The sequence below is a fragment of the Kogia breviceps genome, chromosome 11 (genome assembly GCF_026419965.1).
Source record: "Kogia breviceps isolate mKogBre1 chromosome 11, mKogBre1 haplotype 1, whole genome shotgun sequence".
In the NCBI taxonomy this organism is placed as follows: domain Eukaryota; kingdom Metazoa; phylum Chordata; class Mammalia; order Artiodactyla; family Physeteridae; genus Kogia; species Kogia breviceps.
Window position 1 is genome coordinate 80,771,213 of NC_081320.1, and position 219,790 is coordinate 80,991,002.

Below are 219,790 nucleotides of genomic sequence, written 5' to 3' on the forward strand. Positions count from 1 at the left end.
TAGGCCAATATCACTGATGAAGATAGACACAAAAATCCTGAACAAATTATAGCAAACAGAATCCAACAGCACATTAAAAGGATCATACACCATGATCAAGTGGGATTTATCTCAGGGATGCAAGGATTCTTCAATATATGCAAATCAATCAATGTGATACACCACATTAACAAATTAAGGAATAAAAACCATATGATCATCTCAATAGATGCAGAAAAAGCTTTTGACAAAATTCAACACCCATTTATGATAAAAACTCTCCAGAAAGTGGGCATAGAGGGAACCTACCTCAACATAATAAAGGCCATATATGACAAACCCACAGCAAGCATCATTCTCAATGGTGAAAATCTGAAAGCATTTCCTCTAAGATCAGGAATAAGACAAGGATGTCCACTCTCACCACTATTATTCAACATAGTTTTGGAAGCCCTAGCCACAGCAATCAGAGAAGAGAAAGAAACAAAAGGACTACAATTTGGAAAAGAAGATGTAAAACTGTCACTGTTTGCCAATGACATGATACTATACATAGGAAATCCTAAAGATGCCACCAGAAAACAACTAGAACTAATTAATGAATTTGGTAAAGTTTCAGGATACAAAATTAATTCACAGAAATCTCTTGCATTCCTATAAACTAACAACAAAAGATCAGAAAGAGAAATTAAGGAAACACTCCCATTTACCATTGCAACAAAAATAATAAAATATCTAGGAATAAACCTTCCTAAGGAGGTGAAAGACTTGTACTCAGAAAACTATAAAACACTGATGAAAGAAATCGAAAATGACATAAACAGGTGGTGAAATATACCATGTCCTTGGATTGGAAGAATCAAAATTGTGAAAATGACTATACTACCCAAAGCAATCTACAGATTCAGTGCAATCTCTATCAAAGTACCAATGGCATTCTTCAGAGATTTAGAACACAAAATCTTACAATTCGTATGGAAACACAAAAGACCTTGAATAGCCAAAACAATCTTGAGAAAGAAAAATGGAGTTGGAGGAATTGGGCTCCCTGACTTCAAACTCTACCACAAAGCTACAGTAATGAAGTCAGTACGGTACTGGCACAAAAACAGAAATATAGATTAATGGTAGAGGATAGAATGCCCAGAGATAAACCCATGCACATATAGGAACCTAATTTACAACAAAGGAGGCAAGAACATACAATGGAGGAAAGACAGCCTCTTCAATAAGTGGTGCTGGGAAAACTGGACAGCTACATGTAAAAGAATGAAATTAGAACACTACCTAACACCATACACAAAAATAAACTCCAAATGGATTAAAGATTAAATGTAAGACGAGACACTATAAAACTTTTAGGGGAAAATATAGGAAAAACACTCTGACATAAACCACAGCAAGATCTTTTTTGCCCCACCTCCTAGAGTAAGGGAAATAAAGACAGAAATAAACAAATGGTACTTAATTAAACTTAAAAGCCTTTGCACAGCAAAGGAAACCATAAAGAAGACAAAAAGACAACCCTCAGGCTGGGAGAAAATATTTGCAAATGAAACAACAGACAAAGGATTAATCTCCAAAATACACAAACAGCTCATGGAACTCAGTATCAAAAAAACAAACAATCCAGTTAAAAAATGGGCAGAAGACCTAAATAGACATTTCACCAAGGAAGACATACAGATGGCCAAGAGGCACATGAAAAGATGCTCAACATCACTAATTATTGGAGAAATACAAATCAAAACTACAGTGAGGGGCTTCCCTGGTGGCACAGTGGTTGAGAATCTGCCTGCCAGTGCAGGGGACACGGGTTTGAGCCCTGCTCTGGGAAGATCCCCCATGCCACGGAGCAACTAGGCCCGTGAGCCACAACTACTGAGCCTGCGCGTCTGGAGCTTGTGCTCCACAACAAGAGAGGCCACAACAGTGAGAGGCCCGCATACCACGATGAAAAGTGGCCCCCGCTTGCCACAACTAGAGAAAGCCCTTGCACATAAATGAAGACCCAACACACCCCAAAATAAATAAATAAATAAATAAATAAATTTATTTTTAAAACTACAGTGAGGTATTACCTCACACTGGTCAGAATGGCCATTATCAAAAAAAGCTAGAAACAATAAATGCTAGAAAGGGTGTGGTGAAAAGGGAACCCCCCCCTACATTGTTGGTGGGAATGTAAATTGATACAACCACTATGGAAAACAGTATGGAGGTTCCTTAGAAAACTAAAAATAGACCTACCATATGACCCAGCAATCCCACTACTGGGCATATACCCTGAGAATACCATAATTCATCAAGAGACATGTACCACAATGTTCACTGCAGCAGTATTTACAATAGCCAGGACATGGAACCAACCTAAATGTCCATTGACAGATGAATGGATAAACAAGATGTGGCACATAGATACAATGGAATATTACTCAGCCATAAAAAGAAACGAAATTGAGTTATTTGTAGTGAGATGGATGGACCTAGAGTCTTTCATACAGAGTGAAGTAAGTCAGAAAGAGGAAAACAAATACCATATGTTAATGCATATATATGGAATCTTATAAAAAAAAATGGTACTGATGAACCTAGTTGCAGGGCAGGAATAAAGGGGTAGACATAGATAATGGACTTGATGACATGGGGTGGGAGGGTGAAGCTGAGGTGAAGTGAGAGTAACATTGGCATATATACACTACCGAATGTAAAATAGTTGGCTGGTGGGAAGCAGCAGCATAGCACAGGGAGATCAGCTTGGTGCTTTGCAATGACCTAGAGGGGTGGGATAGGGAGGGTGGGAGGGAGCCTCAAAGGGGAGGGGATATGGGGACATGTGTATGCATATGACTGATTCGCTTTGTTGTGCAACAGAAACTAACACGGTATTGTGAGGCAATTATACTCCAATAAAGATATATTTTTTAAAAATTCATATTGCTGGGCCCAAGGCTGACCTGTGTTCTAGAGAATGATCATGCATGAGGTGGGACCTCTCCTAGTTGAGCACTCAGGTCCCCTCCATGTCTCAATTACTATAACTCTGATTCCTTTTTTGGGTTCTAGGTCCTTGGACAAGAGCTAGTTTGACGGTTTCCCATGGCCCTGCCCCTTTAAAGCTGGGGCCTCTGGGCAAATGGGGAGTCAAGAGTTATACAATGAATCAATCCCAAAACTTCCTTCAACCCCTGCAAATTCCCCAGTCCCTAGGTTCTTCCTAACAGGGAAGGCATCATTATCACTTGAATGGATGACAGCTAACAATAATGAACTGACTTGAACTTTCAGATTCACTCAACTCCACTGCAATAAAATTTTGGCCCAGAATGTCAGAATCTTGTCTGATTTAACAGAAATCTGTTCATGCGTTTGTTCTCTTGTTCAACAAATATTTGTCGAGTGTCTACAATGTATCAGGCACTGGAGACACAATGATGAATGATCCATCACCCTGGCTTTAAGCAGGTGGAGGTTGTGGGGCGGGGCGGGTGGGGGGGGGAGTCAGGGAGCGTGGCAAGACACAGAGGACCTTCTTCCTATGAAAGTGAAAAACATTGACTCCCACCAGACAGGACCACCCTGTTTTCTGAGTACACAGTCTGTATGGGCTCGCTCATGTGCTCATACCAGCCTCTCTTCCTGCATTGCCCTTTTCCCAATTCCTGCCCCTTCTTCATAACCCATCCTCAAGTTACACCTCTCCTGATCACTGGATGTGAGGCATCATTTTGCCCTCTGTGATTCAATAGTATGTAGTGCTTATGCCGCTCGCTCAGCTCCTCTATACTGCCATTGACTCTAAAATTCCGTACATACTTTTACTCTTCCTCGCTGGTCTGTAACCTCCTTGAGTACACAGCTAAATCCTAAACTCTAAGGATCCCCAGAGCATTTAATACGTTATCTAGTGTGTAATGATGCACCAATAAATACCTGAGACGTGGAATTCAATTCAACAAATTCAAACCAAGATCTAGACACAAGGCCTCTTTTCACATGCTACAGAAAGATGCAAAGATAAATAAGAGGATTTTACTCCAAAGTGAGATGGGGGCCTTTAGACAGTTCTGGGCAGAAGGTTGATCTGCTATCCTAGTCCAATGCTAATATATTTAGTTGTAGGAGTGTTTTAACATAATTTCTGTTAACTAAAAATTTTTCCTGATTTAAACAAAAGGTGGCTGCTATTCATAAATTGCTAATGCCTTTCTTACCCTCTCCCACTTGAATCTTGTAAATGAATTGAGATGCAGATAATTTCATGGACCAGTGCCATTCCAAGAAAAAAGCTCTGGTCTTCTGTAAGAAGAGCTCTTGCTTATTGAGGCCCCAGTAAGGGTATTCCTTTGTGTATATCCTTCTCACAAATCCACACAGCAATCCAGCAAGCTAGGCATTATGACTTCCACCTTAAAAATAAGGAAACAGGAGGTCAGAGAAATTACATCATTTGCCTAAGGTCACTTAGTAGACGGTGGAGCTGAGAACTGAATGTAGGCGTCCTGATACTGTAGCAGCTAAAACCATCTCAGAAAGGTATTTCATTGACTGGCATGTATGTTTGAGGGCTCACTTTTGTAAGCCAGCCCTACATCAACATCATGCCTATTGGAATATTACACAGCAGTGAAGTAATACACATTCCTCTGTTTTGTCAACTGATATCCAAGGCCCTCAAGTGCTGTCAAAAAGTGACCCTTCATTCTGGACTTAAAATAACTTGGTGCCTTCATCCTTTTGAGACACGCTGCCAGCCCTTCAGTCTCATCAGCAGCTTGCCTCACATCAGAAGTGCCAGACAGTTTCCTTTAAACATGTAGAGACTAACCTGGTATGGAGCAGTGGGAACCTTAGAGATTCTTTTTGTTTTCATGTTGGATCTTCTTATGATTTTTTGTTTTGTTTTGTGTGTGCATTTTCTGACAATGTATTTCACTGTCTGACTGACCTCTCTATCCTCAAAACCCAGACTGGTGATTTCCTCTAGCAGTGCTAAGTCAACATATCCTTCTTTATCTCTGTGATTCTAGTGATATGAAATGTGACTGAACATACAGACTGATCCATGGGTCGCATTGTCTCCTGTTCTTGCAGTTGTGGAGAAACAATATATTTGATTTTAGTCTTAGGTCTGTAGGTAACCAATGTGTGACCTGAGCAGCTCTCATCATTTCTCTGAGGGGGGTAGAACTGAGTCTCTTTGGAGAAGTAAGTCTGTGGTTCTTTGACTAATCATTCTTCTTCCACGTTCTATAGAATACTATCGGTCCACTGAAGCTTTCAGGGTTTTGGTAAAGTGTTTTGTCACTAGAACTCAGGCAATTTGCTAGAAAAGTATAGGCATAAGATCAGTATGAGACCTTGGAGAACTTTTAATTCAACGGCTGCATTTTGCTAATAAAGAAACTATAACCCAAGGAGGTCCCATACTTACCTTACCCCATGCAATTCCAGGACCAGAATCTGGGACTCAGCTCCCAACTTGGTGGCCTTTGAATATATTACTTCCAGCCTCCAGGTCAGAAATGGACCTTGATATTCACAGACCAATCCTCCTGCCTTTTTCAGCGGACTCTGATTTATTCTTTATGATGTAACCACTCAGCAAAAATGTGTAGTCAGTTTTTTTTCTCTCAGCAAACTCACACAAAGTTGGAGACACTTTCTCTGGTTGAGAATATAATTTGATCAGAAAACATCCCAAATTTCAGGCATTCAGAGTAAACTACCTTGTTCAAAGTCATCAGGCAAATGGTGGGCAGAGCCAGAACTGGAAGTGGAGAGCTCCAGAGAGACAACTGGAAGATAATGGATGGTGACAGGCCATCATACTGTGCTTTTGGCTTCCCAAAGTCCAGATGGCCTCCCCTCACTGTCATACTGATTGACTGAAGCACCAGTGCTGAGTTGGCCACAAATCCCCAGCACGTGGATACAGCTGCACTTTTGTCTCTAGGAGGCTCTAGGTTAGAACATAACCTTCCCCTTTGCAAGCAGAAGTAGAGTTGCCACCAGCCAAAGAGGAAAACAGGACCCTAATGAGCAAGTTTCATGACCACTGGGACGTCAACAAAGAAAATGGAGGCAGAGAGAAAAGAGAGCTTGGGTTTTTTTCACAGGGTTTTTGCTGTCTCTTACACAAATCTGAGCCTAGGTCTAAGCTTGCCCTTTTTCAATCCCAACTTCCCTGGTTATAAAATCATGTTTGGCAACTACTCTGAAAGTTATTAAAGTTGCAGCAGGAAACTATGGGAGGCCAGAGAATTTCAGACAAAAGTTATTGCATCAGTAACTCAGAAACTAATCCCTAAAACAATTGACACATTTTTCCAGAGGGCTGGTGCCAATACAGAAATGGAAATCGTTGTCAAGGGCCACTGTGCACCTGGAATTAAAATCCATTCCTCAGAGCAGAGAGCTACGATTTTGGAAGAATATGAATAGTCATACTTTTTATCACCATATTTCCTCGAAAATAAGAGTCCTTTATCTTTCAAAAGAACAAGAAAAATTCTGCTCTCTTTGTTTTTTTCCTTAAGGACCCCTCATTTACATTTTATTTTCAATTTTTTTTTTCTTTGACAGTCACACATTTAAACAGAAGGTCTCCTTTTCCTTATTCAATTGCACTGGTTTTATTTTGGATAGAAATCCTGTTGGGTACAGTAACAGAGAACAAACTACAACAGCAATAATCCCTTCTACAGCATCTATTGTGGGGAAACTTAATACACTTTTTTTTAACATCTTTATTGGAGTATAATTACTTTACAATGGTGTGTTAGGTTCTGCTGTATAACAAAGTGAATCAGCTATACATTTAATACACTTTTATTAAATGGCTGAGGCACTGGCTCCAGTGATCTGAATTAACTACAGAAGAGCACAGAAAGGGAACAGAAATGCCTTCTGCCTTCAGCAAAGTGCACTGCACGCCCAACAACATGGCAGGGACCAGAGACAAAAAACTCCCTCCCATCCAGGAACACCCACCTGAAAGACCATAGATTGCCTTAGGCGACTCCTTCATTACCAAAAGTTAACAGATGGAAAAGATTTAATGGGATCTTCGGAATTCTTGCTGTCCAGTGGCTAGGACTCTGCACTTTCACTGCCGAGGGCCCAGTTCAATCCCTGGTGGGGGAACTAAGATCCCGCAAGCTGTGCAGTGCGACCAAAAAGAAAAGATTTGATGGAATCCAGTGTTAACAAGCAAATAAGCAAATGGAGAAATGGGCCTTCTGATTCACTGTTGGAGGACTGACAATATCCTCAGAGTTTTAAATGTATGTACACTTTGACCCAGGTTCTAAGAATTTGTCCTGAGTTAGTATTTACATAAGCACACAGGGTTAGCCTCAGCATGAGAGGAAAAATCAGCAACAATGCACAAATCATTAAAAATGCAATCATTGAACTGATCATGTAATTTATATTTATTGTCTTGTGACATACCATTGAGTGGCCAAGTGCAGTCACAGCAGGCTCATGTGTGTTTGACCTGATCTGTGTAAAACTGTAGTTAAAAGGCTGTTCACAGAGCTGTTCACCATGGTAGTCTCTGGATGAGCTTCTGGGTGACTTTTACTTTCCTTGACCAACGTTTCTGGATTTTTAATATTTTTTATACTTGGGGTTTGGGAGGGTGCTTTAAAATTTTTTCAAACAGAAAGTTAGTCTTTTCCTAAGTTCCTTAGTACTCGTACTGCCATACCTAAGCCCAACCTAGTGGTAAGACACTATGAAACATTGTGATGAGTTCATGGGTGTATCCAAATGTCAAAATTCATCAAATTGTACACTTTTGTACATGTGATTTATTTATTGTACCTCAATTACACCTCAATAAAATTGTTTTTCTTTAAAAGGAAATAAAATACAAAATAATCCAGATAATTTCCATTCTCCACACAAAATTGTCAAAATAACGATATACATAAAAAGAAACCTGAATCAATTTTGGAAAGTAAATCTGATGTTCCAATCAGTGACAGGAGGCTACTCCAAGACGTTAATAACCTGAGTGAGGTGTAAAAATGTTCATTTAGCTTATTCTCCGTTCTCCAGCTGTGTCAGTGTCCTTGATTATAGATAGATGCAGTGCTCAGTGTTTGACCAGCTTCTGTCTTCTTCTGTTTGAACCTTTTTGCAGAGTCCACGTCAATCTTAGGTAACTTTTACCCCAAAATACATGCTTCAGTGCACTTTAATTTTCCTTCAGTAAATAAATAGCACTTGCTAGCTTCCCTTAAGTAGCTATATAGCAAATCTGAGGGTTCTGAGACTTTGGGATCCGATAAAATTACAAAAACCAAGCATTCTTTCCGGAGATAATTATGAATACACTGATAAATGCTTTGAAGACAATTCCTTCACTCTGCTGGCAGATTTTCTCAGGCATATATATTCTTTTCCTGTAAGACTAGCTACTGAAATAGTCCAAAGGTCTGCAGTTGCCTAAAAAGTATGACAAAAGGAACACCAGTGGCTACAGTGGGTTTAAGAATTGGGTCTCTGAGTTAGCTGACAAGAAAGAAACAAATGTGTGTGTGTTGCCGTCAGAGTCACCATCCTCAGAGTTTTAAATGTACATAACGCTTTGACCCAGGTTCTAAGAATTTGTCCTAAGGCAGTATTTACATAAGCACACAGGGTTAGCCTCAGCACAATCAGAAAGAGGAAAAAGGGTTCCACCCCTTGGTGCAGCATGAAGAATGTGGGCCAGTGCAGGGGTAGGACCTCTCTGCAGGTTAGGTCTGCTTCTCATCACTGTTTTTCTATGCTTTTCCCCTCTGCTTTCCAATGCAACCAGTTGGACTGTGCTGCAGGGAAGAATTGGGCGCCCAGAGAACCCGTTCCGAGTGGCCCTGGAATACATCTCGAGTGGAAACCGAAGCTTGTCTGCAGTGGACTTCTTTGCCCTGAAGAACTGCAGCGAAGGTACCTGAATTTGGCTTTCTCCTCCACTCCTTGGTAGCTTGTTGTCTTAAGTGGGTCAATAACCTGCCGCCATGATTAGCTGGGAATGTGTACACTTATATAGAAATGTCTACATTGCTTTGGGTCTGATTCTGAGTATTGCCAAGTGCTCCATAGCTCAGCTGATCAATTTTCAAAGATTGAGTATAGTATTATATCTGCTTAACTTAAAACTTTATCAAATAGAATATAGTCTTTGTTAGATAACACATTAGCTTAACTCCCCTGGCTGTCAAATGGTTTCAGCTATGGTTTTGTTTTGTTTTGTGGAAATTTTCAAATGTTTACAAATGAATAGAATAGTGCAGTGAACCACCATGTACCCTCAACCCAGTTTCAACAATTATCAACATTCTGCCATTTTTGTTTCACCTATATCTCCACCCCGCTAACTTGATAATGATTAGTATTTTACTTTTTTTCCTGAGGTAAAATTTACAACTGTGTATTTTTAATGATTTGATTTAAGCTGTCATTAAGGGACAATGTGGGAAATGGTTATATGTGAATTTTTTTGCTTATTTTGTAAAAATCATTAGGGCATGGTCCACTGTGTCATTGAATTTCTTTTGCATAAGCCCTACATTGTGAATTTATTTCAAAATTTATTACCAAAGAGGGCATCTCTCTCCTGAAGAATTATTTGTTGATTTTTTTTTCTTTTTGCCTTTGTTGCCAGGAAACTCTGAACTAAATGCAATACTTAATCACAATAATTATATCTGTGTAGCTTTTTGTTGAGCTTATTTCCCCCCTTCTACAGAGTCTTTGATCGTCTATTCTTATTTTCAAGATCATATTTTATATGTATCTTGCATTAGACGTTGCCTCAAGTCTGATTGGTATGCAGGATAAGATAGACCATCAATACATATATGAGGTCGATCTTTCCTTGATTCTTCAGAAGACCTAGGGTCATAATTATAAACATCCTTTATTATTTCCCACATGTAGAGGGTATACAAGATGGGATTGAATTATACAAATCTTCAGGAAAAAAGTTCCTTTTGTTGCCACTGTTCTCCTGCTGTGCCTGCCTCTTCCCAGAGGTTCACTGGGAAGGGAGCTCTCACCTGTGTCATGGAACCTGTGGTCTGGAGGCCCAAGAATGAAGTGTTGACAGGAAGGAAGCCTGTGGCACTCCCAGACCTAACCTCTCCATTTAGACTGTTCATGAACAACCATGAAGGCCCATAACACACAGCCATCTGTTGCAGGTAGAGGCCCTGTTTTGAATCTGGAGCTGGTATACAAAACGGACTCCCTTAGGTAGGGAGCCCACTGACCACCCAGTTCCTTACGTTGCTGTAGCTCTTCATTCATTGCTGGCCTTGCAAGAACTTTGAAAATGCGTATTTGTTTCTTTTTTTCTTTAATCAAAACTGGTTTATGTGTGGGAAAAAGAGAAGTCACCATAACATGACAGATTGAACTTCAGTTCAAGGTGAAAAGTTGCTTAGCCTGTGATGTGAGGCACTGTACAAGAAACATGTGGTTTGGGAGAAAGCCAGGAGCTTGTACAAATGTTTCCACACTCACGAGCTTAGGGATTTGTGAACCTCTCTGGACATCTTAGTCCTCACAGATGTCAAGGGTCTACCTACGTACTGTCCAAAAGAGGCCATGTGTTGAAATGGAGCCAGTTAACAAGAATGTGTCAAGGAGAAGGCATTAGTTCCCAGAATTGGCCTAATTACATTTGAACAACATCAGAAGAAGGGAATAAGTGACTACAAAACTCCAGATATCAGGCCCAGCACAAATAGCCCTGCAAAAATTCTGTGTACTGTTGAAGGATCTCAGCCAGCTGTGCACAATTTTCATCCCTTAGAACTTCCTTTCAGCTATAAAAGTTTTCCTCTGTAGCTTATGTTGCATTTGCAGTGACCTGTTGCACAGTTTAAAAGACGTGTTTCTTTTCTGCTTCTCTACCCTTATGAAGCCAAGAGAGATGACCTCTCTAACTTTCTCTAATGATCCAGAAAGTGTTTCCTCTGGCAGGACACTCTCTTAAGGAGGGAGAAAAGAAGTCTTCATCTGATTCCCTAGGGGAAGTGGACTGGCCAAGAGACCTAGGGAGGTTCTCATGGCCCAGCTACCTTCCTTCAGAGGCTCCAAGTCCAAGAACAGATGGTTTCCATAGGGAAGCAGGTGTCCTTTACGCTCCTTCTCAGGCTTAGAATCCTGTGGCCACCAAGGGCTGTGAAGGGATCACTGTGCATCTGTGTAAGGCAGAGAAGAACAAAGTGATCCCAGTGTGTCCTGAGAGCTTCTAACTCTTCCTCCTGTTATGGAACAAATTCAGGTGCATATCAGTTGGTGTGGACAAGTTGCAAACATAAGAAGCACCCTAAAGCTACCCTCATATATTTAAAGGGAAAGAGTTGTTTTGGAGGCATACTCAAGGCCTATTTGATATAGACAAATGTCTGTGTTTTCTGAGGTCATTGCTTTTTTTAAAAAAATTTATTTATTTATTTATTTATTTTTGGCTGTGTTGGGTCTTCGTTTCTGTGCGAGGGCTTTCTCCAGTTGCGGCGAGTGGGGGCCACTCTTCATCGCGGTGCGCAGGCCTCTCACTATCATGGCCTCTCTTGTTGCGGAGCACAGGCTCCAGACGTGCAGGCTCAGCAGTTGTGGCGCACGGGCTTAGTTGCTCTGAGGCATGTGGGATCCTCCCAGACCAGGGCTTGAACCTGTGTCCCCTGCATTAGCAGGCATATTCTCAACCAATGCGCCACCAGGGAAGCCCGGTCATTGCTTTAGTTAGGTCATGAAGAGGAGGAGCTAAGAGGAGAGAAGTAATATCTTTGAGGGGGTGATGCTGATGACATGCTAGCCAGGTTGTTAATAGGTTTTCAGGTTGTCTGGTCTACTTTTTTAGAACTCTACAACCCTTCCTTGTCCCATGTGAAAAGAGGTGCCATTTTAATTAAACTGGAGAAAGGGGAAGTTGGACAATTTTCCTGGCATAGGAGATGATATCTATCTGTGGGTGGCATCAGGGCAGAGGTCGTGCCTCTTTCCTCTCTGAATCCTGACACCTATCACAGTATGTAACAGTTAATAGCCACTCAGTTAATAAGCACTAAAAGCTCACATCTATGGAGCACTTACCATGTGCACAGGCAAAATGCTGACCCTTTTACATGTGTTAGTTACCTCCTGTGGGCTTTACAATAATACTAAAAAATAGGTACTATTATCCTCATTTTACATATGGGGAAACTGAAGTTCACAGAAGTTTCTAAAGTTGCCATAGTCATTCAGTTAGGGAAAAGTAGAGCCAAACTCAATCCCAAGTCAGTTGGATCACCAAGCCAGTATTCTGTCCATGACATTCTGCTGCCTTAATGGAATGTGTAAAGGCTGGAGTTTTATATATTACTGGAAACCTTAAAATTATCCTTGACTCTTCCTCTTATCCCTACATCCAGATGGTCAAGTCTTGAGCTCTAGGCTTGTGGCTGCCTCACACTCTATCTGTTGCTATCTAGATGCTGCTGTTACTGCTTCTCAAGTTTATCCTTCTGACTTCATTTCCTCAGCCATGTGCCTTATCCAGGCCTTCACATATGCATACTGGGACTTTGGCAATAGCCATCTGGTCTCCCTGATATCATTATCCATCCTTCGCACATTACCAGGAAAATCTCCCCCAAATTCCTTTCTCTTGTGGCACTTTCATGAGAATTTCAGTAACTTCTTATTGTCTACCACATCAGAAATATGAGAGCTAGAATGGACCACCTCACTCATTTCCTGGAGCCAGGAAAATGATGGGCTGGGTATCACCCAGCCAGTTGATGGTAGAGCTGGACCATCTTGACTCTGACCTTGGTATTTCACCACTGCTCAATCTTGCCTGGAAAGCCCCAGTGTCTCTGCCTGATTTCCAAGGTTCTTACAATCTGGCCCCCCTGTATCTGTTCAACATTATGCCCTCTGTTCTCTACACCTTCTGTCCTCTAGTCAGACTGGTGTTCTGTACACTATGCCAGAAGTGGCCTACTTGGTCCCAGGCCTTTCATTCTGAACACTGATTGATCATTTATGATCTAGCTTGGAGCCCAAACCCTCCAGAACATCATTCTCAGCTAAAGAAATTCTTTTCAGAAGACTTTGCTCTCTGCATCTAAATTTAGTAGCTGTTTTATAATTGTTTCTCAACTAGTCATTTTAGGACCCTAACCTGAGGTTCAGAACCTTGTCTTCTATTTTATTTCTCCAGGGGGCAGTTAACACCATGCTAAATACATATGAAACACAATGTAAATACTTGTTGACTGATTGGCTAATCAATCAGTTGATAAATGCTACTCCTGCTTTTATAGCTTTGGGCTACGACTCCCGAAAGAAAGTAGCAGCGAGTGGAAATTACTTGGAAGAGGTTTTCCCCTCATCTTGAAAGAGCAGTGTGTATATTCAGCACTGAGGGGAGGGATAGCAGCTCCTAGAGACACCCATGCCCTGGCTCTCAGGGAACCCTGAACCCTTTCACAACAACCTTTCTTCAGCAGACGACCCAGAGCAATAGGATTGTGAAGGACACTCATCGGGACCCCTCATGTTCAGAGAAAGCTACAGAAAGACATATGCCAGGATGGCAGGACTAGCATACTGAAAAGGATTTGAAAACTATCAGTGTGCCTCTGACCAGCTCATAAAAATACATATTGCAAACACCCATCTAGCACCTTCTATGTGCCAGGTCCTGTTCTAAGCACATTGCTTATATTAACTCATTAAATCCTTACTGCTGTGAGGTATACATTATTATTATCATCACTCCCATTATATGGATGGGGAGATCGAGGCACAGAGACCTAAGTAATTTACCCAGAGTCTCACAGCTTTGCCTCCAACTGGCTCCAGCATCCATGCTCTTATCTACCACACATTGCTGCTACCTGTAGAAGGTCCCTGCTGGAAAGGACCTCAGAAAGCATCTAATCTGCCTCCCTCACCATGTGGAAATTGAATGCACAAACACCCAAAGATTTACCTTGAACTTTGACATACTAAATTACTGATTAGCCCAATGTGCTTTCTATCTCCATCTCATGGTTGTCAAGTTCTCACTTTTTCTAAGAAACCAATTCAGAATTTCCCTCTCCCTGCCCAGATTGGTCAAAGGCAGTTTAGGAGGACCACCCCCCACCCCAATCAACAGTGGGCAAATCAAGGAACTAAAACTGGCTCCAGTGTAAGCGTAAACATATTTTATTGCAGGTCACCACAGTTCCACTTCTCTCTAATGAACCTGCAAGAATCTCACAGCTGAGATTTCCCAGGTCAGAGCCACATTCAGCTCACTAACAGATTTCTCAACAAGAAGTGCTCTTAATCCCTTACCCTATCAAGACATCTTTATACACATTACCTCTTCTGATCCATTCAGAGAGGGTGTCAGAATCTTCACATTACCCATGGTGCAGGGCAGGGTGGGTATTTCGCTAACTTCTGTAGTTCAGGAAAGGGAAGAAATCCAAGGTGTCAAATGCAATCTGACCACCATGGATACCTTAAAACACGTGTCCCAGAAGAGTTGTAGATGCACAGATACCTTAACCTCTCTGGGCCTAAAATGAGCGCATTTGAACTAGATCCATAGTCCTTAAACATTTTTTAGAGTCTGAACTCTTAATTCAAGTAAAGTCTTATATAGAAGTCCAGTATATAAAATTACACAAGCAGAGCTGCCCTTGAGGAAGTGAGGGTGGGAAACCCACCCGTTCCACAGCCCTTGACACACGCTCCAAATGGGTTTTCATGAAGTACAGTTTGAGAACCCCTGGACAGTCTGATTTTCAACTCTCGTATTAACTCCAGCTTTTTGATCCTATCATATTGTACTTATTTAAAATGTGATAGACAAAAGTAGTTACATTAACCATACCTTCTTTAAATGATTAAGACTAAGCCCAAGGCTATTGTACTTTGAATATGGGCCATTTCCACAAGACAAATTTTTGTCACCGTGGGTCCTGGCTTTGAGATGCTAGGTATGGAGCTGGTATGAATGTTTCCAGTAAAACATGTGTGGCATCTCCCGGCCTTGTCTCCTCTCTCTCTTCTTACTTCACCAAAGACAGTGATGGGCAGTGGAGGGTGTCCTCCTTAGGCCAAGAGTTGACAAGAGGAAATGACAGAAGCTAAACAAACAGATTCTAAGCTTTGGCCAGCCATGTGGAACCAATTAGCCTCTAGAGTAAGCTCCAAAATCCAGCTGGGTAAAATGAAGGATTACCTCATGGGCTCCTGGCAGCTTGGCCCAAACTGGGCATTTTCTATTCCAAAAGCAAGCAATGCCCTGCAGGATCCTCAGTCTGTGCTTGGAAAATGAAGATTACTATGACACACTGTCTTGGGGCTGCTAGCAGAAAGCTCTCTATGTAGCAGACTCATCTATCCATCTATCCATCCATGCATTCACTCATTCATTCGACAGATATTTACTGAGCAGTACTAAACTAAACACAATATGTATATAGTGACACTGATATAAACTTGTTTCTGGCTTAGGACTGAGTTTTGGTGTGGTGGCTTTAAGATCTCCATTCTACTCGGCAAAAACACTGCTTTCCAAAAGACCTCCCTGGCTTATATTTAGTGTGCACCAGAGGTATTGAATATGTGCTCCATTTGTAGAGATGTCTTCCTCCAAACTAGTTGCAATGCGCCTTTCTCAGAAAGACCACAGAATGAGTGCTGAACCAGCAATCAGGGGATTTAAGTCCCCTTTCCGCCTCTTATTTGCCATAGACTAGCCAACTCTGTGGATCAGAAGGGACATTAAAGGTCTCCCCCAGAATTGGCATACTGATTGTTTTTTAGTTTAAAATAAGAATAACAGGGCTTCCCTGGTGGTGCAGTGGTTGAGAGTCCGCCTGACGATGCGGGGGACACGGGTTCGTGCCCCGGTCCGGGAAGATCCCACATGCCGCGGAGCGGCTGGACCCGTGAACCATGGCCGCTGAGCCTGTACGTCCGGAGCCTGTGCTCCGCAACGGGAGAGGCCACAACAGTGAGAAGCCCGCATACCACAAAAAAAATAAAAATAAAATAAGAATAACAATATGTCAATGGCTGTCCTGAAATTGACTTTAATCATGAGGGTCAAAAGAGAAGATGGCTATGGAGATGTGTTTGTAGATATTGCCCTGAGCTACCTGACTTCTCTGCCCTCACCTGGCCTGAGGCCTTTAAAAATGAAGCTGCTCCCTTTCTGCTTCTTGGTTTCTCATGGAGAAACTACTATTCACAGAAATAAATTGGCTCTTCTGATGCCTACTGCAAACGTTTCATGTTAATGATAACCAAATGCCAAGTGGGTGATGGGAGCTGCAGCATTGCCAACCTGACGCTGGCACCCAGGTGGCAACCACCTGGGTTGGTCTCGTTAAGGGACTGAATCAACTGTGCGGTGGTGGGAGCTATTGCTTGGAAGTGAAAGCCAGGGAGGAATCAGAGCCACAGCCTGGTGTCCTCACTTAGTTCTCACTGTGTCTTCCAGGTTGAGGGTGAACCCCGTTTACCAAATAGTCCCCTTCTTAATTCCCAATTTCTAAAACTTCTTACCCATAATTTATCTGTGGACTATACTGTTTAAAATGATGATTTCATCTAGCCACTGAGATCTACTCACATTTCCCCAAATGCCTCCCCACCTCAAGCTTTCACTCCAGCTCTGCCCCCCTCTTCCATTCCCAATATCTGCCTGTCCCAGTCCTACATGTCTTTTAAAATCTCAGCTCAAATACTGTCTTCTCCAAGAAGTCTCAGCCCAGAATTGTGTTTCCATATATTTCTGTTTTAGAACAGTCTACTTCCTTCCAGAATTATTTATGTCTTGCTCAATAGATGGATGCTAGGTTCTATTTTTAAAAAGACTGTGTCTTTTTTTTTAATCTCTATATCCCAGTTAGCAACTAACAGTGTTTTTCCCATGGTAAGCAGTGAATAAAGGTTTTGCTATTACAATGTAGGAGAGAGATTACAGGCTTCGGAATCAGACAGAATGAGTGTAGAATTCCAACTCCATCACTTAGCTCCCTTTTGAGCTCAGAAGAGGTTTTTTGTTTGTTTGTTAGTTTGTTTTTAATCTATGAGTTTGGGTTTTCTCATAAGTAAATGGGGCTAATAATATATAATTATGGGTTTGCTGGGAAATTCAAACTGATATTGTGTGAAGAGCCCCTAGGACAGTACTTGGCACAGTAAATACCATCTTCCTCTCTCTCCCATGTCCCCTGACTGAGCTAAATGTCCTCATTCTGGAACCAGGGCTGAATAATTCTGCACAGCTAGCCCAGGGTATGTTATATATTTGCAGGGTCACACCCACCTTTCACTTTATTTTTTGTTGTTTTTTCTTTAATATATTACCTTTTAAATAATATATTTTATTTAATTGTTAGTTTATAGAATTTAATTTTCAATAGTAACTATCAGCTTGCTCACAAAATTTCTGAAAATTTGATAATCAGCTCTTGCCAATGAGTACGAGCTGGCTGTAACCCACCAATGCACTCTTTCCTTCCCAGACTGCTTTTTCTAAACCCCAGACATTATATCATCCTATTCATAAACATTTCAGCATACACCTCTAAAAGATAAAGACTCTTTAAGAAAAACAAGAGGGCTTTCCTGGTGGCGCAGTGGTTGAGAGTCCGCCTGCCGATGCAGGGGACGCGGCTTCGTGCCCCGGTCCGGGAAGATCCCACATGCCGCGGAGCGCCTGGGCCCGTGAGCCATGGCCGCTAAGCCTGCGCGTCCGGAGCCTGTGCTCCGCGACGGGAGAGGCCACAACAGTGAGAGGCCCGCGTACCGCCAAAAAAAAAAAAAAAAAGAACCATAATATCATTATCACACATAATAATTTTAATAATAATTCCTTAATAGTTCTCTAATTGGCATGTAAATTGAATCTACCTTTCACTCTCACTCTGGGCCTTGTTTGAACCTTTGGGCCGAGGGAGAGGTTATTCCATGTCCAACAAAGACCCTGACAGCCCAGATCTACATTCTGATTTTGAAGGAAGCTGCTTCTGTATGCTTTTATCTCTAATAGTCATTTTTTCCTTTGTGACTCAGTGCACAGAATCCACTGTGTCCCCAAAGGAGAAAGACCGTTTAATCTTGTGGAGATGGTTGTAGGCAAGGGAAGAGCCTAAAAGTCCTTTGACCTGCCTATCACACTGTCTCCTCAAGCTGACTAAACATGGGGTGTAAAACAACGAGGCCCCCAGCTTGTGGAACCAGAAAAGAACCTTGTCTGCCCCCCGTCTCCCTACTGATGCATACCTGCTATTGGCAGAGACTTCTGTACTCTGGAATGGCTTATTCATAATCACTAATAAAGCCAATTAGAAATGCCCCACGAAGTGCTTAGGAACAATAATGACTGCTTGGGCGACTATTTTAAATATTCGACCATTGAAAATCACCTGGAAATAGGGGCAGACACAAAAGGTCTTGAAATATAAATAAATAAGGAACCAGTGTGCTGAAGTCATTGTACTCTCAAAAGAAAATTACTTCCAAATTACAACTACATAAAAGAAATAATTGAAAAGATTAATCACACTAAAATAATTGGTCTATCTGACAAGTAATTTGGAGCAATATTCAGTCATTGACATCAATGTCTAGTAGTAAAATAGTAATGAATTTCATTCTCTGACTAATGTATTTATTTTATTAATGGTACTAAATGGTGTTGTTACTGCTTATAAATATTTCATAACTTTTAATTCATTAAAATGTTCAAGAAATTTCCAAAAGTATTTATTAGCTTTAAATCATTCTTAGTATTCAATATGCGATTGCCACTCTGCCTGGGTAATTAAAAAAATTATTGTTTTGGGTAATGGGAGTCTCTTTGAATGCGGAAGATTAAGCCCTGGTTATTAATGAGACTATCGCTCCAGCTGGTGATGAATGAGGGGCTTGGTGAAGCTGTATTCCCTCTTCAGGTCTCTAAGGCCCTTCTGTAGCCATTCGTTAAAACCTGGGGCTGTGAGGCAAACAGGGCAGACCCAGATAATTAAATTCTGGAGATGATAACCCATGTCTAAACTGACACTTCTCTTTCAATCCACCACCTCTCCCAGCCCCGTTTCATCTTCCTGGAACAGCTGAGAGAAAAATTCGTATATTCCAACCTCGCCATTCTGTTTCTTTCATTCTTTGATAGAGGCCATAACAGATGAAACGGGCAAAAAGATGCAACCGAAAGAACAACAAGGGAAAGCACATAATGAATAGTGGAAGGAGGATAGGATTTGGATGAGGAAAACATAGATTTGGGTCCCGAGTTGTTTGGGTGCTATGCATCCATTACATCCTGCAGTACTAGATCATTCATGTGTGAAATGAAGACAATGGTACCTGCCCCAGGGTCCATGTGGGGATTAAATAAGTTAGTCTGTGTGCCTACGTGCCTGGAACCTAGTGGGAAATCAAACAGGGTTAGTTCTACTCTTCTCTAAGTCCAAAGAGTGTGTCATGGTGGTATTGATCCAATGGCCTTGGCAACTCTTAATTAACCTGGTACAAACAGTTGGTATGAGTCATCAAGAAAAACCGGGCCAACAGTGAGTTGTACAACTCAGGGACTCGGTGAAGTCTAAGGACAGGACGTCCCCTGGAGGAGGGGTGGGATAACACCGCTCCCAGTGCTCTGCCCCATAGGTCTGAGATCAGGCTCACTGCACTGCCTCCAGAGCCTCATCCACACAGGGGATGGCTAAAGGCATTTGGCTGTGGGCAAATGGGGAGGGGGCAGGATCCACCAAGTGGCTTGAGGTGAAGTGTGTGTGGCCAGCGCTTCTCACACTGGGATGCGAGTACCTCAAGAATATATAGTGATGTTCTGGGAGTTTCCAAACCCACAGAATCAACATGGTACATCTTTCCAGATTGGAGTGCAGGGACATTTTCTCTTAAAATTTTCAGGGCTATCTACTGGGCTCCAATGAAAAGTGTGCACAGATTTAAGATAAAAGAACTTTTCTGCTCGTAGTGATTCCCCAGATTCTGGAAGGTGACTTCACCCTTCTCTGCCATTGGGGGAACATCAGAGGGTATGTTGGCGAAGCACCATTCCAGGGGGACAGAGGGACATGGGTAAGAGGAGGTACAGCCAGGCCTGGGGTCACCCACTGGAAAGCTGGTGCCAAAGGGAAGGAATCCTCTCAATGCAAGCCATGGATGGGCAGGTGGCACGCAGAACCCAGGTGACACCAGAAACCAGCAGTGGGGCCCTAATCTACCAGATGAAGCAGAGAAGGGCTCAGTTCCTAAAATGTAGGCACCAGATCAGGGACAGACTAACAAATATGAGATTGCAAAATCCCCTGTACCTTGGCCTAAAGCTTCTTAAATTTCCCCAAGGACAGAATTGACCTCAGAGTTGGTTTGGTTTTGGTTTTGTTTGAAGGGGGACACAGGGAGGGGTACCAAACCTTTGAAGATCTGGGAGACATTTTACTTCCTCTCTTCCTGGACCCCTGGACAGAGCGCCTCACATCAGGGGTCTGGGAATGTCCGGAGTGGAGGACTGTGAGGGGATGCTGAGGGAGCCGCCTGCTTTGCTCGCTGATAGCCGTAGACTTGGGAGCTCAGGAGCCTGCACTGCCGGGATGTGATGCTTTTTCTCTCTTCACTCATGGTTATTTTGCCATTTGGGGCACTCTGTCTTCAGGTTATGCTGTGAGCATAGCTTTTGTGGAACTTTAGTTTGCCTTTCTTGTTGTGATTTGTTTGGGGAAGAAACACTGGGAATTGCTCCACAGCTGCCTGGAAAGCCCTGCAATGCACAGCTTGCAAACCACAGGGCAAATGGTCTTTGGGATCCCTTCCTCCCTCAGCTCCAACATTCTGGGATTCTCTGAGAAGCTTATGGGTGGATGTAAAGTCTTTTGGCTTTAGCTGCTTTTGCTTCTTCATTTAGCTCTTAGCCAGCATTTTATGTCTATAAAACACTTAACAAACATGGACTAATTACTCCTCATTAATCATTCATGCAACTGGTAGACCAGGGTCTTATCATTTCCTTCAAGAACACGGGTGTAATATCCTGTCTGGATCCCAAGTCACACTCAGGGAGGCGATGGGGTCATCATGGCAGCACTGGGATCCTCCAGAGCTAGGTGGGGGAGTGGGCCGGAAGGTGGGCACAGGCTCTGTGAGGCTACAGCCACACTAGGATGCCCTTGCGCTCTAATGAACAGGAAGGACAAGCCACAGTGCCAGCCAATGGCAGCTGAGAGGCAATAAGCTTTAATTAGAGGCTTCTTCCTGGAAATTCACATGAACATAATAAGTCTGTTGTCTTAAAAGGCCCAGTCAACTTTCTTTTGCTTTTATAAGCTGATCCTTTCACTCCTTTGTGAAATGTAAATATAATGAAAACATTGGCTCTGATGAGCTCCCCAGTGCTACCGGGACAGGCAGCCCAAGTCTAGGGTCAGGAGGCAGCCTATCTGTAGGCTTATGGCTCAGGAACACGGAGCAGTGCAGGTGAATGAGCTGTCACAGCTGGGCACAGCAGTAGAAGGGACCCTGGAGAAGGTCACTTGGGTCTCTAGGAGGGTGGGGAATGGAGCGAGCTCCCTGCACCCCAGTCCCCAGAGGCTGAGGAGAGCCTGTGAGTAGCCCAAAGCCTCTGTCCTATGGACTTGGGCCCATGAGTGTATATAGCTGGGGTGAGAAATGCCCAGAATTATATTATGTGGGTAAGAACAGAAAGCAGAAAATTACAAGGAAAGATGGTGTCTGTTTTCCTTCCTGTCTTACCATCTCAGGAATGCTATCTTTCTTTCTTGTTAGTGCGCAGACATAGATGCTTGCTCATTCGCTATCACGTGCGTTCTCTCTCTCTCTCTCTCTCTCTCTCTCTCTCTCTCTCTTATTTTATCTGCAGAGCATGTGTGTACACTAACGTTACAGGCCTGTCATCTCGGCCATCCTCTGCCATTCTTCCCCTGGTGTGGCCCTTTTCCCCATTCCTTTCTCTCATCTCTTACCTGTGGCTATGTGTAATGCCAAAGCTTCTACTCCATTCAGATTCCTATCATGTGTTTACTCTGTGATAATAAATAAGTAAAGGCAGACAGATCACTTTCCTTCTCCATTGTTTCTTTGGGCATCCCGTCGACAGCCTCTCGCTACATCTCCCTGCCCTCAGCCTCTCTTCCCTCTATCTCTCCCAGACTCTGGGTATCTTTGTCTCTTCGTTTGTCCATTAACTCATTCTCTTCTCATCTTTCTTCCTTTCCTTGTGAGGAAAAGAAAAGTGGGCCGTGGAATAGCCTTGGGATGGCTGTGGCCACCTCCATTATCAGTGAGCCCTGCTCTGCTTTCACTCCAGGCACAGGCCTGAGGCTCTGCACCCACAGACAACAGCTGAGACAGGCAGGTGGGCTACACCGGGGTGGATCTGGGGTGTGTGCACATGGAGTCTTCCTCTCTTTTCTTCCTTATTCTAAGCAGAGGTTTTCTCCTCTCCTCCTTTTTCCCTTCCCCCATGTTTCCTCCTTTCCCTTCATGTACCTGTCACTCTCTCACTCAGCAACCTCACCACTGCCCCAAAACACACACATTCCATCTCTCTCTCTCTCTCTCTCTCTCTCTCTCTCACACACACACACACACACACACACACACACACACACACACAGAGAGAGAGAGAAGCACGTACATACTCATGAATAGTGAGGAATTTTGAGGGACATTTGGATATGGTGACACTGAAGAGGGCCTTAGGGGCAAGACCACCATCTTTAGTTGAGAGTGAGGTCTTAGCTAAGATGGAAGTCTTTCCTGCTGTCAATCACATGGCAAAGGCAAGGATCTGGGTAGATAAGAGGGTCTGGTGTTTTCCTCTGGGGGTCAAGAAATGGAATTGGAGTGAGCTCTTGGGTACTGGAGCTGAGGTTGCGCTCACTGCATGGGAAGACACTAGAAGCTAGGTAGGAAAACTAGCTGGTCTTGGGAAAACTTTCTTCTCTCCTGGGGTCAGCAAAGCACAGAGTCTAAGCTCGTGGTGCACACCTGAAGTTTTCTCCCTTGTCTTTCCCAGTCTTTAGTAGAGCCGTGTTGAACATTCCAGCTTACCTTGGTTGTACTCCAAGAGTTTTGTCTGGATACTGTCCAGGGTTTTAAAGGATTTAAATGGCACTCCTGAGACCAGATTGAAGATGGCAGTAGTGATCCATAGGATTCTCCAAGGAAATGACAAATCTTAGAAAAAGAAGGAGGAAGGGAGGGAAGAAAAGCGGAAGATAGGGAGCAAAAGCTTGAAGCCTAGCCCCTCCCCTCCAACCATGAAGTCCTCCTTCTGGCCCAAACTTGGAGGTTCTGATCTTGCATTGATTAAGGAAGGTGGAATCTCCCTACCTGGTATATGTCCAGATGTATAAATTGGGCTTCCCATTTTCCCACCATCTACTAACCGGACTCCACAACAGAAATCTAGGCTTCCAGAACCAAGGCTGGAGACCTTACTAAAGAATCCAATCTCTTGAGACTTTTCTAGATTTAAAAATCTTTATTTGCACTTCCATGTTATTATATAATCTGGTGTAAGTTCATCAGAGGCCCCACTGACATATGAGATTCCCCCATCTCTAATTGTTGGTTGTTGCTTTTCAGAGACAAAAAATAGAAAAGGAGTCACACAGTCACTACGAATGGGCTCTTTTGTCAGGTGCAGAACTCCTCGACCACACCTCCACCCCAGCCCTTGGTTCCCACTCAGACAACTCCTAAGTGTGGAATGAGGGGTAGCCCAGGGCTCTGTCTGCAGAGCTCCAGCAAGGCTTTACAGGACTTGGGTAGATCATCCAAGTACCAAAGCCTGCTTGACTTCTGCTTCTGTTATTTTCCCCTCCTGCTAAGTTGCAAGCCTTCCACCTCATCTCTGTATCCCTAGCTCTTGGCTCAAAGCCTGGCGCATGATAGGGGCTCTATGAGTTTTTACAGAGTGTTGAATGAGTGAACGAAAAAATGAGTTAAGAGGGAACGGTGTGGAAAGTGTCTGTGAATGCCAAACAGAATGGAAAATTGAGATCAGCAGCTGGAAATTGTAAACAAGGCAAATGTATCAATGTTTCAGATGATTTCAGATATTCACTTAATCATTTAGGTGGACATTCTACTTTGTAAGTATAGGCAAAGACAAACACACCCTATGGCATAAGCTTAAATTCCAGATTCTCCCCTGCCAAAATAACAATAATAATAATTATTATTAGGACTTCCCTGGTGGCACAGTGGTTAAGAATCCGCCTGCCAATGCAGCGGACACGGGTTCGAGCCCTGGTCCGGGAAGATCCCACATGCCGCGGAGCAACTAAGCCCGTGCACCACAACTACTGAGCCTGCACTCTAGAGCCCGTGAGCCACAACTACTGAGCCCATGTACCACAACTACTGAAGCCTGCACACCTAGGGCCCATGCTCTGCAACAAGAGAAGCCACCACAATGAGAAGCCCGTGCACTGCAACAAAGAGTAACCCCTGCTCGCCACAACTAGAGAAAACCCTCACGCAGCAATGAAGACCCAACACAGCCAAAAAAAATAAAAAATAAAATAAATAAATAAATTTATTTTTGAAAATTATTATTATTATTATTATTATTGGAAGATTGGGCCCTCTAGTACACACCACCTAGAAACTCCTACCCTGGGTCCCGAACACCACCCGGACTACCCGGGTTGGTGATCAGCGATGTACTCAGCTCTGTGTGATTTGCTTGAGGAAGGACTTTACCACTGCTCTGATGTTACAAGAGAGTCAAACAGCAAACGTGCTTGTAGTCGCTGTATTCTATCAACTCTCTTGCCTTCTGGGGCTTCAGTTTACTCTAAAGTTCTTCACTTTTGAAAATCACAAGTTTCATATAATTTAGCATCTGGAAAGGGCCTAAAGGAATTTTTTTTTTCTCTCTCCGCATCCCCCCACCCCCAATTTTACAGGTTAGCACACTGATGCCAAGGAAGTTAGGGTTCTAAAATTACAAGTGGCCAAGTCGTGACTTTTTACCTCCTATCCCATTTTTTCTTCAGTCTCTCCCTGCTAATTCTCAGTATTGGAAAGATTAGAAAGTGGCTTTAACATCTATATATTTCTGGTCCCCACTCCCCAGGGAGCTTCACTCCAGATCCTCACCATCCAGCACAAGAGCCTGGCACAGACCAGATGCTCAATCAGTAGTTTTAATTGAAATAAGTGGAATGCATGGCGTCCTGATAAAGTATTTTTAATGAGTGATAAGCATACTGGAACCTTATATGTCAGCTTGTATTTTCAAAGAGAGGACCAGCACATACTCATCCCAGGGAAAGGGCACACTTGCGAAGAGAGCTGTGGTGGGGGGCAGGGGGGAGAAACTCCAGACCAGTTATGATGTAAGAGAATCAGCCCATTGGAAAGGATTTTCAACATCACATAGAGGAGATAAATTTTACAGTCCATATGCAAACATTAAAAATTAACCTTGGGTTTCCCTGGTGGTGCAGTGCTTAAGAATCTGCCTGCCAATGCAGGGGACACAGGTTCAAGCCCTGGGCCAGGATGATCCCACATGCCACGGAGGGACTAAGCCCGTGTGCCACAACTACTGAGCCTGCGCTCTAGAGCCCGCGAGCCACAACTACTGAAGCCCACATGCCACAGCTACTGAAGCCTGCACGCCTAGAGCCAGCGCTCTGCAACAAAAGAAGCCACCGCAATGAGAAGCCCATGCACCGCAACAAAGAGTAGCCCCCGCTCGCCGCAACTAGAGAAAGCCTGCACGCAGCAGCGAAGACACAACACAGCCAAAAATAAAACAAATAAATAAATTTATTTTGAAAAGAAATTAAACTTGGCTCTTTGGAGAACCCCCCATTTCCATGGATGGCAAACAGTTAATCCAAAGTCAACTCTGAATGGGAATTTTCTTTGTCCCTTTTGAGTAGTTCAGAATTCTCCCCTTTGCCCTTCCCATTCCTCTGGGGAGCAAGTAAAAATGGAAAGGTTTCTGTACCATCTGGTAATGAAAGAGCCATCCACTCTGGGCTCCCTTAAGACATTCATTCAATCTCTGTTGGTCTTTGGTCATCGGACCAGGCCCTTGAGTATGCCTGAAGGAGGGAGTCTTGCTTGCAGGTCCACATGGATCACTCCAGCTCCATCCACAAGCCTCTGCAGCTCTGCCCACACCCACTCAGCCACCTCTGGGCTCCTCTCAGGGAGACTCTGAGGCCCTTGACACACTCCCATGCTGCTCTGGGTTCAGGGGCACTTTCTACCCTCAGCCTCCGAGCAGCCCCATTCCACTCTCCTGACCCTACTGAAACAGCCCAGTGCTAACCCAGGGCACACAGGTCTTCTTACTTGCAACTCCCCTCAACCTCTGGTCTTGTCTCTTTCCCACACCCTCACCAGGCCATGTCCCAGGTAGGAAATGCACAGACCTTGTTGTCCTAGCAGGACCACTCATTTGCTCCCATTTTCTTATTGTCTGTGGGGTCTATCCCACATCATTGTGCGTTCTGCCCCACTCTATGTTTTTTATCTAGGCAGTTTCAGGCCTATGTTTTGGGGCCTTATCAATTCTTGGTTCCAGATACTCCAGACTCAATTTTTTTAACTCCAAGATCTGGTTCACTCTCCAAAAGTCCAGATCTTACCATTGAAAATCTGTTTTTCAAGTGTATCTGCCCTCCCCCATCCAAGGCAGTGCCTGGAGAAAGCAACAGCAACTCTCTAAATGGAGGCGAATGAGGGAGTGGGTCTACAAAGCTTAGGAAAAAGAAACCTCAGATGATGCTCCGAAATATTATCATATTTTGAATCATAATTATCATAAATATAATCATATTATCACACCCCCTGACTCCAGTTGTCAGCTGTGCCTCCAGCTAAACAATCCTCAGAGAGGGTTTTCAGTGCCCCTTTTTAATGACCTTCATGGAAAGCATTCCCACAACAGTTTTGATGGGAGAAAAAGGACTCTAAATATTTTAAAGTTCTACGATGTTCCAGCCAACACCCACTCCTTCTGGGTGTGGATTGTCATCCTGAGTCAAGCTCAGAGCCCCACAGGTCTGTGTGTGCATCTCTGTGGTTCACCCCATAGTCTCCCCTGGCAAAAGATCATGACCTAAGGCAAACCCAGCCTGGGTTCTGTGATGGCCAGATTCATTTTTTGAAAGCACCTCTTCACCTCTTTCCTCCTCAAGATCCCTATAACCTGTGGAGTCAAGTTCAAAGACCTTGACTCCTCCCTTCTCTGCCCCAACCTGCCAGCCCAGACTTTTCCATCTTGGCCCCTGACTAAATCCCACACTCCAACCCACCAAATCAACAACCTGTCCTCCGAACAGGCCAGAGGTGGTCATTCCACTGGTCCCGGTCCCCTCTGGGACCAGTGATGGTTCATCAGGGACCATCACAACTCTCAACTCATCCCCCAGTGGCATCCATGAGCACTTCCCACAGCATTGTCGTTTAAACCACTCATTTGGCACTAACTAGCCTTCAGGCATCCACTGCTCATGGCTTCTCATAGAAAGTGATTTCACTTTTAGTACTAGTCTATGTGTTATGTAGAGTCTACCAACTCTTGATTCATCTAACACCCATGAGAATATGTCCCTGGCCGTCTAGATGGTACGCTCTCTGAGGACCATGCACCACAGTGAAACAGATTTTGGAGCTGCACACCAAAATCACCTAACTCAGCCTCTCTAAGCATTGGCTATTTCTCACTGTAAAATGAGAGTCATTATAATGCCAACTTTGCAGCAATGGGCTTAGACTCAGTGAGACAACCTGTGTAACAAATTGGCACAGGAAATTTTCAAAAAATTCTCTTCCTTCTTTCTCTTTAGAGTTCTATATTTCTTCCTCCTTCCTGCCCCCACTCACCAAAATGGGTCCTACCAGCTCACACAATGGCCCAATGCCTGAAGCATAATAAGTCCTCAGTAAAGATGTGCTTGATGGATGAAAGATAAATAGATGAATGAATTAATGAGAACGAACAGCATGTTAGGATCACTCCATCCCCACACTTGCTCTCTATTCCACATTCAATCTCCGCCAGGACAGCTTCACCCAGCCTCTGGGAGGCCTCCTGACCACTGCCCTGAGCTCCAGCTCTCCTTCATTTGTTTTGCTAAGGAAGCGCTTGACAAGGATCCCTGAGCAGGCTTCGGTTTCCTTGACAGTGAAAACCAGGGCACTTGCGGTTTGCTTGACAGTGAAAACCAGGGCACTTGCGAGGAATGAGAGTTGGCTCTTTTCTCAAGGACAATGTGTCCTTCAGAAAGAACTGGCAGGATTTCTATCAGAACTGATTCTGTCTTAGCACAAGCATACGAGGGGCTTCCAACTTTCCTAAGCAGTGACATGAGGCCCTCGGTAAGCCAACCTCATTAGCTGGAACCTTCCCCAGGTCAACACCTGCCCTGTGTCTCAGAGAAATCGCCACATCTCCTCACGCTGTCCTGTTCCCCTTTCCAGGAGCCATGAGGCAATGTGCTCATTACCCAAGCTGGGCACTTCTGTTCCAGGTCTGAGAAACCAGATGTCTTGCCGTGGAGGCAGAGTAGCTGTCTTAGACATAGGAATCTGGATGAAAAGCCTCCTTTTAATTAATCTCTTATCATGAAAGACTGCATTCAATGTAGAACATTAACTCAGTCATATTTAGTTTTTTCCCATTTTGAATATGTGTTTATGGCCCATAATAATGAGCGACTGTGAGGTTAGGGACATTTTTAAGGGCTTAAATGTGTTACAGAGAGACCATTAGTGTTTCTTAATCTCAGTTACAAGATGGGAGGACGAAGGAGGTCTCGTAGGGAAAGCTGTGTCAGTCCACAGCAGTGGTACCCCAGTTTCCAGCTACAGTATTATATTCTCCCAATACTTTTCACAAACAGATTGCAATCTGGTTTCTTCTATACATTTCTTAATAACTTTTCTGAAGAGATGACTGAGTCTGAATTGTTGACAAATTCTACAGCTTTCCAAGTATCCTCCTTTCACAGTGAGAATGATGAATTGAAGAGTTATTTATTTCTGTTTTTATTTTTTTTTTTTTTTTTTTTTTTTTTTTTTTTTTTTTTTTTTTGCGGTATGCGGGCCTCTCACTGTTGTGGCCTCTCCCGTTGCGGAGCACAGGCTCCGGACGCACAGGCTCAGCGGCCATGGCTCACGGGCTTAGTTGCTCCGCGGCATGTGGGATCTTCCCGGACCAGGGCACGAACCCGTGTCTCCTGCATCAGCAGGCGGATTCTCAACCACTGCGCCACCAGGGAAGCCCTATTTCTGTTTTTAAAATGTGTCCATCACTAAGGTCCCTGGGCTTGTGTACAAAGATTAAAAGACACAATTTCCTCAGAAAAATATACTGAGTAACCTATATGTAGGCCAAGCCAACTACAGTCTAGACAATCATCAAACCTGCCTCTTAGATCCAGAGGTGACAGTGGTCCAGGGAGCTCATAGACCTAGTGGACATGTCCCAGTAGAAGTGAAGATTTCATGAGGGTGTGAGGGAGGAGGACAGCTGACTTCCACCTACACTTGACTTCCCAGTCAAGAGACCAACGTCTTTGGGGCTGAGTGCTGTGAGCTCCAAGAGGCACCACTGCATGGCAAAGGCCCTGCCTCCAATTCCCTGGATATGCTCTTTTCCAGAAAATAGCCTGGCAGCAATGGATGAAGGCCCCAGGAATAAGGAAGCCAAACTGGGGTCTGTGCTCCCAGGAAACAGACATTCCCAAAGCCATTGATTCATTATGTTAGTCCACACCCCAGGCTGTGCCTGAGAAGAGATCCCTGAAACCCCACACTCGTAGGAAAAGGCTCTAGACAGCCAGGTTGAAAGGGAAACTGGGGCTCACCCCCTTTCACTCAGGATCCCTGGAGAGAGGAAGAGGCAGGTGCAAAAGAAAGGGAAGGGAAGGGAGAGGCAGGGAAAAGAGGGAAGGCAAGGCATGGATGTTTATAAAAGCATTCAGAGAAACATCTTTCCCTTTTCCACACAAAATATCAGCAATGTGATGGAAATCCTGGCTAGAAAGTTAGTTGTGGTGGTAACCCATGTAAATGGGAACCAGTAGAAGAGAAATTATATATGCCTAATACTTTCATTCAATGTGGTTTTTGTTATTGTTCTTGGGGAGGTTGGGGCTGGAGTTTGGGGGGTTGTGGTTTCTTTTGGCATCTGCTGTTTGCTGATTCCATGCTAGATCCTGGGCAATATAAATATAAAAGCAATTAAACCAAGTTTCCCGGCCTTAAAGAGCTCAGCCTAGTGAGTAAGGCAGGCCCTGAAGGAAGTGATTACCATACGGTGAGGTGAATGCAGATAAAATTGTTTCACAGCGCTGTGGAAATATGGAGAATGGAGTGACTAATTCGGGACTTGTGAGAAGATAATTCAACAACGCTTTAGAGGGGAAGCTGCATATAGAAAAGCACAGAAATTCTACTCTTCCTCTAGAGAGACCCATCCAGCTCCATGAGGCCTCCCTGACCCCCTTTCCCTCCTCCGTCCCATAGGATTGATCCACTCCCCTTGCTGCGTACACACCTCTCCTGTGAGAGTCTTCCGCACCTTGTCACACAGTAAACACTGTGCCTCCTCCTAATATACTGTGAGCTCCTTTGCATGCAAGGACCGTGTTGTGCTCATGTTTGCACCTTCAGCATCTAGGCCATTGATGTAGAATATTGTGTGTCAGGTCATGGATTGCTAATAAGTGTTTGTTGGAAGGAAAGAAGGAAGGAGGGAAGGAGGGAGGGAGGGAGGGAAAGAGGAACTGAACTTCTTAAACTTCCAGCACTTACCTCCAGAACCTCTGCCATCTCCTGTATTTGGTCTCCTTCCAGTACCACCTTCTCCATGATGGTCTCCACGATTGTCGCTCTTTCCCACACACACTGCTAATTCTCACCCCCCATCCATGCCTGTGCTCCTCCCTTCCATCCACACTCTCCCTTTCTCTGTTTCTCCTCCTTTTCCAGCCCCTTCCCACTTCCTGTCTTAGCCCCCAAGCCTTTGTGTCCTTCCTCTACCCTTCTCCCCCTAATTTCCCATTACTTTAATGGATCAGAGGTCTGATACAGATCATGAAAAGCAATGAAGTGAGGGAAAGGATGAGCCCAGTGTAATTTGTTTCCAATCTTCTTACGCCTTAGGTCAGTAAGGAATAAAGAAGAGCCGTGGCCCAGTGCCTCCACAGCCTTCACTCTCTGGGTTGCTGGCAGTGGGCAGACCACAGTGTCCAAGGATCACGTGGCCAATCCATTTTGAAAGTTTCCAGCCCAAAGCAAGAGTCATGCAGAGCCCCTGCTCTGCTGAAAAAGAGCCCACCCAGTGAGCCCAAACTGTAGATCTCATGGGAATCACCCATCCTGGCCTCCTCACTTCACAGCTTAGGAAACCCAGGCACCAGAGAAATTAAGTGACTGACTCAAGGTCTCACAACAAGTCACGACTGAGCCAAAACCAGAATCTGGTCTCCAGACTAGTGCAGTGTTTTTCCCACTATAGTGCATTACCTCTGCCTCTGGCATACATTTCCTGCATGCCAGAATTGATGCAGCTCTCTCTCTCTCTCTCTCTCTCACACACACACACACACACACACACACACCCCAGGAGTCATTCTTCCTGCAGAGAAATGCATCCAGTTATGGGGAGGAAAGTGACAGCTGTTTAATAGCAGCTCTGTGGGATGGTTCTGGACTTAGAATGTGGAATATTATCTCCCACTAATGCGTTAGAGGAGACTCGGGGAAACACAATGTAATTACCCAAATGGCTGTTTTTTCCAGATACCAAAACCAATTCTCCTGCCCTGGTGAATAATGCTGATGGGTTTTTAACAATTGGTTTATGCCCTGTCTGAAAGCTGTCACCACTGCTAACAGCACCGGGACCAGTTTTGCCAATCCGGGGTGTGGATTTGAGGTGCATCAGTTTCCTGAGGGCTCCTGAGAGAGTCTCTCCAACAAGGAGGGTCCGGGCACCTTTGCTACTCAGCTTCTCACGGCACAGCCTCAGGGAGCCTCCCTCAGATGTGGCCGTTCTTCTCCACATCTCCTGGCCTCTCACTGAGCCCCTGGCAACCTCTTTGGTTCCAGGCCCCAGTGACAGGGTGAGTGGAGAGCAGGGATTCAGAGAAACACTCTGTCCTTGGAAGAACCGAGAACAAGTGGGCTTCCTACCACCCCTCTTTCAACAAACCTCATACACAAGCATCTCAACTATAAAGCACAAAAGTGAAGCATAATTAATACATCTCGTCAACCTAGAAATAACTTCTCCTCCTCTAAATGTCTGCAGGCTTTTATTTTTACCACCATTATGGTACTTATGTTTTACCACAATTCCTTGTTATTTGTGCTCCTATCATATCTGCCCTAACATTGCTACTCTTAGAGGATAAGAGTCCATGAATCATCTCTGTATTTCCATAGCACTGGACACACCTACCACAGAGCCGTACACAGGGAAGATGCCCAATGAATAAAACCTTAACATGAAGTCACTAACAAAAACAGGTTTAATACATGGCTTTAGAGCAAAGTACCCACTGTGTGCAGGGGTGAGCCTTGTGTAAGAAGCTCTGAGTAATGTGTGTCCTTTGTACTTCCTACTCTGCAGAGGCCAGTAGGCCTCCCAGAGGCTAGACCTGAGATGGGGGAGGGTTGTCTGGCCAGCTCAGGACAGCGTACAGACTCTGCAGCAGCTCACTATGCAGAAAGAAAGGAAACGGAACCCACTCGGGCTCAAATGGAGACTCAGACTCAGAAGGCTCCCTCATGGCCGTGTGCCTCTGCCTTTCTGGGCAGACTCAGTGGACGGCAGAAGGCCAGGGACCCTTGAGCTAAGGCGGAAAAGCCACAACTCATGGCTTGTAAATCTGATCAGGCTTTTGGACTGCGGACAGCCACTGCCCTGGACATGAGAAGGGAGTTGAAATGCACATCTTCTTCCCCACAGCAACGTGGAAACATTTGGACAAAGTCTGCAAAGACGTAGGCACCACCGAAGGGCCGAGCTGCGTCAACTCTGTATCAGGTAGAATACAAGATGGAGAGAGGAGGGGAGACGGTGGTGGGACCACCCAAGCAGGCTGCCTGCTCCGGAGATGTGCAGCCTGGGGATGAGCTGAGTGGCGCTGGTCCCCTTCTGGGAGGTGAGCTGCCCGGTGCAGCGCACTAATGACACTGAGAGCCTGTATCAACTGAGTCTCTGGAAGTCCAACTAGAGAGTATATTGATCCCAAAGTCACCCGCAGGTGGAACAGCCATGAATTACCAGTCAGCTTTTATTACGTGAGAGACTTTCACATCCTGAGAGTTTGCCTTTCTCCCTTTGATTACCCTAATGAAATACCAAGACTTGGCCCAACCCCAAGAAAGCACCCAATGAAGAGGGAACAGGATTTCTAGGCTAATTGACTAAGCTCCTCGCTGAGAAGGCTGGGACACCAACCCTGCCAGGAACTCTGCTGCCGGGGGTAGGGGGTTGGGGACAGTCTGAAAGCAGCATAGCACAGCTTCAGTGGAGCTTGAAGGGGATGGAGGTTAGGATCTCGGTGCAGAGGAGCACTGGGTCAGCCTAAATAACCCCCTGTCAAGGCATGGGGGACTGTCTGCAGTGCAAACCCTGATTTGATGATCCAGGGAAGACACCAGTCCCAGTTTGCATTACTGCCGATACTACGGTGCAAGCTGAAAGGCTCCTTTTAAATTCTGCTTTGGGCCGTCCTTCTAGATATACTTAGAATATTTCTAATTGTTCACCCCTTAGTTGAAAAAGTCCTATGCTGGAACCATTTATTTATTAATTCCCCAAATACATATTAATCATCTAGGAATGTGCGTAGTAAGGAATCGCTGGTCCTCACAGAGCTTGTGCCATCGTCAAGAAGGATATATGACAACCAGTTATAACAGAATGAAATGCCACTGTGGGGGAAGCTGTGGAAACAGAGAAGATCAGGTGACTGCAAACGGGAGAGGTGGCATCAGTGCCTGCCTCTCTCTGAGACCACACACCATTTATTTTATGGAGATGCAGATGAGAAGCTGTACAGAGAGGTGGGCACCCACGAACAGAGTAAATCTGCATTCAAGTAGAACTGGTGAACAATCGACTTTCCCAATGCTTGAGCAAAATTAAGATTGAAATGGTTCCTCCGGAGCCCTTACAAGAATTTGCTTTCAGCCAGACTGCTTCCTGGGGGCCGAATGCCAGGAGACTTTTGTTCTTATCTGGAGATAAACAAGACGGAGAGCCCTACACGGTAGGCTGATCCCCTAACGTTCCTCCTAAGGCTCAAATATTTATCTGAGTAAGGGATCTTCATCTTTACTTTTCACCTTAGACTAAAACATTTATTAAAAATTATAGAATTTGGTTAGTCCAATCAGTCATCATTCAGAGAATTAAAGTTCCAAATAAATAAGATAAAATATCTTCTGAATACAACATTGCTTAATTCAAAGAACAAAGCCTATCGTTGGATTTTTTCTTACATTTGTGTAAGTTGTTCATCTCACACACACACACACAACTTCAGAGATACCTTGACAAACTCAGTATCATATCGGTTAAGAACTCTGGCTCTGCAGTCTGACATTCTGGGCTCAAGTCTCCATCCTGCAATTTACTGGCAGTGTGAACTTGGTCAGTTCCTTTTCTTCTCTTAGTCTCAACTTATCCATCTGTAAAATACTGACAATAATAGTACTTATCTCATAGAGATGCTGAGTGGAGTAAATAAGAAATTGTATATTCTGGCTTTAGCACAGTGATTAGTACATCAGGAGATTCAATAACTAGTAATTATTGGATTGTAAAGACCCAGGAAATGACCAAGCCAATGAGATATCATTAAGCATCTCAGAAATCAAGGGGGATAGTTTCTGAGATATACCGTCGACCACCACATCCATGTAAGAAGAGCACTCTTTCTGCCCACCCTTCCAGGAGACCCTGCTAAGTAGCCTGCAGATTCTGCAAAGGGGAATTGTTAACAAAAAAGAACATGCCAGGTAGAATCCCAGCCAGAGCTTGGCATTTCACACGGGGTAATTTTTAATTTTTAAAAATTTTATTTTGTTTATTTATTTTTATACAGCAGGTTCTTATGAGTTATCCATTTTATACATATTGGTGTACATATGTCAGTCCCAATCTCTCCATTCAACCCACCACCACCACCCCCTCCCCCCCGCTTTCCTCCCCTTGGTGTCCATACATTTGTTCTCTACATCTGTGTCTCTATTTCTGCCTTGCAAACCAGTTCATCTGTACCATTTTTCTAGATTCCACGTATATGTATTAATATATGATACTTGTTTTTCTCTTTCTGACTTACTTCACTCTGTATGACAGTCTCTAGGTCCATCCACATCAATGCTCCATTTCTCAAGCATCGGGAAAGTCAGTTGTTCACCAGTTCTACTTGAATGCGGATTTACTCTACTCGTGGGTGCCCAGTTTCATTCCTTTCTATGGCTGAGTAATAGTCCACTGTATATATGTACCACATCTTCTTTATCCATTCGTCTGTCGATGGGCCTTTAAGTTGCTTCCATGACCTGGCTATTGTAAATAGTGCTGCAGTGAACATTGGGGTGCATGTGTCTTTTTGAATTGTGGTTTTCTCTGGGTATATGCCCAGTAGTGAGATTGCTGGGTCATATGGTAATTCTATTTTTAGTTTTTTAAGGAACCTCCATACTATTCTCCATAGTGGCTGTATCAATTTACATTCCCACCAACAGTGCAAGAGGGTTCCCTTTTCTCCACATCCTCTCCAGCATTTGTTGTTTGTAGATCTCCTGATGATGCCCATTCTAACTGGCGTGAGGTGATACCTCATTGTAGTTTTGATTTGCATTTCTCTAATAATTAGTGATGTTGAGCAGCTTTTCATGTGCCTCTTGGCCATCTGTATGTCTTCTTTGGAGAAATGTCTATTTAGGTCTTCAACCCATTTTTGGATTGGGTTGTTTGTTTTTTTAATATTGAGCTGCATGAGCTGTTTATATATTTTTCAGATTAAACCTTTGTCCATTGATTCATTTGCAAATATTTTCTCCTGTTCTGAGGGATGTCTTTTCATCTTATTTATAGTTTCCTTTGCTGTGCAAAAGCTTTTAAGTTTCATTATGTCCCATTTGTTTATTTTTGTTTTTATTTTCATTACTCTAGGAGGTGGGTCAAAAAAGATCTTGCTGTGATTTATGTCAAAGAGTGTTCTTCCTATGTTTTCCTCTAAGAGTTTTATAGTATCTGGTCTTACATTTGGGTCTTTAAACCACTTTGAGTTTATTTCTGTGTATGGTGTTAGGGAGTGTTCTAATTTCATTGTTTTAAATGTAGCTGTCCAGTTTTCCCAGCACCACTTATTGAAGAGATTATCTTTTCTCCATTGTATATCCTTGCCTCCTTTATCATAGATTAGTTGACCATGGGTGCATGGGTTTATCTCTGGACTTTCTATCCTGTTCCATTGATCTATATTTCTGTTTTTGTGCCAGTACCATATTTTCTTGATTACTGTAGCTTTGTAATATAGTCTGAAGTCAGGGAATCTGATTCCTCCAGCTCCATTTGTTCCATCAGGATTGCTTTGTCTATTTGGGGTCTTTTGTGTCTCCACACAAATTTTAAGATCTTTTGTTCTAGTTCTGTAAAAAATGCCATTGGTAATTTGATAAGGATTGCATTGAATCTGTAGATTGCTTTGGGTAGCATAGTCATTTTCACAATATTGATTCTTCCAATCCAAGAACACGGTATATCTCTCCATCTGTTTGTTTCATCTTTGATTTCTTTCATCAGTGTCTTATAGTTTTCTGAATACAGGTCTTTTACCTCCTTAGGCAGGTTTATTCCTAAATATTTTATTCTTCTTGTTGCAATGGTGAATGGAAGTGTTTCCTTAATTTCTCTTTCTGATCTTTTGTTGTTAGTGTATAGGAATGCAGGAGATTTCTGTGTCTTGATTTTGCATCCTGCAACTTTACCAAATTCATTGATTAGCTCTAGTAGTTTTCTGGTAGCATCTTTAGGATTCTCTGTGTAGATTATCATGTCATCTGCAAACAGTGACAGTTTTACTTCTTCTTTTCCAATTAGAATTCCTTTTATTTCTTTTTCGTCTCTGATTGCTGTGGCTAGGACTTCCAAAACTACGTTGAATAATAGTGGCGAGAGTGGACATCTTTGTCTTGTTCCTGATCTTAGAGGAAATGGTTTCAGTTTTTCACCATTGAGAATGATGTTTGCTGTGGGTTTGTCATATATGGCCTTTATTATGTTGAGGTAAGTTCCCTCTATGCCCACTTTCTGGAGAGTTTTTTATCATAAATGGGTGTTGAATTTTGTCAAAAGCTTTTTCTGCAACTATTGAGATGATCATATGGTTTTTATTCTTCAATTTGTTATTATGGTGTGTCACATTGATATGCGTATATTGAAAAATCCGTGAATGCCTGGGATAAATCCCACTTGATCATGGTGTATGATCCTTTTAATGTGCTGTTGGATTCAGTTTGCTAGTATTTTGTTGATGATTTTTACATCTATATTCATCAGTGATATTGGTCCGTAATTTTTCTTTTTTTGTAGTATCTTTGTCTGGTTTTGGCATCAGGGTGATGGTGGCCTTGTAGAATGCGTTTGGGAGTGTTCCTTCCTCTGCAATTTTTTTGGAAGAGTTTGAGAAGGATGGGTGTTAGCTCTGCTCTAAATGTTTGCTAGAACACATGAAGTACCTTGAATATTCCAGAGGACAGGGAGAACTGGGGGGTTGGCACAGCACTCACCTATGACCAGGAGGACAGAATGAGATTTGAATCTGGCCATGGTATGACTCTAAATAGCAAAGGCACCTGCCATGAAAGTTTGCCAAGATTGCTGCGATTTCAGAAATAATATAACTGATCTTCCTAGAAGCTAAAAGCAGTGACCTCTTCTCCCTGGAAGAGCCACCTAAGTCTTCAAAGAAGAACCATCTGAGCTGGGCCTTGCCAGGGGGTAGAACTTGGACAGGGAGATGTGGAGGGTGATCCAGGTGAGGGGACAGTGAGAACAGTGTTGAGGAGGGAATGAGGGCAAAGCACTATTATCCACCTCATCACCATTAATCAGTGCTGGCCCATATTTAGTCCTGGCCAGGTACCAAACCTTGTGCTAGGCCTTTAGATGGGTTATCTTATTATCCTCACCCTAACCCACATGGTAGCTCATTATCCCAATTTTTTTTCAATTTATTTATTTTTATTTTTGACTGCCTTAGGTCTTTGTTGCTATGCACGGGCTCTCTCTAGTTGCAGCGAGTGGGGGCTACTCTTGGTTGCAGTTCACAGGCTTCTCATTGGGTGGCTTCTCTTGTTGCAGAGCACGGGCTTTAGGCACATGGGCTTTAGTAGTTGTGGCACTCGGGCTCAGTAGTTGTGGCTCGCGGGCTCTAGAGCACGGGCTCCATAGTTGTGGCACAGGGGCTTAGTTGCTCTGCGACATGTGGGATCTTCCCGGACTAGGGCACGAACCTGTGTTGCCTGCACTGGCAGCTGGATTCTTAACCACTGTGCTACCAGGGAAGTCCTGTCCCAATTTTAATACAGAGAACTGGAGAGGCTGAGCCTTTCATTAGAGCTAATATATAAGAACAAAGTGACAGCCACAGGCCTGACTAAACCTTTTCATTCAATTCGATGGGGAAAAAGCCTGGGGCTTGCTTAGGAAACTGTGACTAGTGGGGGTGGCTGAAGGTCCTGAGGGTGGCGTTGGGAGTTTTTGAGGAAAGTTAGACTTGGGGCAGTCCAGGGAATGTTACAAATGGTGGGGAAGGCTTCAGGCACTAATAGGTTTCAGTTCCTATCCAGGAACCTGGAAGATTCTTTACCCTCAGCTGAACTCGGGTCTCTCCTTCCCTATCCAAGGCAGCCCAGAATAAATAGCACCTAGCAGCTGCACAGGAGCCCATGCTGTGTGCAGAGACCAGATGGTGTGCTTGATTTTATTTATTTATTTAGGTGTCATTTGCAGCATGATTGAGTGATTCCACCACCCCAGTGGGTCTGCTCAATCTCCTGTCCCAAAATCAGACAGGAGGAGTGGAGCAAGTTTGGGGTTTCTGAAGTATACTTATCATTTATTGATTGAGCCAACTCTGAGCAAGCAGTTTCTACTAAATTTAGAACCAGGGGTAGCAAAGTGCAGGAGGGTAGAAGGGAATACTCAGGTCCTTCGATTAATACTTTAGTGAAAATGTTAATTTTCTAACATTTTTTTACCTGGGAGTTTTTTCCCCCAAGTTAAATCTAATGTAAAGAAGCAAAAGAGTAAGAGTTAAAGATGAATGGATAAAGAAGATGTGGCACATATATACAATGGAATATTACTCAGCCATAAAAAAGAAAACTGAGTTATTCATAGTGAGGTGGATGGACCTAGAGTCTGTCATACAGAGTGAAGTAAGTCAGAAAGAGAAAAACAAATACCATATGCTAACACACATATATATGGAATCTAAAAAAAAATGGTTCTGAAGAAGCTAGGGGCAGGGCAGAATAAAAACACAGATGTAGAGAATGGACTTGAGGACACAGGGAGGGGCAAGGGTAAGCTGGGACGAAGTGAGAGAGTGGCATGGACATATATACACCACCAAATGTAAAATAGATAGCTAGTGGGAAGCAGCCGTGTAGCACAGGGAGATCAGCTAGGTGCTTTGTGACCACCCAGAGGGGTGGGATAGGGAGGGGATATGGGGATATATGTATATGTATAGCTGATTCACTTTGTTATACTGCAGAATCTAACACAACAATGTAAAGTAATTATACTCCAATAAAGATGTTTAAAAAATAAAAAATAAATTTAAAAAAAAAGATTGAGAGTTAGAAGTCAGACTGCCTGAGTTCAAATCCTGGTTCCATCTTTACTAGCTGTGTGATCTGCAGTGAGTTACTTGACCTCTCTGAGCCTCATTTTTTCATCTGCAAAAAGTCAGTTAATAATACTACCTACTCTTAGGGGCATAAGGAGATAAAGTGGGTCAATACTTGTAAAACCTCAGTCCAGAGGCTGGCACGTGTTTAGTGCTCAGTAAAGGTCAGCTGTTCTTAGTCCGTGGAACAGACAAAAGCAGGGCTGCTGGGGTTGCATGGGGACTAAGGGGTCTGCAGTTTTGCCCCTTCCGCCTCCACCCACACTCCCCATGCAGACTCTCGTGGTCCCTCTGGGGACCCTGGGCAGTGGTGAGGCAGCACATGTTTAACAACTGCCTCTCCAGAGGGGTAGGAGAGAGGGGGCCCTGATTTTAGCATTTGTCAGTTTCTGCAGTGCAAACATTCTCATGGCCAATTTTAAAATACCACCCTGAGGTATTTTAAATGAACATGGACTTGGGAAGAGATGCAGGCACACGATTGGCTCCAGCACACCACTGGACCTAGGCCTCTGAGGAGCCTGGTACAGAACCCAGGGAGGCTTGCTCCCTCCTAGCTCTGGCTTTGTATATCCCACCTCAGGGTAACCCAAACTTTGGAGCTAATCTTCCCCTAATGTTGGGCAAACATCAGGAATGGGCAGAGTATGGAGCAAGAAGAAAAAGGCTTGGAGAGTTCAGGGTCTTCGTTTTGTGCCTAATCCAAAAGGCAATGTGTCTGACAGTTCAGTGATTCTTAATTAGATGAGATTGAATCAGCAGAACTGCTTCAGTGGCTTAAAGGCTTTCCCTTCGAGTGCAGCCATTCAATTACTGCCAAAGCCCATTGGGCAACAAGCCTCAGCTGAGGGATGAGAGCACGGCATAATGGTGTGCATTGCAGAGACCTGGAAGGATGGTGTGTGTTTGTGGGTGTGTGTGTGGGAGGGGGGGGTGTAGGGGGAGCACAGGCCAGGATGGGCTGAGAGTCTTGGACTTACAAACGCAGGACTTAACCTGGTAGAGGGTAACCTGAGAACGAGAGAGATCACGTTGAAAAGCACTGGACTGGGAATCCAGGGGACTGGGTTTTAGGCCCAGCACTGGGTGACTTTTCCCCTTCTGCGAATTTGACTCATGCCCACCGTGCCTTCTTCATGGGAATGTTGTAGGATCCAGTGAAATGATTATCTGTGAAAGCTCTGTATAGATTGAAAGGATTAAGCCTTACTCATCACAGAAGTGGCAAAATACTCCTGCATTGGGCAAAGGCCTCCAAAACCAGTCAGCTGCAAGGGCAGGTATCAGACACCCATTCATATCACCACCAAGAAAAGTGGGAGCATTGTAAGGATATTCACTGCCTGGAACTGGAACCAGAACGCTACAGGCAAGGCACCAAGAAAGCAACTCTTCATCTTACCCCTCGCAGGAGATGTGAGAGCACCTCACCTCTGCCCCTATGAGGCAGGGATAATTAAAGCCTCTGAGTTTCAGTTCTTCTACGTCTAAAATTGGGATAAGGAGGAGAAAGGATAAAGAGTAAGATAAAGAGTTGGCCTGGTGTCCCATGCACATCTGATGGGATGCTGCTGTCTCCTTACTCTGCTAAACAGCTGCTGCTTAACCTCAGCTGGAACGTGGACCAGAATGGCTGCCTCGGCCCCAAATCCACCCCAGGACCCTTCAGCTGAGCCCTCACAGGCAACCAGCACCGCCTCAGTCTCAAATTGTGAAGAAAGTCATGTGACTGGCCCAGATAGACCTTTCAAGCAAGGGCACCTAAATAATGGGTGCTCAGCTAGCCTGTGGTGGGGCTTCCCTTCAATTTTGGCCAGGAAGGGGTCACACAGCATGGAGAGAACCCAGCCAACTTAAGGCACGACAGACTCCTTTAGAGCCAGTGCCGGTAGCAGCCTCTCTGCAACCTCCTGCCTTCCTTGGACACGTTTCCAGTCTTTTGTGGCCCCTACATACTCAGATAAAATTCTGAAAGACCTTGTAGCTGGCACATGAGACCACCGGAAGGTCACACAAAAGGTGCAGGTGTTACTGGGAGGATAATGTGGCACGTTTGAGCTGAAAGTGAAAGAAGTGCCTCTGTCTCAGAGTTAAGGCTCTCCTGTAAATAGGGACCAAATGGTTGTCCTTTGTTCAAAGTTTCAGCATTAGTCCATTTCTCTCCCTCTCTTTGAGTCTCACTATCCTAATCAGGCAAAAAGCAGTGAAGATGTTTTCCTTGTGGAGCGCTTATGAAGAATTCCACAGCATCTGTATGCATTAGGTTGAATCATATGAAATTGTGGTGTTCGTGGGTCCAAAATGGTCCATTGTAGGCAATTTCAACCTAATAGGAAGCTTTCAATAAATATTTTCCCTTGAGCCCCTCACTTCACCATGACCTCCTCCACCCGAAAATACGGAAACCTCAGCACTCTGCCTTCCGGTCCCTTACAGCTCAACACAAGTGTGAGCACACCTCTCCCTGGTGTGCAGACAGGCGGCTTCAGCTCAGACGGCGTCTTGTAAATCCCCTGCGCTCCGCCCTCTAGAGATGCGGACTGGCTGTGCGTGGTGCCAGACCCAGACTCAGCAGCACAACAAGAGCTCTGTGGTCTCAGGTTGGAAAATTCCAGAGATGAGTCTTCAATCACGTTCTGTTTTGTTTTGTTTCTCCTCTCTTTCCTGGAAATTGGAGTAATGGCAAATGTAAATACAAAAAAAGGTGAAAAATTGCCGGTTGATTGATAGGGAAGAACAGGGCACCCAACTCGTTACCCTCCCTTGGAGCAGCCCTCTGCCAGCCCAGTAGCTCTTCTCAGGCCCTGGGGCCCAGCTGGGCCTGGTGAAGGAGGTGGGTCACGGAGGAATGCGAGGTCGCGGAGGCAGAACCCAGAAGATGCCGGACTGGGGGCCAAGTCAACCCCTAACATCAGCGGACTCAGGACTAGCCCCTTCCCTCAGATTCCTCATGTGCAAGATGATCTATCAGTCAGGTGTACTCTCACTCCAGTTCAGCGTCAGCGATGTCTGAGACAGGGGTGCCCATGGGCAGATACCCTGGGATGAGAGGGGCAGCCAGGTGAGCCCTGTGCCAACTGTGATGCTGAGTGAGTGGTCCCTGCCCATCCACCCCCGCTCCCTTGACCCCTCTCACCCTTCTCCCTTCCCGTTGAGCTCTGCCCCCCCCCACACCCCCCATTCCTCACTGTCCCCCAGACAACACCTTCTGACCTCTCTTCTCCCTTCTCTTGCCCATCACCGTCTCGGTGCCTTGGGGTCACTACTCTACAGATGGATCTGAAGTGCCCGACTTGTTAATCGCTGATTAATTAGTCAGCATCACGATCTCACATAACCCTTCTGGGCCTCAGTTTTCCCACTTGACATGCTGTTTTCTGTGCCTTCGCTTGAGCACGTTCAAGATCGCCACCGGGCACACGTGTGACTTTGGGGGGCGACATGGGAGAGCAGGGCTGGGGCGGCCTTGGGCAGCGGCCCTCACGCTGTACTCCCTTCGGGACCTCGTGGTCCACTACAGCTGGAGACTGGTTCACGGCCTTCCCCCAGGCATCGCCGGCCCCCACGTGGCTTTTAAAGCATCTCCGCCTTTCCTCCTTACCTACATTCTACAACTGATAACAGTAATAAACCTATGCCCCTCGTGAGGCTGACCAAGGGCTTTCACACACGGCGTCGCCTTTGCTCTCCCCCCCACTCCTTATTGTGTCCAGGTTACCAGTGGAGGAAGTGAGGGCGCAGGTAGACATGAAGTGGAATGGCTACTGGTCGGCACACTAGAATACAGACGGCTGACTTCTAGCCCCCTGCCCTCTCCATAATACTGCACCGCCTTGCTCTTAGAAGGTCGTCACCCAACTCCTTCCACCGATAGAGGCTAGAAGAAGAGATGGTGGCTGCGAACGCTGGGGTGTTGACAGCGCTGGCTTCGCTGGGGCCCGGCCTCAGGAGGTTCTGAATTCCCAGGGCTGCGGGGTCCCCAGCGGGAGAGTTCTTGGCTTTTACAGCCAACATCTGCTCTTCACGTGGATCAGCCCCAACCGAGTGTCGGGTCCTCTCATCTTCTTCCAGCCAGAGCCCTCTGCTTAAGGAATAAGCACGCGCCTCCCCCGCGGCACCCCCCGGCCCCCCGCTGGGGTAACCGAACAGCACCTGGCCCATCCGGTCCTCTCCAGCCTGACTCCACTTCAAGAATTCTCAGCGGCAGTTGTTGCCACAAATCATTGAGTCTTTCCACGTATTTGCTCAGATTTCCCAAGTTGAGAATCTGATTGCTCTAGCTGACTTCTTTGAGCTGGACCACATATGTCTCAGGTTATGGCCAGCCTAGGAATTGGTTGTCCCTGGCTCAGTCAGGGGAGGCGGAGCCAGTAACCTCCCAGGATACAGGAACTCGGGTCAGTGAAGGCAGCAGGACTGACACATCCCGTGCGGGCATGTTATTTGTGCCCCGGCCTTTGCCTGGGATACCCTCCCTTCTGTCTCTGTCAGGTGGTCTCTACTGATCTGCCGTGGCCCAACCCAAGTGTTGTCTCCTTTGAGAAGGCTTCAGTGAGTATGAGTCAGTCCTACCTCTAGACTCTGATGCATCTCTCCTCAGTTTTCCCATATGTCTTAACTCCCACCAGAATATGAGGTCCCAAAAGAATAAAAGTATGTTTCATCTATCTTTAATAACTCTATAGATTAATTCCCCCCAAAAAAGCCATGATATAACACAGTATCTCCTACCACTGTTGGGGTGAAAAAGTGCCCCCTGTTCAAATACATGCAATAAATGTTGAGTTTTAAAATGTTGTCCAAAGTTCTCTAGTATTGGGCTTCTCAGAGCCTTTAATTTGCTAACATGCAATGTAAATCTCCAAGAGGAAAACAGAGTAGGTAGCCTTCCTGTACTTATTGCCACAAAATTACCTTTTCATGAAACAACAAAAGTAGCTCCCAGAACCAGTGTTTTCTGCAGAAAACAATTTGGGAGACACCCATGTAGCAGAAGTTGTTTCAACTCAGGTGTGGACAAGTCATAGTTCAAATTTGGCTCTGTGACCTTGGACAAGTCACTTAACTTCTCTGGGCCTGGGTTTCTTCATCTAGTCAACAAAGATAATAATACCTACTCATACGTTTTCGGAGAATGAAATGACACAGCGTGTACGCAAAGTGACTGGCTCCACGACTGGCCCTGAGCGGATGCCTGATACACGGTCACTGTTGGTTTCTCGATACCCCTCCGTGCTGAGTTTACCCTAGAGCACGTACTCAGGAGGTGCCCACTCAGAAGCGCAGCACCATGGAGAAGTCTGGAAGTTCCTCATACCCAACAGAAACCCATCAAGGCCAGAGCTGGTGGCAGCCACCCCTGTGGGATGAGCTGACTCAGACACACATCTCAGTGCAAGGTCTTCCCACAATCCACCCCCTGCCCATCCCCTTACCAGAACGAGAGATCACCGACGGACTACTAACTTCTTTCTGGACACAACAAATGCCCGCTGGCCCTTGGCCACTCACATCCAGCACACTGAAAAAAATAATGAAGTCACTTGCATTTGCACAGTTCCTTCAGGTTCACGAAGAGCTTTCCTTTATGGCTTCCGTCTCATCACTTCCACTAGGTCCTCACAATGCCCTGGAATTGTGTACCAGGACAGTTCTGATCCCAGCAACCCTGTAGGGTATTCAGTACAGGAATTATTTATTTTACAGATATGAAAGGCAAGCTTGGAAAGAGTAAGCCAGTTGTCCAAGTCTTTGCCCTCAGATCAACAGTCCATCAACCTTGCCTGCCAGACATGCTCTTACTGATTCTCAATCATCCTCCAGGGCCCGGGGACCTGCCTACCTCCACCTTGAATGTGGGATGCTCCTGTCTCAGTGGGCCTAACTGCCTAGCCAGCTCACTCCTGACCCGCCCTCTCAAGTAGCCATGGTGACAAGGACCCTGCAGACACTGGTTCTCCTTGTCTAGCTAGAGCCTCATCTACCCACAGGCTTCACCATATCTCCAGGTGCTGAATATATAAACCATGTCTCCATCCCTCCTCCTCCTCTGACCACCTGATCCCTCTCCATGTGCTGTCACCTGGCCAACCTCTACACATCCTTGATGCCACCTGCGGGGCATTCCTCGGGAGCTGGAAATAATGAAAGGAGAGACCACCAGCCAGGGAACAGACTGCCACCCATTTTTGCATTGGAGGATTAAAAACAGCCCCAGAGTGGTAGAACCCTGCTTTGTGGATGTGGAGTTGTTTTATGTATAAATGAACCTCTCTCTTCAACCACTGCCCCCAACCCTGGTAGACGCCACGTCAGTGCACTCTGATATCCCCACTGTGATTCATAATGGACTGTTAAGCCAGTGCGGCCCCATGAATCTCAGCCTACGAGGCAGCGATCACAAGCAAGCAGTTTGAAATGACTTTCCCTGGATGAGGCCACAAACAGGCCAAAACTCAGGCTGACATCTGTTGTCAAAACACCTGTCAGAGTAGGGTCAAGAATGAAGGGGCAGGCTGTGTTGTGGGCCAGGGAAACCACCGCTTCCCAGTTATTAAGACCCAGCAAGCCTCACAGAAGACGGCACACTCCACTGTCTTCTCCAAGCCTATGGAGATGACAGCCCTGCAACCCATTTCATCAGCGGGGAGTGATAGTAATACAGCCAATGTTCATCAAGTTTACTCCGGGTCAGGCACCGCTGAGAACCTTATGGACACTGGTTCACTTGCTCTTCACAAAGACCCGATGCAAAATGTTCTCTCACTATCCCCATCATACACATGAGAACTGAATCTGGGAGAGGGTAAGCCACTTGCCCAAGCTTACAGAGCCAGTACATGGTGGAGTCAAGAGTCAAACTCAGCAGCTCGAATTCAGAGCCCAGCTCAGGACCCGTTCTGCCTCATTCCTTCCATGTGATCTGGACAAGAACCGAACCTCTTAGTGGTTTTATAACGACTTCATAGAATTATAACAAAGATGAAATCTCATAATATGTCAAAGTCCTTCAGAAACCATGACATTGACCATTTGAGTGATTTGCACTTGCTGTTGTATGAAGAACCAGTGTGTGAAGAACTCTGGTCCTGTTACTAACTGGCTTTGTGAATTGGGGCCTCTGAACTTCAGCTTTTCAAGCATAGAATGATACTATTGATACATGGCCACCTTCTCACCTTGTTTCCTACCAACCTGATTGTCCAAGTTGTTGTAAAGCCCCAGCGAACTGAGGCCCATGGGTGCCCTGAGGACCCACAGTTCACCATATGAATGAAAAGCATTTATTATGACGGTGATTGGGTTGAGATGCCCTCTCCAGAGAGCTGCCAGCTCTTTACAGACACAGTTCATTCATTCTCCTAGGCAGACCCATATGGACCATCCTGGGGGACCATCTGGCTGGGTAGATATGCCAAGTCAGCCTGGGAGAGATGAGGAGACTGCCTGACTGGGCTGGGGGCAGAATCCCATAACTCACGCTGTCACCCCACGCCCAACCTGGCCCAGACTGTGTTGTCCCTGAGAGAAGGGAGTAGACTCCCTGGCTGCCAAATTTCCCCAGTCCTTAGGGACCAGTTTCTCAGCCAGTTTGTCCTGTTAATAGGAAGGCCATCAGGGTGACACAGCAAAGCCCCATAGCTGTTCCTTATAGACAAACCCTTACAGCAGAGGTTCTCAAGATGTGTTTACAGGACCACAGCCCCATCATAATTGGCATAATTAGAAATGCCAGTTATCAGGCTCTATCCTAGACCTATTGAATGAAAGACTCTAGGGGTTTTAAGAAGACAGATTTTGATGCATGCCAAAGTTTGAGAACCACTTTCTTGGAGTACTTCGCAGTTTCAGGTGCAGAGCTCCTCTGTGACTCATGGAAGGCACTACGCAGATATGGAGGGTTAGCTCTATGGCAGCCCAGTTCCTGAGCAGTCGTTATTCCCAGGGCTGGAGCCTGAGAGGCGATGGAAGTTAAAGTCTCCCCCTCACAACCCCGTTACTGCCCCTTCCTTCCCCCTTGTTGCCCAAGTAGCCCCTGCATCTTAGGAGTGGATGGGACGATAATCCAGTTCTTTTCTAATTAATTCTTTTGTAACCTTATTAGATGTAAGAGGAGACAGGCTTCCCACATTCTTTTGCTTAAGAGCCCAGAATGTGGACCTAAATCTCTTCTCTGCCTTCTAAGAAAGGTGCCAAGGTCTTAGCTACAGGCAGACCCCAGCAGCTCAGAGCATCAGCGTGTCATTCCTTCCCCACCCACCCCACCCCATCCAAACCAAATGATTATCTTTAGTGGTCTTGTTTGGTATTTCTTCCAAGTGTTAACGGAACTGCTCCCACCTCTCATTGCTAAGCAGGGACATCTACTCTGACAGGTAGCCCCAGGTTAATTAGTAACCAGGATGCGATCAGAAGCAAGTAGGCACTCTTTCTGTTTAGCCTGGTGTCTCCCAGCAACATTGTCTTATCCGACTTGGGAACCTCAGGGCCAAAGGCCATGCTGTGTCCTTTATCTCTGCAGTCCCACATGGCATGTAGAGGGTGCTCTGCAGCTGTTTTGATTGGGGGGAATCTGCCCTGGGTTCACCAGAGTGTTATCAGCAGAGGCTGGGTTGAAGGAACACAGAGTTCAGCGCCGAGCTGCAGCCCTGTAGCTGGCAGGCAGCAGTTCTGGGAGGCTTGGGGTTTGCCCAGGTCAGTGCCTGCAAGGATGCGCATCTGACTTATGATGCAGGTCAGGGGAAGCTTGAGACTGGCCTGAGGCAAGCAGGAATTGCTCCCAAAGATGTTGGCAATGGCTGTGGCAGAGAACCCCTTGCCATCCCCTGTCTGCATCATCAGGGACCTCTCCACCCATGAAGAGGCAGGGGGCAAGGGAAGGGGCTTAGGTTTCGGAGCCTGAAAAATGACTTGAAAACTAAATAATTGAGTGGTCTTTGGCAAGTTACTAGACCCCTGAAAATTCTTTACCATCTGGATTAGGGAGAGAGCAAAACATATGTTGCAGGGTTGCTGTGAGAATCAAGTGGGCTATCATATACAAAGCACCTTATCACATAGGGTCACTTTCTCTTCTCCCCAGCCCTTCTGGGAACTCAATACTTTGAGGTAAGGATATAGGATTTTACTCAAATTTCCTAAAATTTGAGTATAACAGATTCCAAATTAGTTGCATAATGGCTTGCAAAGTGAAATAATGGAATGGTCTGGCCACACCAATACTTGGAGTTGTTGTTGGCCACTGGCTGATTGGAGTGGCTTCTCAGCAGCTTGTCATGGGTCCCTCCACATGTAGACACTAACCCCAAGCAGAAGCCTCCCCATTGCAGTGCCCCCCGCCACCCTCCAGGGTTTAGGCTCTGAGCTCAGTGGGTGGCATTATCAGGAATGGAGAAGGAGAAAGACTCCGTACCGCATGATTCCATTTATCTAAAATGCAACCGAATCTACAGTGACAAAATGCAGACCAGTACCAGGACCCAGGGCTAGAGGAAAAGGATGGACTGAAAAGACATGAGGAATTTCTTGGGGGGTGATGGACAGATACTCTATTTTAATTACGGTAATGGCGTCACGGGTGTATATCAGTCATACTTCATCAATTTGTATGCTTCAAATGAGTGTGGCTTATTATACATAAAATATTCGTCAAAAAAGTTGACAGAAAAATAAAAAAAGAAGGGAAGATGTCTCAGCTCCTGAAAATTATTGTGAGGATGATTCAGCAAATGTAGGCTACATGCTTATTCTGCCATTGTAAAAAAGAATAGTCAGGACTTGAACAGGTATTCATACACCAGTGTTCACAGCAGCATTACCCATAATAGCCAAAAATGTAGAAACAATCTGTGTCCGTCCGTAGATACAAATTGTGATATATGCATACAATGAATTATTTGAATAATGAGGCTGAATACCTTAAAAAGGAGTGAAATTCTGACACACGCTACAACATGGATGAACCCTGAGGACATTATGCTATGTGAAATAAGCCAGTCACAAAAGGACAATTGTGATTCCACTTTTATGGAGTACACAGAGTAGTCAAATTCGTCAGGAGAGAAAGTAGAAGAGTAGTTTCCAGAGGCTTAGCGGTGGGGGCAATGGGGAGTCAGTGTTTAATGGATACAGAATTTCAGTTTTGCAAGACAAAAAGAGTTCTGGAGATGGATGGTGGTGATGGTGACACAACAATGTGAATGTGCATAATGCCACCGAACTGTACACTTAAAGGTGGTTAAGATGGTAAATTTTATGTGTATTTTGCCACTATTTTTTAAAATTTTAAATAGGAAAAAGGGAGGGGACACCAGCTGGCTGGCTAGTAGTCATGCTGCCTGGTCAGTGTGCCCTCTACCAGCGCAGAAGCCCACCTGGAAAACCAGATTCCAGCAGAGGCAGAGTGCCCGAGCTTCCGAGGAATGGTCAGGGCCCTTTTGTTCAGGCAGGGTAAGAGATCGCACTCTTAGAAGGCTCTAGGATGTTCTAGAAGATGTACTGGACTGGCAACCAAGAGATCATGATTCTAGTCTTACTCTACCCCTTACAACCTGTCTGACCTTGAACCAGCTTTCTCATCTGTAAGATGGAGGTGGACAATAATATGTCGTAGAATTATAGTCAAGATCAAATGAAATAATTTATGTTATTGAGCTTCAAAAAATGAAGAGTGCTGTGCAAATGAAGGTCTTTATTATTCTGAGTCACTGCTCTACAAGAGAGACAAGTGAGGTCAGTGGAGCAGGTGTAGACCAAGTCTGACCCTCAGGGCAGAAATTAGGAGTGGAATTATCCCACTGATTGTAATGGAAGCGTGTTGCAGAGTGAATGACCAGCTCTTTGGGACTGCCTGGCCAGGTCAGCTGCCTCTGATTCATTCATCTCCTCCCAGTTGAGAGATTGACAGATGGACGCAGGAATTGCTTCCTAGTTCAGTGAGTGAAATGGATGTGGTGAATAGTTTACAGTTTACCCCTGAGCCAGTAAATCCAAACTCCTCTGCACTGTGTTGGGCCTGGAACACATTCAATCTGGCATAAGACAGAACAGAAAATGTATCAGAGTTTAGCTGATTTGTTAATTTAGCTGTCAAAGGAAATCAGATGTGGAGATCAGCAGTGCAAAGTAGCAATTTGTGCCTCTGTCAGGAGTGTGGGTCTAAACCGTGACTTAGAAGCCTTGCCAGAGCACTGTGGACGTCTCGGGGATGCAGTAGCCCTGAGAAGTGCCAACAGCTTGGTGGTCCAGCGTGGGTAAGGTCCGTCTCCCCATCCCTACCTACCACAGAGCTCGCTGTACCAGCAGGAGGTTCTCGGGTGTGGGTCAGGGGTGTGGTTAAATTATGGATTCCTGAAAATAAAGCAGAGACTCCATTCAGATGGTACCTTGCTAAGCATCATGTTTTCCTCTCTAAAAATGTATGGAATCCCTGCTCTGCCTGCCTCCTGGAGTGACTGTGAAAAACTAATGACATAATGGACGTGAAAGTGTTTGAAGGGTTTCATGAATAGAAACGCAGGACAAATTGGTCTCCTTAGAATGTAAGGCTTGGTCTAGGAAGAGGGAGAGGATTGACTCTCTCGTGCTTCTTTTAGGGTAACTTTACTTCCTTTTTTCTGATGATAAAAGTTATATATGCCCATTATAGATCACATAAATTCAGAAAAGGTAGAAAAAAGAAAACTCAAAGCATTTAAAATCCCCCAGCTCAGAGGTAACTCTGGCTAACAATTTCATATGTTCCTTCTAGTTTTTCTCTTTGTTTTTTCTCATGGGTTTTGCCATGCTGTTCCAACATTCTTAGAAACGGGAGGGTTTGTCTTTTTTTAATTTTCTTTTAGTTAATTTATCATGAAAATGTTCTCATGTTAGTAAAAGTGTTTAGAAACATCTCTGTGTGACACAGCTGTGCCAACTGTTATTACCATTCCCCTATTATTGAATTTCTTCCTTCTTTGTTTTTACTTTTATGATATTATAATCTGCTATGAATGTCTTTGGGTCTGAATATCTGTATAACTCTCTTATTTCCTCAAGGATGTTTCCTAGAAGGGGAACTTTGGGGTTTTAGTCTGAGCAAAACTGTAAAGGTTCTTGTAACCAATTTCCAAACATTTCTAGAAAAGTTCTATCAGTTCATATTCTCACCAGCAGCATGTAAAAGTCCCTAACCCACTACATCCTTGCTAGTAATGAATATTATTTTAAAATCTTTGCTAATTTAATGCAGCCCAACTTTCTAAAATCTAACCCTCAGTTGACTTATGTGCTTCAGAGATAGCACTATAAAAAATGGCTAAATGAACATGCTGTTGTATTGGCTTTACAGGTGCAGGTGAAGGTGTTAACTGTAGCACTGATGAGGACCTGGGAAACCATTTCTCTTAGAGCTCAATGTCAGAAAAAACATTCTCCTAAGAACACTTTGAACCTTATAATGGATCCTGTTTCCTTTTTTGCTTTGGCTACTAGGAAGCACAGAAATGTACTTTAGCCAAATTTTAGTTATCATGTAGAAATTCTATGGTGCATTTGTACTAAAATATTACCCTTAGATCACCCTGATTTATTTATTTATATCTTTTATTACATGTAATTGCAGGTAACCTCAAATCCTTTTTTGAGCAACATAGAAACAGTTGAGTTTTTCATCTGTTATCTTCAAGGACCTGAGCTTGTTTATTCTCACTGAAGAGAGTAACTTTGCTTTCAGTAAAGTGTACTTTATAAGAAGTTCTGACTAGTGGTCCTCACCTTCATTTCCTTTCTGAAACTTAAACTCAGAGTGATGCACACAGAGGTCTCCAGCACCAGAGTCTTGGTACAATTTAAATGTGCTGATCAAGTGCCACCCCACCACACCTACCCCTTCCCATCCCCTCCCCGCCTTCTACCTTCCATTGGCGGGAGGCCTCAGAAGTTTGAAATGACCGTTGCAGGAAGTAGGCTGCTTAGCTCAAAGATGTCTGTGCTTAGGCAGCTTCCTAAGAGTCTTTTCTTTGCTTGAGCCTACTTTAGACATAAGACATCCCAAACCAGCAGATCTGGCACTGTCGATAACTTGGATGAGTCCCAGTCGTCAGCACTGGTGGTGCTGGTCCTTGGCCTGGAGTCTGCAATAGGCAAAGAGGCTGCCCTGCCAGCACGCTGGCGATGCAGCAAGGAGGTCCGGAAGCGGCTCTGCTGCTGCTCCGGATGCCAGGATCAAACTGCAGAGCTGCCCAAACCTGGGGTCTGAGCCAGCATCCTCCTCCCACCTGGCGCCTGCCCTCTCCCCTCGGCGGTGCTGAGCACTTCAACCAAGAGCCAGGAGACGAAGCCAGCACAGAGCAGCCCCCTCTGAAGCCAGGGCCTGCCATCGTCCACCAAGAGGCGGGTGTGTGCCAAGCAGGAAGGGGGGCGGGTCTCGTCTACCCAGAGCTGCTCTGCTGACAAGGCAGGCCAGTGACGGCCAGTCCAAGCTCAGAGCAGAGCTCCCTGTCCATTCTCCTAATCAGTAAGGCGGAGTCCCAGGTGTGAGGACTGGAGAGGGAAGTGTTATGGGCCAGCCTCTCTCGGACTGCTCTCCTAAATGCTGCTTAACCCTTACAATTACCTTGCAAAAGAAAAAGCCATTTTTCTCATTTTCAAGATGAGGAGCTGAGGCTCAGAGAGGTTGGGCACATCCAGGGTCACACAAATATTAAGCCGCTGAGCTGGGCTTGAATGTGGCCTGCTACCTGCAGAGCCTTCACCACCCCACCCCCCCTCACTGTGCTCAGAGGCAGGAGGTGGGGGCTGTGGCTGCGAAGGCTGGGACCCTCGGGGGGAACTCCTGTGCTATCTCCACCACAGGCAGCAGGGCCAAAGCCCCGAGGCGTCTGCCCGCCCCTCCCCAGACACCACGACACAGCCGTGCTAGGGCCAAGCTCCACAAACTGCTGGCACGCGGTATGGGTGCTGAAGAGGAAGAAATAGACCCTTGGAGCGGAGGAGGAGAGGGGAGAAGGCACCCCTACGTCTTCAGGCCAATCTTGGCTTCACTAAGACTCCATGACCCGTAAACCATTGCGGTGACTGCAGGGTAGGGAGCCTTCTGCTCTCGGAGCCTCAAGGACCACCCATCGTGACAAGCTGGGGGAGGGCCGCAGACAGGAGCTTGTGAGGGGGAAGCCGAGTTAACAGGGACCAGGGCCAGCTGGATCCCAAGGCTCTCTGCCCCCACCTCACCCTTCTGCAGCTAGTGGGTGTGTCCACACACAAGACCCCTGTGCCGGCTCCTTCTAGAGCCCTGACTTTCTGCCTAGATTCCTGCGATGGCCATCTGGCCACCAGCATCTCTGTCCCCCAGCTCCACCCTACCCCACACCTTTCTCCACACCCTCTAGGATATGGTCCTAGTCCTGTCTCCTGCTCTGGTCCTGTCCCTTCTGAAAGTATTTTAGATATTCTTTGTCATCTATGGGCTTGCATTCCCTCTTGTCTATTCCTGAGATTTCTAAAATGGCCTTTTCCACCCTGGTGGGTCTACCATATTGGTTAAGAGCATGGACTTCAGAGTCAGGCGGGCCTGTTAAAATTCTGGCTCTGCCAATCCTCTGTGACCTTGCAAAGGACTCTACAAATCATTGGATCCCAGTTTCCTTCTCAGTAAAATGTAGATAATAACAACTTCATGTAGATGCTATATGGTCTGAATAAGATAACGCATATTGGCTTTTCACGAATTGCTTCTGGCTTCTTTTTCCAGCTTGCCCCAACCCCCCAGCTCATACTTGGGGTCACCCAGACAATCTGCTGTTCCTGAGCATGCTGGGGCTCCCTTGTCCTTTCTCCTTATTTGGTGAACTCCTGCCCATTCTCTGAGCACAACTCAAGTGTTGCCTCTTTTCTAGAGTCTTCCTTTACCCCATAATCAGACACCTCTCCTCTGTGTGCCTGTCATTCATACGTTCCAGTTTCTTATTTTTGAGTAGCAAATACTCCAGAGTGCAGCTGCTTAAAACAACTATTATACCTCACAATTTTGTGGGACAAGAATTCAGGCAGGTCTCAGCTAGGTAATTTCTTTGGTACCACGTGGCACTGATAGAGGTCATACAATGGTATTCAGCTGGCAGATCGACTGATGGGCAGGGTCCAGGATGGTTTTTCTGCATGTCTGCTCCATTGGCAAAGATGGCAGGGAGGCTGGGCTCAGCTGGGACCATCCCCTGGGTGCCTACACATGACCTCTCCAGCATGGTAGCCTTGGAGGAGTCAGTCTTCTTACATAGAAACTCCAGGCTCCAGGGCCAAATATATCCATGAACAAGTGCTCTAGCCTCAAAAGTCACATAGTGGCTTCTACCATATGCAATTAGTCCAAGCAGTCACAAGCCTGCCTGGATTCAAGAGAAGGAGACAGAGATCTCCACCTCCTAATAACCCTCTCAAGAGGATTATTAAAGAATTTATAGATTAGTTTTAAAACTGTCACAGTACACCTCTTTTACCTATTTTAACACTGATCTATTTTCCTGGTTTTTTTTTGTTTTTGCGGTATGCGGGCCTCTCACTGTCGTGGCCTCTCCCATTGCGGAGCACAGGCTCCGGACGCACAGGCTCAGCGGCCATGGCTCACAGGCCCAGCCGCTCCGGGGCATGTGGGATCTTCCCGGACCGGGGCACGAACCTGTGTGCCCTGCATCGGCAGGCAGACTCTCAACCACTGCACCACCAGGGAAGCCCAACACTGATCTATTTTAACACTAACCACGATGATAACTATTTGTCCACATATTTGCCCCAACATACAGGATGGCCTCAGAAGCGTAGACTATGTCTTCTTCATCATCTACCATTTATTGAACACCTATTATGTACTGGGCACTGAGGTTTATCTGTAATATTTCTAAACCTTAAAACAACCCTGCAAGATGGATGTTGAAGCTCAAGGCAATCGAGTCCTTTGTACAAGACCAAGTGGTGAAGTCAGAATTCAAATTTGGTCCATCTGTCTCCAAAACCAATCCTCTTTGCTTAGCCTCTGCGCAGTTTGGCAAATTACAAAGACCAGTGGAGATTCGGGACAGCAACACAATTATAAAACTTTCCATCAGGTCCATCTAAAATGGGTCATCCTCATACTCCCAGAAGTTCCCTAGCAGAACCGCTGTCCTCTCTGGACCCTCCCTGAACTGAGAGAGGACACATGTGTCTGTGCCCCTGCGACTTTGTAGGTCTGCCTAAGACCTGTGGGCAAGAACAGTCCTGTAGGTGTCCTCAAATATCTGTTCCATCAAATCTTGTCTCTTTTCTCACCTATTTTCTCTAAAATAAATTGTAAACTCTGTTTGGTAGCACTTTACTCTCAAGCATGTAGTACTGGGCAGGAAACCCCCTGGCTGTTCAGGAAATACTCATAGAAGTAGAAATGGAGCCCTGTGTGCCTGGAGATCTGCTGGACCTGAAGCAGCCCTCAGCATGATGTGCCCTACATTTAATAGCAAGAGTGGAGGCTGGGAGGACTCTAGCTGAGCTGGGAGTCTCCCAACAGGCTTTCCAAATTGTCATTCACATTTATCACCATTACTCCCCCCAACCCACCTGGCACCCTCCTCCTACAAATGGAACTCTTCCCCACTATTCCCTGTGGTTGGCTGAGTCTTCGACCCACGGCAGTGGGGAGGGAGCCCCTTACAGCGCATCTGGTCCAGCCCCATCACTTCACAGATAAGCAGACCAAGGCCAAGAGGTCACAGACCTGATCCAACATCACTCAGCTAGTACATGGCAGTGTCAGGACAGATCTGAGGCCTCCTCACCGCCAGGCCAGTGTGTTCTTGCTGCATCCAGTGCCTCACACACCAGCATATTCCACTGGAAGCCAAACAGAAGGGGGATTTAAAAGAAGAGGAAAGAAGAAGAAGAACCTGAACTTCTCGGAGAGCCACTGCAATGGGCTTTTCTCATTAGGCCGTATCGATGTCTTCTTGCCCTACCGACTTAATTAGGGCTTATTTTCAAGGCCAGCATAAATCAATAGGCTGCTAATCATACTTAGGAAAGCCAGCATAATCATCTTCTTGGGTTTTTTTAAATTGTGGTAAAATGCATATAACATGAAACCCTTTTTAAGTGTACAGTTCAGTACTGTTAAAAATATTCATGTTATGCAACCAATTACCAGAACTTTTTCATCTTGCAAAACTGAAATTCTGTACCCATGAAACAACAATTCCCCATTCTCCTCTCTCCCCATTCCCTGGAAACCAGCATTCCACTATTTGTGGAATTTGAATTTCTGTGAATTTGGCTGCTCTAGGTATCTCATATAAGTGGAATCACACAGTATTTATCTTTTTGTGACTAGCTGGTTTCACTTAGCATAATGTCCTTAGGGTTCATCCATGTTGTAGCATGTGTCAGAATTTCCTTCCTTTTTAAGGTTGAATAATATTCTATTGCATGTATATACCACAGTTTATTTATCCATTCATCTGTTAATGGACATTTGGGTTGCTTTCATCTTTTGGCTATTGTGAATAATATTGCTATGAACATAAATATACAAATATCTCTTCTAAACCTTGCTTTCAATTATTTTGGATATATACCCAGAAGTGCATACCTGAATCGCATGGTAACTATATTGTTAACTTTTTGAGGAACCACCATACAGTTTTTCATATTGACTGCACATTTTATACATTCCTACCAACAGTGTACAGGGCTCCAATTTCTTCTCCACATCCTGCCAACACTAGCTATTTCCCACCTTTTTATGGTAACCATTCTAAATCACGTATCTTCTTATATATTTCAGTTATGTCCATTCAAAGAATCAAGTGAAAGATAATACACACAAAAAATGGCTGGTCCGTAGTAGGTACCCGTTGAATATTATTTCTTCTTATTATTATTTTTTTAACCTTCTTCCCTGCCCGTCATCCAGCTTTCCTTCTTCATTAGATTTCTCCCAATTTTGTGGTTCTGAGAAGGTCAGACCCCAACATGACAGTCTTAGAAGAGAACTAAAAACCAAAAAATGTAGAGATTCTTGACTCCTAGACAAAGCAAGTGACCTTGATCTTTTCATAGGAGACTCTACCCCCTTTCCAGATTTCTTTGCCTATCTAAATGAATAACACAGAAGCTCTTCACATTTCCTCCAAGGAAAGCTTTGCTTCATCTTGACTCTGACTGGACCACTGAACATTCATAGCTTGGGGCCTGGTCCCAGCCTCCCTCTTAGTTTTGAGCCTGGAATGGAAAGTACTTTCTGACAGTGTCTCAGCCTCTCACTACTTACTGTGAATCGGCCATCACTTCTTTCCTCCCAACCCGTGTGGCAAGGTCCCAGCAGCCCATGCCTGCTGCAGCTTCCTCAACAGCCCGCCTTCCCCAGTTAGTGCTTCACTGTACATGTGAGTGTGCAGCCATCATCCTGAACTGGGTTGGCAGCACTGAGTGAGGTCTTTAGACAGAGCAGGCCACAATCACTGCCGTGAGCCTCTTACATGATTTGGTTTTTATATAGACAAATCCCAGCTATGTATACAGGGAGCCATGGGGCTTGGGACTACATGAAGTCCTCCTCAGTGAATTGCCTTTTCTCAAAAATACGAATTCTAGGGCTTCCCTAGTGGCGCAGTTGTTGAGAGTCCTCCTGCCGATGCAAGGGACACAGGTCTGTGCCCCGGTCCAGGAGGATCCCACATGCCACGGAGTGGCTGGGCCCGTGAGCCATGACCGCTGAGCCTGCGCGTCCGGAGCCTGTGCTCTGCAACGGGAGAGGCCACAACAGTGAGAGGCCCGTGTAACACCAAAAAAAAAAAAAAAAGAATTCTAAATTGTGAGTAAAACATAAGTCCGGCTTCTGAAACCACTGCCCAAAGTTATTTACTGAAGAGCGTATATAACCTATTCTTCTAACAAACTTTTATTGTTGAGAGCCCACTATATGCCAGGCACTGTTCTAGGAACTGGGAATTCAGCAGTGAAAACACAGACTAAGCTCTCCATCCTCTTAATGCTAGTGGAGGAGAAAGACTATCAACAAAACTAACAAGGAAAATGTATATTGCCCAACTGTAAGTAGCAAGGAGAAACAATACAGCAGGGAAGGGAGACAGGAAATGTCTAGGGTGGGGTCAGGGGAGAGATTTTAGATAAGGTCACCAGGGAAAGCCTCACTGAGAAGGTAACATTTCAGTAAAGACAAAGGAGGTGAGGAGTGAGCCTCTTGTGGCTTCGGTGAGATCCTATGGGAATGTCAGGTGGTTCATAATAAAAATAAAATCTTAATCATTTGCTACACTCACTAGTTTACAGAGTACTTTTCCATAGCTATCTCCTTTGACCCCAAAAGCCTCTGATAGAGATGAGATTTTTGTCCAGCCCAGGGGATAAACTATGCATTCTGATATTCAAGTCCTATCTTATTCCCCTATGCCTGGAGCCTGCCTTAGCACCTACCTGGTCCATGGCTCCCCTAAAAACATTTGACCAGCACTTGAGGGGCCGGAAGCCAGTCCAGAATGTGAGCCAGCCTCACCCTCCACCCCTCCGCAGTCCCAAGACTATGGGGCCTCTGTCTCCACCCTACTGCTCCTTTTCTTTCTGGCACTCCACTTGCTTGCAGTTCGCTAGCCTCCCTCGTGTTTATTTCTGGGGCTTCTAACATGGCCTTTTCCACCTGGTAGGTCTAGCATATTGATTAATATAGTGGGCTTCAGAGTCAGGTCGACATAAAATCTGTCTCTTTGACCTTGGGTCCCAGTTTCCTTCTCAGTAAATGGGAGATAATAACTACTTCATAGAGTTGCTGTAGGTCTAAATAAAACAATGCATAGAAAGCCTTTAATAGAGTCACTAGAAGATGATAAGCACTCAGTGAATGGTGAGGGTGGTAGTTATTCTCATCGTGATTGATATCTGCATCAGCACCCAATGGCTACCTTGTCTCTTCATCAAGCAGCCGTTCCTTCCACCATGGCTTCCATGGATGGAATGGAGGCAAGGTGACCTCCCATCTGTCTTCAAGAAGTCGAATCTACCAGACTCGCTTCTGTGGAGGTGCCTCGCGGGACCACACTCCCGCAGTCAGCACTCCTGTCTCTACTCCTGCAGTCTGAGTGACCCCTGGTCTCCCTTGCTGTCCAGCCCAAGCCGCCTTCTCCACTGTGTAATCTGCGTATAGTCCCTCCAGTGGTCTCAGTTGTAGATGTAATTTGTTTGTGATTAGTATTAATTCTCCAAGGTGCAACTGGAATTGTTCATTGTTTACTGAACAAACAAGAGGAGAAAATGACATAGTATATGGGGAGCTGTGGTGCAGAATGGTTAAATGTCATCGCTTTTCAGGGAGATTAATGGTAAATGTGCACCGAGGTCATTTATAACATTAAAAATAAAATTATTGCTTTGTCTTTTCAGCAAAGCAATGAAGATAAATGTCGCATAGAGAAACCTTGGGGAAAGGACCATGCAACAAAATCAAGGGGTATTGAGGCTACAAAGAGAAAATTTTTAATTTCTTAGGAGAGCTCAACCACAGAAATGAAATACATACTGCTTTCCTACTGATGGCCTGCAGGAATCCTTGTGGTTCTTCATAAGTTTATATGGAGACCGACCCTGAGGAACTGGGATTTTGAAACCAGCTCTGTCACGTCAGCGGGCAGCCATGCTTTCACCCTAGCACCATCCTTGATGTCCCCTCTCCCTCAGCCTCACCTCCAGGCCGTCAGCCTGTCCTGTCAGGGTCACCTCCAACACGAAGCTCACTGTCACTCACTTCTTACCAGCTCTACCACCAGCAGGCTCAAGCAAGTTGCCTTCATCACCGGCTTGGTTGCTTACAATGGTCTATGAACTGGTTTTCCCACTTCTATAGCCCTCTCTAATCCATTCTCCCTAAATCGCTCAGAATGACCTCCTTAAAAATCAATGACATTATTTTCAGTCTCTTGCCTAAACCCCTTAAGCAAAATTCACACCCCTCCTCACAACCTGCAAGATCCTGCCCGACTTGGCCTCTGCCTTCCTCCCCAGTGGCTCTTCATGACCCAACCCTTTGTGACTTTTTGAGCCCCACTGGCCTTTGCTCTGTTCCTAGATCACTAGCGTCATTTCCCGCCGCCGGCAATGCACTTCCTCCTCCTCCACAGCCTTTTCACACGGCTGACTTCTCTTAGTCTTCGGTATCAGCTCAAATATCCCCTCCCCAGAGAGGGCTACCATGGCCCACCTATCAAACTAGGTCACCCATGTCACACTCTGTTCACTACTCTAACCCCAGGCTCTTAGTAGAAGCTCTGAACATAGTCGTTCAATAATTGTAAGCTCGAATGGGATTTGGCTGAGGGGGGATGTGTGTGTGGAATTGCTACAGTATAACCTAAAGGAATTAGCAGTTTCCAGAATGCAAGGAAATTCTACCTCACCCTGTTCTTCTACTTAAACTTGGTGATCTATTTTGTACTTCTTGAACATACATTCATTAGCGCTTGCCATGTGCCAGGCACTCTCCAGGAGATAAAATAAGTGCGGCGGATAAAATAAGATAAAATAAGTTCTGCCTCAAAGAATTTAGAATTTAGTGGGAGAAGCTAGCAATGCAGACATAGTTGCCTAATGGGAGAGATGAGTTCACAGTTACAGGTGTATAGCAATTGCCGGAGCACCCCAGAGGGAGGCACATGTCGTCCTTCAAGAGAGAAGAACGAGCAGCCGGGGAAAGTTACATCTGCGTTAGGAGGAGTGGCTCAGATGGAGAAGATGATTCTAGCCCACCCAGTCGGCTTACACAGAGGCTGAAGCCGTGGCTGCCTGTTCAAAAAACTGCAAGTCATGATCTTTAGCTGAAGATGCAAAGGAACACAGAGATCTGAGAAAGCGGGCTGTTCCGGGTGTGCTAAACCTCAATTTGGACTGAATCCCGTGGAAACCAGCAAAGGTTTGGATTTGGACCCGAAAGGAGCTGGGCTCAGAAAGCTAACTCTGGGGGTAGGTGTGACTCCAGAGACAAATAATCTCAAAAATTCGTCATTGCAATTACTCTTCATAGCTATTATTTATGTTGCAAATTACTATTGGGTTTGTTTCTGCCACTGCTTTGCTGAAAAGGTCTGGCCCTGTAGATCGTCACCTCTACTGTGCGAGGTGAGGGATCCCCAAAGGTGCTCTCTGTCCCCAAAATTTGGCCTGTCCAACCCCTCCATTGACCACTTCCCACCCAACCTCCATGGCCAATTCTCCCAAACTCCTTGGGACACTCTCTAAAATTAGCTCATAAGAACCCCACATACTGTTTTATGTACCCAATGTCATTTGATCCTCACAAAAATCCCGTAAATTAGATAGCCTTTCCAACTTACAGAAGAGAGAAGCCTGTGGGCTGTGTCAGGGCTCACACCACTAGCTAGCAGAAGAGAAGACTGGGAGCTAGTGTTAGTTTCTCTGCACCTTAGGGGTCTCTTCAACACAAACTAACAAAGTGGTGCCGTGGGCCTGCTGGAGTCATAACAGAAATGGAATCTAGGCATGAAAGGAATTCTGACAACTCCGGACCAAGGAAGGAATTGTCACGGTGAAAGAGAAGTGCTGCTGGAAGGCTTGGGATTCTTCCAAGGGGAGAAGGAACTGAAGATCCATTAATTTCCCTAACACTAGAGGTCCTCAGATTTTGGTGCACCCAGTTTTCACCCAGGGAGCTTGTGGAACACGCTGAATCCAGAGTCCCCCCAAGATGTTCTGACTCTGTAGGTCTTCAGTGGGGCCCCGGAAGCAGCCTGATTTCCAAGCTCCACGTGACTGATGCAGAGGGTCTACAGATGCACCATCAAGGCAGTAGCCTAAGCCCGTGGTCAATGTGAGTGGCTGGCTGCGGAGAGTCTACAAACAAGGCAACCGAGGCCTGGAGGAGTGACCTGCTCATGGCCCCAGAGGCCTCGTGGCAAAAGGCGAGGCCTCGAACCAGCTCTCCAGACTTCCAGCACAGCACTTCCTCACCCAGCCCGCTGGGCCCTCTGTAGCCGGGCCCTCTCCTCACCGATTTATATTTTGAGTAGGAACCCAAGATGCCAGTTCTTTAATGAGGTTGTCCACACTACAATTTATGAGGCCAAAGCCCTCAGCAGGACTGGTCTCTGCCAGGCTTAATTTACACAGTTCTCAGACCTTCCAACATCCCCATTAACGTCAGCGCAGAGGCGGCGGCTGTTAGCCTGTGAGCACTGTGGCTATGTCCTCATCATGTCACCATCCATTTTCATGTCTCTGGGCTTGTTTACCCTTGAGCACCTGATTCGCCTCATCCCGCGAAACAGTAAGTTTCCACTGGGAGCCTGGCCCAGCCTCTGGGCTCTAGCCCCACCCCTGACCTCCCCATGCTGTGGAAGTCAGCCTCCTCCCACAAGTCATCTCCCCTTCTCTCTAATTTAAGAGCAAGACCCCCTTCTCACTGATGCAGCACTCAATTTTCCCCCCTTTAATGAGTGTCATCAGTTAGGCAAGAGCAAGCAGGTGGGAGATGGCCTGAAAGCTGATATCAATGTGCCTTTTTTAATGCCACATAAATCACCATAATTAAAAATTAATTAAGTGCCCTAAAATTTGACATTTGTTTAAAAAAAGAAATTTGAGTTAGGAGAGTTGTGTAGATTTTGTAGCATCAAATCTCCAAGACATGATTGAAGGAGGGGAGTATGTGTGGGATTCTGTTTCGAATGCGCAATTTGGGAGAAGGAATCACTCCCAGCAAGTGAACCCAATGAGTCACCCATGGTGTCAAACAGCGGTTCATGTAACCTGACCCGGGCCACACGTGTCTCAGGTGCAAATCTGAACTGATTCCTACTGCACCCAGAGGAGATAAATGGGCAAGCAAGTGGCATGCTGTTTCAGGAGAGGTGTTCCAGGATGCAAATGACAGATGACTGAGACAGGAAAAGCCAGCATGAGGAAACCAGGGGAAGCTTGCGGGCTGAGTGACTTGGCAGCAGGCTCCAAGGAAGTCATTAAATGGTCAGCATTAATGAAGATGACACAAACTATATCAGGTCAACCCTATAAACAGAGAGCCACCAACAACCATTGCTCAGAACCCCAGAATCAGGATGTCGAAGATGGAAGGGGTCTTGGAGTTTGGGTTCGAGGCCACCCCCTCATTGTACCAGGGGGCAGTGGAGAACCCAAGAGGTAAAAGACCCACCTAAGACACACAGGTGCTCAGGGGCAAATCCGCCAGCCCTCCAAGGAAGTGGTTCTCAACCTTATGCTCATGAAAATCATCCCCGGAGCTTTTAAAACCACCAGTGCCAAGGGCCCGTCCTCCAAAGATACTGGTTTCATTGGTCCAGGTGGGCCCTGAACATCAACAGTATTTCTGACTTCCCAAGTGACTTGCTGGGCTGTCAGGGTGCTGCTCCAGAAGGCAGTCTAATCCAAGTGATGGGAGAAGAACCCCACCCGGGATCATCTGACCAGGTTCTGGGCCTTCCCTGTGGTTTACTAGCTGTGAGACCTCAGGCAAAGCCCCTAGCAAGTAATTGGCTGCATTGTGTAGTGCCTTACTGTTTAGAAAGCATTTCTCTCTCCATTATTTAATCTCTTGAATCCTCAGTCTTCTGATTAGTCAAATGGGAATAATAATAACTATTCTACCAGTTTTTTATGAGGTTGAAAGAGAGAAGGATTAGGAAGGCACGTTGTAAGCTCTTACAGTGCTATACAAAGGTAAGGAATGATGACAGTTTACTACCCCCAGTAACTTATATTGTTATACTGGGAAGAACTACCTTTTCAAAGGTAATAAATACATTTCCACACAGAAGACCCTTGCTAACAAAAGATCCACAGGCACCAGTTCTCCCTAGAGTGGCTTGATTTTAGCTCTCCCTAATCATTCTGTGATTAGGGCATTTGGTGTTTCAGTGGTTTCCAGGAATCAGGCACTCGTGGCTGGAAGGCATCAGGATGTGCCAGCAGAAAGTGGGTGCTGGATCTTCTTGTCTAAGCTCCGCCCCTTCCTTGCTGCATCGGAGCAGGCTGTGACCATCCAGGGCCTCAGGTTACCCTATTCCACAAGCCAGAACAATCATTTCACAATCACAGAAAGGATGCTGTTTCAGAAACTCAGGCCTTTGATTAAAACCATTCACCAAGGGTACTTTCCTCCTTGGAATTTATGGGCCCCATTAAAAAAAGAACTGGAGAAGACAGAGCAGTTGTTTTTTGTGGTGCTTCATTAGGTTTGAGTTTGGGCTGGTAGAAGAGATCAGAGCACTAGGCATCCATCTAATTGAATCTCTCACAAGCATAAAGTTCCCTGTGGTATGGAGGAGGCTGTACGTCTCCAGCCAGGGAGAGGAGGTGGGGAGGAGCATAGAAGCAGGGCCTAAGGGGCTGGCTTCTCTGGGCTGTGGCTGTGCAACAGAGAGGTCCTGGGGATACACACTGGGGCATCCAGAGAGTGGAAGCAGCATGACCCTCCCGCGACTGGACCCCTTCTTTGTCCAGGTCTGGGAGTAAAGGGCAGGGATACTCACTCCCTGCCCTTTCATATCCATTATCACCACTCCTGAGGACACTCATCACCGGGGAAGGGGGACCCCATAGACAGACACGGTACAAAGGATAGAGAACAAGATGTGAAAATGTAGGTTTCCACCAATCTCTCCAGCAACCCACGTAACCACTCTGAGCCTTTGTATTCTCAACTATAAAATAGGCATGATGATAGCTTCAATGGATAATACATAGTGAAGTTCAAGTCCCAAATATTGGGGTGGGGAGACCTCTATACAAGGTACTGTTATAGATTCATGAAGATAAGACTTGATCCCTCCCTTCAAGTCACTTAGAGTTAGGTGAGGAAGACAGGCATCCAAACGGCTGATTATAATATAACAGCAGAACGTCTGCCAAGTTAAGTGCAAGAAGAAGTAATGTGCTATGGTAGCCCAGGGGAAAGGACAGTCCATGGATGGGGAAAGAATGGGAGAATCCATGAAAATGTCACAGATGAGGGGGGTGAGATCTGTATCCCCATTGCTGAAAGAGGAGGAGTTGGTAGAAGACATTCCCTGATGAGAGGGCAACCTTAGCCATGAGAGAGCAAACCAAAGACTACGAAAGGCAACCCACACATTACCTGCCAACCTCACATGGAACAAATTCTCTAAGGCACAAAAGAAGAAGAAGAAATCACCAAAGAAAATATTTATAGGTTTGGATTATGTACAAATTTTAAACTTCTAGATATCATAAACAGAATGAAAATACACATAAAATACTGGGGGAAAATGTGGAGCATGTAATAAATAGTTTCACATCCTTATTAATAATCTCATACAACTCAGTAGGAAAACATGAATACCCTAACAGATAAATTGACAAAAGGAAATGGGCAATTCCCTAAAAATCAGAGTAAAATAAAGCTAATAACACGCGGAAAAAAATATTCACCCTCGCAATCAAAGAAACACAAATAAAACAGCAGGGACATACTTTTAGTTAAAAATAATGATAATATTCAGGGTTGGCCAGGATGTAGTAAGAGGAACATGCATGTATGAACACAGCTGGTGAGAGTGTAAATTGGATTAACTTCTAGAAAGCAATTTGGCAATATGTATCAAGGGCCTTTAAAATGTTTATACCCTTTGATTCAGTAATTCCACTTCTGGGAATCTATCCTATGAAAATAATCTGAAAAGCAGGCGAACGTTTATGCTCAAAGATACTCTTCAAAGTGTTATTATAAACAATCTAACAATCCAGTCATTGACTGATGTTGAAATAAATTATGGTACATATCACATAGTATTATAGCCATTAAAAAGTATTCTTATGAGGACTTTTTAAGCCCTTGGAAAAGCTTGTGATAGAATCTTACTTAATTTAAGCAACATACATATATGACACAACTATACACACTTTTAAAGCATAGGCCAAAAAAAATGAAAGAGAAATCTACCGAGATGTAAAAAATGATGGCCACTGGATAGTGGGATTCTGGGCATTGTTTTGTTGATTTTTACCCTGGTTTTGAACTTTAGACAATAGGCATATATTTTTCAAGTGAAGGAAAGTAAAAGAAACTGTAAAAGTAAAAGCTCTTTGGAGAATGACAAGTAACTGGTATATGAAACGTGCATGTGTTCGTGAAAACACACGATGAGACACAAGGCCTAATCAGAAGGTGTGAATAAAACAGGACACAGCTTACATTTGTTTCCAAGTTGAGGAAGTCTTTACAGGCATTTTACTTGGCTCATGTTTTCTTTGGTCGGGCTGGGAATGAGGGCCATAAGGTCCTAACTGTATTTCATGATCATGTATAAGGCATAAGAAAAAATACTTTGGAAACTAGAAATCACCAAGCAGAAGTGAAGGAGAATTTTTCTTATTATCCTAAATACGTTGACCTCTTCCTCACATTACTCCAAACTCTTGCTGCTATCACCAGGTCTACTTCGTACTTTGACTTTCTTGTCACCCTCTTATCGGAACCCTGTGATTATATTGGGCCCGCCTGGATAATCAGGATAATCTCCCACCTAATGATCCTTAACTTGATCACACCAGTAGTCCCTTTCACCACATAAAGTAACATATTCACAGGTTTGGGGGATTAGGATATGGGTATTGGGGCAGGTGGAGGGGCACGGCATTATTCAGCCAGCCACAGAAGCATAACCTAATGTGCAGGGTTTTTGTGAACCCTCCCAGGGGCCAGGCACTGGCTAGGGCTGGGAACACACAGAGACTCAAGCAGCTTAGTGGAGAAGATGGGAGCATACACGTGTGTTCTAGCGCCAGGTTGCAATGAACCAATGCCAGATGGGTCTAGAGCACAGCGTTTACGGGGAGAGACAGAGAGAGGTGAGACATGAAAGGAAATTTGGGCCCACATCACAAAGGACCTTTAAGAACAGGTTAAAGGGTTTGGATGTGATTCCCTGAAGGAAGAAGGTCCTGTGTTTCCCATGCCCAGGAGCTACTGAGAACGCCCAGCCAGGCTGGAGGCTGGTCTGACAATGGCAGGTAGCCATCCGCCATCAGCTGAAAAATTGAACCTGATCTGGACTAGCCTGTGAAAGAGGGCCCAGGGCTACCTCCAACACCCCCTCCCAAGAGATGGAGAGGCCAGCTTTGCAGTCGACAAGCTAGGTCTAAATCCCACTTATCAGCTATGTGACCTTAGGCAAGTCACTTAACCACTCTGACTCCATTTCCCCACTTAGGAAATGGACACTATTAAGACTTGCCTGGCTTCTTTACAGAACCAGATGGGCTGATGTATAAAGAGGGATTCTAGAAGTAAAGAGCCTGGACTTGATGTTAGTTTCAGTGCTGCTGGGAACCAGAAAATCATGGAATTTTAAAGATCATCTAACCTGGAGAGTCCCACATCACAATCAGCTGTAAGGTTTTATTAAAATAAAATTTAATAAAGAATAGTCTAATTTCACAACCAGGGTTAAAGAAGCCCACCCCTCATGTGAGGCCCAGAGAAGCTGTGGGGCTTGGCCACGTGAGGGTCCTGGTTCATCCTCTCCACCACCCAGCTGAGCATTGAAATAGGTAGTATGGGGGTGGGGAGGCTGTTGAGGCACCAGCTACCATCGGAATAGAGCTAGGAAATAGGACAGAGAGCAAGGCAGCCAGACCTGGGGGTGGGGATAGGAGGTCAACCCAGGTGGGCCCTGCCTGCTCATCTCCACAGGGGCTAGAGGCTCCCCCATCCCATACCAACCGAGGCTGGGTATCAGGAGGCACAGTCAGAAACACCAGCCAGGCCCTTGCTAGGCGGTCCCCAGGCAAGGGACCTGTTCAGTAGTCAGGCGGGGCCAGGCCAGCTGAAGCTTGGCTCTCTGAGGTCACAGGTTAATAAATTATCATAACTCATCATTCTTGATACAAAAGCAAATATCTGCTGATATGTTCGCTATAAACTGCCCCCTCTCCCTTCCTCCACTGGATAATATGACTTATCTAAGAATTTCAGAACTGGAAAAGACCTTGGAAATACCATCAAAAACCCTCCTTTTGTAGATGAGGAGACAGGAGGCCAGAAAGAGAAGGGACGAGGTCAGCATCACACAGCCATTCATGGAGGAGCCGATCCAGGGCCCAGAGCCCTGCTCTTACGATGGCGTTCTTTTCATTTCAGAACAGAAAGTGCTGTGTGTTTTAGTCACTCCAGTGGTGGAATCTGGGGTTGAGAGCATGGGGACGATATACTGGACCAGATATGCCTGTTGGTACCCCAAATTTGACCTTGAGGGGAAAGCTGTCTGTGTGCAGATGAGACTCCACCTGTAGCTGTCCACCTGGCACACTACAGCCGTGGGTTGGAGGACCCCAAAGTGTTGGGGAACATGGCTCAAACCTCAGGCCACTCTACTACTCACATCACAGCCAGGGGGCTGGGGGGTTAGGGCTTTGACTTCCTCTTAGCCTCCTGGTGTTGACCCTGGTTTCGGCCAGATTAAAATGGGGTTGTCTCAGACCATGAGATGTGAACCGCAGCCTTCCCACGGGGCCACCCAAGCTGACCAGTGTCGTGTGTCTCTGTGTGCTCTCCAGGAACATCCCCGGGCTCCAAGATGGCCTTGCAGAGTTCCTTCACTTGCTGGAACGGGACAGTCCTCCAGCTCGGGCAGGCCTGCGACTTCCACCGGGACTGTGCCCAGGGAGAAGACGAGGGCCAGCTGTGCGGTGAGTAGACGGGGCTGCTCCACCCGCCCCAGCCCACCCACGCCCGCGTGCCCTCCTTCCCCCACCATCTGAGGCTTGAACGACCTCCCTTACAACCAGCGTCACTTGTGTCCTTCTGGTGGCAACTTTCAAAAGCTCCACAGTCTTCAAAAGACAGGGCTAAGACCCATGGTCTAGAAACAGCATATAATTAAGAACCGAGCAAGATCTTGTAAGTTTTGCTCTCAACATCCTCATGCATAGAGAAAAGGTACAGACTAAAGCCCAACTCTAACGTGACATGAGAAGCCCTCTACACCAGGACCTCTATCACGTTTTAAGCCTTTCTTTCATCACCCACCTGCCTCCCTCCTTCCCCCAACCTTCCATGTACCCCAGCGCCAGCCATATCAAACCACCTCTCAGCTCCCTCACACCTCCCTGGCTTTGTTTGTGTCCTGTCCCTTCCCCAGAATGCCCTTTCCCATCTTAAGTCACATCTGCTCCTTCAAGACTCACCTCAAGAGTCAATCCTCTGGGAAGCCTCTTCTGACCCATTTCCCACAAGTGCAGTTGGTTCTCCTCCCTCTGGAACCCGCCCCCGGGAATCCGTGCACCGTAACATTCATTACTTTTTAACAGCTTTTTAAAGATATAATTTACATACCATACAATTCACTCGTTTAAAGTGTACGATTCAGTGTAGTCACAACTGTGCAACCATCACCACAGTCTAATTTCCGAACATTTTTATCACTCCAAAAATAAACCCCTCGCAATCTCTCCTCATTTATCTCCAATCCCTACCCCCCTGACCCCCTCACCCACTGCCTAGCCCTAAGTAACCACTAATCTACTTACTGTTTCTACGGATGGGCATTTCATATAAATTGACTCATATAATATGTCGTCTTTTGTGATTAACTTCTTTCACTTAGCATAATGTTTTTGAGGCCCATCGTGCTGTAGCATAATATCAGTACTTCATTCCTTTGTATCGCCAAAAAATATTGCATCGCATGGCTGTACCACATTTTGTTTATCCATTCATCACTGGATGGGCATTTGGGTTGTTTCCACTTTTTGGCTATTATGAAAAATGCTGCTGTGAACATTCGTGTACGAGTTTTTGTGTAGACAGATGTTTTCATTTCTCTTGGAAATGAAATTTCCTACCTAGGAGTAGAATTGCTGGGTCGGATGGTAACTCTATATTTAACATTTTGAGGAACTTCCAAGCTGTTTTCCAGAATGACTATACCATCGGACAGTCCCACCACTATTGTGTAAGGATTCCCATTTCTCCATATCCTCAGCAAAACTTACTATTTATCTGCCTTTTAATGTTAGCTATCCTAGTGGGTGTGCATCCATCACATTTCCTGGAGGTGGCTTCCATGTCTCTCTGCCTCACTGTGGACAGAGTGGGCCTGGTACTGTTCCCCATACCAAGATCTCAAACGATTTCTGGCACAGCATAGATGCTCATTGACTCTTTGTTGATGAAAATGAATAAGTGGGTTGGGAAACCTGGGTTCCCTAGAGGAAACAGGTTGCTGAGGTCTCACTGGTAGTTAGGGGCAGAGTTCGACTCCCAGCCCAGTGCTCCCTCCACTTGAAGACAGTGTTCTCAGCTGCTCCCTGGCAAGGAGTAAACACTCTAGAAGTTTTCTCCAGAGAAACCACGGACGCTTCTAGAACATATATATAATGAGCTAAAAAGTAAACTAGATCCTGGAGCAGGGACAAGTAACACGGCATCTGTCCTTGTAGTGCTGTAAATCCAACACCGGGGCAGGGAGTGAAACAAAGGTGTTGTGGTTGGGAAAGGATGCAGCAGCCTGGGGTGCTGTGGAGCTTGGACGCCTAACAAATGCCCCTCCCCTCAGACACACCGGCCCCAAGACGCTGTGACCTGCCAAATAGCTTTTAAGAAGGTAACAGTGTCCCCCAGGTATTTTGGAGGACGGATCTTCCCTTAGGGAAATAAAGGTTTTATTTATTCCCTTTTAAATGAAGCTACAAAGAAATCCATTTTTCAATTTGAAAATCGTCCTTTTTGTACAGAACTTTCCAATGAAGTTTTCCAATAATCATGGAATAGTGGTTGTTCAGATAAAACTCAGTAAAGAGGTGCAGGTAAGCCCTTTGCTTGTTCCGTACTGTTCTGCTCCTGGCTTCCTCTCGGAGCTCTCACTACACACATGGACCAAGAGGAAGCTAGGCCTGCCCATGTTGCCCTGGACAGGGACCTGTCTGTGTGTCTCTCTAGTTACTTGTCTCTATAGTATTTCCAGCAGTGCCTCTGAGCTGTGTGACTTTGCTTTGGCCTTTTTAAAGGCCAAATCTTGATACCCACTTCCCAGCTGAGACACAGGTCAGGGAGTCCATGTCCTGGTTTACAACTGGGAAAATGAAAGCACAGAGAAGGTAATTGATTTGTTCAGGGTCACACAGCATGTCAGGAACAGGGCCATGATTAGAGCTCAGAGCCTGCAGGATCCAGCCCATTATTGTGGACTTAGGGCACTTTCCCACAATTTCGGGTCTTGCCATTAATGCATTTTCAGAGCCAACTCCAAGCTCGAGGGCAACCTGGTTCCAGTAAGGAAGGCAGGCGCCTGGAGCCCAGAAGGCTTTTCAGCCACACTTGAAAAGCTGTTCTGACCAGCTGTCAGAATGACCACTCCGCCCTGAAGAAAACCCCCATGGAGCTCTTTGCTACAGAAATCGGTTGATAGAAGGGAAGTTCAATTAGAAGGAGGATTATTCCAATCTTTATGCCACTCTGATCTTGGCAGTACTCTTAGTAAATATCCTTTTCCTTTTTTGGGCACCCCACTCTCTCTGGCATTTTTGCTGTTTTCCCCACCACACTGACTGACGTTGATTCTGGAAACCATCCCCATGAAAATAACAACAACAATAATAATAGTAACAGCTAACATTATTGAGTATTTTCTATATGCCAGGAGCTGCTCCAAACACTCTTCATGCGTTAACTTATTTCACCCTCACAACGGTCCTATGTGATGCTATTATGCCCATCTTACAGATGAGGGACCAGAACAGTCCATGATCAGACTGTTAGCCAGTGGCTGAGCAGTGATTCAGACCCAGTCTGATTCCAAAGCCCATGCTCTTAATCACTGCAAGCCAGATTCACTTGTTTCGTGAGTTTCCAGCAGTTTCTAGCACAGCCTTCGCTACATATCTACCCAGGACGAAGGGACCAGGAAAAGGCAGGGGAGGTCCAGGGCTCTTCTGGGGGATACTCAGATCATTCGTCTCCACGCTCTAGGCCTCACTTTCCTCGTTTCTAATATGAATTGGAACATGATGCCCGCTGATGCCCATGACGCATTAAGGACAATGCTCTTGACCTCACTTGGTCCTTCCCAGGTGGTCTGGAACCTGTTAGAACATTTTCTCTGAGCAGTGGTCACTTTAAGCCTGTTGGGGATGTCCAGGTCTTCTAAGGAACCCCCATGAGGGTCAGTAATCTTGAGCGAGAGTTTTCAACCAAAAACTGCCATGGCTAGAATTTGGAGGGGAAAAGTAGGTTGTATCCTGTCAACTCCCAGCCTCCGCTCCCCACATTTTCCCTAGAAGGAATTACACGCACACACTAGAGCTTCATTCAGATTGTCAGACTCAACCTGTGGGACATTTCTGGCTGGGATAAGTAGGGGACCTGAAATGGAGGTGGTACTGCCCTTGCCCTCCTCCATCCGATCCGTTCACACACCGTCCTCCAAGCCCACACACCACACACCGTACACCTTCTCTTTCTAATTAAACATTGCCGATCCATGTTTACATCCCAGGATGCTGTAACCCACTGAAGGGTGTCTTCAAGTTTCCCTGTGTGTCCTGAGCAATGGCCTCGATGGCATGCAGTGCCCCAGAAAAGGGTCAGGTGGCCCCGCTTCATCCCCTGGATGGGTCATTGACTCGCTCGGTATTGCAGGCAGCTCAATCCTCCTCCACATACTCAATAATCTTATCGGTTTGGCAGGGTTACTTTTCCTATCAGGCAAAAACAGGGGTTTTTTAAAGTTTATTTCTTTATTGTAAAATAAAACATGTTGGTTGTAAAACATTTGGAAAATCAAAAAAGTACACAGGAGGGCGTCCTTGGTGGCGCAGTGGTTGAGAGTCCACCTGCCGATGCAGGGGACACAGGTTCGTGTCCCGGTCCGGGAGGATCCCACATGCCGCAGAGCGGCTGGGCCCGTGAGCCATGGCCGCTGAGCCTGCGCGTCCGGAGCCTGTGCTCCACAACGGGAGAGGCCACGACAGTGAGAGGCCCACGTACCACAAAACAAAAACAAAAACAAAAAAGTACACAGGAGAAAATAATTATTGCCCATAATCCTCCCTCTCAGACATTCAGAGATAACCATAATATTTTGATGTATTCCTTCTAGCACTTTCCCCATGACTCTCTATTTTCAAGGAAATGTATAACGCATATGTATCAAAAATGTTAACAGAGTTGTCACACGGGAAGGAAAAGAAGTAGTGTCATTTGGCCTGGAGTTTATACTTGGCAGCTCCTGGCAGCTGCTGCTAAGGTCACATATCTATGACTCTATCAATTTGTGTCTTTTAGAGTGGAATCAGGTGTCATAAATGCCAAATGTTCTGGGATTGATTAACCCACACACAGCCGATTTGGCCATCCAGCCAACAAAATAACTGGCTGCAGCCCAAGAAGGGGGTGGGTTAGAGCAGCACTTCTCAGACATTAAGGTACAAAGGAGTCACCTGGAGAGCATTAAAAATGCAGATTCTGATTCAGTAGGTCGGGAAGTAGGGAGGAGAGACCTGAGACTCTGCATGTCTCACAGTTTCACAGGTGATGCAAATGTGACTGGTGCCTGGACCACATTTTGAGTGGCAAAGGGTTAGGGGACTGAACCCACTCCCGTTTCATTCAGCAAATAAGTATTTAGGTCCTACAATGTGCCAAGCACTGAGCAGGTGGTCAAAGGGGGTGACACCTTAGATGCGACACTGGGCTCCAACACTGCTCAGTGGTGGACTTCACAGCAATTTCCCCAACCCGGCCTGATCTGCCAAGGGCTTGGCGCTGGTACCCACCCCACCATCATCCTCAGGACTGGTCTTGCTGAGCGCACGCCCTGACGTGCTTACGGTGTTGGAAATCCTCTCAGCACTCCTGCCCACCCTTCAAGGTTTTAATTGGCACATAAATTGCCCGTTGACCTAACTATTTTTGCCTACCTCATCTCCTTGTATTCAGTCAGCCCAAAAGAAAGGGGCTTCCGGTCCCAGCTCACCCTGGACCCTATGACAAGCTGGGACAAGGACGGGCCTCCAGAAGGTGGAGGGTGCCAGTGACTTTCCTCACTCCTGTCCCAGCGGGAGGCATAGGCATTTCCAGAGAGGCAGCTGAGGGACCTGTCTCTGCCCCCCAGGGCAGTGTTGGCAGTTTCAACCTCTCCCCTGCTGATAAGTTTCCCTGTCCCGGGTATGAATGATCATTAATGCCACCGCCACTCTATGTTTGCTCAACTCTTTTTGCAGAATGTTTCCACACTCTCTCCCTTACTTTGTCCTCAAAACAACCCTGTGGAATATACAACAATCTTACCCCACTGTATAGATGAGGGGGCTGAGGCTCTGAGGAAGGAAGTGACTTACCTGAGGTCACAGAGCGGAAAGCGGTGAGGCCAGGACCAGAGCCCAGGGGTCCGGTGCTGATGAGGTACCAACGCCCATAAGTCAGCCTAAGTTCTCTGCCTCTACCTCCTAAAAGGGTAAGGAGGGAATGATACGCCGTGCAGGACCCAGCTCAGCCCTGCCTCTTCCTTCTACCAGGGGCCCATTGCCTGCTGGAATCTGCCATCACCGTCTACAGTTTAAAGCACATGTGTGAAGGACGCTTTGTGGAAGGTCACTTCCAGCTACCAGTTCGTTTTTGCTAAAGAAGTGAATGTGAGACCCCTTGAGGGGGACATAAAAAATAAAATAGAAAGATCTCCTTAGCTTTTGGATTTTTAATCGGGGGAACATGCGGCACTTGCGGGGGGGATGATTTCTTCCGGGGGGTATAAATGGGAAGAGATGCTCAAAGTCAGTGACAGCCCGTTTTAATTTATAATTCTGCCTCTGTGTGAAATGCACAGAGAATCAGGGAGAAATGAGTAATAATTCACTAAGGTGCTGTCACAGCCAGGAAGCAGCAGGGCCGTCTTTGTCAGCCTGCTGCTGCCAAGAAGGTTGAGACAGAGGAAGGACACTGAGAGCGGGGGGTCCGGCTTGAGAGCTGCTGTGTGGAGACAGGCCTGGCTGGGGCTGTTGGGTACTATCAGGGTAGCCTGGAATGGCCCACTAGCTCCTCGGGGCTGAGAGCCTGCCCTGCAGCCATTCTCCAAGTAAACTGGAGCAAGGGAGCTCTCTCTACCCCTCTCCTCCTGTCCTCCTCCTTCTGTGGGCAGTGGGGAAATATATGGTCTCCAGAACTGACTGTGGCCTCTTTACTGTGACCCGAGGTCAGGCTGCTGTAGAGAAAAGCGTAACAGGGCCCTTTATGCTGAGCCAACAGATGATATAAAGAGGCCCCAGGGAGTGGGATTGCTTAGTCAGGTTAGGCTAGTTTATGCGGCAGTAATAAACCATCCCCAGATTTCAGTGGCTTAACATAACATTTACGGTACCTGTCCACTAAGGGTTGGGGTGGGAGGGGCCTCTACCCCATGGGATCTCTCCTGCTGGCAGAAGCGCCACCATCATGCAGCAGCACCCCCAGGAATGAGAACTCTCCTTAGCTGCTTTAGCAGAAGAGAGAGTCTGAAAATTACACCAGGGCTTTTCACAGCCTCAATCCACAGGAGATGCACAACATTTCCACTCACATGTCATTGGCCAGAACTAGCCATGTGGCTTCACTTAACTGCAAGGGGGTTGGAAAATAAAGGGGAGCAAATAGATAGTTTTGAGCAATATGTGTCTCTGCACACAGGGGTGACTTGAAGGACCCAAACCAACCAACCCCCAGCCAACACTACCACTGCCACCACCACATTCTTATCATTGTGCCAGTAGAAATGTATTTCAGTGAGTTACACACTGGCTTTTCTAGGATCATGTTCATGGTGGATCTGTATAAAGAGCACAGAATTTAAAAGCAGAAGAGCTGGGTTCAAGTCCCAGCTGGGTTACCTGATTGCTGTGTGACCTTGGTCAGGTTGCTTAACATCTCTGAGCCTCTGCTTTTGCATATATAAAACTGGGTTAGCAATACCCCATATTATTATTTTCTGAAGATCAGAAAATATAAACCAGCACATGTACAAGTTAGGGATTGGGCTTCTCTTCACTATGAGCATGATTAGACACTGAGGGTCTGGCTGGGGAGCTATCATTAACGAGGATGGTCATGCCTGGCTAACTTTACTTGCTGTTGGCATATTTTGCCTTTAGCACTCCTGGAAATGACTGTACCCCTGTGCTCTCCCTGAAGGTAAACTCCCTGCTGGCTTTTACTGCAACTTCGAGGATGGATTCTGTGGCTGGACCCAAAGCTCACTGTCACCCCAAACGCCCCAGTGGCAAGTCAGGACCTTAAAGGATGCCCAGTTCCAGGACCACCAAGGTACCACCCTCTCTTCCCTTCCCCTGGTGCCCACCTGGCCAGACAATAGACTTGGGGCACCACCCCAGAGGCACTGGGCCTCCCCCGAGGACCTGCCCTGGGGTGCACCTACACAATTCCCTCTTCACACTCTCTTGAGCATTAGAATGATTATATCAGGGCTTCCCTGGTGGCGCAGTGGTTGAGAGTCCGCCTGCCGATGTAGGGGACGCGGGTTCGTGCCCTGGTCTGGGAAGATCCCACATGCCACAGAGCGGCTGGGCCCATGAGCCATGGCCGCTGAGCCTGCGCGTCCGGAGCCTGTGCTCTGCGACGGGAGAGGCCACAGCAGTGAGAGGCCTGCGTACCGCAAAAAAAAAAAAAAAAAAAAAAAAAAAAAAAAGATTAAATCAAGCCAAGGCTAATGTCACCTTTTGATCCTTAAAATGAGAACTTTGATCAAGGATTAGCTGAAAAATAAGAATAAAAGCAACAATAATAATAATCCATTCATTTAACAAGTGTTTGTTGAAACCTGCTATGCATCAGGCACAGAACTCCTTGAGAGATAAAGAAAACTGTAGCCCTCTTTATGACTGGGGAGGCTGAGGCTCAGGGAGGCCCTTGTGTCATTTGCCCCATAACTGTGCCCTGGGAACCTTGCCCCATATCTACACCATTGCCTGTGGCCCACCTTCCTCAGTCATACCCCCCTGCCCCACCCTGCATCCAGCTGAAGCTGGCAACTCCCACCCTCCCCTCATTAGAGTCCGTCCTCTCACGGCTTGACTGCCAGAGGGGCAGAGGGCCTCCACACACCCAAGAGATGCCACCCACACTGGGCTGGGCTGACTCCACGCCTGGAGGAACTGACCTCAGGATCAGAGGAACTGGCCTGGCCTTGGGATCAGAGGAGGTCTGTGAGGCCGGCATATCTCCAAGAGCTGGGCTACTGGAGAGGCCAGACCTTCCAGCCATGGGCCTATCCTTGGTCTGTACACAACGGCTAGGCCTGGGGCCCACTCTCTGCAGGATGGCAGGCAGGGGGGGTCTCTCTCTCTTCCCCTCCTCTCCCTTCCCCTCCCCTGTATTTACCTGCTCTTTGTGGAGATAGAGTCCCTTGTACCAAAATTTCTGTCTTTCCAAGCAAAGATCATACATCCTACAGATTCCTTTTAGAATTAATAATAATGATAAATGTGAGAGAAGACAAGGTCCAGATCAACCACTGAGAATCTCAGAGCCCGTGCAGTTCTGTCCTCGGTCCCCGGAGCTGGCTGCATCTAATGAGTTGGCTTTGGGCCCCGTTAAAAAGGAGGCTGAGTTATTGTACCCCGGGGGAGTGCTGCAGGGCCCTCCGCAGAGGTGGAGGCCAAGAGCTTCCCCTCCCGGCCTCCTCACCGCTCTGCCTCCTCCTCAGCCCCCTGTCTGTAGGAGCAGAGAAGACAAACAGCTCAAAGCTAGACGTGATCTTCACATCTCTGCTCTGATAGTCGCTGACAGCACCCGCAACAAAGAAATGTCCAGCCCTGTTGAATACCTCTAGGGACAGGGCTCTCACTGCCTCCGAAAGTAGCCCTTTCCATTGTTTACAGGTCAGAATCAAACACTGCTTTTCTTCGTCGAGCCCCACCCCTCTGTAAATTCTACTCATTGGCCCTGATTTCTGTCTCCTGGAGCCCCACTGAGCTGAACTATGCCCTCTCCCACAGAGGCAGCCCTTCAGATATTTGAAGACAAATATGACCTCATGACCTACCGACCACAAAAGGCCTTTTCTCTCCAGGGTCACACAACCCCAGCCAAGTTGATTTTTCCTCAAGGATGGGCAGGGTGCTTTCTAAGATTTCGGGCCTGGCCTAGGTACTCTGCTCTGGACCCCCCTGAATTTGTTACCTGGTAGTAACTCTATAAAGACTTTGCTAAGAGAGAAAAATAGAAATGAAGGACTGAAGTCTTACTTGGGGTTCTCTGAGGGCCCTAAAAAGTCGTGAGCTCACTCTGGTCCCATCTCCGTAGCACCTACCATCTACAAAATACTCCTGGAGGTTTGCCGATGCTTCCTCCCGCCACCACGTGGGGCTGGGGCTCAGGTTCTGCCAGGTTTTCAGGCAGGTCAGTGCTTAGAAAACAATAAATGAGTCTTCCTGGTCAGGGCATGGGGCACAGGATGACCTGGGCTCCGGAGAGGGGAGAAGACAGTGAAGGTTTAGAGACCATTGGAGGGCAAAGCACTGGCATGACTGGAAATGAGGGGGCAGGGGTGGGCCTGGGGGAGTCCAGCATACTTCAGGCTGCTCCCGGGCTAGGGGCTAAAGCTGGTGACCTTGGGAGATCAAGGATGCAGTAGCCCAGATGTATGGTGCTGGGACATTGCAGGCCATTTGGAATGAAAACCTTTGCATGAGACAAGTTTTGTAGACAGTGATCAGCAGGCTGTCTTATCCATTAGAGGCGGCAGAAAACCTGTATCCTTAGAGATGTCCCGAGGCTAGAGAAGCACGGTGCAGGGCCCGTTAACCCTGCACCACGAGGCCCTTCAGTGCGCGAGGATGGTGCGTCTTTGACTCTTTTCCTCTCTGCCCAGGCCACGCCCTGTTGCTCAGCACCACTGATGCCCCCACCTCTGAAAGTGCTACGGTGACCAGCGCTACGTTTCCTGCACCGATGAAGAACTCTCCGTGCGAGGCAAGTCTCAGTGTTCCTCTAGTTCTCTGCCTTCTCCTCCCACCTCTGGGCACTTCCAGATGAACCCACACAGATGAGCAACGTAGCCTGATGGTCGGGCTCCTTGTTCTCTTGCAGGCGGACAAGAGGGCCATTTGAGCCAACTTCTCGGCAGACAGTACCCACCAACATGGTAAAGTCCCATCTGCAGAGAATCTTACCTTAAACACCATACTCAGTTTCACTGAACTATTTGCAGTAGGACCTTGATTTAAACAAAACCAAAAAATATTTCCAAGGCATAGCAGGGGAGGGTAACAGTGACTTTCTACAGAATCCTTTTTTAAAATGTCAGTCTCTTATAATACATTTTAAATATTATAGAACATCAAAACTTTGACTTACATAAATTTCTGTAAGGCATCAGTGGCATTCAGTGAGGTACCTCCAGAGCCACTTAACCAAATGGTTCGTGTAGCTGTTACCTCTTTCATGTGAAGACTGAAGGTGGCATGATTCTTAACACAAGGTCACATTCTTTAGGGACCAGGAGATGTGCTTAGACCCCAACAGAGCCCAGTGATTAAGCTCGTGGACTCTGGAATCAACTACCTAAGTCCAAGTCAGGTTCCATCACTGACTGGCTGTGCAATTTGTTTGATCAGCTAATAGCCTCACAGGGCCTCAGTTTCCCCACCTGGAAAGTAGAGACAGTAAGAGTGCCTACCCCAAGGAGGTGAGGCTTAAATAGGTTAATATATGTAAAGGGCTTATCACAAGGTCTGGCACAACGTAGGTACTACAATAGTTAACCGACAGTCTTTGGTACCCTGTATAATTATGCAAAGGAGAAAGGTGGAGGAGGAAGAGGACTTAGCCAAAAACCTGCCTCCATGCTCTTGGAGAGCCGTGCCGTGCCTGTGCTTCTCTGCACTCCCACCAAGCACTGCGTCAACTGACCTTGCACACGTAGGAAGCCAGCACAGAGTTTAGATTTGGTCTGTCCTCTCTTTCTGGAAACTCACAGGGGAAACTCCTTTCTGGCTTCATTTCAGGAATAGCTCTGTGCCCTTGGAGCAATTTGTTCCCTTTGAAATAGTGGGCATTGTGAAACTGACCAGATTCTCTTCCCCTCTGAGGGGCTGCTAGCAATCCCAGGCAGGTGGGGCTTCGACCAGCAGAGATGCAGGAAAGAGCTTTCCCCTGCTTAGGGGTACAGGCAAATTCAAGCCCTCCAGGCTTTTTGTGAAATAAAAACCCACAAACATAAAAAAAAAAAAAAAAAAAAAAAAAAAAAGGAGAATGGAAAAGATGTATCGATGATTTTTTTAAAATCATAAGAATGATCAGATTAAATCTGAGGCTTTACCCAGTAAGCAAATAGGGGTTCATGATGTGTAGTTTGTAGCAGCCTTACTCCTGGTTCAATTTTATAACTCTACGTTTACCCCATCTTCCTTACCCTCTCCTAGTTTATGTTATCTGACTAGGTTTTGTGTATCTCTGTGAGCCACCTTAAATCCTTTCTTGAAGAAGTCAGGGCACAAATAAATAGATTCATTATGTTAAATTGTATTTGAGAAACCACGCTCTCCCCGGTTCAGATGATGGAATTACTCAGTCATCATTGATATTTCTCGGGTGCCACAGAGCAGCATGTAGAAAGGGAGGCTTCTTAAGAGGAAATCTAAATGAGGAGACTTGGTTGGCCCATCTGAGAGGTGAGGGGGATCCTTAAAAGCATTTCTTCTTTAAATTTATTCTTCACTGGATTTAATATGAGGCTGATTTCAGAAAAAGAAATGTCAAGGTAAAACTGATATTTTTCTAATACTTCATCATTTCTCTAATATCCTTTGGGTTGATCAATAGCTTAAACAGGTGTTTTGTTTTACGGGCCTGTTCTATTATTCCTCCAGTCACATTTGCTCTGGGCGGTTTCTGCTATTTCCTGACCTTTTCCAGAACTTGGCTCAGCACAAGGAGTGAAGGGAAGGCAATGAGTCCAGTCCGCAATCAGCTCAGTTATTTCGCATTCGGGTTTCAGACTATTCACCTCAGGCTGATGGGCCTTTGAATTCCCAACGTTGGGGGAAATGTTTTCATCAGAAAAATAAATGACCAAAATAGAAATATGCATTTCCAGGTTCGTAAGCCCTGCCATCTATTTCACTGGAATCCTAAATGCAGAAGGCAGGAAGTTGATTTCCATCTCTCCGGCTGGCTGAATGTCAGCGACGGGGAAACGGATGTTGCATTGCTGCGTGAGACAGTGTGAGGTTAACCCCCCAGCCCTAAAGAGGCCTCCGATGGCTGTGGGGCCCTAGTGCAGGAAGGTGGCCACCGGATAGAGCCAGGGGTGAAGGTCTCTGATGAGGGGCGGGCCCACGGGAACAGGCGGCTGGCTGAGCTGAGCTCCAGGCTGACACCCACCACTGAGCATCTTCTCTAAACCCTAACAGTCCTGGTCCATGGCCACCAGGGAGTTGAAGTAATTGCAGAATAGCTCAAAATACTCCAGGAAACCCCACAGTCATCAGTGGATTCCATAGGGGAATTGGTGTCACCTTCGATGCCTTTCCTTGAAAATCTAGCTGTAAGCCAACTAGTAGGCCTAGGTTTCTCCAGCTGCAGTCACTTGGAAAACATGACAAATGCAGATTCTTGGGACCCACCCCAGACTTCCTGAACGACATAACTGACAGGGGCCCGGGGACCTGCATTTTCAAACCCCACACTTGGTGATTTGGATGCACATTGAAACTTAAGAGTGACTGGCCATAGGCGTCCTTGCCAGTTGTGACCGGAATTCATTCTGAGGCCATGCTGAGAGTTCTCCTCCATTACTTGGGACTCCAAAGAATGTGGTGTAATTTGCTTTTTAGAAAGATGAGTCAGAGAAGGGGGCGGAAATGACAGGGCGGGGGAAAGACAGACGTGGTGGAGACAGAAGGGGCTGGGAGAGCACCTCTCAGAGCCCGCGTGGAGCCGGGTGAGGTGCCCACCGACGACGGAGACAGAGCCAGGGTGTGTTTTTGCGCCAACCAGCTTCCAGAGCACTCAGAAGCCTTCCAGTTCCGGCCTCCTCCCTCCAGACCCCTGCAGCACCGCAGCCAGCCGCCTCTCTCCACCGTCTGCTCTTGGTGCACAGGCTGCATCCACCACGGCCTGCAGGCTTGCACCAGGGGCTTGAATATTTAAAGACTTACGCCCAGCCCCGCCCCGCCAGCCTACCACCAGCTATTCCCTGCGGGAAAGTGAGGCGCCACTTACGATATATTCTGATTTTATTTTATTTTTATTTTTATTTTGCTGAGCTCCATTTCAAATCATTAAAGTCGCCACTGGGGAGGGGAGCCTCGCGGTGGCTTTCCTGCCCTCGCTTGCTGTCAGAACTGCTCGCCTCCGCTGTGGCTGGGAGACACACTGGGATGTGTCTAGCATTGCAGCTGCTGGTAATAAATAGGACGGGAGAGTGGCAGGGGGCCGTCTCCACCCCTCCCCCGCCTTTCACACATCCTAGACGCCTGAATGTCTCAACAAGCCCGGTGTGGCTTGAAGTTCTATTTTATTTGAATAGCTTGCCTGTGACTAGAATAGTTTATACCATGTTCTCAGGACAGAACAAGGCTGGGGGAGGGGTGTGGGGAATGGGCTTCCCTCAATCTCCTCCCGCCTCCAAAACATGGAAGTAGTTTTTCATCTATGAGCTGCAGGAATGAAAGGGACACAGGAAGTGGCACGTGAGCCACTTAATTTGTGGTGACAGCCTCGGGCAGGCCAGTTCCCGGCTACTGGTCTCCTGATCTTGCCAAAGCTGCAACCGCCTCTGAGCTCTCCCTGCACACGCGTGCGAACACGCAGGCACACACACGCTAGGGCTGGCGCACAGCCGGTCCTTTCTACTCCTGGCATCAGCCCTGTAGTGATAAAAGCTTTCATTAGCGGCTAGGAGCTGCTGAGATGGGAGCAGAAAGTGACCAGAGGGGCCCCTCCATGTCGGCGTAGTCTATCTGGCCTGCAGGGAAGGAGGCCTCGGCTCCGTGTCATTAAAACCAGCAAATGTGGCCAAAGGAACATGGGAGAGGAGCCTGGCATCTGGAATTGCCTTCTGCCACCTGTTAAGTTCTGCTCAAAGGCCCGCTGAGAAGGAGCCCACTACTCAGGCAGGGCCCCCAAGGCTGGAGGCGAGGGAGTTTTTCAGCGAATTGCACTCTGGTTGATTTTGTAAGGCTTTCCAGGCTGCTGGTGACCATTCCTGGACATAGGGCCCATCCTTTCCCAGGGATTTGGCTGGTGGGGCATTCTCCAGCATCTCAGTGTAACCCACAGTGAGCGTCATGGCTGTGTTGATGGGGCTTGGTCAAGCTGGCCTCACTCCCTCCCCATGGGCAGACAAACAGGACTTCCAGATAGGAAGAAGACAGGAACTTCGTGACTGCTGTGTTTTAACAGTTTATTAAATTCAATAGCAAAATCCCCCTTGGAAAGGCACAAAAAAGGAGAATAAGAGTAATAATAATTCCTCTAGGATGGCTTGAGGTAGAAAAAATTGCAAAACCTGAATGGCTCTTCCTTTGTCAGCCCCACCAAACCCTCAACAAGCAAGAGCTAAAGACGCTAAGAGTATTCTATGCAGCTCACTTTCTGGAGTAGATCCTAGGTGTCAGGGGTTGCCCCACCCGTGATCTGGGTCAGGATTTATGCAGGGCTGCCCAGGGGATGGAGCGTTCCATCTGTTCAGGTCAGGAAAGAAGTGTACCCAGAGATGCACAGCCAGTGCATGCGAAATCAGGATCAAACTCAGGCCTTATGACTTCAAGCCTCATGCTCTTTCTGTCACATTGCCCTGCCCCCGGCAATGGTGGTACCTTCTCAGTTTCTGGGGAGTTGATGTGGGTCTCAGAAGCCTCCCTGAAGACTGGCGTGGCTCTCACCTAACCCAGAGCCCTCACCCTACCTCACCATAGATTCCTCATCTCCAGAGGCAGGAAGGAAATTCACACCATTTTGTAGCAGACTGGTTACCCACTTTGCCTCTCCTCAAGCTGGGACTAGTTGCTGGGTCTAATTCCTGAGCAACCAAGGGGACACTGCCACTAACCTGTGGGATTCAAATGTTATTTGTGCCTTGTATGTGCCTTGTTCTCAGCCCCACATGCTCTCACTTATTTTAGCAAATCAGGAAGGAGAAGCTACCCCAAGAGGCCTCATGAGCTTGATCCTGAATAAGGCTGTCATTTCCTGGATTCATTCCACATTCTGCGTAGAACATGGGCCCACCTGGGGAGAAGGAAACTTCACCCTTCCCTTCTCCCTACTTACTGTCCTCCCCTGTGTCTCAGCTGAGTGCTGACTGGTGAAAGAACAAGCAGTTTCGTCCGGAGTCCACCTAGGACAGCCTCTGCCTTGTGTGGCCAAGCAGTGCTGCACAAACACTTTGTGGTGGCTGCAGAAACCCTCCTTGTAAATAGTTAGGGCTCAATGCCAAGCTAGTGGGGATTCTGGGGCAACACCATCCCTAGCTCACCTCCCACGAGCCTGAGCACCTTTGCACGGTGTTTGAGGTCTGGATATCCAACTCCCACCTCATCTAATGCTGTGATATCCACTGCAGTGACAGAATGCTCACTGACTCACGGGCAATTCCCGCTCATCTTCGGACAGCTCCAGGCTTCAGTGTTTGCTTGAATCAAGAGCAAATCCAGCTAGACGTGCCAGGGCTTGTTTTTGCACCCTCTACTCTCTGCACCCCTCCTCTTCCTGCTTTGAGGAGCCTTGAAGAAGCAGGAATAGAACTCCATGCTTCCTGTGCGACATCTGGCTGGGTTGTCCATCTCTGTCCAGGACATGTCATGGTGGGCCCAGCAGGAAGCACAGGGCCCCTCTGACTCCCATGTGGTGATGCTGACATCTGAAGCAGGTCAGAGCAGCGCAGTGGCCCCAGGCAGCTGCCTTCCCCTTGCCTCATGGCCCAACAGTTGTGACATCTCCCATGTCCAGCGGGATCCAGCTGGTCATTCAGGGTCAGGACAAAAGGAGCATCACCAAGGCAGTGTGACGTGGTAGGATGAGCAGCACCTTGAAGTCATGCAGACCTTGGTGGAATCCTGCCGCTTTCTAGCAGGGTGACCTTGTGCAAATTACCTCACTCTTCTCAGCTTCAGTCTCCTCTGCAGGGCTGTTGGGAGAAACAAGTAGCCAAGGTAGAAGAGTGCTCGGCCCGGATCTGGACACAGAGTAGATGCTTAATAAGTGTGCTTTCTGCTCTTCCACTGCTGCTATTACTATTATTACTTTTGCGATGAGTCCAAGATCAAAGGCCAGAGCCTGCCCTATCCTGAATCCGGAGAATTTGGTCAGGGGTGGCACCCTCAGGACGAGATACATGGCAGCTGCCAAGATGGGACCAGAAAGGCAGCGTGGAACTTGGCTGGGTTGGATGGGCCCACAGATGCCTGGTGGAAGGACTGAGTAAGGGAGGGGCACAGAGGGTCCTCACTCAGGCGGTGAGCCAGCGAGTATTCATTTCAAACACACCATGTGACCGGCCGTGCAGAAGACAGACAGCAGGAATCTGGGATCTTTTTAGTGTTTATTCAGCAGAAAAGTTAAGAACACTTACTTTCAGTATGACAGGTCCTGGTCTCCAAGTTACTTATGAATCACTTGGCTGTGTTACATTAAAAAGCAAGCCAAAATTCTTAACTAGAGCCCTCAAACACCCTAAATCTTTGTAGTCCTAGGAGAAAGGAACCTTCCCTTAGTCTGGGGCTAAGGGAGGGACACTTAATAACTGTAAAGTAACGAAAGGAGTACAGTAGCCCACCCCCCTTATCAATGGAGGATACGTTCCAAGACCCCCAGTGGATGCCTGAAACCACAGATAGTACCAAACCCCATATATACTATGTTTTATCCTATACTGACAGGTGGGTAGCGTATACAGCATGGATACAGTGGCCATAAGGATGATTCATGTCCCAGGCGAGACAGAGTGGGTCAGCAGGAGATTTCATCATTTTGTTCTGCTATTCAGAACAGTGCAGAATTTAAAACTTATGAATTGTTTATTTCTGGAATTTTCCATTTAATATTTTGGGGCTGCAGTTGACCTTAGGTAACTGAAACTACAGAAAGGGAAACCGCTGATTAAGGGGACTACTATATTTTTAAAATAGTGATCCCCTCCTGTGTGTCTGGCACTGTGCTAAGCATCTCACTTGCATTATCTTATTAACAAAACAGACTTGTGAGGAATTGTTACCCCCATTTACTGACGCTGAATCTGGGGCTTCGTCACCCTTGCTAGTGAAAGGCAGAGCCAGGATTCAAAACAGGGCTGTCCAACTCCAAAGCCAATCCTGCAAACACTCTAAGGTCACTGGGCTAGACTTAGGTCACTCAAGTCAGTCAGTCTCCCTGATTGGGAATAAAAATGCCTGTGTTACTTGCTCGAGGATCAGATGAAAATAGGAAAACTCTTTGTAATCTCTACACTATTTTATGAACGACAGAAATTATTATTATCCGTCTTCATACTCTGCATAGGCGTGAAGAAGCCACTGCTGACATAAATTCAGACATGATATGTTCTTATTTCTCCTCTGGGTCAATTAGCAACATGCAGACAGCTTGGGAGCATTATTTTGCACAGTTCCGAGTATTAGCACCAGGGGGATGTGCCCGATGAACCTGCTTCATCATAATTAATTAATTAATTGTGCAGCTTCTCAATCGTGAGTATAACCTTGATCCAGGATAAGCACAGACAAGGAGACTCCTCGATTCTCAAGGGTCCAACAAATATGGCCCTACTGAGACTTGGAGTCAAAATAATTCTTACCTCAGTACCTAGAGCTGGGAAGCCACTGGAACCTAGCATTCTGTCACCACTTACTGTAATGTGGTTGATGCTGCCAGAATACATGCTAATGGGCTAAAGTAATCAACAGCCATTGTAATTACAGTCAGACATAATTAATTTAATACCTTGAGTCATTCAAAATTAATACCTCAGCCATTACATGATGAAACTGAGGCATAGAAGAATTACTGTCAAGGCTCACGGGTGTGAATAAAGTCCTCCTGGGCACTTGGCAGAGATTTGGGTCCATTTCCAAGTCCACCTGTTAATCATACGCCCTTGTGGCTCACACTAGTGGTGATCATTATAACACGTTCATGTGGTCCATCTGCACGGGCCAACCTGTTGAAAGCACACTCTCCCCGGCTGTCAGGGAATAAACACTCCCCAGGTGGCTTTGCGACTTGCAGATACTCTCGTGCCTGGAGTCCACGCTGTTCATGATGGCTGTTCGTGAAGGGTGTAGGAATTTCATTTCACAGAGTCAATCCTGTTCCCCAGCTAAAGGATTTCAAAGCTGTTTCTCAGCATCATCTCTATCACCTGCAGAGAAACTGAGGCACAGAGGAGGTTGTTTGCCCAAGATCACCTCATTACAATGTGACTCAAAAGAAAATATTGTTTTCTTCCCACAAGACTGGAAAGATAATTCTATAGGGAACCTGGAATATAAAACACTGGACTGAAAATTTTAATACAGCATCCTTCATCCTGTCCTGTTCTGCTTTTTGTGAGCTGTTTATCTCTGACGTTGTTCCCTGCCTGCTTTTTCCAACACAGGAGAACGAACTAACATTGATAAATGTATTTGGTAAGCTGGGCAGTGGGCTCACATAATCCTATTAAAGTCTCCTAGTGACTCTATAAGGAGAGTACGGTTGGCCCCATTTCACAGATGAAGACTGAGGCCCTGAGATATTATGTCATAAATAAAGACAGAAATGTTCTTTCTGATTCCAGAGCCACAACATGACCCTACCTCATTCCCCCAGAAGCTCCCACCTTCCCTTGGTCTTCCTTGCAAAGCCCACAGTTCAGGCCAGAGAACCTGATCCTCCCCCAAACGGTGAAAAGACGGCACTCTCTTCTCCCACTTTCCAATGATATCGGAATCCTCCCTTGATGCCTTTTTTAATGCAATGTTTATTGTTTTTTCTGATTACAAAAATGCTCTGCATTCATTGTAGAACATTAGGAAAAACTAAAGAAGAAAATTGAAATTGCCCACAGTCTTACCCTCCAAAGATAACCCCTGTTACCATGTTTGTAAATTTCTTTCCAGGCAGATAAATGTAGATTTGAGCAGAGGGGTAGATAAAGGTTTATACAAATTTGGTATCATACCATATAAGCATTTTGTGTCTTCTTCATTACTTAATATTGTATTTTCCTAGATCAATATCATTCTTCATAAATATGCTTTTACCCTAAATTTATTCACTTTGTTCTAGTTATCAAAAGTAATAGATGTTCATTGTAAAAAATTTAGAAAAGAAAGAAAATACCAAAGAAGGAAAAAAATACCCGTAACTTTGTAACTTCACCAGCTAGGGATCCCATGGTTATTATTTTTGTATATAATCTTCATTGCTTTTCTTGCTGTGTTTTTGCAAAGGGGGCATGTGGATGTCCCTGGCCGGGTGTTCTGTGGCTTCAGTGTGATGCCTGAGAAAGAAGCAAAGACACAGGGTGCTGTTTTCAGAAAGGATCTCAATCTTTTAAGTCTCTTACATGGCCAGGAATCCTTAAGCCTCCCTAATTGCAAGTATTTCCCAGAATATTTTATTTGCTTGTTATCAGAAATCTGCATCTGGCCTGCTTCTTGCTGAGTTGGGTTGATTTTTCATTAGGCTATTTATAGCTAGAGAGTTGGTGTTTATTTTTTCTGGGTGAATTAGAAGATGGTGTACAAAACACTGGGTTTTGCAGTGAATCAGTACTCTCAGTTAAAATTAATAAGACCACATTGAAACCAAGGACCTCTTAAAATTACAAATTCAACCAAGGGAGAAAGGGGTGGTGGTGGGAGGAATTGGGAGATTGGGATGGACATATATACACTATTGATACTATGTATAAAATAGATGACTAATGAGAACCTACTGTGTAGCACAGGGAACTCTACTTAATGCACTGTGGTGACCTAAATGGGAAGGGAATCCAAAAAAAGAGGGGATATACATATATGTACAGCTGATTCATTTTGCTGTACAGTAGAAACTAACACAACATTGTAAAGCAGCTATATTCCAATAAAAATTAATTTTAAAAAATAAAATTACAAGGTCACACCCAGAATTAACAGCCCTGTGGCATCTTAGATTGGGAAGAAGCTTTAACCTCCATTCGAAGCTTGGATGTCCTTGATGACATCCCCAATCCTGGCCATCCAGTGAGTGCTGGGTCACCCGTAGTGTGGGGAATATCGAAGGAGTACCCACGCCACCGCCACAAACAAGCTCATTTCTGAGCATCTCAGTCTGTTAAAAAGTGTTTTCTTCTGTTTAAGTGAAATACGCACTTGAACATCCATTCTTGGTTTTGTCTCTACTGCTAGAATACATGCAGCCCTTCAGAAATTCAAAGAAACGTAGCACCTCCCCCTTATAGCATTTCCTATATTTGGGTGTGCTGCATCCTAGTAGACATTATTTGATACCATTGAGTCTCTTTTGTCCAACTGATTTTTTTTTAATTGGTTCAAGAGAAACTTGTGAAGTTACCACGAGGTATGCATAGCAAACAGGGGGCATATTCTAGACATAAAATTGCAGTCATTACCTCTGGAGGAGGAAAGGGCCATGAGAGAAATAATAGCATTAAGCCTAGCCACAAGGCTGCTCCTGCTTTACATACAGAACTTTAATTAGTAAAATGACAAACACTGGTAGCACATAATTGGAAAGTCTATTGGGCCCCACCAAGAGGGAGGGAAAAATGGCCCAGAAAGGGCGGGCTGGAGCCAGAAAATATAATTGCTGGTGGCGTGCTCCTGGCGTTGTCTCTTTTCACTTGTCTCATTTGTTGTCTGCATGTAAAAGGGTTTATTAGTCAAAAGCTGTCACTTATAACATATATCTATTAGAATGGGTCTAGAAAGGATCAAAAATTTTATCATTACAGGTTCCGACAAGTGTTACTTCCCATAAATATTATGTAGGATTTGTATAAGATTTCCCATATTTGTGTGAATACATTTGAGATACACCACACACACACACACACACACACACACACACATGCACACACACCCACATTTGTGACTATTAATTGTCTGACAGAGGCAGAAACAAAGGTTGTAAATGGTTTAAAATGCACTATCTTGGTAATTCCCCCAATATGAAGATGCTTCTATGATAAGATCTTATTAAAATATAAATTCTGATTCAGCAGGTCAAGGGTCGGGCCTGAGACCCTGCATTTCTAACAAACTCCCAGTCATGCCAACACTGCTGGTCCACAGACCACACTTTGAGCAACGAGTATCTAGAAAACCTTCACAGTACACACCCAAAAGATTTATGTATTACCATAACATGTTACATGTGTATAGCTCTATAGATACGGTAGAAGGAACATAGAACCTAGTATGGAATCCAGGTCTGCAGCATATGGGCTTAGTGACCATGCATGACATACTTAACCTCTCTAAGCCTTAGATTCCACATCCGAAAAATGGGTATGATAATATGTACAGGAAGGGATGTTGTGAGTGTAAAATGAGACAGCATATGTACGAGTTCCTAGTATAGCCCTCTAATATTCAATAAAAAGTCAGTTAAAGCAGGAATAAATTGCAGACATAGAGAAAGGACTTGAGGACATGGGGAGGGGAAGGGTAAGCTGGGACGAAGTGAGAGAGTAGCATGGACATATATACACTACCAAATGTAAAATAGATAGCTAGTGGGAAGCAGCCGCATAGCACAGGGAGATCAGCTCGGTGCTCTGTGACCACCTAGAGGGGTGGGATACGGAAGGTGGGAGGGAGACACAAGAGGGAGTGGATATGGGGATATATGTATACGTATAGCTGATTGACTTTGTTATACAGCAGAAACTAACACACCATTGTAAAGCAATTATACAACAACAAAGATGTTTTTTAAAAAGTCAATTAATGAAGTACTTTATCCTGTAGGCCACCCAGATAGAAATTGGTCTCATTAAGATCAAATTCCAAGAGTGTTTTTTGCCTACTCTGGTTACCTGAACTTGACTGTCAAGATCAAACCAGGTCTACCTGATTTGAGTATCCATATATAATGATGTCAAAAGGGTTATTTAACCTAGGGCTATATAAAGAAAATGGAAGACTTCAAAAAGGACTTCAGCCTTCAGTCTGTTCTGGGAATCACATATAGTTGCTCTGTACACTTAGATACAAATAATTAATAAGGGATATTCTGTAAGAATTGATATCCGTCCTTCAGTTCTTCTATTTAAGAAATTGTTGAGGACCTTATCTTGTAGGTCCAAGATGATAGTTCTGGTCCTGTTTGCATCCTCAGATCATCCCTGCTCACCCTCAGCCCACAGATCTCTCGCTCTCAAGGTCATTCTCAGTCTTTGCCCAAGGATTGTGTGGCAGCCACACGAAGACCCTCTGCTGAGGACTGTGTCCTCCCCCACTGCAGGAAAAGCACTCCTTCTATACCTTGGTGATGGCGAGCACATCATAAGCCATTCTTTAGCTATTTGATAATTGCCTTTTACTCAAAGTCCAAGGTGAAAATGGACCCCTCATCAAGAAGGCCAGGCTGCTTCCTGCACTAAGTAGCCCCATCTTCCCAGTGGTCTCAGCCTAGGCCTCACTTTAGGATCACCTGGAGAGATTTGAAAAACTGTCAGTGCCCAGGACCTACCCAAGGCCAATTAAATCAGAATCTCTGGGGGTGGAGCCCAGATGTGGGTAGTCCTGAAAGCTCCCCAGGTGATCCTAATCTGCAAAGCATGTTGACAACCACAGGTTTAACCATTTCATTCACTATATGTGAGCTCTACTTTCACATTCTTTAGTTCACTCAGTCTTTTAAGGCCAGCACCTTTTAAGGCCAGCAGGGATGGTATGGTTATTATCACAAGTTTGTCTATAAGAAAGTAGAGGTTCAGAAGGGGTATAAGTGGTTGGCTTAAACTCATACCGTTAATTCTTTCTGGCCTTGGAGAACAAACTCCAAGTTATCCCATTGTCAACAGGCAAGGAAGCAAGGATGGTCTGACAAGCCACCTGAGAATGAATGTTGATACAAAGAGCAGTTGCTTCTGGTGTGTTCTGGAAAGGAAGTGGGATGAATAAGAGCAGAGTGGCACGGCCCTAGAGGCTGCTCTCCAGTTGCATGCTTCTCTGCAGATTTTGATGCAGTGGGTCTGGGGTCAGGCCAGAGATTCTGAATCTCTGAGTTCCCAGGCAACATGGATGACGCCAGCCTGAAGAGCACTCCTTGAGTAGCAAAGCACTGACTGACTCTTAGAGGCAGAATCTGGAATCACTGGGGGAAAGTACAGGTGAGAAATGGTTAAGTGAAAGGCTTTAGGTTCTGCACTGCCTGTATCTTGAGAAAGAACAGCATCTGCCTGGTTACCTCATCTTACCAAACACTCAGTGGATGAAAAAAATAAATGGCCAAAAAACATGCTTTGCTAGCTGCTCACTGGCTGCCAGCAGGCAATCGTATTCCAAATCTTTTGCATCCATTTCTAGAACTAGACTTTGCTGAAACTCAGACAGTGCACACCTTGGCTTGAGTCTGGCTATAGATATGTTTTCTAAGTAGGTGGTAATATTGTAAGATGAAAGTTAATTTTGAATTCTTCTACTTATTCATAGCACTAAACTGGATTAAGTGGCCATCTTGACCCAAATCCTGACTATCTTGTCAAGTGTCTTGACTTGACTGTCTTATGTCTTCACTGTCAAGTGGCTCTGATTACTTTCCCTTTTGCTGTACTCAGCACAATTACAATTACTCATTTAAATTCAGACTTCCTGACTAGACGATAAGCTCCTTGAGGGCAGGGAAGATATGCATAATGTACAGCACAGAGTAGGTGTGCAATAAATATTTGTTGAGTGAAAGGATGGACATCTCTCTCAAGGACTGATACCCAGAAGGAGCCCTGGTAGGCCTCTTCAGGAGCTAAGGATGCCGTCCTAAGCACCATCCCTGGGCAGCCAGCCCAGTGCTCTCTTGCCCAGGCTTATTGTCATAAAATATAGTGCAGGAAGATGGAGAAAGCTCAGCAGTCACTGGTCTATGGCCCCGTGTCTATTGTATAAGACAGGACTATATCTCACCGACATGCTCATGCCACTAGCAGAATCTACTTCAAGTGTAGTTTCCTAAGAGCAACTGAGAACTATACAGTTTGCCTACAGCCAGTTGGCTGCGAAGTGGGTAGACCCTCCCCCCTTTCCTGGAACCTGACCCCTGGAATGCAGGCAAATGCTAAGGAGCTTCACAGGACGCAGAGCTGGTTTCTGTCCCTGAGAGGGGAACCTGGTAAAGAGGAGGCTCTTCTTGTATATGTATACATTTTCATTTCTTCTTACATTGATCAGCTCCTACCATGTGCCTACACTTGACAACTACTGTGAATTCAAGGTGAATAAGACAGTCTCTGCCTTGAAGCAACTTGCGGCCCAAGGGGGATGAGGGTAGGAAGGGAGACAAGGCAGCAGAGCTACACCCCGTCACGATCCCACCAGCCTCCGTTATAAGAGTTCAGACAAGGGGGATGTCATTTCTAAGACAGATTATAATAAATGGTTCCATGAATGAAAAAAAAAAAAGATTTATTTTTTAAGTGGCAAGAAGGAAAGAGGAGGTAGAAGAAATGGAACGATCAAAAGCACAGAAGCAGAAAAATGCATGGCAGGTGCAAATCTGGCATGTAGACCTGTGGGGGGAATCTAGAAACCCACACTCATTTAGCCCCAACCTGTGGACTCCTGGGTGAAAACTCTGGCAGTTCCCATGACTTATCTGGTCACTCTAAGGTAACACAGACCTAAAGTCTCTTCAAAATCCCAAACACAGGCATATTGAGAAATCAAAATTCCCATCCCGTCAAAACTTCTGTCTTGCTTGAAGTCAGGGCTTCTTCCTTTCCCCTCCCCCTACCACTATTGGCCCTACTGCAGATTAAAAGTCTGGAATCTGGGAGAGGGTGATCATTGACCTTTCTTCTTCATCCAACTCTCCTCCTCTTCTTGCTAACTTCTGACCCTTCAAGATCTTAAGTGCAGGGAAGGAGAAGAGGTAAGGAGAATGGGGAAACTCTTACTTGGCCCAGACTGTTGTAGTGATCTGCGTTGGTATTCTCCAGATGTGACAAGTTTTTAAGGCTTACTCTTTCTCACAGGGGGCACTTCTGCAATTTGTTTGGAGGTCTACCTTTTTCCCCAGTCCCTCCACTATGGCTGGGAATCTTTTGCCTTGACTACGGCATATGTGTCTCCCATCCATTTCTGCTTACTGCTTACTCTGCCTTTGGGCATCTCAGGATACCTGCAGCTTCCTTCTGCTGAGTTCTATTTACCCCTCCAAGCAGCCCTTGCAGGCAAGATCTAAAATGACTGACATGGGCTCCTTTATACACGGCCCCCTCTAGTATAGTTTATGTGCAGCCCTCATGCATTTTTTTGCCCCAGAAAACTCTGGGAGTGCAGGCCACCCAAAATTGTCGCTTCTCCCTTGTTCTGCCTTCAAAGCAGCTAACCACCCTCTTGTTCATACTTTAGATTTTCCAGGTGAGAGATTGACACTAATCCACTGTGCTCCCAAATTGCAGGGGGGTAAATATTGAGTACTTGATATGGTAGCACTAAAACCACTCTCTCCTAAGTTGGGATGGAAAGGGAGCCTTCTTCACAGGAAGGTGAAATGAGGTGGAACTCATGATACACTAGAAGCACCTTCCCAAAACTCTCTCCTAGTGGTCAACCACCAACTTTTTTATATCCAAAGTATGGTTGAGGGATTAAGAAATGTGTACCCTATTTTCATCCACGTCTCTTGAAAGCCCTGTATCTCGCTATGCTGTCAGACTTCCCATTGAAATGTAATATCTATTGCCTCAGGGCTTGAACCAAAATTCCTTTTTAATATTGTGTTGCACTATGTATTATCTCGTCTAATTGTCCCTATAACCTTGTAAGGTAGATAAAACAATTCCCTTCTTAGAGAATAGAGAACTGAGCTTCAAATTTACCAAAGTGGCAAGAACAAGTTTTGAATCCAGATCTCTCAGACTCTAGAGCTCTTAGACCATCCTAGGAGGATATACGTGGCTCAGCAAAAGTACTTGATAAATATCCATTGAATGACTAGAAAGTTGATTTGTCTAGATTATAGAGGAATGTGAATGGCTTGATATTAATTGATAGGGAGTGAGAAACCATTGCAGAGTCACAGATGGCAGTAATAAACAGGAAAATGTGACAGAGATATACAGAATAATTTAGAAGGGAGAAAGAATGGATAGGGAGAGGCACTTTTGGAGGCTATGGAAAGAGTACTAAGAGCAAGTTATAGAGGACATGGTGAATGTTACTTTAGAGTAATGAGGATAGAAGCCAGATTGAAGGAATTTAAATAGAGAATGGGTGACAAGGAAATAGAAGCAGGGGTTACATACCAGTTATCTAAAATGTTAACATCTGAATGGAGGTACAGAAATAGGTTGCAAGCCACAGGAGCTAGCAGGATCAAATAAAAAATATTTTTCCAGGATAGGTGAAACCTGGTCTTGTTTGTAAATAGAGGAGCCAGAAAGTAGAGAGACTCCGAAGGTGCTGAAGAAAAGAAGAGCTGTTATTGAGAGCAAGGATGAGGGTAGCAGGGTGGCAAGAGAAGGGGTTAGAAGAAAGTGAAGGACACATCTTCCTATAAGACAGGAAAGGAAGAGAGAAGGTGGATAAATAGATAATTATGCTGTGAAAAAAAGAGAGGTTGAAGGAGATAGCACCTGATACAGTAAATCTTTATCAGTAAAGTAGGAATCAAAATAATGGATCGGGAATTGGGGACCAGGAGGTGACAGCATCAGTAATTGAGGAAGAGTTTGAAACACCCATTGTGCTATGTGTGTTAAGAAATCAACTGTGGAAATCACCAGTGGATGAATAAGTACCATGAACATGAACCATCCAGGACATTGAGGTTCAACAGTCCAAATCAGCAATATTCTGTGGCCAGGGAGCAAAAGGAGAAAAAGCATGTAGCAAGCATTGTCCCAAGCTGGTCGCTGCAGGATAATGAGCTAAGGGCTGAGAGGGTTTAGTTAGCAAGAGTAGGGTTAAAATTTCCAGTTATGTCATCCAGACTGCTCAAGAAAGCCAAGTGGGACCAGTGAAAAAATTTAACAGATTTGTGAGATTATCCTGGGACATGCAGTGGAGACAAGTATTTGCTACAATGGATTTGGGAAAATGGGAAAGGTATAAGCAAAGAGGTTAGGGTTATATAGACCAGGCTTACCAGGCTCAGGGGTGGCCTTCTTAGTGAAGGGTTGGTATGCAACAGAGCAGGGAGTCTTCTGCTTCAGTGCCTCATGGTACGTAACCTCTTTGATCAAATTGTGAGTCAACCATGAGTTTAGAGACTAGGAGAAAAGGAGTAGTGTTTTACAGAGAAGCATGTCTTCAAACAGTGAGAATCAGAGAAAAGGAGGGACCATAGCTGATGAAAACTCCAGGTTGCCATAGGACATAATTTATCTTCCTTTCTATAATAGCCATTTTTATTACAGGATCTGAACAGGAATATTTAGGACAATGATATGCTATAGTTGGCCTAAGTTTTTTTTTTTTTTTTTTTTTGCGGTATGCGGGCCTCTCACTGTTGTGGCCTCTCCCGTTGCGGAGCACAGGCTCCGGACGCGCAGGCTCAGCGGCCATGGCTCACGGGCTTAGTTGCTCCGCGGCATGTGGGATCTTCCCGGACCGGGGCACGAACCCGTGTCTCCTGCATCGGCAGGCGGATTCTCAACCACTGCGCCACCAGGGAAGCCCGTGGCCTAAGTTTTAAATGTTGTTCATAGATTGTCTATCAAACATACAACCTCTATTATTTTAAACACAAAGACCAGAGACCTTGTTTATAGTATATACTATAATGCCTCTGGGCATGACTGTACTTAAACTTTCTGAGATAGATTAGTTACAGTTCCCTTTCACATGTCTTAGCGTACAATGCCATAGAAACCTTTAGTAAAGACACAATGAAAACATATAATTACATCTTGCTTTAGGCAAAGTGTGCACCCTCATTCTGAAAGATACCACATTAAAAGATCTTTATAGGTAGATTCTTATCTCACTTTTGCCCACCAGTGGCCACAGGTATCAAGTCATAGGGTCTCCAGTTAGCTAAGACATGACATGGTACCATTCAAATAAGATTATTACACTCTTTGGGGAAGGAATAAAAATCAATGATACTTAAATCGCTGAAAGAAATTGAATCACAAAATCACCTGCCCAAGGTCACAAAGTGAATTGGGGTCACAGACAGTAATCTTTGGGTCCTCTTTAGGAAGTTCATTTAATACCCTATTGATCTCAATATACCCTTAGAGGCAGAATCTTATGAAGTTGAGGATGACGACATCAACCTGAACGAAGTTCCAAAATTGCCCATCAGTTTCCCCCTCCCAGCTCCTTGAACCTCGGTGAAAGCCACTTGGGGAGACAGCGAGTGAGATCAGGCTGTGGGTGACCAGCTGTCCTCACGGGGAAGACCTTGGCTGAATCTCCAGCAAAAGCCTTGAGAATTCCAGGAAGGTGAGCTACCATTTCATTTCAACAGTAACACCTAGTCCTCCTGGCTCTTCTCTCCCTTGCAGCTCCGAATGTCCTGGCTCATCCGTGGAGTCTTGCAGGGAAATGTCTCCTTGGTGCTGGTGGAGAACAAAACCGGGAAGGAACAAAGCAGGATGATCTGGCATGTTGCCACCTTGGAAGGCTTGAGCCTGTGGCAGTGGACGGCGCTGCCTCTCCTTGATGTGGCCGACAGGTGGGCCTTTACCCAGCCCCATTTATCCCTTTTCCTCTTATCAGCCAAAATGCAGAGGGGGGCCTTGTCTTCCCTCCCGCTATTCCTTCTACCCAAGACACACATCCAGACATGCACAGACACGTGCACACACAAATGTGCACACACACACTTCCTGCAGACTTACAGGAAGCACTGGGTTTCTCTGAGGGATTTCCATGCTAATGAGATGAGTATCTCTCACACCTCTGGCCTGGCCTGATTGGCAGCCTCCAGTATCTGTAGGAAAAAGTAAAACTGAACAACTCATATGACCCCCAAAGAATTATCAGGCTTTATATGTATATGGCATTTTATCTTAATTAATGGATTTTGCCTTACTTTTCCATCTGACATTCTATTTATTCCTTATTAACAATAAGAAAACCTGTGACATAGGTAGGACAGAGCTTATGTATCCTCATTCCTGCCCTTTTACAGGGTTCTCCTTCACTGAGAACCAAAGAGGTGAAGCAGCAGCAAGTTAGCATTGGAGTGAGGACTGGCGCTCTGGCCAATCCCAGTCCAGTGCTCTGTGGAGTCTGGTCCCCAAAGCAGGTGGATGAGAAACTCTTCAGTAAACAGGGGAGTGCTTCTACCAAAGGCCCTGATTCCTAGTTAGATTCTAGGACTAACGTCCTTTGTAACCTTGAACTTCTCTGGACCTCAGTTTCCTCATCTTTAAACTGAGAGGGTTGGACTAGAAGATCATTAACTCTGCATGGCTCAGAAATGGAGCAGCAACTTCTCTGCTCAGCTGCCACCTGTCTCCCCAGGATGGCGCCAGTCTGCCACCTGCAGTCGGCCCGGAGCAAAAGCAGTGCCTGACCAGCTCAGCTGCTAACGTGACGCTCTGCTGGGCCGCACTGAACTCTCGACAGTTGGTGCTGGTCTGTTCCACACCAAAAAGTGACGGGGAGGGAGGGAGTCATTTATATAAATGGGACAGAAAAATGGATCTGGAAGGGATCTTTAAGCCATCTTTAATAGGCTAACTGTCAAACCCTACGATCTAGAGCAGCTTCTGCTTTTGACTCCCCAGTACATTCAAATCGCTGTTCTAGTGGATCCTTCGAAAAATGAGGGCAAAGAGCTTAAGGCAAAGTGGAGGGTGATGCCCGTCGGCACACAGCTTTGTAAATATATAGCTGGGTCTCAAACTCTTCACCCAGATTTCAGAGTCTGCTATTTCCAAGAGCTCATAACTTAAGCTGTGCTGTCATAAGAAGATGCCATCAACCTCTGAGCAGCAGCTTCCCGCTCCTTCAGATGCGTGTGGGTTAAAGATCAAAGCACTTGGACAGCCCAGGACTCAGTGCTGCCCCCAGGACAAAAGGATTTAATTAAAATGGAAGAAGGGGCAGTGTGGGCGCCCTCACCATAGACTAGTCTTTTGTCCTTCGGGATTGCAGGGGCTTGTGTGCAGGGGATGGGGAACAGGCGGGTAATGCCAGAGTCCTCCCTCTTGGGAGATGCTAAATTAATTCAGATGAATCAAAAGGTTTTTTTCTCCTCAATCCAGCAAGTCCTCTCTCTTTCATAGCCACTCCAGGGGATTTAACGCGAGTAAGATGTTGACTCTGTTCACTCCCATCGGCTAGAGTTTTGTTTGAAGGAGACTTTGTTCTCAGCCTCCCTCCTTCCTGTTAAAGGCTGTTTACCAGACTGACATTTCCAATACTGATATTGAGACCAAACCATCCAGTGGGGATTCAGACAAAGGCTAGCTTGGTTGAATGATGCCTCGTGACCTAATAAAAGTGCAATTACACAAGTGGCCCCATTCACCGGGAACCTGCCCACCACTGACGTGCTCTGATGTGGGATGCTGCCCTCCCCACTCCCTGGAACTAGAGATGATATAGGAGGCATCAAGACCCAGAGGCAAATGGAACTGCAAGAGAATGAGGCAAAGCAGCTTTCCCTTGCTAAAATCCAACTAGACTGTAGATGTGACTGCCCCATAAAACTAAAGTAGAACTGTGGATGACAGAGCATAGGCTTTAGAGTCAGAGAGTCCCAAGTTTAAACACTGGCTCAGCCACTTACTAGTTGTGTGACCTCAGCCAATTACTGAACCACCTCTTTGGGCCTTGGCACCTACATCTGCAAAATGAGTATAATATCAGTACAATTTTACAGGATTATTACAAAACTAAATAAAGTAAGTGTCAGAAGCATCTATGTGTAGTACATGTCAGTGAAGTTTATTTCCCACACCCTGCATCATCACCCCTTAGTTTTGTGGCCTCAGATAATTTACTGAATAAGTGGCACAAATCACAACCGCTGATCTTCCAAGTCAAGTCATATTCTACTATTTTCTAAATGTATTTATTTTATTTATTTATCTTTGGCTGCATTGGGTCTTCTTTGCAGTGCGTGGGCTTATTGCAGTGGCTTCTGTTGTTGCGGAGCGCAGGCTGTAGGCGTGCGGGCTTCAGTACTTGTGGCACTCAGGCTCAGTAGTTGTGGCTCACGGGCTTAGTTGCTCCGTGGCTTGTGGGATCTTCCAGAACCAGGGATTGAACCCATGTCCCCTGAATCAGCAGGCAGATTCTTAACCACTGTACCACCAGGGAAGTCCCAAGCCATATTCTATTAAACAAAGATAATAAAGTCTACCTCTTAGGCTTGGAGAAGTAAAGTGCTTGGTGAACTGCCTGGCTCACAGTAAATGCTTAGTCAGTAGTAACTACTAATAATAACTATGATATAATAATAATAATTAATAGTAATGATAATATCTCCTCATCTAATGCCTCAGAAAAGGCTAAGGTGGCCAGTTTAGGGTTTCATGCAACCGTGAGATGGGGGTATGTGTTCATGTGAATTTGTGGTCATCAATACTCTGTAGACTTCTTATAAAGGGGAAGCATATTCTCCCTCTTACTTTCAGGGAGAGTGAGCTATAGCTGCCCAGATTGCCAGAAAATGAAAATGGGAGGATGGAGAAGGTAGAGGAAGAAAATAAATAAGGGAAAGAGACAAAGAAAATGGATAAAAGGCAAAGATCAACTCCCTTCCTCCCGACCCTGAGATAGACATTTGCACCTTACCATCTGTCCACGTCCCATGAAGTGTCATTAGGCAGGTCCTGGCTTCAGCTATTCAGTACCTGCCTCGTGGACAGCTCCCCAGCCATGGACCTTGAGAGGTCAAGGACTTCATTCCCTATGCTGTCCCAAATCACCTCTGCTCCCAGGTTCCCCAACCTCCAGACATTACAAAGTTTTAAAAGCAACTTTATTAGGGCTTATGGATAAGCCCTAAAGAGCTCCCAGGCTGTAGAAACTCATCATAGCCCCTGGGCATTACATGAAACTAGCCACCACCTAGATATGGCAGTGACCTCCTGTCTTGTCTCCTTGTCTCAATTTTTTATCCCCACTCAATCCAGTCTACACAAGGAAGCTGGAATAAACTTTCTGAAATGTAAATCTAATTATTTCTCATTTTTTACATCCTTCCATGGCTTCTGTGGTTTTTAGAGTACCTTTCAATTTCCTTTAAAGATACCTTCATTTAGGCCCACATGTGCTCTCTCCAACCATAACCTCACCAGCCCCTTCTTATACATTCTTCTATTACTCTACCTGGTAACCTCACTAAAACTTCTTTCAACTCAGTTGCATCATGATAAGTTCTTACTTCCAGGCTTTTGCAGCTGCCATTCTCTCCACACGCAATGTTCTTCTACCTTCCATCTCCCTGATTACTACTCTTCCTTAACTTTTTAAAGAAGTGTCCCCAGACCCCTAGACTGTATAGTATACATACAATACAGTCTCATGACTTTTGAAACACCCTTATAATGACTTATCACTCTTTGCTTTCTGTTTTTTATTATCTAAATATACATGCCAACAAGGCAGGTATCAGGTCTGTCTTATATTGCAGTTTCCTGATTGTCTAGTACCATACCTAACACATAGTATGCCCAATAAATGCATGTCGACAGAATGAAGTATTGAGGGAAATTGCATGTATTTTCAAATTCCAGCTGAATTAACTGAGAATTTCACTTATTGAAATCCATCTAATATTCTTCCTCTGTTCAAACTGTGTCTAACAAAACAGATAGAATCACATTTTAAGAAATACTACTACACAGTGTTCTGTATATCAGAGCAATGCCTGTGTCCCATCAGATGAACCCAAACAGCATTTGTTACTCTTGTGACAGGGAGTTCTCTTTAGAGACTTGCCTGGTACTTGCACTCTCTTTGTCTCTGGGCACTGTCCTGACACAATCACTTTGTAAGAAAGACTTTGATCTTAATTGGGTGCCCTGGCCCTTGTGAGTAGGGAGACCCAGAACTGGGCACTTGAGAGTAAAGAGCTGTATTCAGATTGCTCCCACCTCACAGTAGTCCTTCTGTCAAGACTCAGAGAATGTGCCAAAGGTGGATACAGCTGCTGACAGGGAGGCATTGATCCATGGAAGGATATTTCTTCTGTCCATTTACAAACTGGCAAAGTGATAGAAACAATGCCATAGTCTGTCTTCATCATGAAATGATAAGAACTTTACAACCTACTTTAAACAGTAGCAAGAAAAAGCTCCAAGAGCAGTGCCCAAAATGTTTTGAGCAGTGGCAACGTCCCTGGAGTAGAAACATGTGCTCTCAAGGTAATTTTTTTTTCTCTTTATTTTAAAATTTTAACCTTTCTTTATTTTTTAATTTTAATTTTATTTACTTTTTTATACAGCAGGTTCTTATTACTGATCCATTTTATACACATCAGTGTATACATGTCAATCCCAATCTCCCAATTCATCATCCCACCCACCCCCACCCCCCGCTGCTTTTCCCCCTTGGTGTCTATACGTTTTTTCTCTACATCTGTGTCTCTATTTCTGCCCTGGAAACCAGTTCATCTGTACCATTTTTCAAGCTTCCACATATATGTGTTAATATACGATATTTGTTTTTCTCTTTCTGACTTACTTCACTCTGTATGACAGTCTCTAGATCCATCCACGTCTCTACAAATGACCCAATTTCGTTCCTTTGTATGGCTGAGTAATATTCCATTGTATATATGTACCACATCTTCTTTATCCAGGCATCTGTCGATGGGCATTTAGGTTGCTTCCATGACCTGGCTATTGTAAATAGTGCTGCAATGAACATTGGGGTGCATGTGTCTTTTTGAATTATGGTTCTCTCTGGGTATATGCCCACTAGTGGGATTGCTGGGTTGTATGGTAGTTCTATATTTCATTTTTTAAGGAACCTCCATACTGTTCTCCATAGTGGCTGTATCAATTTACATTCCCACCAACGGTGCAAGAGGGTTCCCCTTTCTCCACATCCTCTCCAGCATTTGTTGTTTGTAGATTTTCTGATGATGCCCATTCTAACTGGTGTGAGGTGATACCTCATTGTAGTTTTGATTTGCATTTCCCTAATAATTAGTGATGTTGAGCAGCTTTTCATGTGCTTCTTGGCCATCTGTATGTCTTCTTTGGAGAAATGTCTATTTAGGTCTTCTGCCCATTTTTGGATTGGGTTGTTTGTTTTTTAAATATTGATCTGCATGAGCTGTTTATATATTTTGGAGATTAAGCCTTTGTCCATTGATTTGTTTGCAAATATGTTCTCCCATTCTGAGGGTTTTCTTTTCATCTTGTTTATAGTTTCCTTTGCTTTGCAAAATTAGGTCCCATTTGTTTATTTTTGTTTTTATTTCCATTACTCTAGGAGGTGGATCAAAAAAGATCTTGCTGTGATTTATGTCAAAGAGTGTTCTTCCTATGTTTTCCTCTAAGAGCTTTATAGTGTCCCATTTTACATTTAGGTCTCTAATCCATTTTGAGTTTATTTTTGTGTATGGTGTTAGGGAGTGTTCTAATTTCATTCTTTTACATGTAGCTGTCCAGTTTTCCCAGCACCACTTATTGAAGAGACTGTCTTTTCTCCATTGTATATCCTTGCCTCCTTTGCCATAGCCTAGTTGACCATAGGTGCGTGGGTTTATCTCTGGACTTTCTATCTTGTTCCATTGATCTTTATTTCTGTTTTTGTGCCACTACCATATTGTCTTGATGACTGTAGCTTTGTAATATAGTCTGAAGTTAGGGAGTCTGATTCCTCCAACTCTGTTTTTATCCCTCAAGACTGCTTTGGCAATTTGGGGTCTTTTATGTCTCCATGCAAATTTTAAGATTTTTTGTTCTAGTTCTGTAAAAAATGCCATTGGTAATTTGATAGGGATTGCACTGAATCTGTAGATTGCTTTGGGTAGTATAGTCATTTTCACAATATTGATTCTTCCAATCCAAGAACATGGTATATCTCTCCATCTGTTGGTATCATCTTTAATTTCTTTTATCAGTGTCCTATAGTTTTCTGCATGCAGGTCTTTTGTCTCCCTAGGTAGGTTTATTCCTAGGTGTTTTATTCTTTTGTTACAGCGATAAATGGGAGTGTTTCCTTAATTTCTTTCAGATTTTTTATCATTAGTATGTAGGAGTGCAAGAGATTTCTGTGCATTAATTTTGTATCCTGCAACTTTACCAAATTCAGTGATTAGCTCTAGTAGTTTTCTGGTGGCATCTTTAGTATTCTCTATGTATAATATTGTCATCTGCAAACAGTGACAGTTTTACCTCTTCTTTTCCGATTTGTATTCCTTGTATTTCTTTTTCTTCTCTGACGGCTGTGGCTAGGACTTCCAAAACTATGTTGAATAATAGTGGTAGGAGTGGACAGCCTTGTCTTGTTCCTGATCTTGGTGGAAATGGTTTCAGTTTTTCACCATTGAGAATGATGTTTGCTGTGGGTTTGTCATATATGGCCTTTATTATGTTGAGGTAGATTCCTCTATGCCCACTTTCTGGAAAGTTTTTTTATCATAAATGGATGTTGAATTTTGTCAAAAGCTTTTTCTGCATCTATTGAGATGATCATATGGTTTTTATTCTTCGATTTGTTAATATGGTGTATCACATTGATTGATTTGCGTACATTGAAGAATCCTTGCATCCCTGGGATAAATCCCACTTGATCGTGGTGTATGATCCTTTAATGTGTTGTTGGATTCTGTTTGCTAGTATTTTGTTGAGGATTTTTGCATCTATATTCATCAGTGATATTGGTCTGTAATTTTCTTTTTTTGTAGTATCTTCATCTGGCTTTGGTATCAGGGTGATGGTGGCCTCATAGAATGAGGTTGGGAGTGTACCTTCCTCTGAAATTTTTTGGAAGAGTTTCAGAGTGTTAGCTCTTCTCTAAATGTTTGATAGAATTCACCTGTGAAGCCACCTGGTCCTGGACTTTTGTTTGTTGGAAGATTTTTAATCACAGTTTCAATTTCATTCCTTGTGATTGGTATGTTCATATTTTCTATTTCTTCTTGGTTCAGTCTTGGAAGGTTATACCTTTCTAAGAATTTGCCCATTTCTTCCAGGTTGTCCATTTTATTGGCATAGGGTTGCTTGTAGTAGTCTCTTAGTATGCTTTGTATTTCTGTGGTGTCTGTTATAACGTCTCCTTTTTCATTTCTAATTTTATTGATTTGAGTCCTCTCCCTCTTTTTCTTAATGAGTCTGGCTAATGGTTTATCAATTTTGTTTATCTTCTCAAAGAACCAGCTTTTAGTTTTATTGATCTTTGCTATTGTTTTCTTTGTTTCTATTTCATTTATTTCTGCTCTGATCTTTATGATTTCTTTCCTTCTGCTAACTTTGGGTTTTCTTTGTTCTTCTTTCGCTAGTTCCTTTAGGTGTAAGGTTAGATTCTTTATTTGAGATTTTTCTTGTTTCTTAAGGTAGGCTTGTATAGCTATAAATTTCCCACTTAAAACTGCTTTTCCTGCATCCCATAGGTTTTGCATTGTCATGTTTTCATTGTCATTTGTCTCTAGGTATTTTTTTATTTCCTCTTTGATTTCTTCAGTGATCTCTTGGTTATTTAGTAACGTATTGTTTAGCCTCCATGTGTTTGTGTTTTTTACGTTTTTTTCCCTGTAATTGATTTCTACTCTCATAGCGTTGTGGTCAGAAAAGATGCTTGATATGATTTCGATTTTCTTAAATTTACTGAGGCTTGATTTGTGACCCAAGACGTGATCTATCCTGGAGAATGTTCCATGCGCACTTGAGAAGAAAGTGTAATCTGCTGTTTTTGGATGGAATGTCCTATAAATATCAATTAAATCTATCTGGTCTATTGTGTCATTTAAAGCTTGTGTTTCCTTATTAATTTTCTGTTTGGATGATTTGTCCATTGGTGTTAAGTGAGGTGTTAAAGTCCCCACTATTATTGTGTTACTGTCAGTTTCCTCTTTTATAGCTGTTAGCAGTTGCCTTATGTTTTGAGGTGCTCCTATGTTGGGTGCATATGTATTTATAATTGTTATATCTTCTTCTTGGATTGATACCTTGATCATTATATAGTGTCCTTCCTTATTTCTTGTAATATTCTTTATTTTAAAGTCTATTTTATCTCATATGAGTATTGCCACTCCAGCTTTCTTTTGATTTCCATTTGCATGGAATATATTTTTCCATCCCTTCACTTTCAATCTGTATGTGTCCCTAGGTCTGAAGTGGGTCTCTTGTAGACAGCATATATATGGATCTTGTTTTTGTATCCATTCAGGGAGCCTGTGTCTTTTGGTTGGAGCATTTAATCCATTCACGTTTAAGGTAATTATCGATATGTATGTTCCTATGACCATTTTCTATTGTTCTGGGTTTGTTTTTGTAGGTCCTTTTCTTCTCTTGTGTTTCCCTCTTAGAAAAGTTCTTTTAGAATTTGTTGTAGAGCTGGTTTGGTGGTGCTGAATTCTCTTAGCTCTTGCTTGTCTGTAAAGCATTTGATTTCTCCATTGAATGTGAATCCTTGCTGGGTAGAGTAATCTTGGTTGTAGGTTCTTCCCTTTCATCACTTTAAGTATATCATGCCACTCCCTTCTGGCTTGTAGAGTTTCTGCTGAGAAATCAGCTCTGTTCACCTTATGGGAGTTCCCTTGTATGTTATCTGTCATTTTTCTCTTGCTGCTTTCAATAATTTTTCTTTGTCTTTTTTTTTTTGCCAGTTTGATTACTATGTGTCTCGGTGTTTTTCTCCTTGGATTTATCCTGTATGGGACTCTCTGCGCTTCCTGGACTTGGGTAGCTCTTTCCTATCCCATGTTAGGGAAGTTTTCGACTATAATCTCTTCAAATATTTTCTCGGGTCCTTTCTCTTTCTCTTCTTCTTCTGGGACCCCTATAATATGAATGTTGTTGCATTTAATGTTGTCCCAGAGGTCCCTTAGGCTGTCTTCATTTCTTTTCACTCTTTTTTCTTTATTCTGTTCCACAGCAATGAATTCCACCATTCTGTCTTCCAGGTCACTTATCCGTTCTTCTGCCTCAGTTATTCTGCTACTGATTCTGTCTAGTGTAGTTTTCATTTCAGTTATTGTATTGTTCATCTCTGTTTGTTTGTTCTTTAATTCTTCTAGGTCTTTGTTAAACATTTCTTGCATCTTCTTGATCTTTGCCTCCATTCTTTTTCTGAGGTCCTGGATCATCTTCACTATCATTATTCTGAATTCTTTTTCTGGAAGGTTGCCTACCTCCACCTCATTTAGTTGTTTTTCTGGGGGGTTATCTTGTTCCTTCATCTGGTACACAGCCCTCTGACTTTTCATGTTGTCTATCTTTCTGTGAGTGTGGTTTTTGTTCCACAGGCTGCAGGATTGTAGTCTCTCAAGGTAATTTTGAAGGACAGCACAAATTCAAATACTGGCTTGATGTGTGCTTAAAAGTTATCTCATTACTTTACATCTCCCTCATATAACTGGTTTTCTCCATTCTCTCCCCACTTCATCAGCTTCCCCCCTCCCACTGCCATTCAACTGCCACTCCTTCTGCTGGAATTAATTCTACCTTTTCTCAAAACGGAAGAAATGCAAGGTCTCTCCCTTTATTCTAATTGTCAGTCTCTGGCAGGGACATACCCTAGTTTTCCTCTTTATAATTATATATCCTAGTAAATTAAGCACAATCCTCCCACACCATCCTAAGCTTTGACATGCTTACAGCGCAGAAGCAGATGCTAAGTTCAACTCATTATGAGATGGATTTGGAAACACCATGAATCAAGCCATGCCCTACAAATCACTGCAGTTGTACAGCCAAATAGAACGTACATAACTTATCACACATATGTAGGCTCTATTCCCCAGGATTATCACTATAGAGGCTTTTAGCCACACAGTCTAACAAGAAGAAAATGTTCCCTCTGGAGATATTTAGATTTCTGTTCCCTTTGCATCCTTGGTCCTAATGACAAGTGGTGTGTTTCACAAAGGCATCTTTCAAATGGGATTAATTAGACTGAGAGTTATGGCTTCATGTACTTAGACCCAAAACTCCTCAGAGTCAAGATTTTTCTCCTAGTCCATTCTTGCTTCTCATTCACAGAATCCCTGTTTTATATACACAATATTTTCTCTTTGTGTAGCATCTTCTGTGTTGAGAAGGGCATTAGAGGGACATTTTCATTACTTATTCTTACCTGAGTAGAGAAGTACTCTACTCAGTGAGAGAAAATCCAAAGTGGAGATCCAGAGATTTCCAATGAACCTTAGTTTGCAGGTCTAGTTACAACCCTGAAAGTTGTGTTTGATTCCTATTTTTGTAAGTTGAATCACAGCTTCCTCATAGAGCCATGGAAGTTATAAATGACTGTGATTACAGCTAGCATTTGTTGAGTCCTCACTGCATGGCAGTCACTATAACAAGTACTTAAAATGCATTATCTCATTTCATCCTCAAAACAGTCCCTTGGGGGTAGATACTATAATTAATCCCTTTTTTAGAAGAGGAAACTGAGGTCTAAAGAGGTGAAATAATTTTCCCTTGATCCTGAGGCTAGTCCACTTCCTATGTACATGTGTGAAGAAATGAAAGCACAGTGCTTGGCATATAGTTGAAAACTTGGTATATAGTAGCCATTACAATTAACAAAATATTTTGGTTTGGGGATTTTTTTTTAGGCCACACCTCTTACTCATTTTGAGTTAGTTTCCTTCACTTCATCCACCCCCTGAGATCCATTGTCTTAATTCCCCACCGCCAGCTCCTGCTCGAGACCTCCCCCGACCCAAACCCACCCTGCCTGCCTTCCTTCTCTCACACCTCCAGCGGGGCAGCATCACAAGCCCAGGGAGATTCTCTCCTCTTCCTTCCAGGCCATTGTGCGCCCTCCCCGTGTGCCTTTTCAAGTCACTACTCTAGTATGCTTTTGACTATCCCTACTCCCAAACTAGAGCATACATTCCAATAGGCATCTTTTATTTGCAGATGTATTAATGTTCCATGTCTAACAAAAGCATAAAAAATAAATACATTTGGTTATACATTTAACGAATCACCTTTAAGAGAGAATAAAGTTCACTTCCATAAGGACTGACACAGAAAACTCAGGCCACCCAGTCCCCATGAGAAACCAGCAGAGGGTCAGGCCCTGCATACTTTCTTCACCACTGCCTGCCTCCCCTTCTCCAAAAATTTCCATTTGTAACTGCTTTGCGTCCACCCCTCCCTCTCCAGGGAGGAAGATGCCTATGGGAGTATGTCACACCCTGGAACACACCCCCCTCAATTCAGCCAGTGCCTGCTGCCCTTCTGCTGGGCAGGCTATTCCGACTGTCACAGCAGCTGCTGAACCTCCCCTGAGATTCTCTCTGCACCCACAACAGCCATGTACCTCCCTTCCCCAGTGCTTTACTCCTTCACAACGTGAGGTGCCCGCTCTGTCCCACACCTCTCAGTAACTAAGGGGTTAAATCAAGCGCCTACAGGCAGTTAAACTAGAGGCTTCTCCTTAGAGCTTCTGCCTCCATCTCCTTCCACTTCACCAGAGAGCACCCTGTGAAGATGCTCCGGTGTGGAGTGGTACTAACCGCCAAAGTCATCCAGGTATTATGTATCTATTTATCAAGCCAACGCTTACTGCCTACCCAGTAAGAATGCCAGGTGATGGGCTTGCCTAGACAACAGTACAGCCCAGCCTTCTAGGAATGTTGTCAGAGGCCTTGAGGAAAACCAGTCTGTTGCATCGCAGGGCAGTAAGGGCCGGGGATGGGGAGGTACCGAAAGCAAGAACAGTGTGAGCCCCAGTAAAGCCACAACTGTTGGGGCTCCTCGCTTCCAAACAGGCTCCTCTCTGGTGTCCAGCTGGGGTCCTCCCTCTGCTACATCAGCCGTTGCCAACGGAAGCAGAGAGCGATGCCTGTTGCCCGGTGTGGGCCTGCGTTTGTTCGTTCATTCCTACCAATAGAGACTCACTCAGGAGCAGCCCCACAGGCTCCAGAACCAGAGGTGGGGGCAGAAGGTCAGGGAAGATCGCAAGGCTCTGCTTGCCCAGAATGGCAGCTGCCCTTCTCAACGATGTGAGTCTGGCCGCCGTGAGTCCATATCCACAGGGAAAACCCAGCCCTTCCAGGGCCCTCCTCACAGGCGGTGGAGAAAACAAAAGGTGCTCCCCGCCCCTAGCCAGCTGTGGCAGCACATGTCTCCCTTCCTGAAGCCACAGGGGCTGAGGACCTCAACATGCTTATTAACATCGGGCTGAACTGAGAGAAGATGAATGACGGGCTCCAGCGCAATGTTAGGCTAAGCAGGGTGAATTGCACCGATGAAACCCATCAAGCTCAAGGATTTTCACAAGCAACTTGGTCTTGCTGTGCTTACCTTCCCAGAGGGAGGCAGGAACTAGTGTCCCAGGGCTCTAGACCTCCCTCCTTAAGACCCAGTTTGCCTCCCGCAGGCCTGTCCCTGGCCCTGCAGCTGTGAGAGAAGCTGTGCTCACAGACCTGCAGCCAGCCAAGGGCTGACTTTACCCATCACCCCACCTCCAGGAGTAGGTTTGTTGTCAACCCAACCACGCCAGGTGCATTGAACACACCTGAGTAACTAGGCTTGTGCTACATGATATGGTAGCTGTGGTAACACTACCCAGAGTAACATTAAACCTCCAATCCTCAGGCTGTGCAAAAAGAAATGTATTTCTTACTCATGTGAAATCCAAAATGAATGTGCCAATTGGCAAGTAGCCTTCCATGTGGTCATTCAGAGATCCTGGCTCCTTCCCTCTGTGGCTTCACCCTTTTCTCCAGTTTTGAAATCCTTTGCCTTCAGACAACCAATGAGGGAAGAGCACTGGAGGATTCTGGCATAGGAAGATTTTTTATGAGTCATCACTTCAGCTCACTTTCCATTGGCTACAACTCAGTCACCTAGCCATACCTAACTGCAACAGTCGCTGGGGAATGTAGCCTAGCTCTGTGCCCAGAAAAAAGGGAAATAGGTTTGATGAAAAAATATACATATACGTGTTGTGTGATGGGATAAGCCAAGGAATACGGCCCCCCATCTCTGGCGTCTATTAGAGTGTCACTTGAGAATACTGATTCCTTATGTAGCTACTCTGAGCATTGATCAGTCTTCTCCAAGAACCTCCATAATTCAAGGCTGAAATCAATTCCAGGATCTATTCTAAGGTGTGAATGTTTCAGTCCCCAAATTTTATGATGGAGTGAAACCTCACTTTCTCACTTTTAGTGAGAATTTCTCTCACTAAATTTTTCCTTTCTAAAAACAAACAAAAAATTAAACAAATAAACAGGAAAAGGCATTTTGAAAAGACTTTAAATTAGCAGGACAGCATAGGACAATGGTTTACAAAATTGGCTGAACATTAGGATCACCTAGAAAACTTGCTTGAATGCAGAGTCCTAGGCCCTGCATTACACAGAGATTCTGACTTAGTACATCACATACTGGGCCGAAGAATACTTTTGTTTTTTTAAGTTTCCTAAGTGACTGTGAGGGTCGACCACATGTGGAAGTCACTGGCATAAAGTGTCAGATCCAGATGTCTTGTGGACAAGACAGGGAATCAAGTGCCTGGAGAAGTGTCACTGGCTGTCACATTGTTAGCGAACCTATATTAAGCCCCCATCGAGCACAGAGGATGGAAAGGGGTGTGTGACTCAGCTTCTTGCCGGGTCACAGGACCTGCATGCTGTGGGAGACACAGAGCATCCACATTGAGAGGCAAACCACAACACACAGAGCGTTGTGCTGGGTCCGACAGAGCATGGCCAGTGTTCCGATGGCGCAGTGACCCCCATGTGTCAGGGCAGCCTGCGTGGAGAAAATGGGCTTATTATAAGCTGGGCCTTGAGGAAAATTTGGGTCTTAGGGAAATGGGAAAGGGACAAGGGCATTCCAGAGAAGACCATCAGGATACGCAGAGGCTTCGAGACAGGAATGTTTTATGTGCGTTCAAGAATAGCCAAGTAGGCTATGTCAGAGAATCCTGAGCAGTCTCCTTGGAGAGGGTGGCTGTGGATATTAGGTCAAGTATTTTGGACTCTGGGCTGTGGGGAATAGAGAGCCATGAGCAAAGCGATGGCCACATCAGGAGATGGTAAATTACTGAGAGAGTGGGACTGCTGGGGAAGCAGGAGGCTCGCAGCTGCTGAGTGTGGCCTAGAATGTCCAGCCCACCCCTACTCTACCGAGCCGGAGCCCAAGACTCCTAGCATCAGGGCACACATGCCTGGCCCTGGCCACACTGATCCCAGCCAAGGCTGGTCCCAGGCACCCAAGGCTGGCCATCAGCCCCTCTTCTTCCACTGGTAACTGAAGTCAGTCACACAGATAATAGGATGGATGCAGCAGGGCTTTGTCATCACATGCATTATTCTAATAGAAATGCATACAGCGACCGGAGCTTTGCGACAGTCCGTTTTAGAAGCCTTTTGTGGAGCAAATCAACTGCACAGTGAGACCTTGAAGAAAGCGTGTTTCCTCAGCAGTATCTGTCAGCCCTATGCTAAGCAGCCAGAGCCCAGAGAGCCCCAGCTGCACTCCCACCTTCCAAGCCCACTGAATGGTCGACAGAGGAATCCAAGACGTGGTGCCTATCCATTAAATGCCTGTTACCCAGCCCGGCCATTCTTTCTTCTCTCTCTCCAGAGCCTTCCTGTTCTCTCAGTCTACATTCAGACACACACCTTTTTGTCAGCTATTTAAAATCATTAAGTGAACTTAGTTAGGTTTGTCAATCGCTAAGGCTGGCAAGGTGGCAAGTAAGGCATTCTATCCACCGTCCATTAACAGTCTGTGGCCTGAATGAGATTGTGCGTTTCTGAGCTCTACATGAGCTGCCTCCGCACGTCCCATGCAGACATCTGCCCCGTGGGTCTGGGTGGCACCTGATGCCAAGGCCGCCCCTCTACCCTGGCCCTCTGCTCCAACGGCCAGCTCACAGAACCCCCCTGGGTCAGCTCTCAACAGGCCTCTCTGTAAAGCTGAACGAGACAGTCAGAGGGCTGTTCTTTATGCAAAGCCAGGCTCCAGCCAAGATCTCTAGCCAAGTCTGTGTTAGCAACAAGCTCCAAACCTCACTGGCTGGAAAATAGGGAAAAAGCAAAGCAACAACCACCCAGGCAATCAAAAGTGTATTATTTGGAGAAAGAGAAAGACCGGAGCAGGTGTGATCTGTGGAGGGGCAGGGAGCGAAATCCCCACGGCTGAGGGCCAGACGGAGGGGTCTCAGCTGCCATGCTCTGAACTGACACAGCTCAGTAAGGGAGCTGGACAAGCCCCACAGAGCTGGCTTTTCCTGAGGCTCTGCTTCCTTTCCCCACACAGAGCCGAGGCTTTGGGGCAGCAGAGGAACCTGTGCACTGGCCCCTGCCATCCTGGCAGTAATGTGGCATGGACCGTGTTTTCTCTGAGACCCAGAGCGGCCCTCCTGGTATGTGCTAAGATCCAAGACCTGAAGCCACGGCTGACTCTGGAGAGTGACTTGGTGTCTGCACTTAGATCGGAAAGACTCTGAGAGCCTTGAGGAAGTCTCACCCATCTCCAGCTAGGAGAGGGCAAGCAGAGCCAGGAGAAAACTCTCCTCTTTACCTGAGGTTCAGGCAAAGATACTCCACGAGGTACCATCCAAAGTAGAGAAGGCTGGATCTGGGTGGCCCCGATGGCCGCCTGGTCTCTTGGCTAGTGCTCCCACAGAAAAGAAGCTCTTCAGTGGGGCCTTCTGTTCCCTCCCTGCCCCGCCATCCCCAGACCCCACTCCCCGACTGCCTCTGCTTCACCCCTGCCCCCCCCACTTCCCAGCCTGACCCACCTTTGTCCCACCTGTCCCCTCCCTGCAGCGTCTGGAGTCTGGAGCATTTGTCGGGGGGCGGCGGCATGGCCTCCTGGGCGGACGGAGGCAACAGCACATGTTTACATCTGATTCGGCATCTGACTGAGTCTTCCCTGATTGTTATGAGTGTTCCTGACTCAAAATATGTGCAATTCCCAGTGTCAATCAAACTCTTTGAAACAGCAGCTGCCACTGCCATTGCCTTGCAGAGCACTTTAGAAACTCTTCTATTTAGAAACCATTCCAGCACCAGCTTGCATCACGCCATCCATGCTAAGAGGCCCAGTGGCTGGTTGAGAACTTTGCAGCTCTAATCTCTCAGTAATAAGCAGGAAGGCAAGACAGGGGCAGGGAGAGCAGAGAGGGAAGGGGACACATCCATCTAGGGGAAGAGACGAGTTAGGGGGAAGCAGGGGCTTAGGCCGTCCCCACCCCACGCTCGACAGGCACACAGGTGTAACTTACTTGCTCATGTTCCCCAGGCTCTCCCGGAAAGTATTCCTATGATGCAGCTCAGCACCGAAATCGGTGCCTGGCCTTGCCCCTTGGCCTCTGGAGGACAGGCTAGGAGACGATGAGCCTGAGTGGAATCGGAAAGGTGGATGGAGAGCCCCTTACCCGCTGCTGTGCAGGAGCATCGGGCAGATTTGCCTCCCTGACGTTCCCCCAGGGAACATGATTCTTTCTAGTCACCCTCTCCAAGTAGCTCTAAGTACCTGTCCTCTTGCTGCCTGGGAGCAGTCTCTCCCTAACGCTGGCAACTGCTGTCAAGAGAACGAGACAGCAATATTAGGGCACTTGTTTGCCCCTTGAGAATCCCAGGTCTGGCTGCGTCTGGGGGTTACACAAGCTCTGGCTAGGAGGTCATCTGTAGACCAGGTCCCCTGTGGAGATCCAGGAAGACCACACCTCTGACCTCGCCGAGACTCTTGGAGAAACCCAGTGCGGGTGTGCTCCCCATCTTCGCAGCCTGGTGGAATTCTTCCTTTCTCTGAGCGCTCAGAGCATCTTACCGGCACCTCTCATGTGGTATCCACCTCCTTCTAACTGATTCTACACTGACACAGAGACCCCTTGTCTCTCCACGGGTCAGCAAGCAACTTGAATGCAGCGTCTTGTCTGATTTCTTTTAGAATCCCTTACAGGTCTGAAGTAGGACCCAATACACATACATGAGAGGTGTACGTGAAACAAAAATCCTTGCGGGGGGTGCTTATCAAGGTCATCCTGAAAGATGCCTCTCAGAGGCACGTGCCAGGTGCCAACAGCTGGCTGGACCAATTGGGTGGGTTCGACCCCTCATGCACAGTCATCCAGCCCAGAACAGGATTTGGGGAGTCTCCACTGGGCACTGTTCTTTCCAAGCCCAACCAACCGCCAGCCCTCTTTACCGGTCTATCCTAATGGAGGCACGCGGGCCCCATCATAGGGAATGTAGCCTCAAGGCACCAGTGAGATTGGCATGAGTACAGCAGGTTCAGGCATTTCCTCTTCAGAATCGAACCAGGTTTGGGCCCCCTAATTGTGACTTTCAAATAAGAAGGATTATTTGTGATGGACCAGATTTCATAAGACAGGTAAAGACACAGACGGATTTACTGAGTAGCTTGGTTAAGAATAACTGATCACAAACACACCATTTAGATAAAAGTTTGAGTTTGTTTTCAAGTCTTTCCCCCACAAGAGGCAGTAGTTCTTCTCTGGTCCCAGCGTTGAACCCTTCTACGTGTGGATCAGAGGTCATCCGCCCACGGGCACGATGGGGGCTTCCGGCCTCTGTGGCAGTTCACTCACTGACTCTAAAGCTTTGCTGCCCTCACTGCAAATCATAAGCAAACATTCGTTCTCCTCAGGTCTGTTTCCTTTGTGCCCTCCTCCCTCTGCCGAGGCCGGTTCCTGGGTTTGCTCTGCGCTCTTTGCCCCGCCCTCTGCGCGCTGTCAGCCCCCCACTCCTCCCGGCACTTCCGCTTTCTGCTCTCGCTACCTCACACTGCCACCTCTGCTGTCTGAGTTCCCGCTCCCCTTTTGTTTTGCCAGCATTTCTGAACTATAATTTACGTACCCTCAATTCACCTGTTTTAAGTGTACACCTCAGGGACTTTTAGCAAACGTACAGAGTTGTGCAAAGAACACCACAATCCAGTTGCAGAATGTTTGCGTCCCCCCAAAAAGAACCTTTGTGTTGGTTTACAGTCAATACTGTTCCCATTCCCAGGCAACCACTAATCTGCTTTCAATCTCTATAGATTTGCCTCTTCTCTACGTTTCATGTAAATGGAAAAATGTAGATGAATAGTGTCCTGAGGTCTTTAATTACTGTCTGGCTTCTTTAACTTGGTGTAATGTTTTTGAGGTCTATCCATTTTATAGCCTATAACCATGCCCATTCTTTTATATTGGGGAGTAGCATTCCACTGTATGGCCACCACATATGTGGTTTATCCAGTCACCAATTGGTGGGCATGGGTTGTCTCTCTTGATATTTTAACATCCACACCAGAGACTGTGCGTGCTTCTGCAAGGTCGTGCTGGATTTGGATTGACTTTCTGAAAGGTGGGAGAGGGTTTTTAAGTTCTCAGGAAACTCACTGTACAGCAGGACAGGGCTGGCTAACTGAAGTCTTCCAGGAGGATGACTTCCCAGGAAACAGATGACCCAAAGGTATTTTCTATTTATCCCACTCTAAAGCCTTCCCTGGCCACAGTCCCAGGACCTGATCCTCCAAGGCTGTGAAAGAGATGGAAGGAAACGATATGTCATGGGTTTACTGTTAACACTTATGGCCCACTCTGTGTTGCTTACGAACACTCCCAGGGATCACACTCAGATCATGTAATATTTAACAATCAGTCGGGCACTGCAGAGACCAACCCCAGTCAGAACGGATACTGAACAAGACATGGGTTCCTCGAGATCCCCCTCTGAGTGAGGAGTTAACCTTTCAGTTGCTGGATAATGAGGAATCCACGGGGCTCCAGGGATAGAGCCATGCTGCCTGAGGCAATCAACAAGCAGAGGACACATGGGGGACAGAGGCGCTTTATCAGCTGGCACAGAAGCATCTCAATAGTTTAATAATGTCTTCAGCCCCGCCTGTGAGCACCAGCTGATATGAAGCCTAGCTCTTCTGCCCACGCTGCACGCCCAGAAGGCACAAGAGGTCTCCTCAGGGTGTCCGCGAATCCTGGTCTCAGGCCCCAAGCTCCAAATTCCATTAACCTAGAGAGCAGTCCCGCAGAAAGGGAAGTGCCCTGTGCTGGAGAAGTAGGGAGATGCTGACTGCCCCCCCTTCGCTGCCTCCCTGAGATGAGATGAGGCTGATAACAGCTACAGTTGCAAGCCGGGTCATCAGTGCACATTTGGATGGTGCTGGACGTTGAATCCAAGACATGACCCACCCGCGTAGTTTCTCACACCCACTCCTCTTGACATGCTTACAGGTTCTGGCTGCAGATTGTTGCGTGGTGGGGACAAGGATCCAGAGCCACCGTGGCTTTCAACAATATCTCCATCAGCCTGGACTGCTACCTCACCAGTGAGTGCACCCTGTCCCCAGCACTTGGCCCCCAACCCAGACTCTCCTGGGACTCACAGTCCCTCCTAGACCCAAGTCCGTGGTCTCTGCCACCTTCCCCGGGGCGTACTCATCTCTCTCCCTTAACCCGAACCTCACTTAACTCAGCCCGTGGGGTCTTCTCTATTCTAGTGCGTGGGGAGGACAAGATGCCGCAGAATACAGCACCCAAGTCAAGAAATCTGTTTGAGGGAAACCCAAACAAGGAGCCAAAACCCTGGGAAAACACACCAAACGAGAATCCCATCTTTGACCCTACAGGTAAGGGTTCAACTTACACATCTGAGCAAAGTAATTTTTTGTTGCAAAAGGTAGAAGAAAGATATGTGCTACGATTGAGGTGGGGAGAGGTGTTTATAGAATAAAATAGTCGACCTTTAGAAAGAACATCACCTACACCCTGGCTAATGGGCTCCAAGAGGAAGCTGTTTAGTTGTCCTATTCCCTGGGGAAGCGGAGCTTCTGAAAGTTGTGCAAAGGAGCAACTGTCCTCCATGCCTGGGAAGTACCCAGGCCCCGACACAAACAGGGGAACCAAGCTGGTACCCTTTTCTCAACTCAGTCCTTCGAAACCACTCCCCATTTACTGAACAAAGCAAACTTTCCATCAGTTTCTTCTCCTCATAAAGAGGGCTGGGCCCAAGGCCAAGGTTATCCATTGCTCAAAGGCGGACTAGCTCATCAGTGGTAAAACCCCCCCAAAGCTTCAGGTTCAACGCATTTCCCCAAAGCTTGGCTCCCTTCTGAAGCTGTTTAATGCAGCATCCCCTGGGCTGAAGGACTTCTTATGGGGCCCTTGCTGCTTCAAACACAGGCCTCTTCAGCCTCTGGCCCTAAACTGTGGGTGTGACTTCTCAGCTGCTCTGTACCAGAAGGAAATCTCCTGGAATCAGTCTCCAAACGCAGTATGAGGTTTGTCGGTGGTTATTGAATCTGTGAGCCCAGCCCCAGAGAAGCTAATGAAGGCCACCGGGCCTGACACCAGCAGGTCAAGGGGCTCCCCCAGGTGGGTGCCGGTGCCTGGGGTGTCAGGCTTCATCCAACTTGAGTAACTCAGAAAGGCAGGTGTATGGCCACAGTCCACCCACACTCTTTTTCTCTAAAAGGTAATTCTATATTAAAATAACAATAACTAAATGATACCTCCCTCATTTCTACTTTTAATGTAAAATTTTTGTGTAGTGCAAAGTACAAAACAAAAAACTAGTTGAGGCTATACCTTTGCACTTAAATTCATTGACCCTCAACTTATTAAATAAATATTCGCTTTGCTTTGTCTTTGAAGAAATCCTTTCCTTTCCTTCCCCTAAAAAGCTGCCCTGGGACTCTCATTCCTTCCAGTAACTGCCTGATCTACCAGCTGCCAAACCAGAGGAGAGCGTTCATTGCTTTTCCCATCACCTCTCTCCTTTTCTCCCATCACCTTAAACTAGACCCTCAATTTTTTTTTCCATTTTTTTTCACACGAAGAGGAACCTGGTCCCCTCAACCGTGATCTCTACCCCCTCTGCCTCGTGGTTCGTTGCAAAAACATCCAACCTGATGGAGGCAGCCTTCTACTAATCGTTCAGCACCTGTCCCCGCCCCCCACCCCAGTGACTCACCTCCATCACTTCCTGTAGCCCTTGTGGTCAAGCACTGCCTCCCTGCTATAAATGCGATAAATGCGGGACTTGGTGGAGCAAACATCGCGGCAAGCCCCGCCCCTCCTCACCACCAGCACCGATTACGTAGCAGGAGCTCCAGAAACACTTTTATCAATTGACTGGTGGGAGATTGATGCTTGAGCTCAGTACTGAGATGTCGGCAGCGGGGCCCCGCAGCCAGCATTTAAGGAGCAGCCGCGCGCCCTGCCTGACTCCCCGATTTATTGCCGTATAACTCCCGCTGTGCCTCTAAAAGGCTGATCGATAAGGGTCTGCCCGGTGGCCACTCAGGCTCATGAAATCCCGCTGAGGCTCAAAAGTGCCAGTGCTCCCCTACCACCTCCGAAGAAAATTAGAAGCAGGCGGGTGCCTGAGAGGCTGGAGATGACAGCGACAGGAGCACAAGCTTCCTCTGCTGCCTGACCCCAGCCTCAGGGCGGGAGTGACAGCAAGTGGCTATGGGTCAGTGCTCTGTCTCCAGACCCCTTCCAGAGTGACCCCAGCTCAAGAGGAAGAGGACACTGAGGCAAATACCTCCCCAAGCAGCCTTGGGGGGGGTGTGTGGAGCAGGGCCTCCATCCCCCACCAGCCAAAGGACAATGCCCACTGAGCCCCCTGGAGTGGCATTTAGCCAGGACCCAGCCTCATGGTCCGGGAGAACAGGCCACACCCTGGGTCCAAGCCCAGGCCCACCCTCTTGGCTTTAATCTAGAGCCCCCACCCGCCCCTAGTTCTTGCACACTTCCTCTGCCTCTGCTGGCGGTCCAGACCCAGGTCAGGAGCTCAGAGAGCTCCGAGTCTAGAAGAGGAGAGCACAGGGAGACAGATAAGGACGATTATCTGTCGATAATCGATTGGACGATTGGACCGATTGGACGATTAAGGGAGGGCAAGGTGCCTGCAGTGAGAGAAGTGCCATCGGAGGAGGGACCTGGAGGGGGAAAAGTGCAGGCAGCTCATGGAGAGGCCACGGTCAGGGTCACGGCCACTCAGAAAGAATCACCTGGCAAACTTTGCCTGGCACTTCCCACACATCTGGGGCTGTGCAGCTACGACAGGGAAGAGGGGAGCCACTACACCCTGTTCTGGAGCTTCTGGCCCACGGGAAGTGGGCAGCCTGTGAACCTGCAGGTCATGGTCTGCAATGTGAAGCTTGTCTACTGAAAAAAAAATGCACAATGTGATAGTTGTGAGTTCAGTTTTATTGGGGGCAAAATGAGGACGATAGCCCAGGAGAGAGCATTTCACATAGCTCTGAGAGACTGCTCCGAAGAGGCGGGGGGGACAGTGAGTGTGTATGTGATTTTGGTGAAGGGGGAGTACGTGCAACGCAGCACACATTTTTGCAGAAAGTTGCTGCTAGTCTCATGAGGGTTACAGCTAGCCACAAGGAGCAGACGTCACCGTGAAAGATTTTAGTGCTTTCTCTAGATATAAGGAGATGCAAGGATTGGGCTCGTAAAATATTCTCCTGAAAATCTCTAACTATTTGAAGGCCTGTTCTGCCAGTTTTTTTAGAGCACAGAGTGTCTCATTCCTGATCTACCCCCTGAACTCCTTTCAGGGTGACTGTGGAAGGTCAGCGGTCACAGCAGCTTATGATTTGATCCTTGTAGAGGTAGATGCCAAGAGCCAACTTGTAGTTGACAAGCTTAACCTAACTCAGAGCTTCTACCCGGGAGAGCCCCCCTGGGGAGGAAGGGAGGGCTGGGCGCAAAGGGGAAGGAAAGGAAAGGACAATCAGTGAGCACACCTGACCCTGGGCTGGGGGGCTCACACATCCACTCCTCTAGTCTTCACTCTGGCCCAGGGCCCGCTGCTGTTATTAGAACTGCCGGGATGAGAGAGATGATGGGGAAAGAATGTAAGCGTCCCACAGCTGGTAGGAAACGGGGCCGGGATGTAGCCCTGAAGTCTGCACTCTCCAGCCAACTGAGCTACTTCGAGTATCCAATTCTCCTATCAGAGATGTGTGCTTTACACGGAAAAGAGCTGGGAGAGTGTCCCAGACGAGAGCCCCTGCATGATCAGTAAACAGATCTGCTCCCAGCCATCCCAACAAAGGACAGAGGAGGCTGGACAATAAGATATTCTCCCCAAAGTTCAGCACTGTCAGTTTCTGCTGGGCTGGAACAAGGGTGGCTGGTGGCATTTCGACTCTCCTCCAGGCAGGCTTTCGAGCAACTCCTAGAAAGGCAAATGCCAGTTGGGTCCTCTGAAAACCGTCACTCACAAAGCTTCCAAATTTCTAAACACTCCTCACATCCCCCAAGCCAGCCCTTCCCTCTGATGAGGGCCTGACTCTCTGGGTCTGGGGATTTCCTCGCCCCCAGCCCACGGGGCAGAGCTGAGGCGCTGGAGCACCCAGGCAGGGAATAGCCTGTCCAGATGCTTCACGGAACATTCTCGGAAGCCTCTGAGTCACTTTAGCTAATCAGATGAAGAAACTGAGAGAGAAATGGGGCAAATATTAAGGCTGAGAAATTACATTTGTCAGCTTTGCACATACAGTCACACTAACCACATGGTTGGGATAATGCAATCACAGGCTGCAGAGCTCTCTCTCTCTCTCTCTCTCTCTCTCTCTCTCTCTCTCTCTCTCTCTCTCTCTCTCTCGCCCCCGCCCCCCAGCAGTAATGACCACTAAGGGTGAGGAGGTGCACGCAGGCTCTGTCACCTTCTCTCTCTCTAAAAGCCCAGGTAAGGACAGGCAGGACCCTCCCCCGACCCCAGGCCAGATGACTCTGCCTCAGCTTCCTAACCCATCTCTCCTTCTCTTTCGAGCTTACATATTGTGTAGGAGGGCAGGATGGAATCAGCTCAGTTTACATGCAAACAAGCCCAACCCACAGGTATCCATAACTTGCAGAATCCTGGCATCAAGCCACAGTCTTGCCTTTGAGTTGGTTGGTGACAGTTGGTTTACTGTTTTCTGAATACACGTCTTTGCCAAAGGTTGGTGGGGAGACAATTAAAAATGTGTGGAAAAGAGCACTGGACCAGGAGTCAGAACTCCCAGCTGGCCTGCACTAGCAAGCTGTGGTCCTAAGGCAGGTCTCACCTCTTCCCGGCCTTCCATCCCCTCATCTGATGGCTGGGGCATGTCAGCAAACCCTCAGGTAACAGCTCGTGTTTGAGGGACTAACGCAAACACAGACAAAGGAGAGAACACTGCTACTTTTGAAAATCAAGGTTGAAGTAGACAGTCTCCAGATCCCTTGCCATCCCCAGCTCCATGGTTCTAAGAGCTGAGGGGATATGGCATAAGGGAGCCAGAGCTCTCCTTGGCCCACTGCTAATGTGCCCGGAAGTGAGGGTGAGAGACTGTCCATTTCCACACACACTCCTATGATTCAACAACAGATGCCAATTCCAATGAGAAAGTTTTATGTGTTTCACATAAATTGATTGGGTCTATTTCTGCTAAATGCATTATCCATTCACCACAGAACAACTATTAGAGTTAATAGAATTTGTAGCTAGAGCCATTATGCTGCAAGTACACCCTTCTGGGGATGACAGCATTATTGGAAGGCAGGCTTCACAGGGCCTGACCTCGCTCACTCAGAACTGTCTTCTCACTCACTGGGGGTCTTTGTTTCCATCGGAGCCTTTCGCACCTGCAGGCCCAGCCAAGCTCATTTCAGCGGCATACCCCAGTAGTGAAGATTTACCCAGTTCCTAACGAAATACATGTATCTCATCCAGTTCCAGAAAATCCTATCATCTTATCACCTATTGGCATTGCAGACCTCATGCCAGGTTGGAGGTACAGAGGGAGCTGGCATCCCTGCTTTAGCCGTGGCTCTTTACTGTGTGCCAGTTTTGAAGGCAGGAGGCCCCCAAAGCATTGGGAGGACAGGCAACAAGTAAAGGTAGAAGCCCCACTCACTCCAGGGGGACCTCAGAATAGACTCCTAAGTTCATTGTATGATCAACAGCTTCTTCCAGAAATAACCAGTGACGAACTGGGACTGCATGAATTCAGCAGCGAGCAGGTCGGCTGTTGGGGACCTAGATCTGGCCCAGGGTTTCTCTGTGTCCTCACGTCATCTGCTTCTGGTTACCTGGCTGGGGGAGGAAGGACCCACAAGTGCTCCTGGTTAATATGCTGATTCCTGGGCCCCACAGACCTGTGGAATCTTAATGTCTGAGAATGAGAGGTCAAGCTCTGCCTTTTTAACAAACTCACAAGGAAAACCTGGTTTGAAACAGAGTTTAGGAACCCCAGGCTGCAGCCCGACCTCCTCAGTGCAGATGGGAGTGGACCTTGGGATGGAGAGGAGGCGGGCTCGGGGCCACACAGCATCCTCCGAGCATTCAGCTCTCAGACAGTAAAGGCCTCGCCTCATGCGTCTCCTCTTTACACAGCAATAATAACCGCTATCACTGAGCACCGCCGTGCGCTGGGCTCTTTCACATGCATTATCTCATTTGCTCGCACTATAATATTACCCCCCATTTACAGATGAGGAACTTGAGGCCCACAGAGAGGAAGTAACTTGCTCTAAGTTATACAAGTTGTGTAAAAGGTTAAAATCACATGCAAAGTAAAGTTCTCTAAGCCAAATAACATTTGGAAGGGCAAAGTTTCCTTCAAGAAACCTTAAAGGAATCCCACTGTTGATTGGGTCTTCTAGAGGAATCTCTCTTTGAAAAACCCTGAACTGAAAATGTCAGTTTTTGCTTAAACAGAGCACATAGGCATCTTCACTAATATTCAAAACAGCACACCAGGCATACAGTTCACCTCCGCACATGTAAGAAGGCTGATCACTGCAGCTAATTTGCGTCTCTCCGTGCACCCCAGCCTTCATGGGTGCACATGTAAGGCACTTCTGTGGGCACCCGTTCAACTGCGGGGAGCACCTCTTTGAGAGCTGGGCCTGCGTGGGGCTGTAGATAGAATCCTTGGAACCCGTCCGGGCACTGGCCGTTTCCCTGCTCAGCTGGCCTGCTGTTTAACCATGTGCTGTGCGTTCTCTCTTATCCACTGATTTTAGATTATCACCTATTTATAGCCAGAGTACTAGTGATAACGCATGAAGCACCAGCTCTAACAAGGCTCATGGGCCCCCAGTCACTGCGGCAGGCTCGACGCCCTCCAATTAGGATGTCACTCTTCATTTGGGTGCAGCTCCCTTCCCCAGGAGCTAGCGCGGCTGTGCTCCAGGGAGAGAGGTAGCTTGGAACTAATTCGTGATTCACAAGCCCCGTTACTCATGGTAACAAGTCCCTCCTGGAGCAAGAGGCTTTGCAGGCTGGGGAGCCAGTCAGCATCCCCAGGAGGTGGCCAACACCAAGGCCCAGGGGCTGCTTGGTGGCCGAGGGAGAGACAGCACTTCCGCAGGGACACAGTCATTGTGACAGGGAGGAAGTGAAGGCTGGATAAGAAGCCACGCTCCCTGAGCAGAGCGCCCACGGGCAGCAGAGCTTCATGGGTTTGCAGATGGCCCCCTTCCCTCTGCACCCCTGTCTTCAGCTATTAAGCACACTCAGTGTCTCTTATGTGCTCCTTACAGACTCTCCCCACCAGTCCCCCAGGAGAGACATCACGGTCCAGCTCCCAGCCCTGCCACCTACTTAAAGCCACTCACTTCTCCTTTCTGTGCCTTTGTTTCCTCACATCCAAAATATGGTGCTTATATTGTTAGGGCTTCCATCTCATACGTTTGAGGAAAGGATCACATAAGTGAATCGGTGTCAAGGGCCTAGAGAGGTGCTTGACCCACAGTGAGCTACATGAGCTGTCGTTATTTTCCCCATTTTAGAATTGGGGAGACAGAATCAGAAATGTTATGCAGCTTACCTCACCACTCAGCTGCAGAGCCAGGGTTCCCACTCAAGCTGGCTCACCCCAAAGTCTTCCTGCTCTAGCCCCATGCCCACTAGGAACAATCCCAGATACCACCCAGCTGCTGACCACGGTTAGGGAGCAGCTCTTGCTACATCCAGACTGGCTACATCCATCTTCTCTTTCCACGAGGAGATTCAGCTCAGCGTTCAACACAGAAAACCTCATTGCCTTCTAATTAATGTGTTCACAATTCCCTGAATCTCTCTCCTAGAAAAAAAAAAAAAAAATCACATCGAGCTGAGTTTAATTTAACAGGCCTGTGCTGGTGCCTGCTCCGTGCCCTGTCCTGTGCTGGGTGCCTTGGGGCCTGCAGCTGGGAACAAGCCAAAGTGCCCCTCATGGAAAAAGTACCACCCAGAGCAGGGCCCACATAAGCCTGACATGAAGCCACTGTTACCCCAGTACAAAGGAGTCTCTGCATCCCTTTTCAGGTGTCCAATTCTGATCACAGCTGGAATTAGGATAGGTGCCCCTGCTCCCCGGCTCTGCCTTTATCCTGCCCTGGATGGTGAAAGGGTCTCCATCCAAGACTGGTGCATTGCAAATTATGCTGAACGGATCATCATTTTTGAAAAGAAATCCAGTGTCCTTTGAGAAAGCAAGGAATCAACAGTGTACGTCATAACTGCCCTACCCTGGGCCCCACTGGAAAAATAGTGCATCAGCATCCAGCTCTGGCAGACTCAAAATCGCTTCACGAACCTCCGGTCTAATACGACGTGCTGGTTGGCATTACAGCGAAGCTGCAGACAAAATGCCTTCACACCATGCCGTGGTTCCTCTTAGTAGCAGAGAGGACCCGTTGCCTTTCTCTCTCCTGGCTGGCCTGAGAAAACACGTTGTTTTTGCCACTTGTTTTAGTGAAAGATTACATAAGTGAGAGACAATAAATGACCTGGGAACTCTGAGCTCAGCACGCCTTGATTAAGATCATTTAGCTCCAAGACTAGCAGGACGCAAAGGCCCCTCCATCAGTGCAGGTGCATTAAGCACTTGTTATTTGGGAAGTCCACTTTTAATTATCGTCCTTCTCTCAGACTTGCTTGTTCTGCCTGCAAAATAACCCTGCATCCCCTCGGAGCCTATTCAGCTCTTTGCTTGTTGCAGCAAAGCTTCAGTGATCCTGAACAGAGAGGCTTTTTAAAATTTATCTGGACCCAGAGCTGGACAGTGGAACTAAGGGGAGAAAGGCTGAAATGCTAACTCTAGATCCCAAAAGGCGGTTCCTCCCTGCTTGCCGCTACATTGCCAAGAGGAAAAGGGACAAAGAGGTGGAATCACCTTAGCCATCACTGAGTCAGGGAGAAGAGAGAGAGCACAGGGAATAAATGGGCCCACCAGCACCCTCCACACTGGGTGCTTACCAAAAAGATGAGGCCAAAGAAAGCATTGGCTTCTGGGGAGGGCTTTGGGGTCTACAGATAGGTATCTATTGCTTTGTAATGAACTACCATAAAAATATCATGGCTTAAAACAACACAAATTTGTTATATCAGTTTCTATGGGTCAAGAAACCAGGCACAGCTTAGCTGTGTCCTCTGCTTTATAGTTTCTCATAAGCTTGCATCAGATGTTAGCCAGGGCTAGGTCTCATCTGAAAGCTCAATTGGGGAACAAATTACTCCCAAGCTCACATGGTTGTTGGCAGTTCCTGGAGAAGCTGATGATGAGAAAGAGAAAGAGAGACAGAGACAGAGAAATAGGGAGTCTACTAGCAAGACGGAAGTTACAATCTTATGTAACATAGTCATGAATATGACATCCTGTCACCTTTGTCATATTCTGTTGGTTAGAAGCAACTCACAGGTCTCGCCCACGCTCAGAGGGAAGGGATTATGCAAGGCTGTGGCTACCAGGAAGTAAAGATCCCTGGGGCCACAGACAGCCTACCTGCAGTGGCTTTTGTGTGTCAGAGATCAACCAATCACCAGGAAGCTTTGAGAGCTCATTGTGGATTCTGATGGGCAGAATTCCTGGTAGCAATCTCAAGCCTCTCTGTTCAGCATTCCACAGACACCTAAATATTCGCTAAGTACCTCCTGGGTGCCAGTCCATAGCAGAATGGAAAATGGATCAACAAAGAATTCTAGAGACCGTGGTTCCAGCTGTGGGACTTCAGGAGAGTCAAACATTCTGAGCCCCAGTTTTATCTTTATTCATAAAGTAGTGATAATAATTACCTGCCACAGTTCTTTTTCAGAGCTGGCTATTGTAGTGAGCAAATGAGATCATTTGCTTTGAAAGGTACAAAAGAATATGCTAATATAAAATGTGTGATATTATTATTAACATTATTAAACTACATAACAGAAAAGATTGAGCCAATTCACCTGTCCCTCATATGTTGCCTTCTATACATTTTTCAGTGTATTTATAATCCTCCTCCTCCTCCACCTATGAGCTGTGCACTCTTTTATTTGCATATAAGTATGTGTTCTGGGCATATTTTTCCTTAATTATTTTGTGAAAGTTTCAAGCACATTCTAGTTTTTGCCCTCTTAAAGCTAACCATCTTAAGAAAAAAGGGGGCAGTCTTTTGCATGTTGGGTCCTTTTGTTCAATCAATTCCCCCAACCCAGCTGATCATCAATTTGTAGGCGAAACCCTCAAACTCCACTTGGGGGAAATATGTGACTTGAGTAAAGACATAGAAGATTGCCCCCCAAAAGACCCACTCATCAATATAAATTGAAAGAGGGTTTCTAGTCTTTTAAGGCTTGTCAAGATCTCAGAAATAATGGGGACTCCAGAACTTTCTCCAGGGACAGCTTTTCAAACAAATCCCAGGTGGTTGGATCTGAGAGGCCTGATTTGGTTTTTATAGTGAGTTTTGACAGTGACTTCATAATAATGTGAGAGTGTATTTTATTCTTTTAATTGTTATTTTTTATTAAGTGACTGACAGACTGTATGATCCAGTTCTGGGATTAATGTTCACAAGTAAGGAAAATAAGGTACAGCTTGGGCTTGTTCAGCAACCCAACTGAAAGTCAGAAAAACTCCTGGGCCTCAGAAGAGCTCCCTGAAAAAGAGGAGTATTTCTTTTCCTTCACCCAGATTTATGACTTGGAGCCTACTAACTAGTCCATTCAGTCTATCAGCTAATCGGCTCCCTCAACCATGGGGCCAGTGGCATGTCCACATTGCTAAAGAGCAGGACTCGAGTGTTTCCTTAGAGACTGCAGGGCTCCCTGCCTCTCAGTTATGTGGATGTGGGTGTGTGAGCGTGAGTGTGTGCTGGTGTGTGTGTGAGTGTGTGAAGGTGTGTGCCCGCTCCTTGGCAGCCTACCCCCTCTCTGCTGTGAAGTCATGAGTAAGACAAAATTTGCCTTTCAACGCATCCATTTGTACCACCAGAACGCCTCTGGTCCACTCCATCCTATGATGTTCTAACCCTAATACAAGAACTCCAAAGGGTCAAAGATGCTTCCTTTGAAGCATGCACAGTACCCGCAGCATGTGTGAGCTCCTCTTCTAACCCCTCAGGTGGGTTTGGCGGCTGGCGTTTGGCCTACTCTCTTTTTTCTATTTTCTTTTTTTGGTTTTGGTTTTGGTTTTCATTTAACAAAGATTTATTCACTATCTTCTGTGTGACTGGCACTGTTTTAGATCCTGGAGACAAACAGTGAACAAAATTGGCTAAGCTTCACTCTTGGAAAGTTTGCATACTAGAGGGAAAAACAGGAAACAAACAAGTGTACAGATGATATAGTTTCAGATAGTGATGTGTTATGAAGAAAATAAAGCAAGTTAAGGGGACAGAGATGACAGTGGCGGAGCATGTGTGCTATAACGATGGGTGTTAAGGGAGAAAACTCATGGTTTCTTCAGGTGTGCCTCAGAGCAGAACCAGGATACTACTATTTGTTACTATCGTTAAGACCCCACTTTTTACTCCTGGGCTGGCGTGGCCTGGGGAACCTCTGAGGCCCCTCTACAACGTAACTACAGCTCTCATAAACTCTAGAGGCCTTGCCCATGAAGTGTGCGGACACAGAGCAGAGCGTGGTGGAGAAGGGAGAGCACAGCTGGGCTGGGCAGGCTGGGCCGGGGGGGTGACCCAGACACCCGCTCTCCTCCAAAGAAGGCAGGCTGAAGGCCACACACAGTTTCTAAAGAAGCATTGGAAACCCGGTCCCAATCCAGTCTGGCACTGCTGTTGGGGCGACAGAAGCAGGACTCTCTGGTCAGCAGTGTTTTCTTTGCCAGCTGGGAGGAGATCTGTACTCTAGGAAGGCTCCATCCACATTAAGTCTGATCCAGCCAATGTCCAGCAGCCCAAGGAAGTGTCCAGTCCAATAACAAAAAATTACTATATAGATGACGGCTGATGTTGGTTCGGTGGCCCTATACATGACTAGTCTCGTTAGTTCAATGCCTGATGATGTCTTCAAGACTCACATCTCTGTGATCTTTTTGGCCTTTTCCTCATGCTTGTTGCCTCATGGCCACTGCATCTCCAGGCACCATGACTGCCCTCAAGCAGTCTTTTCTCTCGTCTTACATAGTTTGTCTTCTGTCTTTGGTCCACCATCTGGTCCTACTTGCTCCCCCACTACTTCCCTTTCTGACCTAGACATTTGGATTCCCCCCTTTTCACGTGTCCCTGTTCTCCAATTCATCTTAGAAGGCCCTGGACCCTGACCCAGGAGTCAGGACATTTGTTCTTCTAGCTCCTAAGCACTTGGCCACTCGGGCTGCCTGCACCTCCATCGGCCCATCTGTCAGAGGTGTTACAGTCCCAAGGCCTTGTAAGGATTTCACCCTTCATGATTTAGAACCAAACAATAAGCAAGAACTAGTAAGAATAAAGCAGTGAGGGGTGCTGGCCTCCCACACTGTTGCCTCTGTCCCAGGAGCCAGTGGACCTTACAACAGAGGTACCAGACCAGGGTTTTCTCGTCCAGGTCTGTGGACAAGTGCAGATGAGGGCAGAAGTCAATGACTCTTCAGGCCTGAGTGTGGCAAGGCTGGTATTTGAACCACTGCTACTTCCCACTTAAGCCTCAGAACCAAATCCATTACGTGTGACCCCCAGATGGGTGAGTCCGCAGCACCCATCTCAATGTCAAATACTTTATTAACACAACTCTGGCCTGAAGCCAACTTGGGAATAACCAAATTAGCCCTGAGGCCTCCCTTAACTTAATTTTTACAGCTCTGCTTTCAGGAGAGTGTCTTTCCTGTGACCTTTCCCCTCTCACGTGTTACTCACTTTCCCTCAGGGAGCAGGGGGTGGCTGAGAACACAACACAGACGCCATCATAGGAACCATTAAAAACTGCCTCAGATTGCCAGGCGTCAGAGCTGTTTACGGTAATTCAGTCCTGAAAGCAGCTTTTATCTCAACAGCCCAGATTTGCTGCCCTATTGATGGGGAGCCGGCTTGTTCAGAGGTTCCTCTTCGCAAAGGGATGTCTGCCTCCCAGCAGAGAGGGATGTGGGCCTCTGGTCTTTGTTCCCCAGGAGACCTCAGCTTTTGCAGGCATCCTGCCCGTCTAGAGGAACTGCGTGAGGGTCTAGGGAGACAAAGATGTAAAAGTGAAGAAGAGGTTATATGTGTGAGCACGTCCAGTACAAAAGACAGAGCTGGTATTATAATTATTGTTGTTACCCACTCCTAACTTCTCATCATCAAAATAGAACAAGAGAGAAATGACCAGAAAGCTACGCATGAGTAAATGAGGTGTGTGTGTGTGTGTGTGTGTGTGTGTGTGTGTGTGTGTGTGTATGTGTGTAGATGCAAACAAATTCACTCTGAGAAACAAACTAGAACAACAAGGAAAATTCATCAATTGAAAACTATTTTGTAAAAAGAGTAAATGTGATGTTCCCCTTCTCACTTAGTCTCTGTAACCACAGGCCATTTCTTTAACTTTTCTACATGGTTGCCTATCTTATGAGATAAACGTAACAGTTCTTCCCCCTTCCCTATCTACTGACCTAACATGGTGTTAAGAAGCTAAACTAACTGGAGGAGGGAGGTGCACCATCAATGTGCTGTAATTAAGTATGTTGAAATCGAGAGACTAAAGATTCCCAGTCCTGTTGGTTCAGAATCACAGCAGCATCCTTTTATCTGAGTATAGAAGATACTTCTAGTACCTTCCACCATCCACCAAATAGAAGTACCAAAATATACATTCCAAAACTCTGAACTAAAGATTTTTTTGTAGCTAGTTGCCCCTCAGTCTGATGCACAGAGAGGTGTAGGGCCCTTCTCATGCCCTCACCCGACATTAGGTACCAAATAAGATTAATCAGAGAACATCCTGAACCACTGAGAAAGCATACCCTACAGTAGAGAGAGAGGACAGTGAGTTAATATAAAATATTTGTATTTGCAGCTAAGTGGCACTGTCAAGAGGAAGTTAAATTATACTTAGTGGGCTGTATCCAAAAAAAAGGCAGAATATGATGTAACAGCAAGTTCTAGGCCATGGTCAGTGGGGATGTCCCTGAGGTGAAATCTGAAAAACCCTGCAGTCTCAGGAGTAGAAATACAGGTGAGGAGCCTGACCAGAGAGATGGTATAAAGGAGCTAATCATAGCAGATGATGTCAAGTGATTCCTAAATTTCAAAAAATTTTAAGGATTCTGGAAAGATGGCAGTGATGGCAGTAACAGCATAGTTCTTTTGTTTTTGTTTTTTTATCTCTCTGAATCCCTATGCAAAAATCAAGGAAACGTGTATCAAAACTGAAAACCCATGTATATTTACAACAACAAATTTTTTGAAAATATATTCCCTTCCAACCCCAAAATACAAGTTAGTGAAGACAAAGCACCAACAACCATAAGACCCGCGTAGTATCAGCATCTGAACAAGGGAAAGAGAAGAAACGCAACAGGCTATCTTACAAACCTGAGAACAGGAGAACCCTCAAATAGCTGACAGGTATTTGCTGGAAATGACAGACAATCTGAAAATAGCTACTGAAACTAGGAGAGGTCTTCCCCAACCCAATGGTGTGTGAGAGCAAGGGGCCTTTGGTAAGATCTGAAGGAGCTAGAAGAGTCTGGCCACTGAGCATCCTTTCCAGGAAACGACGAACACAGAGAAGAAATTTCTAGGACTGAAATCAATGTTGACTAAGATAGGGATAATAGAGACCACAAAAAGAGAAGATATCCACATTCAAGTAGGGGAAAGAAATAGAGCCAGAAACATCGGAAAGCAAACTGCCATATTTTTTAACACTATATGAAAATTTAAAAAGAGCAAAGGGAGCTGTGTAAAGTTAGAAAATCTCCTGTATCCTAAAAGTTCTAGCAAATTAATTTTATGTTAAAATGCATAAGTATCAAGATCAAACCCCATCCAAATTACAATAAGAATTTTAAAAGAGCAGAGAGGACAGAATAACATCCCTACAGAAAAATGAAAGCATACCAGAAAGACAGGCCCACAGAGGAGATAACAATTGTAAACTATTTCAAAATGAGTTAACAGACAAGAAAACAATGAAAATAACATAAATCATTATAATAAAAATCAGAAACTAGATGGTAGAACTCTCTAAAGAATTTGAAATAAAAGGAAAAAATAATTTCAGAAATGAAGACTAAATTAGAAGGTATGCAAAAGCAAATAAACGTAACAGTTAATGCCTTATGAGAAATAGAATGTGAAAAGAGAAACTTTCTTTTTTTAAGAGAAACTTTTTTAAAATCAAAAAGATGATACACATCAAAGAGAGGCAAAGAAGATCGAACACACAGATAACAAGAGTGCCTGAAAAAGAAAACCAAAGAAGGGAGACAAAACAAATGTTTAAAACTATAATTCAAGAAAAATGTTCTTATTGCAACTACTTATTAAAAGAGCGTATCTGTATATCTGAGAATACTGACTCATATTGAGCAATACCAACATATCAATATATTATAGTAGAATTGCTGTACCTTAAGGAAAAAAAAATACTGTGGGCACCTAAACAAAAACAGCTAATGATGTATTAGAGAATGAAATTTGGGTTATCATCAGAGTTTTTGACAGCAATACTTTATACCAGAAGAAAATGGAGTAATATATTTAATATAGTCAAAAGGAAAAAATATTATCAACATTCAAGAACTCAAGGAATATTGCTCCTATGAGCCCCTCCTAAGGAATCTACTTGAAAGCAAACTTCAAACAACCAAAATGAGATATATCAACATGACTGATATGGGCATTAAACATACAGTACTTACAGACTAACTAAAGGTTAAAGAGGAAAGAGTAGTATATGTAATGGCAATGTGCCCAAACAATGTAGATAGTGTTCAACTTCAGAAATTTTAGGAGAATAGAGAGCACATATACCAAAAAAAATGTTTTTACCGATCTCAGTTTTTATACTGATTATGGTATAGTAGTAGTATTGTTACTCTGATACTATTGTGTGTATAATGGAGGATAAAGTGAATGAGTAATTATAGAATATTCTAATTCCATTATCACCTTTGTTCTTGAAAACCAAGACTCTCAGTGTGGAAAAAGAAATACAGACGTAATATAGAAGAGGTTAAATTAAAAACCCTGTAGTCCTGAATTTGATTTGGAACTGTCAGTGTGAACTCATGGGTATTTTGTCATATAAATGTGTGTGTGTGTGTGTGTATGTGTGTGTATTTATACTGATATACATATGTATACAACATGTATATTTCCTAGCTCTGTTCACTAAAGAAGCCTAGAAACAATCACCAACCCAGTAGCAATAAGTGTCGATAGCAACCATATTTTATACTTACAATACCTTTTTTCACTAAAAGAAACCAAAGCTTTTGAAAAAATGGCTGAGCCCAGGTCTGGGGAAGGAACATTTCATCATACCAGATAGCAAGGAAGCAAAGGAACTCAGGAAGCTACCACTGACCAAAAATGTGACAATTTGAGCTTCTAAGGAATAATAATTATGATTAATTAAAACTCAAAATATGTTTAAATTCATGTATTCATAATGATATACAAACAATTAATTAGTCAACTTCAGAGGATGATAGAGGACCAATTCATTACCTTGAACACTGCAAATAAGGAGAAAGAATTGAGCATTTATCCTGCCTTTCCTATATGAACTATACCACTGGGTAACAACATAGTAGGTGAGAGGAAGTATCTCTTTATAAATATATGTCAACTAATAAATGAGGAAAAAAGTATATAATTTGAATATCATTATTTTGCAACTCCCAATAAATAAACAAACCTAGGCATTAAGCTTCAACAACTGTTAACATCAAAAAAAGACAGCAATAATCAGACATTGATCTTGTATCTAGAAGGGGATGCTACTCCACTGTTTAAAGAGTTGAAATGTTTTCACCTCACAATGACAATGATATGTATATTGCTTTCATTTTGCCCTAATAAGGAGAACAACTTATTAATTTTCATCATGTACTCACAAGAAGGGTTACTTTCTCCAATTTATAATAAAGAATAGTGTCATATACATTTATGGATGGTGAATGATTATATTTGCTTGGATTTTTGGTCATTATTTTGCTTAACAAGATCTACAGTGACCATCAAAATGGTTCAATAAGCCACAGCTCCCATGAAGTTCTGTTCCATGGATCAGAATAAAAATGGTATATAAGATCCACTAGAGCCATTGAGCTCTCTTCTGTGGCACAACCATATAGGCCTTTGATGTGAGGCAGATCCTTATTATTGTGATTAATAATGATAGTTGAGAACTCATTTTCCTTTGTATCACGTTTTATTTCTTTGCATTCCATTGAGCAAATGAGATGGCTTAGCAACAGTAATAAAACCAGCACGATCACTACCTAGCCTATTTTTTTAACATTGTGCTGTGTATTACTAATTGATTTGTTTCTTCTTGGAGGGTGCTGCAATATACTTAAAATGAAACACAGTGCTTAATGGATTTTTCTTTACTCAGCTGTCTATAACCAATCAGTATTTTGATGTTTGTGGGTTCTTTATACAATATAGCTGTGAGTATTAAACTAGGTTTCCAGGGCTTCCCTGGTGGCGCAGTGGTTGAGAATCCGCCTGCGGATGCAGGGGACACGGGTTGGTGCCCCGGTCCGGGAAGATCCCACATGCTGTGGAGTGGCTGGGCCCGTGAACCATGGCCGCTGAGCCTGTACGTCCGGAGCCTGTGCTCCGCAAAGGGAGAGGCCACAGCAGTGAGAGGCCCGCGTAACACCAAAAACAAAAAAAAAACAAAAACAAAAAACTAGGTTTCCAGTGGGTGGTATAATTAAGAACGAGATAAAGCAGTTCTTGTCTTTTCTCTCTCATAAATGAGTTTTAATACAATAGTTGTTTTTTTGTTTGCTTTTTAAGTAAGAGAAGAGGAAAGAGCCGGGTTTCCTCCCTCCCCTGCTCCCAATCCAGGCTCCTCCTTGGGGGCCATTTAATCCTCCTACAGCTCCACAGAGCCTCAGAGATCAATGTAGACTCTCAGCTGGGGAAATGTGAGAACCTTGAACTCTCAGACTGGCAACTTGGCGTCAAGCTCACCTCACTGCTGGTCTCACTGTGACCTTGATCTTCTCTTTAAAAACCAAGATTTTCCCTTGTTGCTTATTACCCAGTCCCTCTCATATGTCTGCTTGCTGATCTTGTAAACATTCCAGTTACCAGATTTCCCTTTTGACACCCCCTGGCTCCCCGAGGCCTCTCCGGGGGCCAGAGTCCTGACACTGAGCACCTGTTTTCCCTGGTTTGTGCCCATGATCCCCTAAGGTGCACACTCTGCTAGGCTAAGCTACTGTGGGACTTTCTGAGGCTGAGGGTCTACCTACCACATACCCTGACCAGACTCCTCTCCCCTCATGGTGGCCTGCCTACTCTCTGGTCCTGAGCAAACTTGGTCGGGTTTAACTGAGCTCTGGACTCATAGATTTTAAAAGGGGGAAAAAAAAAACAGACTTGCAGAAAGGTTCCATTAGGATTTCATGGTGATTGTAGCACCTTTTCAAGTCTTGAACTTAAACTCAGAAGATCTATGTTTAATCCTAGCTTGACTGATTATCCACTCTGTTTACAGCAGGCTGGCTCTCCTGGAAAAGTTGTCATATAATGCAAATATTGTCCTCCCTCCACCATGGCCCCAACCTAGTATCTACTAATCTGAATCTTCAGGGCCCTCGAGTCTGTATTTTTAAAGGTCCTTAGGTGGTTTAGGAACCACTGAATTCTGATATCTCCAGGGTCCCATCTTGCTGTGGCGTTCTGTGATATCTATGAGAATCCCAAACAAAATAAGCAAAGAGAAGCAACAGGATGAAGCTTTAGTAAGACAAGCCCACACACAGCAGAAGCAGGACAGCCCTTCACAATGGGCAATAAACTCAGAGAACCCATACCCCCAAGAAGTGCTGCTGGTGGGACACAGAAATTAATTCCAAACAACTTCGGGCAGATTTATGACAGTCAGAGCCATCCAAGGGAGCAGGGAGGATGACCATGCCTCGAAGTCTGTGGGAGCAACAGAATTCCGGCCGGATGAATCATGGGTTTGACCTGGGATGGCAAATCCTCTATTCCCATGGAATCCACTTTAGAAAGAATTCCCGCTCTGGACCTTTCCATCAGCAGTTGCTGAAAATGAAAACAGAATTTTGTGCATAGAAACCACCTGTGACTAATATATGTCCACTGAGTTGGGAAAATACTGGTCCCTTTATTGAGAAACAGCCCTAGAGTCCCTTCTTTATGGACTGGGGAACATAAATCTTGAGATTGGGTGTCTCTGCTTCCTTACAGTCAAAAACTGAGCAGGAAGTTACACACTTTTTAAATTATATGCACTGTGCATCTCTAATGCATAATGTTGTTCTAAGCACTTCGCTTAGGTCATCACTTAATACTCACAGCATGTCTAAGTACTAGGTGTTATTGTCTCCACTTGTTCAGATTAAGAAATGGAGGCTCAGAGAGGCTGTAGAGTTTACCCCAGTTCTCATACCTCATCAGAGGTAAAATCCAATGAGAAAATTTGGCCCATCTGGATCCAAAGCCCATTCCCCTCTTCCTACCCCGTCAGATGCCCAACTTGGCCAAGAAGTAGAAGCCCACCCTCTCAGGGAACATCTCAGAACCTCCAGAACAATGTTAAGCGAGGCTGAAGTTAGAAGAGGGTCTTGCTGAAGGACATGCTCCGGTAGGGTGCCGAGCCCATGCCTTCCTTGAACTGTCTTCCTCAGCACACTCTTCAGGGGAAAAAAAAAATACATATTTATATTTATGTCTAAATTCTTTAATTTGCAGGACCTAATTAACTAAGTGAACCATCATGCTTCTGGCCCAGATTGATAAGGCTGCCCCCAAACACAGGCTGCTCGCTATAGGCATAGACTGAACCTGCAGAATAGGCTTCAAGGAACTAGAGACCACGGGGAGGAGTGTATTTTTTAACTTCTTTTCTGAGCTGTTCTTTTTTCCCTGCTCCTATCATCAACCCCAACTCACTGAGTTTAAATTCCTAGGTGCTGTTGGTGGAGGGATCCATATACACAGAAACCCTGTCCACATCTCCCATTGTCAGGAACAGCACCAGCCTTGGGTGCAGGCAGGTGTCAGCGACACAGCTCACATTTTTAGAGTTTTGGACTTTACAATGACCTTTCATACCCCTCACTTTCTTGAATCCTCATGGCAACCCAGCCCCTTTCACAGACAATGGAACACGATCAAGGTCCCATAACAATGATGAGGCTCCTCCCAAACTCAGATGTTCGTGCTGATTTCAAAGCCTGAATCCTTTCCACTTCTCCCCTCTGCACAGCCCACACATGTGATTTGAACACTGGAGAGGGTGAAAGGACATCTGGCCAAGACAGCTCTGCTGAAATGCCTCCAGTAAAGAGTTAGTCCTTTGAATTAACAGGTTACCCCTTATAATACAAATAGATGAGAAAATTAACAATCAGCCATTCACACCAAAGATGAATGGGTTCATCACCTTCTTGCCCTTGATACAACCTTCAGAAACCAAATAGAAACCAATATCTTCATTCAAAAAAAATGAAGCCAAGGAAGGTATTGAGTGCTCAGTATTGAGTAGCTGTGTGCCTGAGAACCCCAACTAGAGCTTCGGTCTCCCGACCTCAGCTCTGGGGCAGTGTCACAAAAGCCTACCACAGCCAGCCCGGTTTTCAGATTATCAAGACTGCCCAGTGTAATCTCAATTTGATTGCTAATAATTAGCAACCCAAATTAACCTTTCATTTTTGCATCAAGTTAGCTGAAAGTCATCAAAAGCATTTTATGCTTTAGCAAACAAAACTATATACACCCAAATTATTTTTTTCATAATTTTCTCTAGATAGAATTTGACTTAATCACTTTAAAGGGAAATAATTTCTTCAATCTTATAATGAGATTTTTGTGTTTTAAGTAAAAGTGATTTATCAAGAGCAAATTTGGGGGGAAGTTTTATAGGTTGTAAACATGTTAAAATTCCTGCCAGGATGAAATCTGACAATTCCCCAAGGTCCAGCCAGGCTCAAAGATAGAAAGTTTGGAAGGAATGGCCCAGTGGCAGTGGAGGGTGGGGATGTGCTGGGTGTTCCTGAGGCACCCCCAGAAGGCCACCTAAGAGCATTGGGTGCTCCGGGTGAGGACAGAGCACCAGGAAGCGGTGAGGGGCTTGGAAAAGGACATGCACCAAAGGCAGATGAGACCTGTTTCCCATTTTTTACACTCTCTGTTACATAGAGAGCCTGAGAGCTGCTTCTAATGCATTTCCAAACCCAACCAATGGGGGGACGAGGGCATGGAGCCAACTCTGTGTCCACTTTACTCTTTTGATCTTCTCCAAGCTAAGAAGGTCCTATATACAGATATCAAACTTTCGGAAGTGGGTTAGATCCAGTCACAATAGCACAGATTGAGCACGTGTTGTTTGCCCAGCACTCTGCTGGACTCAATGAGAAACCAGGAGAGGACCTGGCCACCGCCTGCCTATCTCACCTGAGAGGGGTCTTCTCTCCCTCCTCAGAACCTTCACAGTGCAGTGTTAGCCAGACCCTTTTGAGGCTCTTTTTCTGTTACTGTCCTGTCTTGTTGCATCCCTTTGGGTCTCCCTTTAGTAGGCTGTAAGCTTCTTTAGACCAGGGTCCAAGTCTGCTCCATTTGTGTCTCTCCCTTAGTATCTATCTGGTCCAGGGCCTGGCACACAGTAGATCCTCAACAGAAGTTTCCAGTTCAAATGACTGATGAGTGTTCCTTGCCCTGACATGGGTGCCATCTTGGAACGTGGGTTTAGCCTCATGGAGCGGACAGCTCAGAGGCAGCAGAGGGAGGCCCACGGAGGAGGGAGGGCCAGGCCAAGTGAGTGATCGCCTTTCCTCTTGTGTGCAGTTCACTGGCTGTTCACCACATGCGGGGCCAGTGGGCCGCATGGCCCGACGCAGGCCCAGTGCAACAATGCCTACCGGAACTCCAACCTGAGCGTGGTGGTGGGGAGCGAGGGACCCCTGAAGGGCATCCAGACCTGGAAGGTGCCAGCCACCGACACCTACAGGTGGGTATGGGGGAGGGGGAGGGCAAGGGGCAGATCCACCCTCCCGAAGAGGACTGGGGTCCTGCCGTTGGGCGCATGCCTGCCCTCCTGGGGTTCCCGGGCAGGCCAAGGCTCCAAGGCCACAGACTCTGGCCCACATTGGAGTATAAGGGCTGGAGATGGGGAGATTCGGTATAATGGAGTATGGCAAGAAAAGAAGCTGTGTCCTCTGTCCTCAAGGAGCCCACAGACTCATTTGTGGAGATGATATGCATGCATGCACCAGCTTCAGAACATTCTTTAGCTTTATTAATAACTATAATTATAGTGAGCTGTTCTTTGAACTTCATGCTGTTCAAATGAGGCAATGAATGTCAAAATGTTTGAGAGACAAAAGTATGATACACATGAAAGATGATTTCTTATGCTTGAGCCTCCTTTCCTGGACTTTCATTGTTTGCAAGTAAAGCAACTATTCTGGAACTCTTATCCCAGGCCCAACCCCACAGTGTTCCACCAGAGCCAGGGCAGGCTGGAGGGACGCCCGACTCCAACGGGCACTCAGCTAAGCGAAGCTAATGGCAAGGCCTAGACTAGTGACTCCTAACCTTGAGCGGGCATCAGAATGACAGGAAGGCCAGTTAAAACAGAGATTGCTGGTTCCACTCGCGGAGCGTATGATTTTATAGGTCTGGAGTGGGGTCCAAGAATATGAATTCCTTTTTTTCATGCTGAACATTTCTACATTAATGAAGCAAATATGACAAAACACTGACATTTATTGGATGCAGGTTGAGGAGGGAGACACCAGTGGTACTCACTGTGCTCATGGTATCCATCCATGTTCATTCATTCACCGAGAATATGAATTTCTAGCAAGTTCCCAGATGACGCCAATGCAGCCGCTGGGTTAACCACAGCCCAGGCTGTCATCCTCTCTCAGCTCGATGCCGTGGGCAAGGCCAGTGCCACAGTCCTCGTTTTACAGTTGAGAAAACGGAGGCTCAGAGCGTCAGGAGCTTCCCACGGCCACGTGGTCAAGAAATGGCCTCCAAGCCCAGACTTCGGAGGCGCAGCTCTGCAGAGGTTCCTCCCACCGCACACGGCTGGGCTGTGTAAACAGGAAGCATCATAATCATGCTGTCATTTGTGCAGATGCCCCCTAGAGGCTGAACACAGTGGGAAGTGAGCTGCTTCCCCTCCCGCAGCCCCCAACGCCCGGCACATCCTCAGCCCCCTGGGAAGGAAAGGGGCTTCTCAGGGTGCCCTGTTTTCCGCACATTCCCACCCCTGGGACTTCAGTGTAAATGCGTTCCGGAGAAAGCCCTAAGTGCTTTTTAAATGACATTCTGGGCAAGAACGCAATAACAAGGCTTGGCTGCAATCAAATTAGCTGCTCCAGGTCCCACACATCCCTAGTAAATGGACAAAGACCTCCGACTACCGTTGGCCACGCCATACTGAGCAGGCCGGGCCTCCCCTTCCGACCTGGCTGAATTTCCAGGGGTCACACACTGCCCTAGAGAGAAGAAGATGCATGTCTGTTGAGGACCCACTAGGTATTCCTCCTCCTTTTCACAATGAGGTAGATGTTATGACTATTGTTTTTATCCATATTCCCTTGTTTCCGTATGAGAAACGTGTCAGGAAGCTTAGCAATAGATCTAAGGCCACTCAATCAGTGACAAAGCTGGAATTTGAACCCAGGACCCTCAGTCTCAAAGTCTGTTGGTTCTTTCCATTAAAACTTCCACTCAGGAAACAGGAAATGGAAGGGGGCATAGGAATCATGCAGCACCCACCTCCAGGAAGCCTCCAGAAATGAGAGCCTGGGAGGGGAGGCCCCCCCACCTGAAGGGATAGTGGCCAGCCCAGCCCTTGGTGCAGATCCCCACATACAAAAAGCAACGCGAAGAAGAAAGCAGAGGAGCTGTAAGGCAGACAGAGACCTCCACACTTACCCCCAGCAAGACCCATCGTCCCATCCCTGCCCAGGGCGACTCCCAGGCTAGACTGGCTCGAAGTCCTCTGCGACTTATGGAGGTCCTCTTGAGCTGCGTTCCTCCCGAGATAGTGTGAATCAGACCCACTTCCAAACTCGGGCGGGTTATTTAATCTCTTGAGACTCTGTTTCCCCACCTATAAAAGGCGAAGGTTGGGGGTTGCTAACACCTGCCCAGTTGGTTGCAAAGATCACGTACAAGTGCCTCGCACGTGCCCTGCACATGCCCTGCACGTGGCAGGTGCTCCCCAGCCCAGCTGACTGCAGCGAAATCCCCTGCAGTGGTGTCAGGCAGTGGCCAGGCAGCATTTCCAGGAACAGCAGTAGTTCCTGACTTCTCTGCTTCCAAGGACTTTTTTCTGACTTCTTCAGATGGGCCCTGCCCTTTGAAAGATTTTGTCTGCCATACTACACTTATTAAGTAATAATTAATTCATTTTCCTATTTTAAAAAAAATCACAGCCATATCTAAGTCTAGCCAGGTTTCTGATCTGTGAAAATTGCCACGGTATAACCACCTGTGTTGCTACAAGCCCAGCCCAAATCAGAGAACTGTTTCCATTTCTCTCTTTGGACTATTGAGACTAGCTCCCAGCCCCCAGCACTGCCTGCTGAACACTCATTAGAAACACACGCAGGAGCCGTTTTTCTGTTGAAGCGGGACACTTCGAAGTTCCCAAATTTGTAAAGGGGACTTCTGATCAGGGCTTTTTTGAACTGGCCTGAGAAGCACCATATCAAAATGGAAGAATCAAAACCAAAAAATGTTGAGTTTGGGTTTTTGTTGTTGCTGTTGACTCCTTGTTTTTTAACCCGACAAAGACTGTTACAGATAATCCTGACCCTCACCTCATCCTTGACCCCGGATGAGGCTTGGGACTTGGACAGTAATGTCTATTGGTCACATAACATCACATCAAAGAAGCAGACCATTTAATGATTTGCTATACAGACCACGTCGTAATGTCCCCAAGTCAGAATATCCAGGTTGAGAAGTCAGGTGCCCTTTTTCTGGAAGATATTTTCTCCATATTAACTAATTCTTATTTAGTAAGTGCAGTTCATCTAGTGAGACAAACGTAGGACACACAGGAGGTAGGATGTAAAAGGTTCTGGAGAACAGAAGGTTTGGAGTCATTCCTTAGGGAGTCCATCTAGTCCTGGAAGAGTGTGGTGCTCAGCTAGTGCTGCCTGGCTGCAGCTTGAGGCCTGGAACGATTATTGCTACAGTCAAGGTCTCTACCTACTGATCGGAGAGGTGAAGGAAAGCGAGCTATACTTATCAAGCACCCACTGTGTGCCACAGTGAGACGTCATTGCCTGGGGCTTGCTCAGGGATGCATACAGGTAAAAAAAAAAAAAAAATTTTTTTTTAATTAATTTTTATTGGAGTATAGTTGATTTACAATGTTGTGTTAGTTTCTGCTGTACAGCAAAGTGAATCCGTTATAAGTATACATATATCCACTCTTTGTTAGATTCTTTTCCCATATAGGTCATTACGGACTACTGAGTAGAGGTCCCTGTGCTATACAGTAAGTTCTTATTAGTTATCTATTTTATATATAATAATGAAAACACCTCCACTCTTAATTAACTGGTCATTTACCCGGGGTTCCTCTCCCATCTTCTACACCTTTGTTTACTACCACAAAGAGGGAGAGGAAGGACAGGCCGGGAAGGAGACAGCAGGCTAAGGTGGGGCTTTAGGGGCAAAACCTAAATCTCCATCTCCTCCCCCCACCCCCCACCACACACACTGCTTTCCTGCCCTGGGCTGCCCCTTCCCCTGGATTTGTCACTTCCTCTGTCAGAACAGGAGAGGTGTCCATACCTGCTCCCCTCCTGCTTTGCACATCTCGGCGGACCATATTAAGCACCTGTTAGGACACTATGCCTGACACTTAAGTATATAAAGAGGTACAAGATCCAGTTTCTGCCCAAGAGGAGCCCCAGTCAGTGGTAGACGTAGGAACAAAGCGTTTCAGTGTGATGTAGAAAGTACTGCAATGGAGGTTTACACACAGCCCTGTGTCAGAGGCCAGGGGAAGGGCCCGAGTTCATGGATGGCTTCCACAGGGAGACAGAAGCCTGAGGTAAGTCTTGAAGGTGATAGAGTTGTCCACGAAGACGAGGGGAGGGGCTTCCCGGTGGAAGGAGCCCCTGGGGCAAGCCAGGGCCTGCAGGAGCTGAAGCAGGACCTGGCCCTGAGGCTGGAGCATCACCTCCCGAACACGTTCAGCCCCTTCTGGTGCCAGCGTGATGGTGGTGGTGAGAGAATCAAGTGGGGAGGCAGGGAGAACAGAGGAAAGGCTGGTGAGGTCATGCAGGCAAGAGTCGAATGGGGCTAAACCAGGGCAGGGGAAACATGGCGGGAGAGGCTGCAACGTTTGGGAGGTAGAGTCGGCATGACTGGAGGACTGAGAGGGTGGCATGGGAGTCGGGGGGAGCAGGCAATACCCAGGAGGCTAGCTGTGCATGGGGGGCTGAGGAAGCCAGGACAATGAGCGACAGCTCCTGTCCCAAGGAGCCTGATTGAGAAGGACAGGCAAGGATTAGGGTAACAGCCAGAGGGACTCCTGATCTGGGAGATTTCCAAGTCTTGGTTCTGAGTGCCCATGGAGGTGGGCGGCTAAGGTGGATCAGAACAGGAGCGTGGATTGTGGGGTGCGTGCTGGGGCAGGAGCCTCAGCCTCCGCGTAAAATGGAGGCACACACTGACTGAGTCCAGCTCCAAGGCCCGGGGGGATTTAGTGCGATTCGGTGTGTGACACGCCGCGCAGGAGCAGTCGCATGCAGATGTCAGCCAGCCAGCCTCTCGCTCTCCTGACTTCTTCCCCTCTTCATCCTTCTCTCCCTCCTCCCTGCCCACCTGCCTGTTCTCCTGCCTCTCCGGGGTTCCGTATCCTTCCCTGTCCTCCTCCTCCCCCAGCTTCCCACGTACACACACACAGAAACGCACACGCACACGCACGCGCACGTGCCCACATGCACACAGATCGTCTGTAAAAACTTTCATCAAGCACAGCCCACAGCTCCTGATGGCAGTTCTCACATGGTTCACTTGTTCCTCAGACATCACGTACAAGAGGCCTCAGATCCCAGCTGGAGCCAGCAAAGCCCACCAGCCAACCTGGGCCACAGCTGTTCCTGACAGCCTCCATCACTGACACTAGTTTCCTCACCTGGCTCCACCGACCAGCATGTGCAGCTGCATGACACCATCATTCAAATCCACAAACAGCCATGGAGCACCTACTGCCTGCCCAGCTCTGAGCCGGGGTGGTGCGGGGCAAGGGGCCTCCGGTTGTCTGCCAGGCACTGAATAGATGCTGCAGAACTTGTAGAGAGGACTGAGCCTCTGGAGCCTTGCAGTCTTTGCAAAGACCACGGGGCAGAAAAGTTCAATAACAGTCCACAATGCCAATAACGTTCTAAACAATTGTAGAAGAGAGTCACAAGTCATGATTCCTTGCCAGAGTGACTGTACAGATAGCCATAGCCATGAAGAGCACAGAGCAGGGAAAGTCGAGGGAGGGGGGCAGCATTGAGCAAAGATCCATGAGCCGCAGGCAGGCTGAAGTTTGGGTGCAACTTCTGACACACTGTATGACCTTGAAAGTGTGCTGCCCCTCCTCTACAAGGGCCTCATCTGTCGAAGGAGGGGTTGGAGGGAGAGGTCACTGACATCTCTTCCAGCTCTGATATTCCTGGGTCAGGAAGGTGGTAGGGAACGAGTGGACGATGAGTCTTGCTCATTGGTGCAAAACTGGAATGGAACTGGGGCAGCAAGGAGCACACGCCTCCACCGCTGACCCCCGGGGGTGTCGCCTGATGGCTCGCGTGACCCATCTGGATCACACGACTATGTACCTGCACAGAGCTCTCGCCCTGACCAAACCCTGCACATACCCAACGTCTCCCGTGCTCTTACAGCAGCCCTGGAGGCAGGATGGATACGCAGGGTGGACCTAACTCTTCTGATTTCACAGAGGAGGAAACCGAGACACAGAGGACGGAAGGGACTCGCTCAAGGTCCCACTGAGTGTTAGAGGCAGAGCCCAGAGCAGGTGTGGAAGAGAAATGAGGTGCTTCCTGCTTCCCCAGGTGGGGTCCTCTCACTCCTCCTTCCCCGCCTCCACCGCCCCTGGCAGCCCCACCAAGTGTGCCGCCGACACCGCCATCACGCTGCACACCAGCTGTGCTCTTCTTTCAGGGTCCAGCAGGCAGCCACTTCCATTTGCGGCTAATTCTTTATTTTAAAAAGATTCACAACTCAATTACATCAGGTAACAATAGCTCACAGTCAATAATACAAAACACAAACCCAATAAACATCCATTCTGACTTGGGGACATGGATTTAGATGAAGACAAACAAAAAAATTACAGCATGAGCTCGTTGAGAACAGTATCCTGTAACTTCCAGTAAATTGGAATCACTGCGAGTCGTTTTCCCCACTTGAGTGGCAAGTATATTAATTTGTTGTCATTTGTCAACCATCAAAATAAGTTGTTTACAAGGGATGGGAAAAGGCTTCAAAGATTCAGGCTGAGGTTATTATTCTGGCACAAGTTTGTATAACAAAATTCACAAATCATGAAGATTCGGGGGTCTTCAGAAGCGCCAGGGCTGGCCTTATGCTCCCACTGGCTTCCTGTGGAAGTAGGTCCTGGGTGAAACTGAACACCCTTGACCCTGGCTCCTCGGCCACCCCCTGCTCCACCTATTGCCCTGCTCTCTAGAATCCGGGGCCTTATTCACTCACTCTCTTCTGCCTCTCAGAAGTCACCCCAGGAGAGGAGCAGACAGGCTCCCCCAGGGGTACATTAGCACAGCAGTTACTATTTGTTCCTCACTAGCTACCCTCCAGGGGCTGACCTAGGCCCCTTATAAGGGGCATTATCTCATATAACTCTCACAACAACCCTTTAAGGTAAATATTCTTATCCCCCTTTTATAGATGAGGACACTGGAGCTCAGAGAGGGTACATAAACTACCCAAGGTCACACAGCTGGCGAGTAACAGGGCCAGAACCAGGAGAGGTAAGCAAGGTGCCTTGGACACAAAAGTGCAGGAGGCTCTGGCTCTCAAGGTTGACCAAGTGCGAGGCCAACAGCTGGGCGGAAGATGTCTCACCCAGTTCCTGGCCCCGAGTGACAGAGTTGGATTTGGATCCAGGTCTGTCTGCATCCAGCCTGTGCTTTTTTCACTGTGGCACAGCCCGCCCAGGAGGAGATGGGCCTTCTAGTAGCAGCTAGAAGTTTCCAAAGGAGTGAAGCTCTGTGGTGGGACTTCAGGCCTCACAGGGCTGATGAGGGAGGCACTACCTCCTCTACAAGCAGCCCAGGTGGTCCCGTGCCTTTAAGCCAGTGATAGTCCAGGTGGAAACGTGGGGCTGAGGCCATCACGCAGGAAAGCAAACTCCAGCTGCTGACACCTGGGCGCCAGTCTCTACTGTCTCATTTGAGGTCTTTAGAGCTGACCCCAGCCCAGAGTCCCCCTTGCACTTGGCAGCAGTTTGTAATCTTTTCAAACCCACTACTTATCCTCATGAGGGCGGAGGTCCTTGTCCTCATTATTTTCCTTGGTAGGGGAAGCTGAGGCTCTGAGAGGTTAAGCAAGTTGTCCCAAGTCACACAGCCAGCAGAGCACCCGGGGTATGACTCAGAACTCAGGGCTCTTTCCATCTACCTCACTGCCAAGAACTAGGTCAAGACCCAAATGGGGCTGGAGTTCAGACTCGGTTGGGGACAGGAGAAATAGGAAAGAAGGCTTAGAGAGAGGGAAAAAAGCATGTCAGGAAGAAACAACTTCTAAAATATAATGCTTTGGCTAAATTTAAACATGCGAAAGAGTTCAGAATGATTCATAATGCATGCAAATGACTATGCAAATGATGCAGAAAGGATGAGACGGGTACAGCTTACCTCTCAGCCGTAGCAGGAGTGGGCAGGGTGAGGGCTCCCGCTCGGGCAGCAGTTTTCCAAGCCAACAACACCTTCAGATTGAAACGACTTTCTTAGGTAACCTGCCAAAGCCCCGGCACCCTGGAGGGGCCAGCAGGACGGATATGGCCCATCTACACCCACGTTGCTGTCTCTACGCTCCACAGACTCTCTGGAATGCCCAGCACCACCCTGGTCCGAGGCTTGCCTTCTCTGAGCTAAATAATTCTGCTGCTTTGCTTTCACCCATGAGCCTTCCTTCTTCCTCAGCCTTTTAATTGTCCTTATCACCTCTCCTTTTCCAATGGGTCAGGAGCGAGGGTTTGGCTGAGGGTCTGAGTGAATTAGGATGGACGAGTGGCTTCTCAGACTTCTCAGCTTCTCACCCTCGTGCATCCCTATAACCTCGCAGCAGCGTGTCGGAGGGGAAATGGGCTCCATGAGGGGAAATGTAGAGCTCTGCACCAGGGTTTGCCCGGTCCAAATGAATCCCTCTGGGCCTCGGTTTCCTCATCTGCCAAATGAGATTGCTAACAGCTACTGCTTACAGCTACTGGGGGGATGCCATGTGCACTCACGCCTGGCACATTGTAGGATGCTCAGGAATTGGCCCTACTTCCCTCTGCGGAGCTATAACGCCCCACTTCCCCACCCCAGCACCTGGGTTTCCTGCCTCTTCATTCACATTCACACAAGCCTGACTCGTACCCTCCACCTCTTTCCGCTTGTCTGGGTCCTACCCAACCATCATCTCCACCATGAAGCCGACTTCAGACCCGCACCCCACATGCCCCAAACCAGCCAAGGCCTCCAGTACCACTGCCTCAATGTCTGTCGCGGTCCTCCGCCTCTTTCCCGGGCCCCGAGCACCTGATGGCCCTCGTTTGTGCCGAGACCTGCCACTTTCTCGGGGCTTTCACCCATTATCTCCCTCCCTTGCCCCTGTGAGTTTGGAAAGGAAAGAATGGTACTTCTTTGACGAGGGAAGGATCTGGGACTCTGAGCGGACACACAGCGAGGAGATGGTCCACTCCTCACATGGAACCCCAAAGCCCTTTGGTCCCTCCGCTTTGCCTCCCCAATAAAACCACCCCACAGGGAGATGTCACAACTCTGTCTCCCCAATTTCTTTGGAAGCCCCTCGAGGGCCTGGAGCCCGTCTTCCACCTCCTCTTAGGCACGCGGCCTTACGCCAGTTTGCAACGATCTCCCATCGGTGCCGGGCCCCGGAGACAGGACAGTGAGCTCAATTCTCCCTCGCTCTCTACAGAGACCTCAGCTCCTCACCTGCCACGTTAGCCATCAGCTGGCCCTCCAGGCTTGTCTCTGCAGAACAGGCCCGGGCTCTGCCTTAGGAAAGCCTCCAGGAGGCCCCTCCATGCTTGGAACACAGGACATTTCCTAGAATTATAGGTGGAGAAGCCGCCGTGTGCACACGTGTGCAAATCCATCTTGCAGCTCTCCCTGGAAGCTTTTCTTCAAGGACCTTGGATCTGAATATGCGGGGACTTGAAAGCCCCCCAAGGTCCTCTCCCTGGCAGCCGGTCTCTGGGGAGGCGTGTATATCGATAGCACGCGAGCTGTCTTCACGGCACACCGCTCTTCTGATACGGTTCATCAGTTGGGTCTTTTCTCCCCCATCCTTGCTTGACTCCAACTCAACAACCTAAGAGGCAGCAGAAATACTCCCGCATCCCCACTCTCTGGTTTTATCTTCATCATGATTGGTTGTTTGTTGTGCGCACACACATTGCTCCAGAAGGAGTTACTGGTGGGAGGCGAATACAGTCTGTGCTCGTGAACACCGCTCTCCTCAATCACTCCATGTGGGACTCCTTGTGTCTAGACCCCGTGGGGAGGCTTTAAAACATTGTACCAAGTCAATTACTGCTCCTTCTACCAGTAATGATAATAATAAATACTTAGTGAGTGCTTCTTACGTGCCAGCCACAATTCTGAGACTTGCGAGACTTCATTTCTTTAATCTTCACCACACACCTGGGCTAGAAGGGAGGTTTTTCTTATCCGCATTTTACAGATGAGGAACAGGAAAGTTCAATTACTTGTCTAAGGTTGACCACATGAGTCCTTTGCTCTTGGACAGGGAGAGAAGTCCATAACAGGAAAGCCCAGGTATTCAGGACACCATCACCCCAACAGCCCACATTAATACAGACTCCCCCTGTCTTCATCTCTTCTCTCTCTCCCTGCCCCCTTCTCCCTCTCTTCCTCTCTTCTACCCCTTACTACTTCTTTACCTTCCTAGCTCTGTGAATGAGGCCTTTCCCTGCCTCTCTCTGAACTTGACCGCCCTCTCCTGACAGTGGAGAGAGGACCCTCCCTGCTGACCTCATGGGCTGATTCAGGGGAGAGACCTCCAGCACGAGGGGTGGTGCGCTCGGCCTGTCAGGAGCCGCTGGGCTGGCAGGAGGGGAGTCAGTCTTCATACCATGGCAGGAGCCCATGCGCTCTGTCCTGTTGCAGCATATCAGGCTACGGAGCCGCTGGCGGGAAAGGCGGGAAGAACACCATGATGCGATCCCACGGCGTGTCTGTGCTGGGCATCTTCAACCTGGAGAAGGACGACGTGCTGTACATCCTGGTCGGGCAGCAGGGGGAAGATGCCTGCCCCAGTGTAAGTGCCCAGAGCGGGGGTTTCTCCTCCACACTCACCAGGACCCAGGCAGGTCCCTCAGAGGACACAAACACTGGACACACGCCTTCGGAGACCTCACGTTCAAAGATGGCAGGACTCACCCTTTGTTCTGCCTGCAAACGCTCCTCCCTTTCCAGGGCCATTTGGGTGCATGAGAAAGTGGGTGGTGTGGCTTTGGGGGTCGCACATCCCTACAGGCACCGAGGCTGAGGCATGGGTTTCATGAGCAATCTTTAAAACTGAAGAGCTGAATTCTGCTAAAATGGATGAATGCTCGTTCCTCTTAGCACAAGTGTGAATTGAAGCCCACTGCCTAAGCTTTCTTGCAAGGGCACCATTGTCTTTAGCCGTATTATCATAAACAGGAAAATACCAGACTAAACATGTCTTGTTCAGCTCAAAATCACAGACTCATAGCCACATATATGCCTGTAAAACCATAGTAAAAGTTCTGAAAGATACAGATAACAGTGGTTGTTTCTGGAGAGGGGACTGGAGTTGAGGGTGCTTTGTCAGTAATGTCTGATATTGTTACAAAAATAATGCATTCACATGTTATTTATTATTTGTGTGACTAAATTTTTTAAAGTGTTTTAAGCACAGACTCAGAGCTGAAAGACCATGTAATCCACTACCCCCATTTCACAGATGAGAACACGGAGACCACAGAAGTGAAGGGACTTGTCCAGAGTCACTCATAATGCAGCACTAGAGACTCTGCCTCCTATTTTTGCTGCCCCAAACTTGCTTGGGGCTCAGTTTCTACAGCCTTTTTCCCTTTTCCACTTGACAAGCCAGACTGTCATCCTCTGCAGGCCCAGAGACAACCCTTCATTCTGGTTCCTGACCCCACTGGGGTGTCCAGGTGTCAAACAGGGAGAGCTCCAACAGCAGTACTTAAGAAAGCCAGTAGTGGTCTAAAATCACCAGGAAGGGGCGACAGTGGAGACTGATAAAGCAGCGGCCATGCCTCTTGCCTCTGCTGGGGGATGCAGGACCCTGGTGGTGCTGGCTGTCTTGGTGGGAACTCAGCACTCTGCAGGGGGTTCTCCGCATTGGGCCAGGCCATGCCCTCACCTGAGGGTGAACTTCTGCACTGGGTGGGACCTGGGCAGGGATCTGGGTTCTAGGTCTCAGGACGCAGGTCTCCTTCCCCAGAAACTTGTTCAAGAGCAGAGTTGGAAGACAGGTGTGGGATCAAGAGCTATGAGAAAGCAGTTCAGTTCCACAGAATAACCTCAAGGCTCCTAAGTAAGAGTCAGGCCCCAGGCTGGGAGCCAGGAGTAAAGTATGTGCCCTACCCCCAACCCCACCTTAGAGGCTGAAAGCAAAGCAACAGGAGTAAGCTGTGCAGGTGCCACCTTGTGCATGAGAAATGTCTGGACTCTTATTTAGCAACTATAATCAGGACTTCCCAACCTGATATAATGTATTAAGTCATTACATTACAAGCTGCTGTAATTTTCACAGGAATTTATTGAGTGCTAATGTAATTCTTTCATCTAAGCAGAAAGATTGCATTGACTTCCGCAAGGAACTTTTACTTGATTGGATGGTCATCAATTACGTCTTTTCACAGGACTGAGTCCTTCTTTTTTAATTCAATTGTAATCTACTTGCTCCTCTGGACTGCTGCATTTTATCATTTTATTAATCAACCTACTTGCTCTCAAACCTTGGATGTGCGAGGGAAGTTCCAAAGAAGCCAGGGACAGAGGGCAGCCCCTCTGCTGGTCGGGTCGGGCATAGCACGGGCATGGGGAAAATTATTGGTCTTCCCAGTTGCTCCGCACCTCCGCCCCTCAGGAGTCATTTGAGAAAGGGAGAAAGAGCTTTTACAGACACTACCTCAGTCTCCAGTCCTCCCTAGGCCGAAAAATGGTGTCTAGAGAGGTTCTTCTAGAGAATGAAGTGGACCCCCAAGAATTAAACTGCAGGCTTTGGCAGCTCTGCTGGTTCTACTGCATTTCTGCGTGGAGTGGCTCTTCCCGTGTGCCTGGCCAGCCCAACCCTGGAATGGGATCCAGCTGCTGGAACCACCCCCCCCCATACACACACACACACACACACACACACACACACACACACACACACACACACATTCCTCAGCCCCTGTCCTGTACACTGTAGGCTGTTTAGCAGCATCCCTGGCCTCTACCCACCAGATGCAGATGCCAGTAGCATCCCTCAGAAATGACAATCAAAAATGCCTCCAGGGCTTCCCTGGTGGCCCAGTGGTTGAGAGTCCGCCTGCCGATGCAGGGGATGCGAGTTCGTGCCCCGGTCCGGGAAGGTCCCACATGCCGCAGAGCGGCTGGGCCTGTGAGCCATGGCCGCTGAGCCTGCGCGTCCGGAGCCTGTGCTCCACAACGGGAGAGGCCACAGCAGTGAGAGGCCCGCGTACTGCAAAAAAAACCCCCAAAACCAAAAAACAATGCCTCCAGACATTTCCAAACGTCCCTAGGGGAGCAAAACCATGGGTCTAAATGTTGGCTTCCACCACTACCATCACTCACAAGGCAAGTATTGTGAAGGGCCAGCCCACACCCACCCAGTTCCCAAGTCTTTCAAATGTATTCAGCAAATATCTATTGAGTACCTACTACACACCAGTCACTGTTCTAGGAACTGGGGAGATATTCGTGAACAAAAGCAAGATTCTTTGCTCTCATGGAGCTTACATGGACTCCAGGGGAAAAGGGACAAACAGACAATAACTCGTAAACATGAGTTCCTCAGGGCACCCAAAAGAGATGGGGTTAGGGCGGATAGAAGTAGGATGAAGGGGCGTCAGGTGTGCTGGAGTTCAGAGGCAGGTTGCAGTTGTAAATAGAGTGGTGAAGGGAAGCCTACCGACAAAAAGACAGCTGAGCAGAGTCCTGAAAGAGCTGAGGGACTGAACCAGGAAAGTAAGTGGGGACCCCAGCAGAGCAGAGGCCGAGTCCCCTGGCGGGAGCGGGCCTGCTGTGCTCAAGGAACAGCCAGGATGAGTGGAGAGATGAGGGAGGGGTGATGGGGGCTGGGTCAGGCCATCAGAAGAACATATTGAAGCCATAGCTGGGTTTTGATCAGAATAGTGACCTGAAGCGATCTGCATATTAGCTCCTCTGGCTACAATGTGGAGAACAGGCCACTTGGGCCCACGGGAGGAGTCGGGGGGTCAGTGAATCTAATGGGTATTGCGTTAATCCAGGCAAGATGATGGTGGCTTGGATAAAGACAGTAACAGTGAAGGTGGTGAAAAGCGGCCGAATTCTGGGCGTATCTAGAATATAAAACCCAAGAATTGTGCCCGAGGCACTGGAAGGAGGGAGCTGCCTTCACGAGAGCTGGGGCCTGCTGCGGAAGGAGCAGGTTTACTGAGCTGAATTGATCTGGTAGACAGCCAAGTGGAGGCTGCTTGTGGACAAGGAAGACAGGCCACTGGAGTTCAGGAGAGAGGTCTGGAAAGGAGATACAAATCCGAGAGAGATCAGCATAAACTGAGACAGGTTGAGATTGTCTAGGGAGCGGTATAGATGGAGAGGACCACAGGCTGAACCCTGGCAGACCCCCAACATTTAGAAATGGAGGAAAGAGGAACCGACAAAGGAGGCCGGGAAGGGGGAGCCAGGGATGTAGGAGGGGACTCCAGAAGTCAGGGCAAGAAAGCGAATCATGGAAAAGTGATCAGCTCCTCCAAATGCAGCTGTGGACCCAGCAAGATGCAGACTGAGAAGCGAATCTACTGTTCCCCTCCCCCCACCCCATTCAAAGGAGACGCCTAAGCCACCGGGGCAGCGGGGAATGTGCTGACTCTGGGCTCTAGTTAGACAAAGGCCATCCTGCAGCCCGACTGCCCCCTCCAGCAATCTCCAGCTATTGGTTCAAGGGAACAGGGCATAAGGAGTGGGGGTCCCACTGCTGCCAAGCAGAGGAGAGGAGGAAAGGGAGCAGGGTCGGAGGGGATGGACCTTCTTAGCACCACTGGTTCACACTGGGCACCTCCCCAATTTTAAAAAATTATTTATTTAGACTTTTTGGCTCTATCGGGTCTCAGTTGCAGCATGTGGGATCTTTCGTGGGAACGCGTGGGCTTCTCTCTAGTTGTGGCACGTGGGCTTAGTTGCCCTGTGCCATGTGGGATCTTAGTTCCCCGACCAGGGCTCGAACCTGCGTCTCCTGCATTGGAAGATGGATTCTTAACCACTGGACCACCGGGGCAGTCCCGCAGCTCTCCAATTAATAGAGGAGGGCAGGTCCAGGAAGATGGCCCAGCAAATCTCCAGTCAGGAACTGAGACTGGACACTGTCTTCTGTGCTCGGCTCTGCCTAGCTGGCAGCACACATTTCCATGCCCTGTCCCTGGAGCTGCCCTCAGAGCATGCCCCTTGCATCTCAGGCCCTCCCCAGGCAGCGGTTAGCAGGGTTTCCTTCCAGCAGACTCCATGCTACTCGGCCCCTGCCCCAGCCCTGGATGGCACTGCACATACACAGGAGAAATGTCAGCCGTCCACAGGAGCAATTCAGACCCTTCCACCCACGCTAAATCCACTCTGAAAAATATCAAATTATTTCCATCATTAAATCCAAAATGCCATAAAACAAACTGCATCTCAGCTATTTATCTGGAAATTTCTCTAGTACTCATTCCCGGCACCCCTGAGTGCTTTAGCATAAGGAGTGGCTCAAGATGAATTGCCATGTCCACTGGCTGGTTACACAGCAACTTCGATGAAAATTTGACGTTTTGTGGGCCTTTTTTCTATTAAGCGAAAGATAAGTCATTTTCCTCCAAGGTCAGGCCAATGCGTGGAGAGTTTGCCTCCGCTGCTGTGACCGACAAGCAGGGTGGCTATTCTTGAAACGCAGCCCTCTTTATTCAGCGATTCCAGGCTTCTGGGTCACAGGAATTTCCAGCATGTCCCCAGAGACTCCCAGATGCCTGGGCCCACACCAGGTGGAATAAAATCCGAGTTTGGCCTCCCACAGTTTTCTTCTCTTTACAAGATACTTCAAACTACAACTTCTCAAAAAACCTCAGTGGCTCCTCGCTGCTTAGAGAATGAAGTCCAGCTCCTTCTCTGTTTGTATTCAAGGCCTCTGTCCCGGACCTGACTGTCCCGTTAGGTTCCCTCTACCCACTCCCGCCAGCACTGTCTTACCGCGTGGGGCCTTTATCACCCCCTCTTCAGAATCCAAAGGATCCTAACAGGTCCTCCTGGACCACCTCTCTGTCCTCAGATGGACTTTTCTGAGCCAGAGAGACTCCTTATACTTTTCCCCCCAGATACTCCGCTCACCTCCTTCCCTCTGGGCTCATGCTGATCTCCTCCCCTGTAATGTCCTAATTTTCTCCCATTCTCAGTGTTTAAAAATCTCCCCATCCTTCAAGGCCCAAGTGAATGCCACCTCCCCCAGGCAGTCCTCCCTGCTCACCAGTTCAGCAACAAAGCCTCGCTCTCCCTCCTCAACTTCCCATGCATTGTCTTCTAAGCTGTCCCTGTGGTCCTTCTCCAATACTGCCCAGAGTGACAGTTATCTGTGTGTAGTTTTTGTCTCCTCAATTCAATGGCAAGCTATTTGAGAGATCGTCAGACCCTATCTTTAAACATAGAAGGTCTGTGTGCTGGGAGGTAGGGAACCCTGGGCACAAACGTGAGGTGCTTTTTGTTTCTCCAGACAAACCAACTAATCCAGAAAGTCTGCATTGGAGAGAACAATGTGATAGAAGAAGAAATCCGCGTGAACAAAAGTGTGCACGAGTGGGCAGGAGGGGGCGGAGGAGGGGGCGGAGCCACCTACGTATTTAAGGTGAGGTCCGGGTGCCAGCTTCCCCAGGGCAGTGCCTTCTCTGTGTCCTGGTGTTGGATCCTCAGGACAGACCTGGGAATGAAGCACCTCGGGTGCTCTTAGCCCCATTTAAAGTTGAGGAAACCGAGGCCCACAGGGAATATAAGGTTCCCTGTCTGTCCAGGAAAGGACAGGCCCTTCTCATGTCGATATGCCAGCTGGATTTCACCATGCAGACCTTTGCCATCCTGCTTCAGAGTCCCAGAGGGTCCCACTGTGCCCTCCTCTGTCCTAAGGTGGACTTTTCTGATGTCATCGAAAATAGGCAAAGGTTTCCTGCTGGGTCTTCCTGCAGGGACGGGGATGCTGAGGGCTTAATCTTGAAGTTGTGGGGATCAGAGCAAAGACCCCTGAGCGTGCAGAGGAAGGAGAGAGGAAGGAGAGGAGAGAGACCTGCTTCTGCACACCAGCTGCCAGACCCCTGAGGCTAGAGAGGAACTGCACGAAAGGGGCTGTATAAACAGCCTCCTGGTATTCAGATACATTTCTATCTCCTAGTGCTTTTGCTTCACGTACTGAACCTGGACTAATACACGAGCCAGGGCTTGGAGGGGATGGAAGAGCTGATGGGTTGTTGTAACATGAGATCGGGGCCCTCAGAGCACTGAGATGTCACCCACTGCCCAGCAAACACTCAGCCACGTTTAAACATTTAAATTGCTCAGGGGTCTCCAGAGTGGGAGCCCCACTCGGTTTCTCAATCTCTGAATGTCTCCCCTGGGCAGATGAAGGATGGAGTGCCAGTGCCCCTGATCGTTGCGGCCGGCGGTGGCGGCAGGGCCTACGGAGCCAAGACAGACACGTTCCACCCAGAGAGACTGGAGAATAACTCCTCAGTTCTAGGGCTGAATGGCAATTCCGGAGCCGCAGGTAAACCGCTGCAAGCCCACCCTCCCCCAGAGCATTCTCCCGGGACTGTGTGCGCTTCAGCTCGGCCGGGCGCCATCGCACACCTGTGGGCATCTTAGTCGCTGGCCCTTGAGATGCTGGGAGCTCTGGATATTGGTACCGGGATCAAGAGAGGAAGGGCAGGCCACACGCTGGGGACCCAGAGGCCCCCTTGCCAACACGGCGTTTGGACTTGCAGAAGGTCACTGAGAAAATGAGGCAGGCGGCAGCAGTCTGACCGCCAACCCAACCGTCCCTGGGTTTTACCAAATGCAACTGGATGTGAGAAGGTGGAAGAAATCTGGGCAGAGTCAGGTCCCCGGGCCCCTGTGGTTTGTTCATACTTGCGGGCCCCGGGCTGCCAGTGCACACATCTTGCTGGAAAATCTCCTTCTAGAATCTCCATGGTTGGGCTCTCTGTCTCCTTAATGAGAGCCAGCAACACAGAAATAGGGGGCAGACACCAAAGGGGATGTGAATTCTCTGATTCCTCCGAAGTCAGCCATTCAGCTTTGTATTTTCTTTTCTCCACAGTCAGATCGAGGGAGGATTTTTGAAGGCGTTTAAGATGTGAGATTAATTAAAATAAATACTCAGACTTTCTCTTCAGTTGAGAGAGAGCTAGAGATAGAAGAAAGAGGAGAAGCGGTCACAGAGAGGAATCACCACAGTGATACTTACAGTGCCCCTTACATCCGTCCAGCATGTAATAAATTACAAAGCACTTCCATATCTATTATACATGTGCTTTTCTTTTTTTTTTGGCACATGTGCTTTTCAAAACAGTCCTGTAGGGTTTTCCAAACATATCATCTCATTTTACAGAAGGGTCAACAAGCTCATTGAAAGTTGGTGGATTGTTTTTCTCAAGATGGCCAAACTGTTTCGTACTTAATCCGTTTTTTAAAACACTGTTGTTGCTGTTTTTATTTTTACGCCCATTGTTTTCTTCTCCACACATTTGCTTGAAGGCTGCAAGATAGAGTGGGGCTGGGAAACCAACTTAGCTGCGGACTGTGCAGGACGCAAGGGTAGGGTGCTCCGGGCAGGGGAAGGAGGGCAGACCTGGCATCAGGCCCGTCTCATCGTAACTTATTCACTAAGGCCCTGAATAGCCAGTAGAGCCCACTTCCGGCTAACGGCGCTGAGGGGCCTTCCCTCCACCACGTGACATCAACCACCTTGACTGGCCCCGTACCGACCCTCCGGCTGGCAAAGGGAGGCCAAACCCTTGGAGTCCTGCAGCTTCCGAAGCTGACGGAAGGTCCTCACAACTTGTCCAGGCCCTCATTTCAGCTCTGCTTGTCTCTGTTCCAGACCCAAGCTTCTTCCTGACCTCGACCTCATTTCCTGAAACCTGTGTCCCTCTTTCTAGCACCACAGTCATCCCTGCCTGCAGCTTTCCCCACCTAGATGTCCCTCCGTTGCCCCCTCTGGGTCCAGAAGAACCTTGGCCACAAGTTCTCCCCGAGGACCCTTCCGGGCAGGTTAACACTTACGGTTCCAGCAGACACACGCCCAGCCGGTTCCCACCCCCGCCCCATCATCTGCTGGAGCAGAAAGGGCTTTGGGCGTCTTCTGGAGTAAACTGCCTCTTGAAATGTCACACAAAACAATATGGGGAGACAAGGTGGGAGTGCTGGCATTTCCAGGGCCTCGGGAGAGTTGTATTGTGGTCTGCCTGTGGCCTTAAGATACAGTTACGTTCAACCTAGCTCGGTAAAAAACATTTCGTTTGCAAGAGTTCAGAGCAGGCCCAGGTGTGGGGAAGCACAGCTCCAGTTGCTGCCACTGTAGCCAGAGCAGCAGCACCTCCACCCACAGCTCTCTTTGCTCTTGACCTCAGAGCAGCTCCTTAGAAGCAGGCAGGCAAGATACCACCTGAGCTTCAGAGTGTGAGGCCTTCTGTCTGTGTGTGTCCTGCCTCACAGACGCCCAACCATCCCTCCACTTGGCGGTTTGTAAAACATTTCATACACTCCCTGTCTTCTTTGATCTTAACATCCACCCCATGAGGTGTCTCATTATCTCCAAGTGACAGGCGAGGAAACCAAGTCTCAGACCGGGGAAGTTCTTGCCTAGTAGACAATTAAAGCACTTTGGGTTATTTGGTGCCTTAATCCCGGATTCCTGCTAGGAATTTCACTGCCGTGACCTCGGCAGGGTTTTGACAGGTGGTGCTAGTTCTTTGAGATGGGAAGCAGTTAATGAAACGAAGGCCGGACGCTTCAGGAGTCGGCAGGCATAGAGGGAAGGCAGAGGCACGAGTTTAGCAGTCGTGCCGCCTGTGCCCTCCACTTCCCCCGCCCCTCACTGAGCACACTGCCGGGCTTTGGAGCCAGAGGCCTGACAAGAAGCTGGGGTACGAGGCGCTCCCGTCGGGACGTGCACGACTGTGGCCAGAGCAGCTCTCCCTCGGGCAAAGGGCACGCTCGGCCGTGGACTCTGAAGGCCCCAGGCCCCACTGAGGACAGGCCCCCTGGGCACCGGACAGGGGCAAGCACCCCTCGAAGACACTGAGTCCCGCTTCCTTCGCCAGGCCCGGCAGCTGCCCAAACCCAGGCAGCACCCTCACCTAGGCATTTCTCCGTCTCTTCCCACAGGTGGCGGAGGTGGCTGGAATGATAACACTTCCTTGCTCTGGTCTGGAAAGTCTTTGCTGGAAGGTGCCACCGGAGGACATTCCTGCCCCCAGGCCATGAAGAAGTGGGGGTGGGAGACCAGAGGGGGTTTCGGAGGGGGTGGAGGGGGGTGCTCCTCAGGTGGAGGAGGCGGAGGATATATAGGTAAAGATGATTCGCGTTCAAGGTGTCACTGCCCTCCCCTCTTAGTCCTAGGCACCTCACCTCCCTGTCCTCTCCCCGGCCCCTGCCTGCACGCCCCTGGCCCACCCCCAGTGTGGACTGTGATGTGACCGTGCACGCTTTCCTCCCAGCCCCACCGGACGAGCCAGAGGCAGGGTGTTGGCTTTCGAGCCAGCATCCCGCCTCGAGGTTTCGATAGGACAGCATCAAGATCCCATATGATTCTTGATCTCCCCCAAAGCCAATGATAAAGGGGCTTTGGCTTCCCGGCCTCTTCTCTGGGCCTCCCCCAAGGACGCACTGGAATGAGAGCCTTGGAAGCCAGACTCCTCTACCCCGTGCCTCCCTGCGGATGGCCTGGCCCGAGTCCTTGCCAAGCCCGCTCCCTGAGGACCTGGTGTGCAGCTTCTGGCCTCATGGACACCCCACACTCCCTTTCCTGCCCCAGCCCACCAGCTTCCAGAAGGGCGCCATTCTCCCTGCTGATGGGTGCTTGTCCTGAGGGCAGCTGCGGGCAGTCCCAGCCCAGCCCTTCAGCAAGCAGCTGGCCCCTGGCCCCAGCTCTCCTCTGGGCTTCAGAGCAGAGCAAAAGAGCCTTCTGAAGCTGAGAAGCATCCCCACAGACTAGGACACAATGCATGCACGTGCTGTGATGTGCTGTCTGTGTTTTGCTTTACGCCGTGTGTGAGATGCTCGTGTTGACCAGATGCTCTTCTTTTCCAAGCTGAGGGTGGGTGGGAGGAGCCCAAGGGGAGGAGCCCAAAGATAACCCAACCCCCACTGAAAGGAGGGACAGGAGCCTAAAGGCACAGGGGCCCATCCCCCCTGCCCCAACCCTGACCGGATGGGACAGGAGAGCCACTCCTCCGTGCTACTGCCCGGCCAGTCCTGGAAGAGGGGCCAAGGGGCCAACCCAGCCTGGGGAAACTAGAACTCTTCTGACTCTTGCTATCGTGGACTATTTCCTATGGGGGCCCAGCAGAGTGGTGGAGACCCCCCAGTGGGAGCTGGCCCGGAGCTGGAGGAGAAGGTGGCCCACACAGCAGGCTTCTACTGAGCCGAGCCCCAAGCGCAGCCCCTGTGCCCTGAGCCTCCCTTCCCTCCCTGCCACCCTGCCCTCGAGGCCCCTCCCTGACCCCTGACCCCGGTGCTTGCCCTGCTGACGCGCACGTGTGTCCAGACTTGGGCACCCACCTCTCTGCGTTAAACTCTCCTCTGGTTTGCCACAGGTGGCAATGCAGCCTCAAACAATGACCCCGAGATGGACGGGGAGGATGGGGTTTCCTTCATCAATCCACTGGGCATCCTGTACACCCCGGCTTTAAAAGGTACCCCCTCTGCCAGGTGGCAGAACCAGCTGCCTTAAGCCAGTTCTCCCTCCCAGCTAAAGCTCCAGGGCTACTGATGTGAGTCCAGGACACAAAGGTGTGATCGTGGGTCCCTTGCAGGCAAGTCTTCTTAGTGGTCATCTCACCAAGTTTTCTGGAAATCAGGATGTGTGATCTGATTTGCACACAGAAGGAGAAGACTGGCCAGCCCTAGGAAATGCAACAGTAATAGGCCCGGTACCCGTAGCAGCCAATCTAAGTGACCCACGTGTGGACCCTCCCACTTGCCTGCCTGTCCTCTGCCTGAGTTCCCCTCACCAGATGCGCTGTGGACTTTCCTGCACAGGCAGCGCTCCCAGTGGTAATGGGACGTAGGAGCAGGAACCAGAGAACCTGCCCTGACCAGCTGGAGACAGAGCACGGAGCCTGGGGGTGGGGTGCAGGGCGGCCTCCGCCTGAGGCTGACCCTCCCTCCTTCTCACCAGTGATGGAGGGCCACGGGGAAGTGAATATTAAGCATTACCTGAACTGCAGCCACTGTGAGGTAGATGAGTGCCACATGGACCCCGAGAGCCACAAGGTCATCTGCTTCTGCGACCACGGGACAGTGCTGGCCGAGGACGGTGTCTCCTGCATAGGTAAGGGGGTGGGGGAGGGAGCCCAGAGCTTGAGCCACAGCTGGTTTCTTTGGTTCTGGGACACCTCAGGTGCAGTTCTGTAAACTTCCTGACACCCCGTCTGCCCCCAGCACCAGTGCTCTGATGGTGGGGTGGAGGGACCTGTGTGTGAAAGGTGGGTCACGGCTCAGGAAGGAGTCGCAGGTCACCTAGTCCCACCCCAATCCCGGGTGTGACCCCCACATCCCCGCGAGGGCACCGGCCCGTCTCCACTGGACACCCCAGCGCCAGGGACCTCAGTACTCGTAAGGTACCGCGTCCCATCGGGGAGTCACAGAGCCAGACCCGTTCCTTCCAGCTTCCCCTCCTGGGCTCCCTGCTCACAGTGGCCCTTCAGGCAGACACGGCATCTGAACACAGCACTGCCGTCCTCCTCCTTCAAGTCTTCTCCACAATAAATAACCCGTTTATTTCCATCCGTTCATATGGGACACAGGTTTATGCCTCCTCCCCATCCTGGTGTTCCAGTTGTCAACGTTCCTTTTGAAATGCAGTGTCCGGGCCCAGGCACGGTGCCTTGGTGTGGTCGATGCCATTGTGCACCCGGGCTCTCCCTCCCACGCGCTGGGCCCGGTGCGCTCGCAGACAGAGAATCAATTCAGCCTCTAGAGTCTAACTGACCAGGACGCTCTGTCGCTGGGTCGTGCTGAGTCTGTAGTCATCTAAGGTGCCTGCATCTCTTCTACAGCCACTGTTGGCTCACCTTTCATCCTCATCCTGTCATGCACATTTGATGTTTTGGATCAATGTCCAGATTTTGATATTTATTCCTTTTACATATTCCCTCCCCACAAAAGCTACTGTTGAAAGTTGTAAAACCAGGACAAACCTGCTTCATGCCCTGGTCCTCTGAAAAGGATGGTGGTCCTGGTGTCCAAGGCTGGGGAGGGTCTTTCTGACTTGGGGCCTGCTCAGAGTAGAATCCGTGTGGTCATCGGTGCCCCGTGGGGACCTGTCTTCCAGTGTCACCCACCCCGGAGCCCCACCTGCCACTCTCGCTGATCCTCTCCGTCGTGACCTCTGCCCTCGTGGCCGCCCTCGTCCTGGCTTTCTCCGGCATCATGATCGGTGAGTGTCCCAGCGCCCCAGCACTTCCAAAGCGGGGCAGGGAAGGCAGATCTGACAGAACAGAATAGCATCTCAGGCTGTGCCATGGATGCTGAGGTTTCACTCTGGATGGGTGGTGATGAGGGCAGCCCAAGCCAAGCCACAACAGAAGGCCCCCTCACTCCACCCCCCTGCACATCCCTGGTTCCTAGCAGCCCCTGATTCTGAACCTCAGCCCTGCGCATAGCCTCCTGGTTGCTCAAGGAGGGGGCACTCTTCAGAGGAGATCACCATGGCTAAAGGTCAGCCCCACCCCAGACCTCCCTTTCAGCTCTCATCAGACCTGGGCTTTAGCGGGCTCTTCTAGTCTGGCCCACTTCCTGTGTCATGCCTCCAGCCCGCCCTTCCCCACTCCATGCAGAGAATGCAGAGCTGGTTTCTGAGTGTTTCCCATTAGGCCAGTGAGCCAAGGGCTGCTGACCTGCAGGTCACAGAGGGCTCTGCATGGTCCATCCAGGCTCTTCCTGCTGGAAATGCCCGCGACAGGAGGGCAGGGACCTAAGGGGAAGCAGAAGGAAAGGCCCAGCCCCGGGCAGCACTTTCAGGCCAGCCCCTCGAGGGCAGGGGATCCGGGGGTGGACAGGGAGGTGGCAGCTAATGTGATCCCCACGATGCTATCCTGCAAAGAGCAGGACGACGAGGGCTAACTGGTTGCACACTTACCACACGATGGGTGACTGACACATTGTAGTTCACCAAACCCTCAAAGAACCCTATGATCACGATCACAGTTGGCGGATTTCACAGAGGAGGAACTGAGCACACAGGAGTTGACTCACTTGCTCTGGCCCCGCCCTGTGAATCACCTCCCATGGAGTCTGCCTTATATATAGAATGTTCTCACACGTAGTAGTAACAGTGATAGTGGTCACTTGTACTGGGAGAGCTGTTTAGAACTTTCCAAAACCATTTATTTCCTCCTTTCTTTCCTCCTTTCTTTCTTCCTTCCTTTCTTTCTTTCTGTCTTTGTTTCTTTCTTTTTTTTCATGGCACTGCACGGCTTGTGGGATCTTAGCTCCCTGACCAGGGATTGAACCCACATCCCGGCAGTGAGCGCACCATGTCCTAACCACTGGACAGCCAGGAAATTCCCTCCAAAGCCATTTTATGTTGGTGAATTCATTTCATTATCACAAACCTAGGAGATGGGGAGTGGGGCTTTAGGAGACAGGGCAAGAGTTATTGTCCCTGCTTACAGAGAAGGAGACTGAGATCCAAAGAGGTCACGTGTCACTTGTCAGTGTCACAGCTTGTAATTAACAAAGGCAAAATTAGAACTCAGGTCCTCAGGCACCAGCTTAGACCCAGTTTAGAGACCTTTCACTCTGTGACGGTCTCCAGCTATGTGGCTTGGCGGTTCTTCAACTGTAGGAAACACAGGTGACCAAGAGCCCAGCTGTACTCTCAAATCCATTGCCATGCTTGCTGCACCCAGTGCCTGGGCAGAGCAGAGCTGCTAAGGCAGGCCCCCTCCTGGAGACGTGGGACTCCTCTGACAGCCAACTTCGGATCCAGAACCTAGCAAGAACCTTGCTGGAACTGAATGGCCATCTAGGGTCTTTGCTCAACCTTCCCTCACCCTGTCCTTCACATGGGGTCAGACTTTCAACACAGTATGCTGGCTTCCCAGCCTTCCTGGGTTCCCTCCCAATTATCTCTCACAGGCACTTCCCCTAATAAAATCCTTGCATGTTTAATCCTGTCTTGGGCCTGCTTCTCAGAGGACCCAAACTAATGTGCCTCTGCCCCTGCATGATAAAATAAATCTTTTCCGTTCATATGATTTTAAGCTTTACAGTTACTTTCATCTTTCAATTAAAGGTACGCTTTCACATCTGTAATCATTTTGTTGGTATGACTAAGTGTGATGGAAAGATTTAGATCCCCGTGGAGGAGCTGGAGATCCAGGAAGGCTTCCTGGAGGAGGTGGCCTGGCTGCCTGGCCCGGGCCACCTTGCGCTGACCTCCATGTGTCTGCAGTGTACCGCCGGAAGCACCAGGAGCTGCAAGCCATGCAGATGGAGCTGCAGAGCCCCGAGTACAAGCTGAGCAAGCTCCGCACTTCCACCATCATGACCGACTACAACCCCAACTACTGTTTTGCCGGCAAGACCTCCTCCATCAGTGACCTGAAGGAGGTGCCCAGGAAAAACATCACCCTCATCCGGTGAGTGCCCATCACTGTCCTGAGGGGCAGTGGAGGGTGTGGGGGAGGCAGGGAAGGGAGAGCTCCAGGGGGCCGGATATCATCCCTGCACCACGAATTCCTCTGGCAGCAAGAAGCCAGTAGAGCCACCCCTCAGGGCACCCCCAGCCCCCCCAGGGGGAGAAGGTTCAGTGTTCGGGGCCATTGGTGGGGTGTTTGCTTGTTCAACACCCCGTATACACGGGGGGTTGGTACAATGAGAGGAGGATTAGATGGGAGGAATGGGGCTCTCCTCAAAATCCACCCAAGTGCCCCTCCCCAGGCCTTGCTCCCCTCCCCACTCCCAGCTCCCAGAGCAACCTGTGCACGTGTCTGTCATTCACCAAGCACACTCCAGGGGGTGTCCGCCAGCTGTCTATGCCCCTCACCCCCGGCCCCAGGGAGCACAAGCCTCCCTGGCAGGCTTAGTCTTAGTCCCCTCTAGGTCCCTGGCAAATATTAGAGGCTCAGTAAGTGTTCACAGAAGGAATGTCCAGCCAGCATCCTGAATCCTGGCTTGGAAACTTTCTTGCCAGGTAAAGCAATGGAGGCCCAGGACTGACGAGCAAAGCCAGACTGAGGGCATTACCCTTGAGGGTGTGCGTGACCCCCTGGCTCCCGTGTGTGTCCACTAAATGTGCCCCCGTCTCATCTCACCTCCTCTTTGAACAGGGGTCTGGGCCACGGAGCGTTTGGGGAGGTGTATGAAGGTCAGGTATCTGGAATGCCCAACGACCAGAGCCCCCTGCAAGTGGCTGTAAAGGTAAGAGGTGGCTCCCTTGTGGGCCTGACCTTGGCCAGGGGTCTCTGTAAGTGTGGCCCTCTGCTGACAGCCTCTGACCTCTGTGGCTCACAGCCTCCTTCTCCTTCCCACCCTCCCTTCTGTGCCCAGACGCTGCCTGAGGTGTGTTCCGAACAGGACGAACTGGATTTCCTCATGGAAGCCCTGATCATCAGGTAACGACACAGGGAGACACCCCACACCACTGCCCCACGCCTGTAAGGGACACGAGATGTTTCTAAGCGGCACGTCTCTGAGTGAGACCAGGTTGTCCTGCAGTGCGCCCCTTCCTCTCCAACAGGAGACTCCGTAAGCTCTTAGCACGTCTTACCAGAGTGGAACCAGCCCCCAGATGGCTGTCTTAGAAAAAGAACCCAATCGATATCACTCTGCCTTCAACTAGCATCCCTGTGTCATCCACTGGTTCTTTTCCCCCTTTTCTTAAGAAACAGAGCATGCTGGTTGTCGACGGTAGAAGATACAATCCTCCTCCAGGTATCTCGTCCACCAGGTGCTTCGCCAACCCCAGCTCTCAGCTCTCGTGTAAAGGAAATGGGCCCCCAAGTGATGGAAGGCGCCCACCCTGGTCCACCCAGCTGGCCTGACCCTCCAGTTGGTGGATCTGGAGCCCCCCACTGGGAGTCTCAGTGTCCGGGGCTCTGACAGCAGATGTTGGACCTTGAGATCTGGCCAGGTTCACGCCCCCCTGGTGCACTGGGGAACCTCAAACATCCTGAAGGCTGGGGCGGCCCGAGGTCTCCCCTTGACAGAAGTGGTAGAAGGAACGAGTCCAGAGCAGTGTGTGTGGTGCACTGGGTCCATAGGAGGATAGCAGCAGGCTCAGCTCCTGCTTTAAAAATGACGTATTTTCTGATTGAGCATGTAATATGTGATGATTCAATAAAACCTGGAAAGTAGAAGAGTTGATGGAAGGAGACGCAAATCACTCCATCTCCCTACTTGGCGGTAACTAAACAGCAGTATATTTGGGTGTACAGTCACCCCGTGTGTCACCTCTGCACGCGTGCACCCACGTGGAGTCCCCTGGCCCCGCTGCCTCTCGTGGCCCGATAGGATCACATTAACAAGAAAACCCGAATCTCGAGCCCCCATGAGGAGTCCACAGTGGGATCCGTGGCCCTCTTCCTTGTTCTCTTCCACACACGGTCACCTGGCAGGTCTCACGCAGTCCCTCGGGGAAGCAGTTCCTGCAGCTTCCGCCTGAGGCCTTCCTCTGGCATCCCAAACCCCAAACGCGAATCCTGGCCAGCAGTCCGCGCCCCAGCCTTGAAGCCCTCCTCTCCCCCCGCCCCACCTTCTCACCCAAGTTCCTCCTCCACCCCCTCGCCTCCAAGCAAGTTCTTTCAAGCAGACTGAACTCCCGCCAGACCTGCCCTCTGGTTCTCCCAGCTGCTCAGCAACCAGATTATCCTCTGCTTAGGCCCAGCCTGGGACCCCTGCTTCCCACGTTTACAGAAAGCATTTACAAAATGTGGCTTCTGAAAGCATAACTCTGTACCCAGCTTTGCCCACTTCAGATTTTCCCAGGCTCGGCCCAGTTAAATTCGGTTACTCCCCTCTGCTCTGCAGCAAGTTCAACCACCAGAACATCGTGCGCTGTATCGGGGTGAGCCTGCAAGCCCTGCCCCGGTTTATCCTGCTGGAGCTCATGGCGGGCGGAGACCTCAAGTCCTTCCTCCGAGAGACGCGCCCTCGCCCGGTGAGTGAGAACCAGCCTTTCCCAGTAGCCGTGCGGGGGGACGGAGCAGGGGGCGGAAGGAGCCGGGGGGGGGGCAGCCTGGGAAGCAGCATGCTCAGTGGGACCGAGGGGGTCGGCCCATGGGCTCGGATCTGGGGGAAAGGCGGGAGAGAGGGGACAGAAGGGGGCTGATGGCCGAGCCCAGCCCCAGGGAGCTGGTGCAAGGCTTGTGCAACAGCTTCTCCAGGCTGTGTCTATTTTTATGGACTGCTGCTTGTGGGACTAGGGACAAGCACAGTGGGGGGGCTTTCACGCCAGCTGTGTCACTCACTCGGCCAACTGACTTGGGGCAGCTCACTCTGCATCCACCCGTTCTGAGCCCCGCTGTCCTCATCTCTCAAATGCGGACATCCTGACCTTGTCGTTTTACTATCAAAGTAGAGTGCTGGGGTATCTAGGAAGGTGCTGCATACAAGTTATGGTTAAAGGGCTAGAGCTGGGGGAGTGAAGAAACCTAAGTGGACCCACCCACGCCCAGGCCTGCTCGGCCATTAGACGACCTGCTTAGGACAGCCCACCCCCTCTAACCTCAGCATCTGCAACGTGAACTCCTCGGGCTAGGCTAGAACATCTCAGACAGAGATCATTTATAAAACGCGGCACACTGGGCGAGCCCGGAGCCCAGCCGTCCACTCCTGTCACTGCCGGGGTCTTCGAGAGGCCCGGACCCTGGAAACGGGAGCAGAGCAGACCCCTGAGTTAGGACCTGACTTCCCTTTAGTTGCCACTGGACCATGAGGACCACAGGGAAGACTTGTACCCTCCCCACCCCCAGGAAAGCAGAGAAAGACTGACGACCACTCTGCCACAGCAAGACCAGAACTGAACACTCTCCTCACGAGGACCCCAAGTGGTGGCGGAAACCTCGGAAGGTCACGCCTACCCCAGTCCACGCCTTCGCCCAGGCTCGGTTTAGAAACCGCATCCTTAGGAGCCTCCACAATGTTCCCGCAAGCCTCTGGGTGACCTCTCTCGGCATCTAAGAGGAATCCGATCTAACTCCTTGAGAAGATGAGTGTGTATGCACCTGAGCACACCTGGCAGGAGGAAGGGGGCTGGGGGAGGGGGAGAGAGAGCTAACCCCACCTCCTGATAAGCCTCATCTGCATTATCGTCCTCCTGCCCAGAGTCCTCACGTTTCTCACAACCACCCTATGAAGTAGATGGTACAGATCTCACCCCATTCTGGAGACGGGAAAACAGTGGCTCCGAGTGGTCACGTGAATTGCCGAGGCGCACAGGAAGTGAAGAGCTGGGACTAGAGCTCAGGTCTGGTGGCTTCTGATTCCATGCTCTCTCCAGCCTGCTGTGCTGTTTACCCTGATGGTCCCCTTTGAGAAGCCCTGAGTGCCAAGGTGAGGGTGGGTTGTTCAGACCAAATGCCGCCAGCTATGCAGGCATCTCTGCCAGGTCTGGGCACCAGCCTTGGCTTTCCCACCAGCACCCAGCCAGGCCGAGCAGTGCTGGGAAGCAGTGCCTCCGGCAGACGTCAAACAGGGAACACGTGGTATCACACTTCGGGCAGAGGCATAGCCCTGGCTTTCCCACTGGAGGTTCCTGGGGCTTTAGGACAAGAAAGTATTGTGACCTCCTTGTAAAGGGAATCTGGGAGCCCTTCACTTAGCAAGTCCGAGGACTCGCAGGCAAAGGTATCTCTCTCCCTTGATGATGAAAGAGGATTTGAATGTTGTCTCAAAGAACGAAGCACCAGCAAGCAAAGGCAGATCACTGATATCTCCACCACCTCCAGCCCCAGTGCCATCCCAAGGAGGCTCAGAGCAGGAGCCTGCTGCCAAGTTCCGACCTCTAGCTGCAGGCACCACCCGAGGGATACCCACAGCCAGGAGAAGGTCGACTCTGCTTGGGAGAGCCGCTTCTAAGGGTTAGGATCCCCCCCACCAAATCTGCCCGTTAGCCCTCGACCCTGCTCTTCTTCTGTGTGGCTCTCCCTGCCAACCACGCCCCCAGGTCTTGGTAGCACCCCAGTCTTCCTCCTTACCCCTTTACACACCCACTCGTCTCAGGTGAGCTGCTCGTTTCTGAAGTAGTGCCCACGATGGGTGATTTAAAATGTCGGATCACAGCCTCCAGAGTGACCCCGTGCAAGTGTGTTTGTAGCAGCAACTTCCGGCCGTGGGTGGAAGGGGTGGAGAGGTGGGGAGGAGGTTGCTGGGTGTCCTGCTTGATTCTCAGAACCACAAAATCCAGCTCAGTGGAGTGGGGGTCAGGTTGACCGTGAGCAAGGAGCGCGATTTGGAAGAGGACTGAGGGGGCTAATATCAGCAAATCCTACACATGATGAAGAAGGGAGGGACTGGCTGATGGACATCAGGGCCGGAGAGATACACACCCTGAGGAGAGGGTGGGCAGAGTTGTGCCTCCAGGCTGTGGAACTCACTGGATTCAAAGGCCTGAAGTCCACCGGATTCATTTGTTTGAAGTCCTTGAGTCTCTCCAGGCTTCCCTGATGATGACGGGCTGTGTGCAGGCACCGGCTGGGCACTCAGAATCAGACGAGCCCTCTGTGCTCACTTCCTGCCATCCCTGGGGCTCAGTGGCTCCATGGACCGTCAGGATAGAAGGACATGAAGTAATGATGGATATACAGACTCAGAGGACAGAAGGGGTACTTGGGCCAACCATGTCTGTCATGGAAATGAAATTCATGGGTACAGAGGAAAACATCGTTTGGTCCCAGGACCCCACCTCCTCAAGAAGGAAGGACCCTTTTAATGTCAAAATAATTTTGCAGATGCTCTCTTTATTGACCAAATTTTTATTGAGGGTTTAATATATGCCAGATGTAGGCTAGTAGCTGTCTTTTAATATCAGTTGATTCAATCGATAATGACAAAGACCATTGAGGAGTCAGTAATCTCTTTATTCAAGGTGGCGGCCATTGACTGCTATAGTGTCTATAGCTGTTTGGAACATGGTAATCCTGTAGGTAATGGCTCTAGAGACGAGGCTCAGTATAAGACGGCTTCTTGGATGTCAGAGGTGTACAGCACAGAGTTGAGAACCTCTGATTGCAACTAATGCTTAGGTTTTCATCTTTGGCTTCAACTTTGCCAAATACCAATGCTGCCTCCAAAATGCGTGGCGGGGTATTTTCTCGGCCATGTCAGGAGCCAGGAATGTGAGGGCCCAGCACCATTCACATCTCATCACTTTACAAAATGGATTTTGCCACTTTTAATATTTTGCGTCCCCTGTCTGCATTCTTTGCTTCTTCTTTTCATCTTTCCCTCTTACCTTCATATGTGTCAATTTAAAAATATATCCCTAGTTTGTTTTTCACTTGGTGAAACAGTTCCTCCCCCATGTCCTGTGACCCTTCATCTCTAAATGCAGAAGCTACTTAAGGAAGGAACAGATATCAATATTATTCTGTCTTTTATTAGTATATACATTATCCTTTGGAAATAGCCCCTCAGAAACTGTGAGCAAAGAAGTTATCCCACTTCATTGGGACTCTTTTCTCCCATGTAAAAGTAGGATATTGGTCAAAACAATGTCCCTGAAGGGAACTCTGGTACCCAGAGGTCCTACACACTCACACACATGCTCAAAAGAATTCCTTGGTCAAGCAAATTTCAGAGCCACGCAGACTCCTCTCTTATTGATTCTCAATACACATTAGCATATAGCAAAGACTCCGATAATTCCTGTGATAAAGAAACTTATTTAACCCAGGAATTCCCATGCCTGTTTGATTGAATTCCATCCCACAGCCTGCTTTGGGAAATACTGGACAAAATCCTCTCTGAGTACTGGGCAGGATACACCCATAACCATGACTGCCCGAGTTGCCAAAGGAAGCGCCGCATTCAGTGGCAAATAGGGGGAAAAACCCTGGTTCCAAGTCCTTCTTTGCCCAGGATGGATGTAAATGACACTGAGCACACTGGCTACGCTCTGCACTGCATTTTAAGTATCGGTTTTGCCACAGGATCCACACCTCCCCCACCACACACACACGCGCGCGCGCGCACGCACGCACACGCACCAGCGTGCACGCGCGCACGCACGCACACGCACCAGCACGCACGCACACGTACGCGCACGCGCACACACCCACCCACCATGGGTTACCGACTATCTGCTTCTGTGCAGACTGATTTGCGGCGCAGTTAATTTGCTCTGAGCAGCCGAAGACAGGGAGCCCAGATAAACCGGCCCGTGGGTTAATGCCTGGTAAGATTTAGTCCCTGCAGCACACCAGACTCAAGGAGCACTTGAGACATCAGTGGTCCTCGCATCCTGAGTGATGGGGGCTAAGACACAAAGAGACCTGGGGGGAGCTAGGACTGGGTCCTCTTTGGCAGGAACAGAAAGCAATTTGAAAGAGAGAGAAAAGGTTGTTCTAATACTATAGCAAGATGGATGCATATTCCCCTTGGAAATATATTACTTTCCTTTTCCCCAGGAAAAGGGGACTGTCTCTCACAGTGCCCAGTACTTCTCAGCCTGACAAGGTCCCAGGAGAAGCCCAACACAAGAGCCATTTCCCAAGACCCCACAGCACCCTCCAGGAGTAGCCCCGTCCATAACTGTAGAGCCCTCTATGAAGCACTCACTCTGTGCCTCTGACTGTAGGTCCTCCTAACAATCCAGTGAGGCCAAGAGTGTCATGCTGATTTCACAGACCAGGACACAGTGGCTTGGACAGAGGCAAAGCGGTCAGCCCCAGGTCACACAGCCAATAAGGGACGAGCAGGATGAAGCCCAGCTCAGCTCAACTGAGCACCGAAATGTGCCCTCACGGCATCTGTGTGCTGCATCTGTATTCACTTGGGTACCGTGCGCTGCGCCCATGGGTACTCCGGCCCTTCTCGGACACGCTCTCCTGAGAAACTCAGTTTTAACTCGTAGAATCCTACTTCCCCCAACCCAGATCCTTAAAGCCCAGTTCAGGGCAGTTTCGGCTCCACCCTGTTGATTGTGTGATCTGAGCCTCTCTGAGCCCTCAGCCCTCTCATCTTTAATACAGAGGTAACCTCTCTTCTCTACCGACCACACAGGATGTTGCATCAAAGGAGATCATGTCCTGGGACTTGCTCTGTTGTATGTAAGGCACTGCCCAATGGTCCATGGGCAGAGACTATTCCCCTCCCTGAGTCGTCTCCCCCAGAATTGAAGCATGCCATAGACAAACTCCTCTCTGCCTCCTTCAGACCCCTGCTATCTCTCCAAGGAGTCACGGGGAGGCCCTGATCTGTGGCCGGCATCTGGGTAAACCCTAGTTCCACTGTAATTAACCAACGAACCCCCTTGTTCACTGAACCACGGCAGCGAGCTAAGGTTTGTTCTGGAGACCATGGAAGTGGACGCTGAAGTGGACATCCATACCAGCGCTGGAGACCCAGATGAGCTATACCTGACCCCCTGCAGGGACTCCTGCCTGTGTCAAGTCCTAGGTCATGTGAACATTTCCATATCTAGAAGTGGACGAAGTTTCCTTGGGGACATGGTAAAATAGGCACAGAAGAGCACAGTGAATGTGACACTGCATGACGACGTGTTGCTGCAGACTTGGGGGTTTAGGAATATGCTAACACATATATATGGAATCTAAGAAGAAAAAAAAAAGGTCATGAAGTACCTAGGGGTAAGACGGGAATAAAAACACAGACCTACTAGAGCGTGGACTTGAGGATATGGGGAGGGGGAAGGGTAACCTGTGACAAAGTGAGAGAGTGGCATGGACATATATACACTACCAAACGTAAAATAGGTAGCTAGTGGGAAGCAGCCACATAGCACAGGGAGATCAGCTCGGTGCTCTGTGACCACCTAGAGAGGTGGGATAGGGAGAGTGGGAGGGAGATGCAAGAGGGAGGAGATATGGGGATATATGTATATGTATAACTGATTCGCTTTGTTATAAAGCAGAAACTAACACACCATTGTAAAGCAATTATACTCCAATAAAGATGTTAAAATAAATAAAATAAAAGACACCAAGAAGGGCATAGCCCTCAGAAAAGACTTCCTGGGGCTCCACCAGACTGAACGGAGGCAAAGACGGGGTGCATCTCGGGGGCAGGGGGGGTGAGGGGGCGGCAGCAACTTTCGCACAAAAGAGAATTCATGCAGAAAAGCCGGAGATGGCTCTTCAGCTGCCCAGCATTTTCTGGAAGTTTTCCTTTTTCAATCCACTTCAGCTCTAGGTCTTCAGGAAGAAAATTAATTTTTTAAAAATATTTTTAAGCATTTAACTAGAGCATTTCTAAAACATTAGCCCCCTTGATTTCCTCACAGGCCTGTTTGTACGTTTGGGGGATTCAAATGTTTACGAAGATTGAGGTGGAAGAGTGGGCAGAAAAAATGCAAAGGGGAAGGACGTCCGCCAGTCCCGGTTCCTGTGGTTTAGGGTCCCAGCCCCACTCGTATGGGAGCTGCGACCCTGTAAATGTTGCGCCCACCTGCAGAGATGGAGTCTTTGGTCCGGGCTGAGGCCCAGGCATCTGCATTTTTTAAAAGCCGCCAGTTGATTTCGAATGTGCAGCCAGGGCTGAGACCCTGGGGGTGGCGCACCTGTTTGGCCTCCTAGCAAGCGTGGGAAGCCAGTGTTTCAAGTCTTCTCTCCCCCAAGAGCTTCTCATCAGCTGGTCACTTCTGTCTGCCACAGAATCAGCCCTCCTCCCTGGCCATGCTGGACCTCCTGCACGTGGCTCGGGACATTGCCTGCGGCTGCCAGTATCTAGAGGAAAATCACTTCATCCACCGGTGAGTCTAAGTGACCTTGCTCTACCCTCACCTTCTGTATGCTTCCCTATATGTCTCAGGGGCCCAGAGCAAGCCTTCAGAGCAGAACAATAGGTCTCTCTCCGAAGCTGTTTGGATAGTTCAGCTTTGTTTGTCTTTAAGATGGTTATTACTCTACCAGGGCTTCATTTGGCCCATATGTAAAGTGGGAGCATAAAACATCCATACCAGCGCTGGAGACCCAGATGAGCTATACCTGACCCCCTGCAGGGACTCCTGCCTGTGTCAAGTCCTAGGTCATGTGAACATTTCCATAGCTAGAAAACTGGGCTCCTTAAGGGAAGTTTAAGGAGTTTATATTTTCACATATCTGACTATGGGTAACTCGAAGACAAGGACCCCGTTTTATTCATCTTCATATCACTGGCACATAGTGGGGCACAATAAATGTTTATTGGATAAATTATTTTTTTTCTAAAATACTCTGAAATGAAAAATAATGATTATTTTCTCCACCTCTGTACTTCCTTTCTTCTACTCTATATGATCCTTGGGTTTAAATGGTGTTTGCATTGGTACATCAAATCCATGTGTAATGCTACAAACATAGAGATGACACGTATTTCTTTCCGTGTGGCCATTGATGGCTTTCTCAGCAGACAGCTTGATTCTGAAACCTGAAAAGTCAAATAGATTGTTAGGCTCTTTTGCAAAGCTCTTCCTAACCATTTGCTTCTAATTTAGTAAATAACAACCTGGTGAACTGATGAACATCCATTAATCCATCAAAGAGTATAAGACATGTTCCTAATAATTAGAATATGTAATACAATGTAGAAAATGAGAGACTATGTATGAGTTTAGAAATAGAAAAGCGTGTAGATAGATAACAAGCTATGCTTCCTTCCCTAATAAAAATGGGGAAGTTGAAGATCAAGAAATACACTGGCCTAGCTTCCCAAAACCATTCCTGAAACAAGGCGAGAAGCTCACATCGGCTCATCCTTTGACTGTCACTTCATCATTTCGATCTTCAGATCTTCCTCTTGATTTTCAACCTTTCCACCTTGCAGATCATTGTGCTTGATAGAAATAACAGAAGTAAAAGAGAAGCCAGGCTCAGTTCTTTCTGTTCTCATCCAACCCTGCCATTGTTATTCTTGCCCTTTTTAATGTGTACACAACTTCCCATAAATCTCAGCGCTGGGCTTTATTGTTGTTCAGACATGACAAGGTTGTACTCTGTTTGGAATTAGTCCTTGGCTAGAGCCATCTTTCCATCCTTTGTCCACGTCCTCTAAGTCTGGGCTCACCCGAAAGCAACATGTGCCATCACCTTGGTGACTTCAGATCTCTCCCTTCACTTCACCCTGAGGTCATTTCTGCCTTAAAAAAAAAAAAAAAAAAAAAAGATTTATTTATTATTTTATTTATTTTCGGCTGCTTCAGTTCTTAGCTGCGGAACGTGGGATCTTCGTTGAGGCATGCGGGCTCTTTGTTGCTGTGCATGGGCTTCTCTCTAGTTGTGGCGTGCAGGTTTTTTCTCTCTCTAGTTGTGTCGCACGGGTTCCAGAGCACGTGGGCTCTGTAGTTTGTGGCATGCAGGCTCTCTAGTTGAGGCATGCGAGTTCAGTAGTTGTGGTGCACGGGGCCAGTTGTCCCACGGCATGTGGGATCTTAGTTCCCTGACCAGGGATCAAACCTGCATCCCCTGCATTGGAAGGTGGATTCTTTACTGCTGAACCACCAGGGAAGTCCCCGTTTCTGCCTTTATATCTCCACCCCCACATTAGTCACCAAGCATCCAGATTCTCTGACTGAAGGATCATATCCATCTTTCCTCTGACGTTTTGAAATCTGCTTTCCTAGAGGCATGATAACATGTTGACTATATCCAGTGCTGTTATTACAGATAATAAGATAACAGGATCATATTCTCTTAAGATTCTTATGGCTTCCATATCTGTAAATACTTACTGAAGGTCAGAATTAGATCCCAGAGTAATAGTTTGTTGCTCCTTTTATCTGTTTTGAGAAATGAAATTGTCAAAGATTGAATCAATAATGTATCAGATGATCTGCTTTACAAGCAAAGGGTGACTATTAGCAGAAGTTGTCCATCTCGATCAAAGCTGTTTTCTGAGGTAATTGGTTTGAAGAAAGCATCTTTTACATCTTCTAACTGGCTTGAGGTCTGTGGCACACTCCCCCAATAGGTTTACCTTAATTCTCTTTCCTCCACCCAGTGTCTGCCTTAAGATTCGCAGATTCCCATGCTCCCACACCTGCTGAATTCAGAGAGGCACTCCCTCACCAGATCCACATGTTCCCATTTTTCTATTAGATCTCTTTCCTTTGGACATGCTTTATTGCCGTTTCAAGAAATATGTGTCATTCTACCAATTCTTGATGTGTTCTATGATGTTACATTTACTTTCCTGCCATTAGATTCAAGATCAATTTTTTAAGCAACCATTCCCTGCACATCAATGGAAAGACCTTTCCGGATCCATAAATATTGTTCCTGGTCCACTTCACTATATTTCTCTTGAGAAGCAATGGCTATATCTCCTACTATTTTTTTCTTCTTTTTGATGTCATATATGTTATGCTTTTATGGTTTCCTTAGGGCATTTTATGCACCATTGCTCCTCAAAATTCAACTTAAACTTTCTGGATCAGGGCAGTGGCATTAATGACATCCATCTCCCACCCTGACCCATGTTCTAATCTCCTAAGCCATGAGGCCCTAGCCAGAGCCTATTTTTTAAAATACTATCCAGTTGTTTATTCTCCATGTCCTTCTTTCTCAGCCAAAGGTCAGAACCTTCATGAAATCAACTGAAAATGTGAAAACACCACCTGTTCCCCTCAAGGAGTACTTTTTTGTTTCTTCCCATCCAGGACTTTAATATTATTAGAAACCCATTCCAGACTTCTTCTGGCTGCATCCTTAATCCCCACATGCATGTCAGGAATGGGTTAGCAGTCAGTGAGTAGAAGTTGGTGAATCTTGGAAAGCTTCTGATCAAGGCTTACAGGTGTGCTATGGGAGAATAGGCCATCTGGAGCATAACAACCAAGAAGACAAGATAACTTTCTAACTCGAAAGAAGCGATTCTTCGGCCACATAGCTATGATGCATACAGCTTAGCAAAGGCTTTAGATAAAATCATGGATGTAAAAACCATAATGGCTTATCAAAAGCTAAAACTAGAAATATTTGGGAATACTTTGACCTACCTGAATCTGATCATGGAAATTATGCTGTTCCAGAAGACTCCTTCATCCAACCGGCAAAAAGCAACCAGCAGTCTGTACAGAACGATAGCCTAAAGCCAAACGCATTTCTTATGTCCCTCCATTATCTTCTTTTAGCTTAAGATTTTTGATAAAATAAGGATAATAATGGCACCTTGTGTCTTACAGAGTTGTGAGAATTAAATATAAAGCACATAGTGTGGCGAGCATTGCCCTCTGAGGAAGGCGCCATTAAGACCCTCATAAGCCTCAGGGTCCGGTTGTACTCTCCTTGGTATGCATCCTGGACTTTATGGTATGAACGTAAAAAAGGAGATGGCCTTTGGCCAAATCGCTCCAGGGACCTGCTCAGTTACTGGGAGTCCCTGGTTGTTCCCTAAAGCTAGGAAAAGCAACCCTGGAGGGGAAATTGGTGCCTTTGAGGGAGAAGCCGAGAAGCCAATCAACCAGCTGATGCCGATAAGGCGTGACTAAGCCGAGAAGCCAATCAACCAGCTGATGCCGATAAGGCGTGACTAAGCAAATTCCCTGCTTTAGGGGTATATATACGGCTACGCTTTGTTGTTAAACTTGCCTTGCAACCGTCAGTTGCTTGTGGTCTTCTGATCCCATACCTTGGTGCGTTCAGTTCCCTACCCCCTCTCGTCGATTGTTGCTACACTTTGAGGACCCGCCGTGGCTGGCGGCAAGTGGCGCCCGAACAGGGACAGGACAAGAGGGACATCTGAATCTCGGTAGGTGAATCCCCAGAGTGAAGAGTGAAAGTGTGGCCACATAGTGAAGTTGATAGTAACTCGGGGCAATAGTCAGAAGTAAAAAAATATGGGACAAGAAGTATCCAAGAAGCGACCAGAGATCACTGATCAAGAGAAGGAGTTGTCCACCAGTGCTTTCCAGGCTTTCACAGCTGGAAATTATGATGTCTGTCTGCAACATCTTGCCTGCCTACAAGACGATTTATAAGGTATAAGGTATTTATAAGGTATGCCCCAACAAAGACGATTATAAAATAATTTTGAATGCGGCAGTAGCTGAGTTTCTCAAAAGTAACCAGACAACAACAGATAGTTTAAGACAGACACTTAACCAACTGAAGAATCAGGTGCACTCGGCTGTTGAAGAAATGGATGGACTAGATGATCTTGAAAACAGTATGTTGTATTACAATCACGCAGTCATCCTGTATCATGTCCGACAGTATACAGAAGCCATATCCGTTGGTGAAAAACTTAATCAGTTCATAGAACCTTTTGAAGAAAAATTTGCCCAAGCAGTGTGTTTTTTGCTCGTAGACCTGTATATATTAACCTACCAAGCTGAGAAAGCTTTACATCTTCTTGCTGTTCTAGAAAAAATGATTTCACAGGGCAACAATAACAAAAATGGAAAGAATGAGACTGGTAATTACAGCAACAAAGATGGGTCTAATCATAAAGCTGAAAGTGGAGCTCTAATAGAAGCTGCAAAGTCAAAGATACTATTTTTGTGTTGAAGTATATGTAGGAGGACAAGGGACTTCACTGGCCGGCCATAGTTTAAAGGTAGTTAAAGCTGTTACAAACTTGAAGTTTCCCTCCTTTTTTCCTTCTGATTTTCCCCAATCTGATTTTGAATTCTCAAATCTGGTGCACCTTAAATTATAATAATGGTACCATTCTAATTTCTTCAGTTTCTGTTACTGATAATAGTTTGGTTTTTTATAAGCATTGGGATTTTGGGAAGTTTGCATTGTCTTATTCTTATCAACCGGTTATTACTTGTGTTACACCCTCATATGCCTTGCTAATAGGAGATTTACAGATTGTGTTTACTTCTGGTTCCTTAGGATATAATATAACTTGTCAGAATTGTATTTTTAGTACTTCCATTCTGCCTATGAAAGGAACTTTTTCTGTTATGATGTTAAAACAACCTTCCTATGTAATGCTCCCTGTAAATATTTCTGAACCATGGTATCATAGTACTAGCATGCAAGCTTGGCTAGAATTATCTGAAGCTTTAAAAAGACCTAAACGATTCATTGGAATATTAATATGTAGCATATTAGCCTTAGCCGCTTTAACAGCCACAGCCGCCACCGCCGGTTTAGCATTAAGTAAAACTGTACAACAAGCACATTATGTTAATCAGTTGTCTAAAAATACCAGTATTGCATTAGCATTACAAAGTCATATTGATACTTAACTAAAAACTGGGGTTGATGAGTTAAAAAATGCTCTCATACGTTTAGGAGACCAAATTATGGCTTTAAAATTGAAAATGCATTTGATTTGCCATGCCAAATATACTTGGATTTGTGTGACTCAACACGCTTATAATGAAACTGACTGGGATTGGAACAAAGTAAAAATACACTTTTTAAGTGTATGGACTGATGGACACATTAGTTTGAACATACAAAAACTTAATGCGGAAATACAAGCAATTCAAGAAGCTCATCTACAAGAAGATGGGCCCCAACAATTAATTCAAGGACTCTTGGATCAGCTTCAGTGGTTAAACCCAATGCATTTGGTTTCAAAATGGACTCACAGGATTGATTACCGTGGGGTCAGGTGTATTGTTGATGTTAATTGCCTTACCTTGTTTATTATGCTTTATTGTTGGCCGTCTCGCTGCTCTTCGTCAGGAGGTGTATGGGTTGAAATTGCATTATCAAGCTTTAAAAAATAAAAGAGGGGGAAATGTGGCGAGCATTGCCCTCTGAGGAAGGCGCCATTAAGACCCTTCAGGGCCCGATTGTACTCTCCTTGGTATGCATCCTGGACTTTATGGTATGAACGTAAAAAAGGAGATGGCCTTTGGCCAAATCGCTCCAGGAACCTGCTCAGTTACTGGGAGTCCCTGGTTGTTCCCTAAAGCTAGGAAAAGCAACCCTGGAGGGGAAATTGGTGCCTTTGAGAGAGAAGCCGAGAAGCCAATCAACCAGCTGATGCCCATAAGGCGTGACTAAGCAAATTCCCTGCTTTAGGGGTATATATACGGCTATGCTTTGTGATTAAACTTGCCTTGCAACCATCAGTTGCTTGTGCCCTTCTGATCCCATACCTTGGTGCATTCAGTTCCCTACCCCCTCTCGTCGATTGTTGCTACACTTTGAGGACCCGCCGCGGCTGGCGGCAACATAGAACAATGCTTAAGTACACAGTAAAAGGCCAATCAATTTTCTAGTTCCTCTTATAGTTATTTTCATTATTATTATCCCATTAAACATTTCAATCGTCTCCCCAAATCCTTTTCCATTTCAATCGTCTCCCCAAATCCTTTTCCATTTCCCTGTTAGTTCTGAGACCTAGAATTGCTTAGCTATTTCTTTCATACTGAAGTATAATGTCGAAAGGAACTATAGGGAAGAAAAGAGAACTATCTGAACCTTCAGATTGGAGGTGAAAATCCTTGTGCTGAATATTATACATTTATCTTTTCAAGAATAAAATTAGGAAATGCATTTTCTCATTTTTTTTCTTCCCAGCGACATTGCTGCCAGGAACTGCCTCTTGACCTGTCCAGGCCCTGGAAGAGTGGCCAAGATTGGAGACTTCGGAATGGCTCGAGACATCTACCGGTGAGTAAAGACTGCCATCACCCATCAGAGCTCACCTCCTCAGCTGAACCCCCTCAAGAGAGTGTGACAGGGCTGCTTGTGCCCTAAAGCATCTCTGGTGCCTTGTCAACTTGCCACCTAAAATGTCATTAAGTTCCTTTTCAGGACATGGGAAGCCTTAATCATTGCTCATTCCTGAAGGGCTAATTCAAAGATTACACTGCCTGCAATAATTGACACTAAGCTGTTAATTAGATTGTCTTTCTGGTTCCAACTCTATAGTCCTAGCATGTTCTGAGACACAGAATAACCTGGATACTTGATATGGAAAAAGTTTCTGAGTAAACTTTAACTGACTTAACCCCTTTCCTCAATACTCAGGAATTCTAAACAGGCTTAGTTTCCGTCACCCCAGGCAAGAGCACCTTACAACTGACAGGAAACTGGGCCCAGCTCATTGCTCTTCTTTTCTCACACCAGGAGACACAGGAGTGTAGTTCAAAGCCCATAGGTACTTAGCCCAGATTCATTTCTTTTTCCCTGTCATATTCTTAAGGCTACATTAAAAAATAAAGTAAATTTTAATTTAAAAAAAGGAAAACTCTATTATACTTTATCCCACTCTTCTCTTCCCAACCCCTAGTTTTCTTCTTCTTTTTTTTTTTTTTTTTTTTTTTTTTTTTTTTGGTCCGTGCCGCACTGCATGGGGGATCTTAGTTCCCCAGCCAGGGATTGAACCCGTGCCCCCTGCCCTGCAGTGGAAGCACAGAGCCCTAACCACTGAACTGCCAGGGAATTACCGTTTCTTCTTTGTCTAATTATTTACAACAGTGACTCACTCCATTAGCTGAGCAAGTCACTCCCTTGCATGGTTACTAATTACACCTTCCCTAATCCGGAGGTAGAGTGAGGAGGGATGGTCATGTAGACCTTTCAGTCTTTGGAGAATAAGGGAGACCTTGAAGGCCTCCCACGGAACTGGTAAACAATCTCCGTGGGGTAAGAATGCCAATGGCATCCTGTTACCACAGGATAGCAGTACATGGGAAATTAGGAGTTTGCAATGTTTTCAGCTACGGTCATCTACCACTGGTATCCACCACATACCCTGGTAACGCTGCACTTCACCCTCTTCTATCACCCAGAGTCTCAGCGTTCCTTCCCCTCCTGTCTCAGAGCACCCCGGGAGAGCCTGTGCTCTAAGACACAAACGTTGCAGTGAGACTTAATGAGTCACATGATCTGGACCTTCCTCTCCATCCTCAGCACCGACAGTTCCCCAGCTCTATGCTTCACCACCCAACTTCCCTACAGCTCCAGCTTCCCACAGGCACCCCGCCACGCCACATGTCAGGAATGGTCTTCCTCGAGAGCTGCTTTGCCATTCCAGCTCCAACAGCGCCCCCAAGAAACTTCTCCTATACTCTACCCTCACTTTGGGTAGAACAAATGCATTCTTCATTGGTCACCGAGCTTCATACATACCTACATCATCACATGTGTTGTTCTTACTGCGGTTGATTCTGTCTGTTTCTTCCACTAAACCATACCTTGGAAGAGAGAGACTTTGACTTATTTATGTCCTCAGCACGTGGCAGAACACCTGATACATACTAAGTACTCAGTTCATGTTTATTGGAGTAATTAATTTATCTAGGCAGCTGGTGGGGAGCTACCTCCCATAACACACCAGGCATGGGAGCACAGTGGTATGAATTCAATTAGTTTTTTTTCGTTTTTTTTTAAAACATCTTTATTGGAGTATAACTGTTTTACAATAGTGTGTTAGTTTTTCCTTTGCAACAAAGTGAATCAGTTATACATATACATATGTTCCCATATCTCTTCCCTCTTGCATCACCCTCTCTCCCACCCTCCCTATCCCACCCCTCTAGGTGGTCACAAAGCACAGAGGTGATCTCCCTGTGCTATGCAGCAGCTTCCCACTAGCTATCTAATTTACATTTGATAGTGTGTATATGTCCCTGCCACTCTCTCACTTCGTCTCAGCCCACCCTTCCCCCTCCCCATATCCTCAAGTCCATGCTCGAGTAAGTCTGTGTTTTATTCCCGTCCTACCACTAATCTCTTCATGAAATTTTTTTCCCTTAGAGTCCATATATATGTGTTAGCATACGGTATTTGTTTTCCTCCTTCTGACTTACTTCACTCTGTATGACAGACTCCAGGTCCATCCACCTCATTATAAATAACTCAGTTTCATTTCTTTTTATGGCTGAGTAATATTCCATTGTATATATGTGCCACATCTTTTTTATCCATTCATCTGTTGATGGACACTTAGGTTGCTTCCATGTCCTGGCTATTGTAAATAGAGCTGCAATGAACATTTTGGTACATGAGTCTTTCTGAATTATGGTTTTCTCAGGGTATATGCCCAGTAGTGGGATTGCTGGGTCGTATGGTAGTTCTATTTGTAGTTTTTTAAGGAACCTCCATACTGTTCTCCATAGCGGCTGTATCAATTTACATTCCCACCAGCAGTGCAAGAGGGTTCCCTTTTCTCCACACCCTCTCCAGCATTTATTGTTTCTAGAGTTTTTGATGATGGCCAATCTGACCGGTGTGAGATGATATCTCATTGTAGTTTTGATTTGCATTTCTCTAATGATTAATGATGTTGAGCATTCTTTCATGTGTTTGTTAGCAATCTGTATATCTTCTTTGGAGAAATGTCTATTTAGTTCTTCTGCCCATTTTTGGATTGGGTTGTTTGTTTTTTTGTTATTGAGCTGCATGAGTTGCTTATAAATTTTGGAAATTAATCCTTTGTCAGTTGCTTCATTTGCAAGTATTTTCTCCCATTCTGAGGGTTGTCTTTTGGTCTTGTTTATGGTATCCTTTGCTGTGCAAAAGCTTTTAAGTTTCATTAGGTCCCATTTGTGTATTTTTGTTTTTATTTCCATTTCTCTAGGAGATGGGTCAAAAAGGATCTTGCTGTGATTGATGTCGTATAGTGTTCTGCCTATGTTTTCCTCTAAGAGTTTGATAGTGTCTGGCCTTACATTTAGGTCTTTAACCCATTTTGAGTTTATTTTTGTGTGTGGTGTTAGGGAGTGTTCTAATTTCATACTTCTACAGGTAGCTGTCCAGTTTTCCCAGCACCACTTATTGAAGAGGCTGTCTTTTCTCCACTGTATATCCTTCCCTCCTTTATCAAAGATAAGGTGACCATATGTGTGTGGGTTTATCTCTGGGCTCTCTATCCTGTTCCATTGATCTATATTTCTGTTTTTGTGCCAGTACCATATTGTCTTGATTACTGTAGCCTTGTAGTAGAGTCTGAAGTCAGGGAGCCTAATTCCTCCAGCTCCATTTCTCGTTCTCAAGATTGCTTTGGCTATTCGGGGTCCTTTGTGTTTCCATACAAATTGTGAAATTCTTTGTTCTAGTTCTGTAAAAAATGCCAGTGGTAATTTTGATAGGGATTGCATTGAATCGGTAGATTGCTTTGGGTAGTATAGTCATTTTCACAATGTTGATTCTTCCAATCCAAGAACATGGTATATTTCTCCACCTATTTGTATCATCTTTAATTTCTTTCATCAGTGTCTTATAGTTTTCTGCATACAAGTCTTTTGTCTCCTTAGGTAGGTTTATTCCTAGATATTTTATTCTTTTTGTTGCAATGGTAAATGGGAGTGTTTTCTTAATTTCACTCTCAGATTTTTCATCATTAGTGTATAAGAATGCCAGAGATTTCTGTGCATTAATTTTGTATCCTGCTACTTTACCAAATTCATTGATTAGCTCTAGTAGTTTTCTGGTAGCATCCTTAGGATTCTCTATGTATAGTATCATGTCATCTGCAAATAGTGACAGCTTTACTTCTTCTTTTCCTATTTGGATTCCTTTTATTTCTTTTTCTTCTCTGATTGCTGTGGCTAGAACTTCCAAAACTATGTTGAATAAGAGTGGTGAGAGTGGACAACCTTGTCTTGTTCCTGATCTTAGTGGAAATGGTTGCAGTTTTTCACCATTGAGAACGATGCTAGCTGTGGGTTTGTCATATATGGCCTTTATTATGTTGAGGAAAGTTCCCTGTATGCCTACTTTCTGCAAGGTTTTTATCATAAATGAGTGTTGAATTTTGTCAAAAGCTTTCTCTGCATCTATTGCGATGATCATATGGTTTTTCTCCTTCAGTTTGTTGATATGGTGTATCACGTTGATTGATTTGCGTATATTGAAGAATCCTTGCATTCCTGGGATAAACCCCACTTGATCATGGTGTATGATCCTTTTAATATGCTGTTGGATTCTGTTTGCTAATATTTTGTTGAGGATTTTTGCATCTATGTTCATCAGTGATATTGGCCTGTAGTTTTCTTTCTTTGTGACGTCTTTGTCTGGTTTTGGTATCAGGGTGATGTTGGCCTCATAGAATGAGTTTGGGAGTGTTCCTCCCTCTGTTATCTGTTGGAAGAGTTTGAGAAGGATAGGTGTTAGCTCTTCTCTAAATGTTTGATAGAATTCGCCTGTGAAGCCATCTGGTCCTGGGCTTTTGTTTGCTGGAAGATTTTTAATCACAGTTTCAATTTCAGTGCTTGTGATTGGTCTGTTCAAATTTTCTATTTCTTCCTGGTTCAGTCTCGGCAGGTTGTGCATTTCTAAGAATTTGTCCATTTCTTCCAGGTTGTCCATTTTATTGGCATACAGTTGCTTGTAGTAATCTCTAATAATCTTTTGTATTTCTGCAGTGTCAGTTTTACATCTCCTTTTTCATTTCTAATTATATTGATTTGAGTCTTCTCCCTTTTATTCTTGATGAGTCTGGCTAATGGTTTATCAATTTTATTTATCTTCTCAAAGAACCAGCTTTTAGTTTTATTGATCTTTGCTATTGTTTCCTTCACTTCTTTTTCATTTATTTCTGATCTGATCTTTATGATTTCTTTCCTTCTGCTAAATTTGGGGGTTTTTTGTTCTTCTTTCTCTAATTGCTTTAAGTGCAAAGTTAGGTTGTTTATTCGAGATGTTTCCTGTTTCTTAAGGTATGATTGTATTGCTATAAACTTGCCTCTTAGAAATGCTTTTGCTGTATCCCATAGGTTTTGGGTCGTTGTGTCTCCATTGTCATTTGTTTCTAAGTATTTTTTGATTTCCTCTTTGATTTCTTCAGTGATCACTTCGTTATTAAGTAGTGTATTGTTTAGCCTCCATGTGTTTGTATTTTTTACAGATCTTTTCCTATAATTGATATCTAGTCTCATAGCGTTGTGGTCAGAAAAGATACTTGATACGATTTCAATTTTCTTAAATTTGCCAAGGCTAGATTTGTGACCCAAGATATGATCTATCCTGGAGAATGTTCCATGAGCACTTGAGAAAAATGTGTATTCTGTTGTTTTTGGATGGAATGTCCTATAAATATCAATTAAGTCCATCTTGTATAATGTATCATTTAAAGCTTGTGTTTCCTTATTTATTTTCATTTTGGATGATCTGTCCATTGGTGAAAGTGGGGTGTTAAAGTCCCCCATTATAATTGTGTTACTGTCGATTTCCCCTTTTAAGGCTGTTAGTATTTGCCTTATGTATTGAGGTGCTCCTATGTTGGGTGCATAAATATTTACAATTGTTATATCTTCTTCATGGATCGATCCCTTGATCATTATGTAGTGTCCTTCTTTGTCTCTTGTAATAGTCTTTATTTTAAAGTCTATTTTGTCTGATATGAGAATTGCTACTCCAGCTTTCTTCTGATTTCCATTTTCATGGAATATCTTTTTCCATCCCCTTACTTTCAGTCTGTATGTGTCCCTAGGTCTGAAGTGGGTCTCTTGTAGACAGCATATATATGGGTCTTGTTTTTGTATCCATTCAGCCAGTCTGTGTCTTTTGGTGGGAGCATTTAATCCATTTACATTTAAGGTAATTATCGATATGTATGTTCCTATTACCATTTACTTAATTGTTTTGGGTTGTTCTTGTAGGTCTTTTCCTTCTCTTGTGTTTCTTGCCTAGAGAAGTTCCTTTAGGATTTGTTGTAGAGCTGGTTTGGTGGTGCTGAACTCTCTCAGCTTTTGCTTGTCTGTAAAGGTTTTAATTTCTCCATCAAATCTGAATGAGATCCTTGCTGGGTAGAGTAATCTTGGTTGTAGGTTTTTTTCCTTCATCACTTTAAATATGTCCCGCCGTGCGTTCTCCCAGGGAAGCTGTCCCTGGATCCCGGGACCCCGGCAGTGGCGGGCCGCACGGGCTCCCAGGAGGGCCGGTGTGGAGAGTGACCTGCGCTCGCACACAGGCCTCTTGGTGGTGGCAGCAGCAACCTTAGCGTCCGACACCTGTCTCTACTGTCCGTGCCGACAGACGCGGCTCGCGCCCGTTTCTGGAGTTCCTCTACACGGTGCTCTTAATCCCCTCACCTCACACCCGAGGAAGCAAAGAGGCAAGAAAAAGTCTCTTGTCTCTTCAGCAGCTCCGCGCCCGCCCCTGGGGCTCCTTCAAGTGGCGCACTTAATCCCCTCTCCTTGCGCCCAGGCAGCAAAGAGGGAGGAAAAGGTCTCTTGCCTCTTCGGCAGTTCCAGACTTCTCCCGAACTCCCTCCCGGCCAGCCGTGGCGTACTAGCCCCCTTCAAGCTGTCTTCACTCTGCCAACTCCAGACCTTTCCCTGGGATCCGACTGAAGCCCGAGCCTCAGATCCCGGCCCCGCCCACCCCGGCAGGCGAGCAGACAAGCCTCTCGGGCTGGTGAGTGCCGGTCGGCACCGATCCTCTGCGGGAATCTCTCCGCTTTGCCCTCCGCACCCCTGTGGTTGAGCTGTCCTCCGCGGCTCCGGAGCTTCCCCCTCCGGCGCCCGCAGTCTCCGCCCGCGAAGGGGCCTCTAGTGTGTGGGAGTCTTTCCTCCTTCACGGCTCCCTCCCACTGGCGTAGGTCCCGTCCCTATTCTTTTGTCCCTGTTTATTCTTTTTTCTTTTGCCCTACCCAGATATGTGGGGAGTTTCTTGCCTTTTTGGAGGTCTGAGGTCTTCTGCCAGCGTTCGGTGGGTGTTCTATAGGAGAAGTTCCACGTGTAGATGTATTTCTGATGTCTCTGTGAGGAGGAAGGAGATCTCCGCGTCTTACTCTTCCGCCATCTTTAAGCCGTCTCTCGGTTGTAGGTTTTTTTCCTTCATCACTTTAAATATGTCCTGCCACTCCCTTCTGGCTTGTAGAGTTTCTGCTGAAAGATCAGATGTTAGCCTTATGGGGATTCCCTTGTGTGTTATTTGTTGTTTTTCCCTTGCTGCTTTTAATATGTTTTCTTTGTATTTAATTTTTGACAGTTTGATTACTATGTGTCTCGGCGTGTTTATCCTTGGGTTTATCCTGTATGGGACTCTCTGTGCTTCCTGGACTTGGTTGACTATTTCCTTTCCTATATTAGGGAAGTTTTCAACTATAATCTCTTCAAATATTTTCTCATTCCCTTTCTTTTTCTCTTCTTCTTCTGGGACCCCTATGATTCGAATGTTGGTGCGTTTAATGTTGTCCCAGAGATCTCTGAGACTGTCCTCAGTTCTTTTCATTCTTTTTTCTTTCTTCTGCTCTGCAGTAGTTATTTCCACTATTTTATCTTCCAGGTCATGTATCCGTCCTTCTGCCTCAGTTATTCTGTTATTGATCCCATCTAGAGTATTTTTCATTTCATTTATTGTGTTGCTCATCGTTACTTGGCTTCCTCTTTATTTCTTCTAGGTCCTTGTTAACTGTTTCTTGCAATTTGTCTATTCTATTTCCAAGATTTTGCATCATCTTCACCATCATTATTCTAAATTCTCTTTCGGGTAGATTGGCTATTACCTCTTCACTTGTTAGGCCTGGTGCATTTTTATCTTGTTCCTTCATCTGCTGTGTGTTTTTCTGTCTTCTCATTGTGCTTATCTTACTGTGTTAGGGGTCTCCCTTTTGCAGGCTGCAGGTTCGTAGTTCTATCTACTTTTGGTGGCTGTCCCCAGTGGCTGAGGTTGGTTCAGTGGGTTGAGCAGGTTTGCTGGTTGGGGGGACCAGTGCCCCTGTTCTGGTGGATGAGGCTGGATCCCGTCTCCCTGGTGGGCAGGTCCACGTCTGGGGGCGTGTATGGGGATGTCGGTAGCCTTACTGTGACTCTAGGCAGCCTGTCTGCTCATGGATGGGGCTGTAGACCTGTCTCGCTCTTTGTTGGGTATAGGGTGTCCAGCACTGTTCGTTGCTGGTCCTTGAGTGAATCTGGGTCTTGGTGTTGAGATGGAGATCTCTGGGAGATTTTCGCCGTTTGATATTACGTGGACCTGAGAGGTCTCTTGTGGACCAGTGTCCTGAGGTTAGTTCTCCCACCTCAGAGACACAGCCTTGACACCTGGCTGGAGTGCCAAGAGCCTTTAATCCACACGGCTCAAAACAAAAGGGAGAAAAAAATAGAAAGTCAAGAAAGGAGGAAGGGAGGGAGGAAGGAGGGAGGGAAATAGGAAAGAAAGGAGGGAAGAAAGGGGAGAAGACAAAATAAAGTAGGGTAAAATACAGTTATTAAAATAATTATTAAGAAGAAAAATTTCTATTAAAGAAAAATAACCAACCAACCAAACAAACAAAAAAAAACGGGTCGGTCTAACCCTAGGACAAATGGTGAAAATAAAGCTATACAGACAAAATCTCACACAGCAGCACTCACATACACACTCACAAAAAAAGAAAAGGGAACATAATAGTATATCTTGCTCGCAAAGTCCACCTCCTCAACTTGGGATATTTCGCTGTCTGTTCAGGTTTTCCACAGCTGCAGGGCACTTCAAGTTGACTGTGGAGCTTTAATCCGCTGCTTCTGAGGCTGCTGGGAGAGACCTCCCCCTCTCTTTGTTCGCACAGCTCCTGGGGTTCAGCTTTGGCCTTGGCCCCGCCTCTGCGCGTAGGTCGTCGGAGGGTGTCTGCCCTTCGCTCAGACAGGACGGGGTTAAAGGAGCAGCTGATTCGTGGTCTCTGGCTCACTCAGGCCAGGGGGAGGGAGGGGCACGGATGCGGGGCAAGCCTGCGACGTCAGAGGCCGGTGTGACGCTGCACCGGTCCGAGGCACGCCGTGCGTGACGTTGCACCGGCCCGAGGCGCGCCGCGCGTTCTCCCGGGGAAGCTGTCCCTGGATTCCGGGACCCCAGCAGTGGCGGGCTGCACAGGCTCCCGGAAGGGGCGGTGTGGAGAGTGACCTGTGCTCGCACGCAGGCCTCTTGGTGGCGGCAGTAGCAACCCTAGCGTCCCACACCCGTCTCTGTTGTCCGTGCCGACAGCCGCAGCTCGCGCCCGTTTCTGGAGCTCCTTTATGCGGTGCCCTTAATCCCCTTTCCTCACGCCCCAGGAAGCGAAGAGGCAAGAAAAAGTCTCTTGTCTCTTCGGCAGCTCCGCGCCCGTTTCTGGAGCTCCTTTAAGCGGCGCGCTTAAACCCCTCTCCTCGCGCAGCAGGAGGCAAAGAGGGAAGAAAAGGTCTCTTGCCTCTTCCGCAGCTCCAGACTTCTCCCGAACTCCCTCCCGGCCAGCCGTGGTGCACTAACCCCTTCAGGCTGTTTTCACTCTGCCAGCTCCAGACCTTTCCCTGGGATCCGCCCGAGGCTCAGTTCCCAGCCCCGCCCGCCCCGGTGGGTGAGCAGACAAGCCTCTCGGGCTGGTGAGTGCTGGTCGGCACCGATCCTCTGCGGGAATCTCTCCGCTTTGCCCTCCGCACCCCTGTTACTGCGCTCTCCTCCGCGGCTCCGAAGCTTCCCCCTCTGTCACCCGCAGTCTCCGCCCGCGAAGGGGCTTCTAGTGTGTGGGAACCTTTCCTCCTTCACGGCTCCCTCCCACTGGTGCAGGCCCCGTCCCTATTGTCTCTGTTTATTCTATTTTCTTTTGCCCTACCCAGGTACGTGGGGAGTTTCTTGCCTTTTGGGAGGTCTGAGGTCTTCTGCCAGCGTTCGGTGGGTGTTCTGTAGGAGAAGTTCCACATGTAGATGTATTTCTGATGTCTCTGTGAGGAGGAAGGTGATCCCCGCGTCTTACTCTTCCGCCATCTTCTCGCTACCCCGGTAGTTCTATTTTTAGTTTTTTAAGGAACCTCCATACTGTTCTGCATAGTGGCTGTATCAATTTACATTCCCACCAGCAGTACAAGAGGGTTCCCTTTTCTCCACACCCTCTCCGGCATTTATTGTTTGTAGATTTTTTGATGATGGCCAATCTGACCGGTGTGAGATGATATCTCATTGTAGTGTTGTTTTTTTTTTTAACATCTTTATTTGAGTGTAACTGTTTTACAATAGTGTGTTAGTTTCTCCTTTACAACAAAGTGAATCAGTTATACATATACATATGTTCCCATAACTCTTCCCTCTTGTGTCACCCTCCCTCCCACCCTCCCTATCCCACCCCTCTAGGTGGTCACAAAGCACAGAGGTGAACTCCCTGTGCTATGTGGCAGCTTCCCACTAGCTATCTAATTTACATTTGGTAGTGTGTATATGTCCGTGCCACTCTCTCACATCGTCACAGCTTACCCTTCCCCCTCCCCATATCCTCAAGTCCATGCTCTAGTAGGTCTGTGTTTTATTCCCATCCTACCACTAATCTCTTCATGACATTTTTTTTTTTAGATTCCATATATATGTGTTAGCATACAGTATTTGTTTTTATCCTTGTGACTTACTTCACTCTGTATGACAGATTCCAGGTCTATCCACCTCATTACAAATAACTCAGTTTCATTTCTTTTTATGGCTGAGTAATAGTCCATTGTATATAGGTGCCACATCTTCCTTATCCATTCATCTGTTGATGGACACTTAGGTTGCTTCCATGTCCTGGCTATCGTAAATAGAGCTGCAATAAACATTTTGGTACATGACTCTTTTTGAATTATGGTTTTCTCAGGGTATATGCCCAGTAGTGGGATTGCTGGGTCATGTGGTAGTTCTATTTGTAGTTTTTTAAGGAACCTCCATACTGTTCTCCATAGTGGCTGTATCATTTTACATTCCCACCAGCAGTGCAAGAGTGTTCCCTTTTCTCCACACCCTCTCCAGCGTTTATTGTTTCTAGAGTTTTTGATGATGGCCAGTCTGGCCGGTGTGAGATGATATCTCATTGTAGTTTTGATTTGCATTTCTCTAACGATTAATGATGTTGAGCATTCTTTCATGTGTTTGTTGGCTATCTGTATATCTTCTTTGGAGAAATGTCTATTTGGTTCTTCTGCCCATTTTTGGATTGGGTTGTTTGTTTTTTTGTTATTGAGCTGCATGAGTTGCTTACAAATTTTGGAGATTAATCCTTTGTCAGTTGCTTCATTTGCAAGTATTTTCTCCCATTCTGAGGGTTGTCTTTTGGTCTTGTTTATGGTATCCTTTGCTGTGCAAAAGCTTTTAAGTTTCATTAGGTCCCATTTGTGTATTTTTGTTTTTATTTCCATTTCTCTAGGAGATGGGTCAAAAAGGATCTTGCTGTGATTGATGTCGTATAGTGTTCTGCCTATGTTTTCCTCTAGGAGTTTGATAGTGTCTGGCCTTACATTTAGGTCTTTAACCCATTTTGAGTTTATTTTTGTGTATGGTGTTAGGGAGTGTTCTAATTTCATACTTCTACAGGTAGCTGTCCAGTTTTCCCAGCACCACTTATTGAAGAGGCTGTCTTTTCTCCACTGTGTTTCCTTCCCTCCTTTATCAAAGACAAGGTGACCATATGTGTGTGGGTTTATCTCTGGGCTCTCTATCCTGTTCCATTGATCTATATTTCTGTTTTTGTGCCAGTACCATACTGTCTTGGTTACTGTGGCCTTGTAGTATAGTCTGAAGTCAGGGAGCCTGATGCCTCCAGCTCCATTTTTCGTTCTCAAGATTGCTTTGGCTATTCGGGGTCTTTTGTGTTTCCATACAAATTGTGAAATTCTTTGTTCTAGTTCTGTAAAAAATGCCAGTGGTAATTTGATAGGGATTGCATTGAATCGGTAGATTGCTTTGGGTAACAGAGTCATTTTCACAATGTTGATTCTTCCAATCCATGAACATGGTATATTTCTCCACCTATTTGTATCATCTTTAGTTTCTTTCATCAGTGTCTTATAGTTTTCTGCATACAAGTCTTTTGTCTCCTTAGGTAGGTTTATTCCTAGATATTTTATTCTTTTTGTTGCAATGGTAAATGGGAGTGTTTTCTTAATTTCACTCTCAGATTTTTCATCATTAGTGTATAAGAATGCCAGAGATTTCTGTGCATTAATTTTGTATCCTGCTACTTTACCAAATTCATTGATTAGCTCTAGTAGTTTTCTGGTAGCATCCTTAGTATTCTCTATGTATAGTATCATGTCATCTGCAAACAGTGACAGCTTTACTTCTTCTTTTCCTATTTGGATTCCTTTAATTTCTTTTTCTTCTCTGATTGCTGTGGCTAGAACTTCCAAAACTAGGTTGAATAAGAGTGGTGAGAGTGGACAACCTGGTCTTGTTCCTGATCTTAGTGGAAATGGTTTCAGTTTTTCACCATTGAGAACAATGCTGGCTGTGGGTTTGTCATATATGGCCTTTATTATATTGAGGAAAGTTCCCTCTATGCCTACTTTCTGCAGGGTTTTTGTCATAAATGGGTGTTGAATTTTGTCAAAAGCTTTCACTGCATCTATTGAGATGATCATGTGGTTTTTCTCCTTCAGTTTGTTGATATGGTGTATCACGTTGATTGATTTGCGTATATTGAAGAATCCTTGCATTCCTGGAATAAACCCCACTTGATCATGGTGTATGATCCTTTTAATGTGCTGTTGGATTCTGTTTGCTAGTATTTTGTTGAGGATGTTTGCATCTATGTTCATCAGTGATATTGGCCTGTAGTTTTCTTTCTTTGTGACGTCTTTGTCTGGTTTTGGTATCAGGGGGATGGTGGCCTCATAGAATGAGTTTGGGAGTGTTCCTCCCTCTGCTATCTGTTGGAAGAGTTTGAGGAGGATAGGTGTTAGCTCTTCTCTAAATGTTTGATAGAATTCGCCTGTGAAGCCATCTGGTCCCGGGCTTTTGTTTGTTGGAAGATTTTGAATCACAGTTTCAATTTCAGTGCTTGTGATTGGTCTGTTCATATTTTCTATTTCTTCCTGGTTCAGTCTTGGCAGGTTGTGCATTTCTAAGAATTTGTCCATTTCTTCCAGGTTGTCCATTTTATTGGCATAGAGTTGCTTGTAGTAATCTCTAATAATCTTTTGTATTTCTGCAGAGTCAGTTGTTACATCTCCGTTTTCATTTCTAATTCTATTGATTTGAGTCTTCTCCCTTTTTTTCTTGATGAGTCTGGCTAATGGTTTATCAATTTTATTTATCTTCTCAAAGAACCAGCTTTTAGTTTTATTGATCTTTGCTATTGTTTCCTTCATTTCTTTTTCATTTATTTCTGATCTGATCTTTATGATTTCTTTCCTTCTGCTAAATTTGGGGTTTTTTTGTTCCTCCTTCTCTAATTGCTTTAGGTGCAAAGTTAGGTTGTTTATTCGAGATGCTTCCTGTTTCTTAAGGTATGATTGTATTGCTATAAACTTCCCTCTTAGAACTGCTTTTGCTGTATCCCATAGGTTTGGGGTCGTCATGTCTCCATTGTCATTTGTTTCTAAGTACTTTTTGATTTCCTCTTTGATTTCTTCAGTGATCACTTCGTTATTAAGTAGTGTACTGTTTAGCCTCCATGTGTTTGTATTTTTTACAGATCTTTTCCTGTAATTGATATCTAGTCTCATAGCGTTGTGGTCAGAAAAGATACTTGATACGATTTCAATTTTCTTAAATTTGCCAAGGCTAGATTTGTGACCCAAGATATGATCTATCCTGGAGAATGTTCCATGGGCACTTGAGAAAAATGTGTATTCTGTTGTTTTTGGATGGAATGTCCTATAAATATCAAGTAAATCCATCTTGTATAATGTATCATTTAAAGCTTGTGTTTCCTTATTTATTTTCATTTTGGATGATCTGTCCATTGGTGACAGTGGGGTGTTAAAGTCCCCTACTATGACTGTGTTACTGTCGATTTCCCCTTTTATGGCTGTTAGTATTTGCCTTATGTATTGAGGTGCGCCTATGTTGGGTGCATAAATATTTACAGTTGTTATATCTTCTTCATGGATCGATCCCTTGATCATTATGTAGTGTCCTTCTTTGTCTCTTGTAATAGTTTTTGTTTTAAAGTCTATTTTGTCTGATATGAGAATTGCTACTCCAGCTTTCTTCTGATTTCCATTTGCATGGAATATCTTTTTCCATCCCCTCACTTTCAGGCTGTAAGTGTCCCTAGTCTGAAGTGGGTCTCTTGTAGACAGCATATATATGGGTCCTGTTTTTGTATCCATTCAGCCAGTCTGTGTCTTTTGGTGGGAGCATTTAATCCATTTACATTTAAGGTAATTATTGATATGTGCGTTCCTATTACCATTTACTTAATTGTTTCGGGTTGTTCTTGTAGGTCTTTTCCTTCTCTTATGTTTCTTGCTTAGAGGAGTTCCTTTAGCATTTGCTGTAAAGCTGGTTTGGTGGTGCTGAACTCTCTCAGCTTTTGCTTGTCTGTAAAGGTTTTAATTTCTCCATCAAATCTGAATGAGATCCTTGCTGGGTAGAGTAATCTTGGTTGTAGGTTTTTTTTTTTCCTTCATCACTTTAAATATGTCCTGCCACTCCCTTCTGACTTGTAGAGTTTCTGCTGAAAGATCAGATGTTAGCCTTATGGGGATTCCCTTGTGTGTTATTTGTTGTTTTTCCCTTGCTGCTTTTAATATGTTTTCTTTGTATTTAATTTTTGACAGTTTGATTATTATGTGTCTCGGCATGTTTATCCTTGGGTTTATCCTGTATGGGGGACTCTCTGTGCTTCTTGGACTTGATTGACTATTTCCTTTCCTATATTAGGGAAGTTTTCAACTATAATCTCTTCAAATATTTTCTCAGTCCCTTTCTTTTTCTCTTCTTCTTCTGGGACCCCTATGATTCGAATGTTGGTGCGTTTAATGTTGTCCCAGAGATCTCTGAGACTGTCCTCAGTTCTTTTCATTCTTTTTTCTTTCTTCTGCTCTGCAGTAGTTATTTCCACTATTTTATCTTCCAGGTCACTTATCCGTCCTTCTGCCTCAGTTATTCTGCTACTGATCCCGTCTAGAGTATTTTTCATTTCATTTATTGTGTTGCTCATCGTTACTTGCTTCCTCTTTATTTCTTCTAGGTCCTTGTTAACTGTTTCTTGCAATTTGTCTATTCTATTTCCAAGATTTTGAATCATCTTTACTATCATTATTCTGAATTCTCTTTCAGGTAGACTGGCTATTACCTCTTCATTTGTTAGGTCTGGTGTGTTTTTATCTTGCTCCTTCATCTGCTGTGTGTTTTTCTGTCTTCTCATTTTGCTTATCTTACCGTGTTTGGGGTCTCCTTTTTTCAGGCTGCAGGTTCGTAGTTCTATCTGTTTTTGGTGGCTGTCCCCAGTGGCTGAGGTTGGTTCAGTGGGTTGAGCAGGTTTCCTGGTTGGGGGGACTAGTGCCTCTGTTCTGGTGGATGTGGCTGGACCTAGTCTTTCTGGTGGGCAGGTCCACGTCTGGTGGTGTGTATGGGGATGTTGGTAGCCTTATTATGATTTTAGGCAGCCTGTCTGCTAATGGATGGGGCTGTAGACCTGTCTTGCTCTTTGTTGGGTATAGGGTGTCCAGCACTGTTCGCTGCTGGTCCTTGAGTGAAGCTGGGTCTTGGTGTTGAGATGGAGATCTCTGGGAGATTTTCGCCGTTTGATATTACGTGGAGCTGAGAGGTCTCTTGTGGACCAGTGTCCTGAGGTTGGTTCTCCCACCTCAGAGACACAGCCTTGACACCTGGCTGGAGTGCCAAGAGCCTTTAATCCACACGGCTCAAAATCAAAGGGAGAAAAAAAATAGAAAGGCAAGAAAGGAAGGAAGGAGGAAGGGAGGGAGGAGGAAAGGAAGGGAGGAAGGAAGGAGGGAATAAAGAAAGGAAGGGAGGGAGGAAGAAAGGGAGGGAGGAAGGAGGGAATAAAGAAAGAAAGGGAGAGAGGAAGAAAGGAAGGGAGGAAGGAAGGGAGGGAGGAAGAAAGGAATGGAGGAAGGAAGGAGGGAATAAAGAAAGGAAGGGAGGGAGGAAGAAAGGAAGGGAGGAAGGAAGGGAGGGAATAAAGAAAGGAAGGGAGGGAATAAAGAAAGGAAGGGAGGGAGGAAGGAGGGAATAAAGAAAGAAAGGGAGAGAGGAAGAAAGGAAGGGAGGAAGGAAGGGAGGGAGGAAGAAAGGAAGGGAGGAAGGAAGGGAGGGAGGAAGAAAGGAATGGAGGAAGGAAGGAGGGAATAAAGAAAGGAAGGGAGGGAGGAAGGAGGGAATAAAGAAAGGAAGTGAGGGAGGAAGAAAGGAAGGGAGGGAGGAAGGAGGGAATAAAGAAAGGAAGGGAGGGAGGAAGAAAGGAAGGGAGGAAGGGAGGAAGGAAGGAGGGAGTAAAGAAAGGAAGGAGGGAGTAAAGAAAGGAAGGGAGGGAGGAAGAAAGGAAGGGAGGAAGGAAGGGAGGGAATAAAGAAAGGAAGGGAGGGAATAAAGAAAGGAAGGGAGGGAATAAAGAAAGGAAGGGAGGGAATAAAGAAAGGAAGGGAGGGAATAAAGAAAGGAAGGGAGGGAATAAAGAAAGGAAGGGAGGGAATAAAGAAAGGAAGGGAGGGAATAAAGAAAGGAAGGGAGGGAATAAAGAAAGGAAGGGAGGGAATAAAGAAAGGAAGGGAGGGAATAAAGAAAGGAAGGGAGGGAGGAAGAAACGAAGGGAGGGAGGAAGGAGGGAATAAAGAAAGGAAAAGGAGGGAGGAAGAAAGGAAGGGAGGGAGGAAGAAAGGAAGGGAGGGAGGAAGAAAGGAAGGGAGGGAGGAAGAAAGGAAGGGAGGAAGGAAGGAGGGGATAAAGGAAGGAAGGAGGGAAATAGGAAAGAAAGGAGGGAAGAAAGGAAGAAAGAAAGGGGAGAAGACAAAATAAAGTAGGGTAAAATACAGTTATTAAAATAACAATATAGTTATTAAGAAGAAAAATTTCTATTAAAGAAAAAAAAAAAAAAAAAGGTCGGTCTAACCCCAGGACAAATGGTGAAAACAAAGCTACACAGACAAAATCTCACACAGCAGCACCCACATACACACTCACAAAAAGAAAAAAGGGGAAAATAATAGTATATCTTGCTCCCAAAGTCCACTTCCTCAACCTGGGATATTTCGCTGTCTATTCAGGTTTTCCACAGCTGCAGGGCACTTCAAGCTGACTGTGAGCTTTAACCCACTGTTTCTGAGGCTGCTGGGAAGGACCTCCCCCTCTCTTTGTTCGCACAGCTCCTGGGGCTCAGCCCTGGACCTGGCCCCGCCTCTGCGCGCAGGTCGTCTGAGGGCGTCTGCCCTTCGCTCAGACAGGACGGGGTCAAAGGAGCAGTGTTAAGGGAGCAGCTGACTCGTGGTCTCTGGCTCACTGGGGAGAGGGGGCACGGATGTGGGGCGAGTCCGCGGCGGCAGAGGCCGACGTGACGCTGCACCGGCCCGATGCGCGCCGCGCGTTTTCCCGGGGAAGCAGTCCCAGGATCCCGGGACCCCGGCAGTGACGGGCTGCACAGGCTCCCGGGAGGGGCGGTGTGGAGAGTGACTTGCGCTCGCACACAGGCCTCTTGGTGGCGGCAGTAGGAACCCTAGCGTCCCACACCCGTCTCTGTTGTCCGTGCCGACAGCCGCAGCTCGCGCCCGTTTCTGGAGCTCCTTTATGCGGTGCTCTTAATCCCCTCTCCTCGCGCCCCAGGAAGCGAAGAGTCAAGAAAAAGTCTCTTGTCTCTTCAGCAGCTCCGTGCCCGTTTCTGGAGCTCCTTTAAGTGGTGCGCTTAAACCCCTCTCCTCGCGCAGCAGGAGGCAAAGAGGGAAGAAAAGGTCTCTTGCCTCTTCGGCAGCTCCAGACTTCTCCCGAACTCCCTCCCGGCCAGCCGTGGTGCACTAACCCCTTCAGGCTGTTTTCACTCTGCCAACTCCAGCCCTTTCCCTGGGATCCGCGGAGGCTCAGTTCCCAGCCCCGCCCGCCCCGGCAGGTGAGCAGACAAGCCTCTCAGGCTGGTGAGTGCTGGTCGGCACCGATCCTCCGTGCGGGAATCTCTCCGCTTTGCCCTCTGCACCCGGTTGCTGCGCTCTCCTCCGCGGCTCTGAAGCTTCCCCTCCGCCACCCGCAGTCTCTGCCCGCGAAGGGGCTTCTAGTGTGTGGGAACCTTTCCTCCTTTACGGCTCCCTCCCACTGGTGCAGGTCCCATCCCTATTCTTTTGTCTCTGTTTATCCTTTTTTCTTTTGCCCCACCCAGGTACGTGGGGAGTTTCTTGCCTTTTGGGAGGTCTGAGGTCTTCTGCCAGTGTTCGGTGGGTGTTCTATTGGAGAAGTTCCACGTGTAGATGTATTTCTGATGTCTCTGTGAGGAGGAAGGTGATCCCCGCGTCTTACTCTTCCGCCATCTTCTCGCAATCCCCTTGCTGTGATTTATGTCATAGAGTGTTCTGCCTATGTTTTCCTCTAAGAGTTTGATAGTGTCTGGCCTTACATGTAGGTCTTTAACCCATTTTGAGTTTATTTTTGTGTGCAGTTATTAGTTTTTATCAGTCATTTGCATTAATGACATCAGTGACAAAAACTAGTGAGTCACCTCATACCATGGAAGCCAGGTGCTCTCCTGGGGGCTCTGCTACGGCATGCAGCTTCCCGCCCGCTGCCTAGAGGGTTCCATGTCGAGCACCTGTATTGAATTAGATGCTGTGTGAGTGCCGAGGAGGATCCAGAGTAGGACGCCAGCCCTGCCCTCAATTCTCCCATTTTGGGTCTCGCATTACCGTGGATCATCAGGAACAGTACTTATAAGGTTGGAGTAATGTTATGCATTGTGAGTTATAATAAACAAAACCCATCGGGGAAATGTAACTATCTGTCAGCGGGTCTTTTTAGTCATTGCATAGATCTTTCTTTCACGCCTGCGGTGAGCTGTTTTGTCTCCTATGAAGTGACACTAAGGCTGCTAACTAGGTGATCTGTGTGCCCCGCTCCCCTCCTGAACCACAAGCGCCCCTTGTTAATTTCAGTCCATTAACAGGTAGACCTTGTTGTTGCCACTATCTCAAGGTACCTGGCTCAGAGCCATTTCCAGGACCAAGTCCGCTTTTCTCTTCTCCCTGCAGAGCGAGCTACTACCGAAAGGGAGGCTGTGCGATGCTGCCGGTCAAATGGATGCCCCCGGAGGCCTTCATGGAAGGAATATTTACTTCTAAAACAGACACGTGGTGAGTCTTCTGCTGCCCTCCTCCAGGTCTCACCGTCGGCCTTAAGCTAGAGCTCGTGAGCCAAATGATCCCACACTCTCGTGGGGAAGGGTAAGAAGAATCAACATACCTCTCCAACGGGGGCTCTCACAGGTTGGCGTACATCAACAGAGCATCAGGACCACCGGAAAGGCTTTGGTAAAACACAGGTAAACACTGGACCCCACCCTGAGAGCTCAGGATTCAGAAGGTCTGAGGTCACTGAAAAGTTGCATTTCTAACAAGATCCCAGGCAATGCTTATGCTGCAGGCTGGGGGACCACACACTGAGAGCCACACATAATACTGAAGTTAGATTTATTCCAGGAATGCAACAGTGAGTTAAGACTAGAAAAACTGATCAGTGAAATTCTCCACATTGACAGAATCACGGAGAAAAGGAAATAATTACCAGCACAAAAGTGCTGCAGGTGATGGTGGTGGTGAGACCCCCTTCTACAGCTAAAAATCAGTTTGGAAAACACTGTCTGCACATTCGATCTCCAAAAGTTATTCATCCCACATAACTGAGACCTTGTGCTCCTTGACCAACATCTTCCCCTTCCCCTCCCCTCAGCCCCTGGCAACCACCATTCTACTCTCCACTTCCATGGTTCCACTTATGAGTGTTTGTCTTTCTGTGTCTGGCTTATTTCACTTAGAGTACTGTCCTCCAGGTTCATCCATGTTGTTGCAAATGGCAAATTTCCTTCTTGTTTATGGCTGAATAATATTCCATGGTTTATATACATGCCACATTTTCTTTATCCATTTATCCATCAATCAATATTTAGGTTGTTTCCATATCTTGGCTATTGTGAATAATGCTTCAATGAACGTGGGAGTGCAGATACCTCTTCAAGATACTGATTTTATTTCTTTTGGATGTATACTCAGAAGTGGGATTGCTAGATCTTTAGTTCAATTTTTAATTTCTTGAGGAATCTCCATACTCTTTTACATAATTCCTGTAAGAGCAACACATAAGTTTTTAAAATGGGAAATTGAACCTGTGCTCCCTCCCAAAATACATACACACACACACACACACACACACACACACACACACGAGAGTCTTTTTAGTTGCATAAAAATCCACGAGGACAAAGACAACATCAATGACAAAATTTTGGAAACTGGTAAGTTTACAGACAAGTGGTCTCTTACATAGAAAACTAGAAAGTTGATATTATCTAGGGCCATCCAGAAGTAGCCTGGTTCACTCTGCCTGATCAGGAGCCCCAGAAAGGCCCAGGAATGGAAGGTGACAGCGCCTCTGAAAGTAGAGGTACAGCAGAGAGGAAAATGAGTTACAGATCTCTTTAAAAAGTAACTAGACCATTCCCTCACCCCGTCCCTCCTCTACCATCACACAGAGCTGGGGTTCCCTCTCTGAAGAGGTTGAACTAAAGTCTTGCCGGCCTTAGGGACATCAGACATCAGCAAGGGTGAATTCTCTACTATAAGCATGCATATACATATATATATATATACTTTAAGTCTACCTACTTAAAGGTGTATGCCCCCTTCACCCCCTCAGTGCCAAGAACATGGCAACTAGGCAGAAGGAGATGAGGAGATTCTTGAAGGAGGAGCTGACCGATGAAGTGAAAAGCTTCAGACACCACAAGTGCTAGTGGGCTCAATAATGGCCATCCAAAGGTATCAGGCCCCTGGGCTTCCTTGGTGGCGCAGTGGTTGAGAGTCCGCCTGCCGATTCAGGGGACACGGGTTCGTGCCCCGGTCCGGGAAGATCCCACATGCCGCGGAGAGGCTGGGTCCGTGAGCCATGGCTGCTGAGCCTGCGCGTCCGGAGCCTGTGCTCCGCAACGGGAGAGGCCACAACAGTGAGAGGCCCGCGTACGACAAAAAAAAAAAAAAAAAAGATCCACATGCAGCAACTAAGAGTCCGTGTGCCCACAACTGAGACCTGGCGCAGCAAAAAAAAAAAAAAAAGATCAGAGATGAAAGATAGGGAATCCAAACAGAATCAAATTTCTCAACAGCAACACAGGAAACCAAGAAGACAATAGACAAAAGTCCTCCAAATTCTGAAAGCCTTGCATTGAGATATCGTCAGAAGATGGTGGAGATACACTAATACTATAAAGTATTTCTTGTTTATCTGGAATTCAAATGTTGCTGAGTGTCCTGTCTGGTTATCTGCTAAATCTGACACTACTTACCTGAAATTATCCATGTTCTATAATCAGCATGACTTCTTGCTCCCTTGAACTCTAAAGTAAGAAAATAAACACCTATTTTCAGTCTATATAGTGGTTCTCTCAAAGAGAGATTGCCACTGCAATCTATCTCCCTAGCTGTCTATCTAGACAAGCAGAAAACATACCACTGGAATTCTTTAAGCCCTGCCGCCAGTCTCATCCATGATTTTGCTTATTTTGTTTTGCCTTGGGGGCAGACCACCAAATAGAGGAATAATATATGCACCAGGCAATTTGTAGGTAGTAGAATTAAGAGATCTAATCATGTATTCCAGTCTGTCTTGAATTAGCTGTATAATAACCTCTGCTTCAGACTTCTCACCTAAAATATATGGAAAATATCTCTGCCCAATTCTCCTCAAAGAACCTTTGAAATTTCACCTAAATCATGTCAATAAAAAGTACTTTGTGTTCCTTAGGAGATGGAGGAACTATAGTCCTTTACAATTTTTGAGGTAATATTTATTAACATCAGAAAACTACAACCAGACACAAAAATAAAAATAGGCGCTTTTTTTTTTGTCAAAAAGCTGATTATGAAATTAAAGTTTTAAAATAAAAGTTTTAGTCAAAATATCAAAGCAGATGATTTTGGAACATGATAAAAAACATTATAAAGTTCATTTAAAGCAAATAAATGAGAAATCAAATACATTTTCTTTAAAAAGAGAAATAAGGGAAAAAATGCCCTACCAGATATTAAAACATAAATTCACAAAAAGTAAAAGAGAGTAGTATCAATGCAAAAAGAAGACAAATCGATGAATTGAATAGATAGCCTGGAACAGACCTGTTTTACTCACAAGTCAATGGTTGAAGAGAAAATTAATTTAGGAATATGTATTGTTCGAAAAGTGGTTTTAGAAGAGCTAATAAAGTGACATCCTTACCTCACACTATACACCAAACTCAATTCCGACTGGATTTGGGAAGAGAGAAAAAAACAAATACAACTGGAAGAAAATAGCAAATGTTCATCTAATTGCTGGTAAAGAGATGATTGTAGAATCTATAAAATGGAGGAAATCACAGATTTTAAATAGATTTGACTACCTAAAAATAAAAATCTTTGGCATGCTAAAAAGGAGAATTAGAAAGCAACTAATAGAAGTTATTTGAATTCTGAAAAAAAGTTAACATCTTTGATATATAAAGTATGTCTATAAATCAAAAACAGATAGATACCAAAATAATATATGGTTTAAAATGGACAATATGTCCATTTTAAATATGAACCATTCATAGGAGGAAAAATATGAATTAACACACACTCAACCGTGTTAATTATCAAGTCAATAAACGTAATTTAAAATATTCTACCATTTTTTACCTTAAAAATCAGCAAAAGTTCTCAGTGTTGGTGGGAGTGCGTGATGCAGAATGCTGGCTGATGATCAGAGTGACCCCTTGGGCAGTCAAATGGGCAATATGGGTAAAGAATGTTTCAGTGTTCATATTATTTTGACCTAGTAATTCCTTTAAAATTATCCTAGATTTTACTAGATCATCCTAATTCTAAATTCAGGAAATATATCCTAAGGAAATTGTCCTTTTAAAAATTGTATAAAGATGTTCAGCACAGTATTTTTTAAATATTTTAAAAATTGAAAACAGTATGGAAATGATACAGCAAATTCTGGTACAACTGCTCAGCGGAACACTTCACAGCCACGTCAAATTCTATTTATAAAAATGTTAGTATTAGCATGCAAAATGTTTATGCTATGATGGAATTTGCAAAAAATCACAGCAATTACATTACAAAACATCTAAGCACAGAAACTTGAACAGAAATAAATAACATGCTGGTTATGTTTTTATGGAGCTTCACATGTGACTACTTTCTCATTCTTTTCTTTTTCTCCATATGAAGAGTTCTTTATTGTGGAAAAAATGTGAAATTTTAAAAATTAAAATTTTACATGTGTGTATGTCTGTGTGTGTCTATGTATGTGTGTCTGTGTATGTGTTTATGTCCCTGTGTATATGATATGTATGTGCGTCTGTGTATTTACGTGTGTGTCCGAGTGTGTATGTGTACGTGTGTGTGTCAGTGCCTGTGTCTGTGTGTGTACCCGTATCCACATCTCCCGTCCTGTGCGCAGGTCCTTCGGAGTGCTTCTGTGGGAAATCTTCTCTCTTGGATACATGCCGTACCCTAGCAAAAGCAACCAGGAGGTTCTGGAGTTTGTCACCAGTGGAGGACGGATGGACCCACCTAAGAACTGCCCCGGGCCTGTGTACGACTCTTTTAGGAATTTCTACAAGTTACTAAGCACAGGTTTCCTTTTCAAAGAGTATCTACAGCCACGTATGCTTTATGTTTTAAAATGAAGGAACAGATGGCTGACATCATTTAATATGTCCCAAGAGAGGAATATGTCTGTGGCTTCAATAGGTTAGTCTTCCAGCCCCTTGAAAGCAATAATGTCACACCTGAAAAGGTATCCATCGTCTGGATGGAGGCTGTGGACTCACCAGGCTCACACGCCTCAAGCACCTCCTAGGAATCTGTGTCCCAGACTCAGCCCCTGCTGCCCTACACCATGGGTCTTGAGTCTCCTTTAAGTGTTTCTATTCCTTGCGTTTTCTGCTGTCCTGTCTGGCATCCCTCCTTCCCACAAACAAGGCATATGGGAAATAGAACATTCTGTCCCAGAGGTGACGTTAATTCAGGAATGGAACAAGAGGAGCCGTATGTAACATAAACACCAGGATGTCCATGTTCACGAGCCCTATGTTATATACACCTTCACACTCTGCCCATCAGCAGAGGGCAACATGTGCCAACACGGGACAAGATGACTCCCCACCCTCGAAGACGGTGCCATTCCAGTCCCATTTAGAAAAGTGCTGGGGGAAAAAAACGTATTTTTCATCCTGTTTCTCTTGATTTTAATTAATATGCTTGTTCTTATTTTAGATACCGGATAATGACCCAGTGCTGGCAACATCAGCCTGAAGACAGGCCCAACTTTGCCATAATTTTGGAGAGGATTGAATACTGCACTCAGGTATAAACATTTCTTCCCCCCTTGGCCAGCATTTTATATGGAAAAGTCTTGAAGATGGCAAATACCAAAATGGGAAATAACAGTTACACCAGCCAGGAAATATGAGTTACTATCATGAGGACGAATGTTAATTATCTATAACGTAAAATGAGTAGTATCTCAGTTTGCCTGTTTTGTAGACAAATACTAGTTGCTGCTTCTTAAGCGGAGTTGAGGCTTGGAGAGGTTTGGTCCAAGCCACACAGCTTCCCCACCATCCCGCTGGTCCCTATGCAAATCCCACTCCCATTTCCATCAGTAAGGACTAAGTTTTTTTGATAGAAACGGGATACCATTTTCTGCAGACGACTATGCCTCCTACCTCCTCAAGAGTGGAGGCCATCAAGTGAGAACCCCCGCCCCCTCCATTTCCTTCGTCTCTGCATCTGCACCATCCTCAGTGAAGCCTGTCCTGCCCTCCTTCAGGGCCGCCCCTCCTCCTGCACCACTCGCACCACTTTCAGGCCAACACTTACCTCCTCTCCGCTGTATGTGCTTTCTTTCCCTCTCTTGCCTCTCATTCCGTCAGGATATCTAATGCTGGACGACATTTTAGAAGTCAGACAATAAACCACTACCTCTCTAAACTCCCTCTCATCTTAGCTGTGACAATAGACATACCCATTTTCACACTGTAGTCATTTCCTGTCCTCACGATTCCATCTTTTCGGGTCCTTTGGGCTCGGAAGGCATCTATCTACATAGACTTCAAGTTATTCGGGGTTCTTTCAGAGAACTTTATGTTCAGTGGCTTTTAGGTTATTATGTTGTAATATTAATGGAATACATCCACTTAAGTATATATACTTTGGAGTAATTTTCTTCTCCAAAGTACATAAGATCCCTCTTAAAAGCAAGAAACTCTGTACAAGCATATTTTGAATGACTCACTATAGAGAGTAATGATTAATAGGGAAGGAATGAAGACTAAAGCAGAGAGAATTAGAAGGTAGTTGTTTTTTATTCTTAAACTCTTTACTGATGAATACTGGACCTATATGTTTTTCTGTTAAACTGAAGTAATGGTTTTTCCAATTTGCATAAAATATTACAGAATCAAGTTTCTGCAACTTTAAGCTTTCTACCAGAAATTTTCCTCAAATCTCTGGCAACTGCCTTCTGCTTTTCTATATTAGTCTGTTGCTGTAAAAATGATCTAGCACAGAGCTGATTTTGTAAACGGTTTTCCTCTTAGCACTTCAGTATTTCCTGGGTTTCATCAGATACAAACTAGTTAAAGAACCACTGCATTGTGATATTGGCACCTGTAATGATACGATGACAACACCCAGAAATGTTATAATCAAGTGTAGCCCATCCAAACATGATGGAAATGGAAAGAAGAGAACTAGAGGTTAACGTGTTAAGCCCACATAGCGTGTCTCTCCTCTCCTTCCCTCCCCTTGCCCCCAACACACACACAAACACTCACACACTTGAAGTCAAACACATAGACTTTTTAGTTGAAAGGATTTCAGCTGGAATCAATTTTTTAAAGTAATTTACAATCTTTTAAATCCATTAATCTGTAAGATTTGCCCAAAGGTGGTCTCTGCAAAGTCTCTCCTGACCCCTCTCCCCTGCCCTGGCAGTGGGCCACTTCCCGGCACCCTCTCCCAGCACCCTGCAGGCACTTCCGTAATAGTACTTGTCCACCAAGCTCTCCAAAGATGAGGACGACTTCCCGTTTCGTATTCCCTCGTGCTTATAAATTAAGAGATTCCCAATAAACACTGAATAGTCTCTTCATCTGTAAAATAAGTTCGGATGACATCCGCGCTAAGGGAGCTTCCAGACCCAACATGTTTGGCCTGTGGTTCAAAGTTTTCGTCCGTCCATTTCTCCCACCTGTAGGACCCAGATGTGATCAACACTGCTTTGCCCATAGAATACGGGCCCCTCGTGGAAGAGGAAGAGAAGGTGCCCATGAGGCCCAAGGACCCTGAGGGAATCCCTCCTCTGCTGGTCTCCGCTCCCCCGGCCACGCGGGAGGAGGGCCGCGAGCCGGCCGCCCGCACGCCTCTGCCTTCCGCCTCCTCGGGCAAAGCCGGCAAGAAGCCCGTGGCCGCAGAGGCCTCTGCCCGAGGCGCCAGGGCGCCCGCCGTGAAGGGGGGACACGTTAACATGGCATTCTCTCAGTCCAACCCGCCCTCGGAGCTGCACCAAGTCCAGGGGTCCAGAAACAAGCCCACCAGCCTATGGAACCCAACTTACGGCTCCTGGTTTACAGAGAAACCCACCAAAAAGAGCAATCCTCCGGCGAAGAAGGAGCAGCGCGAGAGAGGGAACCCGGGCGGCGGGGGCGGCCGTGCCATCCCGCCCCCCGCGGCCGCCGGCCGCAGGCCGGGCACCTCTCTGCTCCTCGAGCCGTCCTCGCTGACCGCCAGCCTGAGGGACGTGCCTCTGTTCAGGCTGCGCCACTTCCCGTGCGGCACCGTCCACTACGGCTACCAGCAGCAAGGCTTCCCCCCCGAGGCCGCCGCCCCGGGCCCGGGCCGCTACGAGGACCCCGCGGCCAAGAGCCAGCCTGCGCCCTGAGCCCGAGCCCCAGCCCCAGCCCGAGGGCGGCGCGCGCCAGGTAACGGGCCCTCCGCAGGGCCCAGACCAAACGTCACTTTTCATCCTGTGCCAACTTGTTTTGAAGTGCCACATCAAAAACTGTATTTTCAGATTGCTTCAAGAGGTTTTTGAGCACGGGTTCATCCTGTTCTTTCAAGAGGAGAGAATCTCATAAAGACGAGTGATAAACACGAGGCCCGAATGGGGCTGTGCAGGGTTTTGACGCACGGCTGGGGTCCACCTCCCCGTTTCTTTCCAATCCTGTGCGCTCCGCCTCCACGCACGCAGAACTAGCGCTCATGTGTTTCCTAGTTGGAGTCATAGATGTTCCCTCACCTTGTTGATGCGGGCCTGGACCACCTGAGGGCAGAGAGAACAGAAAGAAGGGAGTTCGGGAGTTCTCTGCAGTGAGTCAGCGTGGGGAAAGACATTCTTTACTTGGAAAAGAAACATCATAGACAACTCGCTGAAACGTCACTGTGGACGACGTTTGGATGTTTTCAGTTGTGGTGATTCATCGATGATCGTAAAAATGTGGTAAATACTTATGGTAGTAGAGAGACGATGTGTATACACTCATCTAAATGAAATGCAAATACTCAAAAAGTGCTTTGAGATGACAAAACACGGGTACAGATCGAGAGATTCCAACATCCAATTAATATACCTCATGCCTTAAGAGAACCCTCCTACTAAAAGTGAACAACTGAGTGTGAGGTTTCCTATTGGGTTGAAAACTCAAGATTTAAATTATTAATTACTTATTTTAAGACTTTCCACTAAAGTAAACTCCGATGATTTAAAAAGAAAATATTTAAGCAGCAGTAATACATGGAAGCATAGAAACATATCCATTCACGGGCATTAGTGTCAAACCTTTCAACAGTTTCAATCATGAAGCTTGTTACCAAGTTGAAGTTTCTACTCCTAGTGGTGGATCACTGGAGTAGCAGGCCCTCCGGTGGTCCTAAGAAGAGGTACTAATGCAGTATCTATCCTTCCTTCCTTCGGCTTCACCCGAGTTTTCGCTCCCTTAATCATGTGATCCTAGCATACACGGAAACACAAATTTGCTGAAACAGACATAGCATAATCTGTATACCTGTCAAATACAGGGTAAAACAATTTTTTCTCTGGGTGGCAATGAGTAAAGGAACTAAGGAACACTTGGAGTGCTGAGGTTGGCAGTGACATATTAGGATGGGAGTTCTGAACTTGGTTTTCGCAGATGAAATTTATCTCCATGCAAAGGAGCTGGGAATCTGTTTAACCTTACACATGTACATATGCAGTGATGCTTTATCAGTAAGTTTTCATCTCATTCCTTCTTTCTGCTCCCCTTCATTCTCTTGCCCAGTTTCTTTTCTGGTGGTAGCTGTGCCAAAACATCACTTTGGGAAGAAAGCATTTTTTATCGCTCGTTAGGCACTAAGCATTCCCAAGCGAAAGGACAGTGTCTATCTACCGTTTCTCCTACCTTCTTAATTTCACCTACATCAAAAGTCTCACTCTGGATGTGGGAAAGCCGTTCTGTTCTAAGCCAACACTAGACCAGTGAGTGTTGACTCCTCCTATGGCAGAGCCTTGCCCTAGTCAGTAGTTCTGCACCTCTCTAGAAGCACTGATACCCTGGACACCACTTTTCCTTTAACTGCCCAGAATATTTTCATCAGACACACATGAAGATGAAACATCAATGAACTCATCTCTAAATACCTGTATCAAAGTTTTAGCTCATGCCCGGTGCAAAGTAAAGTCTAATTATATAAACATTAGTCAAATTTGTAAACCACCTGAAGGGGTGCAAGAATCACACTTTGAAAAACACTCTCCTCAACGGATGACAGAGGAGCTGTCAAAACTGGGAAGAACAATTTCATTTTGTATTTGTAACACCAGTAACCAGCGAAACAGGGAGCATGTTACGTGGTTAAATAGCCAACTCTTTCATTAACAAGGAACAAATCTTATCCCTTTCTCTTCTTAAAAACTAGAGATCCATTACATTTTCAGGTTGTGCCTTACTACCACTGAGATTGATTTGTTGATTCTCTCTAATCATCTTTATTGGTATCAATTTTCATGTAAATGATAGTCCAATCTTAAAAGCTTGTATACGTGGAAAATAAACAACTCCACACTGAGATGTGACGTCCTCAAGATGTTTGATTTAACTCACTGTAAGCCCAAGTATCGGCACGGTATTAATCTCGACTGTTGTACACTCAATATTGCTCCAGCCATATGGCTCCAGCAATTTGTACAGATGCTGTGGACTCACATATTTATTAATTATGATGCAAAGTTCCACCTAGAACATGAACAAGCACAATTAAAAGTCTGTAGGTGTTATATTAAACCATAAGCTAGTATAATTATTCTTATTCCATGTCTATCAAGAAGCTCATCAGAAGTTCACAATCGTTCCATTGGGAAACGAGCAATTTGTGAGGAATGACCAGTTTATCAATACGTGGCACCTCAAAATGATAGCAAATCAACATAGCAGGAATGAACTTTATGTTTTGGAAAGAGTAGGGTATACTTAGTAGTTGAAAGACCAGATTCTCGAGCCCGTTAGGATGTGAGTCCTGGCTCTCCATGGGTTATCAGACCTGTCTATACCTCAATGTCTCCATATATTGTACAAAATGAGGATAATAACTCCCCTTTCTCACTGCCCCTCAGGAAGATTATAAATTGTGTGAAAGCACAAGCACTCCCTCTCATACCTCTTGAATTCCCAAGTGATTTGGGTTGGGTGTGGGGAGAATTTCAACAGTCAGCGTGTGTCTCTACACACCTGCCCTCCCACCACTCCCGTCTGGCCCTCCCGGCTCCCCTTCTGTGCCACGTTGGCTTTGCCTGTCACTTGTTTAATGACAGTAGCAAGAACCCTACCAGAACCAAGTCCTTTCAGGGCAAAAGAAGAATGTAAAGACTCTCTACCACACTTAGTGTTAAAAAATAAGCATCAAAGGAAGATATTTAACCCATTTGATGAATTCTTTTTAAAAAAATTTCTGGCCTCTCCATATAGTGCTTGGTAAACTCTACAGCTGTGAGATATTATGTAACCACAGATTAACTTTAGTCCATAAAATATGAGGCTTTTACATCCAAATTCACAGGGCACACCACTAAGAAATTCTAAGGGATCCGGCTATTTTGCTAGATTTTTCTCCAGTAATAGTAGGATTAAAATTCACATGAGCTTTGTAGACCTAAAACATGATGCTTATGAATTTAGACTACTCTGAATAACGGACTTCCTAGGACAAGATTCACAAAGTGTATGAAGTGTGTTGTCAATCTGTCTTTAGCTAACTACTTTTTAAATGGGTCCCCAAAGAACATACAACTTGACTTTGCTAATTTCATTGCAGCAGATGGTTCCCTATGCTGTTGTGTGAACACACAAAACAAAAACCAGCATTCCCATAATCCTCCACAAGATGCCCTAAAATAAAAGATAATTATCAAGAACAACTGGTAAGGCTCCTATTAAGCTTCTGTTTTGATTTGGTATCCTGAGTAGGTGTGTTTAAGTTTTAATGCACCACTCAAGTACAAAGCTATTTTTAGCCCTAGCTTAACAGCTTTAAAACATTTGAAAAGCTCAGCGCAACAAAAGAATACGGCATGGAGTTGGGGGGCAGGGAGGAACACGAACTCTAACCACAGCACCAGAGCGATGACTCTCCCCTCTTCAGCTGTTCAGGAAATGTAAAGAAGCGTGTAACCCTTCCATGTAAAGACGGCACCAGCAGGGTAGGAGAACCACAGGTACCTGGTCTGCCTGCAGCGCCGTCCGCTGTCCATTCCTCAGATCCTTCGGCTTGACACGTGCTCCAGCGGTTGCCCCGCTCCGTTCATCTGCTAAGGCCTACTGCCTCCTTGAAAGCAATTGCTCACAATTAGTTATCCCGCAATCACTGAAAGGCTCGTTGGGTAGGTGCTTTTCAGCCGATGTTAGCTGAAAGGCAGTCTTACTAAATGAACTCACTAAGCCTTAGCAACTAGTATATTAATGCTCCTTAGAGCGTTTACATCTTGAGAGGTTATTTGCCAGTATAGATGACTATCAGACCGTTAAAACCCGGGTCATCATCATATTTTGCACGGTTTAGCACTCATCAATTATTTGAGAAACAGCAGGCAGACTGAGCAGGAGTTAAGGGCGTAGGTATTAGACAGCAGTTACCTACCTACGTGACCCAAGCCAAGTTCAACTCTCACTTTCTCATTTAAAAACATGAGCAGTTTGGTCTCAGAGGCCCCCTTCCTTTGATTCTGAAGTCTATGATTCTGTAAGACTTCACCTCTGTGTAAGGTAAATCCCAACATCTGGCCCACAGCTGGTAGGACATGACTGGTGTGTGCGTGCGCGTGTGTGTGTGTGTGAGACCCTTAATTCATTCAAGCCAAAGCCAATTAATTCAGTGCACAATCCCAGCGAGCCAAATTATATTTAATCTTTATACAAAAGCAGAACAGAAAGAAGTTTAGCATCAGTTCTCTGTTTACTGTTCTATTCAAAGATCTTTTTAACAAATCACAGAATCATTAACATAGCAAAATGAGGTTGCTATCTGGGGCGGCTCCTGAAAGCAGCAGAGCTGACCCAGGACTATGAGAATCATGTCTGCCTGATGACCTTCACACTCACCATGGCACCACTTACTTCTCTCTTATGACATTTGCTACAGTGGCAACCTTATTAGCAAAGTAAAATCATGCAACCTATCACTTGAAGCTTATCTTTTACCACACCTAATACTCGATGACAGATCTCATGCGCTTGCTGTCTGTACTCATTCCCAGAGTAACAAAGCCCAGGATAAGCCACACGTTCAAGACCAGGCAGTCTGTGGAGTCAGGCATCTCTGAACAAGCATCATGGAACCATTATGATGAGGAATTCACTAATAACAGGAGTCTTCTCTCCCAGTCACCATTGGATTGGAGAGAATCCCTCTTTTGGGGTTTGTGGAGACACCACACCCACTGCCTCTGGAGGGCAATTTTTGGAAACCTGTTCCAAATTATATAGCATTATAGTGGATCTAGTAGTAGGGAATCCCCAAAAGATAGCCAACTCAAATGCCCCACCAAAAGGCCAAAAGAGAAGATTGTGACAACTGCAGGCAACTGTCTACATTTTAGTGCAGCTAACAGTTGAGGGGAGAAAAAACAATTTAAACATTTTTGCATTATTTCAAAATAATATGTATGTGGTATTTCACAGTTCTCAGTAAGAAGTAAAGTAAGATTAAAGACAAATTCTTTTTCCTCATGTATGTACCAGTAAGCAGCCGGTGATGTTTTATAAAAGAAACTAAAGCAGAACATGACACTGAATTTTCCTCTGTCATACCCCAAGGAGTGTGAAGTGAGACCTCAAGAAATCTCATGCTATTTCTTACTTCCCTAAGCCCTAGTCCCTTCAAGAAAGAGAAAAGATCACTTGAGAAAAATCGCAACATTTTTAACTGATACATATAATCTACTGGAATTTTTATTAGAAATCCATTTTTACTGGCAGGTTCAATAAAGGAGACTGAAAATTTTCACTTTAATCCTCTTCTCTATTGTGTATAATACAAAATCCACTTTCCCCTGCCATCAATTGGGACTTTTATGACTATTAAAATTCATTTAAAATCCATTTTAGGATACTTTTCCCAAAGATATTGCATAGTAACACTTATCCTTCATAACAAGAACTGTCAGGGACAGCCAATGCCATCAACACTGCCGACTGAGATTTAAGCTGAATCTCAGAAGTCATATTAGAGAAAGAATAAAAAGAATGGCTTGAAGCTGTGCATGTAATTTGAACATGACTCATTTCCATGTCAGTCTGATTTGATTTGTTATGTGAAAAATAGTCCAGTCTTCAAGAAGATAAGCATACTTTCAGTAACACCTCTATCAGGCTGGAGTTGAAAGAACTTAACCTCTATGAGATCAACACAGGTCAAGAAGAACACAGCATCTGGATATTTAAACTTCTTAAACTTTAGGAATGCTTAAAATTCAAATTCAGTTCAGTGCAAGTAGCTTTCTGATATTCCCTACTTAATTTCATTTATCCAATTCAAACAACTCCGACTAAACATCCAATCCTAAGACCAGTTCCTCCGAGGACAAAGAGGCATACAAGGTGTGCCTGAGTGTAAGGACCTGCGTATCTACAGGAGCAACAAACTTGACATCTGGGTTCATTTAGGGTTTTAGAGCTGAAATTAAAACCGTATTTATGATCACTTGTCAAATGACAGCAGTGATCACTAGGGACAGGTTATGTTTTAAGCTAACAGTCTCAATTTAAACACCTAGAGTATCTTTACTAACATTACTCAGAACTTACTGCCCTGCTGCAGCACCACGACCACACGTCCCTATTTGAACTGAGCCATGATGAGACCTGCTGCTGCTTTATCGTGAAAATTCTATTCGTTATTCTAAAGGGACGAGAGGAAAAAGTTTCCCACACCGCTTGGTACCTTCCTCGTCAAGGGAAAAGGCTACAAGCAGAAAAGGAGTTTCATTTCTACCATGCATAATGAAAATATATTGTTGTCAGTAACATGTGCCCATCTACTCTAATTCCTCCCCGTAAACTTCTTTTTCCCTTCTGTAAAAAGGGGAGCATTGGCAAAACTTTTGCTAGAAAAAATTCTTTTTGCCAATGCAAAGCCGTCATATTCTGCTGGTAAGAAAATCTTAACAAAACCTACTTAACTTGTTCAGCCCACACACAAGCTCCACTAAGAATGTCTGTTGTATATTCAAGCAGCTTACGTGACATTGTTTGTAAATAAAGGCCTATGTACCAAGGGATATTACTAAACAATTACTAAAAATATATGTGATGTGAGTTTTGTATTAACTACTGTGTTTGTATTACAAATAAATGTAGTGAAGCAAAGGCCATGAAGAAAAATAAGAAATAAATTCTCCTACTTGCTTGCCATGTGGCGATACATATGATATGTCTCTGAGTCAATCATTTAGATAACAAATATCCAGCGAATGGTTAAAATTACTAGATCTATTTCTTAACTAAGAATGACTCCTAACACATTAGGTCTCTAGCCTCAGTCAACTTGGCTTAAATAATATTATCACATAGCCTACCTAAATAGGCAGGTCCAAAATAAAACTCTGAAACAAAAATGCTTGGCACCGGAAGCCGATGCTGTGCACACCTGGGTAAGATCCAGTTCATCCTCTCTGTGTTAGACCACACATGTTACTGTGTTTCCCTAAATTATCACCATTTCACAATAGAAATTCACAACTAGCCCCAGGGACAATAGATAGGCAGTTAGGTGACCCCACTGTGTCTCTCCTGCCCCCTTTTCTACCCCTGACACCCAACATCCTTCTATCTCCTTCATGTCACTATTTTGGGGTAAAGCTGGGCTACCATGACTCAAACCTTTCTTGTCCTTTGTCCTCCCTACCCAGCAAAATTTACCTGTCCCACGGCCTGGTCTCTCAAGCCCACCTGGCCGAAGCTGGTGAGACAACACCTCTACTTTAAACCATCAACAGCCTCCATTGCCTCTGTTCATTTAACAAATGTTTCCTGAGCATGTAGTAGGTGCCAAGTGTTATTCCAGGTGTTAGGGATGAAATGATGAACAAAAGAGTCAAAACCCATCCCTCAATCCAGTGAGGGACAGGACAAGTAATGAGCAAAAAGTTGCAGCATGACCAAGGGTGGTAAATGCTAAGGAGAAAAATAACACATGAGAGGGGATAAGGAGTTCCGGAGAGGACAGTGCAAGGGACTCACCAAGATCACAACGCCTCAGCTCGGATTCCACAAGTGTCTGTACCTCAACACTTTTAAGCACTTAAAAAATACTCCCATCGGGCCTCCCTGGTGGTGCAGTGGTTGAGAGTCCGCCGGCCGATGCAGGGGACACGGGTTCGTGCCCCGGTCCGGGAAGATCCCACGTGCCATGAAGCAGCTGGGCCCGTGAGCCATGGCCGCCGAGCCTGCGCGTCCGGAGCCTGTGCTCCGCAACGGGAGAGGCCGCAGCAGTGAGAGACCTGTGTACCACAAAAAAAAAAAAAAAAAATACTCCCATCAAATTACCTTGAAATATAGAAACAAAGCCTTTTAGTAGAATGTAGATACTTATTTATATATATTTTTAAATCTATAAACTCAAGGTTTTCTATCCAACCCTAAATAAACAAATGAAATCCCACTGGTATAAAAGATAACTAAACAATTTTAGAAAACCACAGAAATACATTCTTTTCTTAAATGGCTCTCTGTCCATCAAAACAGTGTAATTGGAGAGTAGCTAAAAACAACTTTATTTGCTGAGTAGAAGCATGGTACTTTTTAAGACTCTCTATAGGACAAGGGTCCCCAACCCCTGGGGACCCCGCTCACAGCAGGAGGTGAGCGGCGGGCCAGCGAGCAAAGCTTCATCTGTATTTACAGCCTCTCCCCATCGCGCACATTACTGCCTGAGCTCAGCCTCCTGTCAGATCAGCGGTGGCATTAGAGTCTCATAGGAGCGCAAACCCTACTGTGAACAGTACATGCAAGGGATCTAGGTTGCATGCGAATCTAATGCCTGATGATCTGAGGTGGAGCTGAGGCTGTGATGCAAGTGCTGGGGAGCGGCTGGAAGTACAGATGATCGTTAGCAGAGAGGTTTGACTGCACAGAGAGCACGGTAAGTCAATTGCTTGCAGACTCATATTGCAACCCTATCAGTGAGTGGCAAGTGAAAACAAGCTCAGGGCTCCCACTGATTCTACATTACAGTGAGTTGTATAATTATTTCATTATACATTACAATGTAATAATAATAGAAATAAAGTGCACGATAAATGTAACGTGCGTGAATCATACCGAAACCATCCCCCCACGCCGGTCCGTGGAAAAACTGTCTTCCACGAAACCGGTGCCTGGTGCCAAAAAGGTTGCAGACCACTGCTACAGGGTAAGGATGGGACAAATCCAAGTCATTACTGTAAGAAGAAAAAAATGTGAACTACAAAGCATAGATACTCTGAGTACCTGAGAAGAGGAGAGTTGCAGGCAGGGTCAGTGACAACATGCCACTCCAAACCAAAACAGCTTCCCTTTTTATTAATGCTCAAGACATGAACTTTGAATGACATAAGCAAAACACAAATGAAGACACCTAATTTTTATGTACAGTATACATAAACATACACATTACATGGATTTAATAATCTTAATCTAAATATGAGAATAACTGGTTCTCTGACCTCAAAATAAATTCAGTGCTGGCATTACTGTTATTAACTTACAGGGTTTTATATTTAACAGAAAGAATTATGGACAACCAAGTTCAGTGCAGTCATGGATTTCACAGTAAGGTATAAATAGAGTTTTTAAGAAATAAACTATATAATAAAATAAGTTTACTTTTGAAACACAGTACAGTCACTTTCTTCAATCAAAAATATTCCTTTATTACAAAGCAGCCTTATTTTGAAAATGTATTTCAGGAAAATAGCTCTAGCAATATTTGAAATTTCACACCTTTTTAAAAAGGCAGCAAAGCAAGAGAATTTAGATTTTAAATAGTATATTGCAAAATAGTTCAACGTATTATTTCTAAAGCACAAAGCAACCTCCATTTTGAAGGATGCTTTTTATCTTATAAAGCAAACTGTTCCAATATTTCCGTGGTAGTTAAGAGTCTAAATATCTACAATAAAAGATATATCTGTATACATACAGGACAAACTTCAATACATACCCACAACACAAATGTTCCGCATTATTACATCACTCTATTATGAAGCTTAGTTTGTTAACATGTGCTCAAAAGGAAAATAAAAACATGATACAGTTCTGCAGCTGAATTCTGCAACAGGCTGTAACAGGCTGAATTCTGCAACGATTGAAAATATAAGAAGAGCAACAATAGCAAACGCAACACCAGTTTTATGAATAATAACACAAAAAATCAAGAAACCATAAACATTTAAATGAATAGCTACTACATTCTTCTTAACACATCTTAATTTGCTCTCTTGTCATAAATATAATTTTTTAAATGTTTTTCATATCCCTGGAGGAGATGATGGCAAATTCTCCACAAAGAGGAAAGTGCATCATGTTTTATTTTAAAAGTGCTTCATATGTATGTGTTTTATAGATATGTCCCATAAGGAAGTTAATTACGCACGTGCAAAAACTTCCAATTGTGACTTGAATTCATAAACCTAATCATGGATTTTTGTGGTTCCTCCAGATGAGGCAGTCATTAACACAGAAGAAAGATCTGAGATGACATGCTTTGTACAGCGGAAAGAGCCCGAGCCACAGGTCAGGAGACCCACGTTCTAGTTGTAGCTCTGGTAACCAGCTAGCTTGTAAGCCCACGTGAGGAACAGCGGCTTCAGAACCTGGCGGCGGGCAAGAGGCTGAGCTCCAGAGCCCCTTCCAGGAATGCCTTACCTACAGTTCTAATGTATCTGTAGGTGAGGCATTCCTGGAAGGGCAAATAACTTGACCCAAAGACATGAAAAATACCTAGTCACACAGTTATTATTCTCTTACTGTCCTTATTAGTACAGAAAGAAATAAAAACTCCAAAAATACTTGACAGAAAAAGGTCATGTGAACGTCTTATGT

The 219,790-nt window shown here is 46.3% G+C and overlaps 1 protein-coding gene across 1 annotated transcript; it reads left to right on the forward strand.

Moving 5' to 3' along the window:
- Window positions 1-8,862: 8,862 nt before the first annotated feature.
- ALK (ALK receptor tyrosine kinase) lies at window positions 8,863-211,506 on the forward strand. Its single transcript, XM_059078666.2, has 25 exons — window positions 8,863-8,919; window positions 69,507-69,638; window positions 77,110-77,241; window positions 79,808-79,908; window positions 98,603-98,772; window positions 118,404-118,498; window positions 118,670-118,798; window positions 140,373-140,535; window positions 150,950-151,100; window positions 156,783-156,914; window positions 157,679-157,823; window positions 160,445-160,627; window positions 161,875-161,973; window positions 162,459-162,611; window positions 163,614-163,718; window positions 165,738-165,924; window positions 166,615-166,705; window positions 166,835-166,899; window positions 168,314-168,443; window positions 175,117-175,214; window positions 181,927-182,019; window positions 201,186-201,287; window positions 205,636-205,770; window positions 206,454-206,544; window positions 208,438-211,506. The coding sequence occupies exons 2-25, from the start codon at window positions 69,527-69,529 to the stop codon at window positions 209,119-209,121; spliced, it is 3,546 nt and encodes a 1,181-aa protein (XP_058934649.2). The 5' UTR covers window positions 8,863-8,919; window positions 69,507-69,526; the 3' UTR covers window positions 209,122-211,506.
- Window positions 211,507-219,790: the final 8,284 nt, after the last annotated feature.

Bases quoted from the DNA above. Each gene is read 5' to 3' on its own strand.
- ALK (XM_059078666.2), top strand. From the start codon at position 69,527: ATGGCCTTGCAGAGTTCCTTCACTTGCTGGAACGGGACAGTCCTCCAG. The intron at 161,974-162,458 runs GTACCCCCTCTG...CCTTCTCACCAG, and splicing joins GTACACCCCGGCTTTAAAAG to TGATGGAGGGCCACGGGGAA. The intron at 168,444-175,116 runs GTGAGTGAGAAC...TGTCTGCCACAG, and splicing joins GAGAGACGCGCCCTCGCCCG to AATCAGCCCTCCTCCCTGGC.